Source organism: Abrus precatorius, unplaced genomic scaffold (genome assembly GCF_003935025.1).
Source record: "Abrus precatorius isolate BTA unplaced genomic scaffold, Abrus_2018 Scaffold11, whole genome shotgun sequence".
Lineage (NCBI taxonomy): Eukaryota > Viridiplantae > Streptophyta > Magnoliopsida > Fabales > Fabaceae > Abrus > Abrus precatorius.
This window is the reverse complement of record NW_020874303.1, coordinates 20,601,560-20,889,917: the sequence shown is the minus strand read 5'-3', so window position 1 is coordinate 20,889,917 and position 288,358 is coordinate 20,601,560. Positions and strand designations below refer to the sequence as shown.

The following is a 288,358-nucleotide window of genomic DNA, read 5'->3' as shown; positions in this document are numbered from 1 at the left end:
GTGAAAGAATGCCTTCATTATTGAATGTGATGTGACCTTCCTTCCCTCTTGCAATGGTCTTTCGCTTTTCTTTTCTTTTGATGGAACACTCACTGCCCAGTGTTTACTCTTCTCCAATGTGGTACTGCACCTACCAACCATGTGTTGTGAGAGAGAAAGAAACTTCAACAACACGTCGAATGTTAAGGAGTGATATTAATAGTCAATCATAGAAACAAATTATAATTTTTTTCACCTTTTTTTTCACAATTTGAAGGGGTGTAATGCATTTAAAGTGTCATTTTTCATACAACGACTTGACTCTGTGTAAAGCTTGTGCTCAGACGTGTTTAAAGGAATTCTGTTTTTATTTAGTCAATTATAGGAGTTTCTTTGATACGTAGGCATCAATCAACTTCTATATAATATTAATTAAATATAAAACAAAAAAAAATTGTTAATTGGGGTTTATATTCAATCTGAAGCCTTTTTTTATATTCCAATGTATACAATTAGAAATCTTTCTATATATAGAGGGAAATGATCTCATTGTTTGAGCAAAATTTCTAATGATTTCACGGATTCATATGAAAGTAAGACGTAAGATACTTCTCCACTCCAAGTCATGCACTTGCGTAGTAAATAATTATCCTATAGTAGATGTTTGAATTAAGTTTGCAGAATTTATTACATCAACTATTTAAAGATGAAATTTCAAACTAAATAATACTTTAATGACACAGTATATTGCTTCACCATAGGGTTCATCAAGATGAATTTGGATCCTCTCAAAATCCAAGATGATCCTTGGGAGGCTGCTCACCCTTTGACGGTTGACTTGAGCCAAAGTTCCACTAAAGAAATATGGATTCTATTTTATGTGGGAAAGGGATACATATCAAACGCTTGAACTTCAATGAGAAATTATATCGTTTAGTTGTTCAATTTGATTATTGCAAAATGAATCTAATTAATACTTCTATAACTAAATGGAAATGCACGTGAAAAACAAATCAAAACAATCCTTTCAAATGTTGCTTGGAGTTTTAATGATATGGTTGTTTTAAAGTTTGATAAAATTGATGTTAAACCATTGACTATAATTAAAATTATTTTTAATCATAAAAAACTATTAAAACATGTCACAAGGAATTGATTTTAGATACAACAATGACAGGCCCTAAGTAGATAACAATATAAAATAACTATTAGGCCATCAATTGATCAACTTTTTTTCTTTGTTCTTATGTGAGAATAAACAGATTTACAAATTATTGCCAGACAAGTTAAAAGAAGCCAAATAATTGAAGTTGTTTGGGTGGTTCGGTTCACTTCTTTTCATGCTATTGAGACGTGGAATATGTTTGCTCCTCCATGAAACTTTTTCTTAGAACAGAGGCGGAGGGATGAGATTGAGATAGGGGAGCCATGTTTGCCTTTCATTTACTAAAACTCTCTCTTCTTTTATATACACACAAACAATAAATCAAATAAAAATAGTATAATTAAATAGAAAATTAATATATAACTAAAATTTTAGATTAAATATAAATTTCTCTTTATTTATGATAGAGTTACTGAGATATATTAAACAAACAAGAGTCTTATTATGTTAGATAGGTATGAATAGAGAAGTTGACAACAAAATATATATATAATAACAAAAATCTTCACCCTAATAGTTTTAAGTCCTATTATATGCCCCAACAAGAGTGGTTAATGGAATAATTTCACTGTTTAAATATCTCAGATAATTAATATCATATATATTATTATATATAATACTATATAGTTTTCATGTATATACATCTAAAAATATTTCTTCAAAATCAAATGGGATGATAGAATATACATTTTCAAGTTTATTCGGGGTGGTTCATTTGTCAATATAAAGGTGATGTGTTATTCTGTCTGTTTTACTGTTTTCTCTTCTCTCATTCCCTTTGATGGTAGGGTATCCTCGTCTTGTTGACCTTTTGTCCTTCTAAACTTTGCAACCAAAATACAGAAAACAATACCTTTTGCGGTTTATAATTAAATTGAAACTTTAATTCACCTTAATTATATCCATCAACGTATATATTCAACAATATTTCACGTATAAAAAAATATATATTGACCATACTCCGAGAGTCTTCTTTTCTTTTTAATTAATTCCCCCTATACTTGCGCAATAACATAAAGGCAAATGAGTCAATGCTCCACATAATATTCAAAAGCATGTCACATGCTTTAGGACCAAAAGCTTGAACTTAAAATGGTTTCATGTTTAAAATTTATTACCATTCTTGGTCAATTATAGTCAGTCATGGGAATTTCTAGCCAGTTTAATCCTTATCAATCAACTTCATTTGCTTTGCTTATGAAGTTTCTCTTGAATTGACTATTATGCAAATTACGAAGCTTCTCACTCTAGCATGTATTGGATGGACGGAGAAATGTCTTTGTCCAATCTTATTCAACAAATTGTAATAGTTTCTTTTGGTAAGAATTTGTCACTCTTAAGTTTGATGCCTTTTTTCTGTGCAATATCTTGGGTTGTTTCTTGCAAATTTTATATTTGTTTGTTTGATATCAATGATTATATGCTTTTTACAAACTAGGATTAACACAACCCACAATATCATATTCATATGCCACGACACAAAATGTTCGTTTTATTATTTTCTGTTAATCTCTCGTTAGTAAACATCAATCAATTGCAGTGCGTTCCATTAATTGTAAAACAAGTTATTGCCTTCTTTATTTCTTGTGCTACAAAAGAGTGTGATGATCGACATGACTATAAAATTTTCTCTAACTATACCAAAACATAAAATGCTTAAAAATATTCATTGAATATCTCTAATAGGAACTAACTAAACTATAATTTTTTTTCATTAATATTCTCTCAAAGAATAACCCATAGTAATTTTATTTTTTCAATTTCATTTTCATGTTCTCCTTTTAGTTTAAATATATTTTTCTTTCAATTTTTATTTTACTAAGTTAATATTATCTTAATTCAAAAAATGAAACACGTGGGATATTTACTAGTTTATTTATCCAAACACAACTTCTCCTTAATCTATAAAATTTATTAAAAAAAAACATATTTATCTTTTTGCATGTCCCATGTCCCCTTGCCAGTAAACCGAAAAAATGAATCTTTGAATTTTGTGAATAAATCTTCTGTTGATGTTCTTAGACTTATCAACTCTGTCTATGTGTTTGATTTTACTAAAACATGTTTGTACCAAACAAAAAATAAACAATAAAATTCAAACCTAGAAAATCTAACAGAAAATTAAAGTTCTTAAATTTAATATGATTAAGACTTGGCAAACGAATTGGGAATCATGAAAAGGATCAATGTATTTTAGAAATAAAATACTGAGTTGCACCTTTATCATAACTAAAAGTTGAAAGAAAAATAATGAATACTTGGAATTGAAGGATCTAAATGCATAGATGAACTAACACAACTAATCTCTAAGAGCTAGCTCTGTGAAAATGAGAATGGTGTAACAACGACATCTCCATCTACCTCAAATAATTTTCATCCATGACATGAGCCACTTTTCATCACTCACGGGCTGCATGTCTTATGGCCCAGCCTGACAACGAATTACAATTGCCAGCTAGCAAATGCGATGGGAAATGTAAGTTAATTTGTTTTAGTAATATAATCACAATTTCTTCTATATATATTAAATAAAACATTAACTTTCACTGCAATATTTTTAATGATTCAGGCTGTATACAACTTTAATTTTCTTAAAAAAAATTTTATTGTGCAATGTCTGTTTGTTTTATCGTTTAATTAATCCAATTGATAGTGTAAAAATGACATAAAAAGGCAATCGTTGTTGAATTTTCTTCCACTAGTTCTAAAACATTGAAATTTAATTTACTCATCTCTAGTTTAAGAAACCGATAACATATTTTTTTTTATTAAATTAAAACCACTGATTATGATTTTTTCTCTCTTTTCATAAAACACATGAATTAGGATTTATCTTTTAAAAAAATAAAATATAATACTAATAATAAAAATTGTATGTTATATGAATATACATTATACATTGTATAAAAAATAAAACAGTAGTGTCCGTAAGGTATAATAATTAGAGCATCATGAAGGCTGGTATTCTGCTGCCATGTCTTTGCTATACGAAGAAAATGACGTGTGACTTACAAGTTACTTCTATTTAAAGGTTAAAAATTATTTTTACTTTTGTCTAATAGAGTTTTAATAAGATAAAGCAAAGGTCTTGTTATTCAATAACGTCTTAAAAATGCTACTTAAATAATTAATAAATCAAATTTTTTATTAAAAATTATGTTAGAAGTCATGATAAAAATTGATATTTTTTAAAAAAGATTACCTCTAATTTCTAACTAGCCAGTGTGATTAGCATTTGTGATAGAGCAGAGCTAAAATGAAATGCAACGTAAGACCATCTTTATTAGCTTAACGATTTACTTATCTAGGAATTAGAAAAGATTGGCATACAACAAAATTGAACAAAGATTGGTATTAAGAAACATTGAATCGAAGAACCATCATTGAACAGAATATATATATTCTGCAAAAACAAAAAGTTTCCATGAAAAAGTGCCCAAATTAAGGGTTGAACGAACATGTGTGAATGGACCATATATTCATTCAATGTATTTTAATATTGACGCTAACCAAAATATTTTTAAAAATACAATCTGAGCATGCTACAGCGTAAGTTTGCTACTCATTACTTTAAATACTTCAAAAACAAGTTCTAGAGTTGGTCCACAGAGCTTAGGAAGATTGGAAACTCACCTTGTTTCTAACACGACTAGTATATTTTATTTTACAATAAACATAAATATAATTTATTAATTAAAATTAAAATTTTATAAATTTGTACATAGTTATATATAATAAAATAATATGTAAAAAAAAAAGAATGAAATTGTGACGTATAAAAAAGTTTGACAAAAACAGTCATAAGGTAAAAAAGTTTTGAATTGTATTAATAGGAATGAGAATAGGCTTGACTGAGTTAAGCTAGAAGTTAAATGGGCCTGACATACTGTATAAAACTAGAACTTAAGCCTATGACATGATATAAGTCAAATTTTTAGGTTTGGTTTCACTTTTTTAGAAGCATGACTTGGTCTAATAGCCTACTTAATAATAAGGCTTTCAAATAATACTAATAATTTAAATTTAACGAACTAATAGGCCAATAAACTAATAACTAAAGGGTTAGAAAACTGAAAAGCCTATTATTAGTAAAATAGAAAGTATATAATAAGTAATTATATTTAAATACTATGTTTAGCAAAAAAAAAAAAAAAACATAAATAGCTTCACAAATATCATATCTCAAAATGATCATATTCAATAATTCCATAAAATTTTATACTTCAAATAATCTAAAGAGCAACGTGTCCATATTATGTAATCTCAAATATCAAACTAACAATTAGAATATTTATTACAAAAAAAAATAAAAATAAGACTATAACGTATAATCCAAAATACTTGCCTAGCTATTGAATAAGATTTCAAATCTTCAATGTGATCAATTTAAGTTGTTCATCCACCTTGAATACTATAATAATATAATTATAATTATTATATTATTAAAGTATAAATATTAAACTATGTTATACATTACATATTATATATATATTTTATTTTTTTCTGGAAAATTATATTTATATTAAATTATTACAAATAAATAAATGAATATAAATTATAAAATAATATAATTATTTAATTGGGTTGACCTAATAAATTTTAAAAACTTTTTTAAAGTTTAAGTTTGACCTCTTTATTTAAATAGATTTTTTTTTTAAATCTAAGCCTAGTCTTTTTAATAAATGAGTCGAGTCAAGTTAGACTTTAAATAGGCTAAGCCATAGACTAAGACGAGCAGTTCAACTTATTCTTATCCCTAATTATATATATATAAAACAAAAGTATTATAGTACACATTTAAATAACAGGAAATGATATCAGTGTGTAATTTTTAATACACATTATTAAAAAAACCAGGAAATGTTTCACACCCTTTAAATTCAACCACGGGCATTTAATTTAATTTGCCATATTTTAAAAGGTTAGGTATCATTGAAAAGTTTCAACTGTAGCCAGTAGCCTCTTTAAATTTCCAATTGCAGACACAAGCTAGTTAACTTCATCCAAGTATAACAAATGAAAACTATATGTTAAGGAATTAAAATAAAATACAAAATATAAAGTAATATAATTTCAATATTTAATTTTTTTTAATATTTATGATTTTATACTTCTGCTAAAGCTCTTTAAGAGTAGGTATGTGGCGGATATTGATTCTAAATTTTCAGAGTGAACAAAATAATACTTTAAAACGCCCAAATAATTACGAGAATGAGTGGAAAGAAAAGGAATCAGATAAGCCAAAGATCACACACCATCGTGTTCAAACAAACTGTTTCTATCAACACCTCTATGGAAAAGTGTAGTTTTCTTATATATATCTGTCCTCAATTCAAACCGAACCAATTCGAATCACCAAGAATTTCACTAAATAACTCTCCTCTGTACAACTGATTGCGATGCCCACTAAGATTGCAACTTCACTATAAATACAGACAGGATCCATCTACCTAGTGCTATAATTTTTCTCTTAAATATTCATTTAGTGTCTTATTTCATTGGTAAAAATGAGTATTTTCATAAAATAAAATAAAACAAACACTTTTATTATTTATTTGTTCAACTATATATTTGTTTACAAGGCATTTATCATATATATAAGTTATGATATTCATCCAATATCTTTCTACAATATTATTTCTCTCTCTCTCTCTGTCTCTCTTACATCAATAATCTTATCTTATATTTTTTTCTCCTCTGTTTTTATACTTTTATTTGAGATACAAAATGTATACAAATACATAACTTTTTACACTCACTTCACTCTCAACTTCCACCTCAAGGATATGCGCCGGGAGTGTCAGAACAAACATTTCCCAACAGGATTTAGTCTGTCTGTCGTGCAAAATGAACTACATGACATGTTCCTCATCCAACCATTCATATTATAATCACTTAATTTTATAATATTTTCACATTATAGAATATAAAACATTTTTACGATGAAGACTGTATACATTAAAAAGCAAAAGAAAAAAAGGTAAACTATCAAAATCCTATTAAATAGTAATATTTCTATAAAGATGGCAATCATTTTAGAAGGCGAATTATTAGTGAGAAAGTAGATTAATATTTATAAATAGTAGCAGTAGTTGTTATAACTTTCTGAATGACCTTCCATCCATCTCATCTAATAAGTAATAATAGTAGTAGTAGGTAAAACCCAGACCCCCTTTTGGCCTTTGTAGTCAACCATCACCAGCCCCTCCTTAACCAGTTTTTGACTTCAACCTTAATTAGCATCTCAATACAATACTACCAATATACGTTGCCATTAACTCAACCCAACCGCCACTCCACCACCCCAAAAGTTCAAATCAAATTAAAAAAATTAAATAATATTGAATTATTATTATTAATATATTAAATTATATAATTTTCAATAAAAATTTACCATACATTCAAATTTTATTACACACTCTTAAAGGCACAATATAAAAATTAAAAAACAAATGCAAAATGTGAAGACAAAGATGATATAATAAAGGCATGTAGCCGTGAGTAGAAATACGTACACTTTATACATAGCATAGTATGTGTTACTTTAACCATTTAGCACTCGAGTCCAGTGTGGCTCTAGTTTCCACAATGATATATAGCTTCTCCTTACATCAACTTCCTCACTTCCTTACGTAAATTCTGGTCGAAGCAACCCTCACCATAAACAAAAGAAGGTAGAAACAACCCTCTCACCTATCACACTCCATAAACAAAAAACCTTCTCATAACTGATATTTTCATCTTCATCTCTACGCTCACCCGCACACCATGTCAAACACAAACATGTTTCTCTTTCTTCTCTTTTTTCTCACACTCCTTTCGGCCATGATAACGCCATCAACCTCCGCCGTCGACTCCTTCATCTTCGGCGGTTGCTCACAACCCAAGTACACGCCGGGTTCCGCCTACGAGACCAGCGTCAACTCGCTCCTCACCTCGCTAGTCAACTCCGCCGGGTTCACCAACTACAACAACTTCACCATCCAGGCCACCGCCGCCTCCGACACCCTCTACGGCCTATTCCAGTGCCGGGGTGACCTCGACAACGACCAGTGCTCGCGCTGCGTGGCGCGTGCGGTCAGTCAACTCGGCACCCTCTGCTCCGTTTCCTGCGGTGGCGCGTTGCAGCTGGACGGCTGTTTCGTCAAGTACGATAATGCCACGTTCATAGGGGTGGAGGACAAGACGGAGGTGATCAAGAAATGTGGACCGTCGATTGGCTTGACTTCGGATTCGTTGACTCGAAGGGATGCTGTGCTGGCGTATTTGCAGACGCTTGATGGGACTTACAAGACGTTCAGGAGGAGTGGGTCTGGGGACTTTCAGGGTGTGGCGCAGTGCACTGGAGATTTGAGTCCCAGCGAGTGTCAGGATTGCCTTTCTGATGCCATCCAACGGTTGAGGACTGAGTGTGGACCCACCACTTGGGGGGAGATCTATTTGGCCAAGTGCTACGCGCGGTACTCCGAAGGTGGTACTCACTCGCGTGGCAGTTACGGTAAGCGCCTTCTTCTCCACCGTGCCCGCTCCTGCTTTCTTCCTCATTATGCCTCTTCGTTACGCTATTGCTATTTGCCTGTGCATTACTGAATAACAACTCCCTCAACTCTTTTTTCTTTTCTTTTATTGTGTCTTTAAATATATATTACAAATTATGTATGATCTTTAGTATATATATATATTTTTTCATACGTATCTCTAACAAATATTATTTTTTCTATTTTTAATAATTAATATGATAATAAATTTTGACTTTAAAAAAGATAGCTTTAAAACAATAAAATTAATTTTCTACATTTTTTAATACTTGTGATTTAATTTAAAAGATTTTATAAATAAAGTTGGAAGGAGTAATATTTTTTAAATTTAATTCGTGTTGGATGGTAATAATTAGGGGGAATTAGCTTTGAATTTTGCTTACAAGCTGTTCTTAGTAAGTTTTTCTTTTAATTAATTTTTTTGTGTTCTGTGTGTACTGTGTCAGCATTATTGTTTGGATGTAAGGCGTCTTTTGTTTGGTTCCTATATTTTACGAGTGCTGAATCGGAAATTTCCATTACTTATACATTTTATACGTCATTGATAAATATCCCTGTTAAAATTATGCGTGTCAATGATGAGTCGCACTTCACTGAGTTAACTTCGATTTACGTGAGCTAATTATTTATTCGAAATTTGATGATTATGGTTTATTCTTTCTTGATGATTTGTATCTGAATTTTCAATTTTCTATCTTGCTTCAAGGCCCCTTTTAGATTCTTTATTAAAAGTTATTCTTTTAGCTCAGCAAACGAGGAGAATAAATGATAATTGGAATAAAATGGGGACAAAGGAGATATGCAAAATTTTGGTTGATATATGATTTTGCTCCGTCAAGTGTTTATAGATTATCTTTGTGCTAGGGTAAATAAATATACAGACATTCGAGTAACATCTGTTTGACAATGAATGTGCTGCTTTGACTTGACGAAGAATCCTATGTATGAAAAGAACAATCACGATCCATGAAATGAAGAAATGATATTATCATTTGTCCTAATGCCTCAAAAGCATGAATATATTTCACAAAATACATCTTTGGTCGATGTGATAGTAAAGCTCTTATGGTAGACTTCTCGTTGAAGATAGCTCGGGATCCTCAAAAGCTGAAATAAATGTTATTTTAAATTTAAATTATTTCAATAAATTAAATACATAAAACCTTTAATCTGCTAACATGAATTCTCAAAACATTAGACATAATTGCAATCACGCAAATAGGAAAATTGCATGTCAAAATGCAGGGTATTAATATCCCGTGACAGAACTGAATTTCATCGTCTCTACTATTACAACACACAGTTTAAACATTGACAATTGACTTGAGATTTCTAATTTTGTAACTTAATTTGAACAATGCAGATGATAGCAATCACAATGATGATGAGATTGAGAAAACACTCGCCATACTAATTGGACTCATTGCCGGGGTTGCTCTAATCATAGTTTTCCTTTCCTTCTTGTCCAAGGTGTGCGAAAAGCACAAAGGTATGGTCTTTCTGGTACATATATATTATATATACACATCTATAACTACGTACCCCATTGAAACATTTAATTAAGGTGTCATTGTTACAATGCATTTCTTTTTCTGAATAATGCAGGTGGTAAATAAAGAATAATATGTGCATAGTACTGGGATTGAACTTTTGTCCATGCTTTTCTCTGGTAAATTACTTGTCTTGCGGTGGCTCTTTCGCTACTCCTAGTTTTTCAGTCTCAACTTTACCTTTTTTTTATCCAATCCATCTTATTCTTATCTTTGTAAGTTTCCTGCATAGTTCCCTTTACAAAGAATACCAGTGAAGGTATAGATAGAAAGATCTTACGGAAAAAGAAGTTCCACGAAACAAGTTACACAATGGGTTGCAATAAGGGGAAAAGGCTCAAAGATTCCACTCTATGACCATTTATTTACTTGCCTAGTGTCCACCAATGTGTACAAATAGTGACCACTAAAGTGAAAAGTGCAGCATGTTATGTAATAGCCTTTGATGGGTATGATTAGAGTTTTTGCTTACTTTTATATTAGATCACGATGAAGAACTTTACTTTCCGTCCGAAAAGTGAGATTATGAAAAGTTTGATAACATTTCTGTCAAATTGGTGTCTCAATTTTGTTATCATTTACGATTTATGACCTGGTTATTGGTCAATCGCTATATTTCTTTACCCTGTTTGGACAATTATAATTATACCAAATGCTACGTGCTCATGCAGGTGTTAATTAATGAATTCGGTTTTGACGAGAAATATAGCGATTTGGTATAATTATAATTTATAACACCTGCATGAGAAAGTACTTTGTTCCTGAAATTTCTATCAAGTTTAATTACGAAAGTAAACACTATTGAGTACCAGATCCTTCTCAAAATATATGTTTGACACTCAAAGCAAATTAAGAATATTGCAGTTATAAAAAATGTACATACTTAACAGCTTAATGACTTGGAGCAACTTACCAACTCATGTTTGACCAAGTGCTAGACACTGTAATTTTGACGAGAAATGTTTTTTTTTCTTATAAAAAGAGAAAACATGGAATATTAACGATGCCAAATATAATCTTGCAATGATTAAGTAAGTATCGTCATCACTCTATTATATTATGAAAAGAAAAGGGCCAACGTGCCATTAATTTAAGAGAAAGGGAGGATTAGATATTGGTAAAGTACTAATAATTATAGGACAATGGTTTTTGTAAGTAAACAATGTTCAAGAAATCCCTCCAGAATCTTCGTTCTTCCCACCTTTATCTATCCTCTCCATCATCAATTACTTTTTTTGTTCGCTTTTAATACTGTTAATTGTTTTTGTCCTAGTCTATGACGGTGTCTTGGCACCACTTAGCATCATTACTTTCTACTTATTTATTTTCAATAATCTTAATTGTTGAAACATTCTTTGTCTCTTTTTCGTTAAACAGAATATAGGACATACGATGCATACTTGATAATATAAATCCCTTTCGTGTTCGTAGTTCATTGTATACTCTTGCATTAACGAATTCTTAAGGAATTAGAAATGATGGCATTGAACAAAGATATATATAAAAGTAAAGATAAGTGTAAGCAAGCAGGATCATAAAAAAATGAACAGGAGGAAGATTATAGAATGATATTAACTGAAGGGACCAACCTTTGATAACTTTGTGCAGCCAAAGAAAATAATCTAGAACTTAATTAGTTCTGCATATATAGCTTGTTTTATATCTACTTTTATAAACTAGAATTATATTGCCAGTACGATTAAAAAATAAGTAAAAAATGTGAATAGGATTCACATTCGCAAAAAAAGATATGAATAAATTTAAAAATAAATAAAAACGTTCAAGCTTAAAGGAAAAGGAAAAGAAAACGATATATGGTCCATAGATTGTGTCCACAGATCTAAGCACGATCAAAGATTTATATATGGTTTTGTTTATAGGTTGAGTGAAGTAAAATTGACCAGTCGTTTGAAAAATGTGGGTGCATTAAGGTGAAAGTAACTTTAATATCTATCCACCTTCGTCCCCCATTTTTTTTTAACCAGTGGAAGTCATTTTCATGAACCTAGTGAATTCCCAAGCAAAGACAGCTAGTCATTAAGATTAAATATTTGGTATAGGAGGAATTGCTTTGTTGAATGTGTGAAGGGTTTAACCCTTCAGTGTTATTAATGGACAAATTTGAATTAAAAAAGTTAAGCTATGAACATTTTGAAGAAGATTGTTATTCCATGTAGAATTCAGCGTCACACTCATATTCTTGTCTTCTGCCTGCAAAAATTTCAATAAAACTACTAAAAATAAGTTTGAAAACAAATATAATAGTATAGTGGAAACCATAAAAAAGATTTCCTCACCCTAGTAAATTCAGTTTTCCTTACGCTGAAATTTTTATTAGTGTTTAAGACATTCGACGATTTATCATTAATATTAAAATATTTTTTGAATTAATTCCAGCCACAGTAGAAAATATATAATATTTATGAAAACATTTTCAACAAATTATATCTTATATTAAGAATAAAGACTTAAATTAATAAAAAAAATGTTAATTGTCTTTGAAAAACAAACAATATTTCATTATATAGCTCTCAAACATTGACTCTTTTTATTATATGAACTAAATTTAATGTCAATAAATATTACCTTTGCACAATATGTAAAATGGATATTATTAAATACTAAATTAATATAATAAATTTTCAAGTATCAAATTAACGTTGTTAAAATATTTCCATAAACAAACCTGAAAATTACTTTTCCTCTATCATGTGGTTTTCTTTTTAAAAAGGTGAAAACAAGCGTAAATTTTTAGGAAGTTAAAAAATAAGGTTCTAAAAGCTTGAACTGAAATCCCTCACTTTAATCAATTAGATCATAAATAAATAAAAAATTCTAGCTTAAATAATTTGATATTATATTATCGAACTGAATAGTAGTTAAAGTGTTTAATATAATCAATTAAACTAATCAATGATCAATAAGGGAAGAATGAAATAGACGAAGAAACTACCAAAAGTGACTCTACTATAATAGCTTTTATATACACTGAATGACGGAACAACTAGTTTTGGCTCGATATACCTTTTAAAAAGTTTAATGAGCAAAGGCGTGTAAAGCAACAGTAGCTTACCCTGATTCTTCGTTTTGCAAGATGGATCTATTGGAAAAGGTAAGATTCTACTTTCGACCAGTTGTTATCTTCTCTAAGCCGTGGAATGTGTAATGCAGGAAGCTTCTTTTGTTAGCTCCTTCTGGATAATGATAATTAATGGGGGTGAAAGGGAAGAAATGGGAATCCAGGATTAATTATTAATTCATTAAATTTCGTCTTCATCTCCAAAAAAAGGTTAAAATTTTAATAAGAGATAGATCACTCGTTTAAAAGGGTAAGCAGCATGGCAGATTAAGGTTATGATTGGATCAATCGAAACAAGTTGAGTAGATAGAGTTTTTTTTTTTTTTTCTTCAATTTCTTATTTCATTATAAAAACGTTGAAATCATAAAATACAAGTGTATTGGTTTTGGTCATAATCATAATGATGGATTAAAAAACCTTGGGAGTAAAAACAGTGAGGCGCATGCATGACTTGTTTGTAGGGATAGAAATCATGACCCACGACAACGATAAAAATTGATGGTTAGGTTAGGTCCCCATGAAAGTTCGACATTTGTCCTCGTTGCAATAAAAATAAAGCTTTGAAGGATTCTCCCCATATAATGAGCGGTTCTGAGGTTGCACATTTGTCTGCACTCGCTCCTTCTCGCCCACTCTAGACCTTAGTAACAGTTTTCGTAAATATGAAGACTATTTCTTAATTAATAGTTGGGGACTATTTTTCAGGCATGAAGATTATGGGCTTAAATTTTTGTCTTTTTTAATAGAGAGAAAACATTTAAGAGATGCAATTAATATCAACTGTGGCAAAATTCAAATGAAGTAACAATTTATTTGTTGATTTTTTATCCTATGTTTAAGGATATATGATAAAAATAATAATAAAATATTTTTTATAAGAAAATTATACACGTTATTGATTTGAACTCAAGCCTTAAATCTTATCATTCAAGTTTGAACTTGATTTGTCAACTCTAATTGCGGATTATTTTCACCCATCAAGTTTGAAGAAAAAGTAGAGCAACATGAGACGAATAAGAAAGGATATATTAATTCAGCCCATCTCTTTTTGCTAAGATAATCAACCCATATTTACATTACTATTTTCAATTCGGGCCATCTAACTTAACAGTAAGATAGGACCAGCCTACAGCATAGCCCAAATATTTATGAAACGGGCCTAACCGTTCAATTTGGGCTTAAGGGGTTAGTGTAAACCCAAAAATATAAAAACAGAGTTGTTACTTAGCCTAGGGAAGTGTGCGACGTGTGCAGCACGCGTCGGTTCAGCGTTACATGCAAATACCAAACGGTTCGCTATTAAAACCCTTCATTTCCGGGTCTTGAAAACAAGAGAGAGAATAGAAGAAGCACTCCTTGTCATCCAAGCAAAGAAGCATTCACTCACACCGCAAAAGGAGATCCGATGGCGCTTGAATGGGTTGTGCTAGGTTACGCCGCGGCCGCAGAGGCGATAATGGTGGTGCTGCTTACGATCCCAGGACTCGACGGTCTGCGGAAGGGTTTGATCGCTGTTACTCGGAACCTTCTGAAACCGTTCATGTCGGTGGTGCCATTTTGCCTGTTCCTTCTGATGGACATATATTGGAAATACGAGACCCGTCCAAGTTGTGAGGGAGATTCTTGCACTCCTTCCGAACACCTTCGCCACCAGAAATCCATCATGAAGAGCCAACGCAACGCTCTTCTCATCGCTGCCGCTCTTCTCTTCTACTGGCTCCTTTACTCCGTCACCAATCTCGTCGTCAGGATTGAACAGCTCAACCAGCGTCTCGAACGTATGAAGAGTCGCGATTGAGAAGTCAGAACTCTTACTTCTAGATAAGTCCTTCACTGGATAGCTTTCTGTTTTCGGATATATCAACTTTACTTTTTGTTGTTGCGCTAGGAAGGAACCATTTGTGTCCATTTGTTTTTTCCTTTTGTGTTTTTTTAATCGATGTTCGAATCATGAGGATTATTGAGTTCATTTAGTTTTATTGTTGAACTTATACAACTAGGGTTCCTTTTGGGGATTTTCTCAATATTGCGGTATTTGCGGTACGGGATCCAATTACATGTTTCTCATTAAAAGTCATATGAAATGCGCGTTTTACATTATATAATTGCTGCCTCCCCATTGTGCATTATGATTTGTTATTGCCGTAGATTCTCGTAGTAATGAGAGAATGTTCGTTTGTAAGCAAAATCAGTTGGATTCTGATGAAACCTGACATGATATTCAGAGAATTGTCAAATTTTGAAATTTATTTGTTGAATCAAAATCATTCAAGTTAAATTTTGATTGAATTAAGTTATTTATAAGGTCTTCAACCATCTTGATATAGAATTCTCTCTTTTCAATTATTGAGAGCTTTGAAATTAGGGAAAGGAATTCTAACATTGGATATGCTTTTGGAGATTGGATTGTCTTTGGTCTTGTTACATGGTTGTTCTTTGCCTATCTTTCCCTTATTTACCAAGTCAGATATATTCAAAGCATGAAGGTATGGCAACAAGAAGAATCTTGTTCTCTCAACTGCTTTGTCCTGTTAAATGTGATGCTAGCTGGTTTTTTGTGAAATAAACCAAGGAATTAGTTACAAACACTATTTACTCAACTGAGAAATGTAGATAATTTTATCTGAAAGAAATTTGCAACAAATTCATTTCATGTGAGAGTTCATGAAATCTGAATTTGATCAGATAACCTTGAATTGGACACTAAATTTATTTAAAAGTAATGTTTTGATTAATCCAAACGGGATTCTTTTTGAAAATAAATTAATCAAAACACATAAAATTGATTGCAAACTGCTCTTATACTAATTTTTTTAACTTGTGATTGTTGTCTGAACTTGCATCATTCGGGCTTGGGATCCAATGCTCCATTCTGTTGACTACTACTATGTCTATTTTCATGCACATGGTTTGCACAGAATCTACTATTTGATATACCTGGATTTGAAGGAAATTTCTTACAACATTGATGTCACCTAGTATAAGAGGCATGTACATATCTGTCATACTATCGAGATCTCTCATCAAATAGCCAACCAAAGAGACATTGCCAAGGTGCAGGACTAGTGAAACCAATCAAAGACTTTCTTGAATGTCATATAAATTGTGCTTCTTCGGAACCAGTTTTGCAGTTCTTTGGGACTGCAACTGCCAACGCCCTCTAATCAGTGTCTGCATTGTAACAACTAATAGGGATATGAGTTTCGTGCAACTCTCTTTCACCTAAAAATCAATCAACTTAAAGCACAATTGGAATTGAGGTGCGCCTCAAGTAGCCGACAATCACACATGCCTTATTGGGTAAGTTAAGTGGACAATCACACGTACCTTATTGGATAAGTTAAATATAAATGAATTACATCAGACTTGAGTTCAAATAATAAACTGAATGATTTTTATTTCTTATTCTCGGTTTAGGTTGTGCAATTACGTGCACATTGCATAATAATTAGCGCACTTATAATTCATGCTTGAAACGCAAGCTGCAAGATTATATGATTACACCTTTTTTTGGATTAAACTGTTATTTTGAATGATAAATTCTTACATGATTTTTAACGGAAGGATTCAAAATAACTATCAATAAGTACCTCAACACTTTAATATGAAAAATACATTCTCTATTTCCTTACAAAATAATTAACATTAAGTAGCTCAACACTTTAATATAAAAAAATTCATTCTCTATTCAATTGAATTGACGCTCAATTCAGTCAAATTAAATTAGCGCTATTTCAATTCACAAAAATGAAAAAGAAACAGAACATCTATTTAGTACGAATCACCAAAAGACTTCAAAAAAATACGCAGAGTGGCATGACGATCCATGGTAGTTGCTAAATAAATAATGGTAATTTCTTTGTTTATTCTAAAAAAAGTGTAAATATTATTTAATTTTTAAAATATTAAAATTATAATTGTCAATTTTAAAATGGTATATATTGTCTTTTTGTTTATGGCAAAATCTATTGTACTCTTTCTATTAAGGGGGCATATAATGCTATGGTTAAATGTACAAATTTAATTTTATATATAAAAGATTTAAGAAAATAATATTTGCTCATTAATCTTTCACGATAGTTATATTAATTTATTAAATGATTTTTTAATTTAAACTTTAAAAATTAATATTATTCACTATCTTCTCTAAATCTTAAATCAACTCTAAGAATATAAATTCTATCTTCAATATAATACTGTCCATTAATTTTTTGGTGTGATAAGCCTTAAATCATGTAATGCAAAACTATGACTCTATTTAACATTTGATGCTAGAACTCTTCTTGGCCCAACTTATGAAGGAATGATATTTTCTGCCTCATAATCATAATTTGTCACAATCTTTGCTTCTTTTTGTAAGTTCATTTCTATTTTTAGCTCCTCAAATTCTAAAACATCATCACATAGAATTTGCAATATCATTAATTTCTTACTTACCGGCATCAAATAATATTCGCCATTAAAAACCTCATCATAAAACTCTTTTCCAGTAAAGTTTGTTTGTGTATCCATTAACTACTAAATATTGAATCACAAAGAACAAGTCATGTCAATGTATCAAACTAGCTCCAATCATTGCACTTGCAAATACATCAAATATAAAATATTTTCAACTATAAAAGATCTTGTTGAAAAAGATTAATATCATTAGGTATAAACAAATTGCTTATTCTCGCAATCTTACAGCAACATAGGAATAAATATGAGCACCTAAAACATTGTGATGCAAGCTCAGAACATTCAAACAAGACGGTTTCAAGATGATATTGCAATATCCACAATAGCAAAATGTGAATAGCATCAAACAAAATGTTTAAAATCTAGCAATTAAGGCAACCAACAAATTCATCAAAGTAAAAAAGTAATAGAAACAAACGAATGTTGAATGATCTCAAGAATCCATAAGCAGCAAATAGATGTGAAACACGTGGCTAAGGCACACCAATAGTTTCAGATGAAGACAACAACTGCAATGGTAGATATAAAAAGAATGGAACATGAGATAGGGTTGAAAGAGTGGTGAAGATAAAAATAATCCTTGAATCTCGTGTTGTTCTTTCTTCAAAAATTTCTCATCCTTAAAACCATAAAAATTTTGGAAACTTTGATTAATAAAATTAAGTTATATTTCAATATTTTTAGGGAACTTAAGAAGAAAATTATTAATAAAGAACAAAATATTTATTCAAAATCTTGAGCACAAAATGAAACATTTTCTTAGTTCTAGTTAGAAAAAATAAATGATAGATTCAAAATGTATTAATTATTAATTTTTTTTATATCATTCTTTTATTAGTATTATTAAATATATAAAATACTAACTACACGTTATTTAATATCATGAATATTTTTGAAATAAAATATATTTATAAAAAAATATTGCTGATTTAATTGCATTCCTTAATCTTAGTAATTTAATCTTTTATTTCTTATAAAAAGGATCAGAATAAGTATTTTTTTAAGGATATTTTTATAATAAAAAAATATTAAAAACTTAATGTCTAAAGGGGAACACGAAGTGACTCTTTTATAGCTATTACATAGATACGCTTAAAGATTAAGATGATTTTGCTCAAAGTGTAAAAATGATAGAAATATAGACTCTGAGATTTATTTTTATTTTTGGGAGGTATGTGCATTTTATTCTATAAACCTAAATCATTTTTGTTCTTTAAAAGTTTGAGCGTCATAATATTTTATTTATAAAATTTTGCTAACTTTAATTTTAAAGATAAACAGTTAATAATAATAAAATTTTATTATAAGAGAAGTATTTATTATATTTTTATAATTTTAATATTTTTAAAAAAACTATTTGTAAATACTTATCTTTAACTGTCCTTAAAATTGAAATTAACAATATTTTTATTTTTATTTTTATTTTTACTTTTACTTTTCTTTTTCTTCTTGTTATAAATACCCACCCAAGTTCGCAAAAGCCTATGGAAAAAATAACCCAAAAATAAAAATGAATACTAACATTCAAATACACAAAACTACAAAAGGACTAGCACCAGTGTGAGATAATACTACCCACGGGAAATTGGAATTCGAGCTGTGAGAAGTGTGCTAGTAAATGTTATCATCAAAAGGTACTACTCTCATCAAATTCATAATGTTTTTTTTCCTAATTTGAATTATATTTAAACTTAAAAATAACTTTATCTTCACAAGCTACTACTCATCAAATTCATATTTTCTTTCTTAATTTGAATTATATTTAAACTTAAAAATAACTCTATCTTAAAATTCAAATTTACCCATAAATGTCGCTAAATTTTTGTGTTTGTAAATTTTGAAATATCTATAATTTTAAAAATTAAAACTAATTATTTTTGAAAATATTCAAACTCTTTTAAATATCAATTGGTTACTAAATTATGGTCCAAATTAGTTAAAAAAATACATTGATAATTTTTTTTATAATAAATAAGATTTAATAGAAAAAAAAGATCTCAGTAATTTATATCTAATTTTCTCTTCTTCTTTTTTTTTGGTACAAAGCATGATTTTCTCTTAAAAATACTTTAAGTAAGGATAAAAAAATTCACTAAATAACTCAATTTATAAGAAAAATAAATAAATAAATAACGTAATGTATGTCTAAGAATATATATATATATATATATATATATATATATATAATATGTAATTTTTATTATTATAAATTACATAATATTAACATGATAAATATCTTAATAATAATAACTATTATAATTTTTAATGAAAATAATTATTTGATAATTTTTTATTATTCATCTTTGCACATTTTACATTGATTTCTGAGAAATTGAGATTTGATGAGGTGGCATAATTTTATTGGACATGTTTCCTCATAAGATACAAAAGACAATGCTGTGAAGTCAACCCCCGAGCTTCTGGACATTCTTCTCTTCTGAGCTTTCGAGATTTATTTTTCTTATTTTCTTTTTCTGTATTCTATTTCTCATCTTTGTCCTTTACACCCAAAAGAATTTTCTTTACGCTTTTTGGCTTTTCAATTCAATCTCCCCCAAAACCATAAATTTATGTGATTCCAACCAATTATATTCTAAATTCCGATCTTTTATTATTTTCAATAGAATTTTGGTTTTCAACAATGGGTGACATGAAAGATAAGGTGAAGGGGTTCATGAAGAAAGTCAACAACCCTTTCTCTTCTTCATCATCTGGTAAATTCAAGGGCCAAGGTAGAGTCTTGGGATCTGCTTCTTCTTCTCAACCCGCTAATTCCACTCCTACCGTTCGCCCCACTCCTACGCAGAACCCTAATTCGAAACCCACTTCATCTGCAACCAATCCCAGACCCATGCCACAGAAAACGGAGCATGACAGAACTACCGAGAAGCCTCGCAAAGATGATGGGTTTGACCCTTTTGATTCTTTGGTCACTTCATCAAAGAGATCTCAAAATGGGTATTCACTGAATGTGTATGAATGCCCGATTTGTAAACAGCCCTTTGGATCTGAAGATGAGGTGTCTGTACACGTGGATAGTTGTTTGAGTGAGCGTGGAAGTGATGATCAAAACGGGGTCTTAGAGAGTGAAGCTGGATCTAATAGTGAAATTGAATTAGATGTTTGTGTTGGTTCTTACATTTCAGGGAAGCCATCTGAAGGATCAGTTGATGTTGTTCTTAAATTGTTGAGGAACATTGGTAGGGAACCCGAGAATGTCAAGTTTAGGAAGATTAGGATGAATAATCCTAAGATAAAAGAGACTGTTGGTGAGGTTACCGGTGGAGTTGAGTTGCTGAGCTTCATTGGATTTGAACTTCGGGAGGAAAATGGAGAGACGTGGGCGGTGATGGAGGTTCCGACTGAGGAGCAAATAAAATTGATTAAGAAAGCAATAGTGTTACTAGAATCACAACTGGTACAAGGACCTACAAAGAGTGGGAATTCGGTGTCTGCAACGAATGCTGAGATAGATGCAAAGGTTGAACCCAAGCCGGTTGACAGACAGGTAGGAATCGTATTGATGATGCTTCTGAAAGGGGGCTGCGGAGAAAATATTTGCATGATCTGATTGTCATTTGCTTTTAAGAGTGTGTCTTGTATGTGTTTAATCTAAGTATAGCCACACTGCATTTTGCTGTTATAGGAAGCTTCTGCGTTTTGTGAATTGATATTCTGGCTGGAAACTATGCTTGTGAATAAGTAACTAATGTGTTAAAGATCTAGAAAGTCACTGTTTGGTTCTAATCTTCAGTAGCATGTATTACAGGATGAACATAAAAGATGTCTTAACTCCTGCACAGCAGAGCTAAGAATAGGGTATGAAGCCTATAATGTCATTAGTTAATCAATGCAATTGGGTTTGGTGCCTAATTGAACTTGAATACATAATGTGTGAAGTCTAAGATATTTTTATTATCCTAATATCATTGCTTTTGTTTCTAGACGTAAAAGTTAGGGGTATAGTAAATTGCAGGTTCTTCTGGGCAGTGGTCTAGGATTGTATGGACATTGTGAAATTTGGTGATAGGACAACACTTTTGCAAGGGTTGATAACTAGAGCTGGGATATGCTACTTTAAATCTGGTTGTCGCATGAGGTTAATAGAAGCAGAAAGCAGTGAACAATAATCCAAAATCCTCTTTTTAATTTTTCTCGAGCTTTACAAACAGAAAATAAAATCAGTCATAGAATTCAAATATTTTACTTTTGTGTCAACATTGTTCTTCAGAAATGCTAACAACTGTTTCTATGCGTGTAAGGTTGGAATTATCTGTGTAAATCTGAGCCATCTAAGTCCAAATTTTGTGTGACTACTACATTCTATATTTATTATTTGCTTAAGTTACCAATGGATTTACGAAATGTTTCTAGGCATGCAAAAGTTGTTGCCTTATATAGTTTATATTTATGTACAGCCGTTATTATTCTTTTGTATTACAATAAATAGAATAGAATCAGCCATTAATAGTATAGATTAGAATCACCTAATAATAGTTTAGAAATTCCTGTAATTTAGCCTAGATTTCAGTATAATATTCTCTATACCTAGCTTTATATATTGAATGAAAACGCAGACAATACACATCTTTTGCCACTCAAAGTAAGATTTGATATGGTATCACAGCCTAAATTCTAGGTTTTCATTTTTTTTCTTTGATATTCGAGTGCAGGAAATTTTTTTTCCTGTTCTAGCGTCTTGTTTGACATCTTGATCTTGCCTTTGATCTTCTTAGATTCTCTTAGTTCTGCGCCTTTGAGGCTACATCAGAGTTTTTTTCTCTACTTTTTTCTGGTGTGCTCATATCGTTTCTTTCCCATCATAGCTGGTTCCACATCTGAGTTGTGTCAAATTTACTGGGAAGAATTATTCCCTATGGGAATTTTAATTCAGGTTGTTTGTTACTGGAAAGGAATTATGGGGTCATATAAATGGTACTGTACCTGCCCCTCGGGACCCTACACAACTGCCTCAATGGCGTGTCAAGGGTGCTAAAGTGATGTCTTGGATCACTAGGTCTTGTGATCAACAAATTGTTCATCTATGCTCCCATAACACTGCCTAGACTATGTGGTAGTATTTGAAGAAGGTTTACCATCAAACTAATTCAGTTAAAAGATTTCAATTGGCGTGTGAAATTGCTAACTACACTCAGGGCAGCTTGTCTTTTCAGCAGTATTACTCTGGTTTTCAAAATTCTTGGGCTGACTTTTCTGATATTTTGTGTGCTTCTGTTTCTAAAAAGTCTCTCCCTGCTGTGTTGGAAGTCCATGCGATCAGCCAGCGTGATCAATTTCTGATGAAACTAAGTTCATAATTTGAAAATGTGCTTTCTAATCTAATGAGTCGTGACCTTACTTCATCCCTGGATACCTGTTTTACTGAATTGTTTCGTGAAGAACAACGTCTTTTCGGCCAAGCCACTCTTGAACAAGACACTTTGACTACTTTATAGGTGGCTTTTGCAGCTCAAGGAAGAGGCAACAATAGGGATATGAGTAAGGTTCAGTGCTTCAATTGTAAGAACTATGGCTATATTGCTGCAAACTGTACAAAAAAATTCTGCAATTACTGTAAAAGCCAAGTCATATAAGCAAAAATTGCTCCATTCGCCCACCAAGACGTTAGCCCACTACCTGTCAAGCCAATGTTGTCCCTTCCTCTGCTGGTTAGCATGAAAATGTGGCCACACCTGAACCTGCTCTTCATATTCCTACACCTGCTGCTCTTACACCTGAAATGGTGCAACAAATTATTATCTCAGCCTTTTCAGCATTGGGGATTCAAGGTAAAAGTCTTCCACACACTAAGTCTTGGCTCCTTGATTTTGCTGCATCCAATCATATGACCAGTTCCAACAGTTTCCTTAAAAATGTTCGTCCATATCATGGTTCTGACCATATTTAGGTTGCTAACGGTAATATCATTCCAATTTCTGCTGTTGGAGATATTATTCCTACTTTCAACAATATTCTTGTTTCACCTGGATTCTCACGTATTCTTCTTTTTGTTGGTCAATTGGTAGACAATCACTATGATGTCTATTTTTCTCGTGATGGTTGTTCTATGCAAGATCATGTGTTCAGGACAGTGATTGCGAAGGGCCCTAATGTTGGACGACTATTTTTGCTGCATCTTCCTAGTCATGTTGCGTTATCTTCTTCAGTTACAAATAAAGGTGGAGTGTGGCATAAATGCTTGGGGCATCCTGATCTCCATCAGTTTCTTGTGGGCGAATTGATGCTTCTCGATAAACCAGCATTAATTTGAGGGGGGATGTTGTCTTATATAGTTTATATTTATGTACAGCTGTTATTATTCTTTTGTATTATTGTATACAGCTGTTATTATTCTATTGTATTACCATAAATAAGATAGAATCAGCCATTAATAGTATAGATTAGAATCATCTAATAATAGTCTAGAAATCCCTGTGATTTAGCTTAGATTTCAGCATAATATTCTCTGTACCTAGCTTTATATATTGAATGAAAACTCAGACGATACACATCTTTTGCCACTCAAAGTAAGACCCAAAATGTTGCTATGAAACAAAAAAAAATTCAAATTGTCGGGCGCATATAAATCAACTGCAAAAACAGTTAGTAATAGTGAGTCAATGACTGCATGAGAGATATCAGTGTAGTCTCCAGTATTTCTTACTTCTTTGGTGAAATCTCCATATTGTTTGAGTGATTCTGTTTGATGCTTTGATTATTATTCTGCGGAGCTCAAATTATGTGTGTCACTGCTTTCTTATCAGTTTGGTGCTTCAGTACTTTTCAAAAATAAGTAACCAACTAATTCTTTAGATTGAATTTGTCTATTTTTTCCCATTTAAAATGGCTCTTATAGGTGAAGGTCTTCTTTGCCGTCCCTGAAAGTATCGCAGCTAAAATTGAGCTACCAGATTCCTTCTATAACCTTTCAGTCGAAGAGGTGAGGAGAGAAGCTGAATTGAGGAGAAAAAAAATTGCACACTCTCAGCTATTAATCCCTAAATCATTTAAAGAAAAGCAAGCAAAAGCTGCCAGGAAGAGATACACAAAAGCAATTATCAGGATTCAGTTTCCAGATGGAGTTGTACTTCAAGGTGTATTTGCTCCATGGGAACCAACTACTGCTCTCTATGAGGTTTGTCCTTTGCTACTTAATTTTATGTTCAATCTAATTAATTTATCATGTTTTTGGACAAAAGACTTTGTTTATGTTCAATCTAAATGGTTCATCCATACTGGTATCTAAATGTCACTTAGCTGCTCAACAATGGTAACGATCAAGCGGTTTTGCAAGTGCCATGTGTAAATTGATTACGTTTAACAATTTATGCTCGGCCTTATGGTGATGATAAGTCTCAATGTCATCAAATAACTAACCCATATGATAAACGCATATTATAGCAAAATACCAGTAATATCTTTGAAGCTTTGTTTTGAAGAAAAATAGAACTTTATTCAATTATCGAAACTATTCATTCGGACATAGAAGTCCCCCAATTAACAAACTCTTGTGACACATTTTGAATGGATTTGACCATTTGTCTGTTCTTCATACCCATAATCTTATTGCCTTTATGGTGTATTCTAAGTTAGCAACTAAGTACTGTTCTTGTTTGCATGTTGACAAAACAGTTTGTCAGCTCTGCATTAAAAGAACCAGGTTTGGAATTTGAGCTAATGCATCCTGTACTCGTCCAACGGCGCGTGATCCCTCATTTTCCAAAAGCAGGGGAAAATGCTAGAACAATAGAGGAAGAAGACCTGGTACCTTCTGCTTTAATCAAGTTCAAGCCCATGGAAACAGATTCTGTTGTTTTCTCTGGTCTCAAAAATGAATTGCTTGAAATCAGTGAACCCCTCGTAAATGGTTAGGCAATTGCTTCTAATTGAACTCTATTGGTTCGTTCTTTTCATATTATTATTTTATTTTTATTGTTGTGGATATAGATACAGTTTATTATACTCATCTTTAATTTATAATTTCTAAGAAACTATATAATAGTCTGATACATGTTAATTCAAATAAATCACTATAATGAAGCATTTATTTCTGAGCTCCATTAATGTGGCAGTATCTGCTAAACATCGGTCTAATAGGTGGAAAATACCAATGTCTTCCTGTGTTTTAAGGTCCATTAATATCTACTTAATACCTGTTTAATTCAGTTTATTTTGAAGAAATAAACATTTTTCCAACTTTTTGAGAGATTTTAAAAAAAATTGATTATTTCTTAAAAATTAAATGATTTCAAACACACGCTTAGTGACTGTTAGTCTCTATGTCCACAATCTGATAATTAACATTGTTCCTTCATAACCTGAGCTCCACTCGTAGAACTGCTGGAGACTAAGCAAGGGTTTTCACATTTTGGTATGAATTAATTTTGATGAAAAAATCATCTGAACCATTTATAAATAAAACTTGTGGGTTCAATTTGAATTGGGTCGAAAATGATATCAAAATTAAACTAATCAAAACTGATATTTTGCGGTCAGAATTAGATTTATTTATTTTTAGCCTTTTTCATTTGTTTATGAGACAACTTTAATTTCTTTAGTTAGTAAATAAATGAAACTTTATTAATTTATAAATGAAGTCTCAAATTAGAACATAAATTTTTTAGTAAATTTTTTATTTAAGAAGTAATGTTTATTAAATGGAAGGTCAAATATACAATAAATATGAAAAAATATAGTCACAATTATTCAATCTTATCATAAATCACAATTTAGTTTAAATTATAAATCATAAATTAAAATAATTTCAAATTTAAAAAACTAGAAATATATTTAATAAGACATTTTAAATCACTTTCTATATATATGTAGAATAATAAAATTAATATGCTCCCAATTTAGTTTGATTCAATTAAATATAAGAATTGAAAAATAAATCAAATTGCAAAAGTAAGCAATTTTTTTATTTTTTATTAACATTTACTCAATTTATTATATATATATTGCTTTTTTATTGGTTTAACAATCAAGAATGGTGTTTCTTTAGTCCAAGGGAGGACAAATGGTTTGAATCATGAATAATCTTATAAGCAAGCCTACCTACTCAACTTCTACTTTTTCATGAATGAGTTAAGGAAAGTCTAGATGCGAAGCTTGAACTTTTTTCAAAAATGGGTTGATTATTTTGTTTTTGGCTCAACATGAGTTGAGTTGAGTTAGGGTTTGGTATAAAATCTGCATCAATTTGATTGCCCAATTTTTATTTTTTGGTCTCAGGGCTGCCCAAATTGAAACCCATTTCTTTTCCTTGTGGACCACCTTTAATTAAAAAGAAAAAGAGAGGCCCAGTGACCTGAGTTTGCTTTACCATTATTCTGATTTAAATTTTAGAATTAATTCTGATTGGGGGATGTAGGTGGGATGCAACTCGTGGCTTGTGATTTACCATTATACTTTAATTTTGAATAAATTTTAATAAGTATTTATAGAATTTACAAATTTAGTAAAAAAAATTAAATCAAATTATTTTCATATATTAAAATCAAATTATATTTCTCTAAAATTAAGTTGTTTCTAACTTCTCTACAGTTATGTTATTTTATAATAATAATAATAATAAAATAGTAATATTTTGATATATATTAATTTATTTTTAAAATTAATTTCACTAATTTATATATAAACTTAGATTAATTAACATATTTAAAAAATCATTTTTACCTATTTAATAATTTTACTACAATGAAAGGTTAATATAAATTTTTAAATCATACAAAAAAATTTCGTCCATAGCTTTTAATAGAATTGTCATTAGTCATCGGAAGGTACCTATGGTTTAAAAAAATATATACAAAACTTATTTTAAATGTGAAATTAAACCATTACAAGAAAGTTAAATTCAAAACTTAAACTTGAAAAAAACAAGTCACACCTATGCGTTAATCTAATCCAATATATCTTCATCCTGAACAGAATTAGGATAAAAGCAAATGTCAATGCGACATTGATGTGAAGTGTAAATTCATTAAAATATGTAATTTTTGCATGACAAATCTATAAGAATAAAAGTGTCTTTAATATGACATTTTCAATATATATTTACATTAAAAACAAAATAAGCAATTTTTGTGTGGAGACACTTAATTACTTGAGTGATCGTATGAATGATCAATATTTTAACCATATGTGGTTTGTTTATCTTCAACAATCTTGTCATGGAACATTTTGCATGCATATATTATATGCTTCCATGCATATTCATGGACGAAGTACATGTTAGACCATTTTGAAGGTTCATTCAGCATCCTTTCTTGCCATTTTTCTTTCTTTTTGCATAATTTGTTATGACGGTGAAGTTGTCTTCGTCATCCCAAATGTATCTTTCATGAAAATATCAAATTCCTTTAAAGCCACTTTTTATTCACTATTTGATAGCGTATTTGATGCATATGATGATGGGTATTCCCTCAAAGCAAAAATCTATATTCTTTTTCAAGAATTTTTGTGTCACTCTAAATTTTATTTTGGATTGTCTTTCAATAATTATGATATATATTCAATAAGATTTGAGTGCAATTATAATAGTTTTATATTAATCATTCTTGTTTTGGTCAATCCGCATAACTAGGTCCTTCAAAACATTCAACCATGATTGAATAAGATCTCTATCCATTGCAAATCTTACTTTAAAATTTGTTTGAGTTATTGGGAGAAATTTAAGAATTTAGAGAATTTTTATTATTTGAAGGTTGAGAATTTTGCATATTATTGATGAAATTATCATTAGTGTGTATCATTGTAGCATTGCAAGCCCACTTTACCGTGCTTTTTCATTCCCATTGACTATACCCTTAGCTTGTTGAATGCAAACCCATTACTATCCATTAAAACAAAACAATAAAATAAAATAATGGTTCTTGAAGGTTGTGGGATCTTCTAATGGGGAAAGCACATGAGTTCTTTCCAACACTAGACAAATGCTATTTGAGTTCTCTTTCATTTTTTATGTTATTTAATTTTATCAAGAAATCGTTACGACAAATAAGAAAGAAAAATGATAATTTAAAAATTTTGTTAGAGGGAATAAAATTGAATGTAAATTTTAATATTTATCTTATCAAGATTTACATGATGTCATTTTAAGATATGACATGTCGTGTATTAAGCTGAAACTTAGCGTGTCAAATTAATGAATAATTTTATTAATTTTGACTAGTTATCATGGAGACTAACTTAATAAAGTTAGATATTAAATCGAAAAGAGTTTATAAATTTTAGGATTAAAGTAATAATTTACTTATTATTTTATCAAACTAAAAACTAAAAAGCATGAATTCTATTAAGATATTTTACTTCGGCAAGAACATGTTCATAATACTCTTTATAATGCTTAGATTTTTATTTTATTTTTTTCAATTTCTTTTTGTGACTAGATTAAGCTCAATGTTCTAACATACTATCTACTTCTACACAGCTCTGAGGTACCCACAAGAATTTAATATTTCAATTTTTATGCATTAAATATTTACTCTCTGAACGTGAGTAAGGTGATAAAATATATCACCTTAATTTTAATAATATAATCAAAATATTCTTTATAAACCATGCAGTAAAAAATAACAAAATGATATTCTCTCTCAATTACTTTTTTATATTAAAAAAAGTTGAATTTTTTTATTAAAATATATGTTTACTATGTTTTTAATATAAAATTTTTATTCTTAATGATAAAACTTCTTACTGCTATACAAAATTTAGTTTATTTTTCAATCGTATTAATTCCTTTCTTAATTAGGAACACATTCTTAAATATGATTAAATTCGAAGAGTTGCATCTGTTCTCATGACTCAATTCTACCCCACAATTTCCCCACTGCACTTCTCTTCTCAATTAAATCTCTGCTACAAACTTTCAAATGAGACAGTTCCAAAACCTCTGCTTCTGCTTTGTTTGTTCCCTTATTTTTTCTTTTCTGCATCCGCAGACATACAAATCATAGCCCATACATGCATCTCCATAATTTTTAATTATTTCTCAACATTCACGTGGATGGTGGGACACACTCCCCGAAATTATAAATTTTTATCAAGGATAAATATTGTATAATAACAACATTTTAAGTCTTCGTGACAAGGTCTTTCTACAAAGATTTTTTTAAATATGTACATAAGAATACATGTTTTAGAATACATTAAATATATCATATGAGATACATGTTTTAAATATTTTTAAGATAATAAATCATTTTGTTTTGAATTTGAATTTTTTTAATACACGCCAAAAAAATAGTTAGTAAAAGAAAATGATTGGGGTTAGTGCCCTTTATTAACGTAGCACCATAAAGAATGATGAAAATGAATGCATGTGATATGCATGGCGTGTTTAATCTAAAAGAGTGTGAGGCCGAAAAAGGCCTAGCAGACAAACCATCCCATTGGCTACTGCTAGCTGTTGGTATGGTCTTCATACCAATTTTATTGAATATTCTCCAAATTTTGCTGTTAATTTTTAATTCCCTTTCTCTGTACCAATACCAAATTAAATTTTGATTTAAAAACTCCCAACTGCCATTTTCACAATGAACCAACCTTCAAAAAAGACAATGAACAAACAGTTTTGGCACGGAAAATCCCTATTGGATCCGAGAACCAAAAAAACATACCTAAAAAGTCATGTTTGCTTCCCATGTGAACCCCCCAAAGAAAAAGTTCTGATTTCAAGACTCTACGAACGTGATTGTGATAGCTACACTAGCGTCTATATTGAAACACATGTAGACTTAATTACCCTATGAACATCACCCCCTTGTAAAAGCAAGATAGAACCCTGTCAGTTAATGTAATCCAATTAAACTAAGAAACATATATCACCTAACCTATAGAGATTACACATCACTTTCTGCCAACCTGAATATCACAAAATTGATTGAAAATTACAGAAAAACATTTATCTTGGCTCAGAAAACAACAATAATATTCACTAATTTTATTATTATTTTTGAGGTTTTTTTTATTATGATATTATAAAGATGTGTGGCTCTTTTTTAAAAAAGATATATAATTTAAAAAATGTTGATATTGACTCATTAAACAAACTATGGAACAATGATATAGGTGAAGAATGTTTTGGGTGAGTAAAATATGTAAAGATGTGAAAAAAAAAAATACAAAATTGTGTGAGCTTGAATCTGTATATTTTTAAAGTTTTTTTTATAATTCTACGAGAGAGTACTTACATAACTTAAAGAAAGAGAAAACTTGATACTAATAGCGATTTTCTGTAAAGTTTGTTAATATTCCAATACAATTACGTAACTTTTTTTGTGTATAATGTTATTTTTTCTAATTTTTTTCTTTTTCATTTTTTTGTAATTTGATTTAATTCCCCGACAACAAAAGTTACAAAAATATTAAAAATTCTCAAAAAAATTTCATGGTGATTTTTTATAAAAAAATGTTGACAATAATTTTTTCTTTAAAAAATTATTATTTTTAAGGAAACTTTTAATTTTTTAAATTATTTTTAAAAAATTATACCTTATAATTTTTAGTTATTTTATTTTTGAATCTCTTCACTTACATCTTGATGATTCTTTAATATCATATTTTTGAAAACGGATTTCCAATAATATACGCAAAGACTGCATGCTGCAGTTTCTCTTTTTTTTCTTTTCATTTTAGCTGCTGATTTCCTTTTTCTCCATCATTTTTCCATCTTTCTCTTCTTTACTCCACTTCGTTTCCTTTAGTTCACCTCTTCCTAACCTCTCTTTCCTTTCTCATTTCTTTTTCCTTTAGTCTCACTTAGTCTCGTTTTCATCCACCTCTCCTCTCCTCCTCTCCTTTCACCTCCACTCACCCTCTTCCTCTTATTTTTTCTTTCAGCTTTTTTCTATTATCTCTATTAGCCTTTCTCTTTCTTAGTCTTTTTTTCACTCTTTCTACTTTAAGCTAAATTTATTTAAACAAATTTTGTTTTATTTAAACGAATATAAACGGTAAGTTGTAGTTAATTCTAAAATTGCAGAAAGTTCAGATCTCATATTTTTATTAAAAAAAATACTATATTTTAATTTATATTATTTTTAAATACTGAGTATAAAAAAATAATCCATACTCTAGTTGATTTTATCATCATACTCATATAGAATCATAGAGGTCTATGACATATATATGTTTTAATAGAACTTAATTACGTACGTGACTAAATGAGTTTGGCAAAATCATTTTTTTGTTCTGTCACAATATAAAAGTTCCGTGCCGTCAATGATTAGGTACGTTTGGTAATTACTTTTAACTACTAATAAAAAATCTTAATTACTTAAACTAAAAAGTAGTTATACTTAGAGCTACATCAATCATCGTGGTAAATGATATTAATATTATGCTACTATCATTCGTATTCTTTACTTTATCAAAGTTATTGCGTGAGAGAAATGTAAATTAGTATCTTAAAGTCTAAGTCATGCATGTGTAACTTTATCTTTGAATTGTAAAAAGGTATATTTTAATTCATAAAGTTTTTAATACATGTAGAATAATTCATATATTAATTCATGTGCAGAATAACCCCACTCTTCTTAATTATTCTTATAAAATGCAAATCAGCACTGCAAAGTTTGAATTATGTACGATTTAATATTTAATCTTTTAAAATCACAAATGATTTAACAATTAAGTTGTGTCTGATTTAAATTTTAAAAACCAAATTGCACATACTTCACATATATGGATAAGTTTGCACAATTTCAGAAATTAAGTCACGTGTAACCCAATTTTCAAGGTTTTAAATTTATGTATGACATCTCATATAAGGAGATGTCACATAATAAAGATACCATTGCGTCTACAATTAGTAGGGGCAAACCCCTCTCAAGTATGCAATTCTATTAAAATTCTTATTCACTCAAACCCTTTAATAAGATATTTAAAATAGAATAAAATAAATATATTTTTTAAATAAGAGTTTAACTTTCACATTTTTAAAATAAAATAATACCAAAATTTTGATTGACTTTATTTTTCAAATGTCCTTACTTATATTATATGTCTCATATATACGATATCGTATAATTTATTATATCTACCATTACCCTTCAATGAATGTTTATAAAATGTTTTCCTTTCATAGATACTTGGCATTGGTTGAAGTGTAGACTGAGTTATTCTTGGTACATGTCCGAAATAGTAGTATTAAATCGAATGAGTGTAACATGTAATTGACTTTAGGAGTATTAAATGTTGTCCTGAATATTTGATCGTTGACAATGTGAAGAGGATCATTCATGACCAGCTGCGATGGCCAAGGTTAATTGCTAATACAACTTTAGGGACATGCGGTTTGTGAATTGTATGCTCTTAAGATCAGCGAAGCGATGGTGGAGAAGTTATGAATATGTTAAATTTTATTAATTTAAAATTGTTTAATTATTGTATTTTTTTTAAATACATTAAAAATCAATAAAAGAAATATTTCAACAACTATTGCCAACAGTTTGAATATTAGCCTCAAAAAAAAAATTGAAAAGAACAGTGCGTAACAAATAGTGGGCCATGGTAACCGGTAATCGCTAAAGGCGTAGCCAATGACGTGGTGACAAGTTTCATATATGGGCAATGAAGGATGTGTACTTTGTATATTTCATTTGACAAATATTCTTTTGCAAGCTATTAGGACACGTGCAACTCACCTTTTCCTATTGAAATGAAAGTGGGAAGGAATATCGAGCAAGGTTATTCTCCTAAATCAACGTTGAACTTGGAACATTTTTCATTTTTATTGCTTCTATTTCAAAATATCTGTTATGTAGTTGTACAAGGAACTAACACACTATAAAATCATTTTCCTTCTCTTTTTTTCCTAAAGAAAAATTTATTTATTTTATTAAAAATTACTAAACTTATTAATTTATACTGAAAAATATAAATACTTTAATTTATTAATCTCAACTCTTACAATTAATCCTTCAGCATATTTATTGCGACTGATGATGAAAGATTCTTCCCGTCCTTCACGACAGGGACATGACATTGCAGAAAATAAAAAAGAATATTTCTATTTGTTTAAAAATGATTTTTTATTGTGTATATAAACACATAAAAAATTATATGCATTCGAAATAATATAAAAAAAATAAATATTATATTTTTAATGAAAAATTTATTAATTAATTTTTAAATTTAAATTTAATATGCTATTAATGTAAACTTTTTCACACTATCAATTAGGAATATATTTTTTGATATTAATAATAATTGAACAACAGGAAAAAAATTGGAAACTATTACATATATACAGTGGTGTTGTTTAATAAGACTTGTAATGCAAATGGATGAAACTACGACAGAGTCAACTTTAGAAGGCAGGGATGTTGGGGCCCAAAGCCTAGCGCACATGGTTTTCTCTCCCATGTGATAGCCATTGTCATTTTCGTTCTTGCTTATACTATTACATGAAAATTGTCATACGGCATAAATATTATTATTATTATTATTATTCGATTTTCTACGTCTTCAATATTGCTGTGTGTAATAATTTATAAAACAAATAGGTATATTAAGATCTTACGGTTAATAAGCAAAAAAAATTTAAAGTGTTTGTGACTCTGATCATAAATTTGAAATGATATTTTAAATATTTTTTAAAAAGTAATGGTTATAGTTATTTTAATATTTTAAAAAAATATATACAACTAATTTTAACTATCTATTACATATATTTGATATAATATTAATAATGACAATTATATAATAATATAAAATGTCTTCTTAATTTTTAAAAATATCATAGAAATTATATTATTAAAAATAAAATAAAAGTAATAAATTATCATTTTGACTCCAAAACTTTTAATACAAAAATTTTATTATTTTTCATTTTCATTTATAATTAATTATTAAATTTTCATAATAAATTCCGTATAATTTTTTTAATCATTGAAAACATTATATGTATATACTTTGTTTTGACAATAATAATAATAATAATAATAATAATAATACAACTTGTTCAAAAGATAACTAGAACTATCTTTACTAAATAAAATTATTAATTTTTCTTTCCGTATGTGAATCAAAATTTTAAGGTTAAATTAATTTATTGGTATATATATATATATATATATATATCATTTTTTAAAAAAAATTGTAAGCAGGTATTTGAATTTTTAAATTATTTTTAACTGAATTTTTACTTTCATTTTTGTTATTATTTTGTTAAGTATAGATACTTAATTAAAAAAAATATAATTCCAATCATTAATAATAAAATTAACGACTTGGTTTATAAAATATTGAAGAAATTCAATTAAGTCTCTGTGTTTGATAAAACTCTAATAAAAAAAAGATAAATAACTTACTTGCAAACTTTAAGAATATAAAAGCGTATTGAAAATTTTGGAATAATTTAAAAATAAAAATTATTTTAACCTATTTTTAATTATGCATCCAAATTTTCCCAATGAAAGCACAGTTTTTATTTAATATTAATGCATAATTGAATACCATTTGAAAATAGAAAACATGGGGCGAGCAGGGACCAGGGGGGAGACATGCTTGCGCCCTCGCAAGGAAGATGTCACTGCATGTGAAGGTATACCTAAAAAATTATAAGATGATATTATTAAATATAATTCAATAAATTTATTTCATCCTTTAAGTCATTATCAATTATTGTCAATCATTTTTTCAAAACGAGTAATAGTTAAACTTAGTCATTATTCCATGTATCTTTGCTCTGAAGCAATATATGGGCACAAGTTTGACAATGATATTATGCTTAAAATATATATTTTTGTTTCATTTACTTTTTTTATTCTTTTAAAAGTAATTATACTCTTTTTTTTTGTAAATCATTAGCCTTTTTATCTTTTATTAACGTAATTCAACAGAAAAAAAACTAATGTGTAACACAAAAATTAATATACAATGACTTTTCTATTAATCACATCATAACTTACTAGTTATTAAGAATAATATATACTAAATTTTAAAAGTTATTTTTTTTAACTAAAACTAAAATCTTATAAAATATAAACAACAAATATATTCAATCAATGATATTATATCAATTGAGCCTGCTAATTTTGTTTGGTATGAGATTTTATTTTTTTTATTAATCATCAATATTTTATTAATAACAAATTAAGAGTATAGATAATACTCCAGTTCGTTATAATTCTAAAAAAAAATCAATAATACATGTTAAGAGATCCAATTTACATGTACAATTTTTTCAAATACCTTACTGTAAGTCACTTTCAATAACTATATTTAATAAAATTAAATATTTCACTAGCATTTAATATATTTTTATTGAAAAAAATATCTTTCTATTAAAGTCAAATTGTCTATATTACTACAAACATATCATTACAATTATCCTCTATTTTTTTTTTTTTACATTACATTCCACACATGCTTAGTAACGCTTTATGCAAATTTCTAAGTAAGTACAAATTGATATCAAATTATTCAAACACTATATATCACAGTTTGTAAAGATATTATAATACAGAAAAAGATACAGTATGTCCTCACATTTGATATTATACAACCCACAAGCTTACAAGGGAATCATCAATCCATGTTTAGTCAATTTCTTCTGTTCTATGACTGTATTAAGCAACAAACACCAAACAAATATTACTACTTTTCTCAACGCATTAACTTTCCAAATTTTGCATAAAGTTTGTATTAGACACATGTACAGACCTACTACTTTGATTGATAAGTGAATTGCATATTATATTCTTTATTACACTGTCATGTCAACATGTGTCACATATTCCCCTGGCTTATTATCCTCCACAATCTACCTCCTATAAAAATAAATGTCTTCTCTAATAAATTTTTTATATCAAATAGTTTATTATCCACCACTTACACTTCCTTATTAGTCATTATTATAAATAACTTTTAGTATAAATTTGTCAACGCAATATTTTTTATTTATTTATTTTTTAAAAACTAAAGGAACAACTATAGTCAAATACTCATGTATAATTAAAATTTATCCATTCACTAATTTTTTTTTTGTCTTTAATCAATTTTTTATAGACATACTAGTTGTGAAATTAATTTTCAAGTGATTTAACAACTACTTTGAAATTAATTTTACCTATTTTTACTTAAAATTTAAATATAAAAATTGTCACCTTTTTATTATGTATATAAATTTTTAGATTTGTTATGAATATGTTTATATTGTACATATTTTTTATTACTTCATATTTCATGTTTATAGAATTAAATTAATTTTTTATTAAAAATTGTTTTATTATGCATATAATTATTTTAAATTTGTTTGAAATTTTATTTTTAATTATTCAAAAATATATTTTTATATTAAAATAAATCAACTACTTTTGTTAACTTAAGTTTTAAAAATTGAGTTTAAACCTGTAAAAGTAGAAATAAATTTTATATTAAAAAAAATATATTATTATATGAAAAATATAATAAATATTTTTGATAAATTATTATTATTATTAGTTATCTTAATTTAATTTTAAAAATTTAACACTTTTTACCAGCATATTTATTTTTAACCTTGAGAAAATTTAAAATTATATTTCGTAATTGTATACGTATCATTCTAGGAGAAATAATTTTTTTATTTTATTATTTCTCGAAACTGTTACAAATCTAATGCAAAGAGATTCTACATGTTAAGGCATGAAATGATGAGTACGACTCTCCTATCTAACGTCCTAACCTAAAGAAGCTAATAAATAAAATTTTTATTAAAATATATTAAGATCATATTTAAAGTATACTAATAATTTTTTATATTTAATTTTTAGCTTATGCTCTTAAATTACAAGTTATGAGTTTTTCAACTAATATTTTTTACTATCTAATAAAATAAGTATCAAATAAAAAATACATATATTTTTATTTGAATATACAAAAATACCTAATAACCTTTTTATTTACTAAATAGATAGAATAGTATGTATAAAAGCTAAAATTATTATTTTTTTACATTTTATTCTTGTAAAATTTCTTAAATATAAAATAAAACTATTTTAAAAATAATTAATACACATGCAAGTTATGAATATTTATTTTATAAAATAGTAAAAAATTAAAAGAAAAATAAAAAATACAATATAGTTCTAAAAGATTAAAAAAATTATATTTACGTAGCGATGGAATCAAAAACCTTTTTATTCAATAGCAAATGAAATCATTTTGACACGCTTATTTGCAAATAAATACCTCGGTAAATCATGCATGTTGTCCATTCAGGGAATGCATCTACCTCAATGCAAAACTTTCTTTGATTCCGCATCCTTTTGTTATAAATTAGATTTACATAATTTAAACATTAATTGAACTTTCCATCTATTTATTTATTTATAAAAAATGATACGTAAAAAATAATACACAAATAAATATAATTAAAATAGTTAGTTGAAATAATTATATATAATATTAAACTAAAAATTAAAACATACATAAAAGTTTTAATTTTGGCACACTATTAACATAAAAAAATTTATATTGTCAATCAATTAAAATAAATTGCAAATATATTTATTTGCAAAATCAATTAAGGATGTTTAGGAATTAGGCTTTGGATAAAAAAAAAACGAGGATAAATATTTTTTTAAATTAAGAAAGATGTATGATATTTATGGAACTAAATTATCTCGTTAATTTTTTACTAGTTTATTATTTTCTTTAATTTTTAAAAATATTAAAAAAGTAATACTTATTAAAAATAACAAATTATCCTTTTATTTCTTTTCCTCTGAAACTCAACTCTTGATCAAACATATCTTAACATTTTAAACATTAAACGTATATACAATTTCATTAGAAACCCACGTGTAAATTGAGTGTCCATTCAAATAAACTATTTGGCCAACTAATGATGAATAAATTAATTGATGTTTCTTTTGACTTGTATAATATAAATAGGATGACATCATGACAATATGGCATTGGAAAATAAAATTTTATATTTACATTTACAAATTTAACAATAAACGTAAATGTGAAATATGAATATGCGAACTGTTTAATAATATTTTATAACATAAAAGAAGCAGGTTTAAAAATATTCAATTAAATAATTTTGATGAGTGACCTAAATCGTTAATATTAATTATAAAAAAGAAACACAATTACCACGGGAAAACATCATAAAAAAAACAATCATTAACATTAAAACACACCAATCAAAATAAACTACTAAACATAGTCTTTCACCACTATTCTAAGATCAAATAATAAAGATTAGGAAGTAAAAACAGATTTCAACAACATACATCTGAGAATATAGTTCTAAGATATCCTAACTCAAACCTTGAAATAAATAATCGGAATGTTAAGTATCCTTCATAATTAATGTCTATCATGAGTCCATTGAATCCCCACATCAGAATTACGACCACTGCCATGAAGAATAAATGTCCCAGTTTATTTGGGAGGCAAAGCTTTAATTTAGAAATCCCTGGGGTAAAATCTTATTAAGACCAATAATAATAGAATCGTATGTTAACCAAATTGCCAACAATATAATTTACATAAAATCCATGACTTGAAACTTTGTCAGATCTTTCTAATCTAAAAAATCGAACTTGTCCTCTTCACCATCATCTATATTTCATGAATTTCCTCAATTTCTTTTTTATTGTGCGTATTCCAACCATGGCAATGTGTACTAGCCCTGAATTTAAGAACCTAAATCATATCACAGCCCATTGAATCATCTAACGATAAGTTACTTCGTGAATGTGATTCTTGTTTAATAAAGCGGCAAGTTTTGCAGATTTCCATCAAAAATAAAAACGAAGTAAAAAGTTGGATTAGTATGAAATGCAAATATACATAATAACGAAAATTATATAATATAGCCTTTGTAAGATCATATTTCACAATAAACTTCATGTTTACAACGTTTACATGAATCTTCACCTCGTACCATTGCAATTTATTTAATGGAAGATGCAAATAAAGGAATAAATGAAACAATGTAAGAAAGAAAAAAATTCACATATTTAATACTTATTTTCCCATGATTAATGTATCTCTTCGGTTATCGCTCCATGTTTAGACTGATCATAACCAATCAAATAAATGAGTACAGAAAATAAATAAATAGGCACATAAAAAACAAAGCACCAGAACATGTCTTTTAGTACCCAATGTCTGTAATTATGACTGACACCCCATGCTTAAATACACATGATAATCAATTTTATTTTTTCCGCTCTTACTCATAAGAATTTTTTTTTCAAATCAAATGTATTAAGAAATATATTAGAATTATATGATGAATTATTTTTAAAAAAATTATCTAATATATTAAATTTATCTTTATTGAAGTCAAATTTCACTTTCATATTAATTGATTCACTTCACTTTAAAGTTATTAAACTCTTACATGACAAATATAATAAAATTACTTATAATTCTTTTCTTTAACCTAAAAAATTTGTATAAGAATTTAAAATATTATTTATTTTTTATATTAATTAATATTTTATTTATTTGTTATTTTATATCAAATATATATTAGTTATTAAAGTGAAAAAAAAAAAGTCAATAGAAAAACATTTTGAAAGTCTCTAATATTTTATAGAGATGATTTTAAGTTCCAATTGAATTATAATTTTTCTCCGGTTTGATATTCTAGTTGGCTTAAATTTGTCTCAATCATTAATTTAATTGATTTTATTCATATTTCAAATACAAACATTCAAGTTAGTGATTTATTTGTTTTTTAATACTTGAAAATTGAACCAACTCATCACTTATATCTTGCAACACATCAAAATTATATACACCAACTTCTTATATCAGTTGAGAAAAAATTTGGAGACAGATAATATTAGAAAAATATAAACGAGACATATTTTGTAAAGTCAACTTATGATTGATTCAAATTTGACGTCTAATTCTTTATTAATTTTTTATTTAATTTATTTGTCGTAGATTTTTGTTCACTAATACTTTGCATCATCGTTATAAGTTTATTTTCTCAAGCTTTTATATTAAATATTTTCATAAGTTGGAAGATATTAATAATTATCTCAGATTATTCTTATTTTTAAAAAGTTTGATTTCACTTAAAACATTGTTTTTCTATTATAATTTACATGACTCCGCTATAATTTGAATTATTATCTTAACTTGACACAAAAATTCTATTTTTTATTTATTTATTTTTAGTGGCTTTGATATTGAAAGATTAATATAATTTTTAACAAAAATAATATATATATATATATATATATGTATATCATATTTTGAATTTCATTAATTAATATAAAAAAATATTTTCTAATAATTTTAAATAAGTTAACACTCAAATATACTTATTTTTAAAAATACCATAAAATCTATCAATAAAGTTAATATAAATGATAATTATAAAATAGATCATATAAATTGTGATAGTGTTATATGAAATTACAGAAGTAAATGATTAACTAAATTTACTTTTTTTTATAGTAATTGATATACTTTTCATACTAAATTAAAAATAAATTTTTTATCGTCTCTAATAATTTTTAATATAATTTTTTAAATGTGATGAATTTTATTATAAAAAAATTAATTATTTAAATATCTTTAATTTTAAAAGATATTTATTATTTTATGTAAAACTTATTTCATGCATTTACGTGTTCAAAAAATTAATTATGCAACTCATAAATTAATTTATTTGACGTTTTTTTTCAAAACATCTATTTCACCCTCAAAATGATAATCTGGCGATGCAGTTCTTAGATAGCTTTTGTAATTTGTTTATTCTCTTGTATTTTCTTTATAATAAACTCCAAGAAATTAAAGTGCATTAAATGCGCTTCCTCCTCGAATCGTTGACTTGGATCTTTGTTAAGTTACATAACATTTACTCGTGAATTCTATGTTGTGTACTTTGATGTATGAAAATGGACAACACATCACATCGTTTTTCCTTCGTTACCAAATTAATATGATTGTCTATGTAACTTTAAACTAAAAATAAACATTGAGTAAATTGCAAGAAGCAATCGAAATGAGAAACTGAATACTTTATTTTACGCTTGTGTCAGTGGCTAGAGTCTTCGCGTGTCGTACACACGTGCGCTATATTCACCAGGTGGCAGTACAAAATGGCGCTGTCACCGACATAGACTCATTGGTTCTTGTGCATAATCAAAGATCACGCACGTGCTCCTTTACCGGACCATCCCGTTATTCTACCGGTTTACCGGTAAAACAACAACCTTTGATAACTCCTTTTTTCTTTTTTCTTAATAAAATAAGAATCAACGGTCAAGATCTCACGAAACTAGCTGTGTGAAACACGACCCCATTGGACTCGCCTTTTTCTTGTGTAGTTGGAACCTTTTCCTTTGGTCTTCTCTGTTCCTCTGTTCCTGTCTCTGGTTATTGTTGTTGTGACTAAGGAACAAGATCAAGGGGTTGCTTCCCTTAAGAGGATTTTCATTGGACTGTGCTTTCTTTTCATAGTTTTTGCCTCTGAAATGGAGAGAGATTTCATGGGTCTCAGCTCGAAAGAACCACTCGCTGTAGTCAAGGACGAGACGAACGATGATGGCTGCAAAGACTCAGGCATGTTTCTTCCTCATACAACTTTCGTGCTTTTTTATACCTTTCTTATATTTAAATGCTCTCCTGCAAAATTTCACTCCTTGAGCTTATTGTTGTGAAATTCGTCTGGGTTTCTTTCTTTCTTCAGTTCAAAATTCTGGCTTTTTAGATTGCATGGGTATCGATTTCTGCTATAAAAATTAAAATTTTGACCATGTTGCTAGATTTGCTTGGTGAACGTTATTTTTCTGATTACAGTGTTGTTTTTTCTTTGTTCTTTCTTTTAACTATGTAAGTTTTTCTCTGGGTGGTATACCTTTGCTTATGTCAGCACCTATGTGCTAGATTTTACTAGTTGAAATAATTAAGTTGTGGCTCTTGTTTAGATATTTGAAGTAGTGTATGAGAGTGTGTGAAATTTTCAAATTGGGAAAATAATCGGTTGTCAAGTTCTTACCACTTTTGGTGATTTGGGTATGCTCCTAAACACAAACATGTAGATAGATGTTCACACGGGTTATTAGAAGCTAATTTGTGAAACTTTTATTAATATGTCTTTTATCCTTTAAGGTGTTGTGGGCAATTAACTCAGTATAAATCCGTCTAGCTTATGTTGATGGTGATTTGTGTAGGCTTCACGAAGGGTTCGGTTGCACAATGGCCTTTTTCGAACAAAGTCTCTGCCCTTCCACATTTGATGTCTTTCAAAGTTTCACAAGATGATAATACTAAGAAAATGGTGTCTGATCCCATATCTTCTGCTGGGTTTATGAGTATCTTAAGTCAAGATGCATTAGACTATAGTCAAAAGCGATCTGCTGGTGAACCACAGGTTAGATGCTTCCCTTTCTCTCAGTTCTTCTCTATATTTATTCAAAATTGAAAGTTAGCTCATTATTCAGTGTTAGTTAGGCTTTAAATTGAAGGGAAATGAGTATGATTTGTTTCTTTGGGCATTTCAATTCGGATGATTTCAGTGTGTTGTATTTTAATTTCAAGTCAACTCTGTAAATTAAGAGTATAGCTTCCTATTATTCTTTTCTTTCCTTTTCTGTTAAAAAAATATAAATTTTTGTTTGTGCTTATGATATAGTCCTTTTGGTAGATGACCTTCAACTTTGAATCAGAACCTGGCACGTGCTTGTTTTGCAACAACTCGTATCTATTGTTCCAACTTCCCTCTGATAAATTGACTTTAATCCACAAGATCTTACCTTCAATAATTATCAGCTGATGTCTTTTTTGTGCTTGTTATTCCTTCCATTGATTGTTTGTTATTACTATTTAGAAATCTTTCAATCACGATGGGCAAGGTGGCCTTCATTTTTCGCTGACTCCATATCCTGTACAATATGATGTGAATTCTATGAATCGTCCTCATGATGCGAAGATATTTTCAGTTTCCAATCAAGCAATTTCAGTTTCCTTGGGGAATCCATTCCTGAAGAATCATTTTGCAACTGCTGGTCAGAATTTGAATGGGACTAATATGAAGCTGCCGTTACTTGGGGGAATACCTGTTACAGCACCTCATTCAGTTCTTCCCACCATTGGTGCTGTTGCTGGAACAACAGAATCATGGTAATTTTAATTTTTTGCTTGAATTGTTGCTTGTAATGTTGTTTCTGTTTAATTTATGTTATTTTGAAGTAACAGTGTGAAACCATCTGCGCCTTCTGCTCAACTTACCATCTTCTATGCGGGAACCGTCAATGTCTTTGATGATATCTCTGCTGAAAAGGTATCTCTCTTTGTTCATCACATTTCCTCTGCCTCGAATCCATTTTAAAATTAATTAATAAATAAATATAAAATAAAGCGGGAGCATGAATTTTGTACTCCTTGTTGACCAGGACTTGATTGTAGTTAAACTTTTAAATGTGGCCTATTTTTACAGGCACAAGCTATCATGTTGTTGGCTGGTAATAGCTTATCTGCAGCTTCTAACATGGCACAGCCAAAAGTTCAGGTGCCCGTCTCAAAGTTGGCTGCCGGTGACGGTGTGCCTGTGAGTCAACCTGCAAATACACCGCGTGGCTCTGGTCTTTCAAGTCCTTTATCAGGGAGTGGCTCAACTAGCACCGATGAATTTCTGGCAGCTAAAACAACTGGAGTTCCCACCACTCCTGTTAGCAATGTTGAGCCTCCTAAGGTAGTCAATGCAACCACTATGTTGACATCAGGTATGTTGGCGATATCATCTCTTACGCTCATGCATGTTAAAGTTTCTTTAGTTCTACATTATTTTTGTGTACTTATATTTTGCTTAGGGTATTTATCTACAACTTACATGTTGATGAAGGACGAAACCATCTGCACTCTAGAGTTTATCTATGTGTTTGATCATCACAAATGTCTCAGTTTAATGATTTTTACAAGCTATTTGTTATGCAGCTGTGCCTCAGGCTCGGAAAGCATCCTTGGCTCGGTTTTTAGAAAAACGCAAGGAAAGGTTAGTCTTCGTTTTGAGCAGGTGTAATATAATACACTTTTTCTATTTCTCAACAAAAGGAAAGCATATTTATCATACTTGGACTGTTATAATTGGTTGAATGACCACACTGAATGGACTTTCTAATTGTATGGTTCACTATTATTGTTAGTGCTATTAGTGGTGGTAATAAGGGGAATGGAAGGGAAAATGGGAAGAGAATAATTTCCCTTGGTTGGGAACATTTCATTTATGAAGGGGATTGGAAAGTAAGGGTAACCAGTCTTCCACAAATTATTCTTTCGTGCCCCTTCAAATCTATTAGTTGTACAAAGATAATAACTATGCTTTTATTAAAACTTGCCATTTACCATTTTACTTTAATAATTTTATTTCTTAAAGAAAAAGTTTACATGGGTTATATTGAAAATTTTCACTATAAACCTTCTACCGTGACGTTTATTCCCCCCTTTTAATTAAATCCAACCACAAGAAAAGACCACTCTTCCTTTCATTTTATTTCATCTCATCTCATCTCAACCCATCCCATTCTATTCTTACTGAAACTTGCAAACATATGTTTAAGATATTTAGTCTCTTATATTATATCTTCACCTCGCACAATAATCAGTTAAAAACTATCAGTTACAATAATCTGGTAACTATTATGACAAAGATTGGATGAAATTATTTATACGAGGTCGTTGGTTGTCTTTGCAGGGTGATGAGTGCTGCACCATATAACCTCAACAAGAAGTCTGAAGAGTGTGCCAATGAAGAATACAATGGTGCTAACTAATACACTCTCAACCAAGCACGAAATAGTAACCCGTCTTTAGGAATCTATATTTCAGAGAAAGATATTGTTGTAACTTTAAAATGTTGTAAGCAGTTGCTTTTATTTTTCGTTGATCACAAGTTATGCTGACATTCTCAAGTACCAGACTATGTTCAATACATAGGTAGGTTATTACCATAAATATTTTTGTGGTGTAGGGCTTTTACCCTATTATTTCAAAGGTGGGTTGAATTTTAGCTTCCAACATTGTATCATTGGACGACTATGTAACTCTCACGATTTGTTACATTTGAAGTAAAAGCCCAGTTATATTTTTCACTTAGTAGTTCTTACTCTCTTTTCTAGTTCTTGTGGATGGAAATAAGGAGTACAATCCTAGTGTTTAATGTGACCATAAAGTAACCATTCTAGTGACAATTGAATTATTTCAGCCTGAAGAAATGGGGAAATTCCATTTGTACATGCATTTTGTACAAGTTTAATAAATCAGAAGAAAGGAGAAAAAGACAAGTGATAATATATAGGGAGAAAGAGTATTGCATATGTTATTGTATAATTTTACTGTATGATATAATATTTCTAAAAAATGTTCTTCGTTTCTTACTCTCAGAAATATATTAAATATTCGTTTAGAGACAGAAATGCGGTACTATAGTATCCCCTCCCCCTAACATAACATAATGTAATTCTCCTATATTGGTTTATCATGATTGAAAATAGTTAGTAACGACATAGTGATCATTTTTCGACTAAAATTAAAAGATAGAGATCATTTGGGTAAAAAGAAATACCCTATAAATGGAATTTGGAAGACGTTTCTAGACAAGAAGCTTATCATCAAAATTTGTTGTCAACCAAGCAGAGATTAGAATATAATACAAATGGCTCGAAAGCTTTTCCCATTAGGTATGGTGTTTAGAAAGCATTTGGAAGAACTTCTATGATTTTTATTTAAATTTGTAAAGGCAATATATTTTTTTAAAATTTATTTTAAATAAGTTTTTAGGTTTTTGTTTATTTTTTAAAATCATTATTAAATTTACAACATATTTTTTATGCAATAAGATTTTATTAAATAAAAATTTAATTAAATTCACAATTCCAACACACCCTTGATATTCACAACTGAACATACTGCGTGACTTCTCTATGAAAGCTAAGATTTGGCCATTCTTTCCAAAAGTCCATCTTAAAAACTTATTTAAAAGTTATTCATAATTTAAATTGCTTGAGTTTCAATTTAATCAAAACCGCATGAAGTTAAAGGTAGATTTCTAAATTACAAGTTAATTTGAACATTAAACAAATTACAAAGAGTTCTTTTATTTTAACCTAAATCAAGCGATGTATCATGTATGCATAACTTTTAAAAAAATGGCACTATTAATGATAATCTTAAAAAATATTGTTGTCAAGGAAATGACAGACATGGGTGTCTGAAATCATAGGTCAGCATCATATACAACATTCACGCGGAAACAGAAACGTGAAGGTGGCTATAAGCTATAAAGTGTGGTTGTCCTATAAAAAATTGTGTGGTTCTGATCTAAGTTGTGTGTAACTGTGTATTGACTAATTATCTTCACCAATGTCTCACCTGAAGTTGGCTATTTTTCTTAAAAATAATAAAAAATGTAGCTGTCAAAACTAAGATAATCACATTTTTAAACACATAGTGAATTGAATGGTCATAACGTGCATTTCTTCCAAACCTTCCATTGAACTAGATAAGGTTTTTTGGGTTGAATTGATATTTCGCATGTCGTACTTTAATATCATTTCAAATGACCTCTAGACAGAGTAGCTTTTTGCTCACTCTCTTGTGCTTATATACATTTATTATTAGATTTATATGACACAATTTTCATTTAAACGAAAGAGGTTACTAAGTCTGTTACTATATTTCCTTATTTCTTAAATTAGCAAACACTAGTAAGATACCATTTTCCATAAATAATTTTTAATAATCGGACCTAGATAATATATAGCACTTGTCTCTCTTCTAATAACAAATTTGTTATTTAGAGAAAGAAAATTGTAGCCATAGAAATATTTTAAGTGATATAATTATACTTAATTATTAGACTAACTAATTGTTTTTTGAGGAATTATCAATCATGTTGAATGAATTTATTATGTGTAGCCTAATAAGTTATCAACGATTGAGTAATTGTTGAACAAATTCCATAGCATTGATGCTTGCGCATAAACAATAATCTGATTTGGATGGATTGAGGGGTCACTTTTGATAGAAGCAAAGACGGAAAAGATAAGTGGATGAGACGTCTTCCTCTCCATTATGATTCACGAAGAAGATTGGTAGGAATTGGTACCCACTTGATCTGGCACATCATACTACACACTAACTTAATACACTCCTTGCATATGTGTTTTGAATATCAATTGCTTCTGCAACCATTTCAACAGCTCGTGAATTAAGGATAAGTTGGATTTTTTCTTTTACAAAATTTACAGAGAAAAGTTCATTTGTTCAAATTTTGTTTTAAAAGTGTGCTTTAATACAAGACGAGTAAATCCAAAAACCAATTAAACTATTTTCCTCATATGCATATATGCTTCTCCGAATCTCATCTCATCATCATACTTTCAGAAGTTTTTTTTTGTTTTAACCTTCCAAAGGGTAAGAATCCACTATATACATTGTTTGATGGTGTTAAAAGCTAGACGAGTCACACAGCTTGGACTATTGACATTGAAAGGGGAAATAAAATGATTCATAATTTGTTTTTTCTGCCTAAAGATTCTTGGTCCCACTTCCCTTTGTACAAGCCACCTCCTTATGTCATCCATTTTGTGTAATTTATTATAGAATTCAAAATATCATCATCATCCATGATAAGATACAGCTGCACCAAAAACATTCTTATTCCTTTTCTTATCCATGAATTGACGAATAATATTTTCTACACGACATTTGTGACATAAACGATAAGGCCTCATGAACAGATATAATTAATTTCTATCACCATTCCACGCTATTATACTCTCTTGAGTTCCCAGTTTAGCAGAACTACACAATCATATTATCCACACAATGTTCAGTTCAGATGAGGAGATAAAAGGAGAGAAAATGAGAGGAGGACACTTATTTTTTTTCATAGACAATAAATATTTTGCACTAAAGTAATTTCTTAAGTATTTTATACGACTCTATATTTAGGACTTGAATTTAAATACTTGATTAAATTAAAATAATTTTTGTTTCAATTCATTCAATTCAATGGTAAAAGAACATTTTAGTAGAGAGAGAGAGAAAAAAAAAATAAATTTCACTCACATCTCTTGAAATTTAATAAAAATTATTTAATATTCTATTTTTATACAATATATACCTCTTTTAATTTATATAATATCGTAATATCACATAAATTTTTCAATTATATAAATTATTCTTCATTTTTTACGTAATTATATAAATTAAGAAAGGTCAAAGTAATGTAAAAAAGAAGAAGAAGAAAGAGGTATTAAACTTAAGAGAATGTCAATATAATTTACTATGAATAAACGAATGCTTAAGACGGTAAAATAAGTTATTAATTTAGAATAATTTTGCTTAATTATTCTAAAAGTTTTTCTGTCAATAAAATCTTCCTAATTTTAGGAGGGAGCTGAAATTGAACGAATTTTGAATCCTCTATCTTCCCTTTCATTCTCCTCAAACCAAACCCTACGGTTATATCTCTGAATTGATCGATAGGTAACCTTAAGAGGCTAAATCAATATTTGCAATGTAGACATAATTTTTTGACAGATATTAGTGGTAAGTAATCAAATTTAGGCCTGTATTACAATGTCTAGTCTCACTAGATAGATAAAATTAATTTTCATTTAAAGGAACATGTTATATATATACACCTTACATATGACAGCGATGTTTATTTGTGCAATGATATTACAATCCACTAATGTAATAGTAGCAAAAGGGTCTGTGACATTTGTCTCAAGATTGAGAGGAAAAACATTTAAACCAAAAAAACAAGATAAAATAGCAACCTATATAAAATTTGCAATGAGCTATACAAAAATGCATAAAGTGTTAAAACATAATCCGAAAAGACCATGAGCTATGCCAAGAAACAGCCAACTTTTGTCAAAATCAAAATCCTCCGAAGAGATGGTTGTTATTAGTCAAGCTTTAGAATTTTTAGAGTTTGGTCAAAATAAAAGTATGGTTTGGCTGAAGAAGAAATCAACAAGAAGGGAGCTGGTTGTTAAAACATGCTACTTGATTTGACGTGCAGCACAGTTCAGGTTATGATGGATGAATCAGGGGAAGACTTACATAACCGAGATCTGACAAAATCTGATGCAACCATGTTAGTAATTCATAAGATATAGTTCGAATGTAAAAGAATTATGCTTTGAATATGATGATAATACTCAATTTTCTTGGGGCTCAAAGTCAATTGCTAATTTTGCAATGGCAAAACGATCAAAAGTTTCCCACTTAGACTATAATCTGAAAGCAGATCTTGCTAACCTAGTAATCCATAAGACTTCAATGTCAAGATAAAACTACTTATAATAGACATGGGTCAACTCGTAGATCGGATAACTTTTGTACTTTCCTTTTAATTTTTAATTGTGTGATCAAGGACCTTTAAAGGTAAATATACATGTATCGATCTGAAAATAGAGACTACTCTCACTGTTTAAAATATTATTTTGAATGATACACAGAAATTGCTAAAACAAATAAATTGATAATATTTTCACACCGGATAACAGATTCCAGAAACATCAAGCAATATAGGCCAGCAATTATCTGTGGCAGGAGTTTAGAAATTGTTACTTCACAAATGACTCCTGTAAGAACTGATGAATCAGGTGGTTGTAATGACAAGGAAAAGATGGAAAATGAGGGAGAAATAATGATGATAACGTGAGATAATAATAATAATAAAAACAGAACACCTATACTCCTGTTCATACTCGGTATTCTACCTTTCTAGGCCAAGTGTAGTATAACAAGTACAACTCACCCAAAAGCAGTCCTCAAGTAATATTGAACACATAATGCACAAGTAAACATACATATTTATATATAGATTTATGCATACTTTTAAAATGGCGGAATTAATTGGTGACTGTCTGTGTCCTTTTAAAAAGTGCATAAACATTGGAGAGTTTAGGATTATATGAATTCTATTCTCAACTTTGCAATACTCATCTAAATGAACTGAAGTTTACCTAAATTCAGCAGAAGTAGTATAACTACCATGCATAGACATATATAATAGATATTTTAATTTTCATGCATATGCTTGCTAAAAGCACAGAATAAGAAACTAACAATCTTCTGTAAAAAAGAAAAGTACAAACATTTCTGCACATAATAAAGAAGATTTCAAAACTAATACTAGTATCGTGTTCTTGTTACTTATACTGCACATTTTAAATCATATCAATCTCGTGACTAATTATTATACTTATTGAACTCTTTAACTTGTTAAGTATGTAATATATCCCTGATTTATGTAGCATTTTTTTTTTTGTCAAACATGTCAACTATTGGAGATATATGCAAGTACATTCCTACCAAATCTAAATCTTAGAAGAAATTAAGCATACAATAAAAAATACATGACCAATAACACACTGTTTGCTGGATTCATAGTATTTTAATTTTTATTAAGTTTATAAAAAAATAAGGACATGCAATTTTCATTGAAAGAATATTTTGTTGACACCCATGAAAAGCCCTGTACTCAAAGAAAGAAAGAAATAAAAGGAAAAAAAAGAGTAACAAATGTGATATTAAAATGCGATGCAGAAAAGTGACATATTGCCTACCAAAAGACTACACAACAAATATAAAAAATGTAAACACAAAAGAGCACTTATAAAAAACGTGGGATTCCCTGACAATAGTTGAACCAATTAGCTAAAACTTACAAAATTATTTCAATCAGGGATGCTTGCTTAAGAAGTTAGTGCTTTAGTCAAGCCTTTACCTGTTTCCACCATTCTTTTGGTATTGTCATGCACATGATTACCAAAGCAAATAACAGATAAACTTTACTAGAAATAATTTTCCAATCTCTTTTCCTAGCATGTTGATTAATCAAATTTATATAGTTCCTTGTGTATTTGCCTTCAACTTGTGTCAAATGATGAAATGTGGATTTTTTTTTCAATAATAATTAAATAAATTCCATTGAATATGTGTGCAGAACTTAAATTTTCTCGTTAATCAATTGCAATCCTTGAGATTTGATTGTTGCTCCTCCTAATTTTGCAGTACACAGGACGAGAGTTTATTAGTTTCCATTCATTTTTTAAAACTATTATTTTTAATACATTTTTTTTATATTATGATTATTATTATTAATACAAAACATTTTCTTAAACAAATGCGGGACATGGTCTGATAATTAAATATCTGTTTAAAAGAATGTCTAAAAGGGCGTTTGAAACGATCTCTAACATGACAATGATTGAAAACAAAGGCATCCGAATAGTTGTAACTTGTAGAGGAAGTTATGTGTTTATCCATAAAGCTAATGAATCTATGACAATTTCATTGATCATTTATTTCCACTGAACGGCTAACATCAATTAGTACAATTCTTTTGCTGGGCGAAGATGTGAACATGATGATTTAATACGAGTAATAATGCACTTTGGGAATTTGTTTGGATCACAACATGTTTGAAGCCTGTCTCTATATATTCTTCGTTAACCAGAGTCCACAGCCCATAACAGTGCCATGATCTAAGTTCACAAAGCTCTAACTTTAAAGAAGAGAGCCATCACTGGTAATTTTGACCCAACAAATTAATGTGGAGGCCCCATTTTTTTTTTTTGTACATTTACATACGGATTGAGATAAAACAACATTAAGTATTGTAATTTACTATATCACAAATAAAAAATATATTTTGACATAAGTTTGGTTTGGATTGAGTTGGAACCATTTTTAAATCTACATTTAAATTCCAATGTAATAAAAAAAATTAATTTTTGCATTTTTTATTTTTAATTAATTTGGTTCAATTTTACTATTCACGTTGGGTTGATCCATTTATAAACACTCTTACAAGTAACTCAGCCCAATCTATTGGATTTATATATATATAAAAGTTAAAACTATATTAAAGTTAGTTAGACTTTATTAAAATTTATATTAATATATTAATAAGTTAAAAACATAACTCTAATAAGTTCCATTTTTTTAATTCTTAAATTGAAATAGCACTCAAAATTTAATAATAATACAACAAAATTTCACTGTTTTTAGATGCGAGAAAAAAATAATAACAATTTTATTAACTTGAGCCTTAAGAAGAGAGTTTATATATATATATATATATAAAAATTTATAAATAAAATAAATATTTATTATATTAAGTTATAAAGTATACTAAATACTTATTTTCAATAAAATTTCACTATTATTAATTATTTATTTAAGATTAACATTTTTCTTATTTTTATAGGAAGTATAAAGAAAATAATTTTTCAATAAATTTTTTTGTTGTGATTTTTTTCATATCTTAAAAATTAAAAAGACATCTATATCTTTTATGAGATAGATTAATAATTATTATTTATCTATTATATTTATTTAATACATATTTAATGTAGTATTTTTTTTTACAAATTTATTATTAAAAGGTCAGAGTTATTATAAAATATGTGGAAGAATATTTATGCCATTTTAAAAAATTAATGTAAATCTATTGTTGTAATAATTATAAAATAAGTGTTGATCTAAATAAAAATGAATCATTATAAGAAATATTATAAGAAATATGAATAACTCACACTTAAAAGTTATTTCACAGAAGTAGAATTATTCAAATATTATAAAAAATGTTTTAACTATATTTTTATTATCTTAAAAGGATCCTAGAAATTACTTTTTTTTATTTTTACTTGGATAAAACAGATGGCAAAGTTCGAAATATTAATTTTGTGTAGTTTGTCACATGTGTTGTTAGCCATTGGATTCGACACATAGACATCGTGGATGACGTGGCAAAAATCCTAACTCTTTGACATTTGACCACAACCACAACAAAAGTGCTTTTTTTTTCTCTCTCCTCCAACTCAGACATTTCCACTCTCTCGAAAGGCCTCAAAAGGAGCAAACCTTCATTTTCATTTACTTTGCCTTTTTCCCTCTCACTCAGTACTCACTCACAAAATTCCTAATTTTCTACCTTCTTTCAATTCTTCTTTGTTTCCTTTTCCAATTTTCTGTTCTGGGTTTCCTTTGAATTTCACAGTGTATGCAGTTCTCCTTTGTGTTACTGCTGAACACTGTGAGTTTTCGTTCATGGCTGTGTTGCTGCTTTTTTTCATGCTACCACTCTCGATTACTGCATCTGGGGGTAAGTCTCTTATCTCTTTTCCTTTTCTTTGCTGGCACTGAAGTTTATCTATGTTGTATTTTTATATATTAATGTCTAATGGGTTTCATTCTCTTTTTCTTTTTGGGGTCTGTGGTGTTTGTTTTTTTCCTCATTATATCAATTTCATCCTGCCATAAACACAAGATTCTGCTAGTGGATTTAATTAATCTTAGCTTTCGGATATCTTCAAATTGGTCTCTCATGGTTAATATTTGCTTGTTTTCTTTATTCGATTGCATTTGCATTACTCTTGAGTGGACATTTCTGGTTTGAAGTTTGAAGAGGAGAGAGAGAGAGAGAGGGGGGGGGGTTGTTTAACCGGTAAGTGGGTATTTAATTTTAATTTTATTTCCTGATCAAAGCAGAGTTTTCTCAATTCTGTGAGAAAAGCTTTTACTTTGTAAAGAGTCTACGATCTGTCCTTTGCCGTCTTTGGTGGAACAATGTTATTGCGTCCCAGCTCATCACACAGTTTACTCTGCAATTTGCACTTAACTGCATTTTTGTAGATTTTTCATGGACTAAAATACCCTTATGTGAGAAAGCTAGGAATGAAGAAACTTTTAAATGTTTTTCATGTTATCAAAATAATAAATGCCTATATTTCTTATTTAATACTTACTTTATAAAATAATAATAGAACAATATTTTCAACAAGATGATGCAGCATAGATAAATATCTAAGCAGCCCTTACTAAGAAATTAAAAATAATTTTTTTGTTAAAAAATAATATTAATATAACTTTTTTTATAATTTTTAATACATTAATGTGTTTTCAATAAAATATTTATTTTTAATTCTCTATCCGGGCACAGATTAGCAAGACCATATATCATAACTTCACTAGAGAAAGTTATTTCCACTTTACTAATTCATAGCAGTGAAACTGTGGAGAGAGTAAAACGTAGAGGTCCACAGTATTAACTAATCTACCATTTATAAATGCATTATCAGCGTTATCAAGTAAATCTGCATTCTAGAATGGGCGGTTCTTTGACATTTGAAGAAAAACACGTCTTTATGCGTGGTTTTCTGTGTGTTACTAACCTATATAAAATTTTTCCTTCTGGATAATAATAATCATAGTTGTCAGAAAATGATGAGGGTTGTGGCAATTCATTGTGACCCAGTTCCCATTTACTATGTTGGCAACTGGGTATACGTTTTATGATTTGTAGCTTGCGGATTAAAGTGAATCTCTTGCTTGTAATACTTGGTTGGTAGAAGAACTAGGCGCTACTGATGTGTAACCTACCAACCAGCCATCATTTGAGTATGTTACACTTCTTAGCTAAATCCCTGTTTCCTTAGGTCCTACCCTTACAGATAAGAACAAGAAATACACATGGGATGACATGAACAATTATTCGAGTGTTGTGGTTCATGATCAAACATGAACAATTAAGGTGTTGTATCATGGGCCAGTGCCAATTTAACGGCATCCAAGGATATTATCAATTAGCTAAATGAACAATTTGACCATCTATAGATCCTTGTCATACTTTTGTTTTTAACTATTATTATTATTATTATTATTATAGTGTAAATGCCTTCGATGGGTAGCCCAAAATTTGAATTTCGGTTTTATTTTGTTAGAACTAGGTTCAATTATGCTATACATAATCCTGATTCCAACTATGGGATATTCCAGAAGAAGGGGTTATAAACTCGTTTGTCACACACACCCTTATTCATGAATATATTTTCTCATACCTTTCAGTGTTATGATATACCACTCTTGATTGTTGTTTTCTTGCTGTTTCACTTGTGAACCCGAGCACTACTGCTAGTTGCCATATCAAATTCTATGTTTTCACAAGACAGGGGGTGTATAGATTATAATTAGTAAAATTGTAGAGCCAGTTTGACAGATAAGTGAATCATTCTCCATTCTCCGTTTTTTGAACCATATTTTTCTCAAAAACTACATACATTTTTTGCATGTCATCTTTTCATATGTAATTTGTGGGAAAAGCGATAGTCCTACTGATCAGCTGGTGGTGTCAGTGATTACTGTTTGAAACACTGTCCACAATGTGTTCTATGAGAATTTTATAGATAAATCTAGGATCTAGAAAAGTGTACGCACATAGTAGGTAAAGTTAAAATATAATTTTTACTTCAGTGTCTCTACTTAATGTGCGTGGTGTGATCCATATAACCTGATTTCATCTAGTGGAGTAAGACTATTTTTGTTGTTTTTGTCTTTGCTTAATGTCCCAATAGTCCTTCTATTTTGTTTCTGAAGGTTTGTTTTAGATTGGTAATATCCTTCTGCTGAAAATTTAGTGCATATATTTGATTTACTTTATGTGCCTTTGATTTAGATTGAGGATTTATACCTTATTGCTCTTGTAAATAACTCAATATCACCAAGTTACATATCCTTTTTCATGTTTGGATTTACTATATAAATATAATGTGTTGTTCTTACTGAAGTTACATTATTTTCCTTCTCTCATTCACAGTTTATGATCAATGTCACATGGTCATTTTGAGTCTCTAGTTAAAATGGAAGTCCTTCATTTATAGGCACTTTTCTTTTACAGATGCTTTTATTGGTGTCAACGTGGGTTCAGATGTATCTGACATGCCCAGTCCAACAGAGATTGTGGGTCTTCTTAAGGCTCAAAGTATCCAACATGTCAGACTCTATGATGCTGACCAAGCCTTGCTTCTTGCACTTGCCAAGTCAGGAATCCGTGTAACTATTTCTGTTCCCAATGATCAGCTACTTGGCATTGGTCAGTCCAATGCCACTGCTGCAAACTGGGTTGCTCGAAATGTCATAGCTCATGTCCCTGCTACCAACATTACTACCATATGTGTTGGATCTGAGGTTCTAACTACCCTCCCAAATGCAGCCCCTATCCTTGTCTCTGCCATAAATTTCATTCACTCTGCTCTTGTTGCTGCGAATCTGGATCGGCAAATTAAAGTCTCTACTCCACACTCATCTTCTATCATCCTTGACTCTTTCCCACCTTCTCAGGCATTTTTCAATCGTACTTGGAACCCAGTCATGGTTCCCTTGCTTAAATTTTTGCAATCAACAGATTCATATTTTATGCTCAACGTATATCCATATTATGATTACCAGCAGTCCAATGGTGTAATCCCACTGGATTATGCCTTATTCCGCCCCCTACCTCCAAATAAGGAAGCTGTTGATGCCAACACTCTTCTGCATTATACTAATGTTTTTGATGCAGTTGTTGATGCTGCTTATTTTGCAATGTCTGATTTGAACTTCACCAATATCCCTATTCTGGTGACTGAGTCAGGATGGCCCTCCAAAGGTGAGTCATCTGAGCCTGATGCAACTGTTGATAATGCCAACACTTACAACAGTAACTTGATCAGACATGTCCTTAACAACACGGGGACTCCTAAGCATCCTGGAATTGCAGTTAGTACGTATATTTATGAGCTTTATAATGAAGACTTAAGATCAGGTCCAGTCTCAGAAAAGAACTGGGGCCTATTTTATGCTAACGGAGAGCCTGTGTATACCTTACACTTGACTGGTGCTGGTATTGTATTTGCAAATGATACAACAAACCAAACCTTCTGTGTTACAAAGAGTAATGCTGACCCTAAGATGCTACAGGCAGCACTTGATTGGGCTTGTGGACCTGGGAAGGTGGATTGTTCCCCTTTGCTGCAGGGTCAACCATGTTATGAACCAGATAATGTAGTTTCGCATGCTACATATGCTTTCAATGCATATTATCAGAAGATGGCTAAATCTCCTGGGAGTTGTGATTTCAAAGGGGTTGCATCTATCACCACCACAGATCCAAGTATGGCATTTCACACTCCTACCCAAATTTATACTTAATTGTGCTACATAAGTATGTGTACATTTAGTAGAACACCATAAGAGGCAATAAGGAAATATGCATGTTTGCATCAAGTTTCACCCTAAGGCAAGTTAGATGAATTATGGTAAAACTTGTTTTAGGGTTAATTACACCTCTAATCCCCTATGCCTTCAATTACTGGATTTTGGTTTCTTTTATATACTACTTTCAGATGTTGTCCAATCTAATATCAGACGTGGTGATAAAAAGTGCTCAGATGGCACGCAATTAGCTTATGTGGCATCTCATTCATTTAGCACATCAGCACTTTTCATCGTCAAACTGCCATAAAAGATTGGATCAGATTTGAAAGATTTCTAAAATTGATGGAACCAAAACTATACAATTAAAAACAGGGGGACCGGAATTTTGCAATTGAAAAGATAGGGGGAATATGATCCCTTGACAAGAAATATGGGAAAAGTGGTATTCAAATCTTTTTTATCAGTTTGTTCTAGAAGAATAATTGTTCAAATTATGGGTAAGATCACATCGGTATTTTTGTTCTCTTCGTTTTTTTTGCATTTTGATTCTCATTGTTTATATTTCAAAAAATTGTTATGTGAACACTTTTTTGGATTCCATTTTCTTAGCATCCTTTGAAATCTTAGTTATTGCCATCTTCTAATTAGTTAGTATGTTAAAAAAAATCTCTTAAAAATTGCAGCTTTTTTTTTGTTGTCCATTTTGTGTTGACACATATTTGTTAGACATAAAGAATGTTGTGCATTATCAAAGCTTACCAATTTATTATAACTAATATTTGTTATATTATAATTGTTACAGGTCATGGTTCTTGTGTATTTCCAGGAAGGTACGGTTTATTGAGTTTATGTTGATGTGGTCATTGTCATTCTTTTCCCATTATATGTGCTAGTCTTCTCATTTTTTCTGATATCTTAAATTTGTACCTTTTTATTTTTTGCATATTTGTGGTGAACTACAGTCACGGTAAAAAAGGCACCAGAATAAATGGAACGTCACTTGCCCCATCTAATTCAACAAGTTCAAGTTGCTTGTCACAATATTACAACAATGGTGGATCTTTCACAAGCCTTGTGGCTCTTGTTTTACTTTTTGGTGCAGTTGTTGCATAAAACGCATAAAACTATGCGCATCTCTTGTTCATCATTTGAATATAATTTCTGAGGCCATGGTCTTCAGCTGCCTTCTGAAAGATTCTACAGTGGCATACCTAATTTAGTGTTTTTCCTGTAGAGAATTTAAAGGGTGGCAAGGTTGATGAAAATGTATATCGGTGATTTTTACATGAGTTGTACATCGAATTTTTGTACAAACAAACCAAGAGTAATTATTTGACATAATTTCTGTAACCATATTAGGATTTATTATTATTATTTTTTTATAATCACAATTTGTATTTTTTGAATTGGAATTATTTCGTCTCTGGCATCTGTTGAGATTCATTTGGCATGATGATCTTGATGTGGTAGACACAGCTGATAAATCGGACTATCCACGATCACTTGGATAAAGAAAAGCCTTCATTTTATAACTCAGAACAATCAAACTTTAAGTACATTCATGAATGCAAATCCTATCATCAGCAATGATTCCCTTACTTCTATAAACTGTATACAAGTTACAATATATCCATAGTGTGATGCATGATAGTTTGAGATTGTCACCAGTTACACTTCATTATAGAACATCAGTATATGTATATCCATGAGAATTTTCATCGCAAACTTTACAGATCAATGAAGAGTCTGAAGAAGTGCACCACCAGTTTGTGTGTTGCTTACAGTATGGTTTGTTACAAAAACTGCACTTGGGAAGCTGTAACCAACACTCAAGACACAGTACATCTTCACAAGCTCCTTCTTCCACTTCTTCAGATCCAACGCATCCACCACAGTTCTCACACCTTGGAATACAAAAGTTGCATCCCCTGCATGGAGCTAGGGACCATTCCCTCCTCTTGCAGTGTCCTTTTGGGCAATCATAAACCATCCTCACCTCAAAGCACATGGGACAAACCTCCAAATCAATAAATCGCCGGCTTTCTTCGCGCTTGAACACCGAAACACTACCACGTTCATGATAGTAAATAGGCTGCTGCTTTTGCCGCTCCTCTAATGGCGGGTTCTTTTTAAGGTTCAGGGTAAGGATGTCAAGATGCTCCTTCTGTATGTTGTAGATGCCGTTTATACTTAAGGTGTTTAAGCAATTGCTTCTTTGGCATAGTGTTTTCACAGCTTTTAGAACTCCTTCAGGGGTTATGCCAGTGCATGCTGGTATATGGAGCTACACCCCAAATGAAACCAGAAATAAGACAAAACACTTCAGTTATTCAATTTCTTCTTTATCAATTTAGAAGATGGTTTTCAACATGTATACGACACCGTTTTGTCTAACTATGTAAATTTTCAACAAATTTTTGGGAGATCACAGACAAGCACGGATAGCCAAACACTTCTTATCCATTGAATTCCACATCCCTTAGCACTGTCCTATTTGGTAAACTGCTAGAACCAACCTCATAACTTTATTGGCTAGAAAGCAAAATGGAAATCTGAAGTATGGGTTTGGATATTCGTACCTTGTTTATGAGAGGGTTTTGTTCTACGACCCTTTGGAGCCCCTCGTCGGTAATGTGCATGCAGTTCATGAGAGCTAGTGTTTTGAGCCTACCAATGGCTTTGGAGGTGATTTTGATTAGAATCTGGTTGTTGAGCAGCGAACTGAGAGGCCTTTCAACAATAACATTCAACCATGGTAATATATCATTGTTCACTGCATCCCTTAGTGATGTGCAAACTTGAGACATGACTAAAACCTCGTACACTGGAAGATATGCTAAGACGAGGAACATAGCCTCGTGTGGAGGGTCTGATTCAGGTTGTGCTTGCTTAACTGTAAAGCTAAGAGAGGAAGCCTTGGAGTACTCTTCCATGTTTGGTTCAGTTATAAATTCAAAACTTGATTCTCAATGGAAGATGTTGGATCCGTGGCATGTCAAGTGACTTTAATGGATATAGGATATGAATTGGCAGGGACACACAATAAGGACAAGAAAATAAAAAGAGATGAGATCAGAGTGTGTCACGTTAATACAGCTAAATATATGGTTGAAGTTATGCCACACACATGAGAATAGCTGATTTTTCCCTTAATGCCCCTCCTCACTCTACCCCTCGGTAGTCTTTGCCTTGGGGACTCAAAGTATGGGTTATTTTTAAAAGAAAAAAAAATTAAGGAGGTTTATTAATAAAATTATTAAAATAATCAAATTTGTAATTTTAATGAAAGTTGGTAAAAGTTGAAATAATAATAATAATAAGCCAATTCTGGTAGGCTCCTAATACGTGGAAGATCCATCATTGGCAACCCATAAAAGCACACAAAAGATATGCTCTGCTGGTGATATATTAATGCATGTTTGATTTTGCGTTTGAAAAAGCCCTAAATCATAATTTGGGTAAAAGTTTGTCTCTTCAGTCTTCATTTTCTTTTATAATGTACACATAGGCACCGTGACCAATATGTTGATTCACTGAGGTTTGGGAGTTGGGTTTTATAAGAGAAAAAGGAGGAGGAAATTTTTTTAACGAGTATTTTAAATTTATTTTTTAAAAATAAAAACTAGATTAACTTCAATATAACGTTTTAATCTTTTATTTATTTTTATAAATAATAAATAACTCTCTTAATTTAAAAATTAAAAAATTATCTTCCCTTCTTCTATGCAGAACTCGTCAATGAAGGACATGGCATCAGTAATTGACTGAAGTTCCTTGTGCTGGGAAGGGAAAGAACTGAATATTCCTTCGTTTATTATTAAGCCCAATTTTTATATCCCAATAATGTAGCTTTGCCTGCTCATCTCCAAAGAAATTTCTTATTTTATCTTTCTGTCATTACTTTTTCTCCCAAGGGATTAATTACCTCTATCAAATTTTGTAGGTCTAGTCTAGGTGGGCTAAAAAATATTAAGGTCAAAACAAAATCATACAGTTATAACTGGAATGGTATGAGAAAATTTCTTACATTTGGAAACAAAAAATTAAAAATTTATCATATTGAACAGATTTCAGATAGATAACAGAATGTGTACCAAAAAACAACTATTAAAGGTCCTTTTAGACTGAAAATCCTGTAAAAAATTTCTATTTGTGGGCTGAATTGAAGAATATCCTTTTATTGTCACAACCAATTCCACACTCAAATCACTCTCCCACGGACGAAATATCCAAATTGAATTACATCAAATACTTCACAGAATACGTCTTTGAATTTTACAATGTAATTTTACACAAATTTATGATGTAAGTTCTCAAGGAGATGTGCATATTTCAATGACTCAAAGTTGTGGAAGCTATCAATATTCAATGTTCTAATGGTTCAACAGCTGTCTTGAAGAGAAGGATATAAACCTTGTCAATGGAAAAGTACAAGAAACCGCCAAGAGAATGAGTAACATAGGAGCCAAAACTAGTACCAACAATGCAGTGCCAAGCTGGACCATACGAAGAATCAAATTCCTGTAAAACCGACATGTTTCTGTCATGAGCCATTCAAGCAGGTCACACCAGTTAGTTTGTAAAATTCAGAAACAAAGGGATAAATGATCACCAAAGTCAACGCTTAATGCTATGTTGAATCATCTAATTTCCCAGGTTCCCTCTGTCACATTATTAGGAAATTCTAGAATTACAAGTTTAATATCATTTACCATCCGTCCCTTAAGCCCTCCATCAATGAAATGGGGATCCATCAAAGATTTTTACCTAAGAAATAACCTATAGCAAGCCACCTAAATTCATTAATAATCATAACCAACAAACCTATAGCCATACTCAAAGATTACATGCAGAAGCCCATAAGCAATCTAGAAAATGTGCATTGTCTTCTTCACAGTCTACAAAAAGATAATGCAATAAGTGCACCAGAGGCACCATATTATACACATCAGGACACTTATATTTATCATTTTATTGAAACTTCAAGTCTTTTCCAATAAAATAGAACATAAAATTGGTGAAACCTCCCAAGGCAACTCCTGAGTCTGTTCAATATCATCTATTACGCACTTGTCTACTTCAAAATAAAGCCAACAAAAATGTCATTTTCAATCTCTTATAATCCAAGCTGTGTTTGTATACGGTAAAGGATGCAGAGGCCATGTAACATGCAAAGCCAAACCATTTTTCACTAAACCAATTGGCAGTAGAATTCCAACACTTGAATGTAACCACAAATATAGGCCTTTTAACCTTGAATCTGCAGTTTCTTTCAAATTACTATCCAACATGTACAAGATTAGTTCTGTTTGAATCCTTGCGAAGTGCAAATTTATATACACGAATTTTCTTCCCAAAGATTACAAATTGTAAAAGTATATTCATCATGACATATTGTAAACATTTTTATTTTATTACAACTAGAAGAGGATGAATAAAGCACAATATAATTGTCCCACTTCAAGCACAAATTTGTGTGATGCTGTGAAAAGATTCTGGAAATATGAAAGCAGTTGCGTTATACTACTATTTTCTAGACATCACATGAACATGAAAACAAAAAAATTTACTCAACCAAACACACAAACAAACTATTAAGCCACTTTTTTGGAAGAGTTTCATACTATCGGTAGTGGAAGCCTAATAATCCATGAAGAAAGATCAACATCAAGAAAGATATACAAAGAAACAGATCAATTTCAAACAATACTCAGGTGTTCCTTCTGAGTGAGTGAAACTAGCAACCAATCAGACACATTTCATTGATGTCACTTCCCTCAATTGACAAATATATCAACACCCCAAATCAAAACCAACATATAAAACTGTGCAATCCTTAAACTACTGTTTTTCCCAACTAGATTATTTAAAATATTAACAAAAGAAGACTTAAGTTTTCAAATTGAGAAAGAATAACAGTTTGAGAGCTAAAATAACCGTTTACCATAAGTGGCTTTTTTTTTTCCTAATTCGAAAACCTTCCAAATTAGGCATTGAGATTTCACCCACTATGTGGTCAAAGATGAGAACCCAGAAACAGATCTTGGTAAATAAAGTCAACAGAAACAATAAAAAAGGGTAACCTTCTTAAGAGTCAAGGCCAAATGTTTACTATCAAGCTTCTTTGGTGGCATAGAATCAAGAAGATCACGTGCACAACGAAAGGCTCGGTTCTGAAGAGGAAGAGGCATGTCACAAGCTCTGACACGAACGTTATTGTGGAGGAGGTGATCATGCTGCTCTTGTTGCTCTATAGCTTTCTTCTTCTGTATCAAGCTTTTCAGAAACTTGCTTCTTCTTTCTAGCTCCTCTTCTGCGCCTTCCATGTTCCCCTCCTATCTCATTACTCACCCTTTTCTTCTCTTGCAGATAAAGCAATGCCAAATATCTTTTGCACTCTATTAAGGGGCCCCAAAGGAATAGTGAGAGAAAGAGAGAGAGAATGTAGAATGGAATCAGTATGGGAAGATTAAGACAGAAACATAAAGATATATGATATGTAGTGCAAATGTATTTGTTTTGGTTTGGTATTGGTTTTTGAGTTGAATTGTTTCTTTTAATGCATGCATTTGTTGCTGTTGGCTTTGTTGCGTGTAGACGAGGTTGTTGGTTAAGGCCAAGAGACAGTTCATTACTTCGATATGCTGAAAATTGCTCTTAATGAAAACAAAGAGGGTTTCAGAATATATAACCATAAATTCCCATGTGAAATCTTAATTTATCCTAATTTAATCAAATTTAACATTTAAAAATCGAAATTTTATATTATATTTACTATGTATTGCTATGCTTTTGAAGTGATCGTGCCTAATGAATTAGCATGATCCTTGTATGTGGTTTGTTTTTCCTTTTCTTGGAAGTTGTAATCTTAATTTGTCCTATATATAGCATGTACACTTTTTTTTTTTATACATATAGTATGTACACTTGCTTTACTTTGTAGCTGCAATTTTAGAAGTAAAAGATGATGTAGAATCAAGAACGATACTCGTTGCTGCTCCTTTACACAGTCATGCAAAATCAATCATTTTCACTTTTGCTTTTTTTTTTTTTTTCCCCTTTTGCTAATACAAATAATTTCACTTTTCCTTTGCTTAACGTGGACAAAACCTGCTAAGAGGGGACATGTCTACCATTCTTGTCGTGGATTTGGTCAAAGTAGAAGTTTCCTACGGGCTACAGTACATTGTTTATTTATAACTTTTTACGTAAAAACAAAGGTCACCAGAAAGCTTTGTTTCTCGCAACCAATGTGTGATTCCAGTGTTTGGTTTTTATTGAAATATATATCTTTTCTTTAGAAGCCAAAATATTCATTAAAGATATTTTAACCAACGCGAGTGCATATTGAAATTGTTATCTAATTATTTAACAGTGTAAATACTACAATCAAAGCTAAACTCTCTACTCTTTTTTTTTCCTATATATACTTCTACACTTATGAGTTTTCCACATGGAGCATGATCAGGGGTATTAATAGGCCCACATGATAAATGCATCATTTATACTCATCACTTATATTTATGTGACAAGCTCACATCATAAGTGGAAAACAAAATAGGCCCAACTATCTTCAAATTATAAAAATCGTCCAACTGTGAAAAGGATTATTAAAATGTATGTGTCAGCGTACAATGATGTCTAATAAAGACATAATTTAAAATTTTAAAGAAAACTTCACCATATTCGAGGGCCCAAAAGCTAAGCTTAGACAATTTGTCGAAGACATATATAGAGAATTTTGCGATTGAACAGAATATTCAAAAGAGGCCATTCAAGTATTTTATGAAATTACTTAAAACATGTTTTATGAAGACATATAGAAATGGTATTTTATGAAATTAATTAAAACATGTTTAGCTATAACCAGTATCCCAAAAACTAAAATGAGGAAAATATTAACAAGTGTTAGTTTTACGAAGAACAACTATCAATCCAATGCAACATATCCGTAATTTTTAATTAAAAAAATTACTTACTAATTTAAGGATTAATATTATCTATCTGTTTATAAACATATTTAATTATTGATAGACAGAGAGATAACATTGTTCTCTAAATTATAATATAAATAACGTTCAAAATAAAATTTATTTTATCAACTTCAAACTTAAGAATGCTTTTAAATATTTAAAATTAATAAATTTTTACTAAAAATAGTATTTATCTTACTTTTATATTTTCAATGTAATAAGTATTTTTTGTTTCAATAGAAACTGTTTATTTTAGTTATTTAAAATTAATAATTTCTTTTTATGTTTCTCTTCTTTCACATGCTCCGTAACCATTTGAGAGTGAACATGACATTTTTCTTTCTACTTATGCGTTTGCTATTGCAGGAGCTTGTACAGGAGAAAGAGAAGCTGTTTGAAAATGGGGACAAGTGAGAAACTGAAATTGCAGAGAACCTGACATCTGAAAGCCTTCATCGCTGATAATTTCCTTGTGATCCTTCGTTGTTGCTTTCTTTCCTTTTTTGTCTAATTGAGCGATGACAAATAAAATAATCAGTGAATGGTTTTAAAGTACTATATGGATTCATGGTTCTTACATCAATGTTTTTTCCTTTTGTCATTTTTGCATTGCTGGTAAGAATAGAATAGTAACTATGTTTGTCTCCTTTAAATCTTGAACAAATGCAAAAATAATTGAAAATTTGTAACGTTACAGCACAACTTGCACGCCTATATACCCTTAATTAATCCTTAGAAGAGGAGGTATTGCTAGCATTTACGAATCAATTTTTGCTTAGTAGCAATTCTTTCTTTTTTCATTTTTGTCCCAAGTTTTTAAACAAGTTTGATGCACAGGGGATGACTTTGTACTTGAACCTTTGAATTAAGGGTTTTTTTCTTTAATAAATACAAAGTGTGAAGATGTAACTTAAATCTTGGAATTTATTCAACTTAAACTTACTCTAGTAAAAGTTATTGACCCCAAAAATAGGGAGAATGGTATTTGTTTTAACTTCTAGAAATATTTATCGTGTTTGTGAGTGGAGATTATTTTTAGAGGTTTTGGGAAAGAAAGTTGTGGAGTAGGAGAGTAATTTTTGTATTTTAAATAAATATATTCAAAATTAATATTTTAAAAAAATTATAAATTAATATATTAATGTAAATTTAATGTATTTATTATCATAAATAATATTAAAAAAGTTGTAATGAGTATAGTAACTCTTTAGAGAACCCCTCTTCTCTTATTGATTAATATATTTATTATCACCTCAAAATATCTTTTGTTATTATTTTTATACAAAATTATCATTATTTTTAATTTCTACAAGAAAAAGTGAGTATATTGTATCCTCATAAAAATATTGTAAGATAACTTGAAATGTGATAATAACTTTACCGATCTACTATTTTTTTTATTACATATGATTTGATTTTTTTTAAAATATTGTATATATTAAACTTTAATCAAACATTTTTTATCAATTTACTCAATAATAATATTTTAGGGAGTATCATTCTTAAAAATGTAAAAACGTATATTAAAAAAACCTTAAAATATCTAAAAAACATAAATAAACAGTTTATTAAAGTAATAGTTTTAAGGTGCATTTAAATAAACACTCTAATTAAATACGTATTTTATAAATACTAGTTTTAGGATATTTTATATCATAAATTTAATTATAAAATTTATTAGTATACACTTAAAAATATATTTTAACAAGTTATACCAATAAATTTATTAAATTAAATTAAAAAAATTATAAAAGCTATGGCTTATTTAATTTTGACAATTCAATTATATTGTATATTAGACACTTGTTAATTATGAATGCATGTATCCGTTCGAACATTTTTTACTTATGTTTTTGGCCAAGATATCTATTCCAACGTGACGTGACAAAGAATTGTGAAACAATTTGGGTCAATTTAGGGATACATTCGGCCCAAATTTTTGGCTATTGTGTACTTAACATGGCACGACATAGTTTTAAAATGACCCATTGACCTACACTCATTTGTTGTCCAAAAGAAAATCATTACAATATCATGAGGAAAAAAATATAAAGGTAAACAAATCACGCCAGTCGAAAATTCTACGCACATCGTAATACCACATTTATATGAAAACATTTAACATCAAATACAACAACATATAAATAAAAAAAAACAGTAATATTTGTATTTAGATAAAACTGAAATTTTAATTAATAAACAACACCAACAATTAAAGTTTTGTCCATTATATAATTGGTGATATCATGAACGTGGATCCTTAAGTCAACGACTCATGGGTTCGACTCCTGGAGCTGTTGGAGCACTCATGGCTACTCCCTGGTTTCGTTGCTCAACATTTCCATGCCACCCTAACAAATTTCAAAATTTAAATGAAATATATTCAAGAAAAAACATATATTTATAAAATTTTAAAAATAAAACATGTTCTAAACTTTATCCTTATTGCTTTTTCATAAAAAAAAATGTTCTAAAACTTTGGTTGCGTCATTGAACTTTTGAAAAGTTATGCTAAGTCAATGTAGTGCAAACCGAAGAGGAAATAGTTTATATATATGGTTGGCAGAGGTACCAATGACCATGTCAAAACCGCGGTTTTCAAGTTCACGATATTCTTGGCACAAGGCGCAGGGCTCGCAGCAGCAATGAACCAAGCAATCGCAACATGGGCTATCCTTCAACATGTACTGTCGTCTCATCTTGGAGCGGTAGAAGCATGAGTATAAGCATCCACAACCAAGCACACAACAAACCAGCGTATACAGAGCCCCACTCGCACCACATGCTGCATATCACAAATCAAAACATTTTATATATATGATCCATTAGCCTCACTCATCAATCATATCACATCCTATGTTAACCAGTGCTATGCTGGTTAAGGAATATTTTAAAAATAGACATTTTGAATTGGAAGGTACGATGATGCACTTTCTTCGTAATATCCAATGTATTAACAACATTATTTTCTTAACATGTACTTTTAAAATACTAGTCAGCAAAATTCTTAATAATAATTCTTACAAGTTGATCCCTTGTCAACAATCTCAGCAACTTGGCCAAACGTGACACATGGGCACCAGCACGTTATGCAACCTGAAAAAAAATAGAGATTTTATAGTGTGACGCTATCACTCTATAAGCAACCATCGTATCAAAGCTAGTACACCGGAAAGGGGTGTAATTATGTGTCTATAAATTTTGGGTGAAGAGGGGCTTACAGTTTTTGAAATTGGAGAAGCAACCAAAGAGGCCTGTGGACCAGTCAACTTGGGTTCTAGGCTGGAGCAGCTGAGGGTTGTTGCCGTCGTAACTCACCGGGAAACCGGTGGCAGGGGGTTGAATGTACGATGGCTTTGCATCACTGGATGTTGGCAGAGACATAGCCATATTTAAGAAAAGGATCGCTGAATTCAGTAAGAACTAAGAAGTATGAATATGATGATGAGGGTGTGGTGTGACCCCACAATTTATAAGCGTAAAAATTGAGAAACAGTGTTGAGTGGTTTTTCGGGGGGTGGCGACGTGCGTTCCCTAATCCTTTTCAGCAATAGATGTTATCGAAATTAAATTTGTCTTTTCTAACGTAAGTTTTTATACATATTATGAAGCATGAACTGAATTTTAGTTACGTGACTTATCCATTTATGAATAATTGTGCTGGATTTCTTTAGTATGAATGATTTCATGATGGCATATTCCAATGTGACATGGGTGGAATTAAAATGTGTTTTTTTCTTAAATGTTATGCTCTGTTTTATTTTCTCTCTATTGCGGCAAGAGAATGCCAGTGCAATATATGCTCTGACTTGTTCTCATGCCAACCAATATATGAGTTGAGAGAGAGAATGTCAATGTACTAGCACTAAGAAACAATTGATCATTGGTTAATTATGTATACTCTTTGAAACTTCAAATTGATTAGGAGTGTTAGTTGACGTATTACAAACATTCTTAATTTGGAGATAATTATTTTTCGTAAAGAATACTTGTGATTTTAGACTTAAAAAAGTATATGCATGGGAAATAAAAATTAAAAACCAAACTACTGCTGTTTTCTCTTGTTTTGATTACAAAACAGATTTTGTTTTCATTCTTACAATTACTTTTTAAAAAATAAAAGTTACTATTTATAAAAAAAAAATTGATGAATTAATATCACCATGACAAAACCCTTCAAAATAAAATCTTAATCTTTTTAATAGAGAAACAGAGAGAATTGTGCGAACACCAAATGCCCATTTGGGTTGACGTTCGCTGTCTTCGGTTACACGTTTTCCAACAGTGTAGAGAAGGTCTCACGCGGGGTAGATAAGTTTAACATTTTTACATAATAAATGTTTTTATTTAAATATTTTTCTCTGTGTTTATGAAGACACGATAAAATAATTTTATTATGCAAACAATTAAAAAGGACAGCATTTTTTTTATATAAACGAGGAAGATGTTTACAAACATAGTGAATGTCAAATTCTAGAGATAAGTTTATTAGACCAAGCTAGCCTGCTGATTTTGGGAAAATAATTATTGTTTATCAATTTTTTAAAATAATTTAATTTTAATATACAATGTTATGTAAAGATTGTTATATTACTATTTACTTAAGAAAATCTTAAATTTAATTTTAAATAACTATTATAAAAGTTAATTATATAATAATTCATGTTTAAGTGATACTATAATAAAATCTTACTGTCATAATGACCCATACGCTGATGTTTTGAGATTTTGAATTAGATGTAGTATATTATTTACTTTGCTTGCGTGTTCTCAAGATTTGTATCTTTTCAGTTAACTATAATAATAATAATAATAATAATAATAATAAGAAAGACCGTGACTTTGATGATAACACGATGAATTTTGGTTGAGCTATAATATACATATATTCATATTTACAGTTTTTTTCTAATTTTGATTCCTTGAATCAGTACCAAAACACATCTTTGATCTTTATATGACGATTGCCATCGAGTAACTGAGTCATTAAATAATTTAAAAAAAACTAACACAATCGCATTACCTCTTGGGAATTATAGCTGATACACTGAAATACATCAATTATAGAGGAAAATTAGCAATAATTACAACTATTACAGGAAAAACACAGAGACTTATTCTTCAGACTTTATTGTTCTTCGGATCTAACATGATGCAACACACTCAACTCAATCGCAGAACTACTATATTACTAAGCAAATGGATCTTCGCTTCAACGGCTCATGCCCTGTTGGACTGTTGGAGCTGTTACAGCCATGGCTACTCCCCTACTTCGTTGCTCAACATTTCCATGCCACCCTGACCATACCAAATTCAAAGAAAAATAATTTAAGCAAAACAAACAGAGAAATAATCTCTTTAAAAAAAATAAATAATATCCAAGTTTTATCCTTTTTACTATTTTGACTTTTTAGAGGGTGTTTAAAAGTTCATGTCTCTTATTTGGAACTACTAAAATTAACAATACATGAGATATTTTATTCTATTATTTTTATCTTTTCTGTGTATATGCATCTTAAAAATGGAGACATCTAAATATGTCTAATTTTAAAAATATACAAAACAGTTTCCTTAAAAGATTAAACAAGAGCATTATAATAAAATTTGAACAATTCCAAGTCAGGGTTTAGGGGTTGAAGCCAGCTGTTCATACCGATGATCATGTCAAATCCACGGTTTTCAAGTTCACGATATTCTTGGCACAATGCGCAGGGCTCGCAGAAACAATGAATCATACAATCGGAACAACCATTTCCCCTCAAACCATATTGCTGTCTCATCTTAGAGCGGTAGAAGCAAGAGTAGAGGCAGCCACACCCAATTACACAACAAATCAGCGTGTAAAGAGCCCCACTAGCACCACATGCTGCATATCACAAATTACTCTCGTCAACATAACATAATTACCCTTTGCTTTTAGAATTAAATACAATTTGTTCCCAGAAATGAGTTTCTTACAAGTAGATCCCTTGTCAACAATCTCTGCAACTCGGCCAAATGTAACACATGGACACCACCACGTTATGCAGCCTGAAACAAATTAAACATTTCTTATCAACAAATATAAATATCAAAAGGCATTTAAATACAACACTTGTGTAATCATTAGTACTTTGTAATTATAAATAATTTGTCTTACAGTTTCCGCAATCAGAGAAGCAATCACAAAGGCCTGTGGACCAATCGACAATAGGCTTAGGCTGAGGAGGTGGTGGTTGATGGTATTGGGAAGCGTCCGAGGAGGCTGCAGCACTGTAGCTCACCGGGAAACCGGTGGCAGCCGGTTGAGGGTACGGTGGCTTTGCGTCATCTGAACCTTGTTGATACATTCTTATATGAATGCTGCCGGAACACTTGTTGTAGTGTGTAATTGGACTTAAAAGCAAGCTGTTTGAATAAGGGTGTGATTGCTATTGTATGTATGAAATTTGCTCAACGCTTATATAAACGCATAGGGTTGAGTGGTTCAACTTCAACTATATTATTAAATACAAGTCAAGGTTTCGGGTTGCATAAACGCGTGCAACTTGTTTTCTACTTGGCCCATTATCGAATAAGCAAAGAAATAGGATAGCTACGTTGTACCATATGAACCAGCGAAAAAATATAAGGGGTGCGCTGAGGTATTTTTGGTGCTGTCTATCTATTAATTTGAGTTTTATACTAAAAATAAAGTTTCAATTGATAAAACAGTATTTTAAGCTTTTTTCTAAAATAAAAATTCTTCCATATGGGTTGCTATTGTTTGATTGGTGCATCACTTTTCTCAGTTTCTGGACCGAGTCCATCTTGAAAAGTTTAAAAGGCGGTACTTTACACTTTCACGGCACATTCGAGGAATTTTACTACTTCCTTAAATATTTTTCCTGGTTCAAAGCTCAAACCTCAATAGTTAAGAAAATGTGCTATATATTGACACTGTGTGGAAAAAATAGGAATAAGAATATCCGTTAATTAGATCGTTTAACTTGTTCCTGACAATGACATTCACTGTTATTAGATTTACATGACGCTGTGAAAGGAGCGTGAATTCGCAAAGATTTAACAGAGTTAGCATTATTGAAGCTTTAAAGGAGGCAAATTTATTATAATATTGTAAATTAAAAAATAATTTATTATTTTATAACAAATCTGAAATAATTTTTTAATTTGGGGTTTTTTTGTCACGTGCATCAAATTTTCATCAAACGGCTGGCGAAAGTATTAATTTTTGAATTTTTTAATATCTATTTCACCACAAAAAGTACGAAATATGACTTCTTAGAGCGGTTAAAGTAAAACCGCTCTCATAAGTCTATTTTAGAGAGCGATTCAAAAGGAACTACTCTCAGTAATCTATTTTAGAGAGCGGTTCTTTTTGAACCGCTCTCATAACTCATTTTAGAGAGCAGTTCATTTTGAACTGCTCTCATAACTCATTTTAGAGAGCGGTTCATTTTGAACTGCTCTCATAACTCATTTTAGAGCGGTTCAAAATTTTACATACAAAATGTACATAAATTTTACATACAAATTTTATATAAATACAAATCTCTAATTACTAGCATAAAATTAAATTACATTTTAATTTTTTCATATTTTCAATTTAAATCTACATAAATTACATTTAATTTATAATTATATAAATACTATTACGTTTTTTAAAGTAAAAAATATTGTTATTTACATACAAATTTTATTTAAATACAAAACTCTACTTACTGTCTAAAATTAAATTAAATTTTTATTTTTTTATATTTCTAATTTAAATCTACATAAATTTTATATAAATACAATTTTAAAATTTTACTTCAATATAAGTGTAAAAATTATTTATTACAATCAAACTAAGTATAAATTATTATATTTAGTTTTATATAATTATTTTATTTAACTCAATTTTTATTATTCTGTATTTTAATAAATATCTATGATAATTCCTGTAAACAAATTTTATAAATCTTAATTTAACCTATCTTCTTAATAATTAATTATAATTTTATATTTTAATTAACTATATCACATTTCATTTTTTCTAAAAACATATTAATCTATATATAAATAAATAAAAAACTATTTAAATTTTAAATTCTTTTTTACCTATATGCCTGGAGGACGATGATAGAGGAGCAGAGACGGAGAAAAGCAAAATGGAAACGAAGGAGGACCGTCACGGAGGAGGAAAAAGGACGTCAGTCAAAAGCAGTTTCGCTAACTGCAAGGCGAAATAAACTTTCGCCAGTAGCAACGCGAATCATCTCAAATGTTGTCACATGTATCAAAATCTCTCCAGCCGTTCATTTTAAATCTAAGAGAACGGTTATGAACTTTTGAGAGCGGTTCAAATAGAACCGCTCTCTAAAATAGACTTATGAGAGAAGTTTTAATTTAACCACTCTAAGAAGTCATAATTCGTACTTTTTGTGACGAAATAGATATTAAAAAATTTAAAAATTAATAATTTCGCCAGCTATTTGACAAAAATTTGATTCACGCGATAAAAAAATTTCAGATTGAGAAATTGTTTCAGATTTGTTATAAAATAATAAATTGTTTTTAAATTTATAATATTATAATAAATTTGCCTTTAAAGGAAGAATCAACGATCTGCGTGCTTGACATGATAGATGCTCCAATAAAACCTTCACGAGTCACTTGATAGTTGACAGCGTGGACTGGACAAAACCCATCCACATCAAGTTGATTAGATGAGAATGGTTTGTGTAACTCTTTTGGCTTTTTTTTTTTATATGGTATTTATATTTAATAATACAAAAATTATAAAAAAATTTAATTTTATAATTTTTTAATTTATTACACGAATATAAAATTTTATAAAATCTTTTCAATAGCGTTTTTTAATTTATAAATATCAAATTATATGAATGGTGATATTTAAAAAAAATTATATATTTATAAAATTGACAATAACAACATTTGAGATTTAAAATATATATATATATATATATATATATATATTATTGATAACTTTTGAACATTTAAACAATTGTCAGTATTTTAGAAATATGACAAAATTTAATATCTTATAAATTTTTTTTTTTTTAAGTGACATTATAGATAAATGATGGAACTATAATGTTTTTATTTTTTATTGTAAAAAAATAATATTAATCAACACAAATAATTTAAGTGAAATTTATAAATTATGATATTTACTAACTTACTAACAAAATATTATGTTAATAAAATTAAATAACAGAATTTTAAAATTACATGTTGTAATTTATTATATTTACTAACTAATTATTCTAAATGTTCTAAACTATGTTTTAAAAATAACTAATAACACTTTAATATGAATTACAATATGTAAATAAATAACAAAAACAGAGATTACAACATTTAATATAAATTAATTTAATGTGAATTTAATTATTATTCTGATTTTAAATAATTTCTTTTTTCAAACTTTCTATTTTTATATTAAATATTTTCAATTATTACTTAATATTATATTTTTCTTCAAATTTATTTATCAACATAAATACAATAATAACAATTAATTACAATACCATAAATGTATATTTAGTAATTTTTTTATTTACTCACTAATTATTACATTATCATAAATATTTATCACAATTTTGTAATCAAATTCAAATTTTAATTAAAACATAAAAATTAAAACACTTACATTTAAATTACAAATGCTTTCTGGAATATGCTGAATTACATGTAATATCTATAACCATCTTTCAAATTTTTTTTTTTGAATTTAAATATTTTATACTCAAATATTTTTTCATTCACTTATAACATTCCTTCTTCTTATTCCTAGAAAAATTTCAGAATGCTCCTTCTTCTTTCTTCGTTTTTTTCCTCCTCACTTTCTCATGCATATCTTCTCTTGCATCAGAGTGGAATTTATAGTCGTCCTTAGCAACTTTTAATTGCTTGCTGACACATGTGGTAGGGAATAGAACAGTGTATTGTTGCAGGTTTTTGAGGAGTCAAAGATAGCTAATGATGATTTTTCAAAGATTTTCTACTGCGTTCAACTACTTCGCCATTGGAACAATGCTCCCTATCAAACATTGTGAATGGCAATTTTTCATAAGATTTTAAAAAATTCCTGCATGCATTCGCGAGTGGAAGAGTCAAAGATTGTCTATGGCAATTTTTCATATGTCCATGAAGCTCATAGTCATGTTATTCCAGTCTACATGTTGCAAGTTTTTGTTTGAATTATGAAAAAATTGCAAATGATAATTTTTAAAATGCCATATTCATGTACATTCGCCAAAAATATCATATTTTATATATATATTGTTTATATTTTATTATATTTAAATTATTTTGCCTAACTATTTTTTTAGCTTATTATATTCTTACTCTCCGTTAATTTGAGTCAATTAATTTATTAATTAAATCTAATGTTATTCTTATGAATTTCTTTTAGGTGTATGTTGTGGTACTCTAAAATTTTTTTATAGGTATTGTATTCAAAAAAATTTATACTAATAAAAAAATATGTAACAATTTTTTTAAAATATTATTATATATAATTTATTTAAAATTATATTATTTATATTGTTTGTTGTATAGTCCTATTGTATTTTAAAATTCTTATTTTATTTTATTTTATAAATTTTTAATTTTAAATAAAAAATTATAAATAATATATTAATTGAATAATTAATTATTAATAATAGTAAAATTAAGAATATAAAAATATATTAATATAATATTTTTTTTTTAAATTTTAATTTATTTAAATATAATAAATATAATAATTTATTATTAAATAAAGTTATTATTTAAATATGTGTTTAAATATTATTAGTTAAAATTTTTTATGTAGAATATTCTAAATATTTTTTATAGCTACCCCATAATTTATCCTTTTTTTTTATTATTTTGTTAACGATAACGTCTCACTTAAAACAATATCTCTCTTTTAAATCTAGAGCATTAGTAACCATTGGAAAGTCACTGTTTTACATGCTAATTTTAATGAAGGGTAAATTACATTTGATGCAATTGGCAATTTGAAAGAAAAGAAATTAAAGCAAAAGGTTAGCACATAAAAATATAAAACGACTTTAAGCTAAATTATGTGTTCAACAAAATTCTTAAAAAAATAAAATTTACAGTGGTTCTTCTACATCTTAACAGAATCAACGTTAGACTAATATTGGTTTCTGCAATATAATCTCTCAATGATAAAAAATAAAAAATTATAAATTGTATCTAAGTTGACGAGACCGTCGTGCACGCAGAGACAAAGAAATTGACGAGGAATGAAAAGTTGGTCAACTTAGTAAAGTTGGCCTTGTTACAGCCTTACAACCTTACAGCTGGGACAAAGTTTCATTATCTGAAGGGTTTTGCTAACATGAGCCTCAGTTTCCGTATTTATAAATTTTTCAATATAAATATATATTTATTATATTAAAATTATAAGAATATAATAAATACTTTTTAATAATTTTTTTTATCATTAAATGTTTATCCTCAACTCCTTTATTTTAATTTCTAATTTTCTACATTTTCTGTAGCTGTCAGGGATAAGATAAAAATGGACGGAAAGTCGCTGCGTCTAAATCAAACAATGGGAAGTTTCAAGTAAGAAAATAAAGAAAAATATACCTCTCCCAGATATACAGAATTGTAGATTTTTTTTTCTCACACTACCCGTATTTATACGTGCCAAAAATAGTATTCGCATTATTAATTATTATATTGTATTATTATTAATATTAAATATTTTAGATTTATTATAAAATTTTATTAAATAAAAATATTAAACTATTTATGTAGTACCAATAAATTTATTTAATGCTGATTTAATTATTAACAAATATCAAATGAAAAAGGAATTTAGATGTCCAAAGGTGCCATGTGCAGTGTGAAGAGAAGCCCACTCGGTTGTTGATGAAATAGGGAAGAGTTGTCTGATTTTCGAATTTTTGTTTAGTTTTAGTTATAAAAATGTTATTTTATTTTTTATTTTATAAAGTTATAATTTTATATAAAAAAATAGTGAATTTTTTTTCTTACTGTTTTCAACACAAATATTTAAAAGCAAAAAAAAAACAAGAAAAAGATTTCCCTAGATTTCTAAACTTCATCTTATTCTTACTGTTTATGAATCTCATGCATCTCTCTCATCTCAGTTTTTTTTTTTTCTTATTTATTTTTGTGTGACCCAAGCTTACCAAGCTCATGGGGCTAGGACTTTGCTTAAGAGGTTTTCTGTTTTCCATTGGGCCATTAAACAAAAGTGACCTTATAAACAAGTTTTAAAGCTTTTGACCGAAAAAGAAGTTCTAAGCTTTTACTTTTTTGGGCCCAACATAAGTCTTGAAAGAGGTCATTACTTTTGTATCTTCTTTTTTTGCTAAATACACTACCATTTTTATTTTATCTTCCAAAATGAAATTTTGTAAAAAAAAATACAGGCCCTAATATATTGTATATCCGCCCAAACATTTTGGGCTTACAAAAAATACATGCTAAGCAAGCTTTCAACTATCTATTGGTGTTTTCGTATTTGAGGTTTTTTAAGATTATTTTTTTTTCTAGATTTAAAGGTGTATATTTAGATTTCTTTTATTCACCTATTACATACTTTCGTAATTTTTTTTTAATTTAACATCTTTATTTTCTAAGTACTGTGGGACATGATCCATTGAGGGAAAAAAAAAAAGAAGACATTCTCAATTTCTCATTGGTATCGAAATAATAGAAACACGCGCTTGCACAAACAAAAATACAAAAAAGTCTTTAGTCTTAAATAACAATTCATATCTACCATAATAATAATAATTTAAAAATTAAAATTATTTATATTTTTAAAATTATAAAGTTTGAATACTTGTTTTTATATTTTAAATAATTTTTATTAATTAAATCAATTTTTAAAATTTGAAATTTGTATATTTTATTTATATTAGGGAAACGAGCACGACTTACCAAAACAAAAATTCAAGTGGTAACTGGCTAAAAAAAATCACTCCAAAAACAAAAATAAAGTCATAAAAATAAAACCAGATTACTGATTTAGTTTTATTATTGTTATTATTTGAATAACTTAAATGGGGTATGAGAAGATGTTTCAGAAAATAAGAGATAATTGTGTCATTCAGATTAATGATAGGTAGAAACATGTATTGGCCAAAAAGTGATGCTACTCAACTCTGTCACACTAATTTCTGCAATATAAAGAAAGATAGAAAGAGAAGAGAAAGGAGTATGGGATGAGAAAAATATAAAAAAAATATATATATTATAAATTAGTATTATAAAAACAAAGAGAGTGAAAATGGCATTAGTCTTTACCAAATATGAACATGGCTATAGTATTAAAAGAAGACATTGCCAGGTGGATAGAAGACATTCTTACTAAAAGGACGTGCATATTAATTAGTGTGTACAACAGTACAACTTGGAATTTTCAAGAAAAGGAATAAGAAAAAGACAGCGATGATATAAAAGACTCCATCGCAGAGAAGAAAGATTTTACAATTATTCTTCTTGTAGGAGTTTTATTGGAAAGTCCTTGTTAGCTATAACTTTGGTTCGTATTATTCTCTCGAACTTAAAACCTACCTCATCGACCATCTCTTTAGGAAATAAAATAAAGGCAAATCCATTTTTTCTTTCATTTCCCTCTCAATTTCATACACATAATTTCGGAAGTACTCATACTTAGACATGATTTCAAGAAATAACACTTTTCACCTTTTTTTTTTCTGATCATTAGTTTTTTTTCAAAAAAGACACGAGACAAGAACATATTCAACACTATCCTAATTAAGGGGAGCCAAAGAATTGGTGGGTGCAATGTTTACTTTTTGACTCCTTCAGTCGTAGGCTACGCAAAGCGAACAATAGGCAATAGCCACATGAAGGAAATGTTTCTGTGGATGCTTTATGTTATATCGTAAACGACGGATACCAAGTAGTAATGTAACCTAATGTAAACCGTACGTGGCCGCAAAAAAATCAGTACATAGCTAGTTTTCGCACCTGATGAGAACCACTTCGTCGAGTGGATGTGCTTTTCATACTCGATTGTCTTTATGCCCTAATTCAACTTTTTCGTTGAGTAGACGATGACCTGGTGCTTCTGCATCGGTGAACCTATTCCACCTATAAAGCATTTTTTACTATTAATCTATCAAATTAATCTTTGAAACTAAATAAGTAAAATAAATAATAATTTAGAAAGTCTGGAATAACAAAAAAAAATTAAAAATTAAAATATTTAATTTATACAATTTTGAATATTAATTAAAAATTTTATTCCACGTCTTTGATCAATAATTACTCTCTTGTTACGTGACAATAATACATGTTGTGGCATCATGAGTTAGGGTGGTCGTTATTCTCAAGATATTATTAATATACACATCAGTATTGAAAAATAATAAATTAATTTAAGATAAAACTTTAACTTCAATTAAAAACCAATGCCTAGAATACTTTTAAGTTTTATCCTTTTTATATTGTCTAGTCTTTTAAAAAGGTTTTAGCGAATCAAACACGTCTTAGATCTTTCATACGTTTTCCCACACTAGAACGGAGTAATACTTCGAGTGTAGATATGCATGCACTTACCACTTTACTTTGTAATTAAATTTAAGTTTGATCTAAAAATCAATATAACAAGAATTAAAATGTAAATCGTGTAGTTATTAAATCACAAAAGATAATCAAACCAATAATCAAGTAAGCGATGAAAGATTATTTTGGTACATGGCTAAGTGGGATTGACCCACTGCTTTACTAGTTGGATTTGACCGAAGCGACAGTGGCACACACCAGTTATTTAATAACGATCCATTGAGGCCTTAACCATGCACACACAAATTTTGGCTTCCAAAATGAGCGAGAAGGTTGGTGTTGGATCATGGTCCACTGGGTTTTGCGACTGCTTCTCTGACTGTGGAGCATGTACTTAACCAGTTATTAATCTCCTTATAAACAAACTATGCGACATATAGTGAACAAATGAAGCAACCTTCATTTAATAATATTAACTTTTGATGTGTAGGTTGCCTCACGCTCTGGTGTCCCTGTGTTAGTTTCGGAAGAATAGCCGAAATTGTGGACAGAGGATCAACTTGTGAGTGTTTAATTGAGCCTCAATTGGTATCATAAATAGTATGTCATTATTATTTATCTATTGCTTATGCAGCTTGTTGTCTACACGGAACACTTTTCTACCTGCTTGCTGGTTTTACTCATTTTGGGGGCATATACGCATGGGTGTATCGTACAAAGCTGAGAAAGCTATACAATATCCATGGAAACGAATGTAGTGATTGCTTGGTGAGTTGCTTCTGCCCCCATTTATCCATTTGCCAAGAGTATCGTGAGCTCAAAGTTCGTGGATTCGACATGGCTGCTGGTAATTAATTCAACTAATTTATTTAACTCACACTGTACATTCATTTATATTATAGTATGATATCATGTAAAACAGAAAAATAAACATTTTTTTATCAATTCAAATTAATAAAACTCATAATTAATTAAAGTAAATCTTTGGCTTATTTATTTAGGTTGGCAAGGGAACGTGGAAATGCGTACACGTGGCGTCACGTCAGCTCCAGCAGTGGAAGGTGGCATGAGCCGTTAGCGTTAATGTTTATGGTGATGGAGGCAGTTAGTGGTTTGTAGTGAAAAGTTTAAATGAAATAAAGAGTCCTCGTTGTAGTCAAATATTGCAAATAAACTGCCTTAAATAAATTCTACTCTCTAAAAATATATTTTTTCATTTTAAATAAAATATTATAATTATGTATTTTTATCAAATATAATAACTTAAATTGAATTAAATTTTTATAAAAACTCAATTACAATTATAATATTTTTGGAGATTAATAATTTATTTAAGTTGAAAATGGAACAATCTTTTTTTAACTACTGAAACTGAAATTACTGTACGTTTATAATATATAATTTTTTAATATATATTTAAAGAAGTTTAAAATATTTTTATAATATTTTTTATAGTAATGTAAAATGTTTAATAAAATATATTTAATATTTTTTCTTGATATGTGCCCTTAAATACTAATTAAAAAGTTAATTAACATATAAAAATATTAAGAATTGAGAATAAGCAGTTAACTTTTATAATAATTAATTTTTATCCAAAATTATTACTTCAAGAATATATAAAATATAATAAATATTATAATTTAAAAAATTATTGTTTTAAAACATTTAAATAAGAACTAAAAGTAAACAAAGTCATTAATTTATACATGATTAGTTTTTCAAATTCATCTAATTATATGTTTATTTACTTCTAAACTAGAAGATCAATATATTAATTTAAAAAATATTATATCAGGTCATTTTTATACCTTTTAAAATAATATGTATTAAATGAGTAAATAAATGGATAAATTTATATTTTAATATTTTTTTTCTTAATCTCTCTTTATTTACTAAAAAAAATAAAACCTTAAGTAATTTTTACTAATCAAATAATAAAAACATTTTTTATTAATTTTTCTTTTCTTTTTTTTTATTATACTCACTTTCACTCCAACAAAAGAAAGTGGCAAATGGTGATATTTTCATGGTTTCCTATAGTGGATATTGAAAATGGCTCTTGAACTGAAGAAATGACTTCAAGAAAGGCTTGATAAGGAAAGCATAGGAGGGGAAGTTTCATTCAATTTGTAGCAAACAATAATTTTTATGTCACTATTTTGTTTCAAACAGTAAATATTAAGATATCTCACATTATCTTAAAAATATAGTGAAGATAAATTTTGTGGTTAATATTTTTCTTCTCAAACTAACTTATATTGAATAATTAAAGTTGATGACTACTCAAATCTAGCATGTATAATTTATACAATTAAAATTAATATTGTAACTATTTTTCTACAATTATTTAATTATAAATCATCATATAAAAAATTATTAATTTTGTAATAATTAATTTGAAAATGATATCTATCATGTATTTTAGTGAATTGATAATATAAAATTATATGCTAACAGTTTATCAAAAAGTAATGCTTTTTTATATATTATACATCATGTAATATTTTCCATCAAATAAAATTAAAGTATTTTTTGTTCGGTTAACTGACTATTTTAAAAATATATATTTAATTATTTTATTTAATGCACATAATTATTTAATTCAAAATTAATTATACTGAAATATTTTATCATTAAATAATGTTTTATTGATCATATTAAATTTTATGGAATTTTGAAATAAAAAATTTAAGTGCTCATATTTTTATACATATGAATCATTATTAATGAAAACTCTTCTATTAAATATTTTTATATCAATATATTTTACTGTGTGCTTATAAATACTTAAACAGTACTCAAGATACTTATTAATTTAAATATTAATTCATTTTTTTGTATTGCATTGTGTCAAAATGAAAGTGGATCCTTGTTATTTCTTTTAGGAAATGGACAAAATTTTGACTATTGAAAATTTTTAAAGTATTAATAATTTAAAAATAAAATTCGGATTGTAATAATTTTAATGGTTGGATGAAAAAATAGAGAAGGTCTAAGCTCTGCCAAAACGTGTGGCTAAAATATATATGACAAAATGAATTCACAAGCGTTATTAAGAATTTATTTGTAAAAAAAAAGCCTTAGTTGACTAAACATTTAAAATTATTATTTTTAATCAATTAAAAGCATTGAATAATCAACTACTGGGTTGGAAACTTTCAAGATTTTCATTAAATATTCTTAATAAATATCCCTATAATAAAATTAACTAATTATTTAAAAAGAAATATTAATTATTTAGATTTCTAAGACACTGAATGCATATGAAAGAAGAAAGTATTAAATGTTGTTAGATTTCTAAGCTTATGTTTTTCATTTAATAATTTTACTAATTATTTGTAGTTAGAAAACAGTAGTCAGTATATATATTTTTTATTTTTAAACCTCAAAGCATTTACTTTTATTTGTTACTCATTCTTTGATGTAAATGAAAAGGAATGTAAAAGAGTCGTAATTAAGAAAACAATAGTCAATATCTTAGAAATTGAATTGTATATTGTAAATTTGTATTTCATAGTGATGAAATCAAATAACATTTAACTAATTTATGATCTAAATAACTAGAGTGTTAAGCCCGATTTTAAAACATCAGACCTAATTATTGAATAATAAATTCTCTATTTCCGTTTAATAATATTATCAACTTGAAAAAATTAGATTACCAATCAATTGTTTACCCCTAAGGATTTGTTTGAAGACTTTTTTAGTAATATTAATTTAACAAATTTTAATTAGTATCCTTAAAGTAAAAATAAGGGATTAGAAATAAAAAAAAAGTCAAAAAATATAAATAAATCTCTCCTCGTAATTTTTAATGCAGTCCAACATGTTTTTCAAGAAAAAATTATTTACTTTGGAAACTATTAGTTTCAGGATTTGTCTCTTAGATGGAAAAACGCGTAAAGCCAAAAAAGTAAAAAAATATTAACTATTAAATTAAAATTAATTATTTAAACTAAATATTTGAATTAAATTAAAATCAACAATAAACAGACATTTACTTTCAGTTTAAATAAGCTAAATTCTTAATTATATATATCAGCTAAGTGAGACCATATCTTCATTCATTGAGGCATCACTTTGACTACACCAAAATCAAAGGCTCCTAAAATGGTTGACACAGTGGTTCTTGGTGAATCGTGGTCCACTGGCTTGTGCAACTGCTGCGCTGAAGAATATGGCGCTTGTAACTCTCATTCTCTTAATTCCATATCTTCACCATATCTGATATAGTTAAATTAATTAACTGGCTATATGCAAAACCAAATTAACAATCATTTTTCAAATTTGTTCATCTCAGTTTGCCTCACGTTCTGGTGCCCCTGCATTTCCTTCGGAAGGATAGCTGAGATCATCGACAGAGGAACAACTTGTAACTCTCTAATTCACCGTCAATTAATTACCTTTTTTTTTTCCTCTAACAAAATATATAGATCAGAAAATATATTTTCATGGACAAAAACAATATTATTAATTTTTTGTTGAAATCATGTCTAATGTTATTCTTCAATTAGATTCTGAGTCCCTTTCGTATGTGTGTAATGGCAGCTTGTTTAGCTCACGGAATAATCTACTGTCTACTTGGTGGCTTTACTAATTTTATGTCACTCTATGCTTGCATTTATCGCACAAAATTAAGGAGGATATATGGGATTGAAGGAAGCCAATTTTGTGATTTTTTGGTGAGTTGTTTCTGATTCTCCGTATCCATTTGCCAAGAGTATCGTGAGCTTCAAGCCCGTGGATTCGATGTGGCTGCTGGTAAATAAACTAAAGTGATATTATTAACAATATTTAATTATGATTTTTAACTTTATTAATTCATGTGTTGCTTTTTGTTAATTATTTGGATTATTTTAAGTGACTATGGGTAATGGTAATAGAGACTCAATTTTGTGATAGGTTGGCAAAGGAATGTGGAATTGGGTCGCCGTGGGGTAATGCAGGCTCCAGAAGTGGAAGGTGCCATGAGCCGTTATTAAATGACATTCAAGTGTGTTGTGCCTGTGTCAGTGTCATGAAACATTCGTCATCGTCATGTTCTGTTGAATAATGTTTTACGTCTTAGTTTTTTTTTTTTTTAATTGAAGTGCAAAAATGAAATAAATTGCAGTTGCATTTATTTGGTCGTCAATTGTAAAAGATGGAATCAAAACGAAAACATTGAAACATGTCGTGTGCTCGTGTTTGGTCCACAAAGTATATGGTGAGGATTATCCATTCTTATTTAAATTCGGCGCTACCATATATGCACGAGTGCTAATTGAGAACATGGAAAGAGATTACCTGAAATATAAAATGAAAAGATTTAGTGGTATATAATCTTGGTCACTTACGCATGTATGCAATATTTTTTTACAAATTATAAATTTTTGTCGTATAACATATAGTCTTAGAACACTTAATAATTTTCGTGCTTAATTGCTTTTTCCTTTCAATCATTCAATATTAACAATTATTGCTTCTAAAATTCGAATTTTCTTTAACTAGAAAGTACTTTATCAAAGTCGAATCCTGTCTAATTGTTATTCGAATATCTCCGCCAATGAGTGAGTTCATTGGTGCTTTTAATTATTATTATTTATAATTACATTAAATATTAATTCTAAAATTATAAATTTTTCTTAACTAAAAATGATTTTTTCAAATAATATTTTAAGTAATTACGATTTGATATATCCATTCAACAATCTAAAAAGTTAGAATTAGAATTATCCATAAGTGCCATGAGTAGACAAGTTACTGTATCAATGATGGTGATTGCTGATACCTTTTTTTTTGTAACAAATTATTGGTACTTTGAACTAGCTTTATTTTTATGTCATTCAATTCTCTCAATTATTGTTTGTAAAATTATGAATTATTGTTAACTAGGAAGTTAGGGTATCAATGACTCTTAATGAGTTACGCGAGGGTGAAAATCAAAAGCATTCAACCTTGGCACAGCATAAAGCTTCTATAAACTTGCCCCGTTACATAGTACCCTCTAGTATACAACTTATATCACTTCACTTACGGAAATAAAACAACCACAAATCAGAATACTATTACCGACATTCTTCTCCATTTTTTTTAGATTTTGTTTTCCCTTTGGAACAATGCAGGGTGACCATTTTGCGCACCACCTAGAAATAATAATAGATTATACATATGCAGAGTCAGGAGTGAGTTGAAAAGAAAGCGAGGAGGCCCACCAGAGGGGCATTGATATATGTAGTGGGCTCAGATTGCTGAAAGAAGGGCCTGGAATCTGGGAATGAATCTGTGTTATTGGTGGGCCCACCCACTACGGCTCCAACCAACACATTGGGGTTGGGATTAGGGCTAAAGAAATATTGAGATCCAGCTTTGCAGCCAATGTGGGCTGGGTGGGCCGCCACTGCGGGAAGAGAACTGGCCCGGTGGTGTATCCTCTGCGGGTAGTGTGCCCCATATCCGACCATGTAGGACATTCCCAATGGGTTATCTCCGAGAATGTAGTCCACCTAGTAAATGAAAGCCACGTGATTTCACAAATTAGAACATTTTGTGCACATCACGTGTCGATGTCAATTTACGTTAGTGCACCAGAAAGGACAAAATCTAGCCGTTAATTTTGTCAGAAGTCGAAAACTAGAAATTGGTCCTTAATTAATCGACGGTGATGTGAAGCTCGGTTGGGGCCCACTAGTGGAAAGAAGAATATTGTAACAAAAAATGCTATTCTCACCTGGCGTTTGGCAAGGTGTTTGAGTAAAGCAGGGGTGGCAGTAGTCTCGCCACATGGCACCGCCTTATTGGCGTGGCTTAGGTAGTTAGAATAAGCAAGGAGCAAGAAAGACAAGGATGTTACATGCTGCATGTTACTTCCACCAGCCTTGAAGATAAGCCCACCTTTTCAATTAAGCAACAAGTTAAGTTTAAAACGATAAAAAAAACAGTAAGTACCGTTATTCCAATGATTGTGTAGAAATTCCGATGCACAAAAACACAATCAGAGGCTTTTCCTTTCAAAAGCAAAGCATAATTAATGGCTTTTGATGGGTTTCATAAATCATTTAGTCAATGTAAAATGCCTTAATCACGCAAGCATCGCTTTTCTCCAAAAATAAAAAAAGTGAAAACAGCTAGGGAATACCTGGGGAATATTGAACTTGAGGGTGAGAGATTCCAGGCAATGTTGAACAGATAAATCCATCGGCGTTTTGTTTGAACGACGCAAAATAGTTTGCTCTTCCCATTAAAACCTCCTGCAGAAAATAAAATTATATATTATTTGCTTTTAAGGTGCAAATTAGTATTTACTAATGTAGAACTATCTCTGTGACCCTTGAGGATCAAGTAGAAAACCCAATGAACTTGTTTGCATGAGCATTGGATAAAATTATTTATGTTAATGGTTTTCTATGAGTATAAATGTACAATGCGCATCACATCACGGTTACAGAACGGTGATAGCACGGGATATGTAGAAGGATGATAAGAAAAATGTACGAGAATGGTGAGTTACAAGAAAAGAATGCGGGAAATGTGATAGCGATGAGAGCTTAAACAAGAAGTCACAGACTCGATCGCTGCGGGAAAGTAAAGCAATTGTGCAGAAAATAATGGTATGGTGCACATGCATGGTGCAGTACTGGGACCCATCCATTTGGCAGACCTAAAAGGATGAAAATAATTAAAGGGCTAGACTTTTTGGTTCCAAATGTTTACGATATGAAGGGCATCCAGTTTGGCCACCCAAATTTTGGTTCTGATTGACGAAACAAGCCATTCTACACTACCCTCATTTTCATCCTACTTTTTTCAAAAGACAATGTTGCCCCTTATATATCAATCTAATAAATAGATCCAGTGGCATTATTTAGATCCAACTTCCAATTATTAGGGAATGTCTCGCTTGTATGATAACTAAAACTGGTGCCCACATTAGTTTTAATAAAGCAATTCACATCATGTGCAATCATCAGCATTTTGCACCCCCTCCCTCCCCCCTTCTCATTGCCATCTTGACTTTTTTAAAATAAAAACTTGTGAATAAACGGATAAAGCTTTTTTAAAATCCAATCTGTACTCACATTCCCCCATCTAGTTGTACCATAACATATGCACACAACCTTATTCACTACATCATAGATTCCTAATATGACCCACCAGTAAGAGAAAGTCAAATTTTAAAATACTTTATATTCTCTTTTACAATTTTCTATACACCATTTGAAATAACTATTGCTGCTTATAGAAACACCTAGGCTTGTTACTACTCTTTATATTTAAGAATATTTTATTTTATTTTATTTATCATGTTTGAGATGAATTCATACTTTTATACTTTGTTTCTCAATAATTTAACATTTTAAGAAGAAAAAAAGAAAAACAAAAAATAAGTCCGTGTTAGATAATCTGTTATGCAATTCCCTGGGCAGAGAATATTATGTCCCTTAATATTTTTAAAATAGTAAGCTCCATGTTATAAAATAAAATAGATTATCTAAATCATACATAGTATCTAATTGCGGGAATATTTGTAAAAGTAAATGTTATGAAACAATGGTATTGATCTGAAATTCCCTGTTGTGCTTGTGAGGATGGATGATTAATAATATAGATGAACAGATTGGGAATGGGCCAATAGGAATGAGAGTCCGAAGTAGACAAAAGTAAGTCACAATCCAAAGACCACGTGATACAGAACTTTATCTCTATATTCTGCATCCAGATTGAATGAATGAACAGTGTCACACTGCGCCCCCACATGCCCAACGAGAGACGCAAGACAGGAGGAACAAAAACAACACATAAAAGACAAGAGCATTTTGATACGCGCACACACAATGACACAAACATAATATACTAATAAAATGCAATAATTCAATTAATTTGAAAAGTAGTAGTAGTGACCAAAATGAAAACATACGATTTTGATAACAGTAATATACCATGTTAAAAGCCATTCAAGCATTTTTATTTTATATTTCAATTAATTTATTATTCTAGAATATTAAAAAGAAATAATTATTTTTTAGTAACACTCTTATTTATTAAAGATTTTTTATCAACTAATTATGAAATAATAGTAATAACTTGGCTCTTATAGTAAATGAAAGAAACGGAAGACGAAGTGTACCTTGGAGATGAGAACATTAATCCCAGCATGCTTGTTATCCCAACCGAACTCATTAATGGTGTCCCCGGCCCTCAACACCACCTCGTTCCTCACAATGTATTCTCTGTACTGACGCCTACGTGAGGCCTTGTGCAACCACGCAGCTGCCCACAGCAGCTCGTCCTACATCAACATCCCATGGCAGAAAAGTAACTTTATAACCGATTAAACTTAAAGAGACTAAACTAATCAGACGGCGAATATTCGATGATTTTGTTTTGTTACTCTTAGCCTCACACACATTATTAGAATTACATACCTGGTAACCATTGACGTCGCAGTAAAACGGGCACACTGCACGGCGCAGGCTGTTACTGTATGCACCACGATGCCTGTCAGCAAACTGAAACACCTGCACCCTCACCCGCAACAACCGTCATTTTCTCGCGATATTTTAACGGAAAATAACATAAAAGCGCCAGTTTACCAACTACTCAATAAACCTAAAAAGAAAAAGAAAAAGAAAAAGAAAAAGAAAATTCAATTCCCGGTAAAGTGTTGGGTGGAATGGGTGCAGGGAGTTATTTCATTTCATGTCTCTCGTGAAAGCCTTCCTTTTTTCACAAAACCGCTTTTCAAACTTACCACAGTTCCGTTTTTCACTTTTCAAGCAAATAAAAAAAGAAAAAGGAAAAACTAAAAAGAGAGTGTGTAACGCACCGCAACGGCTCGATTGAGGAGCAGTGTAGAGTAGGAGGGGTCACGTGATCTGAAGACGATGGAAGCAGCGGCAAGAGCAGCGGCAGTTTCTCCTGCCACGTCAGAGCCAGGGTGGGACCCATCGATCTTGTAAACCGTGCGCAACGTATCCATGTCTTCGGGCCTCTCCCAGCAGTTATGGTCGGAGTAAGGGTCACCCACCTGAACGAACACCACCCCCGCCCCAACCTTCGCCGTCGCTTTCAGAAGATAATCCGTTCCCCACCTCACCGCCCTCAGCGCGTTCCCTAGCTCTGCCCCCAAGCTCTTCTCGAAATCTATCACGCTCCACGATAACATCGTCGTCGTGAACGCCATCGGAAACCCGAATTTTATGTTGTCTCCCGCGTCGTAGTACCCTCCGCTCAAGTCCACCTGAATAAACAACACAATGTACGTCACCATAACAGCTCTCATACATTCTCCACAAAGATAACAAATAAATAAATACAGAGAGAGTTAGGTTCGAGTGTGGTTACTCCGGCTGTGGCACCATCGTGCAATGCAGAGTCACTGCGCCACCGGAGGCGCTGGTCGGAGGGGAGTTTGCCAGAGCGTTGTCCCTCGAAGAAGAGAATGCTCTTGCGGAGGGCGTCGTGGTAGTCATGAGCGGCGGAGATTGGGGGCAGTAGAAGGAGGAGTATGGTGAGGATGCGGAATGCGGGAACAGAGTAGAGAGCATTTGGCGCCATTTTTTGGCTTTTCCCACTCTGACCCTGTGGTGCTGTTCAGTGTGGAGTGTGTGTGAGGAATGAAGGGGAAACGGTCGAGGTTGTTATATAAACGAGAAAGCATCCTTGGATTCCAGTGAGTTCTCCAATGCGTGTTCGCCACGTGGAAACATGGCAGTGGTTTGATTTCGGAGCCCGATGCAAACCGGGCTTGACTGAATGGAAACGGGTCTTGACCGGGTTCGGATCCAGTTTCAAGGTTTGGGAATGGGAATAATGTGGACACGTGATGGGCACCGCCAATTGGTAGGGAACACGTGGAGTAGGAGGGGGGGGGGGGATAGGGGTTGGGGAATGGGGGAGTGTGGGTCCCAGAATTGTATGTGGATGTGGCTGAGCTTATGATGAGAATGGGAAAATGATTGTGAAGCGTCAGATGCTTTGACTCTGTGTAGTGTATTGGGGAAGGGGGAAGCATGTGAGTTTACGTTGTGATGTTGGATTATTATTAGTAGCTCCATGGACGTGCCTGTTTTTGCATCGGTTGTGATAATAAATTATTAGAAATCGAATATAATCCATACCAAATGGGAAAAACGAAAAAGTCCTCATAGATAGCATTCATATTATCCCTCAGGTTGGAATTTGGGTACATATAGGAATATTTATCAATCATTGCATCAGAATATTGATTACTAAATTAATAAAAGTATTTTTTTTATTAAAAAATACAATATTAGTATGTCAAGATTATTTGATATTATATTCTAAAAATATTAGTTAACATTATTTTAGACATAATATTTATTAAGAATTTAACTAAAATATATTGACAGTATACTTTTTTGTACACTATCATTCAATCATAGATTACTACATTAGTGTGAATTATTCATTATCACAATTAATTTAAATTAATTGGCAGCATAAATATTTCATAGTAACTCTAAATAAAAAATAACTCAATTCTAATCATATAATTTACAAAGTCTGTGAATATAAACCATATTAAGTAAAATTTCGGTAAAATACTATAGTTTTCACTCTAAATTTACATATATTTTTAAAATATCCGCAAAATAAGCCAATACCCATATGCCTAACCCATATTTTTGGAGAATTTCAGTGACTGCTTGTGGTGAGGGACTCCATCTCTATATTATTTAGAGCTAACTTTCCAAAAAATAACTCATTCAGAAAAACGCATTGAAGATTGAGATCAAATATTAGTTAGGTGTGACATTAAAGTCATATGCCGAGAAAGGTTTAAGTAAAAAGCTTCATATCATATGAATTTAATTGATAAAAAATTTATCTTTATAATTAGTTTTAAAAATCTTTTAAATTATGAGCTGGGAATGTGACCGAATTCACTTAGAAGTAAATTCATTATTGAATTTACTAACAATCATGATTACAAAATTTATTTTACTCAAGCTGTTTATCCACTTTAAATTATAATTCTGTTCATCAACTATTACACAAGTATTTTTTTTTCATTACTTGATAACTCACATTTTTCACATGCTGTCAACTTTATTAAATGCGTCCTGCATATTATATATAGGTGTTAAATGAACTTTTATACCTACACATTTTAGTATCAAATGCACGTACAAATTCATCTTAGTTAACAACATCAATATATTTAAAAAAAAACCCATTTAATCCATAAAAAGCGTTATTTGGGAATCCTACACCCTCATGCTCGCAAATTTGTACTTACTTAAAGTATTGAATTTATTAAAAAAAAAAAAAAAAAACAGCCTTTGAAGATTACCAAAATACCATGAGCTACCCCCTCTTACACATGGCACTGCCCTCTATCCATTAACTTTCAAATAACAAAACAATGACTTTCAATTTTAGTCGCAGCGACAATTAGTTTTCTACAAATTAATGCCATCGGCTATTTCTTTTCCATACATTTACAAACGACTAATAATCAAGTCAGTGTCATTTGACTCATACTGCTCAAACTGCAGCAAATGAGGGTTGGAAGGAAAATTCATAATTTTGGTTTAATAGTAAAATCTTTACTTTCTAAACCATATATGATCACCATTAATTCATTATAATATTTTGTCTTAAAGTCACTTGCATTTGCAAATTTGCTATACATTTGCAGATATTGGGACTGGACGTTTGTGCTGATACTATTGTTGGAAATGCAATGTTAAGAGGGATCTCATGTGGACAAAGGAAATGTGTTACAACTGGTAAAACAAATATGTGCTCAAACTTGAAGTGTATCACATTTAAGCAAATCAATTAATTGATAATATGTGAGAATCTTTAATAATTATAAACATATAAAATTATTTTGCGTGAAGTATCTGTCCCAGAGTTTTCTCTTAGAAGCTCATTGTTTGCCTTGCTAAAAGAAGGTTTTATGCGTTTAATTTTGGCCATCTAAATTATTGTTATAAGTAACATCCAAAAATACATTTTCTCTCTCTTTTTATGTTTCTAATAAATACAGTTCTTGAATCTAGAGATAAAAGGCTCATTAAAAATAGGTTTCAAAAGTTGGGACTTATGATTTTTTTATGAAAATTTGGACTGTCATGGGATTAATGTGTTATTACCTGAGATCACTTCTCATGTTACAAGTTATAGATATTTGCATATACGGTGATGGTGAATAATTCCTAAACTACTTTGATCAACGATCTTCTCCATTGCATGTGGGTGAGGATAGTTCAAGTTGAACCTCGACAACCTTTTGTTGTCATAAATGCATAGTTTAGGCCCACGTATGATTCTCTAGAATCTTTCGTAAGAATGGGCTTAAGATGGATAGTTACAAGTTTGTTTACGTGGAAGTTAAAGTTGCTCTAGACAAAAAAAAAAGAAAGAGTTAAAGTTGCTATGAAATTTCTTAGGAGCGTGGTGTATACGTGGTCCTCATTCCTCAAATCAATTCATTTTCATGTATTGTTTAGATGTTGTTGTCTTCCTGCATATGTATGTTTTTACATAACTTGCTTTACCAGAGCCCATTGTCACTATTTTTATGGAGATTTTCTTAGCCAACAATAGCTTTTCAGTTCTCAATTTTGCCAAAGTCTAGTACATTCTGTAAAGTGGTTGTCAACAGTTCATTAACAGCTAAATTCAAGTTTCAAAATTTTTTATTTAGTTCAAGATTTTTAAATTCAATTGATTTAAGTATATAAAAGTCGAGTTTATGCTTTTTTTTTTTTTTACAAATCAAGCATCAACGTTAAGTACTCAACTTATTTATGACCTTAGTTTTGTCTATATCTAAGATGACCTTCAAAGATACAAAAACTATACTAACTAAGAAGGAATCTGTAATAAAAAAAGGTTTGAACTTTTAACGGTCAACTAAGTGTTAGTGTTATAAATTTAGTTGTGTTTATGCATTTCTAAGGCATTTAACCTCTTAATTTTTATACATGTCTTGGTCTGGCTGATTCCTGTGTAATATACAATGACATAATTCAATATGATTTTCTTCTTTTAAGTCCTTATTATATCTTAGTTTCTTCAAAATGATAAAATTATCTATATTTATGGATAAAATTATGCCATGAGTAAAAATACTTGTACCTACAAATATTTACAAGTTTAATTAGTCGGAATTTTTTTATTAATTGGACGAGTGCAGGTACTAAAATACCCGTATGCTATAGTATCTATACCTACAATTTTATTAAAACGTCCTTATGTATATGTGTGTGTATATATATATATACACACACACACACATTCATGCAAAGATGTTACTCTCATTCTTATTTTATAATAATATTAATATGTCCTTAATTTAATAATGTATTATTATTGTAACAAAACATTGTGCTACTTTTGTAATTCAAGTGTTTTATTTTTTAATTATAATTTTATACATGAGTTATTTTAAATTAAGTTATTTTTAATAAATATTCATGAATAAGTGCGAATAATAGTAAATTTGTTTAAAACTCGTGTAAGGAATATGTGGGGGAGTATAAGGCAAAACTAGGCTTCGTTACAAACGCCACTCACTTTATAGAATTCGATTTGGAATGCTTGCGATTGATGTTAGATGATGTTCTATCTCACTACAAGACCTAACTGGTGTTTGCTTGCTTTGTATAGTTTGTATTTAGTGTTTTTTTATTTGTTTTTTTTTTTCTTTTTGGCTTCTTGCCTTTTGTTTTCTAGAAAGAAAAAAAAAGGTCAATAACGCACACATACTAGAAAAATAAAGCAAAATTATTCGTGCACTATCTCCAATATCAAAATAACTTGGCCTAAAATTACCCATTCAGCTTGATTTGTTAGCAAATGCATAGCTCTTGAGATATAACATTGATATAAATTAATCATTTTTCACATATACCTTCATACATGTATACATAAGTCGGTAATTTACATTCAGGTCTTGGTCTTTGGAGTAATATTTCTATCATTTGCTTACTTCTATGACCACAACCTGTTCGAAGTATGTCTTGAACCACTTCGTTTTGCTCTTGTTCTGTTTAATTCATTATGCCTGCTGCTACAACCCACTGATATAAACCATCATGCTATAATTCTCTTTCTTGATTGTTTCTCTGATGACCCAGTAATGTTAGCATTAGTTTTTTCATTTTTCCGCTGAAAAAGAGTGAAAGTTACATTTTTAGAGTCATGAGTTTCATAGCATTTGCCCATCTTGGTGGGGTGCGGTGCATGTTCGAATGATTAGCTTCTGATTATTGTTCTCATTTGAATTCCCACTATTTTAGCTACTGATTATTGTTCTTTTTTAGATCATTTTTAGTCACGAGGCTTCTGCACTCTTTAATTTACCCCAATCTCTATCTTTTGGATTTTTTTTTTCATTACCTTTTTCCATTTATGATTTTTCAGCTGGATTTCGGACTTTTATGTTTTCTACAGCTTTAGTCAGAGGAGCAAGGAGTTGCCTTTCCTGCGCATTCAAGAGGTTCATTTTTCTCTCTTAATTTAAGCATTTCTTTTATGTATTGGTATTTGTTTTATTTTCTGTTTGTGAGTGTTCATTTCCTCAATAATTATTGGTTGCCTTTATCTTTGCATTGTCTGCCTTTTACTTGCTAGGAAGGGAAATAAAAAATGATGACTTTTGCTTCTTATGCTTGCTTGAGTTTATTATCGGTTGAGATATTTAGGGCTACTCCTGAATCAGCTTCATATCTTCTCAACTTCTATAAGCCAAAAGTCAAAGATAGTTATATAATGTAGATCTCACAACAAAATATATATTTTATAAACAGTATAACCTAATGCTTATTTATTGCCTTTAGCTGTTGACAACACTTGAGTATAGCCTTTTGAAATTGTAGCAACAGATAAATATGCATCTTATCAAACGGTAAAAGAAGGTAGCTTCTCCATTATCCTCAGTGGAAATTGGGAAGTGTCCTTCCTAGATGTGAACAACAGTAACACAGTCTTTTTCGACAATGCAGTTAATTTTACTTAACTCGTTTTTCAATTTTGAGATTGTTAGGAACAAATTTTATCATAGTTCCTGTACTTCTTATGGTGCTCCTAAATATGGAGTTATATTCTTGTTCGGCAGAGATAGCACATTCTGGTTATGTTGTCTAATTAAACATGTTCCAACCATTTCATCATCCCCTACTGCAACAAGGTCTTTTACTCCTCATGAATGCATACATCCAAGGACTTACAGAACACTGAAGCATCTTTCAAGAGGGCCCGATGTATCCTCTTTATCAGGTTTTCTTTTGATGCATAGATCAAATATCCTTAGAAGTCATGGTATTCTGGGAAACTGGCTCTCTGCCAGATACATAAATAATGCTTCAATTGAGATGAAGACTAACAACAATGTTGTACGGTTCTCGCTGGATAAGCTTGATGATATTAGTTCTAAAATGAGCCAGACAAAGAAAAAAGTTAAAATGTCTAGAAAGGCTAAACGGAATGAGCTCAGATTCTATCGTTTGAAGGCCAAAAAAAAGATGAATTCCCCAAATCCAGAAGTTAGAATCAGATATAAGCTTGAAAAGGTTGGATTTCGTGCTAACCAGTTTAAAGATTTCTTTCCTGTAAGCTGTTGTTTTTACCTTGTTTCAACTGGTTCATTGTTGTTATTGGCAAGTTATGATTTAATCATCTTTATTTTTGGACATCCTTTACCTCCAACATATTTCTAATAGTTGTATAGGCATTGTTGTGAACTTCTGATGACTGATAGTCCCTAAATAAAATTGCTTCCACTTCTCTTTGTTGCATTGAGTATCTCTGTATACTTAGATGAAGATACTTAGTCAAGTCAAGTTAAAAAAGAAAGATGTCTATTATCCAAGTTGTATATACTGTGATATAATACCATTAGGCAGGAAATAGACTGTGTTCCTTTCTTCCTTAACTTTCCCTTTTCTAACTTGGGGTCTTTTATTTTAAATTTTATTTCGATAGGCCAAGCGAAAGGAAACTTGGCTGATTGAGAAGCTAAGAAAATTTGATGTACCAAAACTTCCAGCAGAAACATTTGATCCTGAAATTTTAACTGAAGAGGAGAGGCATTACCTAAAGCGCACTGGTGAGAAAAAGAAACACTATGTTCCAGTTGGGAGACGAGGAGTGTTTGGTGGGGTAGTTCTAAACATGCATCTTCATTGGAAGAATCATGAGACAGTAAAGGTTATCTGCAAGCCTTGCAGACCAGGGCAAGTTCACGAATACGCTGAAGAGCTTGCTCGACTGAGCAAAGGCATTGTGATTGACATCAAGCCTAATAATACTATCATTTTTTACCGTGGGAAGAACTATGTACAACCAAAAGTAATGTCACCTCCAAACACAATATCAAAAGCAAAGGTAATTTTCTTTGCATTTGTTATTCATTGGCCAAATGTATTTGCTAGTAAATATTAAATGGTATTTTTATAAGAAATTATAGGGTCAGAATAACATGATATTAAATTGAGACTGTATTATTATGCAATACAAAATTTTAGTTCAATTGTCCTAGTGTATTTAATACTAATACTATAGTAGTAGTATAAAATTCTTAATTCAATATGATTAGAAAATCCCTTCTAATAAGACAGGGTTCCTTATAAGATTCCCAAAACTACAGTAGTACATTTATCTCTAAAATAACATAAATTGTCCTAATCTATTATGTCTCATTCTCTCCTTCCAATTTTTTTTTTTATGTCATTGGCAATTAAAAGTATAGCCACTATCTACTCGAGGGTTTTCAATTCTCATGTATAAGTGCATGGCTCTCATATATGTTGCAATTTTAGAAGGTTGAGATTGTACATGAAATTCAATTAAATCTTTTCAAGTTATAATAGCAATCATCATTTCTTGATGAGCTCTGACTAGGTCGAAATTAATAGTTTATTGATATTAATCAGCAGTATTTCAGAATGCTTAATTTATTAAATATTTGCTGAATTGATGAACATGGTTAGCTATGAAAGTTTGCAGACTGCTATGGATTTATGCCTTAATATATTGCAACTAAGAGGAATTGTCAGGGTGCCCTACTCTCTCATTTGCTTCATGCATACCAGTGAATTGAAGCTATAATTTCTATTTTCTGTTGAGGGACTAATCCTCTTTTATTGAGATAAACAAGCACTAGCGGGCCCCACCTTTGTTTTCTGATAGATGAAAGGATTGGTGTTTTGGTTGACTGGATAATTAGTGCAAAGTGATGCTTCATAGTTTTACACTGGAAATATATTTTTGTTAAGAAAGCATCGGGGTCTATTCTTTTAGCTTAAATCTTATGGTTTCTAACTTATTATCAAAACTTGAAATTTCCAGGCCTTGGAGAAATATAGGTATGAGCAATCCCTTGAGCATACTAGCCAGTTCATTGAAAAGTTGGAGAAAGAGCTTGAACAGTACCGTCAGCATCGTGCAAAGTTTGAAAAAGGGAAGAAGGACACAGTTAAAAATGCAACTTTTGGTATATAAGAATGTTATTGCCAATTGATACAAAAGATGCTTAGTTTAGAAATAAAAATGCAATGAAAATTTAGTTTTCTTGCTTTTTCCTGTCCTTAAGAATATATCATAACCTTCATTTTAATAACTTTGTGATTCAACTAATGCCTTGAAATTGTGGCATATCCTTTCTTCTAGGGTTTATGTACGGTATAATTACACCAGAAAATATAAGTAAACGGTAAAATGATGCGAATAAATGGAAAATAGACTTTAAACAACATATTTCTTCAACGACCCATTTGGTCATAGCGTGATTCTCTTTGATAGACACAAAGGTCACATACATGAGGCTCAGACAATGTGATCTTGTTTTTTCTTGAGGAAATGTAAGATTTGGCATTTTTATCTTTCTTGAAGTTGTTTAATTTTTGCTGAGATATCAAGTCTATATGCTAGGCATGAAATCTCAAGTCTATATGCTAGGCATGAAATCCTAATGTTGACGGTATTATGTAGGTCATGATATCTTATATCCCAATACTTTTCTACATCTCTTACCCACGACAACGAGTGACCTTGTTCCATTTTCCCCAATTATATCATTGAATTCTCCGTTTGGTTAATGGCTATCCCAGTGGGATTTCTCTGTTCGACATCATTGATTTCTCACTTGACTGTAGTTTTTTTTTTTTTTTTTCCTTTCAGGATATCTTATTCTCTGAAGAAAGAAATTAAAACAAAATGTATTCCTTTTTTGAATCAGCAGGTTTTTTATACTTGTTACGGGAGAGTGTTTCACTCTCATATGTCTGTTGTTACTTTTATTTAATATTTTCTAAAATTTCTTTTTTTCTTTTTTAATTAAATTAATCATAACGGTATTTTAGGTCTAAAATTATTTAAGTAGGAATGAGAATAAACACAAGAGAGTGGTGCATACACACACTCCTTGTTATGCCATTGTACATGTATTGTTACGACTCTATATTTATAGCTTAGTTTTACTACCTCATATCCGGTTTGATTTCTGAACAAAATAGTTAGAATTCGCTTTACTGCTGTAACTATTTCGCAAGTTACAAAAGGGCGAAATGTGGAGCATCACACGTTCTGTTCCAATGTCTCATTCACTAATGGGGATGCCAATGATTGAAGAAGGATTGCTCAAACCCAATCCCCGGACGCAATGAAACAAAGTCCTACAGAACTTGTTTTTTTAACAGATTTCCTATCGTCTTTTCTGGTGGAACCTTAAGGTTTAGTAGTAAGTTTTGTTTTATTTAGGACGGGTGAATGATGTTACTGTCAATATCGTATTCCATATGGCCATCACCTTTCATGATAAGGCTACCCATACACCAAATGTTTATGGCGAGATGTTTGTATTTATACAGGTACAGATCATAACAGGTTCTCATGGCACATTGGCAGAGTGACGTGTAATAACTAATGTGTGTCATTCATATCTCTCGCTCGTTTGTTGGTCCAATAAAAATAACTCTGTTATAGCTTAGACCCACAAGGATTCATACTCAACCAAAGATAATAATCAGCCAAGTTTTGTAATTATCCTTCATTCACGGAGTCTTATTGGCCCGGGATCTCGTTTTTAGTCTTTTTGACAATGACGTTGATGGGGTATATGAATATGAGGATTATTCATCCCAAAGCATTAGAGATCCACACGAAATGGTTTCTTACCTTGTCTCCCCTTTACTGTGCCTCGCGGCTATTTAGACCAAGATTTCAGTTCCCATCTTATCTCAATCCTCTGTTCTCTGATTCCTTTCTATCCATAACACAAACTATATATGAGTATATCTATTTTTCTTTATTACGTATAAGTTGTTGACAGTGATTGTAAAATTTAACTCTGACCCATTTGTTTAAGCTTAAGAAAAGTATTTTTAAGATTGTGTTTTTATATATATATAAGTAAATTCTTTTATAAGTTGAAACTCATTTGTGTAATTGTGAGAGTACTTTTACTTGAAATAGTTGCTTTAAATAACTTCCTGAAAAATGTTACCTGAAATAGCTTCTTAAAAAATTAGAAAATTAACTTGAGAAACTGATTCTTTTAAAAAGCTTAGAGAAACATCATACAATAAAAAGTATTTTTTTAACAGGAAAAAGTGATTTTCTTAGGAAAAACTAAAAAGGTCTTAAACAAACAGGCTCTAAGGCTCTGTCTGAATACTTGAAAATGAAATACATGCACTCAGATATTTTTAAAAAACTTTGTTGAAAAATATCATTCATTGGCTATGAAAGGTACGTAATAGACAATTGAAGATGAGTGCTGGCAGGTGTATATCATCAAATATGGCTAACAGCAAAGTCTACAAGCCATGATATTATACTCAACATGAACATTCGAGAATGGTGTGATGAAAACAATGGCTTCAAGAACAAAAATATCACTTGTGTTTTTTTTTTCAATACAAAATATTATGCCAACTCAAATCATAGTTGTGAAAGTGGGTTTTGACTCTAGAGTAACTTGGTTTACTGTGAATTTTTCACGAGTCAAGTTATTAAAGAAACATACTTGTAGTATTTAGTTTTTTTACCTCCATCACTCCAGTTTACTTAGATAACACTGGTTAACATGCAACGATTAAAAATTTATATTTATATTTATAAATAATATAAAATTTAAAATATTTGATAACTTAAAAAATCATTTAATAATATTGATTATTAATGATAATAGTTTTTTTATATATTTTATTAAAAAGTATTTTTAAAATTTTTTGTATTAAGCAGGTCAACTTGTGAGCTAATCAACCAAATTAGTGAATTATGCTAGATTACAATTTTATAAAGGTGAGTTGAATTTATTTTACTCATTGTTAATAGCTCCACCTCAAATTGAAATCCTAATTTTGACAAGATTAAGGTATGTGGTGTTATTATAAAAGAAAAACCCTAGCAAAATTAGCCGCATCTCCTCTAATAATAATGAATCTTAATGCAGTTATTTTATGCCTCTTTCTAGTATTATTCACAAAACAAAACGTCACCTTTAAAAATGATATTCTCAAATGGCAACTACCTAATGCACACACTCCTCGATTCCCATACTTCCATGATTGAAAGAAAATACAGATACACTCCCTCTGTCTCATTATTCAATAAACATTTTTAAAAAAAATATCAATTACATAAACTATTATAATATAAATTTTATTTTATAAAAATGTATCTGTTGTAAAGTTAGAATGTAATTCTGAATTCATTTAAGTATTTAGGTGAAACAATAATACTTAAATATATTATTTAAAAAAATAATTGACATTTTCTTGATGTTTTAAACGATTTTGGATTAAAAATTATTTTAAAATAGTATTTAAGTACATGAAAGATACTAAAGTTAATGAATATTTTATTTCTCCATAAAAAAATTTATTTTTATATATTTAAACTCAATTTTAAAAGTTAATATTAACAAATTTATTTTTTTATTAAAAATACATTTATTATATTAGAGTTGTAAAAGTGTAATAAATATTTTTTAATAAAATTACTACTTTTAAATGTTTAAATTTAATCATAAGATTGAGATTGTTTTGAAATAAATTTAAAAACATCAAAAGAAACATATAACATCTAACGCAGGAAAATATCCTAAAAGATTTTAAGGAGGACCGAAAATAAAAGATTTCACACGTGTAGTTATATATTTTTTAAGTATATATTCAATATATCTTTAGTTAATTATTAAAAACATTATATATATATATATATAACAATTTATTAATTATACTTGTTTTATAAATATACATAATTATATCAACTAAGTATGTAAAAATTAATTAAATTATACTCAGTATAAAAAAATTTAGATTTTAACTCAATCATAGATTGACATATTAATAATAATATTTAATTTTTTATAATATTTGATATAAAATTATTGTGTATTTAAATTAATCAATAATATAACAAAGGTTTATTAAAACTAAACTCATTATATAATTACATTTAGGCAATGTATTGATAGAGTCCCATACGTGTATTTAGGCAATGTCATAACATAGTCTTTTCTAATCTAATCTGATTGTATTGTTGTCATGTACGATTAGAAAAGTAATTACCAAATTCAAACTAAATCATCTACACGAAAAATTTGTGCCAGTTGAACTGACATAGTTTTTTTTTTTTTCAATTATATGTAACAATTTAACAAAAATTAATTAAAATTTATTTATTTTTTGCTAAGAATGGGGGCTAAGAGCCCAAGAAAACAAAACTTAATTTTTGAATATGTGGTACGATACCTAATGCATTGCATGTATGAGTTGTATATTTAATTGTATTTTTATCCTTCCAGTTTGATTTTACATGGTTTTCATCTCTTATTTTTAATTACATTTTTTTTTTCTATCCAAATTTTTAGGGATTTGTAATAAAATTGTAGTATGAAATAAGTTGTAAAAGTTTAAAAGTAAGAAATTTAGTGAAAATTTGATAATTTTGAAAAACATATAAGATGCAATTTTTTTAAAACCAATTCAAAATTAGTTCCACGAGTCTTTACTTGAGAATTAGCTCCACGACTCTAGTTCATGAACTAGACGAGTTGAACTTAAACTCAAATTAAGGCCATTATATAAACGAACTAAACTTGAGCTAAGCATGGTTTGATTCATTTGATTGATGAACAAATTTAATGATAAAACACACGCAAAGTGTGTAAAGTATATAATGCATGAGAATTGAAAATATTTATGTAAACTAACTTACATGAACATCATTTAGTTCATGTAATTCAATCTTGCAAACTAAGTTCAATAACTCTTGGAATTAAATTAAGTTTAAGTTGAATTAAGAAGTTAGTTCATGTAAATCTTCTCTGGGAGTTCAAAGGAAATCGATATTTATTGAGTCAAGTTCAACTTAATTAATTTCTAGCCCTACCATATACACTCAGCATTGTGTCACATTTAGTGATTTTAAAAAACAAGTTAAAAAATATTTTGAACTTGGCTTAAGAATTAAAAAATAATCTCAGCTTCATTTTTTAAAAATATTTTTTATTTTAAAAATTATGTTTAAAAATAAAAAATTTAAAACTCATAACTACTTTAAACGGTCCCTTAAGTTTTTGTTTTTATACTTTTATAAATTTATATTTTAGTCCTTCTATTAGTCTTTTATTTCCTACATAACTTTTTTTTTTTAATTTCAATTCCTCTAGTGTATAGATATTAGTAAAAAATAGTTGTGTCCTATAGGACACTTGTTTTAGTAAAATATTGATAGAAAAGACCAAAACTAAAATATTTAAACTTTTAAAATATAAACAAAAATTAAAATATGCTATGAAAACTAAAAATATATTTAAGCCTACCATATATCAAAACATAAAGGAGTTTTTGATGAAATATAAATAAAATATTTTCACAAAATACTGTGTTCGAAAAAAAAAACGTAGCCAAGAATTGGAAAGTTCTGGAACTCCATTTCTTTTTTACTTTTTAGACGAAAAAGGAAGAGTCAATTACGCCGTTGAGCCCGTTATCCGGTGAAGATGTTATTATCAAATGGATTCACCCAGCGGCAGCGGCAGCGGCGCGGTTTCAAATCAAAATTATGAGGTTTTAATTTACGAGCAACTGTTACTTGTTTGACCCCTCAAAAGTCAAAGTTGAAGCTAAAGCTAACACGGTATTAGAGCTTTTTCGAAATGTTAGTATGTTACATTAATTGTCCTTCAAAATCTGTACTTAAATTTGGAGCAAATAGTTGCTTGAATGGTGGGTTTCAATAACTCTCACTTTCTGTAGATGGGTTTCAAAACAAGGCCAAATGTGCAACATTTATCTCAACATAAATTAAAAAATGTTAAGAATTGAGTGGGATTGTGGGGAAGGTTAAGTCCCACAATGATGATTGTTCTTGAAGGGTGTGGTGTGTGGAAGGGAACAAAAGTGTCACGCTTGGGGCATAGTGGGGAAGTGAGAGAAACATAACACCAATATAAATGTATAATACAATACCCATTGTCTCAATTCTCAACCGACCTCTTTCCCATTCCCATACTCTTTCCTCCTTTATTAGGTTATTCCCCATTCACGCTGTTCTACTGTTAGTGGACTCCATCACACTTTCATTTACTTCAACTACATTCCCATCATTTATTTCCACAAAACTTTCATTTCACTTTACATAATCAAGTTCAAAATTATAAGTTAATACTCGTTATTAAGTTTTGCTATCATTCTAATTCACAAATGTACAGTCAAATATGAGCCCTCAATCGTGGATAAAGGGTATCTGAATTTTATAGGTAGAATATTTGGGCAGTTATAACACGAGCCGTTGATTTCGTCACGGCCTGAAAATGACGGTTGATTTGTAAGATTCTGCACTTGCCGCAAAATTAAAGTGGGCACTGAGCATGCTCGTGCCAAGGATAATAAATCAAAGATGCTTGTCGCCTTGTTCTAATTTAAATTACGATAGCCCCTCTTAAAGCAATTGATAACTCAACTTTGTCATTTAATAAATAAACATATACAAAGATTTCCCATTATAAGCTATTCATTTTAATTGTTATAATTAAATTCAAATAATTGATAATAAGAATAAATTAATAATTTTTCTACACTTTTTATATTTTTAACATAATAATTATAACTTATAAAAATATTCATATATATATATATATATATATATATATATATGTGTGTGTGGACATATAATAAAAGTTAATATATAATAATTTTTATAAAAAAGTTAATATGTTAATAATATTAAATTATTATTTTGATAAAAAATTATTTATTAATTCTTATTATTTATCTTTACATTTATATCAGCATAAATAATTTAATATATACAAATTTTATTATACCTTTCAATATATACTAAAAAATTATATATAATAAAAATCATATAGAAAAATTATTAACACATCAAATTCTATACACATATCTATAATGTATATTTAAGGATGTATAATAAATTTTATTCAAATTTTACTATATCTAATTTGTTAATGATGTTAAATATTAAAATTTTAATAAAATTTAAAAATATATAATGAACAGTTACATATATTAGTTTTTATTAAAATTAAAAAAATTAATAAATGTTATATTTAAAATAAAAATATCACTTATAAATTTTTTATTATTTATCTGTAAATGGATATTTAAATGAATAATGTTGTATTAAAAGTATAAAATTGAATGCTACTAATATATAAAATTTTAAATATTTTTACTATATATCTTTAAATATATATTAAAAGTAATATAAACAGTTCTTATTTTATTATGATTACTTAATTTAAAAAGTGAGGAATGATGATGCTTTCGTCTCTTCTTTACACTCATTGTCATCTACATTATTATTTATTATTGTTGTCATGCTAATGCTAGCAGCGTCCCCACACATCCCAGCCTACCATTTTAGTTATTGTTTTTTTATAAACAATATATTACTATTAGATAATAATAAAACATATTTATTATTTTATGATTATATATGTTTTAAATTGTATTAAAAGTTGAATATTTAAAAATATTACGCAACTGTTTTTCAACGATTAAACCTTTTTCACAAGACCACAACAAACGAAACGAGAACAGTAATAAATATTTCAAATCAACTTCAATCTTTCTGTCCTAATCAATCATTTGGGGAACTTGTTTTTTCCTCAAACTTTCCCAAGCATTGCAATTCACAGTTAGTACCATAAATAAACCATGAAAGAACTTCTTAAAACACCAAATATGCAGGGAAATCATTTCTACCACAAACAGTACTTTTCTTCTAGTTCATTCAATAAACAATCAATGCATACAAAGAGGGTTGGATATAATAAAAAAAAACTAACAAATGACTCTTCATGAAATTTGCCAAGAAGAATAAAATAAATCATTTTTTGGACTCATTTAACTTATTATAATTAATTTTTTCTTGAAAATAACCTATAAATAAAGGAGTACCCTCCATTATAGATAAAAATAAAAGATTCGATGGCATTATTGTTATTACCCCAAATGCAACGGGCATAAAGTAATTACATACGAAAGTGTTGCCTACAAAACCCTCTCTTTCTCTCTCTCTCACGGACAGACACACACAACAACATAGAAAAACCAACCATAACAGAACGGAACCAACAATGAGAACTCAACGGCAACACCATCTCCTCCTTTCCCTCCTCATCTTCGCAACCGCATTCTCACACTTTTCCGCCACCGAAAACTCCGGCGCAATTACCGCCGGAGACGACGGCGACACCGATTTCATCCTCAGGAATTGCAACACCACGCTCTACCCCGACGTCTGCTTCAAATCCCTCTCTCGCTACGCCAATGCGGTCCAACAGAACCCCCGCCAGCTCGCTCGCGTCGCCATCTCCGTGTGCCTCTCGAAGGTCCACCGCACCGCCTCCTACATCACCAACCTCACGCGCGAGGCCGACTACAGCAGCAACTCACGCGCCTCCATGGCGCTGCACGACTGCTTCTCAAACCTCGGTGACGCCGTGGACGAAATCCGCGGCTCGCTGAAACAGATGCGCCAGATAGGAGCGGCCGGCGCGGGCTCCGGCTCGTTCCTCTTCCAGATGAGCAACGTGCAGACGTGGATGAGCGCCGCGCTCACCGACGAAGAGACTTGTACGGACGGGTTCCAGGACGTAGCGGATTGTCCCGTGAAAACGGATGTATGTGATCGCGTCACCAACGTGAAGCAGTTCACCAGCATTGCCTTGGCGCTCGTGAATACATATGCCAACAAGGGACCTTAAGTTTACCATGATACGTGTTATCGTTACTTACCGTCCGATTTAATTACTTTCGAGTTTGAGGTGAAGAAAAAGGTTAAAGAATAGGTTTTATTATTACTGCAAAGCAGAAACAAAAAAAAAAGGTCTAGTGTGTGTGGCATGTGAATCCTTTTTTGTATGTAAATTTTGGTTAATTGCTGAAGGGTCACGCTAGATAAAAAAGTGAAGAAACACATCACTTTGTGTGACAGAAAGGAGAGTGTAGATACATGTTTGAAAATGCAAAAAAAAAAAAAAGAAGAAGAAGAAAAACACAAGAAAAAAAGTGAAAGTAGTGTGTGGAGTAAATAAACTAGTGTTTTGTGTCGTGGATTAATGTTTTTAACAAGGATAAAACTTTTAGGTTTGTGTTATATTCATATTATCTATATAATTTTAGGATTACAGTTTAATCTCCTCTGATTGGTTTTGTTAACTTTTGTTTAACTCGGTTATTAGTTAATTTGTTGAAGTTAGCGACTTTCAATCTTTGGGCCAACAATAGTCATAACACTGATCACTTTACATCTTCAGCAGTGAAACGCTGTTCTAGTTTTTTAACCAAAAAGTACGCCATTCTTTTCGAAGCGTAAAAGTTGTTGAGGAAGATTTTGCATATCTCTTAACAAATACTGCTGGTTATTCTTGAGATTGGTTGTTCTCAACTCGCTCCTATTCCTTGACTTTGCTGCAATAATAGTTTGTTCAAAAAGTAGTCGAGATTGGTGGAGTAGTAACAGAGCATGGACAAGCTATCCTCCTCGTCCTTCTTGATTACGACTTCAAGAAATATTAGTGACGCATTTCGTTAATTTTATTTTATTTTTATCATTACTTAAATACTCGTGTTGCTGCTATCAATAACGTCAGTTTAAGTCATTTACTCAGCATATAATTTTATCCGATAATTAAAATGAGCAAATATTCACTAATGCTCAAAAAACATTAATTAAATAATTAAGAAAATCAAAAACCATCTTTATATAATTTTTAATTTTTTTATATTGATTTTTAATTAGTACCTTTAACAAGACTCGTAAAAATAACAATTTAATTACTAATATTCCGTTTTAATCCCATGCTTACTAAGAATCATTTTTTTACCAAGGAAGAATTATGCATTTACCAATCATTTCGGACGGAAAAAAAAATACAGAGTAACTCATGGCCAATGATGCCTAGACGTTAAGTATTGTTTTACTTTACCTAATAAGTTATGTAGCGGTTTAAAGTTTGACTAAAGTTAATAAAGGTCAAACGGTTATAGAAACAGAAGGTTATCTTAAATCTAATTATTATTCATATCATTGTTAAAATTTATAAGGATCTTCCTTGCAGAACTGTTTAACCTTCCTTTAAAAAAAAAGGGTTTAATCAAACAAGCCGTGAAACTATGACAAGTTAAAACTGTTTTCATGCTTTGGACCCTGAAAAAGCATGCTTTCATGTCGTGTGAAAGGAACTGCTGTGCCTATTCAATATTAAGACAAAAACATGAGATGATCACATGCATAGTTCAAGTTCAATGCCAAGCTAACAACGAAGCCAATTATCATTGAACTTTGTCACATGGCACAAAGATATTGTGTAAGTTTCTGTTTGACGTAGATTCAACTTATGATTTACAAATGAGAGACTATTGATTTAAATTTTTGTTTAAATTTTCTTTTAAAACTTAAATTATAAAATTCAAAACAATTTTATGAACATGCAAAAATCATCAGAAGTTAATTACAATTATTAAAAAATACACTAAAATTGTTGATTTTGTACTCAGTTACCTTCTTCTTCTTTTTTGCCACTTTATTATAATAATAATTATTTCATATTTATTATAATAATTATTATCACCTCATTATTATTATTATTTATACATATAATAATGTTTTATTTTCATTTTAATTCCATGAGAATATTATTTAAAATTTAGAACTATAATTAAAATATCAATATCGGATGAGTTTTGGTTGCAAGTTATTAATTTGTCTAGCTGTAGAATAGCAATCATACAAATTGCTCTTATGATATTTTCTTCAATCAAATAATGGGATAACATGATTCAGTACGCAAGTTTTATGACCTGATCCGAAGGGTCCACAGCAATCTTTATCAGTAGGATTCCACTATTTTTCACAAAAACTGCAGGGCCATGATTGATCTTCATGATTATGTTCCCATGCACGAATATTTCCCTTTTCCACTCCATTGTGATGTTTATAAAACATAATTATTTTAATCCCTCTTTCAATCAACTAATACTAAAAACACATTGCATGAAGATATGAATGAGACAGGCTACCTTTAGTTATAACTTTTTGTTTGATGAGAAAGAATACTTGTCTAATCAACATCAACCTATAAATAGAGAATCCATTTGACTCTAATTGTACATATCATAGTATGTAATGTCATTACGTGCAAACAAAATGTTATTCTTGATAAAAGGTATCGAGAATTCGTTTATGGCGTAAAGATAACTTATAGCTTCATTAACAGCTAATAGTTCATCAACTATCTACTAAATACAAAATAAAGTAATTTGTAATTTTTAAAAGTTAATTATTCAAATATTCCTTAAAGATGTGTTTAGTTTTTAAAAGTTAATTAGTAATATTTTTAATATATTTTTTATCTTTTAATTTTTTTAAAACAATCGATCTTTCATCTAACTAAAATTTATGTACACATGTTAATCTAATTAAAATCTTCACAATAATACTATTTTTTATTTGCTTTATTGTATTTTTTATCTAAATATATTTTATATTTAAAATATATATGATAAAAAATTTATTTTTTATAATTAATTAATTGATGATAAATAAAAAACAATATCTTAATATTATATGAATATACTATTAATATTTTTTAAATTATTAATATAAATTAATTGATTGCAAAATTATTTTATTGAATAATTTTAATTCTATAATTTTTTTAGTGAAATCTATAAATTATTTATAAAACTATAATTTTTGAGCTACAAATTAACGACTATTAACTAACTTCACAAATAAAATCTACAAACCCAGTAAATTTCATCAATCAAAGCCTACATCTACGTGTCACCTACACAGCCGTTTAAACTCAAAGTGCACCGAAGATATTCAGATAATCATACCTTGTTTCTGGTAATATAGCAGTTCAGTAACTCGAACTCGATAGAGTATTGATGACTCACGTAACCTCCGTAATTGTTCTTTCCATTCATTTTATTTTAGAAAGTTGCACTACTATATGAATTGACTAATTATTTAAAGGTTTGGAAAACTTAGGATACTGGTTAGAAAATTCAAAATAATTTTTTATTAAATTGTATTAAAATTATGGGATATATATTTATTTATTTATTTATTTTTCTGTATCAGCACGTTCATTAATCTTTCCCTTAAAAAAATAAATGTATAGTTTTTAACTTTATCACTCTGTTGCATTGTTTTAAAAAATAATACAATGTTTATCTATTAATAATCGATGATTGTTGTTTTTATTAAATATTTGTAGTGTAAATTTACCACTCTATTGTATATGTTATCACTTATACTTCTCGCATTTCTTGGTCAACACTAACATAATAAATTTGTTGTTTTTTTTTATATAAATTAATGTGTTATTTGATAATAATTTTTTTTAACTTGTGTAATATTGTAAATGATAAAAATTTAATAGTAAATTTATTAAAAATTAAATAATTTAATATTATTTAATATATTAATAATATTAAATATTATCATTTTTTATAAAAATATATTTTATATAATTTTTTATCCTATGCAATCCTACACATGTTAGTTGCAATTTTTTATAGGATACAAAGTTTGTAGTGCTCTTAGGTGATATTTTTATGGAAAAGCAACTGTCCTTTCTTATTTTTACATATATAAGTTAGTCTTTTTTTTTTGTATTTTCATAAAGATAAAGATTCTGTCTTCCCCCTTTTCTCTTTTATATGTAGTTTTTTATGGTTCAGCTTTAGTTTAGGGGCAGCACATTCTGGGAAGGGAAGGAAATTAATTTTGAGCTAGCTAATTATTGAGTTAGCTAGAAAGCTTAATCAAGCTTTTGTTGCTTGATTATTGGTGCAGGATGAGTGTGGTCAACTTGAGACCCAATTATTTAAGGGCATATCCTTCCCTGAAACAAGCATAAATAAATTTTATAAGATGCAATGTGTTTTAGTGTTACAACTAAATTATGTAATAGTTTCATTATTTAAACATAAAGAATTTATATTTTATGCATGTTGTACATAATTCTTTTTATATTTCCTATTCACTTTTTTCCTCTTTTTCAAGTATACATGTATATAAAAAAGTACTCTAAGAACCAATAAGGACAACAGAAGTTATCTCATTTTAGATGTATAAGAATTTTATTTATTTATTTATTTTATTATTTAAGAAATATTTTTCAATTTCTATATATTAAATTTAAATCGATGTTCTTAAGAGTGAAGACTTTTGATTAAATTGTATACTCTTATGCATGACCTTCTTACTAGGGCGAGGAAGAGCGAATTGAAGTTAGTTTTCATTAAAATAATTTCACTCATAGAGCTAAACGATTAGTTTTTCTTATGCATGTTTGAAAAAAATTCAAATTGACTCCATACTTGACAAAAAATAAGCCTACTAACAGTTAAACTCATTATCTATTTTGATAATAACTCTTAAATTTAGATACAAAGAAACATAGCTGGACTGTATAAAAATGTGAATGCAAAAAACATGAGATGTGAATGTCCTTAAAAGTTGAAATCACGTTAACCCATGAATGTCTCTCACGTGATGAAATCCACCATTGAAATCGATCAAACTACATGAAAGAGAAATAAGATCATATGATATGACAGAAAAGTTATCATTTAAGAGTTAATATTTAAAAATTATTTGATAACTTAATTAAATAACTATATTAAATAAAATAATATATATACAAATACATGTGAATACAAAAATTGGAAACTGTGAATGCAATGAAAATGAGATGAAAATGGTGCATGAAATAGCTGAGAGCGACACGAGTAGACGAGGTTGGGGAATTGTTTGGCTTATTTTTATGAATGGTTTTGGAGTTGTTGTTGGAGACAGAAGCAACCCGTGAAATGAAAAGACTTGAAGCTAAGCAGATACCAGGTGAGAGTGAGACAAAGAGTTAGCCACGTGATCACTATTTAGCATAAAAACAACATACAAAAACGACACTTACCATTGTTTATCTCGTGGCTCACCACCTTATATATCATATGGACCTTACTTATGGTCCCCAAATAAAAACCTTTCAATAATAATATTCTGTTGGTTTCTATTTACACACATCAATTCTCAAACTCAAGTTTCAGCCATCTCTAACACATAAACAATCAGATGCTGCGAAATTCATTTTTATGGAATTTATTTTAAAATTGTTATATTTCTACTTAAATATTAAAATACCATATTTAATTTTATAATTTGAAAGCCATCTATAACAATACAATATCTCTCTCGCAATTAATAAAGTTATAATAAGTCTTTTTTTTTTTTAAATTAAACTATGCTAAAACTAAACATTAAGGTTTAATATAATGTTAATTAGTTACAAAATCGAAGTAACGGCTGCATTTCTCTTAATGGGTCTAAGTTCGGTTCACGGATGTGTCGAAACTGTCCTTATCATTTGCTATCAGCTATCGCATTGATGTAACATATTTTAATCATTAGACTCTGGTCAATTTCGTTTTTTTAATAAGAATGTTTTGTATGTTACCCTGTCTTATTTTCATTAGGACAGAAATTTGAAGAAACTAATCAAAATTGATGCTTTTATTTGATAAAACTGAATACTAATAATTATTAGTGCATTTTTTTTTCATTTTTTATTTGCTCAATTTTGGTTTAAAAGAAAAATGAAATTTGTATAATCTGGGGCACAATTTTCTCCAATGTGTAAGTTACTAAGTTTTGCATTCCTAATCCGAACACCATGCAACAAACTATGGACAGTGTCGATAATATTATTAAATAGATTTTTATTTGATTATTGATTTTTTGAGATCCCTGATTTCTGATTAATAATGTAAAGAAATGACACTCAAATGCGTGAATACATAGAATTGAAGAAATTACTTTAAATTTGATAATTGTGACGATAGGTCCCTAACTATCCATACTTGTAATCTTTTATTATAAATTTAAGTCTTTATTTTAAAATATGATAAGTTTTTATTAGGTTATATTTTAATGTAACTATATGTCTTTTTTTTTTGTGATACAAAAATTTAGTTACCAATTTAAATAACTTTTTTTTATCTTGACTTGTTTAATTAAAAGAAAGTTTTAATTTGCACAACTATTTAAATTAATACTCAAATATTTTCCATCAACATTAGACGTGATGCAAATATTTATAAATTATTACAGAAAGAATCAATACCGGAGAGAGCAATTTAGTTATTTGAATTTCATTAACAAACAAATTTAAATTAAAAAATCTAATGCAAATAAGAGAATATAAGAAGTGAAAACATGTAAATAATTAATTTATCTCAGTTTAATCGCAGTGTGTGACCCATGTCTACTACTTAAGCAATGACTTTAATTTTTGTAATGACAATATTTCGTTTATCAAGAACACCAATGAATCTTCTTTTACTCTAAATAAAAGTACAGCATAAAGTGATCCTTAAGACACCATAAAAACCTTTTTCCTAGGAAGTACGAACTTTCAAGAGTTATATAGAGTACAAATTGTTACAAAGATTAAACTATTTTTATAGTTTGCTCCATTTCATCTCATTGATTGCTCACGAGTGACTCTTTTTTTTTTTAATCCACCATTTTCCATTGACTTTTGCTAGTAGTTAATATCAGGGTTTGAAAAATCAGCCACTTTTCCATTGGATGTACAACTCTAAATACTAAGTAAAATTCGTAATATTTTCAACACTTTTTTGGTACTTGTTCAAATGCTTCTTTTTGTGTGTGTGGATGATTTGTCAAATTGCTTATTGTAGTTACAAAATTTCATTGTTCTAATAAAACATACTTAAGTTTGACATCTTAAATGTTGGAGTGTAATTTCTTTCATTAATAAAGTTTTATCTAATTAGAATAAAGTAGAAAAAATAATCTTCACTACAATTTCTTCCACTATTGTAGTCCAAATGTTTATACCAATATATAACTAAGGAATGTATTTCAAACGTTTACCAAATCAATTTTAAAAGCCAAATATGACCCATTTATGAACATCCATTTTCAAAGGATCTAACACAAATTAACCACAATTAATAAGGTAATTAAATATATAATCTATTCAAATTTGCAACAAAAAAAAAACACATGTTTAAAGATATAACAATAATAATAAAGCCGAAAGAATGGAAGTGTGTTGGTGATGAAAAATACTATGAAAGTTTATTGAGAATTGCAAGGTTGTTGTGGTCATTTAAATTTCAGCCCAAAACTTTGTTTTGTTTGTCTTATGGGCTTATCGAATTTATTATTTACTAGAAAAAATACAATACAGCCCTTTTTGGTCTAAAAAATAACCCATCTCAACATAAATGACTTGGACCACACTTAATTGCGGTAGCCGGCCCAACATAAAACATACAAAGATTCATTCTAATCATCCACGACTAGTGCCAAAAACAATATGAGGGTAAAAGTTCCACATTGGTATTTTGAACGGAGCGAAATATTGTCAAACTTCAACGTTTATATTATTTAATAAATTTTTATAAAATAAAATATTAATAAATCTATTTTTAACTAACTGATATTGATCAGATAGCAGATATTACATTTTTATAATATAAATATATTTATAAATGTTAAAGTTATGTAAAAATTTAATAAAATAATAATTAACTTGACAAATATTATATTTCAATCAATTCACAAGTCAATTGCAGCTTTGATAGCACCTAGCAAAAGCTCAGGTGTCCTGTAACAGAGTTACAACAAGGCTAATTAATGGCTGTTTTTTTAGAAGAATCACACACTGTTGTAAGATAATCTTCAATTTTAAGATCATAAATTGTCATGATGTAACACACCCCTACTAAGGCAGTATTCTAGCCAAGAAGGCTGCATGCAACATTTGATATGCAAAGCCAACAAATCAATAATTTAATATCAAGTAGCTATGACCTTATTTGCTAAACAAGTTATAATATCACTAATGCCTTTTAACATGCATGATATGTACTTGTGACTCAGTGAACTTCACACCATGCGTAACTATTAATCCAACAAGATTATGCTCCATGTATTAAAAATCAAGGTATAAATTGGTGGATGTTTTAAAGTTACTATATCTTCAAACTTCGTGACACTAGAATAGTTAAGTTGACGGAAAATATAAATTTCTTTTACCATGAAACTGACACTTTCAGCGTCTGTGTAGAAAATCTAACCTTTTATAAGGTTACAGTTTTACTGGTCTCAAGGTCACGGATTTTGTGTACACTGCTATAAAAGCTCCTTGTCCAATCTTGTCTTTTTTTGCCATATTGTGGTAATTTAAAAAAAAAATATCGATATAAGGTTTCAACGAAATAAATTCCCTACCTAGGATATAGAATGCCAGGTGACATCAGAATCGTCCTATTTTTGGACGACATTAGAAAAGGAAAAAAAATTTAAGTAATTAAAAACTGATCAACGGTTAGAGAATAAACAACACACGTGTCGTACTCTTAAAGAATCATTTGGATCTGAACTAATTCCGGTGTCGAGTGGGTCAGAGACGATAGTCAGCTGATTGGTCTACACATTTGACCGTTTAGAGGCGCATGTTTCCTTTCTTCTTCTTCTTTACTCCATTTATCTTTCCATATTTCATCTTTAGCAGATTCATTTGAAAAAAAAAATACAGCATTGTTAAAATTTGTTGACATCTAGATACATTATAAAAGATAAAATAATAATAATGTGAATATATTTTATTTTTAAATATAATATTTATTTAGATTTTATGTATATAACTTTGAAATGGGGCTGTAGGTAAACGATTTGTGGGTGAGGATGTGAAGTGCTAGTGAAGAAAAGGATTCGAATCTTCATAAGAAACCAGGCTGCGGAGGTCCACAAATCTCCTTGTTTTTAAATATTAATGATACTAATTTATATATTTGTAACAATTAAAATTTTAGATAAATTTTATTAGAAATTATATAATATAATTTATATTATTTATAATTAGTTTATTTAAAAATGTATTAAATTAAAATTATAGTAAGTAAATGATATTTAATAATTATAAAATAATAAGACAAATTTTTATAGTAATAAATTGAAAATTAAAAGGAAAGAAAATTAGCTATAATTTTATGGTTCAGAAAAAAAATAAAAAACATGATAGTGAAAAAAAATTATATATGAAATGCAATAAAAATAATAAATAATTAATGTAGGATAAATAATAATTTTTATATATTGATGGTAGATTAAGATAAAAAAAAACATTTGTGAAAAAAAATTAGATGTAGTAAAAATAATATTCAGTTTTTGAAAAAAATTAAATAGAATTTCTTTATTAAAATTATTGATAACAAACAACATATACAATTATATTATAGAATAGAAAAAAATAATAATAATGATAAACAGATTTAAAGTATTATATTCATTAAAAATTTAATTATAAAATATAAGAATTTTGTCTTCAAATTTATTTAAAACATTACATATTGAAAATAAATTTTATAATTTAAGAAATAAAAATATTATTAAATAAGAATAATGAAATTAAAAAAAAATAATTTTATTATTTAATATTAAGAATTACATAAATAAATTAAGGGTGATAAAATTATATATTTATTTTAAAAAGTTATTAATTTTAATGTAATTGTAAATTTTGAAAAAAAACAATATAAAAAGTTCTTCATTAATTAATTGAAAATTTTATTAAATTTTTTATAATTTATTTATAATAGTTATTTAGTACATGAAAGTATGCTTTATGAAATTTGAGTAATTAAATTTCTTGTGATGTATTATAATTATAAAATTATTTTTAAAAGTTGTTGAATTCTTAATAAATAAAAAATTTATTTTGTATTAAAAAAATTTGGGTTAATTTGAATATTTGAAATTGTTATAGTTAAATAATTGTAATAATAATTAGGTACTAATGAATAATAAAATGATAATATTCAATATAATTTTTAATCTATTAATTTTAATGTATATAGTTTTAATTTAACTTGACAAATTTTATGTCAGATAATATCATCTTCATTGCGGAGTAGAGTTTTAAATCATGACCTGAAAGATGGTTCATTATTGAAGTATCAATCTATTCATGTATTTGAGCATATTTGGAATGAACATGACCACCTAATTTTGAAGGTGAGGAGGAGTCACTTCATACTGACTGGCATAAAGGGGTTCCAGTAAAAATACTTCCTCATCTCCAAGGGTATCCACTATTGTGATTGACATACTTCATAACATATATTGTTGCCTTTGACTTCATTACAAAAAAAGTTTGATATTTTCTCATGTCAAATAGTTGTCCAATATATAATGCATCTCCTTTCTTCCATGATTGTTAGTCATTCAATTGAAGCAAATTTAATTCTTGATTGGGGTATTCCCAATTAATATGAGTATAATGTGGAGTTATATTCTAAAAAAGTAATGTAATTTATGCATTACAACAATTCATCCATGAAATTTACACCTTTATTAACGATTTATATATTACTGCATATATAATTTATGAAAATCTATTTTTTAAATAACGATCTAAAATCATATCTCCATATTATTGTTGTGTTGAGGTAACTCCTACAATATCTTTGATATTGATCATTAAATTAAAATTATAATCTAAATCAGTATCGTAAACATTATTTAATGAAATATCTGTTTCATCTTCATCTATGGATCCTACATTATAAATTTATATTATTAATAGTATTTTGCAACATCAATTTTAAATTATTAAAATCATATTACCTTCTCTTATTAAGTAATCATCGTCATCGCTTATATGAATATGTTAGAGTGATAAATTTACTTCTAACAGATGTGTCACAAAAGAAGGTGTTTGACTAACTGCAACGTCCACATATATCTCAACTACATTCCTATGATGTGATTTTTGACACGTACTTAGCATGCAATTTATGTTTTCATCATCATATACATCTAAAGTTATATAGTACCAACATTTTGTCCCAACTAAAATTCGTGAAATTAATTTAGAAATTACATGACTACTAGACAATTTCAATTTTGTATGAATCTTCTTTTTAAACATCTCAAGTGTAATTTCAGGTTCTATCTTAATCATTTTTTTTTCTTCAAAAGTTATACCATCATTTCCTTCGTATATTTTACCATTTGAATATAATATAACAACAATTTCATTCATTTTGCATTCAAAATAATTGGTCATCATAATAATTAATTTATAATATAACAAATTTATATTTAAAAATTAATTTACAATTACACATATTTAAATATTTAATTTTTAACATTATATTTTATATTTATTATTTTCAAACATAACAAAAAAATTATTTACAACATTAACACCTAAAATATTATCAATTTTCTAAATAAAAAATATTATTTAAAATAAAAAATTCTTAATACCCAATGAAATCAAAATATATATAATTCATAATGCTTAAACCTAAACTGATTAGAAAATTTTCCTTCAAGCTTCACAGTTACTATTCCTCTTCTAATTGCACGATAGTTGTGATAAATTTCTGTATTTATATACCTCTAAATTTGGACAAAAGGATGTATCAAATTTTTACCCAGCAGTTACATAAATATCGGGCCCAATTGGACGACTTTGGAGTCGTCCCTGACATGGACGCTAAAAAAGTCATCCTTGACATGGACACTAACAAAATTGTCTTAGATATGGACGATTATAGTTTATGGAGTGACACGTGTCAACATCTCGTTAGTGTCAACTAGTAATGGATGATACTCTCATAACATGTCACGTCATCACCTGTGTCGTCTCTTTTTTTAGATGACTTTACTGTCAAGTAGACATGACTTTATTGTCACTTAGACTAGTCACGTCGTTAGTGTCAACTAGTACTGGAATAATTTTTCCAAATAGAAAATTTGTTTTAAAGAAATCCTATATTGATAATTTTTTTAAAAAAATTATTCCAATAAGGGAAAAAACCCTCCAATCTTCACATAAAACACTCATTTGAATGTGAATTAACTAAAAACATATTGAAATAAAAGGGTTCCAAATTGAAAGTGATATTAGAAACTAACTTGGTCTAATTTTTTTGAGAGAGTCTGCCCATCGTGGCACCCACCCTTTGATGGCTTCTGCTGCCACTGAAAAATAACCATGATGGCCACGCAGCATCAACATGTTCTCCTCCACAATGTGACACGCTAAGAAACTCATTAGTGGCTTTCTTTCACCAACACAAGTTCTCATTGTCATGCATTTCTTGTGCTGTTTTTTTTTTTTGTGGCAGCATCTAAATGGTTGTTTTTATCCTTTGATGGTACTTGGTTAGACCCCCTAATTACTTGTGAGCATGCCTTATTCAAATCCGGCACTGAACCATTAACGCTACCGCCATCTAACTCAGCAGTTGAGTAATTCCTATAATCAAGTAGCCATCTATCGTGAAAACTTGTGTTGAGTACCCTTTTTTATGAACAAAGACATCGTAAAACTCGAAAATCCACCTCATGAAAGCTGAAAAATTTGAAAATCAAGCGCTCTCTCTATAAATGAATACCATTGGATTTAACCAATGACTCCCGCCGTATGAAAGCAATACTCTAACCACTGAGTTAAGTAGGTCATTTATCACCTCAAATAGAAAAAAAAATATATATATAATCACAGAAGAGCAACACAGAAGCTTTAATTTCATCAACGTTAATTAAATTTATTTATTTTACCGAATTAACTATAATTAATCAATTTTAAAATTTTAGGGACCATAGAAATTACCCCAGAGCATCAGCATCTTGAGCCGTGAAACCCCGACGTTGCCATATGAGGGTGTTTCTACGATTACTTGCTTGATATTTCTGTTCGTTTTCAGGTGAGGTGGTTCAGAAAGGGACCTCCTCTAACTTCCACTGTTCATCTTTCTTTCCTTTTTTCATTCATTATTCTCAATAGCTACACGTGTTCCTATTAGCGTGAATTTTCACCAAATTTTAATATTTTTTTTATGAATTCATGATTTTTAATTTTTTTGAATCTGTTTCCCTACCAAGTCCGAATCTTTTGTTTAGGTTCTGAATAGTGAAGGGGTCTTCGAGGATATTTCCTTGCTGGGTGGCTATCCATTATCCGTGTTTTTATTTTTCGCAATAAAAACATGTCTCTGTTCCTTAAAGCTTTGCCACAAGGCCGTCTTTTGTCTTTCTCTGCAGGGTTTCCAATACCATTCCATTGTCACTTTCCAGAACCAGAACTGTGTTTTCTGTTTCCGCTTCAACATCACCTTCAATACAACCATCTTCTTCTGCTTCTGAAACACTCACTTTCAGTGCTAAACTACCTTGACCCCTCAAAGAATCTCATGAATGGGTTAACAGAACTGCATTTGTGGTGAGTTGTCTTCGAATGATGTGGGAAAAAGGGTCCAACTTTGTGGGGTGGGTTGCTCTTCACAGGGTCCATGATGGCCTAACATTTCTTAATTTTAGAGACCATACTGGCATTGTTCAGGTACTTGGCTATACCAAATAGTTTACTACTTTACTTGATGTCATTGATTTCAAAGAAGCATTTTGTATTATCAATGCTGCTATTGTAGTTTTCAGTTATGCAAACTATTGTTATTATAGTGTTCTTCATGCATTTTCTACTTTACTTTCACTTTTGTTCGTAATTTTACTTGGTGTGGATTCTAATTAAGCTAGAATTTCAGGTTACAACCCTTCCAGATGAATTTCTAGATGCCCATTCTGCTATCAATGACGTGAGGCTTGAGTACGTGGCTGCCATTGAAGGTGTTGTCAGGTCTCGGCCAAATGAGTCAATCAACAAGAAGATGAAAACAGGCCTCATAGAGGTATATATCATTAATAAAGGAGAGTTTCATTTGCTATTGGATTGACAATGATTTGTTTGTCTGAAGGTTTTATTGTATATATGAAAGCTCTGTATTTATTTATTTATTTATTTTTCCAATTCTTCTCCACGTTCTTGCTTGTTTGTCTGTGAAGAAACATGCTTTGTACTCAAACAATTGGTGTTTGGACTCTGAAGATGTGCTTCATTTATTTATTTATATCCACCAAAATTTTATATATGTGTTGCAGATTGCTGCAAGTAGAGTTCAAGTGCTAAATTCTGTAAATTCAAAGTTGCCATTCTTAGTTACTACAGCAGATGATGCAAAAGACTCTCTTAAAGAGGAAATCCGTTTGAGGCAGTAGCCATCAAGTTGCTTGATGCCTACAATTGCTTATTTATATTTAAATTGCTTTGTTTCTCATAGAAGTTGGTTATTATGATGTTGAAATCTTATTGATTTACGTGTCAATCTGGAGGGAAAATAGCTTCTATTCTTTAATTTGCCCAAGTCACACACCGATTTACTTTTTTCTGATCTTAGGTTTTCTTGGATTTTTCCTATTAATTCTGTGATCTATATTTGCATGTTAAAGAGTTGTTTATTTAGTAAATTGCATATTTGACTTATTATTAGGTTTTGTTCAGAAGGAAAAAATTTGTGCTTGACCTATCATATTTTCTTTCATGATATCTGTTCTCAATTGTTTCATGTATGCTTATGGGATATCTATTGCTTATAATTCTTGTTTGCAGGTATCGATGTCTTGATCTGAGGCGACAGCAAATGAATTTCAACATATTGCTGCGGCATAAAGTGGTTAAACTCATGCGAAGATATCTAGAAGATGAACATGGTTTTGTGGAGGTACTATCCTGTGAGTTCATTTAAGTTATTTTCTTTCTTCAGTGGGTAGTTGTGTCTCGCCCTTCCCTGTTACTCACTTTGGTGGTTGGTATTTGATATCCTCTGTTGATTTTACCTTTTTTGGGTCATAAGATAGATTGAAACTCCAATACTGTCAAGATCCACGCCTGAAGGTGCCCGAGATTATTTAGTTCCATCAAGAATCCAGGTATTCAGATTTTTCAGCTTCTTCCATGAGATTATTATATTTTACTTTGATACTCAAGATTGTAGCTAAAAGACAATGATCTTGAAATTTATCTAATATATCTCAGACCATTTATTTAATTTGATATTTTAAATGATTTGAGTTTCTCCTTATCAGTAATAATGACATCCAATTTGGATAACCTTGCATTAGATTTCTCTGAATATTTTGGTTAGCCATTTTTTTCCTGGTTTAATATATGTTCCAATTACAATTTGTAATTGCAACATTTACAATAGAGTAAAGAAGTCAATACAGCAGACCTTAAACATATTGGTCTTGTCTAAAGTGCAGTGGGGAAAATTCAATTTAGCTTTTGTAGGACCAATCAAGTTGTTCTTTCTATTGTTCTGTCATAAAATATAAATTACAATGTTGAATTCAACAGCTAATGCCATTTATCGTCCCAACTCCGAAAGTGATTTCCTCTACCTAAATGGATCACAGAGTCTATAATCTTATGCATGCATAACAGTAGCTGCACCATTGATCCTTTACCTTGTACATACACCTAAAAAGCATCATCCTGGTATATTTATCTGTTAGCTCTGAGACATGGGTGCATCAGATATGTAGCCTTTTTCATTTGAATTTGAGTATGAGCTAGGTAGGGTTCACTGCAACTCTGGTTTGGCTCCTGTATGGCTTGAAACCAACTGACCGCATTCTGCCTTATCTTTCCTCCATTCTACCCAGTTCCGTCTCCCTCTTAACTGTCATGCTAGCCATGAAAAGCACATCCACTCTATCTTGTCTCTCATCCTCACACAATGGCAGAGCAATCTCAGTGGCAACACATGGCAGTGATTATGTGACTGCAAAGCACCTCCCTGTTTGCTGAGAGATGATGCAGCATAGGAATGCAAAGTGGTGCTCTTACTGGCTTTGCTCTTCATGGTTTACTGTCTGAATGCCAAACAGGCGAACACCCACTTAAAAGAATTACTTCCCTTCATAATTTGTGATACCTTAAACTTTTTAAAACTGTCATGTCCCATTGCTGTGTCTGTACCCATATCCTTGCCACATAGTCTATATTTTGGTAATGTAAACTGATTTCAAAACAATTATAATTTTTTTATCTTTTTTTTTTTTTTTTTTGCATCAGATAATTGATATTATGTTTTTGTTGATTCACTATCACATGAATTATGAAGCCAGGTACATTCTATGCCTTGCTTCAAAGTCCTCCGCTATTTAAACAAATGCTATGGGTTGCTGGTTCTGATAAATATTATCAGATAGCAAGGTAATATTTTCATTTTACGTTTGAGTCTTTATTTGTATCCTGGCTTCTTTTTGGGAGGATACATTATTGTCCCCCATGCAGTGCTTATTCCTTTTTCTCTCTAATATTATTTCCCTATAAGAAAAATGCATTTGGTTTCGGTGACTTTCATAAACTAAGAATATAGAGTGCTTGTTTTATAACCTATGCCAAACAAAATTAAAATAATGATGCAAGTGAATTTTCTTTTTTTGAGTATAAAAAGCAATTTACTTTTCACCAGATGTTTTCGTGATGAAGATTTAAGAGCTGACAGACAACCTGAGTTCACCCAACTAGATATGGAAATGGCATTTACTCCTTTGGAGGATATGTTGACTCTTAATGAAGAATTGATCAGAAAGGTCAGTTTATACCATTTGTAATCAAATCTATTTAACAGGTGTTAAAATGCATTATTTTCATTATTTTAGAATATATGCTCATTATTTAAGCGCTGGTTGGTTTAGAAGAAAACAAGAAGAAAGAAAAAGAGGGTAAAGAAAATGATAGAGAAGCTCATTTTCTCTTGTTTGGTTTATCATAGAAAAGTGAAGGGAAAGAAAATTGTGGGAATGGTCCCACCTTCAACATTTTTTTCTCTCTATACCAAAGAAAATTCCTTGGCAACTATGAATAAAGGAATGTTCCTAACTCCTGCCTTGTCTCAAGCCGTGCAATGTAACTTGAACACCAAAACCAAATAAAGTCATCATCACCTTTCAGTCCTGGATGATCTAAATGAACTCCAAATAGAATGTGACTAACATAAGGTCAGATCTCTGATTGACATTTATAATCTATTTTTACATCATAATAACCATTTTTTATTTGTTTGTACCATATGCAATTGGTGGACCGCTACATTCAAAAATTGATTATATTAGTAGGTAAATTGATTTTCCTTAGTTTGCTTGTAATTATAATCAGAATCATGACCAATTTTTAAATTGTATAATAAATTTTTTGAACTTTTTATTGTAGAAGTTGCAGAGAAAATGGGTGTCATTTATCAAGTTATGGTTGTGTTTCTTCTCTCATCTTCTCCAAACAAACAAGAAAATTACCATTTTTCTTTATCCTCTTTCTTTCCCAACCAAACAAGATCACAAATTTCATTTTTTTTTTCCTCTTTACTTTCTCTTCTCTTTATTTTCTTTCCTCTCATTTGCCATGCAATATGTTAGTGTAAGTAGGAAGCATTTGTTGCAGGTTTTTCTTGAAATGTGGAGTTGACCCTTTTCCCAGGCTTACATATGCTGAAGCAATGAGTAGATATGGTTCAGATCGGCCAAATACCAGATTTGATCTTGAGTTGAAAGGTGTAATGATCTTTCTTTCACCTCCTCCATAGCACTTGTATAATTTCTAGTGAATGATAGTTTTTTTGAAGATCCTATATTAGAGTAATGCTAACAACATACTTTTTAGCACACTTTCTAACATACTCTTTGTAACATACTTTTTACTATTGGTTAAAATTTATTGAAAACTATAAAAATTTATGTGAGTCTCACTCTTAAATTAATGTTTCTCTTTTATACTTTTTCAGTTTTCAATAAAATTTAATCAATAGTGAAGAGTGTGTTATAGAGTATGTTAGAAAGTGTGTTGTTAGCATTTCTCTCCTCTGTTATGTGTTCATAGTCTCTTTTAATTGATATACCTTGCTCTATTTCTGTGTTAAAAATCATTGTCATTTGGTGCCTTGATTTGTATTGCAGTAGGTACCTATATCTGTTTGTTAAGGAATCTTACTGAAAAACAACCTTTCCTGTGCCGCAGGTATCTGACATTTTCTCAGGATCTTCCTTCAAGGTTTTCTCTGATTCCTTGGGAGAGTGGGGGAGTTATTAAAAAAGTACTCAAATTCAGCTCTGAAGAAAGGTGATATTTACAATGAAGCACTCAAATCTGGTGCGATGGGTTTACCTTTTCTCAAGATCTTGGATGATGGTAAAGGATGGATTTTCTATTAACAATATTTATTTTATGATATTGAGAGACATATTTATTATATTTCATTGTCTATTGTGCAAACCTTTGATTTTAGGGAATATTGAGGGAATTTCTGCTTTAGTATCAAGTATGGATCCTACAATTAGAGAGAATTTGTTAAGGCGATGGTCTGCTGGACCAAGTGATCTCATCCTATTTGCAGTGGGTCATCACGCGTCTGTAAATAAAACTTTGGATCGTCTTAGAGTTTATGTAGCTCATGACTTAGGTTTGATTGACCATGTAAGTTGGCGATTGGCTTTTTAGAGAAAAAGAAATGCTCCTCTTTCTCTACTATTTCCTTTTCTAATATTATTTGGTTATTTTTGTAATTTTGTTTGAGTTTTAGGGCAGGCATTCAATTTTGTGGATTACTGATTTTCCAATGTTTGAGTGGAATGATTCAGAGCAGAGACTTGAGGTCTGTTCTGCTCTTAATACTCCCAACACTATTTCTCAATATAATAAATTGTCTGGTTTTAAAATTGTATGATTGTTCTTTGTCATTATAATTATCTTTGCCGTGCCCTTTTTCTTTGAATTTATGTCAACGTGTGAATTGGAAAATTTCCCTTCATCAAGCCCCAAACGTTATTCAATTTCATCTGTTTGGGGGGGGTGGGGTTGAAGCTCGATATTTTGATCTCGAGAGAACAAGATATGTCCTAGTAAAGTGTTTGGGTATGATAAATCATATTCTGGTTATCTTTATTTTTATCCTTGACATTACTCCTAATTATGGTCTAATGCAGGCTCTTCATCATCCTTTCACTGCACCAAATCCTGAAGACATGAATGACCTTGCATCTGCTCGTGCCTTGGCTTATGACATGGTTTACAATGGGGTGGAGGTAATAGGGATTCATTTCTGATTTCTTTCCTCTCTCTGTAAGCTGTAAGGCATATGATTTTACTTCTGATGTCTGTATTAATAACTTGATGTTAATTTGTGCCTGTTTTCTGTTAGATTGGTGGAGGAAGTCTTAGAATTTATAAACATAATATACAACAAAAGGTTTTGGAGATTGTTGGAATCTCAATGGAACAGGTTATGAAGCATCAATCTGAAATCATAACTAAGATTCTAATGCTTAGTTATCTTTTTAATTTATTTAGTATCTTTTTATTTTTCTGAAATGTTTCAATGTAGGCCAGACAAATTTATAATTATGTATGGTTTATTGTTTTTCTCTGTCCCTTTCACTATGTGAATAGATGATGAATTTGAATGGCCTTAATTATTTTAGTTACCATCCTGATAAGTCAAAATTGTAGAAAAAACATACGCCTATTACAATTTTACAAAAGGCTTTCCAAAACGGTAGAAATCTTAATGAACAAGAAAACTAAACAGAATTTTTTATGTATGCTTTAGGGATTATATGTCATATGGGATGGGACAGTTGATTCATAAGATCTTGAATTAGAGTACTTGTGCCAAGAGGGCTCTTTTGGGGTTAACATGGCATGCATAGTGATGGGAACTTTCAAGGAATTGGGTAAAATAAAAGTTTTGAATCAAATTGAACAGAAATGAGGAAGAATTTCCTCCAAGTGTTTTCCCTTTCTTACAACTGAGCATGGTTAGAAACTTGAGAGAACCACAAAAAAGTTAGCCGTTGTAGTTGGAGAGCCCAAAGCCTTATTAACCTCACACTAGTATCCCATACTTCTAATGTAGGACTCAAGTCCCATACCTTGCAATTGAATCCTAATAGAGCATTTGCCTAATAGTCTCTGAATACAATTTCTTGACCCTTTCTACCATCTCCTATTTATTTAATTGGGTCTCCCCTAACAAACTAATTGTGTTTCCCCTAAATAACTACTCCTCTATCCTAACTCATTGTGCTCAATCTTTTGGGGCTAGCATCAGTGTGCACCAGTTGAAAACAATAGGAAAACACAAGGTTAATGAGAAAATTAAAAGTTCGGTTGATGTTTTGAAAAGTGTGGATTAAGTTTGAAAGCTTCGGTATGGACTTGTACTAATGCCACGAGTTTACTTGTATAAATCTCCTTATTTTATGTTGTGATAAGTATCTTTATGCAAAGTGCAGTTTCTCTGCATCTGTGACACATTTGATCTTACCAGTTAATTCTGGAACTGGAAATAGGTGCTGAACACTTTATATATGTGGTGGTACCTTGAAGACATTTCAAGTGCTTTCAATGACATGAATTATGTAATGTAATTTATTGCAGGCTGAAGTGAAGTTTGGTTACCTTCTTGAAGCGCTTGACATGGGGGCTCCACCACATGGTATGCAGATTTGTAACCTAAAATGATTTATAGCTGAAGCCCTTAATTCTCTGTTGTGTTTAGAAACTGAAAAGCATCTGGCTAGAGTAGCACTGGTTGTGCCCAATCACCCAACCATTTATGAAAAGTCAAATTTCCTTTTTTTTTTTTGAAGTAATGGTTAATAATAGCAGTGAACCAAATTGCATGGGTTGTTCATGAAATGCAATTGTGGTCGTCTATTTGGTTTAGATTTTGGTAGCATTGATTTTAAAAAATTTGATTCGTGTTTGGGAATGATTTTAAAAGTGAGTTTAGAAGAATTGATTGTTTGGATGGTAAAGTATAATTGCTTTTGAAATATGAATATAGGGCCCGTTTATTCAAGATTATTTCCTGAAAAAAGTACCGTTTTAAAAAATTAATTACTTTTCATTTCATTTAGTTGCTGATTAAGATTATGAAAAACAGATGTTGAAATGAATCCGATTCTAGCTTTTTTTGGAGAAGCTATTTTTATAGCTCCTAGAAAAAGGGTTGAGTTATAACTACCTATTAAAGTAAAAAGTACTTTTTATAATTGTACCAAACAAAAATAGCTTCTCGTTTTTATTAAATCTTTACAAATAAAATACTTTTTATACATTCTTAAAATCACTTTTTTTTTTCAAAAGTTGAAACAAATGGAATATAAATTTAGATATAATTTTGGAGGGTTATGTAGTTACAATTTGATGAGACACACTATGAAGGAAGCATTGGGGCAAGGGGCACCAACTGTTTCTCAATAAGATAAAAATTGTGGACTTCATTGATAATTGTTGTATATCAAATGTAGGAGGCATAGCTTGTGGGTTGGACAGATTGGTTATGTTACTAGCGGGGGCTAATTCCATCAGGGATGTCCTTGCCTTTCCAAAAACAACCACTGCACAGTGTGCCCTCACAAGATCACCATCTGAAGTGGATCCCCAGCAGCTGAAAGATCTGTCAATTTCAACATAGATAGATTTTCATCTCTTCATAGTTATCTTTGACTCCACACCCATTTTTGCATTGTGCTTTGGAATGTTTTTTTATGTCAAGTTAGAGGAGTTTTGATTAATTCAATGTGTATTATGGTTGTATTCTTGGACTTTCTACTTTACTAATAGTCACATTTTTTGAGCTAAACCAATTTATAGAGATTATCTGAAGTGCAATTGGATGTGGTTACAATTTTATCCTGCTGTTATTTTACTCTGAGTAAACTACGTATATCATTTCATGAATGAAACTCATTACAATGTGACAGAACAAATAAGCTACACTTATAAAGTAGAATCTCTGATGTTAATTGCTAGTACAGGAGATAGTTATTATTTCTTATAGTATTATTTGACTTGCAGATTTTGTTACACATCTTCGTTAGAATTATTAGAGTAGATATATTTTGTATGACTAACACGCTTTCAGGACTAGATCGCAATATGGTGATACCTTTTCTCCAACTCCCATCAAAACTCATATTAACAGGGCTAATTTATAAACATATTCCCAATGTATAATTTAATTTAACGAGTAATAATATACAATCAAAATTATTTGCCATATTTTTTATCGGTACATGTTAAGATTTGTAAAAATATATTAGCAAAGATGATTATTTATCATAATTGTTATCAGTATTTGTTAAAATATAGGAAAAAAATGGTTACTTAATATTCTTTTTATTGAATATTATGTCCTACGAACTAGATTCAACCATCAATTTATAGATGGCAGGTTATGCGACAAGCCTTATATTACGTGAAACTTTCCTCTCCATCATGTGAACAACAAATGGATGTTCTTTTGGTAATTCTTCTAGGAAAAATAAATTGTATTTCTTTTTTTTTTTTAAAAAAAACAGAGATTTCGATTATATTTGATAAACAATTTAAATGGGGTAGACTAAGAAAAATTAAGAAGCATAAAATACTGTTTCATTCCATTTTATTATTCTAAACACTGCCTTTATGTTAAATATTACAGATTAAATTACAAAAGTTAAGAAGTCTAAATAGTGATAATTACAAACTCAAAAGCTTAGCGCCTTTCATGTAGACTCGACACGCGTTCGATTGTCACAGATTGTGACACAACACATGCTATGTCTTAATACACCCACATACAAAAGAAACATATTAGGGGAGAGCAAGATAATTTGTATGAAGAAATAATACAACTAACTAAAAAAGTCTAAATCATCGATGTATATTTGTATGATTAGAATCGAATTTTCTTACCTTTTCAGATACATTTCCTACACACACATATATGTGCAAATACAAGATAAGACTTGATTAAATAATGTCAGTGTTAAGGTTACCAAAATTACATTTATAACATTTTTTTATCGATATTTATTTTTTTAATTCAATTGTTAAATTAAAATTCTCATTAACTAGGTTAAATTTACAAAATTTCATAGGATTAAAAATTAACCAATACTTTATCACTCTATTTTATTTTAATATATGATATATTATTCAAAATATAAATAAATACCTATTACTAACTTACATATTAATAAATATCTAAATTATAAAATTTTATTTACATAATTATTATGATAATATTAAATAAATCCATTGTTGAATATTATTAATAAAAAAATTAGATGTGAGACATGCACATTATCTGCCTTTCTACGTAGTTATTGGATTGTGTTGATGAGTGGATTATCACAGATTATAGGTACTTCAAATACGAAGCAGAAATGAATAGCTTTGACAACACCAAGTTATTAGTGGTCTAATGAGTAGTCACCAAAATAACTATGTCACATAATTATTTTGTATTCAAAATGATGCATTAGCTACATATAAATTGTCATCTAATTTGAATAAATTTTTCATTTTGTATTTATAAGGGAATAAATGAAGAAATAAATGACAATTTTTTTTTAGAAAGAGTCAAGTACATAAGTTAATTCTAATTTTTGAAAAAAATGTAATTTATTTTCTTGTTTATAAATAATTATTAAAAGATTTATGAAAATGGGCCAATAGAGATTAGGTCCACGAAAATGACTAGAATTTTCAATGTGATTATCCTTTCCACTTTGTAATTAAACCCTAATGGATTTGGATTTTCTTGTGTTTGTGATTGAAAGTTAAACATGGGATATAATTATTATGCATGTATACCGTACCCTGTTCTAAGAAAGTTACTATTATATTATTGTAAGCGTCTCTTAAATGAAACAAAACTTAAGCTTTGATATGGGTGATCAGGCATTAGCTGATAACAAGGACATTCATTTTCGAGCATCCATTAAATTTGATCACGTTCATTCAACATGGTATGCTTTAGGAATATTGATGCCTCTGTATGGCCTATAAAGTGCCCTATAGGAAAGAGAGGCATCAACAAATAAAGGGCTATGCCTATGCCAGCATGGAATATAGCAATACGATAATTTAGAAGATAAAGTCAATTTTGAGGTTTTGTTAGCAAGTCATAATCATTCTTTGCCATCTTTATTTGAGCCTTTGTTGCCACATTCCATAGTTGATAAATAATTTAAAAGATTGATGCCTAGCGTAAACTTTGCTTACTCCAGGACAACGGCAATTATTTGATCTGATAGGTCCATTAACATAACCTCATAGAAATAATGTAACTAATAAAATAGAATGGTTGATAAAGTACAAGAATTTTTCTCCACTTTATGAAGGTACATATCATGATTGCTTCAAAATCTCATGTAAGGATACCGCTCGTGTATGTAGTAGGTTTGCTCTAATTTCTTATAAATTTTAATTGAGCTAAGGTTATTCCTAAACTAAGTTCAGCACAGTAGAGTCGACAAGAAACATAAATTAAAACCTTTCCCGATGTTGAAGAACATCAGCATAAGTCCTAATAAATAGATGAAACATAAAGTTTTCAATATCCAGCAGTTGTTCGGAAGATGTTGTACCCATATGGTCTGAAATCTGATAGGTACCAGAATTTTTAAGTAGATGCCCCATTGCCGAGACTTTTCAATGCATCAAAGTACAATAGGGTATTTTGATTAATTTTTTTTTAAAAATAAGTACTTAAGCAATTTTTTGGAAGGTTTATTTATAAACGAGTCTTTGAAAATAATCCTTGTCAAACATATGATGAATTGCTAATCTTTTTAAAAGGCATGCGCTCAACTTCCCAATTAATAACGTTGCTTGAGAATAATAAATTGCAGCTAAGTGTTCACTTCACACAAATTGTCGTTAAATGATTATTGTGATTAGTAAGTGATTGATTTAGGAGGTATGTATTTAATTTTTTAAGGTATCAAATTCAAATTTTGTATGCAGAGTCCGTCTATGGTTTAAAAGAATGACTATTGTAAATAGAAAAATAACATGTAATTGACGTATTAAATGATGGTAAATTGATAATCAAGTACTTTTTTTTGAAATAGAAATTGAAAAATCACGTGCATTGCTTTTGAAAGATAATAGGAACGAAGGCACCTTTTGAAGCCTGAAGAGTTAAATTATAAAATTTTAAAACTAGTTTATGAAAATTAATTTAATCAAATTGTACGGATAAAATGTGTGGCCAAGGTTGCTTCCCCGTTGGTTCACAACTTTTCATAATGCCTTTGCCTTGGTAGTTGGAGTAGTCTTTGTCCTAATGAAAGAGATTATGATAAGGACTATATTGTCATTTTAATTATTATGAACTAATTATCAATTAATGACCGACGCAGAATCAAAACAAAACAGAAATTTATCCATATATATACTAATTTTTGAAGAAGCAAAGAATATCAAGAAATTGAGGCCAACGAATTGACACGTGTGTAACTCAAATTTTATATACTTTTTAAAGAAAGGTAGATATGAACGAGCCCTTGGGGGCCACGTGGTGTCACAAAAGTATGGATACAACATGTAAACATGAACATGTAGACGACTCACCAACAACCATTACTTTAACTATCTGTAAATGCCTGTTGGGAGGAGGAAGAAAGAGGGTACTGTGTCCATGTAGCCATGACGGTCACCTAATCTAATTACTCATTCATGGTCTTGTTTTTATGAAAAGGCAAATTGCCATCATAATCAAAACCCAAAGTTTCACGAGCCATTTCCTGTGTTAGGACAACTATAGGAACGGAAGCTACATCTTCTCTTGCTAATTAATAACTGTTGGTCTCTCTTCCCCCATGAATCTCTTTATTTGATCATAACACTTAATTATTTTTAATTCTTTATATTTATTTTATTTTTCACTGCGTTATTTATATATTACGAACACTTGATAACATATTTAAGATGACATCTCTTAGGAGTATAAAAGCACATGTTATCCAGCACTTAAATTAGCCAACTTCCGTAGTTTTTTTTTGTTTATTTGGTAGAAGAATAATGATATGTTCTTAAATGTTATTGGATACCATACTGTTACTGTGATGAATCAATTGTCGCTAAAAACTTAAAGTTATTAAATGAAACATGAATCATGAACAGTTTATTACACTCTGATATGTTTCCTCACGGATTCACTCTCTACCTTGTGCAAGGCCCACGTATCTAATGCATTTGATATATAAATATTTGTGATGCGTGTGAATAAATAAATTATTAAATACTTATTTAATAAAAAAATTATTTTGCTTAAAACTTATGTTATTAGCGTATAAGAATTTTGATTGCAAACACCAATAATGCCTATTCGCTTAAAGGAGAAAATTTCTCCCTTCACAAAAAAGTGCATGGATAATATAGAGCAAAACGATATTATATGAATAAAACCAAACAATTAACAAACACCTAAACGACGAGAGAAATTGCTGCAAGTGAAAGAGATTTTGAGATAAACTTATTATTTGAATAAGTTTCATTTTTAAGTTTATTAAAGTAAATTAAGAATATCTTACAGAGAGGTTGCAAGTCATTCTTCTAAGTTCAATAAAATAATTTCAATTTTCAACTTAAATGTTTTTATGATTGGATAGGGTAAATAATTTTATAGATAGTATTTTTAATGATTCTTATTTTACCTCTTTAACTTGTTCCTTTATGGAAGAGCCTTTAGAATTTAAAGTGTGAATAAATCAAAAGTTTACTTTGTGCTAAAATGTAACTTTGATAAGAAAAACGAGAACACTGAGGATCGAAATAATCAGATAAAATCTTACAAACTATATTATGAATAATTTATTCTAAAAATTTATGTTATTAAGTGAAGACGTATATATAATTTTACATGATATTTTTAATACTGAATATGGCTAAATTTTAAAGAACGTGACTCAAGATCACCTTTAAAGAACCATATCAAACTGAAATGGAATTAGTAATGCCCTATGTTTTGGGGAGTTATAAAGTTTGGTTAAAGAATTCGAAATAACAAGATTCTCATAATTTGGCTTGAAAGAAGTTTCATCGTTTACCATGAGAGTATACGTGGATGAAATTACACAATCAAATTAAATCAACGAGTGGGTGCCAACCGGGCAGTGAAAGCATTATGCCGATATCTATTGTAGTTTGGTGATTAATGCGTCTTTAAAATTGATATTTTGAAATAGAAAGAACCATGTATGGACCATTATCTAATTGTTTCATTGCCCATCACTTCCACTTTTTGAAATCTTACGTGGCAGAAATTCTCGAAAAAAAAGGAAAAAGAATAAACTAGTGGCTTGGCTTGGCCGCTTCAACTAAGTCAAATTTATAAAACAATAGCTTTTTTTTTAAAAAAAAATAAATTCAAATACTAATAAAGCCCAGAAGATTCTTCCTTATATCTCTATTTTTAATTTAATTTGTCGAGTTTGTAAGGCAATAACACTAACATTGTATTTTCACGTAGACATCATGCATGGCCCTTCAAATAACATGACCAAGCACTTTTGGAAAAGTGTAAAACCCTAAAGTGGTTCCTCTAACATCCCGCGCTCTTATACCCACAAATATGTATAACTTGCATGGCCTACCAAAGCCAAGTTCGTGCCTATATATAGCACCTTCCCCCTAGCACTTTTCATTCATAAACATTTCTAAACGAATCCTTTCTTTTCTTGCAAGCATTTCTAATATAATAGAAAAACATTTTCACCGATCATTTCATTTTCCATATGGATAAGCTCTTTTTCAACTGTTGCATTGGATACTGTCTTCTTTGTTCTCTTTTGCTTGTGCATGGCAATGAATTATCATGCAATCAAACCCCATACCCTCATGTGTGCATGCATTACATTGGCATTACCAACACATTATCAACCCTAGATGCTTCATCATACTCCTTCCATGATATGGCCCTTAAGGTCACCATGGAGCAAGCCATTCAAGCCCACAAACTTGTCTCAACCATGGAATTAAATAATTTCAAGGACAACCGAGCCAAGTCTGCATGGGATGATTGTTTGGAGCTCTATGAGGACACAATTTATCAACTCAAACGCTCCATGAACTCAAACAATATAAATGATAGGCTAACATGGCAAAGTGCATCCGTTGCCAATCATCAAACATGTCAAAATGGTTTCAATGAATTCAACCTTCCCTCTCACCTAAACCACTTCCCCTCCATGTTAAGCAACTTCTCCAAGTTGCTTAGCAATTCCTTGTCCATTAGCAACACCATGTCTTTGACATCATCATTATCAACCAAACAAAGTGGTGGGCGAAGGTTGCTATCAAATCAATATGGCTTCCCCTATTGGCTCTCTCCATCAGATAGAAAGCTTCTTCAGGCAACAACAACACCAAAAGCTGATATTGTGGTGGCACAAGATGGAACTGGGAACTACAAGACCATTTCTCAAGGTGTGGCTGCAGCTGCTAAGATGAGTGGGAAAGGACGTGTTGTTATGCACGTCAAAGCTGGTGTTTACCATGAGAGTGTTGATATCAAGAGGACAGTGAAGAACTTGATGATCATTGGAGATGGAATCGGTGCTACTATTGTTACGGCTAATCATAACGTACAAGATGGCTCCACTACTTTTCGTTCTGCTACCTTTGGTAAGCTCATGATTAAATTAACTCAGCATTCATATAAATTATTTCTATATATAAACAAAACTAAATAAAATCAAATTCTTTACATTCTTATTATCAATCAAATTCTCAAATCAAATAGTGTCACATAAATTAATTTTATATAAAAAAATTGATTTAACTTTAGTCCAATTGTACACGCTCCGGAAACTGAACGCTATATCACTTGCTGGTCCCATTGAGACAAGGACAAGCGGTACTTATTTCTGTACAAGTGTTACGGATAATCTTAAAAAAAAAAAAAAAACTAATAACTGGAACATCAGGACTTCTTGTCATTTTCCTATGATACAATAAGCAATTAAAATAAAACATATCTAAACTTTTCATATTTTTTCTAAACAGTAAGAAATTAACTAACATACAGGAACCAACAACAATAAATACTCTTTTTTTCCTTCTCAAAATCTCACAAAGCATGAAGCGGTGGCTGAGATATTTTCACTTGCATGATATAGAGAGAGACCTTTTTTTTTTTTTCATTCACATATTTTTTAGTAGATATTTATTTTGTTCCTTTAAATTATAAACGTTATTTATTTTAAATTTTAATTCTTTAAAATTATTTATTTCGTTTTTATTATCATTTCATAATAAAAAAATTAAAACAAATATCATTTTATAACGCTAAAAAGTAAGGTGTTCATATTTACAAGTTGAGAAACTAAAATGAGTATTTAGTTGTAATTTTCTACCGACTCACAATTAAAAGTTAAAATCCATGTTTGTTGCAGCGGTTTCCGGTGAGGGTTTCATCGCTCGGGACATAACCTTCGAGAACAGCGCGGGACCACAAAAGCACCAGGCAGTGGCCCTCCGTTCCGGCGCCGACCACTCAGTGTTCTACCGGTGTAGCTTTAAGGGCTACCAAGACACCTTATACGTCTATGCCCAACGCCAATTCTACCGTGACTGTGACATATACGGAACCATAGACTTCATTTTCGGGGACGCCGTTACGGTGTTTCAAAACTGCAACATCTACGTGAGAAAACCCATGAGCAACCAGGGCAACACCGTGACGGCGCAAGCCAGAAGCGATCCTAACGAGAATACGGGTATCATCATCCATAACTGTCGCGTCACTGCAGCTTCGGACTTGAAACCTGTGCAGGGTTCTTTCAAAACGTTTCTGGGTCGTCCATGGCAAAAGTACTCGAGGACGGTGGTCATGAAGAGTACCCTTGATGGGCTGATTCACCCTGCAGGTTAAGCAAGTTTTTGATAGTATAACGATATGCCCTTAATTAGTTTAGTGGCCTGAACCTCAGAGACATGAAATAAGTGATCCACTTGTTAGGTGGGGCTCGCTTATTCCGTGTCTTTGTTTTTTCTCCTAAAGGATAATGTAACTGGAGAATAGTCCTTAGGAAAATGGTTGCTACACTTTGAGTGATAAGAGAATAGAAGTAGAAAAATATGATAGACATGACCAATGATGTGATGAAAGAAAGAGTGAAACAGAGAGAGGAAAGATGTTAAATAGGTATTAGTTTGGGTTGAGTGTTTAAACATTAAAATTGTAGTTTAAGGGCTACAGCACTTAATAGTTAAGGAAACTGTGACAAATGGGTGTGAAATAGACAGAGAAAGAGAAAAATAAAAGAAAAAAGGAAATAAAAATTAGACCATAAATAAATGTAAAAAATAAATATAAAAGTAAAGTTATATGTTTTAATTAAAAATGAAATTATAAATAATTTTTTAAACTAAATAAACCCAGTTCAATACTTTTATCTTATTTTTATTTGGAAAATTTTAAAATAGAAAAAGAACTAATCATCCATGAGATGGATCATAATTTTAATAAAAGAAATGCATACTCTTGAAGGACTCAGAAACATCTGTGTGCGCAGGTTGGTCTCCGTGGAGTGGAAACTTCGCTTTGAGCACCCTCTATTACGGTGAGTATATGAATACAGGAGCTGGTGCTAGCGCCGGAGGCAGGGTGAACTGGCCAGGGTTTCATATGATCAGAAACCCTACTGAGGCTGTGAAATTCACTGTTGGAAATTTCTTGTCTGGGGACTCGTGGATTTCTGGTAGTGGCGTGCCGTTCGATTCAGGTTTGTGAAAAAGTGAAATAATGCATGCGTGGTGTGGTGGGTGAAGTGGGGGAAGAACACATGACTTGGTTGTTTCCAAAACTGGATAGTGACTTGGTAAAAGATGGGTAATTTGTCATGTACTTCGTGTTGGGTTTTCCCTTGTACTGAGGGTACACAAGATGCTGTACTTTGTGCCTTTTCAGTTGTCTTTAGTTCACTGAGTTCCTTTTGTCCAAGAAATGAGGATGATCATAGATAGGAATATCCTGTATAATAAAGTTGTAAAATAGTTTCCAGCTTCTTCTTTAATTATTTTGTTAATTGTATATATGGATAAAAGTCTTTGATTTAAAGTGTTTCCACTTGATCTATTGCGCGTTATTTTTCTTCACGTCAACTCACAGGATTAATTGCATGAATATGTTTCTTTGTACAAAAGCGTTTGTTGTAACATACAAAAGTAAATTTCTCTCTTGATGTAATTTTTCTCTAGCTCCCTCCACACACGTTTACTTCTTTGATACGTAAATTAAATTAAAGAAAAAAGATTAAAACATTCTAACCTTTATATTGAAGTCCATTTTATCTTCAAGTAAATTGTAGATCACAATAGATATCCATTCGGCAAAGGAAAGTGACATGTTTTGGGGATTACAGTCATACTTATTTCTCTCTAGAAAAGTCATACCTTAATTTTGTTTTTTGAAATATAAAAAGCCATTTATACTAAATATGATTATTGATGATTACTTCCTGCATAAGGACCAACTAACTAGTAGATCGGGAACAAGATAAAATGACAGGGAAAAAGAAACTGCACTTTCCCTTTATGTTTTGTGCTAATGTAAAATCGAATATTAAAACCAACTTCAAAAGGGGGAAGCAATTAAGTGAAGGGAAATAAAAGACGAGGCTCACAAACACATTGAATTTAATTCTCATAAAATAATTAATTAATTTGAGGTTTGACAGATGACTTTTGAGGCTCGAATTGCAATAACTAAAAGAACGAGAAAAGGGTTTAATTAATGTTTCATTATCCAGTGCAAGGACCGACGAGTCAGTTTTAATTTGAAAATACAGCTCATTCTAAGTCAAGTCTCCTTCTACATTCTTATATCCTCAGCCGCCCTTAGCAAGTTGTAACTAGCATCTTTTTTTTTTTTCCCGATAATAATTAATACGATAATTATGGAAAAGAAAAAGAAAATGAAGGCTAGTGATAGATGTTTAGAACTTTAAAGCCTTGTAAATATCTGTCCCACTTTCTTTCATTTCTAATAGCTGTATTTTGGTCTCTCTCTAGCTTTAATAAATTATTCATTGAAAAAGTCCATTTCATATGATGTTAATCATACCTAGAGAAAATAAAAGCAGGAAAAAAAATTCATTATACATAATATTATCATATATGCAATGTAAGTGTTAATTTTAATTTTTTGTTAATTCCTGACTGACGTATGGTTGAGCAAGTATACTGGCTTTTTGATCTAGTTAGCATCATTTTACACATTATTTATAAAAAAAAAGACCCCTGCTTGGGACAGTTTCAGCTCAAGTGCTGACTGCTCCAATCTTTTACTATTTTCTTTTCACCATGCAGTGGGGCTATGTGCGTGTGTGAACAAGCGTTTTTCCCCTTCCCTTTTTATTTCTTTCACGTGATAAATCCACGTAAGTAGTGTTTGTCCACGTAACATGATATGCGATTATTCTTTTAGAGTTTATGTTATTTAATAACGTGAAATTAATTAATTTAATTGATGAATTGTGATTATATATATTATTTTTATAATTATATATGTATATCAAATTTAACACACATGATATCAACCGATCTGATTTTCTTTATATTTTATTTCTTGGGATATTATGTGGCATATATGTTACTTAGGTGGATATGTCACGAGACAGAAGTTAGGCCAAAAAAACAGGGATAAAAGACATCTATTTCCGTGGTGCCACAAAAATCTCATTGGACTGACTTGACTTATGTGGCACAGATAAAAAATTAGGATGAATCTTATCGATAGAAATCACCCCATTGAAGAGTTTATTTTTAAATCGATTTTGTAAGATGATACTAACTTGTGAAAAGCTATTCATTAGTAGATAGTAGGCTGTCTAAAACTTTATGATAAATAATCGTCAACAATGAACAGACCTGTGTTCCTATACATACATTAATTCGCGGACAAGGTATTGACGTGGTTATTTCTTGGTTGAAATACCATTCAATCGAATGTTTCACTGTTTGCAATTGAGTGTATAGAAATAGCCAGAACTACAATCATCATATTAATATATCCTCTATAACACCAAGATTATTTGATTTGCATCCTTAGACAGTTCTGCAAATTATAGGTATAGTGCATGTTTTAATAAACATTGTTTTTGTTATTTAAAGTATCAATAAATCTATTTATGGCATGAATGCTGTGATTTGGTGTTTATAAAAAATAGGAATGAGGTCAGATTTAGGCAAGAATAAACTGATTTTATTCAGATTATTGATGCTATACGGTTTAGGTCTTGATCGTGAATTTCTTCCTACGTAAGGCGCATATCTAATTATTCATATTATATACTTTTAATTGTAATTCAAAGTCTGACAAAGTGTGAAGAGTTAGGGAGTTACAGATAGTATGTAACAATTTTATGAATGATGAGCTTACTTTGAGTGTCTATTTCTTCAAGTGACCATAAAAACAGGACACCGACAGTGTCTGTTGTAACAATCTTAATTGATTTTTCTTCTATCTTGATCAAGACTCATGCCTTGGCAATGATAGGCAACCATGTGGCTGCTGCAGTTTAGGAGCAGTCAAACATTATTTTTCATGAACTGGTTGCAAGTTACAATGATGTGACAGAAAACAAGGTTATTTTATGAATTATTATATGAAAACCGTTTACAGACCATAATATATACTGCCTGATTTCCGTTGAAAAAAACTCTTATATTCTATTTTTAATTTAACATTTTTGATCAACATAAAACATACAAATAAATTCGTACGGATTCGTGCAATTATCCTTTGCAAAATATTTTTTAAAAATAGTTATTTTTTGTTTTTATCAAACAAAGTGTCTTTTGTCGTCGAAAGTGTACGGTAACAGTTTGGTACTGTTAGCGAGAGGTAGGGTCAAATTGCCTCTGTAGCCACTGAAAAGAGGTTTGAAAAAGTGCAAGTCACTTGTCTCACTGTCCTCCCAATAATACAATCGTTTTACTAAAGTGAACACTAAAAATTGACAGGACAAAACCATATTTTATAACATCATATATGCGCACAAGGACTTTTTTACTATATATCTAAGACAAATTAGGTGCACAAAATGTCAGTATTCCGTCATTACTGACGCAAGCATATTTTGATATAAAAAATAATCTATTTGCAAAACATGTACCATGTCACTATCATCATCAATAAAAACATATGTATGTTATTTATTATATATGAATTCTGATACGTTAACACAAGATAAAGTTGATTGGCATTTTTGCATTTGGGTAATATTTTACCATTTTCAATTCGCGATTTAGGTAAGCTGTAGTAGTCAAATTAATTGTTAATTTTTAAAAATATTAAAAGAGAAAAATAAGCAAAAATATTACGTCAGTATAATCAGTCAAATAATTAAAATAATTAAATTTAAGCTTTTTTAATGAATTTAATTTAAATAGACTGATAATATAAAAATGTTTACATTGTTATCCAATTATAAATTGGTATAGAATTGTACGATTTTTGTGACGATTATAGAGTAATCATATGCACAGTATATTTTCATTAGTTCACAACGTACAATTTTTTACACTAACAATGCATTAAAATTAAACTCTTTTCTAATATAAAAGAACGTTAAATTTTATAAAAACTCGTAAGATATTACAAATTCTAATAAATTTATAATACTAAATAAATGTTGAAATTTTAATACAAAATTAATATGTATAATTTTTTATTATGAGTCTTTAAGGTTATATTTAAAAAAACTTCAAATATTATTTTTCAAGTTTTTAAAAAAATAAATAAAAATTATTTCTTTTAAATAAATTTTACCTGCACTAATTTTTAGATTAGAGATGAGTGAGCATCTCAAGTAAAGTTTCCAATGCATCCTACATCAAAGATATAGTAAGTTAACGTCTTTATTTGAATTAATTTTTGTAATTATTTTATAGTTTTCTAAGTAGTATTTTTTAAAACTATCCGCTTACACGTAAATTTTTATAAGGAAATATTATTTGGCTTTCGTTAATTTTAGGAGAACTAGCAACACATTTGTAAACATTTTAATTATCATTATTAAATTAATAAATTTTTAAGTTCGTTTTCAATAACGAGTGAATTTGCATTATTTAATTGGTCAATGTATATGTATAAATTTTCTCAATAATAATCAGCATAAAAAAAATATGAAAAGTGTGTTAATAAGAACATATCTTCTTATATACATAATATGTTTAAATATTTGTGTACCAACAGAGATATATTCAAGTAATTCTTGATCCTCAAATAAAATATTAAGTTCAAATTTTGTGTATAAAAAACAAATCATTCAGAGAACATGCATACTAAAAACAGTAATAAAACAATAACGCTGTGGGTGTATTTAATTCCTGTTGTGTTTTTAAAAATAAATTTTAGTACAAATTTATATTAAATTTTATTTTTAAAAATAAAAAACAGCTTTTAAAACAGTAGTCAAACATAGTTTTACTAAAAAAATATTTGTGTGCTTATTTCTTTAAATGAATATCAGTAGGTCCATCATCTCAAAGTAGCAGTGCATTTGAAGCAAGTCAAGTAAAAACACCATCCAAAACAATTCAACTTGAAGGAACTCCTTTCATACGAACTAGGCCCGGTTTTTAGGGTATTTTAGAGGTGTGATCATCTAGGACCCAAGCTTAAAAGAGAGCTCAAAGTAAAAATTGTATCTTACTTTTACTTAAAAAAAATTTCAGCTCTTATAATTTGCAGTTAAAAAAAATAGAAAAATTAAAAAAGATCTTTTAATTTTTCGCATCTCACTTACTATAAACATTCGATTCATTGACTTCTGTAAACTCAAAATTTTATTTAATTCCAAAATTTTACTATTCTTAACATTAAAACTTGTGAAGAATTTTAGTTTTATCCAAAAAATTAAATAGTTATTGAGTTTATCAAATCTGCAAATTATTATTTAAATATTTTAATCACTTATAGAATTTATTTTGCAATCTCCCGTGATTATATCATCAACTGAAAAAAAAATTTTAGAGTTAAAGTTAATCAAAACTTACCTAAAGTCATCAATGTCATAAAAACCGTTGAATAGTTTTATAATTTTATCAATCGATAAAAATTTTAAAAAAAATATTAATGTTAATATTATTATTAATAATTTTGCATCTCAAAAACTTTTAAAACCTATTTTTTTAATGATTTTTTGTATTTTTATAGTTAATTATAATATAGAAATTATTTGAATAAATTTTTTTTTTTATAATTTTATTAGAAAAAGTTATAGCCACTTAAAAAAATGTATTATTTTAATAAAATTATTAATATATATTTTTATTTTATTTATTATATTTTATAATTTTTTTAAAGGACTCTAATCTCCTATTTTACCTGGGCTCTCAAAAAGTCCAAGAACAGCCCTGATACGAACTATCATAATTTTGGATCGAAGCCGAGCTTGTTTAGGACTCTGATAAGCACGTCGAAGAGAAAGGATTCAGACAGTATCAAGATATTAAAAGTCGTTGACCCCAAAAAAAAAAAAGATATTAGAAGTCCACATTTCAGTGCACGGAACCTATGTTAGTGTTCAGAGCCTAATCAAACCTCGAATGATCAAAACCAGAATTTCTGAATAAACAAAAGTAAGACTTAATAACGCCTCAAAATCTTAATAATTCAAATAATATTGACAAAAAAGAAATAAACTCACGGCGGGTACAAGAAATGGTTGGAAAGAGGACCCCCAATAAAACGCCAATAAAAGAGGAACCATTATATGAATGCTATATCACCAGCACTCGGCAGTTGCAAATTATTATCACATCAAAATTTAGATAAAGTAATTTAAATTCCACCCAAGTGCCCATAGCAAGGGGTGCAAACAACCAAAAGAACAAGTTGGCTACCAGTACGATACCACTGGATAGAAACATGGACAGACAAGAAGAGATGACTAGGTGGAGCTTCAGATCTAACCGACTTCCACTAGTATGCATTCATGTAATGACTGTTGGAGCAGATCGACCAGTGAATTCTTGCATCTTTGAAAGTTTCAATACAACTTCAACCTGTAATTAAGATATATTTCAGTCAGTCAAAATATTGCAAGCTTGGCAGAAATCTTATATTTAAATATTATAAGCATCTTACAAGAGGAGCAAGTGCTTCATTTGAAAGTCTCCCAATCTTTGATGGATCCTTCTCATATTGCTCAATGTATAGCCGAATAGTTGCCCCTTCGGATCCAGTACCAGAGAGGCGGAAAATCTAGGGCAGCACATTGAATGTATGGAAACAAAAATAGTTAGAGTAGTAGGCCCATACAAAAAATATAGGGAGACATAATAAAAACAGGGAATATAGGCATATAGCCATCAAAATAAAATCCCACACTTAACTTTTAATTCCTAACAATGGGAAAGGATGTACTATAATAAATAATTGAATGCAAGACATGATGCATGATCCATTTTTAAAGTCCCCCTGAAATTTTTCCTTTTTCCATCAAAGTTAGTTGCAACAGATATTTTCCAAACAGTAAACTTACCAATCGTGATCCATCCTCAAACAAATATCGGATGCCCTGATGTGATGAAATGGAGCCATCCACAGGATCATTGTATTCAAATTCATCAGCGTGGACAACCTTTGAAACATCTGATCTTACCCCATTAATAATCCTAAAAAGACAGTGGATAAAATTCATTAGATTTTTTATGAAACACCAGTTCAACCCCTCATAAAATAATCTTATTCCTAGGCATATACCCACGAAATAAAAAGGGAATTATAACAGATTAGTCATTCCAAGTCATTACTTAATTCTCAACAGAGAATGTCACGTCATAATCAAATTGATTTGCACAAGATTTTACCACAAAAGGAAATATAGTGTAAGCAATCTCAAAATTAAAATAATGTTGGGTGTACTAAAATTAACATACTGATTGACTTCTGAAAGTGAGGACTGCAGTTTGACCAAATATGCCATTAGTTCCTTTGCTGCACCTGCATCCACATTCTGCCAGAAAAAAATAGTTCCACTGGATAAACCATTTTCAAAACAATGATTATACCAAAGTAGGACAAAAAGTGATTGTAACATACCTCGTAATCATATCGTGTATAATAGTGGCGTCCATAAGTAGCCCAATGCTGGCGAACTATGTCTTCAACAGTTACAAGTTTGTCTTCGAGTTTATCTTTATTTTTATATGCAAGTATAGACAGCCAGGCCAAAACTGCCCAGATTCCATCTTTCTCACGAATATGGTCCGAACCTATCCACAAAAAACAAGGAATAATCACAAGATAAAACTAGGTATGACTAAGGATGAAAGTTGTAGTTTGCTCTTCTTAATGCAATAACAAACGCATACCAGTCCCAAAACTTTCTTCTCCACAAATCGAACATAGTCCAGCATCCATTAAATTCCCAAAGAACTTCCAACCTGTGGGGACCTGATTTTGAATAATAAATTAAATAATCAGATGTCTAAATTCCACTAGTGAGCATATTCATACTTGAAGACATTGAGGAACAGTATACCTCAAAAAATTTCAAATTCAGATGTTTGGCTACAACATCCAAGGCAGCAGAGGTTGGCATGCTCCTACAAAATATTTATAATTTAAAATTGGTATGTCGGTAAAACTGGTGGCAAGAGATGAAGTTAATCAAAAGATCAAGTTGCTAGGAAATAAACTCAAGAACCGTCCCTTCAGCAGCAACTAGCTAGATAATTACAAGATAATTGATGATTACCAAGCATATGCAAGTATAAGCCTGTCATTACTGCATGACACACATGCACATGTGCTTATTTGCATGCAAATACACACATATGAAATTGAGAGAAGATTAAAAGTATGATGAAAACCTGGCAACACCCTTTAAGCCAGAAGAAAAGTATGGTATAGCTTCAACAGCATTTGCAGCAATAATGGCCACAGAGTCTGAAGGAGTGACAAAAAACCTGGCAAACAAGAGATACATAAATATGACACACAAAAAGTTAGATAAGACTCAAATTTATTGCAAATTAAGGGCAACACTACCTTTTACCAAGTATCATGTTGCGATCTGCATCACCATCAGCAGCAGCTCCAAACTCCGGGGGCTCATCTTGTGGTTCTGATTTGCCCAATCCCATGCGATAAACCAACTCTTTAGCATATGTCAAATTGGGGTCTGGGTGTCCTCCTCCAAAGTCTTCCTGAATCCAAGAAAGTTTCCACAAATCAAAAAGTGAATCACCACTATATCATTCAGAATACTTAAAGCTGATCCTTGGCATTAATCAACAAGACAATTTGACCTTTGGTGTACAGTTCAGTAAAGAGCTTTCTTGTGCCCCGAGCTCATCCACAAAAATACGCTTGGCATAAGCTCCAGCAACACCATGTAGTGCATCATAACTTCAATAAAGTTACAGAAATTTACCATTAGGTTTTGGGAGGGGAAAAAGGACAAAAAAGAAGAATATTCAAAACAACATTAAAAAAATGTACCAGAATGTGAATTTAGGAGATGACAGAAGTTTCCTGATAGATTCAAAATCAAAAATTGACCTGCAAAATTCCAATCAAGGAGATAAGTAAAGATTGAATCACTATAAGCACATATGAATGTAGAACATTTAATTTTCTTATTAAAATCAAGATTTCTTGTTGTAAGAACAACTTTCTAATAGGCGATTCTAAACTGGATACTCAAAATGGAAAAGGTGGGAAAAATGAATCTATGTAAATAAACTTATGTGGCTAGACCAATTTAAACATTGTCTTGCTTAATGTTCTCCAGTTTTTCAGGTCCATTGGCTTCATGACATGACATAAACAAATCAACTTTCATAAAACTTTTTTTCTATTTGCAGAGTGTAAGATAAAGTTGTAAAAATTCTTACTTCATTAATTTTATATAATCGCTTGCTGAATCAAACACCTCAACATCAAATGGTCCTTCAGGACCTGTAAAGTTTGAAAGGCCTGTTGTGGCAATATCCACCTGGGGAAACAAATAGAGAATTGCGATAAAGGTTTAGGTTGATGAAACACATTGCAATCTTAATTAAAAACAAGGTGGGGTAAATAAAAAAAAGGGAAACATTTGTAGCTAGGTCATGAGTCGTACATCTGGCAGATCTTCAGCAATCAAGTACTCCTTAATTGTTGTTGTGTATTCATATATCTTGTTAGTAATTCCCTCTGGTGCAGGCCCACCATTTTCCATGTTATATTTAATCCCAAAATCCTGCATAATGGAAACCAAATGTCAGTAACAATCATTCAGATTTAATTTTATATGCAGCAAGAAACTTACATTTATTATATTTCTTTGAAATCAAGCCTAACACCCATCTACCTTTGAAAATATTCAACTTATTAACTTAATATTAGTCTTGTGGTATCTGAGCGAAAATGCAATTTTAAAACCAAAGAGTAATTAACCATGGCAGAAAGCTTATTTGACCTTCAGCAGGTGGGACACTCAGGAATATTTTGTGTTCATATAAAGCAATATTTTAATGTTCACCTAGATCAAGCTTGTTACTTAAAACTTCCCTTAATCATTAAAAAAAAAAAAAGTGTAACTTTTCCAACTACTTGCTATTTGGTTTTTAATCCAATCAGAGCCAAACAGATGCTACTAAATAGTATCATCTGGGGCCCACTTGATACCGTCACCCATTTTGAAAAGAAAAAGTAGTTGTTATCACTTATCATGCCATCATCCAAGTTGAAAAAGAAAGATGAGTACAGAAGTTTTATCATGTAAGTAGTAACTCCATGATCCATATAAATTACATTAATCAAAACAATATAGGTCAGGTCAATCTCTAATAACTCAGGTGGACAAGCTAGAGGCTAAATATCTGTCAACCCAGTTCACATTTTAGAAATAGAATGTGAGAGATATCCACACATTAAATTCCTATTGAGATTAATGTATGTAAATAAGAGTGTCTCCACAAGCAAGCATTTCCGCATATTGTTTCAAACCTAGTTTTTCATAAGAAAACCAAGAATATTGAGATAGATTGTCACTTTATTAGAGAAAAGATTTTACCAAAAGATATTGTTACTTGATTCGTCAATTCTATTTATCAATTGGCAGATATCTTCACTAATTCCTTAAGGGGCTTCATATCAATTATGTATATAACAAGTTATCAATTATATGATATGCTCTAGCTTGAAGGAGAATGCTGAGATTAATGTATGTAAATAAGGCAACTACATAGATAACGTGATCATAGATAGCATGATTTTAGATAACAAAATATCATGTAATTATAATGCAATATTATTTAATTATGACAGATTATTATAAATAGATGGCTCTACTATGTACTAACACACAGATTTATCATATGCCTTCTCATTTTTCTCTTTCTCAATAATCCCCAAAGCAAATATCATCATACTAAGTAACCAAATTTAATTCATCCAGAAATGATAAAAATAAAACATTGTTGTACTTGCCTCGTTAGGGCCACCAGGATTGTGACTTGCTGTCAGTATAAATGCACCAGTTGCCTTGGATCCCTGCATAAACACCACAATTTTTCATTTGCTATTTGCTTTAATTCAGGAGGAAAAAATAATGTTTACCTTTTGTAATGCGGCAATGCCATCATGATAAAATATGGACCATGTTTGAGGAAACAAAACATATTCTATGCACAACAGAGAGAAACAAACTTTAGAAAACATTACTCACGTCAGCTCCAACTCTATCACGTATAACAGCAGATACTGCAGGAGTTGAAAGCAATCCATTTTGACCAACCCAAACACGTCTTACTCCATTTGCTGCTGCCATCTTAGTTATAATCTGCAGATTCATTAAAATCATTACTGATGTACAATATGATATTGAAATAAAGAAGACAAACATGTGATGGGTACCAAGAAACGTATATCCTCTCATATGAGAAAGTCATAAGTGAATACATACATAACCAAGGTGTAGTAAGTTAAAAGACACAAGCTGGAAAATAATATTTTGCTTTCCATTTCTTTTTTATTATAATATCTTAACCAGTACATTTTCATTTGTTTTAATTAAAAAGACCTAGTCAATTTCAAGACTGAAATTACAAATTGTACCCAAAAGAGTGAATGAGCACAAGTGGAGCAATCAGATTAGTCAAAATGCCTGCCTAGGTTAGATGCACAGGACAAGATTTTTCAACTTAAACCAAAGAAGCTCAATTTCAAAGTGACAGCATCAAAGAAATTTATTAAGGCATCATCAAAACAGTGCAAATGAGAAGTTTTCCAAAGAAATGATATAAATGTGCCAGCACTTATAACATAATTGATAATCAAATGCTTTAGAGACCAAGAAAACTACATCAAAAAGCAAGAAAAGCGGGCCGTGAAAAGGTACCTGAATAGCATCCTTTGAAAAATAACGACCATCACCAGATACAACAAGAGTTGCACCTACAAGAATGGAAGGAACACAGCTCTAACAATCCCACAGTAAAATCGAAATATGTAAAGGAAAACAGTTTCTGAAAAAACAGAAGAGGTTCCAAATTTATCTTGAAAGATGGGATATGATGAATGCCTATCTATTTTTGTTATGAGAAAAAAAAAGGCATATCATTTTCTGGCACAGTAAAGCACAGATGATATTTCATATTTCGTCACTTGGAGTTGGAAGCAAAATAAGACACGAATGCCTCCTACCTCTAACTTTTTCCTCAGTTAATGCATTGAATGTTGACTGAACAAAGTTATGTAGGTAATTAGGTTGCACGAATACTTTAACCTGAAAAGATCCAGCCAACGAACTATTAGATAGTACAGGTAATGCGCAATGAAGGAGAATGTGAAACAGATCTTGCAACAGAACATTTGATTCAAACTACAATGTAATTCCAAACAACTAAACAATTTCGTTGATCGTAAATTGCTTAAAACGAATTTGCTCTGATCCAATCGCGATTCATATAAAACACAATGCATAGACATCATATGAAGCTCGATCGATCCAAAACAGATCGGATTCAGGGGATCTCATTTGAAGACGCGATCCAGTAACATAATTCTCAGAAGAAGTAGAAAGATGGAAGAATCTATCCAACGTGGAAAACAAAAGTATGAAAATATTGAGGAAACGATGAAATCAAGAGAAAGAAGTAAAGCAGAAACGCAAACCTTCTTGCGGAGACCAGAGGTTCCAGGCTTCTGGCCATCGAAGGGAGTGGTGTCTATGCGTGAAACTGTGAAGAGCACCATGGCTACCTGAGCAAAGCAAATTCAGATTTCAGAGAAAGTGTGTGTGTAAGAAAGATGCGATGTGTATTTATAGGTGGGAAGAAAAGCGAGGGGCGAAGGGAACAAGGAGAGTACCTGAAGGAGTGTTTCTGTTTGCAGAAGATGAATGCTTATTGGGATGACATTTGTGCGACGGGGAATTTAATGGGCGTGTCTTCGCTGGTTTTGGAATTTCGGACCGCTTCGTTTTATTTCGTATCCACCCATTGAAAGGAAAGTTTTAATCAAACTAAGTCTTATAAATACCCTTTTGATTTAAGAATTACATTCAGTATACATTATAAATTATAATAAAAATATATTAATAATTTTTTTAATTTCGTATTTAACATTTTAAGGACGCTAATTAATATTTATTTTTCTATTGTCTTGTTAACAATTTCTTTTAAAGAAAATGTCATCTTATAAAATGTTTTAATTGATTATAAAATAAATATTAGTATCATGCACTTTCTATGTAATAATAATTTTTTTTAATTTTATTATTTTAGTCAATAAATATCTTCCATGTCTTAAAATATTATTATTTGTTTTTTTTATTATTATTATGAAGCGAAAGTGAAGTATATAGAAGATTTTATTTAATAGTAGAAAAAATTAAAGAGTTGTGTTAATATTTTTCAAACTAATTATTTTTTTTAGTGATTAATTGGGGTAATACTCTCTAAATATAAAGAAGTTTCTTTGTATAGTGTCTATAAGGTGTTAAATAAGAGATTTTTAATAGGAAAAATTATAATTTATTACTTTAATTTTGGGAGACGCCAATTTAATTATTGACATTTAAAAAAAATTATTTTAAACATTTTAAAAAGCGTAAAATAATTGTTTGTTAATTAATTACTTATAAATCTAATCCCTACAATATTTCATTTAGTTTTGGTAATATTCTAACCTCAAAAAGGTTTATTCCTATTTATCATGACGTGCCAAACCACGTCAGTTATTCACTTTTCCCCCACTTATGATGCCGATCCATATAATTTAATCGCCAGAATGGACATTAGACAATGAAAGGTACACAGCTATATGTTTTCCTCGGCTGAATGCTCTGTTACATTTTTTTAATAAAAATTCAAGAGTATATAGTAAGCCATGTTTTATAATGATAGCCCATTGATCAAATTGAAACAACAAACCCAACAATTACACTATCAGAATCAATAGAACTCAATTTAAAAATTGATCAAATTGGAAAAACAAACTCAACAAAGTTCTTGTCATGTACCATTATGAACCGAGTCATCGATCCTGCGACTATATTTTTGCAGTTATTGGTACTCCATCCAAATCAAAATAAGCTCCATAGTCTATTATCCACTAACAACTCTGAATAAGGCTAAAACCATTACGCAACTTCTGAACCAGTTATACAATCACCATAGTTGCAAACCTAATTTTTTTCCTCAGACGTAATTCACCAGAACACGTGCCTTGTCCTTCTCATAATAGTATCATCATTCATCAAATGAGAAAATTTGTCATTTGGAAAGCTGTGTGAAATAAATGAGGTTTTTTAAAGATTTTGATAAAAAGAAATTTATTAAGATGAGACTGTTGATGTCCAAAAATTGTAGTAGCTGATAAAGCGTTCAATCGAATGGGTTGGGCAACAATTGAAACAGAGATCAATTGAGGGGCCTATTAGTCGATGCAGGGGAGTTCAAGTAATGACACCAAATAGAGTACTTTTGAAATGTGTTAAATCAAGATTATGCCTAATGTTTTCATATTAGGCACTTTAATTTCGAATTTCTTCTTTTCTGTTCTCATTTACAATTTTCTTTTCTTAGTTTTATGCCTTTAGCTTTTAATTCTAACTTAATTTCTTCATAGACTCAGTTGAATTCACACTAATATAAATTACTAAACATAAAAGATATTAAAAATAAATTGGCACAATAATGCCATAATTATATTCTTCTAAAAAAGTATTTTATATTTTTTTAATAAATAAAAAATAGTAAGATATTATAAAAGGATTTTATTCTGTATAAAATTTGAAAACAATAAATTAATTTGTATATGAAAGTTCTCCAATATTATTAAATGATAAAAAAAACTTTATCATGCTTAGAATGCACTAAATTAAACTCATAAACTAATGTTACTGAACACAGATTTCTCTAAATAGCACATGTACACATCTGCATGAAAAAGTACAACGTAAGTATGTCATTGCTGCAGAAAGAAAAAAAAAATCGTACATAACATACAGAATATATGGAAGGCACACCAATTAATCCAAGACCTTGAAATGTTGATAGAACACATGCAACTCCTGCAGACTCTAGACACTATTCAGTGATTTTGATGCAGTGGAAGATTCTGTTGTTGATATTGGAGAAGAAGACAGGTCTGGTTTTGGTGGCATTTCCAATTTGTCCAAGCTACCTTCCAACATTTCAATCACTCTAGTTATGGTAGGTCTATGAGAAGGAATTGTCTGAATGCACCAAAGACCCACCATAGTCATTCTCTTTGCTATCTCATTTTCCTCTGTGGACACAACCCCATCAAGTCCCAAACCACTTTCCTGCTCAAGCTTCTTATAAATCACCAAATGTGGGAAATAAATCTCACTCGAGCGACTAGCTTCAACGTTGATGTTCTTCATTCCTCCAACCATTTCTAGAAGCATCATTCCATAGCTATATACATCAGACTTATGAGAAACACCTCCAAAACTTTTATTCCACACTTCAGGAGCTACATACCCAATTGTCCCTCTAGCATTTGACATTGAAATTATGCTCTCATCCCTTGCGCTGAGCTTAGCTAGCCCAAAATCTGATATCTTTGGACGATAAGTTTCATCCAAAAGGATGTTATGTGGTTTAATGTCAAAATGAAGAATCCGAGTGTTGCATCCTTTATGCAAGTATTCAAGCCCTTTAGCTATGCCTATTGCAATCTGGTACAATCTCTCCCAACTCAAGGATTGAGTAGTGGTTTCAGCTTCTTTGTTTTTAATGTACTTTTCAAGCGAACCATTGGACATGAATTCATAGATGAGAGCTTTTCTGCTTCCATCTAGACAAAACCCAAGAAGAGTGACAATGTTAACATGGGATGTTTTGCTTATGCTGGCAACCTCATTGATAAATTCTTCGCCATTGTCTTTTGACTCATTCAGTACCTTCACGGCAACACAGCAGCCATTGAGTATTTTTCCTTTGTATACGGAACCATAACCACCTTCTCCTATTTTAACTTTGAAGGAATCCGTCATCTTCTTGACATCAGAGAAACTATATCTTTTTAGACCCAGAGAACCTTGAGTTTCAAGGAAGGCTTCTATGTCTCTATCATTCCTTTTTCTCTTACTGAATCTTGTTGATATAAACTTCCACACCTTAGCTTTATTTCGGCATATGATGACAGCGATTAGAGGTAGTCCAAATCCAGTGGCTACGAAACCTGTCAGAAGAATTAGGGGTGATTCTGGGGTATAGCAATTGCACATCTTTTTCCATGTGTCGTTTTATCCCCAAACTCCTACTATGTAATTTTTAGCCATTGTGCCATTACCAAACCTTTTAAAGAAAAATACTACATTTTGTCATGTGCCTAGTAGAAATGAAAAGTGAAATGAAGAAAGGATACTCTGACTTCGGTTTTGCAGCTGCAGTTTGATATAAATTTAAGATTATCTTGTGAAAATTATATTTAAGATTTCAAGATATAAACAGATTAACAAATTTGATATTAACTTCACGGGCATGCATTTAATTGATTCTTATTTTCTTAGTAATATATAAGATACAGAAACAAACTGGCCTATATTCGTCCAAATAACACGTGCTTCTAATAAGGAAATAATGATTTAGAAAAATTGTACCTAAAACCAGCTTCAACACTTTGTTCTTCCTTCGATCTGCCACCAAAAAAATACACCGCTGTTAAATTGCTCTCCTTATGAAATTTACATTCAGTATGGAACAAGTATGCCTTAGCCGTACCCAAAAGGAAATAAGTATGATTCATAAACATTTAAATGATATCAAAATATATTTAATACCTTTTGTTATATTATCTATCACATTTATCTTTTCTCTTTTTTCTATTTCGTTTTTTCTTCATGTGTAGACACTACAGAACATTTTTCAAAAGAAATCGATAGTGCATGACGTTCTAGCTGTATTGAACAATGCAAGTATGACTTTCTGAACTTGGTATAAGGGAAAAAAGAAAAACAAAAGTGTAGAATTTGCGATTAAGATGAAAAGAGAAAAAAAAATATAGAAATGATAAAGTGTTTTTTTTATTTATTTGAAAAGAAAAGAAAATCCTAAAAATTGAATTTTTAAAAATAAAAAAATTATCTTCTCATCTTCAATTCAAATAATTTTTTTGCCTCCCAGACTTCCTTTTCCTTGAAACAAACAGAGGGTTTGAATGTCTAGAGGTGATATATTGTTTATTTATCACACATACACACACATAAATTGATTATGGCACCAATTCACGCATACACGACTCAATCAATCTTTTCCAAATTAACTACTAGAAGTTACAAAAGGAGTGTATTTTCATTGGAAATAATGATTAAAAATTATTATTAGAAAAGCAATCATAATTATGTTTACAAATATTGAATCCTAAAAATTAATGACAAAATAGCCACCCATAAGTAAACTAGTTAAAGTCACGTTTCAAATATAATTCCGTGATTGACTCTTGGACGTAATCTGATATCAACCTAAATCTAACTATCACGTGGCCTGCCATTAAATTACGCAGGAAGGTAATGGCAAGTCAAACATTGTTGAAAACAAGAAGAAAACGTTGTGTCAATTAATCAAGCCATTTATTCATCACTTGAAAATAAAGAAACTTAATGTTTTATTATTTATTATTATTATTCGCATGCTTAATGTTGATGTTTACCCAAGCATGCACAGCTGCACAAAATACATGCTTTTAAGAAAAAACGGGGTTCCGATTAGCTGGGACACAGCTTCAGCATCCAGGTCAACAACTTACGATGCTAAAAGACACTAAAAGCTCATGATGTGTGCTATAATTCAACGCATTTTAAGTAACAACCATTGCAGAGGCCATAATTAATTGATTCTTTAATGTGCTTAATAATATATACATTAAAAAAATCATAATATAATATGTATCTCTCTGATCCTGTCTCTGTCTTATGACACACATGGCACATTAATTTATTTTGTATTATATACTCTACACCAAGAAGTCACTATTAACTGGCGAAAAATTAAATTACATTCAAGTATCCATTATTTTCTTTTAAGAATGATTTGGGAGAGGACTTTGGGGAAAAAAAGTGGAGGGTAAGTTTTTTAATTTTAAATTAATAAAATGATACGTTATTTATAATAAAAAATAAATAATATATTAATTTCAATGTTAATTCTTTCTTTTCTTCTAAAACTTTTCTTTCCAAACAATCTCTTAGATTTTAATATTACAATTTAAAAACACAATGTAACAGCTAAAACCACAAGACTTTGCATTCGTTAGGACAATTTTGATGAAGAAATTATATTTGTAAAATAAACTTATATATATATATATATATATATAATATATATATATATATATATATATATATATAAAGATTAAAATAAATCATAGAACTATTATTTTGATTTGCGACACCGAATTCATAGGTTTATATATGCAGATATGGTGGTCTTGTGGGATTAAATACTAAATGAAAAGAGCAACTGAGGATAATTTTAATTAATAAAGCAGACACCTTCGGACTGATTGGCTGAACTACCATTGCATCCTGCAATTTTTCAATTTTTAATCCACTCAATATACCATATCCAAAGGCTAATTCGAAAGCCTTCCTGCTGTGGAATTACTGTGACGATCTAGGGTTGCACTTGTTTTCTATTATTTCCTTAAAGCATAAATTTGATCTGTTTGAGCTGAAATTTTATTTTGACTGAGTTGTTCTCTTATTTAAATTACTAAAAACTATATCATGCGTAGTATTATATTTTATTATTTTTATCTTTTTATATATATGCATTCTGAAAGTACATGTCAGATATAGAAAAAAAGTATTTTTGTATGTCTATTTTCAATGGTACATAAAATGAATTTGTTTTTATTTATAGAATGAGTTAAACATGCGTACAAGACCAAAACAAGAAGGCAGACATCAAATAACAAAAATATATTTAGTAAATATTTGATTTAGTCTTTTAAATCAAAAGTGATTACGGTTTACGGAATTTCTAATTTTATAGAAAAATTATTTAATTCTTAATTTTAAAAAATTAAGTTTTGTAAAATTCAAAACATAATGTCGACTCTTAAAACGAGTATTTACTTAAAATATGTGTTTAGAGGCATAATTGAAAGAAAATGGAGAAGAGAACCGAGAAAAGAGAACAAACTTTTATGAGTAGAGCACACTGAATCGTAAGTTCCACCCGAGCAATAACAGGAAAACTGAGCCGAATCATTCTCATTCCTTCCACATGCTCCTCCAGATTCCTTGCATGCAGTACACTCAGAACTCCACTTTGCATCATACCGCACATCAAACCCTTCATCTAGTGCTTTCTTCAACGCCACAACACCACCCTCAGAGTCCAAAACAGCATCGTGTGAAACTTGCACTTGAATACGAACCCCACAGTTCTGAAGACCCGGAAACTGCTTCACCTGAGTTCCATTCACCACATAGAAAGCATGCTTTTTGCTACCATTCTGGCACGTAAAAGTGTTTCCCACTATTGAATTCTCAGAGGAGCAGTTGTAGAATATAGAGACATTCTGAACGGTGGGGAGAAAACTAAACGGACTAGCATTCAGAGAAGTGTTGGTGAAATTGGAAGAGCAACGATCATAGACAAAGTCTGTTCGCACCATTCTCATGGTAGATGCGTTTTGGTTAATATTTAGTACATGGAACTTTTGGGAACCAACTTGGATCGAAGTGTTTTGGTTCTGCATGCAGGTGATCTTGAACCCATCGATGCCACAAAACTTGGGTCGGTTCCCTCCCCAGAAAGGATAGGAAACGTTTGTGAGAGTACCACAACTGAATGATTGGCTGCAAATAGAGAAGCTGTCGTTTTTCTGAGAGTAGGATTGTGGCAAAGTTGTTAAGAAGAGAACAAGGGTGATTAATACGAGGAAGGAAGAAGGGGTGGTCATGGCTACGTAGCTGGATGAAAAGGTTGAGGTGATCTGAATGGAGAAGAGAGAACTTGATGTGGAAATTGTAGTGAGTGAGAACTTTCTTGTTTTCAAACGAAAGGGAAAAGAACAAGATAAAGCACGCGGAACTATGAACTGTTGTATATTGGATGTTAGTGTGCTTATTTGGCAATTCGATGTAATGAGTATTGTATTTGATCATTTGAAACGAGGGCACTAAAATAATTTTAGTGGAAAACAGAAGTATCTTTTGACTTAATTGAATGGCAAGGTTGATCTTTACTGCGTGACAATTTCTTACAAGATTTTTTCGATTCATACTAGTTGGTGAAGTAAAAGGACATCTGCCAGGCTGACTTGAGAAAGGAGAGCCCGGGGAAATTGCTGTGATAAGAAGGAGTAGTAATTTGGCACGGGGAATAATATATATTTTTTACTCCTAATAAGAGCATCTTAAAAAGTACGTTTGCTAGTATTCCTTTTCGCATTTTATATCCTAGAGCCCCAAGCATTTAGGACTTTTCTGTCATTTTCGTTAATAGTCATCTTTATTTGAGTAAAATAAGATAGACCAGATGTACCAATCAGTGTACAATTGGACTATTACAAAGTGACATGCGAAGTACGAGTTAAGTCCACCAAATGGATATTGGCAAACTAACTAAATGCTCTCTCACTCATCGAGTGCGCCAATTAAAATATCAAGTCATATTTTTGGCATGATAGTAAAAAACTATAGGAGTATGAAAGAAAAAAAGGTATCAAAATTTGAGCTAGAAATCTGCCTCCTTCGGAACATGTTAAAACAGTGAAACACGATTAATATAAAAGGAAAGGTCAGCGAGTAGGAATCCTAACACCGTCAATTGGATCATAACCCTTGAGTACGACGTATCAGTATCATCATATTTAGTAGGATTCAGAACATGTACTATGCTTTAGTATAACTGGATGCCCCTGTTATTTATTCTTCACCTCTGCACAAAAAGTTACGACTTCTATGTAAGGTTATTATTGTGTACTGAAATGGCTACTCTGCTTCATGTTTAGTTAGTTTTAACTTTCTGTTAGTTGTATATTAGTTGGTTATACCATCCTTCTTGTGTAACTTATATATTGTCTTGTACACTGTACTGTTTCCATCATAAAAAATTTTCATTCTTTCTCTCCAAATACCTTTTCCATGTTCTGACACTTCATCCCCATGATTGAGAGATAATCTATAAAGTACTATCTCCAATACCGACACTGAACACACCACGATCACTTCAACATATCTAATGTAAAATATGAAAAACACAAGGACACTTATGAAACATTAATTTTTTAAATTTTTTATATTACATTGTAAGCTATATTTTCTAAATATTTGAAGAAATATAAATATTTTACTTATAACACTAGTGTCTTTGAAATCTTTATCTATATAAATATATTAGTTCAAGTGTTTAAAGGCTTTAAGCCATATAAAACTGTTAGCATAAGCTTCTGAATCGATAAAAAAAAAAAAAAGTAAATATTTAATGCGTCGTGTTTGACACGTGTCATCCAAATGCTGTACAGGTGATGGTGTCAGACAGTGTCTTGACACTCCAACACCTCAAATAAGAGAAATGCCATTGCTTCATACTCAATCAAAGTTACTAGTAGTGCAAATATCCACTTCGGTTATCATAGGAGAAAATACGAAAGGCTTTGGTGGAATTTGGAACTGATCTATGCTTCCTTCTAACATTTCAACCACCCTACTCATTGGAGGCCTATCAGATGGGATTGTTTGTATGCACCACAATCCCACCATAATCATTTTCTTACAAATTTCATTTTCCTCTGTGGTCATACCATCATGCCATGGTAAATTGCTACCCACCTCAATATGCTTGTATATCCAATGAGGAAAATAAGTCTCACTTGAATGACTTGCTTCAATACTAACATTCTGCCTTCCTCCAACCACTTCCAAAATCATCATTCCATAACTATAGACATCAGACTTATGTGACACTCCTCCAAAGTTTCTGTTCCACACTTCTGGAGCAATATACCCAATTGTCCCTCTAGCATCACACAGAGAGATGATACTGTGTGTTTTTGAGCAGAGCTTAGCCAACCCAAAATCCGAGATTTTAGGACAGAAATTTTTATCCAAAAGGATGTTGCTTGGTTTTATGTCAAAATGCAATATCCGAGTGTTGCACCCCTTATGCAAATATTCCAATCCTTTGGCTATACCTTCTGCAATGCGGTGTAATCTTTCCCAACTCAAAGGTGGATTAGTTTCAAAACTCTTGTTGTGTATGAACTTTTCAAGTGATCCATTGGGCATAAATTCGTAGATAAGAGCTTTCTTCTTCCCTTCAAGACAAAAACCAAGGAGCTTGACAATATTTACGTGGGATGTTCTACTTATGCTTATAACTTCATTGATAAATTCTTCCCCGTTCCCCTTTGAAGCTGTCAATACCTTCACGGCCACAAGAGAGTTGTTGTTTAGATTTCCTTTATAGACTTGACCATAACCACCTTGTCCCAGTTTGGATTTGAAAAAGTTGGTCATTTTCTTGATCTCTGAATACGAGTATCTTTTTATGGCTAGAGGCCCATTATTTCTGATGAAGGCCTCAATATCTTTATCAATCTTTCTGGTCGTCCAAATTTTTGACACAAATGGTGATAATTGACGTCTAAAAATGCAAAGTAGGATGCATATCAGCAGTGCCCCAATTCCTCCAGCTACTAAACCTGTAAACACAAGTAGAAGGTGATTCAGATGATTTTCTTCACGCGTCACCTCTCAGCTGTATAATATATACAGAGATACCTACAATCCTTGACATGAAGGATCTGAAAATTGGACACATTGTCAATAAGACGATTACAATCCTGTGAGGAACTTTAATTATTGAATGGATGGGATTTAGGTAAGATTTATTTTCAGTTATAGAACATAAATAATTTGCTCTTCAATATTAATAAAACTGGTAACTAAAAATGAGTCATCATATTAAAGATTCAAAACGTTGGTTGTGTCTCGATACTTCGTATATTAATTCTACAAATTCCTTGTCCTAGCTCCTTCTACTGTCACTCCTTTTGAGTTTAGAGTACAACTAAGAATATTGCAAAATTTAGCAGGGACCGACTTCTAGCAAATATGGATGTTGTATTTTACCTCATCTTGTAAATTCCTACTTTATGTTAGATAGAGAAAGTTATGATCCTAATAATTAGACTTTGATATTTTATTATTAATATCCCTGATATTATGCTATGACTTGGTCCCTGTAATGCGTAGCTATCATGATCAATTCCTACCATATATTTGTTTATTATAATTAATGCTAGCTACATTATAGGATCACAATTGTACTACAATGTGCGTATATAAACACAATTTGTAATATGAATAATTAAGTCATTTTTCTACACATTTTTCTTTCTTGGCATCAGAGCTCTTAAGCTTGAAGGCTCTCGATCCAATCATGTCTTCTACAGCCAACACAAATCAGAAAAATGACCTACCCACAACTGTCTTTGTCAGGCTAGATAAAGATAATTATCTCCTATGGAAGTCACTAGTTCTTTCATTGATTAAAGGTTGCAAACTTGATAGCTACATACTAGGAACAAAAAAATGTCTAGAACAGTTTGTCACCACAAGTGACAAAACTAAGAAAGTCAATCCTGACTATGAAGAGTGGATCGCACACGACCAAGCTCTCCTAGGGTGGTTAAGAAATTCAATGGCCATTGATATTGCAACACAGTTGCTGCACTGTGAAACCTCTAAAAAACTTTGGGATGAAGCCCAAAACCTAGCAGGTGCACACACAAAATCAAGGACAATCTACCTTAAGTCAAAATTTCACAACACTCGCAAAGGAAAAATGAAGATGGACCAGTATCTTCTCAAAATGAAGAAACTTGTTAACAAATTAAAGCTGGCAATATCACCGATCTCCAACTTAGACCTCATAATCCAAACACTGAATGGCCTGGATGCTGATTACAATCCTGTTGTGGTCAAATTATCCAATCAAATCAACCTTAGTTGGGTTGACCTACAAGCCCAACTATTGGCATTTGAAAGCACAATAGAACAACTGAACAATTTCAGTAATCTCTCAACGAATGCTTCAACAAACCTTGCAAGCAAAGATGGTTTCAGAGGTAACAAACTAGAGACACAAGGCAACTAGAGAGGCTCTAACTTCAGAGGAGGTAGAGGAAGAGGTAAATCTAAACCAACATGTCAGGTATGTAACAAAATTGGTCACACTACAATGCAATATTTTTATCGCTATGATAAGTCATACACAGGCTCAAATCACAATGTTGAACATAACAAGAGAGAAAATCACAGTGCCTTCATAGCCTCCCCCTACCACTGTCAGGACTATGAATGGTACTTTGATAGTGGAGCTAGCAATCATGTGACTCATCAAAATGAGAAAACTCCAAGATCTCAATGAAAGCAATGGTAAGAATTCTCTCTTAATTGGCAACGGTGAAAGATTGAGAATATTGGCCTCAGGCTCGACTAAATTAAATAACCTCAACCTGCATAATGTCCTATATATTCCAGAAATATCCAAAAACCTGTTGAGTGTATCTAAACTAACTGCCGACAATAATGCTCTTGTTGTATTTGATGCAAACTACTGTTATGTGAAGGACAAACTGACAGGGAAGACACTACAAAAAGGAAAACTTAGAGATGGACTATATCAACTTTCAAGTACCAACTCTCAAGTCAATAAAGATCCATGTATCTACATGTCAGTCAAGGAGAATTGACATAGAAAACTTGGACACCCCAACAATAAAGTCCTAGAAGAGGGGAAGAATTGCAATGTGAAGACTTCATCAAGTGATCAATTTTCATTCTGTAAAGCTTGTCAATTTGGAAAACTTCACTTGTTACCGTTTAAATCCTCTTCCTCTCATGCTAAGGAACCTTTAGAACTAATTCACAATGATGAATAGGGACCAACCCTAATCTTGTCTCCATCTAATTTTAAGTACTATGTTCATTTTATTGATGATTTCAGCAGGTTCACTTGGATTTTACCCTTAAAACAAAAATAAAAAACAGTACATGTTTTCACTCAATTCAAAAGCATGGTTGAAAACCAGTTTAACAAAAAAATAAAAGCCTTTCATTGTGATGGTTGAGGTGAGTATAAACCTATCCAAAAAATAGTCATCGAGTCATGAATTCAATTTAGAATGTCTTGCCCATATACCTCTCAGCAAAATGGCAGAGCAGAAAGAAAACATAGAAATGTGACTAAACTAGGGCTCACACTATTGGCACAGGCCAAAATGCCTTTACACTACTAGTGGGAAGCTTTCTCTACCTCAGTTTATCTCATCAATAGATTGCCTTCATCAGTCAATCCAAATCAAAGTCTATATTCATTATTATTTGGAAAGGAATCTGAATATGATGCCTTAAAACCTTTTGGTTGTGCCTGTTACCCTTGTCTCAAATCATACAATCAACACAAACTTCAATTCCACACTACACAGTGTGTGTTCTTGGGATATAGTAAATCTTACAAGGGATATAAGTGGCTCAACTCCCATAGAATAATTTTTGTCTCAAGACATGTGGTCTTCAATGAGAACCATTTTTCATTTCATGATGGCTTTCTTAACCCAAGAAATCCATTAAAGACTCTAACTGAAACAGTACCTAATGTTCTTCCTTCTTATCCTGCAGGTACCATTACAAGCCACACATTTGAACCAACCAACATTGAGGTAAACCATCAGGAAGGTGACTTAGCTGCGCATGGAGATCAACCAGCTCTCAGTGACTTAGCTGCCAATGAAGATCAATTAGCGCTCAGGGATATCTCTATCAATGCAGATGAGGCAACCTCACATGCAAATGAAACACCAGCTGCAAAAAGCCCAGCAGAGGACACAGCAGAAGACAATAACCAACAAGCCCAGTAGGACAACACGCACAGAATGCAAACCAAAAGCAAGGCAAGGATCTATAAGCCAAAACTGCCTTATATAGAGCTGACAGAGACTCACACTGAGGACAAAAAACCAGAAAATGTCAATGAAGCACTTGCCAATCTAAGATGAAAAGCAGCCATAGACGCAAGATTTAAAGCTCTAGCAGCTAATCACACTTGGACATTAGTATCATTTTAGGAGCAGAATAATATCATAGACTCAAAGTGGGTCTTTAAAACTAGTACAAGGAAGATGACTCAATTGAGAGAAGGAAAGCAAGATTGGTTGCTAAAGGTTTTCAACAAACTACAGGTCTAGACTATCGTGAGACCTTCAGTCCAATTATCAAATCCAGCACTGTAAGAATTGTCCTATCCATTACAGTACATTTAAATTGGGAAGTTAGGCAATTAGACATAAATAATGCATTCTTGAATGGCAATATCAAAGAAATAGAAGAATATAAAGATTCAACTAAGCCTAATCACATATGCAAATTAACCAAGGCAATCTACGGCCTGAAACAAGCCCCAAGGGCTTGGTATGACAGGTTGAAGGACACTCTACTAGAATGGAGGTTTCAAAACACCAAGAATGATTCATCAATGTTTGTCCTTAGAGGGACTAACCATATTGTATTGTTCCTCATTTATGTTGATGACATAATAGTAACAGGGAGCAACAACAAATTTATAGAGACCTTCATTACTTAACTAAACATTGCTTTTTCTCTTAAAGACTTAGGTCTTCTACACTACTTCTTGGGAATTGAAGTACATAGAGATGCTGGTGGAATGCACCTGAAACAAACAAAGTACATTAAAGACCTGCTCAAGAAGTTTAATATGGAAAAAGCTTCATCCTGCCCCACACCAATGGTATCAGGGAAACAATTCACTGCTAAAGGAGACCTTATTACTAACCCTACACTATACAGACAAGCTATAGGTGCATTATAATATCTAACCAATACTCAGCCAGATATAGCATTTTCTGTCAACAAACTCAACCAATATATGAGTTCTCCAACCACAGAAATAAAAAAAAAATACTGAGATATCTCCATGGCACACTAAATTTATGCGTTCATATCAAACCCTCAACTGATCTTGATATTGTTGGGTTCTCTGATGCAGATTGGGCCACTAGCATAAATGACAGGAAATCTATGGTAGGGCAGTGTGTGTTCCTTAGAAAGACGTTAATCTCGTGGGCTTCAAGAAAACAAAAAATGGTGTCACGGTCAAGTACTGAGTCAGAATACAAAGTTTTGGCTGATCTAGCAGCAAAAGTAGTTTGGATTAGATCACTTCTAGGTGAGCTGAAACTTCTTATGCCTAGAAAACCAGTTTTGTGGTGTGATAACTTGAGTGCCAAGGCACTGGCATCCAATCCAGTGATGCATGCTCAGTCCAAACATATTAAGATAGATGTCTACTACATACGTGATCAAGTGGTTCAAAATAAAGTCACAATAGCCTATGTACCCATAACAGATCAAATTGCAGATTGTTTAACCAAACCTCTCACCCACAAGGTTCAACATTTTGAGAGACAAACTTGGGATGACTATATCACCATCAGTTTGAGAAGGAGAGTTAGAGAAAGTTATGATCCTAATAATTAGACGTTGATATTTTGTTATTAATATCCCTGATATTATGCTATAAATTGGTCCCTGTAATGTATAGTTATCATGATCAATTCCTACCATATATTTGTTCATTATAATTACTGCAAGCTACACTACAGGATCACAATTATACTACAATGTATGTGTATATAAGCACAATCTTTAATATGAATAATCAAGTTGTTTTTCTACACATTTCTCTTTCTACTGTGATTGTAGCATACTGTAATTAATTCTACACTTTACTGTTTTTATGAACAACCCATGACTTGTGCGCGAAATAAGAAAATGACAAGAAATATAAATCAAGACATAAAATTTACCAATAATTAATCTTGACAAACCGGTGCTGCTTCCCCCTGCTATTGAAACAGAGCACGATCAATTAATAAAACACAAACGTCCAAGGCAAAGGTAGCAAATTTAAGGTGTTCATGAATCGATTTTCATACTCACTTCCCTTCATATTTCAACTTTCCTATTTATAATTTCTTCTATACTACTATGTTGTTGTGGGCTATACCATTTAATTTTATTTCTTAATCCCTAAGTGCATGTTCAGAGGAGTTCTTTTAAGAAAATAATCATTTTAAAAATTCTCTCATAAATTATAAGAAGAATAATTCCTTTTTAGAATATGCTGAACCAAACATGTACTTATTCCCTTTACATTACAATAAACAGAGAGTTTCATTATCAGTATCACTAAAAGCTGACACCCCAGTAACAGTATATAATATATATGATTTGTTTCTATAATGCTAAATCTTTTTTATTTTTAATCTTTTCATTACACCCGCATCTCAAAAAAATATCTGGTTTACAAAGAATGGTTCGAAAAACATTTCCCATACACAAATGACCCAGCAAACGTACCATCACATTTGTTGCTTCTTGTAGTGCCATCATTGCAGAAGCACAGCACCTCCTTCCTGGTATTACTATAGCCACAAAGTCCATTACTAGCCTCACACTCAACACAATTCGAAGATGTTCGCCATTCAAGTACGAACCCTTCACTAATAGCCCCAGCAAACTGATGCATCAACCCATTATCACTTGTAATCTGATCCTTCATCACCGTCACCATAACGTTTGCCTCGCAGTTTTCCAACCAGTCAAAACCTTTAGTCTCGTTCCCCATCACAAACACAAAAGACTCCTTCACCCCAAAACTGAGACACTTGATAGAAGGTACCCCAGAAGGGTAACTAGTGCAGTTGTAGTAAAAGCCAAGGTTTAAGTTCAAGGAAGATTGAGAAAGTGGTAGATTTCCCAGAGGAACCTTGTGAAGTGCTCTTGGACAAGTTTGGTTTGCAGTGTCAAAATCAACGAGGTTAAGACTATGTTTTCCGTAGTCTACGTTTTTAACGTAATAGTAATATCCAGGGGGTGGAGAAAAAATGGGGTCACCATGATCAGAACAAATAAGGCCAAATTCTGGGTACCCGCAATATTGATCAGGAGGTGAGCCTTGGGAGAGCCAAAAGGGGTAACTGATGTTAGGTCCATTTTTACAATGGTAAGTGGGGCAATTTGTTGAAGATGAAGTGTTGTGGCTACTAGAGGTATTAGTGAATAAGAGAAACAGAGGAGCAACAAAGCAAATAAATGCAAGTTTGAACATGAGGGCCAAATGTGATACGAATGGTTCAGTGTCAGGAAGAAGAGAAGAGGGTGAGTTTCAACATATAAGAGATGAGATTATGATAATAATTTCCAACGTTTGAGGTGGGAAGGAAATTTCTTGGGAGTCAGGAAAGTGGAAATTACGTGACGCTGAAGGATACGAAGTCTACAACATAGAACTGTGCTGGTCAACACGTGAGGCAGATCTTAAAAGGATGAGGAGAATTCCTTGATATATTTTCTGTTTGTCATGTGCTAATGTTCACATTGACATTCAACAAAAATTTATGATGAGTTTACATTGACAAAGGAAAGTGTTTATGAGATACCAAGGGCATGTACGGGAGAAGAGTGGTTGAGGAGAAAAGAGAGGAAGATATTTTTTAAAATTTTTAATTTTCAAAACGATATATTATGATAATAAATATATAATTAATATAATTTTATATTATTATATTCATTTATATTTTTTTATTATAAAAGTCTAAAGTTGATGTTATTTTCATGATTGAATTTAATGATGAATAAATTATCAAACATATAAAAATTGAGAGTTTTAGTTCTTAGGTTGAAAGTAATTTTATAAATAATGTTACATAACAGTATTTTTAAGTATTAGTTCTCCTTTCATTCTTTTAATTCAAGCTTAATTTAATTTGTTTTTAATGTTAATTAGTTATTTAATTTAGTCTTATTTAACACAATAAAAATATATTATTAATAATTAAAACATTTATTCTTAAATTTGTAAAAGCATGAGATAAAATAAATAATATGTTAAAAAATTATAAAAAAAACATAAAAAGTGTTATAAAACTTTTATGTAAATTATAAAAAAGGTTATATTGTATTATTCTTTAAGGTATAGCAGAATTTAATGATGAAAAAATTATCAAACGATGACGTTAATTCTATGCATTTGATTTCTGTATTTTGATCTAAAACTAAAAGCTATGCACCTTTAACCAACTATTTTGGAAGTCTCTTGAGTAAATTCATTCCTAATTATTGGCTGATATATGGCCATTCATTATTTTAACTACAGAGATTGTTGTGAAACTAATTCTGCTGGTACAGTCACAAATTTTATTTTATTTTTTTCATTGACCCACGACAGAGAGACGAATATGCGTAATTCCTAATAAGATTGGTAACATTATTAGGTATTAGACACTGAATATAACGTTTAGAAGAACTTCTTGGGGACAAATTTCCTTTGTTGTGAGAACAAAATTATCCCAGAACATTTGAAAACTAAGAGCAGAATGGGGCTCTTAACCCAAATCGAAACAGAAAACGCATAAAAGTATAACAAGATAAGAGGGTCGAATCACTTCTCATGATGTTATAATACATCATTACTTTACGTGATTGCTGAAACTATGATAACCATAGCAACACTGCCCAGTAAAGGAAGGTATTTTTGGCAAGAGAGTAGTAAAAAAGGCCACGCCACATATTTTCACAGATCCTTGAAATGGGCCTAGACCAAAACTAACCATCATGACACATTTATGTTATGGGCCAACACTTCACACTAAGCCTAATGATTCATGATAAAAGAAAAAGACTAATTTGATTCTCCAACTGCTACTTGTATATACAGCTGAAAGTCAAAGTACTAAAATTTTGCTGTGGACAAAAAAAAAGTACTAAAATTTTTCTAATGCCACCTTGCAGCACCATCAACTGAGGGTGTTATGTCACTGTCCGATTGTGACTCTGAGAGTGAGAAGCTATAAGGCATGCCATTCACGAACGATGGTGAAGCAAATTGTGCACTCAGTGCCCACTCGTTGCACCCCATTTGTGCGTTATGGCTAGGAACGTAGTTGCCACCCTCTGCAGATTTATCACCAAAATAATCGTTCTGATCATATGCCATTAATGATGCTTGATGATTGTTTGGAAATTGCTCCACTGTTTCACCTATATAGTTAGATTATAAATTAATGTCGCATCATTGAATCCAAATTAATGTGAAATTTATTTTGGAGGGAAAGGAATTGTGATTGTGAAATAGTTTTGCGTAGGCACATTATCACATTGATTAATAGAACATACCTTGGGTTAACAAAGCAACATTATCATTCAAAGCCCCATCAATTTCTTCCAAGTGTTTCCAACTATCGTATGCTTCTCTCAACAATCTTTCCATATAGCTCTGCATATTTACCCATTCAAATGAATAATAGGATTAAAATCAACACCTAGTAAAATCTACAACGTGAGGAAATTAACAAGGTGAATTTTGAGTAAAAATTTACGTACCCTGCTCATGTTGCTCAGTTCTTTGCTGGGAAAGTTTTGGCCGTTGACATCAGCTCTAACCAATTGGCATATGGCATTGAGAAAGATTGTAAAATTAGCCCCACGATAGACGTAAAGTTTGTTGCCCATGTTGCAAGTCTTTGCATGCTTAATTGTCACTTCCCACATTTTCTCTGACATCCCAACGCCTAAAATCTGATTGCAAAACCAATACAAAAATAGCTTAATATTATTTACCCATATAATGATTATCTATTTTAAATTTTTTTACCCCAAAATTATATTATTTCAAGAAAATGATTTGTTTTATTTATCATTAATGAAGAGTTCATATTTTTATTTTCGTGTACTATCATGACAGGGTATTGAGTAATATACCTTTCTGAGCTTATGGGGATCAACAACGGATAACTTGAGAAAATCTTGCACTGTGTTAATCCCTTCTTTGTACAATTTTTTGTGGAAAGCTCCGTCTTTCCCTATCTTCTCTAGGCGCCACACTTCGTCGTGTAGCATTGGTGGGTGGTGTTTCTTGTACACTTCAAATGTATAAAAAAATTGAATGTAGATATTTAATATATGACAACAAAAATAACATCATTAAGAATAATAAACTACTTCAATGCCACCAAATTTTAGATATCATGATTCATGAGACAAATATTTACCACAATAGAATTCATCGCTAATTAATACTATTTTAAACATATGAACACTAGCTTGACCGCGTCTTTGAAACCATTGACTTCAGATCGTCCCCAAACAAACGAATTGCAAAAACCGGAGTAGAAATTGGTATAAGTTGAAATGAAAAAGAAAAAGAAAAAGAAAATGAAAAGCTTGTACGCGTCATTTTGTCAATAGATGAAGTTTTTTGAGGGTTCTCTTTATTTCACACTATGTATTATTGCATTGGTGGGACCATGATTGAGCATCTATTGGCTACTGAGCGAAGATCTTAAATTCTTAATTAGCTGTAAGTTTGACAAACAACTATCACTATCCAGTCATCGTAAAAGAAGATCCAAACAAAAGGAAACAAACATATTAAAATTGATCACTATTGACACTATTGCTTGCTGGAAAGGGTGAAAATGAAATGCCCTATATTGTAGGAGACAAGACCAATGTACTTTTCCACTAATATATAGTACGATATTGAAATTAATAAATTTGAAGCCACAATCTTCATAAGATTTTAAATAATGATAGTTCTACACCAAAGTTTTAATGTAGTTTTGGGCTGTTTTCAGATAAACAGCATTCTACACTAAATCTAATCTATATTTACAAAATATTGTAAAACATAGTAATATGAGTTTTAATGTTTGAAAAATGGAATTCATATCATGCACACAAATAATCTATATTTTCGTGTATTAATTTTATAAATTTATCATTTATGTGAAGAAGTTGCATTACTTTTGATTATGTGATGGTTTTACGTATTAACTTATTTCATCTTATAAGATCACTAATTTGTGGTTGTCGGAAAAGTATACTTATTTTATGAAGGTAGCTAACAACTTAGATCACCTAATCACTGATAACATCTTAAAGAAAACCCAATTCTTAAACAAATATCCAGGTTTTTTTCAACGCGGTATTTTTTTTTTTTAATTTTCTACCAGGTGGGGGGATCATTTTCTACATAGTAAAATATAACAGAAAGCGTTATAATTTTATCATGCCATAAGGTGAAAAAAAATTATCATTACTTTCTTTCTTTTTCCTCTTTATAAAAATCTGCAATTCATCACTTGGACCTATTTATCCCCCACCAACCAATTTTTTCATGTGCTCCTTTTTCTTCCCGGATAATTCTCATGAAGACAACAATAATTTGCACAAATTGACAATATTATATATGTGCTGTGTCTATGTTCTACAATGGTTTTCTGACGCAACTAGTTGACCAAAGAGGTTGACTCGAGATAATTTTGTTCCTCGATAGCATTTCTGATCAGTTATAATATATCGACAACATTTAAATTAAACAAAAGGACACCATACACTAGTCCACCAACTATTTAATAATAGTTATTAACAACATCGGCACCCAAATAAATTGAATAAACAGTACTTAAACCATCAGTTATAAAGCATATATTTGTTAGAAATTAACAAACCATATAAACTAACAACCTTATACCCATACTCTAAAACAGTAACGTTTGCAGATAGCCAAAACTAAGATTAAGAAACAAATGCAGGCAATGTATGCATTTAATAGTGTATAAATTAATAAATTATTTCGAATTGATAAAATAAACAATAATAATAAAAGAAAAATACTCACATTCACCCCGGTGATCCTTCACGATAAATGGTTCAGTCATGCCTTCACGAATTCGAACAGTTTGATTACTCCCTGGAGCCACTCTCACAGCAACTCTAAACTTTCTGCTACGAATCCAGCTAGAATTATCAGTGAACTCAATGTCTCCAATTGGTGCAATTCCATCCCTCATGGTCAGATTCAATTCTCCGGTAAGCAATGGTCTTTTCCCTGTTCTCTCCTTCACTATGTGGTTGTTGAATGCATCACTCGTCCATGACTCGTTGTTATCACCAGCAGGAGGAAAATCTCCATCTAGAACCACAATTTCTAGCTTGATGGGGTGTTGAAAAATCGTGGTAACCATTTGACCATTACTTTTGTCAACAAGAACCACATGGATGGGGTTCCCATCTATATCTAATATTCTACTACCCGTGAATATAGGGAGCGAAAGCTTTTTGTTAAACATGAGTTGATAGCTTGATGGTTGCTCCAATGCTTGGATTCTCAATGAAGGGGACCTAGTTATTGATCGTGGACAACGATGTCTCATCACTCGATCCACCTCTTCATTCACCTAACAAAATGAATTATAAACTTTCATCACAAAATTAAATCCAATTAATTGAAAATAATTCAATGTAATTTCATGTCTATCTTATGTTATAAGCTTATAGCTTATTAACTTACCACTCTTCTAAGCAAGGGTTCCAAACCCGAGAAAAGGTTTTGCAAATTTTTCACCATAACAACTTCCCCTATTACACTGTCAAAAAGATTGTTTTAGTTTATCATAAGTGAGACATGTTTGAAAGCATAGTAGAGGATATGCAATGCAACAGTGAAGTTTCGTAACAGGATCAAAATAAGTAGAAGAAAGAACACCAAGCTCTAATAAACATACGAAGCAAAAGAAGGTCTTGCACTTCTCATCCGTTTATCGCCTGGCTTATCATTGTCTTGATCAGAATCATCCGAAAAACGTTTTGCTGCCATTCTTATGAAAAATTTGGGACAAGGGTGAAAGACGTTGGTGTGAGGTTGCGCCGAGTTTGCTTAATGAGAGGTAGGAGGGGAGGATTTGCGTTTTTATATATACTAAAGGCGAAAATAAAAGTATGTGAGAGTGTAGAATTGGGTTACATTATAAAATAAGATAAAGGAAGAAAGAAGGTTCTTGGAATGTTGGAGGAAGTAACGAAGTAATTAGGATGTTGTAACCTAGAAGGAAGGAGTATAGTATGATGTAAAGACTTAGACGTCAACAGCGATCCAAAGTCAACCCAAATCTTTATCGTTCTATCCGTGAGAAAGAGATACAGCCACCAAGCAAGTAGGACCCATAAATTTTAATTACAAGGCCTTTTTTTGGATTCAGTGGTGCACAAAATCCGACATTGATGAGAGCTACAACCCATCAGATCACAAATTACATGTTTCTTAAAGTGAAAAGGTTATCAAATCATTCCATGAGTCACTTCCATTATTTGGTTTAATAGATTTTGTTATTTCAACGACTAAAAATCGTGATACTATACTTTTTTATTTTTTTTATATATGCATATATATCTTTGAAATATATATACTTAAAATGATAAATAAAATAACTAAAAATTATCCTAAACTATTATTTTAAAAATACTTTCGTTTTTTTTTATTACATGATGTGAATAAGATTTTTACAATGCATCCTGTCTCACTCCCATTTTCTTATTTCCTTTCTTCATCTTTCTTCCGAGGATTATTATGAGTCTCACTTTATATGTATAAAAAAAAAAGTTTGAGTGAAGATATCTATGTTTATAAGTTCTTCTTAATCACTCTATTTAATGCACTAGTTATAAGAAAATAAAAATTTTCATTTAAAATTATGCTTAATATATTAATAATAGTTTTTATAAAAATAAATTAACCATAATTGTACCAATGGTACGATTTAACATTTGTCATGTTCATAAGAAAGTCGTGACAGAGAAATCTTTAATTATTTTCAGAGCAATAATTCGGATTGAGGTGAGCAAGGTACTATCGGTCGAGTCTGAAATTTATATTTGAATATTCTAACAGAGCTCTAACTAAAGCAAATAGATTTTTCTTATTTCTGAAGCGTATAAAAGGGTTCTTTTTATTGCATCCGGTAAAGCGAAATTGTAACTGGCCGGCTCTTTATTTTGTATTCACAGAGTTTATAATAAGACAACAACTTAATTTAATCTAGTTAATTTCAGATTTTTTATATCATTGCTTATTTCATTCTGTAATCTAGTAAATTTAGTGTAAATTGCTTTCCTTTTAAGATTTTGTCACATAACAGTTTGGTCAAACTACGTGCTTCTAGGAAGGATCGTACATGTCTTAGAGATGACTTGTAATAACTTGTAACAACAAATGATACCTAGCTACGAGATATATTTTAACGTTTTTCAAATTCCAAGTCTTTGAACTATTGATCGTAGGCGACACCTTGTGTACCACCCATTAAAATCGGACCACATCTCCCACAAGATCTGTTTCTGAATTTCTTTATACATGCAAGAATTGAATCAACAACTTGTGTATTCAGATCATTATTTATGAACGATGTGATAATTAAGTAGTTACAAACATTTTCTTTTCATCAATGTTAGAAAAGTAAAAGACACCATATTCTTTTGAAATAACTCATACATCGAGTGTGATCATAATAAACTGAATAGTCAATTTAAAGAAATATAATCATTTAACCAATATAATGCAAGCACCTATCCCTTAATTAGAAGAGCAGTCGGTGTTCATAATTAAGTTAATCGCAATCATCACGTCATCTAAATATCCTACTCGGTTGTTGAAGTAGACCCCAAGACAATTGATGCATCCATTTCTACTCGGTTATGGAAGTAGGCCCGATAGTTCAATTCATTGATAAATATATATATATATATATATACTTTTGTATGGCCCAAATGTGGAGACCAAATGGCTAGTGCTGTTAGAAGTGAGGGGAGAACAAAAGTGCAAAAGCGAGTCGCCAATGTCGTAGGACCAGATATTAATAATGATGTCGAAAATCGATGTTCCACATCGATAGGAAGTTTGGGAGCTCCTTCCTATTTCTGTGGCAGCTAAAGGAAAGCCTATATGAATTGTGTTATTTAGTTCATTTAAATCAATTTATTACAAGAATTATAGGAAGTTGAATTAAAAAAAATAAATTAATTTAAACTTGTAAAATAATATTTAAGTCGAATTTAATTTAAACTCAAAATTCAAAAAACAAACTTTACATTATCATTGAAGTTCAAACTAACTCATTTTATCGGCCTAAGCCATTTTCCATCACTCGGTGGAGCTTGATATTCATACGGCGCCTTCTCAAGTTAGGCCAAACAAGAGGAGAGTTCCAAAAGGAGATTAATCTTTTAATATTAATATAGTTTGTATTGCAACATTTATTTTATTATTTTAAAGTTTTAAAAAGTTGTAATAAATGTTATAGAAGCTAAAAAATGCGATGAAAAACACGTCTTCTACTATTAAACTTTAGGGGTAGATGATATGGACATAAGCTGAAAACAGTTTCGCAGAAGAGCAAAGGAGTTTAATTTATATGACGAAGTAGTTTTCTATTTTGCAATGAACGGAGAGCAATGGTTGAATAGATGTTTTGTTACATATAAAAGGAAAGTGAAGTGAAACTATCCCGTGGTTTCTGCGCAATGTTACGTTACCACTTACAACAGTACTTACCAAATGCCTTTCTATTTCTATTTTAAAAGTCGTTCTCATTCGGTAAACATTTTATTTCTCTCTAAATTATTTAACATTATTAAAGTTAGATCTTAAATTTTAAAATTTTAATTTTTAAGAGTAATATTAAATAACACGGTTCATTTTGTATATAAAACAAAGTTGTTTTATAATTTTTTAAAAATTATTTATTTTTATCTGAACTTTTAACATTTTTAAATAATAAAGTTTTTATTTTGCATTTTGCTATCTTTTTTTTTCTCTTTCCTCCCACGGTCTTTTTGTCATGGTGTCTGTTTTACTTTTTTTCTACCTATCTCTCTTTTTTCAAACTCAAGAAGTTATATTTTCTCTCATAAATACAATCAAATAAATATGTAATTATCAATTATGGATTTTTGAAACAATAATAATAAATATGTAGAAAGGGGAAATATTAAATTTAATAAATAATATGACGGAAATTAAAAAGAGATAAATTAAATTAGAAAGAGATAAATTTTATAAGTATTTTAAAAATGATAAAAAATAATAAAAAATATGATATATAATAATCTTAATTATTTTAAAAATTATTAATGATAATTAAAATTATATCAATTATTGTCAAGTAACAGATTAATTTTTTGAACTACTTATATATATATATATATATATATATATATAAATTAATAAATATTTTGTACTAAAAGTTATAAAATACATGTATTCTCTCTCACTCTCTCACACACGGATATAATTGATAATGAGGACTAATTTGATACTCAATACAATAAGAAATTTTGTTATCATTTCAAAAAACATAAAAAATTAGGATAAGAGACTATATATATATATATATATATATATATATATATATATATATATATATATATCTTATTTTATTCTCTTATTATATTCACGAAACTTTTTCTAGCAGCTAATTGTGAACCACAACGTCAATTTTATCAATACAAAAATGCGAATCGAGAAATTCAAGACAACTAAACTGAAAAAAAGCTTCACTTTATATCCACATGTATACTCCTTTTATAAAAAAAAAAAGAATAATGTTAAATCTTTCTACTCTTTATTTTTACAAATCTTCCAAATTATTAAATCAAGAAAATGTTAAGTATATTTTATGTTTTCAAGATAATAATACATGAAAATTTTCATTTATTACTTATTTTATAAAGTAATAAGAAGATTATTAGGAGGATATAGGAAAGCTATTTATAAAAACTTCTTATAACATGTATTGTTTACAGTATACAGTATACAAATGAATAGTTATGTAAAATACTTCAATAGTAGTCCATTTAAACCCTGATCATCTATATATAAAATGGAAAAGGAAAAAAAAAAGGAAGTAGGAACAAACACAAATCAATTGAATTGCATTATCCGTGGAGCAAACCTCAACAATCTATCTAAAGCCTGGGGCATGAACTTTCTTGCAAACAAATGACAAACATTGGTGCTCTTGCCATTGTATTGACATTTTCTCCCATACCTTAGCCTATTCAAAAATTCAACAGTCACATCCGTTCTCATAAACCTGGATGGATGGGGTCCACCCCTTGACCAATCAACCCATGTCAAAGTTCTATTGGAGTTCCTCTGCCAAAATTTGATACTAACCAAAGTGGGCAAGTAGTGTTCATCACCATAACATCCATTCCTGCAATACTTCTTAAACACTGGGAAGTATTGTTGATCAGAGACTATCTCAATGGCAAGGGCACGGTCTATTTGAAACCATTGTGAGCCCTTCCTCCACTGAGAAAGCTTAACTTGTGGCCTCATCCTTGGGCTGTACCTCCCTCTACCCACTGAGCCTGGCATATCATAGGCTTCTATAAAGGTCTTGGTTGAGTTCATAAGGTAATTATAGATAGTTGAGAAGTTGAACAAGGGAATGCATGATTCTGAGAGTAGAACAAAACGTTGGTTTGAAAAGTCAAGAAGTGCATTTGCTAGGAGACGCCTCTCTGCCCCTATCATGTTGAAGTCACCCCATCTTACCTCCTGCATCGTGTTACCGGAAGAAACCAAATTAAGAAGTATTGGTATATCTTCGGATAAAAGTATTTCAAGTGCTGAAGTACTTGTTTCATTTAACTTTTATTAAGAAAAAAATAACATTCGTTTTTAATTTCTAAAAGAATGAATTTGAAACATCCCATGGTGATAAGTAATATAATAGATCATGTTCGAGAGAGCAAGATACATTTTTTGTCAAATAATAACCCAATTTAATTGGTTGTAAGTTTCACTAATTAAAAATGATTAAAAAATGTTTTTTTCTCTCAACAACGTGACTATATCATGCTACTAAAAAAACGTGACAGGATTCAAATCACTAAAAGCAAGTTGTCATAGCAAACATAATGGATCAAATTGAGAGTGCTCTTCTTGGGCTTTTATTAGACAATGAGCCCATGTCCATTAATAGACTAATGTGTTTAGTTTGAGACCCAAACCAATTTGATATATGTCTTGAAAACAAAATGGTTAGAAGTTTTATGAGCTGCATGTTCAGATTATCTGTTGCATGTGAGAGACAGTATGAAGAAAGGAATTATGAAAAGTTTGATGAGGACGTTTAAAAGTGTGCGCAAATGGAGAAGAATAGAATTTTCTTGGAAGTGCAAAAGGAGTGGAATCAAAGAAAAGCATTCACAGTTTGCTTTAACATCTCAACTCCGGAAGCAACCAACAAGAACAAGGAAAAAAATTAGATTGGGGACATAGTTTAGGTTACTTTATCTCACTGTACGGAATGATGGGAATTCAGATCCTTTTCCAAGAAGAACAAATGGATGACCAATTGACGAATAACCACTGTCCACAGAGATACAATAACTATGGGTTTTATTATAAAAAATTGGTTCACTTTAAAGAATAATAGATCCAGTAAAAGTATAATTTTTCTCATTCTGAATAAATGATTTGAAATGCCATTATTTGCAAGTATAGGGATTGATTGTTTGCAGGCTTAGCTGGTATCTGACTATTTGGTATCGTTCATCAAAGTTTCCTTTTACAAGAAATCCTCAAGTCCTGACCACGAATGTGACTCTAAACTAAGACTATACGCTACACAACTCATAATATAAAGTGTTAAACTCTAATTGGAAGAAATTCTCTTATAAAAAAGTGGCTGCTCAGGTTCATGCAGACAGGTGTTACCCTATTCACAAGGTTTTCTTTTTGTTTAAGCATATAATAAGAAGAAGGAACTTATTTTTATTATAGAATAATGGGTATAATTAAAATCCTGAAATAACTTAGTACCTAGGTAGTTGCCTAGCAATATCATCTACATGTTTAGTGAAGAGAAGAACCGTGTGATCATTATAACATACATTGTCATGTTGAAACTTGAAATAGAACGTCAAAACTTAAAGTTGAATCCTAGATTCATGAAAATAAAAACACTCTTGTAAAAAGTGGAAAAAGAATATATCATTAGCAAATAATTGTGCTCTAATTTTCTCTTGAAGACTTGCAGGCCTTTGTCAAAAGAACACAACACATGCAATAAATTGAGGAAACCATTAATTTTGGCGTTTATTGAGGAGCACCTCGTGTTTGACATTATTATCAAAATCGGTTTTGTACCGTCTCATAAAAGCCAAGAAATCCCAAAAGGTGAATGGAATTGGAAAAATATTGTACTTGACCCAAAAAATGGGTAAAAAGACTTCAATACATACCCTTGGTTTTGGGGCAAAGTTCATTATTATTATTCTTGCACTTTGAGTACGTTAACAGATATTAAAAGCTAAAACGTGCATTGTGCTGTGATCTATGATCCATTGAAGGTGGGGGGGGGGGGGTATTTTTTTTTCTTTTAATTATTTTAATGAAATTGAACAGACTGAACACAGAAAATGCAAGCCAATTACGAAATGTTTAAGAAAATAGCACACACTGACCTTGCTTGGGATTCTGCGGCCATGAAAGACAGAATTTGTAGGCACTGTTTGATTGAAAGAAGGGTGTGAATGGATATAGATAGAATATAACCCTTCATTTCCTTTGAAGAATCTCTCCCATAGAGGAGCCAAAAACACAGGTCCTTTTGTCAAAAACATAAATGCAACCTTTGGGGTGTGTTTGAATGGGAGTTTCTGAATCCTAGGAACCATAGAAGCTCTCCACAGCAACTCTTCTTCAGTCATATCGTGCATAGCCTTGGTTGGTCTTAAGAAACCCCTTAACCCATTTTGGGTGAAGTTGGTGACTTTCGTATGATTATTTGACGTTGAGATGAGAACAGAAGGAGAGAAAGATGGGTGGAGAACTTGCTGGAATTGAAAGTTGAGAGACAAGTCTTTGAAATAGAAAGTGATGGTGATTCCAATGAAAAAACCAATAGTAAATACAAGGACATGAAAGAAGTTAAGCATATGTGGTTGAGCACTGAAGAGTTTGGCTGTTGCACAGGAACGTTCTTGGTGCTTATTATTCTTCATGGCGGTGATGATCAACGAGAATAGGTGTTGAAGAGAAAAGAGGGAGAGGGAAGGATCAAATATTGATACAGAATGTTGGTTGGTCTATTCTCTGTATGATACTAAAATTGGTCACAAAAATTATCTATATTCTGTATTTGACGGAAGTGTGAAAACTATGATCTAATTTAAGAATCATTTATTTTTTTATTAATGAATACATAAATTATATTTATGTATACTTTAATTGATTGCATAAAAAATTTTATTTACCATATTCTAATATTAAATTTTATGAAAAAAAGGTATATTCGCATTATATTCTAATTGGCTGACGGTGTAAAAATATTTACAATAACAGTATATTAAAATTAAACACATCAAAAAGTTTATTTTTTAATAATTAATATAAAAAGGATATTTGTGGTGACAGTTTAAATAAATTTACATTGAAGTGGGTGTGTTTTTTCCACTCTTTTATTTTTACAATATGTTGGTTATGAAATGTACTAACAAAAAATAAGAGAGTTAGGAAATACTTCAATTTGTATCCACTCATAGTGTAAAAAATTTTACATTATTAACTAATCAAAATATACTTAAATATGATTATTGTATTAATTATTGCTGATATGATAATTCATAATTGAGTAGTAATGTATAATTTTTCTCACACTATTAATGTAAATTAAAAAATAATAATTCAAGGCTTCATTTCATTGTTTGTAAAACTTGTGACCATGCAATTAGTTAAACTAATTCTTTTTGAGAAAGAGATTATTGAAACGAAAACATATCCTAGTAAAATAAAATAAAATTTTAAGTTGACCAATAAAATCATTTTTAATTCTTTACCATTGTTGGGTCTGAAACATATTGACCTGATATACAAGAATAAAAAAAATAATTTAACGTTGCTTTTGATTTTTTTTATACCAAAAACTTTGTGAACATGCATAAGTCAGACCGTTAAAAATAATTAATATCACGATTCACGATATCTACTCTTATTAAGTAATGTTTTAGAATCTCACCGAGCAACAAATTCAACTACGGCTAAATCTGTTGAAAATTGTTAAAAAATAAATACAAAATCTAAGATGTGTCTATACGAATGTTTTGCCTTGGGATACTATAAAAAATCCTTCAATATATATAGATAAAATACACACGATTCATAATATTTTCAGAAAAGAAAAAGAGTGAAAAAGTTAAATGAAATCATAGACCTCTTTTTTAAATTAATACATTATTATAGTTTAAAATATAAGAATAAATATGATGAGATATAACATATAGTCAATGAAAATAAACGAAGTTGATAAAAAAAATTAAATAAATGTGCCATTAAAATAATGTAAAAAATATATTGCAGTTGAAAAAAAATAAATAATGATATTAACTAATTATAATTAATTTCAAAATTTAAATATTGCAGTTTAACATGAAAAGTATATAATTTAGTTGATCTAGCCCTTCATCATCATTCTTTCTTTTAATAAGCAATCACAACTAGTCCTTCCTTCATTTAAATAGCTATAATATCAAATATTCTCCGTTATTTCAGTGTCATATAGTCAAATTTTCAATATATTTTAATTTATTCAATTTTAATAAATTAAAAATAATAATTTATCACAATTATACTAATAAATAATGAATTTTCAAATTTTTTAGAGTTTAATTTTGATACATTGTCAATATAAAATTTTTACATTATCAACTAATTAAAAATTATTATAGATATAATTTCATGACTGGATGATAATGTAAATATTTTTTTACACTATTAATGTATTTTAATTAATTTTTTTATATACATAACTCATTGTTTTACACACCGTAGAACACCCCAGACATATTTCTTTTAGGGCTAAAGGAATGTAGGCTAATGTCTTTAATTACCAGGCCTGGGCTTGGAAAAATGGTAAAGAACTTATATTTCTGCTTTGTTTTTATGTCATTGGGTCAGTATTTTAATTCACGTGACAAGATTTTTAGATAAGGTCCATGAGGGGTAAAGTGAAAATAAATAAATCAATTAAACTTTTTTGCTTGATTAAAACATTATTTATTAACGAAATGATTTTGAACATTCCATTTGATTAAAATTAATTTCCTTCGGAAATAAAAATGTATTATTATTTGTATTTCATGCAATGAACTATAAAAATGATTGAATGGTGAATATTGTATCTTCTAATCTTTAAATATCTTTTTGGAATTTAAATAAATGACTTTCCTAAACAAAATATTTTAGGAAATTAAATAAATCTATATATATATATATATAATAAAAATAATAATTCTATTCTTAAAATTTACAAGGTAATGTGAAAGTTCCAAATATTTGATGCTAATTTAAGTCTTCTATCAATATTCTTTATTTAGTAGAAAAAATATTAAAATAAGTAAAAAAGTCACTCCCTTCGTTTCAGAATGATGTAGCTTAAGATTTTTTTTTTCACAAATATTAAGAATAACAATATATTCACTTCTGTATCTCAATTTCTGTAAATGCACTATTAAACATAGTTATTTACAAAATAGTAAAAAGAAGCACTTATCCACTAGTTTTCTCCAACAGCTTGTGCTCAGAGCATGATAATTTCCAGAAACAAGGCTACAATTTAATGGCAAAAGTTTCAATAACAGTTCCTCCCTGTATTAGAAAAACAAAAGGCTGCCAGACAACATCCAACTTGAAAATTTACTTCTGGGACATGTATAGCCAAAAACAGACAACAAGGAAAATAATAGTATAAAGAAATTAAAAGCAATGACAAAAGAAAAAATAAGTACATACAGTCTACAAAACTAACTTATGGGCTCAGCACTAAGAATACATGTGAACAGCCTCAGTCAATAACAACAGATGAAGATAAATCAAAATCAATCCTCAAATGCTATAAAAGAAAATCTGGAATTACTGGCGTTTGGGAAACCACATTTAAGGGTGAATTTTCTCTTTGATGAGTTTTACGCCTACCATGGCGGTGACTACTCTTTTTCTTCCCCCTCTGATCATGCTCCTCCTCTTCCACAATCTTCTCTTTCCCTCTCTGTCTTCTCACTTTACTATGACCATGACTTTTGCTACTTGAATTTGGGTTTTCAAGGTCAGGTTTTTCGGCATCAACTAGATTTTCTTTCATTTCGGATGGAACATCTGTGGATAGTTTCTTTTTCTCCTTTCGCTTCCTCGATGACTTACTAGAAGGATTACTTTCAGACAAACTCAGTTTGGTTTCACTTCCTAGAAGAACATCTTTTATGGCACCAGACAGAGAATCTTCCCTTGGCTCCGGCCTTTTGACTGAGATCAGTGCTGTCACATCTCCATCATCCAATTTCACCACTACAGGCCTTGGCTTCGTTTGGCTTGTCCTTTTTTTTAGAAGAAGTGATTGCTCTGTCAGCTTGGCAAGCTCTGCAGCTCCGTCATTTATATTACTGTTTGACTTTGGGTCATTTGCGGGAGGATAATCATCTGGAACAATTTCACTCTTCTCTGAAGGAAGATAATATAATCCATGTCGCTTACGGTGTTCCATCAAGGATGTAGATTCATTCAATGGCTCTTCAGTTTTCAATAGATTGAATGAAGAAGCATCTGAAGTAGTGGTAAGGTGAGGACCTCCTATGCAAAATGAACTCGCCGAAGGTAATTCAATATCACCACATATAGCTTGTAAGTCTTCAAGGTTCTCTTTAAGAACTAAACCATCTGGTATAGCGACTCTTCCCTGTGCACTTGTTGAGACTGGACCAAGTTCCACGGTAAAAGCATCACACATCAATTTGATAATGGCTGAAACTTGACTATCTTTATTGTCCATACTGTCCACATTCTGGACTGAATTATCAATTATTTCTGCTTTAATCAACAGAACTAGGGCAAGTATGTTACGTGCTCTCTCAAGGACTTCAACATCCTGGTTTGCTACTAGCGGGCCAAAAACTAATTCGATTCTATTCAATAGGCTTACAATGGATTCAGGCTTTAAATTCTTATTTGCCAATAGAATAGGAGGTGTAAATGTTTGGCCATGAGTGACAACTCTATCTGTGTCAGTTTCAACAGAAAGATCTTCAGAAGATTCAGTTGCATTCCTTGGGTTAAAACCCTCATCCTGTTCATAATTTGAATCTTCACACGTTGCCAATTCAGCACCTGCAGTGTATTTTTTTACAACAAACAACTCAGACTGTCCCCCAGCCAAATTACCAGAAAATGAGGATGCGGCCCCTTCATGTTGCAGAAGGTAACAGTCTAAGCAAAAAATTAAAATTTTAAGAGCAGAATTAATATAAACTGCTCTTATTGATGGTGGCAAGAGACTGGTACGAGGCTGTAGGAGTGCATCCATCAGTTCAAACGGATTGCTTGCAACCTCAACATACTCTCCAGCAACCCAAGCAGCAGCACACAATATCCTATGCAAGTGGACATTACCTAGTAATGCAGGGTCAATCAACAGATCACGAGCAACCCGAACAAGCTGCAATCTAGCATCCTTAACTCTCATGCCGATATCAACGAGCTGAGTCTCAATTTCTTCCCCCCTTTGGCAATTAGGAATTGTCGACATTTCTCCAAGAAGAGAAACATACCAATCAAAGTCAACAACAATCTCATACACATTTCTACAACAAGTGGTTAAAATGGAACCCAAAATCTCATTGCAAAATTCGGGGTCAGACTTCAACGCATAATTGAGCAACACCCCGGAGATTTCCGCAACATTGCTCTCAGACACCATGGCCATCAACAGGCGGAGAGACTCAATTTTGATATTAAAATCCTCATCACTCAACGCCTTAATCACGGCTTCCTTATTCTCCAAGACCGCCCACAAGTGCTTGGGCACAGCAACTGAAAGTGCATGCAGCCCAAGATACCTAAGATTAGGATCCTCATCAACCAACAACTCCCTAACCTTTGAAACCGCAAGCTTAACAGCAGATTCATAATCACTCAAGCTAGTGAGCACAGTCCTAACACACTCAAAAATCAATGACTTCGCTCCAGATCTCCTCATATGCTCACAAACAGGTTCAACAATCCTCTTCCCCAACCTCGGTTCCAATGGAGCCAACTTACCAAATATCTTCAACACCTTAATCAAAATCCAATTATTCTTAGAATCAACCAAAATTCTATAAAACTCCGGCGCCAACGGAAGATACGACTTAGGATCCTTACAAGCCATTTCGCAAAAAACCCCAATGACCGCAGTCACAATCTGAGGATCAGAACTTTCAAGATTCTCCACCAAGCGCTTGAAGCAAACCCTAACAGAATCAGGATACTTATCGAAGACCCTCAAAACGACGGCAATAGCCTTCTTCCTAACGAAAACCCTAGCAGTAGAGAGCAATTTGAAAACCTCGGGAGTCAAATCCCTAGCGAGATCGAGAGTGGCAATTCGAGACAAGCAATCAAGCGCGAGGCCTACCTCGAAGTCGTTGGTGGAAGAGAGGTCCTTACGGAGCTGATTGGTTATGAGGAGAAGAACGGGGGTGTGGTCGTTGAAGGATTGGGAAGCGGCGTGGTAACCGATCCTCTTGTGCGCGAAGCGCGAAGAGGACATCACCTCCACCACGTGGAAGCACGCCCACGACATGTCGACGCCGTAGACGGCGGAGAGATAGGAGAGTTTTTGAAGAGCGGTGGATTTTGTTTGCTGATCGGTGGATTTGATCTCGCGGCGGATCTCCTCCGTGGCCTTGGAGATGAAGGTGGATTCTCCGATCAGTTGGAGACGCATGCCTTTGATTATATCTTCCAGCGTCCGTTGGAACAGGTTCTCCATAATCGAAGACCCTGCCATTGGTGCTCCCCCTCAATCAACGATGATCCTAAGAGTCTCCGTCTGAACTTGAAATGAAACAATCTTGCTAGAGGAGGAAGGAGGGGATTCGAAATGGGCTCAACTGTTGGGCCCAAGCTTCCCAAGACCAATGGGCTTCTAAACAATTGCCCACACAGATTTTATTCTACTTAGCCCATCAAAAATAATTATTCGACCACCTTTGACATGATAATTGAGCACTGACTTGTGTTTGTTTTTTCCTTACTTTCTAACCCTTTTTTCACCAATCAAAAATGGAAACCTGTGTCTGCAAGATAAAGCTTAAGCACCCCACCCTAGGTCATGCTTACTGACACTTTTCACTCCTATCCATGTTGATATGACTCTATTTACTTGGTGAAGCAAAAAGGTACCCTTACTTTGGGTCACATAAGTGAGGTTAAATCAGTAGCTATAGTCCCCAACACTCAAAAAATAAAAAGGCCCTGGATATATAAACGGGTCACTCAATAATATTAATTTATTCTAAACAAAATAATAATAATTATAATTTGTCTTCTTACATGTACTAATGCTGCAATGCATTTTTACTGAAGGTGACTTTCCTTTCCTGATGTTAAATAAAATTTAAAGCATGTTGAAACCCAATTTTATGTAGAATTATGCTCATGTTTTAATGGATTTAAATGTAAGTTTGAATTGAAACCTCTGAATCATTACTACTCCACTTGTGAACAACAAAACATACAAATTCGTTTAGAAATTCCTAGAATCATATATATTTTATCCAAATAACATATCAATTGAGCCTCCCTAAAGATGGGCATATCATTCTAATCAATTCTCAATCTATTATTAGCCATTAAGATTGCTCGTTGATTTTCATTCTTCGGATCATAATTGTCCACTAACATTTTGACGATTGAATAACATTTAATTTCCATCCCTGCTTTATTCAGTGGAGCCTTCTGCTATTTTTTTTTTCTGGGGGATGGAATTTGATATTAATATCGTTACTTGTTTTAGTTCATGTGTTAAAAAAATTACAATTCGATTCTTACATAAAAAATGTTTATAATTTTTTAAAATTTTAATCCGTGTATTCAATAACACTAAAATATAGAAATTTGTATAAAAAGATTGAAATAAAAAAATTTAAAAGTGTGTGAAATAATTTTTTAATTTAACTGAGTATTAATTAATCATTATTCGAGAAATATGGAGGGTCAAAATTTCATGGGATGCAATGGGTGTTCTTTCAGTGGATGCCACCATTGACAACTTGGTTATCCCCAAATGCTGCATAAGTGGGTCTAAATTCTAACAAAAAAGGGAGATGGGGATACAGTGGGAGGGAAGTTAGATACGAAAATGCCCTGAACAATATATGTACTATTATATAAATATATGAGGGTAAAGTTACATAGTTTGGGATTGACTATTGAAGGAACGGATAAGGAATCTCCAACTAAAGTGGGATTAAAATCAAAAAGGTAGAAACCTGTAACCTTAGTGGATCCATTTGGGTAAAAGGACATGTCAATATTTTAATGGCCAGACGTGTGCCATAGCTGTGTCTAATACATGCGTATGTAAAGGAGGAGGAGATAAAGACGATAGTTACGTTCATCTTTCTTTCCTTTTTCTTTTTTTTTCGAATGTTCATCTAATCATTCAATTTAATAAATCCACATCTTTCTTTAAAATCCAACTGCTTTACAAAGCTAACACTAATAATCATATAATATTATAGTAGTTAATAATTAAAATTTATTAAAAAATAATAATACCCTTATAAATAGAGAGAAATATTACTAAGAAAAGTAGAAGGGTTAATTGATTGGGGTGAAGAGGACAAGAAATGTGATGTGGAAGGCGAAGACAGTGTAAAGCTTAGCCGGGCGTGCCTCTGGGAAGCGCCAACAAACTGAATCCACATTGTGTACTCGTGTGTTCATGTGCGCTCGTCAATGCTCATCAAAACCCACCGTTTTATATTTCCTTGATTATGACTTTCCACCTACAAACAAATTCAACTAATGTAATACCCATCTCCTCTTATTCGTTTCTCAATATTCTTCAATTTCTATATGCGCTAAACGCACCTCTACATGCCCACTTCAAATATATCAATTTTGTTGACTACCCTTTTGTTTAATGTCAGTCCCTCCAAATATACACTGCACATTCATGCACACCCGTAATACTGCATTATCTCTCCATATAAATATTCTTATATATATTATTTTTATCACATTAATTATTTAATAATAATTTTATTTTACTTTTTACATATATAAAAAACAAAATTTATTGCGTAAACAACATTTCGTCTCTCTGCCGATTCCAACTTCAAGCCTTTTGAACGACGAGCCATAGACAAATAATAAAATACCACACAACCGTTTCTTTCTTAACAGTTTACGTTTCGTCATTAAATTGGCTATTACTAATGTATGGTCGTTTTTTTAATGTCGCTCACACTCGCAAAAATATTATTTTATTATTAATGATGGTAACACGTCAATTTATTTTAGCCACACTATATAGTTTTTATATTAAGTTATTTTTTCTTGAGAATAAACTATTTTTTAATCATCTTAATTGTTTTTGTGAAATAGCTTTAGATCTTAAAATTTTGAGCCTGTTCACTATATAGCTATAAAAAAAATTTGAAAAATAATATGCAATATTGTTGAGTGCAATGACGATAAAAATTAAATTTAAAATCTATAGTTACTTCCATTGATTTAATTGCACTGTAATATTAGTTTGATACCGCCTACACGCTTTATCCAATATATTATGTTTAAAAATATAATTTGTCAGTGCTGTATTTTAAAGTGATTAATTTTCTTTTTTTTTATATAATATTTTGTCCCTTTAATGATGAGAGGGGATTGAGAACTAGCTGACTATGCGAAAAGTCAGATTACTACACTAACAATCAAACAGCTTGTTTATTGTCCGAAAATTTCTTATTCTTACTGACCGCAAGTTAAATAAAAAAACAAAGATTCTCAAAATGGTGATAAGATAAATTATCTTTAGAAACATGTTAAAACATAATGTCTGGTCACCGTTTTAAGCATTGTTACTATTATTATTATTAATTATCTTTAGAAACATGTTAAAAATTTTATTATTTCTTTAAGCAAATAAATAAAAAGAGAGGTAATGTTAATTATCTCAGTTATTTATTATCATATAAACAAATATTAGTTATTAAGAATATAGTTGTATAAAAAATAATTATTCATTTTTAATAAAATAATAATGAAAAATAAAAAAATTACAAAAGCTTCAAAGTAAAAAAAATGCGGGGGAGTATAATTTCAACTCTAAAGTCAAGTTTAAGTGTAAAAATAGTATCAGGTACAAAAAAATATATTTAGTATATTAAAAATATTAATCAATTAATTAATTGAAATTGATAAAAACAATTATATATAATAAATTTTATTATACTTTAAAAATATTTATAATATTAAATAATTAAATTAATAAGGTATCTATTGAATCACTTGTATGAATGATTAAAGTATGAGTTGTTATAAATAATTATTTCTGATAATAATAATAAATTTTTTTAATATTTATTTTTTAAAATTATAATTTTTATTATATATAAAATTAGCCACAATAAAAAATTATATAACCAATTTTATTAAAAAATAAAAATTTAATACGTTAATATTATTAAATACTATAATTTTTTATAAAATCATTATTTATTTTTTAATTATACATCCTTCTTAAAAAAATAAAATACTAATAAAAAATAAAAATATAAAAATATATAAAAAAATTACACTTAAATATTTTTCAATTTTAATAATCTATTTAAAGTGGGCAGAATCTCAGTAAGTAATTTACATCACATCCACCACGTCTTTTTTTAAATAAAAAAAACTTCGATAAATGCGCATTTATTTTGAGCGAGCGTGAAGTAGAATTATTATCATTTAGCAGCAAATGACATTGTCATCCAACGTGGCATATGTGGCCACCTGGCACAGACCCAGATATATATAATTGGTCCTCCCTCGCACTCGCGCTCGTAGGTTCTCTTTGTTATCGGCGTAACCAAACCAATCTCCTTCTTCATCTCTGCTTCACAATAAAAAGATTTAGAGAGAGAAACAATTTTGCTCTCTCTCTCTAACTACTTTCTCTTTCTGGAAACTTCGTTGCAACCGCAGAGAGAGCTCAGGAAACTCACTAATCTCATAGGAAGAAAACAAAGATGATAAAGTGTTCACGCACTTAGAGACAAGTTTCCCGGAAAATAAGCAGCCAAAGAGAAACAAACAAACATACAAAATAGAAGAAGAAAGTCCGAGAAAATTTAGAAATAGAAAAGCTCATGGAGACGCCGTTAGACGGAGGAGGAGGAGTGGCGGTGCTCTCGAATTCCATCAACAAGGTCGATTCTTCATCGGCTCTATATGGCGGCTTGAAGTGCTCGAAACCGGAGTCGCCTATTTTGATTTTCTTGTTCTTTCACAAAGCGATTCGGAATGAGCTTGACGTGCTGCACCGATTGGCCATGGCATTTGCCACCGGCAATCGCTCGGATATTCAGCCGCTCTCCGAGCGCTACCATTTCCTCAACTCCATGTATAGGCACCACTCCAATGCAGAAGATGAGGTGCAAATCTTGGTTCAACTTTATGTTTTTGGAGTTTGTTCATTGTTGAATTGTTCCCTTGGTGAGACAAACGGGAGTAGAAAATGAAGGTTTTATAGCTGTTGCATTATCAAAGCCGAACCCAAATGGCGCTCTTATTTGTCTATTCTCTCGGTCAAACGATGATGCTCGCTAACTCGCTGGTGTATTTATGTTGCAAGAGGAGCAATTTTGCCTCTCTCTTGTCGATTATTTTTTGTGTACAGAATCAATTTACAGGCTATGCATCTTTCTTAATCTTCTGTTGCCGTTCGTGGAAATAGATGGAAAAAGGAAAAGTAGAACTGTATTATATAGCACTTTTCCTTGGGGTCGAAACTATGTTCGGGTGCCAGAGAGTATTTTAAAATTAAAACAGTGGATATGATTTCCTTAATCACAGTGACGTTTTACGATCAAGTAGATAGTTGTTGGTTTTTCTCAATTTTCCCAAATTACGAATTTGATCAGATAAATTGGATGTAAAATCCAGATATTTTCCTTTCCTGGTTTATTCGCCTTACAGAAATAATGTCAATGCAAATGTTGTGACCATAGCGTGGATTGTGCATGAAAAACTAAGCTTAAACCTCCTTGTTTGTGGTTTTGTGCCATTGCAAGGTTGTTCACTTATTTGTCAGCAAAATATCTGCAATAAAACTGATCGAATGCTATATATCAGAAAAAGACCAGTTTGAATGCTAATGCTGATACTAATTTATTACTGAACTGAACTTTTATAAGCCTGTGTGTTAATGTGGTTAGATAACAGCTTGTGGTGAATAAACTTATTTCATTTTCCCCTGTTTGATAAGAAGTGATCTTTTACTGTCAGCCCTTCAATACGTTTCTTGTAATAAGTTATTGAGATGGGAGGGCTTTATTTCCAAATTTGAATTATTAGAGCTTCCTATAGATTTCTTGATTGAGTTTGATGACTGCTTTTATTACAATGTTAATGCTATATGCTTTGCCTGTGCATCTTTCTACCATCTCCAAAGCATCTTATTAATTTGGATTTATCACTCCTTATCTTCTGCTATGTTTTGAATATTCTGAGGGAAATATATTCTGGTATGTAGGTGATTTTTCCTGCCCTAGATATACGTGTGAAGAATGTAGCACAGACTTATTCTCTCGAGCACAAGGGTGAAAGCAATCTTTTTGATCATCTATTTGAGCTGTTAAATTCATCCATGCATGACGATGAAAGTTTTCCAAGAGAGTTAGCATCCTGCACAGGAGCTTTGCAGACATCAGTTAGTCAACACATGGCAAAGGAAGAGGAGCAGGTATAAATTTATTTGATTGCTTTTTCCTTGTATTTCTCTCAGACTTATATAATGAGATAAATATAAGGTAATGTTTCTCCCTCTTTACAAGAGAGAATTATTATTATCATTGATAAAACAGAAATTTATCCACAAATAGAAGATAATTACAAAGAATTTGCCAAGGAAAGAATTGCTAGTTTTTCAAACTATTGGATCATGTATGTGTGCCTAAGTGGCTAATGTAGTACAACTATAAAAATTGTATTAGTTTTTTACGTTTAGTGTTTATTAACTGATTTATGCTTTACTTATTTGATGAGTTAAGTGTTCTTGTAGAGACTATTACTTTTAAACAATCACTTGGGCTTCATCTAGTGATTCAACAAGAGTAATCAGTAGCAAGACCTGCAATAATCAATTAAGTTGATCAGGCTTTATAAGTTAACATTCTCAATGATTACATTCCCCGGAGATGCTTTGCATGTTTGATTCTGCATAAAAAACTGATACATGTGTGTTTTTTGCCCGACACTACACTTTGTTGTGTTTGAAATGAACTCGCATCTCATATATCTAACCTCTGAACCAAACACATTAGCTGTCAAAAAACCAAAGAGAGAATCTTGAAAATCAAAATTTTCAGGGCCATAACGAAATAATAGTTAGACATGGTAAAATGTTGAACATTTTTATTGAATTATATCAATAACCCTAATTAATATTAGTAATTTTTTTCACTTAATTTATTAAAGAATAAACTTTATTACTGGCAGGAATTAAGACTATATAGCTAGTGATATGGCATTCTAAGAACCAATGCCTCAACACATACTTTTTGTGGATGATATTGTCATTTTTGTAAAAAGGCTTTGTAACTAAATAGTTTTTCCTGGTCAGATATGGTAATAAACAAGTTCAATAAGACTGGAGTCAGCAATGTTTCGGAGGTTAAAAAAACTGGGACATCCCATGAGTTGCACAGGTTAGGTATATTGGACCCTTCCTACAGAGTGATAGGTCATGGGGGTAGTGAAAATAATTGTTTTTCGAAAAATCATGGTGAATTTTCTATAACTTTCAATTATAGAAAAAAAGAAAGAAACAGAAATCAAGTTTCAGTTCTTTTGAACTAGTTTTGACTCCAAAACTATCAACTAAAAACTACTTTGTGAAATTACGAGTGCCAAACACATAATATTTCTAAACTGGCCTTATTGTATCTAGTTACCCGGCTTTTGGAGGTTGGCAATCATCCCCATCATTTAGCTAGAAAAATACGTCAAAATGCAGTTTTCCAATTTGCGCTGATTAGCTTACATAGTTGTCATTCTAATGAGGGTACAAAACTGTTAGTTGACCTTTAAAAAGATGCCTAGAAGACTAGTCAATCTTGTACATGTGGAATGATGGAAATTTATCTTTAGAAATGTGAGTATATTTGTTTATGAGAAGTCATAAAAAAAAAGTTTCTCAAAAAAAGTGTTTTTAAAGGAATTTAGTTATGACTTATTGTTGTTTAGACTTTAGACATTTATTGAATAGCTAAAGAAGGAAGAAAAAAGCTATCTAACTTTTAGGACACTTATGGTAAGGATTTCTTTTCTTATCTCATGACTTAAAAATTATCCAAAATGTTCAACTATTTCTGCGTCGAGCTGAACAAGATAACTTCTCTTTTGGACATGACCCTGGGAAGCAAGGGTTGTCTTATTAAATACCCTGCCAAATGGAAGTGATATCCACATTGAATTTGGTGCTCAGGGTGCATGGGCCCACTCACATTAACATATTTATAGTATTAAACCATTGATGCAATATTAGTTAATATATTATTTTTGCTGCACTTATAACCTTTGTAAGTTTCTTCAGAAATTGAGTATTTCAAATATTAATCAATCAAATGTTTTTTGAAAAATTATTATTATTATTAACTTCTTAATTGTTTAAGTTGTTAGTAAATGAAAAATCTTATCACTTATCTACAAATTTTTACACTATTAACATTTCAATTTGGTAAATGAGTAAATAAAAATTAGTGCTAAAACTGAACTAGAAAAAGCATTACAAAAAATTTTTACATAGTTTTGATTGCAGGTAGAATTTGTGACATGGAGTAAATTATTGTGACTGATTAATGGGTTAATATGCACAATGAAGCTTTTCTTTTATGATGCTATTTACTGTGATAAATTAATGGGTTCAAACATATGAAGAAGCTTTTCTGATTAATGAGTTGATATACTAGCTGGGTAACATACAATCAAGTTCTACTGCTAGTCTCCCTTAAGGAAGTTTGCGCAATACAAATATCTGTTTATAAGCTGGTGTCCTAAAGGGGATTCGTAGAGTAACATTTTATCATGGCCCTGTAGTTTAAATGGCTAAATAATCTTATTTGTTTTTGATTTATTTTGTTTGTTTGGCAATATCAGGTATTTCCTCTGCTTATTGAGAAATTCTCTCTGGAGGAACAGGCATCCTTGGTTTGGCAGTTTCTTTGCAGCATTCCTGTGAATATGATGGCAGAATTTCTACCATGGCTTTCAAGATCTCTATCACCAGATGAATCTCAGGATTTGCGAAATTGCTTAATCAAGATAGTGCCACAGGAAAAGCTTCTTCAGAAGGTTTGATTTTTGCTTTTGAAGAAGATTGTTGTTTCCTTTTCTTTGTTAATGCTTTATTTATGCATTGAAGCTGATGAATGCTATTTAGTGTTAGCTGACTGCCGATAAGTATATTCTAAATTAGGAAGAATAAGAGGGAGAGGGAGTGTAGGGAATTAGAACCTTAAGCTGTTGTTAACAGAAATAATCAACTGTTTTGTTGGCTACAGTACAGAGAGAGTAGTCATAACGCAGTCAGGGAGAGTAATTGAGGGGTGTTGATTGTTATTGAGAAAAAGACAGAGAAGAGGCCAGATCTCTCAAATACCTGGGTGAGGGAAATTCTCTGTACTACTTGTATTCTTCATCTCTGTTTCATTCCCACATTGACACTTGAAGAAATTGATTATTTTCAATAAAGAGTACCTGTTTGTCTTGTAAGACTTGTATTCTGGATTTCTGGTCGAGTTCTATTTTTTATATTCATTTAATATGTAACTGTAATATATTTTATCATATTCTTGCTTATTGAAGGTTGTCTTCACCTGGATGGAAGGGAGCCATAACGTTAATACCACAGTGGAAACTTGTGTAGATCATTCTCAAGTTCAATGTAGTTCTAGGCCATTAACTCATCAGGTTGAGAAAGTAAACTGTGTATGTGAATCCACAACAACGGGAAAAAGGAAATATTCTGGATCTATGCTAGACATTTCTGATACCATTGGCACACATCCTATAGATGAAATATTGCTCTGGCATAATGCAATAAAGAAAGAATTAAGTGAGATAGCAGTGGAGACCAGAAAGATACAACAATCTGGAGATTTTGCTAATCTATTAGCTTTTAACGAAAGGTTTCAGTTTATAGCCGAAGTTTGCATATTTCACAGGTATCACTTTAATTTAGTTTTATCAATGTCTGTCTTGTGGAAGTGGAAGTATCATATCTTTCTCCTATTAAACAAATCCATACTTAATTTATCATAAGCCTAACCTTTATTAGAACTTTGAAGTATTGATTATTTATATATATAAATGCAGTATTGCTGAGGACAAGGTTATATTTCCAGCAGTAGATGGAGAATTTTCTTTCTGTCAGGAGCATGCTGAAGAAGAAAGCCAATTTAATGACTTCCGGTGTTTGATTGAAAGTATTCAAAGTGAAGGAGCATCATCTAATTCAGAAGTTGAATTTTATTCCAAGTTATGCACACATGCTGATCAAATAATTGAAACCATACAGAGGCATTTCCATAATGAAGAAGTTCAGGTGAGTCATCATTGCTTGTGATAATCTTTTTTAGTGATTAGTGCAAGATGGGAGTGTAGCAAATGCAACGTTAATTGCAGCAAAGAGGATTAATGAATTGGTTGGTGGGATTTGAATGTCATATATGGCCATTGGTTTATCTCTTTAGTTAATTAATTAACTTTTCTCTTTTAATCTATTTAGTGTTCTTAATCCCTCTGATCTATAGGTTCTTCCACTTGCAAGAAAGCACTTTAGCTTTGGAAAGCAATGTGAACTTCTGTATCAAAGCTTATGCATGATGCCTCTAAAATTGATTGAGCGTGTCCTACCATGGTTGGTAGGATCTTTAACTGAAGATGAAGCAAAGACGTTTCTGAGTAATATGCAGTTGGCAGGTTCTCTGTCTTTAAATTTCCTTGCATGCTAAAAGTAATTATATCTTTTAGAACTTTGTGTGTAATCTATATTTGACAACTTCTTAATCTCTTTCAGCTCCAGCAACAGATTCTGCTCTAGTAACACTCTTCTGTGGTTGGGCTTGCAAGGCTCGTAATGAAGGTCTGTGTTTGTCTTCTGGTGCATCAGGTTGCTGTCCTGCTCAGAGACTTTCCGATATCGAAGAAAATATTGGTCAGCCATTCTGTGCTTGTGCATCTGCCTTATCAGGCAGGCATTGCTCAGTATTAGCTGAATCAATTGGTAACAGAAGGCCAGCCAAACGAAACATATTGGAGTCGCACAAAAATGGAGATGTACCTGAAACTTCAGAGACTGAAAGCATTCAGAAACAATGTTGTAATGCTCTGTCCTGCTGTGTGCCAGGTTTAGGAGTAAGCAGTAACAATTTGGGGCTGAGTTCTCTTTCTACAGCCAAGTCCTTACGCTCCTTGTCTTTCAGCTCTTCTGCCCCATCTCTTAATTCCAGTCTTTTCATATGGGAAACAGAGAGCAACTCATGTGATGTTGGATCCACACAAAGACCAATTGATACGATATTTAAATTCCATAAAGCCATACGCAAAGACTTGGAGTATCTAGATGTTGAATCTGGAAAGCTGAGTGAGGGTGATGAAACAATTCTCCGGCAATTTAATGGAAGATTTCGTCTTTTGTGGGGATTGTATAGAGCTCATAGTAATGCTGAAGATGATATAGTATTTCCAGCTTTAGAATCTAAAGAGGCTCTGCATAATGTGAGCCATTCATACATGCTGGACCATAAGCAGGAAGAACAATTGTTTGAAGATATTTCCTGTGTTCTTTCAGAGTTCTCTGTCCTGCATGAAGCCTTGCAGATGATCCATGAGCCAGAGGATTTTAGTGTAAGTAATTTTGGAGCCTCCGATGCCAATACCAGTGACGCTATCAAAAAGCATAATGAACTTGCTACTAAGCTTCAGGGGATGTGCAAGTCCATTAGAGTAACCCTGGATCAGCATCTTTTCAGAGAAGAGTGTGAACTCTGGCCATTGTTTGGGAGACATTTCACTGTGGAAGAACAAGACAAGATAGTGGGTCGGATAATTGGAACTACAGGTGCTGAAGTTCTCCAATCAATGTTACCATGGGTAACTTCTGCACTTACTAAGGATGAACAGAACAAAATGATGGATACATGGAAGCAGGCAACTAAGAACACTATGTTCAATGAATGGCTTAGTGAATGCTGGAAGGAGAATCCAGTGTCTACAGCACAGACAGAAACATCAGATCATAGCACTTCCCGAAGAGGTTAGAGAATAAGCTTTTAATTTCTTTTATATTTTGTTGAAATTGTGGGATTGGATAATTAATAATACAGTGTTTTGTTCTTTCATAGGTGCTGAATATCAAGAAAGCTTGGACCACAATGATCAGATGTTCAAGCCAGGTTGGAAAGACATATTCAGGATGAATCAGAATGAACTTGAGTCAGAGATTCGGAAGGTATATCGTGACTCAACTCTTGATCCAAGGAGAAAGGCATATCTTGTGCAGAATCTACTGACAAGGTTGGCTCCAGTGACCATAATTCTCTGGTGTTATTTAATAGGGAACAATTTGCTGTATATTCATTTGATAACACTTTACCCTAGTCACCAAACTCCGATTGATGATTAGTTATTTGTGTTTTGTACTAGTCGGTGGATAGCTGCCCAGCAGAAGTTACCTGCTCTATCAGAAGGATCATCTAATGGTGAAGATATAGAAGGACACTCACCATCATTTCGGGACCCAGGGAAACATGTATTTGGGTGTGAGCACTATAAGAGAAATTGCAAGCTTCGAGCTGCATGTTGTGGCAAGTTATTTACTTGCAGATTTTGTCATGACAATGTCAGTGATCACTCAATGGATAGGTAAATTTCTGATGGGATTTCTTATATTTTGTAGTTGTATATACTTCTAATCATCTACTTGATCATTACAGAAAAGCAACCACAGAAATGATGTGTATGCACTGCCTGAATATACAGCCAATAGGACCTATATGCGTGACACCTTCATGTAACGGATTTTCAATGGCAAAGTATTATTGCAATATATGCAAATTTTTTGATGATGAAAGGTACCTCTTAGTTCTTACTTCAGAATCCAAAACATTTGGTATTAAATTTCCTATTTCCTTCATTTTGGGGGGACTTGGGATCAATGCTGTGGCCTTGAGCTTAACATTTCGTTGTATTAGGACTGAGATTGACAACTTATGGACAATATAAGGAGTGAAACCACCATTGTAGTGGAGAAAATTTTTCCATAAACCAATTCAACTTATGGAAGTCTCAGTGTAAAGATAGACATTGATTGATTATTAATGGTAGAGCCATATAAATTCTTTCTTCAAAGAGAAGGATAATACCCCAGTATTTTAAAATGCATGAATTCAAAATCTTTTGATGCTCCTATAATCAGATGTACCTATTTATACTTTTACAAACAATAAAATAATCAATAATTAAAATATTTAGTCTGTTTATATGAATGTCCTAGCAAGCAATATATATATATATATAGTTGATTATAATTAGTCTTCAAACATGTTTAATTAATTTTATTTTTCCTTATAATTTTTTCCCTCAAACTTTGCATCATTCATTTTCAGGAATGTATATCATTGCCCATTTTGCAATTTATGCCGAGTTGGACAGGGGCTTGGGATTGATTATTTTCATTGCATGAAATGTAATTGTTGCCTGGGGATTAAATCAGCGTCTCATAAGTGCCTGGAGAAAGGTTTAGAAATGAACTGCCCAATTTGCTGCGATGACTTATTCACTTCAAGTGCTCCAGTCAGAGCTCTACCTTGTGGCCACTATATGCATTCTGCTTGCTTCCAGGTCCATTTCGTTCCCATTCTAGGTTTTAGGTTTCAATCTGCTCTCAAATTCAATGGGGGTAGAGTAATTTATTCTCAAGAGCTGTGTTTTCAATCTTATACTTTGTTGTATTATATTAGGCATACACTTGTAGTCACTACACATGTCCAATCTGCAGCAAGTCATTGGGAGATATGGCGGTAAGAAGATTTTCTTTAATTAAGTCTCCCTTTTGCACTCAACTAATCCCTTATTCTCCACCTTTATGACTCTCCATAAAAAAAAAATATATCTTTAGGCGCACAAAAGTATGCAAAGGCAAAACAAGGCCACGGTTTAATAATCCCCTACAATCTTTCTAAAATATACTTGAGTTCTCAAGTTGAGGCAAAAAAAAAGGAAAAAAAAGATGTTGACAATTTGCATTTTGAGTTTTTCATATAAAGTTAAGTTTTTACTTAGTTTGGAAAAGGTAAAACTTGAAAAGTATACATCTCTTGATCTTTAACTGATATATGCTTATGTTGTTGCTGGAATTTGAGATAGCAAAAACAGTGTAAGAAGAAATACACTCCCTTTGGTTGAAGAATTCATTGAAAAAAATAAAATGAGAGATATAATTAGAATATTCATGACAAGTCTCAATACCTTATATTCTCTGAGTATGAGTGACTGCCGAGATAACTAAGACGCCAAATTTTTATCATCATATCGATTGGAATTAGGTGGGCAGTTTCTTTGACAACTATTTTGTTGGGGGTTCCGTATACTCTTCGCAGGGTATTGGGGTATAACTATTAAGGAATAGTTCCCATTGGAATCCTCAAAGAGGTACATGACTAAGCTGTTTCTCTATCTATCCAGGTTTACTTTGGTATGCTTGATGCCCTATTGGCTGCTGAGGAGCTTCCTGAAGAGTATAGGGACCGCTATCAGGTGAATACTTTAGTTGTATCTTATATGTTACTCTTCACTTCGTTCCTTTCAAAAGCTAATGTCGATTTTTCGAAAGAGAAATTTTTTTGCATTTTTGTTGGTCAGCAAAGAATTTTTAAGTTCATTGTCTGTTAAGCCAGTTTGGTAATCACAATGCAGGACATACTCTGCCATGATTGTGATCAGAAGGGAACTTCACTCTTCCACTGGTTGTATCACAAATGTGGATTTTGTGGCTCTTACAATACCCGGGTTATCAAATGTGAAGCATCAAATTCCAGCTGCTCTTAGCGTGCTTCTTTTGACGGGAGGTAGACTGAGTTTGTAAATAATTGTATAAAAAATTAGCAATGAAAATTTTGCTACTATGAGGCTGATTATTGTCTATACATAATGCAAGTGAATCACTACTTTTTGAGACCACCTACCTCATTATGGACAGAAGCGCCTAATCAGTTTTATAGCAATATTGTACAGAACAACTTTCTTCCGAACTTTTTATTTATGCATTTGATATTTTTGCAGCCCCTATTAATTTCTTTCTTCTTATCGTTAACTTCATTTAAGTGCGCTGATTGTCCTGGGATCACACTGCAATTTATCTCCTATCTTGCTTTTGTTGTTTTCATCTTTTTTATTTTATTTTATTATTATTGTTGTAATATGTTGTACCTACTGCTATATCATATGTTGTAATATGTTGTACCTACTGCTATATCATTTTGAGTCCAATTCTGTAATAATTCTAACAATTGTGACAATGGTAGGCTTGGACAAATAGGAAAACAAGAATGATATTTGGAGCGTATAAATGGTCATTGAACCTCAAATAGTCAGTCACAAGTCTTATGTAAGAATTTAAATTTAAATTTAAATTTTTAATATATATTCAATGACATATGTTAAGAAGTTAAAAATAAAAAGAATTATTAAAAATTTAAATATTTAATATCTTAAAACTATAAAATAAGTATTTAATGCATTTTTTTTTTATAATTTAAAACTTGTAATAAAGTGTATTTAATGCTTCTTAACGTGTGTCTTTAAGAACACATTCAAAATATAAATTAAAATTTAATGCAAGGTTGTTTCTCTATTAACTTATATTTTTAAATGATTATAAAGAGAGGTGAAAATAAAGAGTCGTGTACTAATAATTTTAAATTTGATTCATTAAATATTTGATATTTTTTTTTAGTTTGTTTAAATAAATGAACTTAAATTTAAAAGCTCACGAATTTCTGACATTTGTTTGTGTATACAATAAAAAAGATTAATTATAAGAATGTTGTGGATTTTTTTATAATAAATTGTGAATACAAAATAAAGATTTATTTTTTTTATATTTTAATTTGAAAGTATATTTCCTTTTGCATTTCCCTTCTACATGTTCGTTGACGTTATTTTAAGAGTGAAAAAAAATATTTATTTAATTTTGTAATTATTAATAAATTTTAATTAATAATAAAGTGTGTCAAAATATTGTTAATATTCCTCGAATATTATCGTTGATTTGATATTTGCAAAATGTTTCCACAGCGTGTGGGCGACAAATTAATTTTCAAATCCAACTAAAATCTAGTTAGCTGACTGGGTGTGAGCAAATTTGATCTGAATCTCATAGGCAGTGGAGTCTTTCTTTCCGCAAGCAAGAAAACACAGGGCAAACTTTTAGTTTCTTGAACCAGCTGCGGAGTAAAGGGGTTGTTAATAGAGAATAACAGATCACTGAAGTTCCAGGTCCCTTTTACTACTCTTTTTTGTTACATTTTCTCATACTCTTCGTTCCCACGTTTGTAGTAATTTGGTATAATTGAGGAAATGAATTTGCTGACTCTACCTTTACCTTCAAAGGAAAGCAAGTTGGCTTTTCTATGCACCTAGCTTAGCTTCCGTCAACGATGAACTGGCTGTTGGTATTCAGCTATTTGTTGATCTAGTGATTCCTAAGTATTTTGATATATTCTCTTAATAATTCTTCGATTATTTTATAAAATGAACTTTAAATAGAAAAAGCACATTAAAAATATGAAAAGTATTTAATGACTTTTTGTATTTAACAGGAGGATGTAGAATTATTCTTCTTAAAAAAAGTACCCAAGACAATATACTTTTCCTAAAGAGGAAGCGGAGTTAATACTAAGAGCATGACTCACAGAATCTATGTTAGAATATTCAATTGAATCCCAGGAGAGAATCACACTTCAATTTGGGATGATTCATTGAACCTTTAGGCCTAAAAAGAAGACATGGAATTTAAATTATAGTGGTTCCCTTGGATGCTTCAATGAGTATATTATCGTGTGGAAACAGCATATTTGAAGATGCTGGGCCATCCCTATTTAAAGTAAAATGATTCCATCTCCAATTCTTGTTCCGAGAATTACATGCAGATAATGAAAGGAAAATTAAGAAAAGAAAAGAGTCAGAATTTATTTTTAACAGAACAATATTTAATTTGTCATTGTTTTCAACCTGTTGATGGATAAGTGGTTCCTACTACTTTGATATGTATAATCACATCGTTCCTTACATTTTGATTGTTTTAACGTCGATACTTGAGACTGATAAGGCAAGGAAAAAGCGGGTCCCTACCTTGTCACCAAGCTTTCATTTTTTTCTCCCTTGCCGATAATGATATTCATGTTAGTTAGTGTCACGCAACTAAAAAAATTAAGAATCCAAACTTTGAGAAAAGTTGAAGGCTCAAGGTTTGTTCATTCTTCAATGTAATAATGTCCTACCTTAATGTGGGCCTTATCCAGGTCAAGCTTGACAACTATCCACTTTTCTTTTTATCTTCGTTGTGTAAGGGCAACCAAAAACGTGCCTTATTTGAGTCTGCATAAAAACTCTGTAGACAGAATTTGCAGACATATTAGGGGAATGTGATTTAGAGGAGTGGCCACACCAAGCCTTTGTTCCATTCAGTTGAAATTTCAATAGCTTTGCTTCATGTACTACCACATGAGTTTCATTTCATGTCTCTTCTGAAGAGAAGGGGAGTTGTTGCCTAATTGCCTTGTCTGCAGTGCTTAAAAGGTTAGAATTAATGTTCTAATGGTTAAATGAGATCAATGTGAACATTATTTGCATATTCGTTTTAAACATTATTTGTTTTAATCACAGTTCAATTGATTTTAAAAGGCTGGTTGATTTAATTGTTAAAGCTTTATTTACAAGTGCATGACGATTGATGAATGAGACATCATCCTTTATCTAATTGAGTCGGTAATTTCTTAAAAAACCAAGTGAACGTGAGGCGGCCAGTTCTACGTTGCAAAATCTAGTTGCCATCCTGCAAAATTGCGATCTTACATGTCCCACTCTGCGTCACAAATTTTAAAGTTAATTTAATAGATAAATCTTTTTATATAAAAGGAGCTTGATCTTCTAAAATATTTTGAAATCAACAATAAATTGATCGAAATTTAAGTAAAATCATACATGGCTAAAAATTATAGTCTTTGTGCATATTCGGATTAAGATTGAAGCATATCATATCGCACATGATAAAATGACATTGTCAATGCTGAACCTGCACCATAATTTTTAGAAATTTACTTTTTTTTTAAAGTAGAAATAAGTGAAGAGAGTTTTGTCCCTCTTAATATTTTTTTATAAAATATAATTACAAATTAGATCCTAATTAACATATTTACAAGATTTCATTATCTATTGATTATGTTAATTTTTTATTAAATAGATTATTATATTTATCACTTTACTTCCTTTTTTCTCTTGTCTCTTCTCATAAATTTTTAAAAATTATTACTATTTAACAATAACATCAAACATCGCACGATGCCTCAAAATAAATAATATAATATTAAGATTAATTTAAAAAACTCTAAAATTTGTGTGAAATAAAATTAACAAGTTTTCTTAAAAAGGATTACATATATTCCCCGTGTAACAAATGTTAATGCGGTTACTTTATTTATATGATGAGTAATAGAAAACTTCTAGTTAGGCAACTCCAACTCCAACCGAACGTTACCTCTCTCTCTCTCTCTCTCTCATCGTTGCATATATAAACTTGCGATTTTTCAGAGAGAAGAAGAAGAAGCAGAAGAAGAAGGAAATACCCGTCTCCACCTCCCACAAATTTTTCATCACAATTGAGAACACTGTGTTAAAAGACAAAGTACAAAGGAAAGAAGGTCATCACCATCATCCATGGCTATGCTGCCTGAAAGATCGAAGCCACTGCACAACTTCTCCATGCCATGCTTGAAATGGGGTAACCAAAGATTCCTTAGATGCGTCAAAGTCCCCGCCGACGATCCCAACGACATCGACGCCGTTCGCCAGAAGCTCATGATCGATCTCAGGGTCGCCGCCGACAACCTTAAAGTTTCAATCTTTGAGCAACCCAATCACAATCATAGACCCTGGAATTTGAGGACCCGAAGAGCTGCGTGCAAGGAACCGAATCACACCAACCAGGTTGATTCTGTGGTTGATGAGAAAGAGAAGGAGAAGAAGAAGAAGAAGCTGAAGATGGAAGAGAGAGCTAAGTTTTCTGTTTCACTGTCGAAAGAGGAGGTGGAACAAGATTTCTGGGCTATGCTTGGGACCAAACCTCCCCGGAGGCCCAAGAAGCGGCCAAGGATTGTGCAGAAGCAATTGGATGTAAGTAACTAATAATAACACCATCAAATCAATTCAATTCAATTCATGTTTTCTTCTGTTATTTTGTTCTAAAAGTAACATTTTTATTTTCTCCTTTTGTGGTTTGTTTTGGTTTCGTTTATTTGGCAGACACTTTTTCCTGGTTTGTGGCTCACCGAGGTCACTGCAGAATCTTACAAAGTGCCTGATGTTCCTGAATGAGGTAAGGTGGAATGAATGATAATTTTTATGCAGTTGTGAATGTTTTCTAATTGAATTTTCTGACTTGAATTTTTGTGACCATTGGTCCTGCAGGGGCCTGGATTGATGGCATGGGAAATTGGCAATACTGGTTGACTTCTTACTTTCATGGTGTTACATAAATAATGGTAATTCCCATATCAACCATGTAAATTGAAAACTTAATTCAATAATAGTGAAAAATGTTGCAGCTTGTAAATTCTCCATATATAAAAAATACTGATACTGCTACTTCCTTTCCACTTCTGTGGAATTTTTTGGTTCAGCAATCACCATCAAATTGGTAAAATAGAATCCTGCTGTACTGGATGCAGCAGTTTTAACTGCTCTATTGTTTATTTGCTTCCAATTTGGAATTTGGAATTGATTCATGATAAAAGTGCTATAACCTATAACCCATTTTTAGTGTTAGAAGAGCTTCAGTTCTTCCTCATAGTATTGAAGCACCAAGTTGGTGAGTTGCTTGTCTGTCTGTCACAGGACTCTTCAGTTATTGTTTTTGCCTGAATCGTGAATAATATTTTAGCCATAAAACATGAGTTTGTTGTTCTTTCTGTGAAGCCATTATGTGATATCTGCCTCTAGGAGTGGAACCTCATATCCTATAAATATTGTACTAAGAAGTTATTTATGGCATAAGTCGTACCAGTTATGACATGAAGATAGAGTAAAATTGGCATAATTAAATTTGCATATTACGAGTGACTTTAATGTTTAAAAATTTATGAACATTAACAAAATCTTTTGGATATCTGTTAATAGATATTGGATAGTATGGTGAAAAATATATGGTTTTATTAGGTGGACTTAATCTCTTTTGAAATATAAGTTTATTAACTATATTTAAGCCAAATGCATCTTCAGAAAAAATAAATAAAAACTAAAATGGAAAGAGAAAATTGTTCATTGATTGGCTTTTACAATTTAGGAAAGCTATGGATTGTGGGGCCATTATTGTGGTGAATTACGAGAGTCTTTTCCACGAGGGAACTGGTAAGATTCGCAGACACTGTTTTGCTGGTGTATGTTGTTTGAAGTTCATTCAGAATATACCTGCTGCAACTCAAGAACTTACTCCAGTGATGTAAATCAGATAGAATTGCTATATAAACTTTCTGTTGGTGCTGAAAGAATAACAGTAAGAAGAAGCATATTTTACTTTTTCTTCTATTCTTGTCTTTGGAACTTTTTAAATGTTGATTGCATCTGTTACTAGAGAATAACTAAACAAACAGCTGAGCCAGAAGTCTTTCGTAAGTGCAGGGGTATTATAACCGCCATCTCCATAGCATTGTGTGACTGTTGAAGAAAAAATAGTAGCAAATAGTTAAGAATTTTCTTGGACCTGGATTCTCTTCCATTGAAAAATGGTGCAGTTTAATGTAAAGTATTGGTACTTTGGGGTTTGAACATGTCCAATGTAGTTCAATATGAGCCATTCGATGAAGATCAAATGGTACACGCTTTCAACTGAACCACTACACCATGTTTGGACTGGAGAGAATCCTAATGCAGACTCTCTCACCATAAACCTGTTCAATGTCTCTGACCCTCACCAAAACTCTGCTAGAATTGGTCTAAGCTCATGTCATTACAGATTTGCAATTGCATGTATAATATGCATGTGATACATAGATAAGTACTGTGATTAATAAGTAGATGAAAGTAGCAGACACAACCAATTGCAGACTTAAGGCGTGCTTATTAGTAGCGAAAATGAAAGGAGCAATTTGGAATAAGTGAAAAATGATAATGCAATTACTTAGACACATTAAATAAATCTATCCCATTAATGTGCTGGAATTTAACAAAGTCTATGTAGGGGTTTTAAATAATACTATTAGTATTAAACTATTAATGTAAGAAAGCTATGTCAGGTCGGGCCCAAATAAGCCGGGGCAACCTGTTTGAAACTGTGTATAATTTCTCATAACTTCGACCCGTTTCTATTCCAAACCAACAAAATCTTGATCTGGATATGTGGCCCAAGTTGGTCCTTTAAGTTTGCTTAAAGTCCTAATGTAGTTTCGATTTTAATACTTGATTTACGTGCTGTTGGACTAATTTTAAAACTTTAATTTTATTATTATTGACAACAAAAAAGTCTTAACGTGGTTTTCTTAAGGGAATCTTTTATTTCTTTTCTTGATTTAAATTGTCTTTTTTCTTTTCAATTATGACAGGTTTTCACTATCAAAATTTGTTTCTATCAACCGTCACTACAAATAAAAACTTAATAACAAAAATCAAATTGAAACATAAAAAAAGAGATAAAGGACTAAATTGAGACTAACCAAAAAATAAAAAAATAGAAAACTAAACTAAAGCTTAAATAAATATGAATTTAATTAAAATATGTTGACAGTGTAAAAAAATATTATATTGTCATCAAAACCGTAGATTATCATATCAGCAAAAAAATCGATGATTTTTAAAATAATTAATATAAAAATTATATTTATGATGTGTTATAATAAGTTAACAGTGTAAAAACCAATGTTCAAAATTAAACTCAATAAATATAAGAGTCTACAAGTGTAATTTAATTTTTCCTTACAATGATGTTGAGGGCATGTATCCTTTGGGGGTAAAAGTATAAATTAATCATTGAATTATTATTGTTGTTGCTCGTTTGTTTTCAACTTAATTGAATTATTTATTATAATTTTTAACAAGCGTAACATTATACATAATAAAAAAGTACATATAAAATATTTTGTATTAAAAATTATAGAATTAAATGAATTAATATTATTAAATGTTACAAGTCTTTATAAAGTTTTGTTATATATAATCTTGCACATGTTAAAAACTTCATTTTTAATATTACAGTCTTACAAAAGATAAAAACACTTATCAGCCATGCTGAAGTGTAAATAGGGCTAGATTTCATGAAAGGATATTTCCATTGCATAAAATTTCTGCCATAAAAAAAATGTTATTTCAATGTCATATTTTAATAGCTTTCAATAGTGAGTTCAGACATTCTCTCTACAATGAATTCTACGCTCATCATAATCGGATAGAAGTAAATAATAACCAAAAGGATTTAGGAATCGTCTGTATTATTTTTTGGCACGTTTTAATTTGGATATTTTGAAATAATAATCCATTATGAACAATTCCCTAAAATAGGAAATAAATTTAAGTGGGACAAAATCATTTAGTGTTGATCACTTGCAGTTTGACACGTTTCAATTTTAAAAATTACACATGTCACATTTTCATTGGTTGGGACAATAGTAATCTAAGTAGATTAAAAAAATTTCTCCTAAAATCGGAACATGATTAGGAAAAAGAAATTCTCCTTAAAATGCATACTTCTTTCCTTTATATTCTAATACTCAGTTTTGGATAATTAATTTTTTCATAATTAAAATTAAAAATAAAGAGGAAGGCATCAAATAAAGAAATATAACAGCCAAAGATTACGTACTACATGAGTATAAAAAATGACTCCATGATAAGGTAGCAACGTTGTTAATATTTTTTTATGTTCATTCCTTTTAAATTTCAAAATTGTTTGGGATATTAGGCACTGTAATATGGATACCACAACTTAATAAGATATTAGGCAATTCATCTTCTCCATTGAATCAGAAGTGTTAAACAAGATTAATAGGAACTTAGGAAAGAGACTGTGCAACATATTCAAGTAAAGGTTGTAGAGTTTAGATTTATAAACATAATAACTGGTGAACATGGCCAACAACAAATAAAGATAAAAATAATTACTATAATGTTAAGCCAAAGAGAAAGTATTGGTGACAATCACCGCATTAATGCATGTGAAGATAAGACAGACAACACCATCCAATTAAATTGTAGTTATGTCCTTTCAATGTCGTATGCCCATTTGCAAATTGTTTTATTATTATTGTTATCCCATAAAATCCTAAATACGCATCAATGATTCAATGGCCACAAAACCCAGGAAGGATGAAGAAGCCCACTATAAAGCCACACACCCCACCAGTCATAAGTATAAGACAACGCATTTTTTGGTCCCAAAAAACTTTGCATACTTAATTAAACAGATTCCGATTCTCTTCATTCTACCACGATCGGATCCAAATTGAACACATAAATGTGTGATCAGAAAATTAATTTTCATTGAATTTATTATTTTAATTTATATGTCCCTAACATGATCTTGTTAGCAGTAGGACTTTGTTTTATTATATTTTTTACAATTAGACCAATTAATAATAGTGCTCAACAGCGCTAATTAATTGGGATGTGCACAAAAATGGGTTTGGTTCGGGCTTATCGGTTTCATTAAGTAGAAATTCAAATACCTCAAATCCGGATTAGGTTGGATATCAGGTTGACAAATTTCAAAACCATTCAATTCAACCGAAACCTTCCTTTTCTTTTCTTTTTATTAGATTAAATTTGTCAGTAGTTTCTAAAAGGTAAGTTATATGGATGTAAAGTTATAAGATAAGATGACCCCTTTATGATTTTTATCGTCTATAGTGAATTTTTGGACTTCTGAAATGTCATTATCAACTTTAAAATTACACAATTTACTCCAAGGAAAACTTGCTCACTACTTAATTTACTCCAAGGCTGATGTGAAACAATTATAATTCAAAATTAAAGTTGCTGAAAACAATGGTGGAGTGATAGAGATTGGAATCCAATTCTAGTCGTTAGGTGTTTGGGCAGCACATGATTGGCGATATCCTCAATCATGTACAATTGAATTTCACCATTTACGCCATTTATGCTGGTTGTCCAATAAACTAACACTTAATTTGGAGGATTCGACATATTTCCAAGTTAAATGCATCAAGTCTAAGCCATACCATGAGATAAACCAAATGATGGTCCATGATCATGTGAGTTAGTAGCTAACAAAGTTAACTCAGACAACAAAGTTTCCATAAGTGAAAGATTCATCGAGAATTTGTTTGTCCATAAAACTGCCACCTCAATTTGTCTTTTTTTTTTTTTTTTTTTTTGCAATTAAAGACAAAATGTTTGTTGAACAGAAGGAGCATTTCTCATAAATAGACAAGTGCTAATATGAACAAGCACAGGCCACAAAGCTTCCATTTTTAAGAGGAATCATCAAAGAAAACAAGATGGGACAGAGCATTAAAGATAGACGGATTCCCGTTGTTCTGTCTCCCAAGTTTGTACCCTTCACATCTGCATGACCATCACAATTTTTTTTTATCCCTCCTAATCATTATCTTGGCATAACATAACCAACCTCTATTACTTTGTCTCTTCCAAGTTTTATCAGAATAAACAATAATGATGATTTTATTAAGCCAAGATTAATCAGCATTAATCCATGACATGAGCTAATATGAATTAATCACTTCTTGCTTTTCTTGGCCTTCCCAACACGTAAAAATGAACCCAACCCAAAGAGATTAACACTTCCTTTAGAAATGCAAGGAGTTGGTAGGTTTAAAACAGGACTAATTCTAACACCATTGGCATAAGATCCTCCATAACACTTACCCGAAGGAGACTTTTGAACAGGATAAAAATTCAAGGAAGAGCATGAAGATGATGATGATGATAATGGCTTGGCTGCTGATGGATGCTTATTTGAACTCATTCTCTTTGGAGTTGGCACTGAACCAGTTGAGTTGCTCCGTGATAAAGGAGGTGAAGAACACATCAAGCTTTTCTTTATATCACAGTTGAGACTCTTGCTTCTACTGAACCCCCAGAAAGAGCTGAATTGAGTCTTCTGCTCATAAGAACCACTATTCACATTTGCAACTTCTCTGATTCTCTCTTTCTTCATTTTGTCAACACTAGAAGGACATGGAAGTGGAGGAAGTCTTGTGTAAGAAGGTTCTCCATAACGTGTGTGTTTCCTTGTAGTGTTTGTGTTTCTCTTTTGTTGTATCTGGATAGGAAGTATCACCCCATTAGAGAAAAGCTCATCAGCTGAAGATGATTCAAACTCGAGGCTTCTGCTAGTGCTGAACTCAAACTCATGATTTGAGTCCAGAAGCAATGTGTCCTTGCGAGCAACATCTTGTTTCATTGGTAAAACCTGTAGCTCAGAGAGATCGTTGGAAAAAGAAAAACGTGTAGGAACTGTTTCAGAACACATGACATAACCACAGGTTCCCTCCAAGGTTAGGAAAATTGAAAAGGGAAACAACAAAAACAAAAACCGAGGTGGATTTCAATTTCAAGGTCTGTGATGTAAGGATAAAAAATTCAAACTTGAAAAGCAAAACAAGGGAAGAGAGCTTTATGGATTTAAAAAATGAAGTTGCTTTTTGTTTTACAAGTCAAAAAGACATGGAAATAGAAGGCATCAATCAAGATAGAGAGTACAAAAAGAAGATTATATGATACTGTATTACCATTTTACTTTCAAGGGGTGTTATGTGAAGATTGGAAGATCTAAGGAGTTTTAATGTTTTTCCTTGAAAAGGAGGCACAAGGGATATTTTGTATATTATAGGTGGAGAATAGAAACAAAAGAGGAAGACAAAGAATGTGACTTAAAAAAGAGATAATGTTATCTGTGACAATTTGGAATTTGCAAAAAAGGATGTGAACTGCAGAGTCAGTGGCTGAAAGTGTTGCTTGATTACAGCTACATGACTGCAACCATGATCTAAATCTTCTGAATTGAAGGAATAATGTTTGGATTCTTGGTCTTTAAAACAACCAGCCACCAAGACTTGTTCTCCAAGATTTAGACTTTGGATGTTCTCATCCCAACCATTGACGAAGCCCTTTATTCTTTTCCACCGTTGGTATTTACTTATATGTATTTTCAAGGTGGAGGAACATTGTCTCATCTCTAACATAAAATATAAACAATCACATTTTATTATTAAGAAATTGTTTAGATGGTGAAGCACTGTCAAATAAATACATATAAATTAGGTTAGCTCCGGGTGTAGTACAATTAATGATCATTCATCTTTTATTTCTTATATCTGAGGATGATTTCTTAAGGACATCTATAACAGAATTAATACATAATTGAATAATCATATAACCCGTGGATGGACCATACTGCAATCTTTTTGGGTTAATCGCCCCGTGAGTAGATCAAAATATGTTTTCATAACTTTTTCTTTCTTAAAAATATAAGAAACTTCACCGATTAATTTTTAAGTACGAATAAAATTTTCCTTTAGTCTAAAAAATTATAGGGGCTAGTCACTTTAATTTCTGACTTTGTTAAAATTTTATTCTAAAAAATCTAAGCTTGTAATGTAAGAGGGCAGAATAAAGTTGAATCTTTTAGGTATTGGTAACGATGACAAACAACTTACTGATCGCAATATTAGTTATTATCACTAACTTGTCATCACTAGATTCAATAAGTATATCATTATGTTACCCGAAGAAATATCTGCATGAATTATTTAAGCATAGTCAAATTAGAGTTCCTGCAGACAGAAATTTTTAATAAAGTTCCATTACTTCAATATCTTCGAAAGTTAGATATTATATATTTTCGTTATTAAAAACTGAAGCTGGTGAAAGGAAAGAACATTTTACTTGCCCATTAAATTTAACATAATGAAGGACTCGAGGGTTAGCTAAAACCACTACTCTGACTTCATTAAGTATTTAAATTTTGTTTACAAAACTTGAACAAGTTGATGAAGTTAGCGAGGACCAACTCTCCTATAAACCGAAGCTGTCGACTTTATTTCAATACCGTGTTAAGGACCACAATTCAAAGACTTGGTTGTGCCGTGTAAAATATAGGACGCACATTTCAGTCAACACAGCGCTTCATAGTGTTGAAGGTAGATGCAAGTTTACGTATAATCAAACATATATTCAACCTTATTGTAAACACAATATTTATTTATTTCTCTAAGAATTACATCCTATTTTTTAGAAGTAAAAGAATAAACTCTTGGATTAACATCTAACTTCGTCTTCAAATGAATAACATTCACTAATATTTTATAAATTTAGAGAAAAATTTGTGTCACTCATGGTAATCATATTCATCTTGAATAGAAAATAATGTTATATGTCCAACCACTGCAATAACTTGGTCTAATTAATGGATGGCTGACTTTATATATAGTTGTTTAACTTGAAGATTACAAGGATGAAACCGGTGTGTTGTGACTCGTCATGGTTGAAGCCTTACTTGTAAATTGTAATATTGTAAGGGCAAATTGAGGTTTAAGTATCGGGTAGATAGAGAAAGATAAGAAATCAAAAGGATGGGAAGAAGAGATCTATAGATTGGTGGCATGAATATGAGGAAACTCAAGCATGGGGTGACATTTGAGGGTGGACCCCACAGATAACTACGGTTCCTAGTTTTCACCAAGACATTTTTGACAACTTGCCATGTGAGTAATGTTTCAACGTGGAAGAATGAGTAAACCCAGAACCTTGATGACAAAATAGTCCTTATTTCCAATGCTCAATACTTGACACAGCATGGGAACCCACTTACCTACTGTTTGACGGGCCCCACAAAGCATCTATCACCCAGAATTGGCATTTCAAGAGAAAATTGTTTGGTACAAGAAAAGATGTAACCAAAATCATAATCTGCTCAAGAAATGCCATGCACTTTGAGTGAGACCAATCTTCATTTTGTTGATAAATGATTTAGGGGCTTGGTTGTGATTGCTATTTGGGACCCAAAGAGAAAGAAATATGTCATGACTACAGCAAATAAATCACTCGCATCGAGTGATCCAATTGCCCTTAAAAGATGCCTCGTTCATGTGTACAAATAGATTTTCCATGATCGAAAGCAACTCTTGAGGGAGGGTGTACCTCAATTTGATGACAATTTCTTTTAAATTAGATGTAATATCCGTGCATTCAACTAATTTGATTAAGAGTCTTGCTTAAATATGAGAAAAATATAAATATTTTTTGTGTATCTTAAAAATATTTCTCATTAAATATTTTTAGTGAATTGTAGAAAATGTTTTTAATTTGAAGAACTGATATAAGTTATACAAATAATTATATCATTTAATTATTTTACATAACATGTGACTTTTGTCAGTTAAACTAGTAAATTATAAAGATACTTTGATTATTTATATCAAAATTTAATTATAAAATTATAATTATTAGTATTGTTAAACAATATAATTATTGATATAATTTATATCTTTGATCCTTCTCTTTTAATATAGTATGGATTTTTTTATTAAAATAAATAATATAAATTGTCAACTTTTTCAACTAAGTTACGTTAAAAAAAATGTATCAAATGTAGTTATATTGTAATAATTTGATAAAAAAAAAAAAAGTATAGTAATAAAATTGCTAAAATATCAAACGTACACCTCACCCTTCAATTCTTATATATATTAATAAATGATGGAAAATTAAAATCCCCCAAACTCAAATTTTTGCAAGTGAAATTGAATATACACGACAACGAGATTCAAAGGCCTATTTTTCTTCGAGCATCAAATTACTTCAACTTGCTTTATTTTGTCATTAATTTGGATAAGCCTAGCAGCTTTGCTATTATATTATTATTGTTGTTGCATGCTAATACCATTGAACCAAACTTAATTTTAATGTCTTAAGTACATCAGCAACCAATGTAGCTACCGTTGTTTACAGACTGATATAAAATTTTCTACATCACAAACGATCCAATGGAAACACCTAAGCAAGCAATTTTGAATAATTTATAACATATGTTGCATTAATGTTTTAGTGAAAATTTAGGGTAGTCTTTTCAAATTATCCAAGTTGACACATTTCACGCTTGTTCTTAATTTGAGAGTAGCTTCACCTACTTCCATTGAAGTGACCAATAATGTTGCTTCCGTCACTGAAAGTTATTGCAATTATCAAATATCGTTATCCACACATTTTATTATGCTATTTATTTTTAGAGAAGGAATTCTTCAAATATGATACATGGATTGTCAAATAGTCCAACATAAGGCACTGTCTTTTTTTCTTTTAAGAATTCTGATTATTTAAGACTTGGTGTCGCTTAAGAAATTGGGTTTTTATTATATTTAAAAATAATATTTAAAAATTTTATTTTTTATATTAAAAATGTACAAATATAATAATTTTTAATAAAAATTATTAATTTATTATTAAATACTTAAATTCAGTTCAAAAAATTAAAATTAGTAAATGCTCATTTGTAATGCGAAGCGATAACTCCTGCTTTACTATTCTTTATTTGTTACCAATAAAGAAAAAAAATTATATCTTGGGGTCATCTGGAATGCAAATATTTTGTAAAGACACGTGTTCACAAATTAAAATTTAGGACATTGAAAAGTTATTTCATTTTTAAAAAATATTTTTATTTTTAATCAAAAATATTACCTATTTCTTTTCTATTTTAAATATTTTTGGTCGTATATTTTAAATATTTATACAAAGCAACTATTACCTGCAAATGCACAGTAGCCTCCGAACTGCATAAATGCCCACATTTTTTTTAAAGTGAGACATATATTTGACTTGGGGCATTGACTGTTGGATAATCTAAGTAATAATTAAAGAAGATATAAGAATAAGAGTAAGATTAAATGAAAAACAATGAGAATATTTCGATATATATGAGTAAGATTAAATGATACTTGATATTAATAAATTTTATTAATTTAATTATGCAAATAAAAATATTTATAAAATAAATTAAGTTTACAAATTTTACAGAATTTAAACATTATTAATACTTCGTGCGTGAGTACGAGCAAACGAGTGAATACTAAGATGAATAAAAGGATGTAAGGGTTAGGTAAGCAGCTGAAATGCCATTTAAGGCTCCCAAAATCGACTTCTACATTTTCAATGCCTTTTTTTTTACTAGTATTATTATAAGGATAATTATAATTTAATTATACTTTTGATCATATATTTAACTTTATAAGTAACTTCATTTTTTAATTTTAATTATTCATATTTAATCCTTTTATTCTTTAGTTATTTAAATCAAATTCTTACTCTAACATTACTAATTTATAAAAATATAAGAGATGTAGCATATTATTAATTTATATAAATTAATAAAAATGTATAAAAATATTTAAATAAAATACATAAAATATTATAATTCTTCAAAAAAAGTTATTAATTTAGTTCACATGAATTTTAAATTTTTTTAGCATAAAATTTATCATTATTTAATAATTATGTGGCATATATCGAATCAAGTACCTTTTTTACTATTCTAGCATTTTAATAGTCTCCTCCGTTGAAAAAGGAACTTGTATTAATTAATTGTCTAAAAAGAAAGGACTCGTATTAATACTTTATATCACTTCAATAAAAACAACTCTCTTTAACAGTAATGAACAGTCCTGTTTTATATCATTTTTCTTCTTTATGCTACTTTCAGTGTTGTAAGCAGTTGATTTTAACACCTTGCATTGAATTTGGGACTGTAGATGAGGTTTTGAACTCTAGTGTAGTTTAAAACTAATCGATAATAAGAGTTAAAAATTAGTCACTAATGGTGCAGAGAACCGCACAGAAAAGACGACTTTTAAAACGACTCATTTACAACGGGATAGATTAAAGCGTATAATATAATAATCAGAAATCTCTCTGAAGAAGAGTGTAATTTAATAGAGAGGCATCCGCAACACTAGAAAGCTGGAGCTCTATATTGACTCACCCATATATTGGGGCTACTAGCTACTTACAAATTGATACCAAAATAATATTGGATGAAAAAGGTAACAGTCATAAATATCTGCACAGAAAGTTTAGGATTTGACCTAATCTCCCTAATGCAATACAGAACAGAATAATGGCCATGCGGTTAGGCCATTGCTGAATAGTTGCAATCTTTTTACAAACACAACCAGACATAACATGCATTATGATGTCCATGTCTGGTTTAATGGTAAAACCTATAAATCTGAAAAAGTGTGGTAATATGAACATTTCGATCACTAGATTTTTAGTTTATCAATCGAGAAACATCAAACTTTTATTATCGAAGATCAATGACGTCAAATTTTAAATCTGGGTTCATGTAAACATCTGTACATGTATCGTAAATGGGACCACCATCCGGAGGCTGATTGTGTGGATGAAAGCCACGTTGCGGGCATTGTCTAATGACCGACATGCCACCAGGAGTAGTCAACCGAAAAATGCCATGGGTTCTGTACAAGTAAATAGATTAAAGTCATTTCAAAATAGGACAATCTTTCAGCACCCAAATTCAGTACCATCTTTGTATGTAAATCTGAAAATATTCCAGCTAATTTCCTTTGAATGGGGCAAGAAAAGTTAACAACTAACAAGTTGATGCAGAAGCACAATCAAGAGGGAAGCATTTATACTAAGGAGAACATTTAAGTACAGTTTTTTGGTGCTGTTGGTACTATTTTTTAATTAAAATTGGAGTTTTGTCTTAGTAAACTGCAACAACCTTAAATGTGAACCTTTTACTAAAGTGAAATCTTAATTTTGATGGCAAAGCAGCACTAGAAGAATTACACCTAAGCTTTCTCTTTATAGAAATGCTTTTTGTTTATCTTTTTATGTATTTTTAAGTTATTATAAAGGATTTATTTCTGAACAAAGAATATATTGAAAAGCTTGTAGAATTAACATAGAATTAGAATTCTACAAACATAAATGAGACTACACCTACCAATAAGGAATCTGATAGAAAACAAATTATATATGTGGTGTATTAATCAGATTATGCAGTAAAACTGAATAAAAGGGCTCAAGCTCTACAATGCTAAGGCAAATTTTCCAGAGTCAATAATGGACTCCTTCAAAGAGTAAACTCTCCTTAGCAAAACCCACAATATTCTTGCCTACCTCACTCCCACTCCCTTCTGTCCCTATATACCAGAATTCTCCTATTTTTTGGATTCCTTCCATGTCACCTCCTTTCTAACTAACTAATCATTATTTCTTGGCCCCCATTTTCTGTCTCCTAGTATAGACTCTCCACACATTGGGCTTTTGTAAAATCGTCCCTTAACCAAACACAAGCCCATCACCCTTCCTTATAGTATTTGCCATATTTGGCACCCTATCAGAATCCTAGGATTTGAAGCCAAGTCAAGGAGTTATCATGAATATCTAATTCCTAGTACAATTAGCCTTTACTTGTCTAAAGCAGTCTCGTGCTTGATGATTATATCAAATTTAATCTCACGAACAGCTTAATTATGTAATGGATATGCCTTGATTTCCCATGTCAAGACACATTTTGAGACAAGATGTTACCTTGAACTGTCTGTTGGTGCCATAACTATTGCAACAGCTTCTGGCAGCATAATCTACAGAGACAAGCATTGGCTTAAGATACAAAGAAAAAATATAAAGAAACTACCAGAACGATAAAATGTAATTGGTTTGATTAGTAAATGATAACATGTGTGCACGTGCGCCTGCGAGTGAGAGAGAAAGAGTCTCTAGGGTATTATACATAGTTCCATCTTTAATAGAAATATTAGTTGTTAGCAAAATCACCAAATTTTAGCAAGATTGCAAAGCAAGGCACACTAGAAATGGATTTTTCAGATGTATTGTATATCATACATTGAATATGAAATTATACTCTCAGCTATATGTTTGATAAATAAAGATCAAAACTGAATCTAGGATGACTAGTTGCAAGTCTTCAGTTCATAAAAGTGTGCAAGAGCCAAGAAGTTTAATCTGAGTAACATATAAAATATTTCCAGCAGCAGATCTTCACCTTTCTCCTACCCCTCATCGCAAATAGCACAGATATATCTCAAAGACTAAGGCAAACAGCACCCATGAATAATTGTCTCAACTAAAATTTTAGAAGCCTCTCTTGAACTCACCTGATATGAGTAATGGGTGTGTAGATCAATTGATGACATGAAACAAGATTGTGTAGGATGTGTCTGGCAATGTAGAATTATTATATATGTCAGTGTTGCAACATGATAAGACTAGCAAAGTGAAAAAAAAATAAAATTGAATGCAATACAAATGAAACTGAGGAATGTTAACAACACTCTCTTTTCACACTTTAAGATTAGAGCACACATGTAATTTCACCCAAGTGACCTATTGAGTAAATAACACAACAAAAGTAACATTCTAAATGTAATTATATATTTCTTTGGAAGTTATGAAATAGAAAGAAATAAAATCAAAACCCCAATTGTTTTTTGCCTGAGAATTTAGAAGACTGCTTTCTTTTCAAATCTCATTTTCCTTACCTTTCTGTTGTATAGAAATAAGAGCTTATACACTAATCTTGAAACATTCTCAAGCAGTGCGCACCTATATTATAGCCAACTATTTGTAAAGAGCAACAGAATTATAAAACTAACATTGGCAGAGGAGTAAAAATAAAACCCTAGAAGATAATATTGTGAAACAGAGGTTACATAAAGAAATAGTGAACATAAGAAAGTAATAGGGGGAGGGTGCCATAGATCAAGTATCATTATAGTTATTAGTTTCAGTGCCTCTTAAATGTGAACTTTGTTTGAAATCTTAAAAATGTAGTAAAGGCTTCAGTGAGATGTGACAAATGAAGAATGATGGATATGACCTACAAATATGGTATAATGGATAATATATTGAAACAAATAGCATCAAAGGGCCTAGAACAGATTATAGCCAGCGCCCACATGCAGAAAAATGAAAACTCACATGGATCCACCCAAGAGGGAAAAGAGATTGCTTATCCTGTACTTCAAATATTTCCTCTTCATTTGTAGCTTGACACTGCTCAAGAAGTACAATAAATGTAACATTTTAGAATAAATAACCAATCAAAAACAATATTACTCAAAAGGTTTATGATGAATAGTTCTTACCGAACTTGATGTTGACTCCTGCTTTGGGATTATTAGAGCTGTAATATAAAACTTTCTGTTTTTCTGCAGATCAGTTGTATTAGCAAAATAACAATCAACTTCTCATGATTGAAGTACCAGCTATGAGAGATAGATCCAAGGATAAAACCAACCACATTGGTGAAAAATTTGCAACCTAGTATATAAAAATACCTTGCATATAGCAAGTTCATGCACAAACACACGACTAAAAGACAGTCTACAAAATAATGTTGCTACAACCGTGGCATGAAATTATGACGTTTAAATTTCATTTTGGTTGCCAGGAATCCAGCAATGAGTTAACTTTGTTTCTGTGATAGTAAATGCCTAATTTTTTAATACAAGAAGTAAAATTACAAGAAAAATTTATAGTTGATGCATAAATTATTCTTAGGGTCCCAAGCTAATCTTGGATATATCCTTGCTTTTTCCCTAAAGGCCAAAAAAATGTGAACATCACTTACAAGTAAACCTGCAAGGATCCCACAAGTCTCCAAATTTTTGTCAGTATTTGACTTGGCAAGCTTCATAAAACTCTCCATCATAGCAGTTGACTGCAAATAGAAACAATTATCAGGAAAAGAGGGAATACTTCCACACTTTTTGTCAACAGTTTAGATTTTGGAAATGGTTAAGCATGTATGCTAAGAAACCAAATACTAAAAATGAACTGAACAATTCCCCCCCTCCCCCCCAAAGAAATGAACCTAAATGAAGAAAGCATCAAAGAATGTTAATAACTCTCACAATGTGTAGTTGCAGAGGAGACTCAGAACGAATAAAACTATCCGATGCTGGTATCTCTGTCTTACATCCATCCTCATTAACATGAGGTGACACTGCAGGAACCAAATCTTGTACTTCAGCAAGTACAGGTGGAGGTGAAGGCTGTCTGATAACCTCTATTTGAGAAGGAATTTCTGTTGTTTCAAAAGAGATAAGAGAAGGAGCTTCATCAGCATGCTGGGCCTGGCAGTCCTCCTCACTCTGGGTAAGAATTGATTCTAAATCTGATCCATGTTCTGAAATGCTATTATCTTTTTTATTCAGAGATCCATCTTCCAAGGGCTGTTGAACACTGTTTATTCAGATAGAAAGCCCAACAGGATGGATGTAGTTAATATATAAAAGTAAATAGATAAAGCAGCTTAAGGTGCATCAAGGATAGCAATCAGACAAGTCTCAAATATAAAATAATAACTATAAATCAAATAAACCTCTTTTCTAAAATAAATTCTCTAAGTAAAGAGCCATTATTTAGAAAGGCTGGGGTGAGATGAACATCACTTTTCTTAAAATAACCGGAGGACCAACAACAGAAAAAAGAACTACAACATAAAATAGGCCATAACCTTGGAATTTCAACTGGAGACAAATCTGCGATGGTTGGATAGCTGACCTACATACAGAGAAAACATTTAGAATGATCTTGAAACATAATTGAAACAGTTAAATACTATCATACCCCTTTAACACTTGAAGGCGGTTGCCACTGCCCTTTGAGCCCATTGGGACCTAAAATAGAATGTCTGGAGAGAGTTTCCTCCTTTGGGCGTGGGAGAGTTAGAGATCTACAGAAAGCAAGCATAATCGCAAGGGTTATCAAACAAAAAAGTCCATCTAGCACAATGTACTTTCATATGCAGAGGTCTCATTAACAAAACCTTCACATAACTTCATGCCTGCGGAGAAAGTAAGTACAATAATTTATGCAGTACTGATCACCATAAGGAGGCCATTCATTCATGAGGGAGAAGCTCAAATGTTCAAATACTTACAGTCTCCTCATATTCTCTTCCACAGGCCTTCCACAAGAAAACTGCGGGCCCCTTGATCCTTGGTAGAGAAACCCTCCAGTGGTTGGTCTAACAGCCTGGTTACATATATAACAGCATATGGATACAACATACAAGACTTCTTTTCAAGTGGAGGTGGGAAGAATAGAAATAACCAAAAAGCATTCAACCAAAAGAACAGATCACATATGTAATTGTAAGGAATGACTATTTATCACTGATGAGCTACAACCTCCGATGCAAATTGTCTGGCAAAATTTACCTTTATTTGATTATAACTAACAAAAGTTTGCTTTTTCACTGGAGAAAAGTCCATCAAATTATTTGAATGACATTTTTCCCACCCATTGCGTTGAAATGCTCGCCTGCTGTTAAACTCATTGATCTTCTGTTGTACCAGTGGTTTCAACTTCTCCAGCTCATTCACAGAATTTAACAATTTCTATAGCAAGAACCTTAAAATCAGATTCACCCAAGAATGCGTAACATCAAGTTATCATTTGAAGAGATGAAAACTGACCTTTCTCAAAGCTTCTTTCTTGTTTCGTGGAGAAGTTCTATAATCTCGGTGACCTGGTATTGTCTCAGAGACCAAACTGAAACCAACCAAGAGCAAAAACCTCTAATTCAGTTTGATGGCAAAAGTAAGAAATAGAATAGAATAAAGTCCACCTATTTTAAATCGTTCAACCGAAGACAGTACATCCTATTATGACAGTCAAACAAGGATAAAGGCCATATTGTATTACCTAGAAAATCTTAGGAGCATGATATATAGATCAACAAAATTTTTCTCTGCACGAAAGATATCAGCCTGCAATATCAAAACCAATAATCTGATCTGAGAGGTCATGCAAAGTAAGTATAAAAAATAACCTTAAAAAATAAACACTCACATAAATGTTTCCAGATTAAAAAAGGTATCAAAGATAATAAATTCAGGAGCAGATAATAAAATATGAAAGCACAAGGAAAATATGACAAGACTGAAAGGAAAATCCAAACATCATAGAAAGCCATTTTGATTATCACTCTCGCATTTGAGAGCCTAATATACAATCTGACGCTTTTATTTTCAAATAAAAAATGCATAAATATTAATATTTACAATTTCTCCAACTAACGTGAAGTTTGCTCAATATAACCTAACATTCTCACAAATTCTAATGTAACAGTTGATTGGATTATCTATATCACACACAACTACTCAAAATGAGATATTAACAGGAGAAAATTGCAATATATCACTCAGCCCTATCTTTGCCGCATTTTCTTCCTCTATATATGCGATAAAGGAAAAAGACCTGTTTGAGGATATTATCGGCGATCCTGAAGTAGAAACGGAGAGCAATTCGATTATCAACATCAAGTTTCTGTGTAATCGCAGCGATGTTGATGGTCTCCGAAGAAGACCTCATCTTTTTCTTCTTTCAGAAAACGAATATGGTGATGGTGACGGTGATTCTATGCGTTTCACTGTTGACCCAGCTCCACCACTCCACTCTCAGTTTAGATTCGCTGATGACTGATTCGTCGTCAATGGCGGCTTCGGCACACAGATCAGATCATCATCAGTGGATGCCATGTCATTTCGGTTTCTGGCGAGGGCAAAATTGGCAACGCCTCTTAATTATTGTCTTTTTCGTCGTTTTTGTTTGATGAGAGAGCATGTTAGTTGTTACATTGCATCACCCTTATTTGATTAGCTCCTTGTTTCATAGTCATCACATGTACACTATCATATGATATTTTCTTTAATTTTAAAATTTGTTACTTTATTTATTTTTATCAAATTTATATTTATTTGCATGTATATATTATTAAAAATTTATATTCTAACATTTTTAACTTTGTTTTAAAATTTTTACAGTTGTTTTTTTAAAAAAATTAGAAAAAATAAAAATATAGATTTAATTTAAATTTAGATTAACAGTAAATAATTTTTATTTTTTTTCACTTTATACGATTTTTAACTTAAAAAATTAAATATAAAAATACAATAACTTTTAATAAATTATATTTTTATTATAAATATTAAATAAAAAATAACAAATGATAACAATATAATGCTCAATTTTGTAAGAAAGTTATCTATTTTAATGATATTTTATTAAATTAATTTTTTAAAATAAAAAATATTTAACTTCAATCTCTTAATTTTTATACATAGGACTGCAATTATAAAAAATATATATTGAATTTGATACTACACTTTGAATATATATTAGGAGTATTATTTTTTTTAGGGTTAAAAATCAACGTATCTAAACCAAAATTCACTTGATGAAAGACGAGTGAGTTTAATTTGAATTGTTGGATTGGGTGTTTTAAAGCTAAAACAACAATATTCGCACATTATCATTCTTAAACTATTTTTAATGATATATATACATATTTCAATAAACATTTTCTAAATTTATTTTTTTATAAGAAAAGGGATAAAGTTAATGCGTAATTTTAATAATCATTTAACAAAACACTTTGGAAAAGTGGCAAAATAAAATCATTAGATTAATATATTCCATTCATACATTTAATGTATTCACTTAACGTGTGTGAAATATTCTAACAAACCCCAAAAAAACAAAACGAAATCATAATTTGTTAATTTTTATTTTCAAATTTAAACAGTGCTTCGATGGAGAAGTTAAGACTTCGGAAGTAACAAGTCAACTGCGCAGTCGATAATATCGTAGTCCCTGTCTTTGGAGAAAGTAATTGAAAATTATGGAAATTTTGAATTAAAAAAATTCAATTATATGAATTGAATTATCATCGGTCTTAAAATAGTAAGATAATTAAATGATCTTCATTCTTAAAATGTTTTGTTTAAGAAGAACAATTATTTTTTATAAATAAAATTACAATTCTATTTAAAGAAATAAACAGGATTTAGGGTTTGTTTATTTATAAATTATAAAAATTAGCTTCACAATTTTAATAAAAAAATACACGTTTAATAAAAATATATAATCTAATTATATTCAATAACTCAAAATTAATTTTATTAAAATTAAATAAATACTAATTTATGCTACAAACTAAGTATCACGATTGGATCTAATAGAAAAATTTTGAATGCAATGTATCAACTTAAATAATTTATTTTTCAATTTTAATATCATAATACTGTTTTTAAATTTATTTGTTTTAATTTTTTTAAAATGTTCTATTTAAAAAAAAACAAACAAACAACTTATTTTAACACAAAACATTTTAAATCCTACTTAAAAATTCAATTACTTTTTTAAAATCACTCGTCAAAACACAAAGTCATGAAAGAAAATCAAACTTTATCTATTTATCAAATTTTTTATAAAATATTTTTTAATTATGTCATGTTCAAATTAATAAATATTTTTTATTAAAAATTATAATATATTACATTTTATAATATCGTTTAATTTAAAATAAAAATTATATAATTTTTTTTATTTTGTATAGTTAAATATAAAAAAATTGTTTTATATAAATACTATTACTTCTAATCCTTTTTATAAAAAATAAAATAGAATATTTTTTAGTTTTTATTATAAAAATAAATAATATATTTAACATGCATTAATTATTAAATTTATTTTATATTTTTTATTAATATTATTAAATATATAAATTATTAACTAAATTATTTAATATCATAACTATTTTTAAAATAAAATTTATATTTATAAAAAATATAATTAATTTAATTATTTTCTTTAATACGATAATTTATTTTTTTTGTTTTTTTATAAAAATAAAAATGAGCGGAGTTAGTATAAAAGATTAAAAATTTCTTAGCAAAAGATAGACTCATAGAAGAGAGAAAGTGTTTGGTTGTCGCTGACCCTGTCATCTACTGCTGACTTGCAAAACCTCTGCTGAGCAACCTTGGTGTTATACTAAATTTCAAATTTTGATCCAAATCGAACCTCATTCAGCTTCCATTTGCATCGGACAAATTGAAGAAAACAAGCCAATAATATCTTTGATAACTACATTGTCATTTTGCAGATCCCACGCATAAGGATATACTCTTACTCTTGCATTTAGATGAAACCAAACTGGGAGCTCAACAACTGCTGCAACCACGAACAGGTGGTGTTTCTGGTCACTGTTGGTGTCTGCAGCGTTGTTATACTTGCTGTATGTCTCTCTCTGTCACCCCTTTCTCTTATTCTCTTTTGGATTGGATCCATGAACAGTCCCAACTACTCATTAGAACCAAGATGGAAAATTTACTTCTTCTTGGTAACTGGGTTAGATCTTTTTTAACATTGTGATATCTAGATAAAATTGTAATGCCATTTTTCCAAATGGGTATGGGAATACATACCACTGATTGTTACCTTGCTAAGTTTTAAATTGGTATTTTTCAACTGAATGGTTGATTATTTGCATTTATTAATTTTACTTGAATTTCAGCCATTTATTGGACGGATTTTATAATAATAATAATAATTTTAAAAAAACTCTGGCTTTGTTTATACTATTATTATAAATGTGGAGTATAATACCTATGGTTTCCTATTTTCCTTGTGAATATATTTTTTTTTAAATTCCTTCGTTCCTTGCAGTTATGGAGAACAGTGTTACTCAGACCCTTTAAGCTAGTTACCGTGTTTCTTCACGAGGCAAGCCATGCAATTGCTTGTAAACTTACATGCGGTCATGTAAGAAGCTACTTCCTTTCTTACATCCTTCTATCTAAGAGCTTAATGCATGCACTTTGGTTTATGTGATGAATATTTCTGTAGTTGATTAAGTTTTGAAAGAGTATGTAATTTCTGTGTTAGTTTATAACTAATTTAGCAGATTATGATTATATATTTTCATGAATCTGTCACTATCATCTCTCTTTTGTGTTTTTCTATTATTAATTTTCTTAGCTGGATGTTACCATATTTGTCATATATTGACAGCGATCTCTAGTGAACTTGCATTTTTTAATCTGTGCTCTGTCGATTTAGCAACTGGTTCAGTGAATCACTAAATGGAAAAAAGGTAGGTTATCTTCAAATGCATTACATCAAGAACACTAAACAATAAAATGTTATTTTTCTTGTATTGTTTATCATTCTTATTTATGGAAGGTGATTTAAATTTAAAAGAAATATTTTTTACAGGAGTCAGGGTCATACTCGTTGTTGTTGTTGTTATTGTTTATGGAGTTCAGCACATGTAACAGCAAAATAGCACCAGAAATAACTTTAGGTCATTAAATATCACTACATAATTTTTCCCCATTTATCTCTTCAGTTACAAGTTCCTCTTTGTTTTTTTATCAATTCAAAACAACTGTATCCAAGATACATGGTTCAACCTTTCTGTCTCTTTTCCCTATTCACTAATTCAAGAGAGTTTACCATAGATGTTGCTTCACTTTACACTCAATTTGAACAATGCTGTTGGGCTATCTTAAAAAGTAAAAACTAATTATGGATCTTCTATAGCCATGTAAGCCTCTTTTGCTTCTGGATATCAGAAAAGTACCCATTTTTCAATGAAGAATAACCAAGCAATTCCTCCTCTTTTATGACACTTTGAGAAGAGAGAGACGAAATTTTTTTAAAAAAATTAAGGTTTATTGGTAGAACCATCTTATAATTAATTTATTTATTGATCTCATATGCATAGTCCACAAAAATATATTTTTTCTTAACAATCAGCCTAAGACAGCCCATTAGTCAATGCAATTCTTTCATTGCATCCTCACCTAAGTCAACCTCATGCTGAAGCTTAGTTAGTAAGGCATATTATGCATTCTGGTTGAGTGAGACTGAGAACAAAGGAATCAGTTTGTTTGGTTGTTTAATAAGATTGGGATAAATTGTATTTTAATTATCATGAATCTGGGTAGAGGCCCTAAACTATGGTCCTCATACCAGTTTAATTGCAGGTAGAAGGAATCCAGGTTCATGCAGATGAAGGGGGAACAACCCAAACACGCGGAGGCATATACTGGTTAATCTTGCCAGCTGGATGTATTGTCTTCTATTCTTGCATTTATATTTTCCTTTTCTTACCATATCATATTAATTGCATGCACAGCTCCATGGAACAGATGTACATGCAAGACCATTCAAAATTGTCAAACATATTTTCATAAATTTGATATTTTTTGTTCCTAATGCATGTCATCTAACAAAGCAGTTAATTCATAACTACTGCTTACAACCTTTGTGGAATACTATCACCATTGCTATTATTTTCCGCAGGGATTTATTGATCTTACTTACTCTATCCTTGTGATATTGATCTAGATCTTGGTTCATCTTTCTGGGGCATGATCTTGATACTTGCGTCGACAAATCTTCGTACTGCTAGAATAGCTGCTGGTTGTTTTATTGCTGTTCTTCTTATTGTCCTCTTCATTGCAAAAAATGTAAGGGATGAACAATTTACTTTACTAACGAGCCTTCTCATTTGATGCTACAATGTTAATTGAGAATTGGAAAGTTAGAAACACATTGGACAGCTTCAAGCCTTTTTGCTACTCTGTGACAGTGTGTGGAAGTGGAACTATTGTCTGTGTGAAATGTACATGCATTTTGAGATTATATTAATTCAATTTACTGTCTGTCTTATATTATCAGAAACTGAATCTTTATTGTTGATCTTCATGTAGTGGACTCTCCGAGGACTTTGTATTGGTATGTGCTTCCATACTTGAGTCGTCTAGGAGTTACACATAATGCATCATGTTTCTCAAGATATTATATATTTGGTGGTGAGGTATCAGGATTTATCATTTTCCTTGGAGTAGTATGGATTCTGCAAGAAACAACCAAAGTTCGAGTCCTACGCTACATTATCTTGTTCATAGGTAAATACTAAAACACTACTTTAGGTGGGAATCCATGACCAATTCTTAACCGCTGGTTATACACTTAAAAGTTGATTTCTTTTACAATTTTTCACTAAAAATACATCATTAACTTCAGTTTTTAAATAAAAAAGCAGGTGTGATGAATAGCTTGTTTTCGGTGTATGGTATGTCTTTCAAAACAAAGAATCAAATTGATTTGGTGTTACATCTAGTTTGTATGAAATAGTAAAATCTCTGTAACATAACAATGCAGATATTTACGATGATCTGATCTCCCGAAGAGTACATTCGAGTGACGCAGAAAAATTTGCAGAAGTGTGCCCTTGTCCTTGTACTGGTGTGGGATGGGGGGTTATTTGGTGGGGAAATGTTATTAGGAAGAGTTTAATTGGTTGTTTCTGCTGACCTGACAAGAAAAGATAACGTCAAATTATATTTACATTACTTGCAGGGGTTTAATATCTCTTGTGTTTCTTTGCGGAGCTGTGTATCTGGGTGCTGTGATCTTGTCATAAGGTAAAGGTAGCTTCGATTCTACTTTTTCCACCAATACTTGTTGGGTAACAAATGCCAATAGCTTCATCCCATTGGTTTGTTTTCTTTACCTTATTTATAAGAAATAATGGTATTCTTTTACCAGTAACAATAATTAGTTGAAAAATTGGGCTTAATATGTTTTGGTGCATGGATGGGCGCAGGGCGCAGGAAACAAGATTCTGCCTCAAAGTTCTAAAACCACTGAGAAGCAATGTCATTCAATACATCAGCCAGTCAACTCCTTTTGGTTTCATTCTTAGTCGTGTTCAGGGTGTCCATGCAAATAATCAAAATTATTTCAGATTGGAAAAAAGAAGAAAAAAATAGGATTCTGAAAGATTTATTTAAAAAATGAGTGTTCTTATGCATGTGCTATAAAATAATTTTTACGGTTAAACCCGATTTGATAAAGAACTGTAATATAATATAGTAAAAAATGCTGTGCGGTTTGTAACTTTACTGCCTAGATTTCGTTTCGAATCTAACTAAGCTTCGATTTGATTTTAAATCAAGGTAGGTGTAAAAACCCTACAATTGTTGGTTAGCTCTGAACAAAACTAATAGGTTGGATTCGTTTATTTTAGCTTATCAAATTATGTGTGGAAACGTATATGTAACTCGTCGTAATAGACAATTTAATAAATTAAAAGAACAATACTTGAGTTTTGAACGTTTCTAAAATTGACCATAATTAGAAGAAAAAAAAACTTACTAAATCAAATTTCATGGTTGAAAATTCATTAAAAAAAATGGCTTCAAATCATTATTTAAAACTTCAAAATTATTTATTTCACTTTACTCACCATTTCAGATTTTCACCCTTCCAAGTAAAACTGAAATACTTAAAAATTAAATGATATGAAAAATCAGCAAACCCCACATATATGACAAGATTTCTAGTAGTAACAAATGAGTACACTTACAGTCCTTGTCTAAAAAGTATTTCGTTAAAAATTTAGCCACAAGAAATTTTGTTAAAAACTATAGAAGATATTCTGTCGACGTTCATTATTAAACATTAAAACAAGGTAAAAGAAACTGAAAAAATAAACATATTTCTTAAACCAAATATGCTCTGAAACTGTTCGAAATGCCTCATAATTTCAAGAGATTTTAAAAACAAATTATTTCCTAATCTTTAACGTTGCAAGCCCAAGATTTGAAATCAAATCTAACTCTTTTCACCTTCCAAAATAAATAGGTACTACATAGTATATAGTAAACTCTTGTATCTCATTAATTAACACGTGCTACTAATCAAAATTTAAGGCCACAAATAGTCCAATATTTTTCAAACCTTAACCTCGATTACAACTAATATTCCTGCCTGCGGGTATTTCAGTTTAATTATCAAATCGGGATTTAGAAATAAGAATCAAAATAGATGGTGCCTTGGCCTGGAGTCAAACAAAATTGAAACAAGTAATAGACTTCCGGAACAAAATTATCATTAAAATTTGCGAATAAAAGAAACTTAATTTATAATAAAAATAAAACTCAAATCCTACATTGACAAAACCAGACCATAGTACTTCCAAAAATCAGAAAATGAATTCCAGCATGAAAGCCAATTAGTCAGGCAAAATTTTAACCAGCATATTCTTGGAACAAATTAAAAGCTAAAAAAGGAAGTGAAACTATGCCTCTGAGACAGGATACTCAAACACAACATCTTTGCCCGACAGCTTCCTGTAGACTGCGGCAAAAGTCTCCAACTTGTACTCAGTGTTGTTTCGCTCCTTTGGGTCCAAGTAAACCTACCCAGCCAACAAAGACACAAATTGAGTAGGCATAAATAAAAGAATTCCGGGTGCATCTTCATTGACAGTAATTCATATTTCACAAAATTTACAGGACAATCATTAGCAGTCGTATTTTGAGACACATTATAGAAACCTTTGCTGACTGACCGAATAAAAGCTAACGTCAAAAGTTAATTGGCAATAATAACAGTACCTTCATAATCTTGGATCCATCTATTCGGTACCTCACGCGCTTTCCAACAATTTCAGCAGGCAATACAATATCTTCCAGCATTGCTTCATGAACAGCAGTAAGAGTTCTGCTGCGGGGACGTTGAACAGCAGAACCTTTCTTTGGTGGCCTCAATATCCTCCGGGTGGCAACCAAGATTACATCCTACAAATTCACGTAGACTAAAAGTTCCTCAATAGAAAATAATGAAACTCGGAAAAATTAAAAAATAAAATAGAACATGTCCAAAAAGCATCCTAAACGACAAGCAAGCAGCTCAACAGGGTTAATACGAAAGTGACAAATAAAGCTCCCTCAGCATAAAGGAATACTTAAATGCATCATACTGATACATAATAAATTGCACTCAACTCTCAAGGATGATGTTGAAAAGAGATTCAACTCTCACAAAGGTGGATTAATTCAGGTATTGTGCATCTGCAACTACTTTATTAGTTCATCAGCAAGAAATTACACCCATACATACACTTGGTAGTGGTAAGTGTTGAGACAGATAATAAATGACTTCTCAAGTTTACAGATGATGGCATCCCAGGACTCTGGGCAATGATTATTACGTCAAAATGACAAATGCAAGGACCACAAAAACAGTATCAAATACATTTAAACTACCAAAAGCATGTTGGCCAATACTAATAAATAAATAAGCAAGGACGAAAAAAACTGCTAATATATGTTCAATATAAACGACAAATACATTTTGGACTTTACTTACCTTCCCACTAAACTTCTTCTCAAGCTCCCTAACAAGTCTAACATGGATCTTTCGGAAACCTTTCCTTAATCTATAAGGAATCTGGATAACAACGGCCTTGCGGCTCCCAGAAACATCAATTTGCCTGCAGATCAGTAAAAACAAAAACCATAAGACAGACATATAAACCTTATTCATTCACACCCACAAAAAAAAGAAGCAACATGCATCCTTACACTGCTGAATTTATGTATAGATCCTTCAGATCACTTTTAATCTCCTGGTTAGTATTTTCCAGATCAAACAGTGCCTGCAACAACAAATGTTGGAACAAAAACGTTAACAACATATGAATAAAATGCGATTACCAGTTGCATTCACACCAGCATTTCATAACATCTATAACATTACCTGCCCAACTGACTCTTCAAACTCAGTTGGCTCAGCATCCTTATCCTTGTGGATTTTCCTCCTTGATGTGTACATCTTCACAACTGCATACAAAGAACAAAATTAGGATTCCGCACTTTCAGATAACATTGATTTGAATCACATCACCAAAGCAAAAATCAAAGAGGAAAAACAGTAAAGGGGAATACCTTTATTTCAATATTTCATCACAGTATTTCAAAGAATACTTATATAGCGTTAAATTACCCTAACCCCAAGTGGAAATAATTATAAAAAAAAAATCTTTTAAACCTCCAACAACAGCCCCGGCTCAGATTAACACGCTGTATTAGTTGCCCAGAAAACTTAAAAAGATAATAAAAACATAAAAATAAAAATGAGAACTTTACTTCGGTTTCCCAATGATTCCGAATGTCGATTTGCAAAATGCTTAAAAGGGCATCGAGGGTACAACTTACCTACAGAAGATGAAAGCTCCGGAGAGATGTGCGGCCAAGAGTTGAAGTGGAGACCTGCTGAATTCACAGTATTGTGAAAACCCTAGGGTTTGCGAACAAGTATTATAAGGACTGAATGAACGACTAAGATTGGACTTCACGTACACGTGGACGGTTCAAATAGCATATTTCAGTATTTTCTGATTTTAGATCTTTTGGGCCACAAACTGTTTGGTCATACGTTTTCGGCTAACTGTTGTTGTTAGTAAGTCCAACAAAAACTATTGACCAAAAAATATCCAACAATACTAAAGTTCATTTGAAAGAGAATACATGATCTATGGCCTTTTTTAAGGCCCAAACCTTTTGGACAGAAAAATCACAAAAAAAGGGCACGACTGTAGATAAAAAAAACGTTCACTGTTTTACCAATCACAATCTGTACTGTGATTGACAACAACAAAAATGGAATGCACAGAGGAATATGGAATGTAAACTCTCTTGAAAAACCAAAAAAAAAAAAAAAAGATAAGTTGATTAATCTCGTCCGAATTGTCGTTGGATAGAATTGCATTTTCATATATAACGGATAATTTATTCATATATTTATGAAACAACAGCTTTGTGCAATATATATAAAAATAATAATCTTTCTAATAATAAATATTTATATGAGAAATGTTAGTAATATATCTTTGTAATATTTTTGAAAGTATTTTATAATTAGTTAATTTGACATAAGTTGTACTAAATATTTTCTGAACATAGCTTTTTAAAAAAATTCAAGCTAAATTAGCCTCAACCTTCGTTTACTAGTGAATGATGGAAAACTCACTGTACAATCGATTTAACAGCCTAAATGTGTTTCCTTGTGAGTTGTATCATTGGCTGTTTATTTATGAGAATATAGTTTGTTTTATTTAAATAAAGTTTTAAGCTGAAGTTTAGTGTATGAAAAATTATGAGGAAGTTAATTTTAATATACCACGAATATTTATAATTTAAATAAGAATATTCCTCGTTCGATTACTTATATATAAACTAAAGATGTTGGATAATGGACATCACATTAATACATAAGTTTTAACTATGAGATACCTTTTATATTTTTACCCCGTATAAAATAGATTAAAATTTTTCGGTGAATTATGTCTTTAAAGTACAAGTTAATGTTACGAAAGTAAGAAAAAAATTATTCTAGTTACTTTATAAATATTAATTTCTTGAATTTTAAATATTTTACATTTATATTTGTATAAAGATATTCTTATCTGTTAAGACATCTCAAAAACATATATTAACAATGGCTGTGTGTATTTATATAGTAATTAATATTAAAAAAATGTCAATTTTAATCTTTAAAATCGAGTTTGGGCATTTAATAACAGTATGTTTTAATCGAAAAATTATATATATATATATATATATATATATATATATTATCTCCAATGTAATATACTTTTTAGTGCATATAAAATTTAAAAATCATCGCTAAAAACTTAGGCTAATACTATCAAATATAAATATTTATATAAGTTTTTGCATCATGTTGTTCATATTATGATTTTAAATGATAAAATGTGATATTATTTTTAGTTCATTTCCTATTTTAAAAATTTGTATAATAAAAATAAATACTTATATAATTTTATTTTATATTTTTTTTCAGTTGCGAGCTCTAACTGGCAACACTTCTTGTACCAATGAACGATGTTTTTCTTTCACTAGTCTTCCACATCTAATCCTCACAAGACACCAAAAATAAAGATGGTTATTATGAGAAAGATTGAAAATAAAAGAAAAAATAAATAAATGTAATTGATAATACCAATTAATAAAAAAAACAAAATGAGAAAAATAAAACAAATTAAATGAACGCTTTTTTTATATGAAAAAATTATCAAAATATGAGAAATTCGTCATGAACCCAAAAAATTCTGTAGCATTTTTTTACCAAAAACTGTCTGTCACGTTATATGGTATTTTAAACAGATTTATTATTACTTTTTGAACTGTTACTCGTAATTTTTTTTATTTTTAAAAAAATTATCATTAACGAGCTTCAATTTATTTTTTAATTTTTTAATTTTTTTAAATATCTAGTAGCAATTTTTGAAATTTGTTAAATTTTCATTATTATATCGGTACTTTCACCAAAAATTATTAGTAGCAATTTTTTTGAATTTCATATTTTTATATTTTCTAAAAATTACTATAGATGTATATATTTTTTAAATATCATGTATAAAAAATTATACCTCAAATAAATTTGACACTGTTGGAATATACATAAATTGAATATTGAGTGATGGGTTTTGGAAAGTCGTTATCAATGGCAATGGCTTTACCGTGCATAGAGTTTCGTAAATTCATCATTGTAGGTTCACTATTCATTATCATTGGCAAATAGCTTTACTGTTCATCGTCATAGGTAATAACTTTACTGCGCAATGATTTTTGTGAATTCATCTTCGTAGGTTTAGTGTTTTAGAGGAATGTCAGCAAAATTTTGTAACCCAATAAATTTTTAAAATATTTTTAATTATTAAAAAATTATAAAAATTGTGTAAATTTTACTTTTAATTTAATATATTTTATGTTTTTATAATTTTTAATAAATAATTAAAAATATATTTAAAAACTAAAGAAAATATTACTAACATTTCTTTTACTATTTAGGCTTTTTTACATAAATAAAATTAAAAAATTATTATTCCTTAACTATCTTGAAAAGAAAAAAATTATGTAAATGTCTTAAAAATACATACAATAGAAGTTGATTTCGACTTCCATTTTAAAAATTTGTATACAAAAATTGATTTAAATTGACTTTTACTATAGGTATAATTTTTTTTTACATGGAAGTCTATTTAAATCGACTTCTATTTTGCTTTTGAAATTTTTTATATAAAAATTAATTTAATTCAACTTTCATTTTAGTTTCAAATTTTATTTACAAATAAGTCAATTTAAATTATCTTTCACTTACACATAAATATATTTTAGAAATAAGTCGATTATAATTAACTTTGTAATACATAATTAAAGTTGATTAAAAAGAAATCTATTATAAATAAATAAAAATTTGTCATTTAAATATGAGAAAATTTTGAAATTAAGTGTGGAAATTAGAGTGAAATGATAATATTCATTAGCAATTGCTTTGCACTTCTGTTGTTAAACCTTACAACAAATTTTGATACAATGACATAATGTGTTGCACACAATATGCATGATGCATGATATGCTGAAAGGATTAGCTCGACAAGAACAAGACAGAAAACCATACAATTGACGGTTAGCAAGAATAAGAAAAAAGATAGTAAAAGCTAAATTAATTTTTATATACAAATTTAAAAATAGAATAGAAGTCAATTTAAATCGACTTTTGTGTAAAAAAATTTTACAAGCTAAATGAAAGTCGATTTAAATCAACTTTTATATAAAAATAATTAAACCTATAATAGAAGTCGATTTAAATCAACTTTTGTGTAAAAGATTTTAAAAGAAAAATTGAAGTTAAAAATTGACTTTGTATAAAAAATTTTAAAATAAAAATCGATTTAAATCGACTTATATTATATATACATTTAGAATATTTATGTAATTTTTTTCTTTTTAGGATATTTAGAGAACAATAATTTTTTTTATTTTATTTGTGTAAAAAAGCCTACTATTTATTATCAATGATAAATAACTTCATCAATTTATCATCCCTGACAAGACCTATATGATCGTAATTTTTGTAATAGCTTTAATATCTTTGGTAATGTAATTCAAACAATTAATATGATATATATATATATATATTATTGATTTTGAAAATAAATTAACATTTAAAAAATAAAATAGACAACTAAATTTTATCTCAATAGTCATGAAAAAATATTTTCTTTATAATTTCTCTTATTTTTACGGAATTCTACCTCATTAATAACATAGCATATTTATTTCATTAATTTCACTTTATTAAGAGTAAGCTTATAAGTTAGTCTTTAAAATTATATAAGCCAAGTATTTTAGTCTATAATATTTTTATAAATTTTATTTGTTCTTGATTTTATAAAACAATATTTAGTTTAATTATTTTTAATATAAATTGATAATAAAAATATAAAAAATCAAAGATAAATAGAAAAAATCTAATCACATAATTTTTTAAAATATTAAATTAGCATATATTTTTTAAAAATACTGTATAAAGTAATGTGTAGCTTAGATAAAAAAAATTAATAAATAGTTATAAAATAAGAAACAGATAAGCAATACTTTCCTTAAAAATTAAACTCAAAATAGCTATCTTAGTTTTTAAAAAAGTTGTATAAAAAAGTTTGTAAATTTTAATATTTTCATATGATATATTTACAAATTTTAATATTTATTATATGCTTGTTTAACCAATTTAACTAACTCACCGGTCCAACTACTAACTCGTTAGCTCAGTACTTAGACCGAATCATTAACTAGTCCAAGTTTTACAGTTAAAACTGTCCAACTCAAGTCAAAACTGAAGCTCTTAATAATGTGATTGACATGATTGTAATTATTTATATGTTGGGGGTATCCGTGCTCCTTTATTTTTTGAAATATAATTTCCATTAAAAATAAAAAATATTAATTCATTAATATATTTCTAGAAGAGTCCTTGTAAAAAATATAAATAATAAATAAATTTTTTATTTTTATAAGTTATTTTAAAATTTTATTATTTTTATCATTCCGTTTACTGTTAGATTTTGCTCATCCAACATGGTGGGGCTATATTGCAGATTCCGCGGAAAAAGAAAAAAAGGGAAGTGATATAGGTCACCTATAAAGATGACCTCGTGGATATGCATCTTCACCCTTTTAATTGGAAAAGGAGAACATTTTTTAAAAATTACCAATACACTTTTAAATATTTTTTTATTAATTAAAATTTGTTAAAAATTATATAAATTTTACTTTTATTTTAATGAATTTTTTTATATTTATAATTTTAATAGATTTAAAAAATAAAAAATAAAAAATATTATTGACAAGCTTATCTTGTACGAAATCTATAGCAACCTAGAGAAAGGACGTGTTTATAACTTTTTGTTTTACCTAACCAGTAGGATTAGGATATGCACATATTCTTGTTTGTTTTCACCTTTTCAACTTCTTAAAAGTGAAAACAAAAATTACGAAGGAGAAAATGGATATTTTATTTCGCAATATTCATATTTTTTTTAGAACAAAACCGTAATTATAACCATAACTAGTATAGGTCAAAATTGAAAATCTAAATTATACAAAATTAGAATAGCACTAAATTTTTAAAAGAGAATGATTGAATTACAATAAAATAAGTTACATAAAAATTTTGAATTTAATAAATTTTTATTTTAAAATCAGTGATGAAATTAAAAGTTTTTGTCATATAAATTAGGTTTACAATTTTTTATATTTAAAATTAGTTAATATATATAATGTATTATATTCTTTGAAATATATGAAAATAAAAATTATTTAATTATATTTTTTGTTATTTAATTTAGACAAAATTTGGTATAGATAATTATTATAATATATAATTATAATTTATTGATTAAATTTATAAAGAATATATTTTATGTATAATTATTTATGGTGTAATTCTTGCCCAAATATATATAAATATAATTTAATTTTTTATTTAAAATAATATATCAGTTGCATTCAGCATAATATTTCATATTTTTTAGTTTAAATCACATATATCTTCTATCAGAAATAATTGTATTTAAACAAACATGTATGATATTTTGACATAAAATTATGGTTTTTTTTTTCTTTAACTATACATTAAAACATAATAACCATTGTGACACCGTTTAGATCATATAATTTGATTATTATAAAGTTTATTCTTCAAAATCAGTTTTTCGAAGAAAAAAATTATTCTCTTTTAAACAAAATTTTCACATAAGTAAGTATATATTTTTTGAAATGTGATTTTTTTAAAAGTTGATTTTTACAGATTTCTTTAGACATTTTGCGGCTTTCTATTTTTTTCTTTTGCTCTCTTTTTCAATCAAATCCTCAATCGATCATGGACCCTCTTCACATAAAAATCACACTGATTTCAATTCAACTTCCACTACAAATACAGCAGAGTTTCTAATATTGGTTTCCCAATATTTTTGAAATCTTTATTTTATTAGCGCTTGATTTCCAATTGTGGGGTTTTGGACTTGTGAATATTGACTTTTCTCAACTCAGGGATTCAATATCAACCAATACAAATTACAGAGTACTCATTTGAACAGAGGAATACAAGACAGAGATGTACAAGAAAACAATCAGCTTGTATATTAATTAATTTGGTAGCTAATCAACAATTGATTATCTGATAAGAGTAATATATCAAAAGACAGTGTTTTGGGTCATTCCAAAAAACAAAACCCTACAATCTTATTTTTGTAAGTTACTAAATTGCCACAGTTCATCCATGTTCCACATGCTACATGCAAAACCATTGTTTACCCAATTGCTTCCTGCCATTTGACAATCTCCAACTGGGTATTGCACATGCTCAGTTACCCTTGGAGTTGCAATTTTGAAGGTGTCAATCTCATAGGCATTGTTATTTACATGATAACCATCATATGTGTAGGTACCAAAGTTATTGTTGTTATTCAATGCGTGAAATTGTCTAGTGGTGTATCCCAAATCCTGATGCACTTTTGGGATATTTGCTGATTCAGAAAGGGAGATACATGAGCCGTTGTTGTGCTCAGAATCTGAGTTATGCTCATGTTGATCTAAGTAAGTGGAACCTGCTTCATTCATACAAGGTCCCTGCATAGGGGCTTGTGTTGGTATTGTCCCAACAGTTAAATGCTGAGAAACACCATCAAGAGGCAAAGGAATTGGCTGGTTATGGATTGACATGGCTGAAGAAGATGATTCTCTTGCTTTCTGAAGCAATCTTGGCACCCAGAAATGCCTAACAAGTTCTTGAAACTCTGTGCTATCTGTTTCAATTCTCAAATGCCTTGCTTGTTTCTGAATTCGAGTCCTCCAATAGTTCTTTATTTCATTATCTGTTCTGCCTGGTAAATGTTGTGCAATTTTTGACCACCTACAATCATAAAAAAAATAAATAAAAATCCAAAGAAAGGATAATATTTTGGATGATAGTGACAATAATTGCATCTTTGCTTCTATCAGCACTTGGTGGGTTGGGCTAAAGAATCAAATGTATGGGATAAGCACCTGTTTCCCCACTTTGAGTGGAGTTCAAGAATTAAAAGCTGCTCTTGTGGGGTTAAATTTCCCCGCTTTACATCTGGTTTTAGATAATTTAACCATCTTAATCTGCAACTTTTTCCAGTTCTCTTTAATCCTGACTCATAAAAAGAAAAAATCAAAATCAGTATAGAAATTGGTAGTAGTGATAAAAAGTACACAATCTTATATCATCAACTAGGATAGTCATATATTTATTTAACATTTAGGCTTGTTGTGAAGTTACCTGAACGTTTAGCTAGCAAATTCCATCGACCTTCACCATGATTAGAAATGTATTGGGCAAGTAGATTATCCTCTTCAAGTGTCCAAGGCCCTCTTCTAAGTTCATTGTCATCTTCACTAGAACTGCTGATGCTCTTTGAAGTAGACATGGCTAATGGCTATTCTCACTCACTAAAACTATAACCACTATGCATATATATGCTAGACTTCAACAGGGTCAAGAAGGAAACTAGAGTTACTAAGCAAATTGGAGTACGCAAGATACATGGTATATTATACTGTATCCCATTTTGAGGTGTGAGTTTGGGTCAAAGTGAATACTATACACTTTAATACTTTTCCAAAAGATAAAGCCTATTGCTGCTATAAATTCCATACGACAGCTTCCATTCACCTTCCAAAGTCATTGACACGGGAAACATTGAAAGGTGGATAGGTTCATTGCTTGGTATCTCTATTTATTGACAAAATGACATTTTATTTGTTTGTAGCAAGTAACAGTCACACTATACACAAAACTAGGAAATTAACCTTAAATGTTATGAGTGATGCCTAGAGCTAGATTAAGTTGTTCTCACAAAAAACAGATTGAGATGAATTGTATTCCTTATTAATCACTCGGTATAACCCATCAAGGCATCAAGAAAATTCGCCACCCTTTCTTTTTAAGGGTAGAAAATGAAAGAGAGTCATGTCATATTCTTTTTGTTATTTAGATGACAGAGTAATTTCGACATTTATCCTTGAATTGTTTTGGATTCTCCATTCCTTCTTCGTCAGTGATTCTATGTATTCTTAAGTATCATCAACCAATCCAAGAGAATTAAAGCTGTTAATTTTTGGTATTATTCTAAACAGGGTTATGTTATGTTATTTATTTAAGATTATTGGTATCGAATGAGATTTTGAACTCTCTATGCAGCAGTTATTTTCCATCCATAAGATTGAAGACAGTCATGCACTCTTCATGATATGATTTTGGTTTACTGATTAAAAGAAAAAACATTAGAAAATAAAGTTTCTTACACTCCGTGTGGTCGAGAAAAGAAAAAAGGTCGAAATAAATGTGAAAACATATATTATTTGAATGAATGCAAATATTCACTTTATTTGAATAATTGAAAGAATGAATCGAAAACAAATAGCAAATATACGTAAAAACATTTTCAGCCTTATATAAAGAAGAATGAGAGAAATAAATGATAAAAGTTAAAAGATAAATATTTTGTGAGTTGCACACCAAAAATAAGTGAAATAAATTACACCACGTAATTTTTCTTTCACCTAATTTTTATCTTTTGTCAAAAGAATGAAGTGAAGAATTTCTAGTTAATGTCTATAATCTCTATTTCTCTTCATCTTATTTTTACTCATTACGTGTCTGATTTCACGTTCGAACATGACCTTACCTAATTTTTAACGCTCCCCAGTGGTGTCTAACATTAATGCGAGTCCAGAGAATTAAGACACAGATCTATACACACACAAACAAACGTAAAAGTGTGAAACAGTTCAAACGTGATTAACATTGCATGCTCGTCCAAAATTATTATTTTTTAATTTTAAAACAATTTGATATTCTCAGTGTGCTGAACATTTTGATGCAAGACTTTCTAATACAACACTTATCTCAATCTCATAAAGCCAATGTGGTAAGATGATTAGATAAAAGCATTGAAAAATAGATGAAGCAACTGTTTATGGTCATAACAGTGACAGGAACGTGCTTGACTGAACATAAGAAAATTAATTAATAAACTTACTCAAAACGTGCAGTAATTGGTGTTGGCATAATAAGGGGCGGCATGGAAAGCCTGCTAGGAATCTTAGAACAGGACCACTTTTTATTTTGATTAGTTGTCACATGTCGCATGATGTCGGCATTAGTATTAGAATACCGTTCACTACGTGGTTCCCCATAGTCCAAATATTTTCATTTGTGTTCTGGACAAAAAGATGAACAATACATTAGAAAACTTAGAAGTCTGCTACGATTTTTCACTGCTGCTATGTTTGACTATATGCATATGTTGTAAATTTCTGTAGTTGATTATGGAGTTAGGAAGTTAGGACAACCACACAGAGCGGTATAAATGGTGGGATGATAACAAATTCTCAATCAAGTGGCTAATTATATTTATAAATAAAAGCTGAGGATTGAGGAGGGCTTATAGCAAAAACTCAGTCAAAGAAACTATAGGAGTGTGTTAAATTGTCCCATGTTTATGCTTGTCAATGATGGGTTCTTTTTATATTTGGAAAATAACCAAAACTTCTCTTCATGAATTTCATGTTATTTTTTTTTATTACATTAAGATTAATACTTTGGTCAAAGTTTTGTCAAGGGTCATAATTCAATATTGTAACACACTTGGGCGCATAAAAGGTTCAAAGTCTTACTGTTGAAATTAGAGTTTTTGTCATGGATTCAATTCCTGTGATGACTCAAAACTGGAGTAGGTATTAAGAGGGAAATGATCGACTTCAAGCTCACATATTTTTCTCCCCCTTTTTGGAACACAAGAAATATAAAAAAAACAAAAAAAACAAAAAAAAAAAAACAGGAAAAGGACTAAATAACATCCTACCTTGGCTATACTTGATAGCATACATGGTTTTCATCATAAGAGATAATATTTTGTTCAAACTATTATTTGAGAATTTTCAAACAGAAAAAAACACATAATAAGTGGTGATTTGAAGGAAGACAAAATAACAGTGGTTGAGTGATACGATTCAATAAAAAGTTAGGTCGTAACTACATGCTACAGTTTTTCACAAAATGATATACACTTGATTTAAAATTTTTAAATCAAATTCATAATATTCAGTTTTAGGGAGTCTTTGGGAATTAGGACCAACAAGATATATGATTTGAGTGTGAAACCCTTTTGGGATTGGGATAGAACCACGCACGGGTTCGAATGACAACTAAAAGCAAATCTAAGACATTTTGATTTTACAAAGTTTAATAAATCTTTGATAGTGTTAATATTTTGGAGTAGGATTAGATATCTGATAGTTGTAGATCTAGATGAGACAACAGATTAGACAGGTTGAGTGACAAAGTTGTACAAGTACTCGCAAAAAATACAACCAATAATAGGGAAAATGAGAAAATAATGTGACAGTAGTAGTAGGCCCCAAGGAGAAGAAAATTGACCTTCATATCAAATATTTAATGCCATCAATCCACCACCACATGAATTATAACAATTATATGTAAATTCATATTTTTTCATACTTCTTATCTATGTCTTTCTCCAATTTCCACATAAAAGTAATTTTAATAAACTCTACATAAATACTAATTAGTTGTATCATAGAATTGATTCATTGGGATTAGAGAGGACTCAAGCTTCCTGTTAGGCTAAACTTGAAAGGAAAAAAAAAAAACTCATCAAATAAATAAATTAAGTTTAAGTCTTAATTTTTTAAAAATTATATTTATTTAATGTTAAATTTAACTTAATCTAAATTATTTCTATCCTTGTTTGAAAGCTAGGGATGATGCCTGAAATCAAAATCAACAAAAATAAACATTAAAACTGAAAAGTGCTCATTATGGGTATGGCTGTAGGATGGGCACAGCTTGTGGTGTTAGTCCTTTTCTTCCCCTCTTTAGTGTGTAGAACTTTTTCCGTTTGCTCGTAAGATACAATTACAAGCCCAGCCCACGCCCATTATGGGCCCAAGTTATTCAATAATGCAATTATGGTACTGGTGATTGTGAGAAGAAAAGTGGCTTTTTCACTTGAATAAGTTTCAAATTTATTTTAAAGTAATATTTATTTATGTGGTAAAAGTCAAAAAATGAAACTATGCAGAGGCTACGATATGGTTAACTCTTGTTTATCGGTATACCTACACCAAGAATAATATCCGTACCCCAAAACGAAGTATATGGGAGTGGAAAAAAGAGAAAAAAAAAATACAGAAATAATAATAATACGATGTTTTGAAAAAATAAAAATATTATATAAATGTATTAATATAATTATTACAACAACAAAAAATGCTATCCTACGCATGAACCCATTGCCTATGTGGAAAAGGTCAAACCCTTTGTGGGTGACTCTCAAATGTCTCTTTTATTGCTGTAGAGATGGAAAATGACATGTTGTTTCTCGTGGGAAAACTTGCCCAAAGCTAATAAAAAGAAAGAAGAAAAGAAAATGATTGACGGTTGACCGATATAAATACGAATTAGTAATTACTTTTTAACTTTATAATTATTTATCTTTTATTGTTGTTTTACATAAAATAAATAAATATTATTTTATAAAATTAGGAATTAAAGTAATCATTTAAAAATTTCGAAACTAAAATAATCAATACAAGAGATTAAAATTAAAATTTACTCAAAATATATAAACCTATTAATTAGTGTTTCAAAAACTTTGAGACGAGTGTGTGGCGGATATTTTAGTAATCAGTAATGAGTTGACATTAATCAGTCATTTTCAATTATATTCAATCTCATTTATTATTTATTATTATGAAGAGACGTGTGGTAAAAGGTTTATATAAATTTAAGCCCCTTATTATGAGCATATTTCACCAAATAACTCACATAATAATTAAGTTAATATATTTTATTAATTATTGACTTAAATACATTGGTTTAACATCAATTCAAAAGTAAAAATACTTTATTCTAAGAATATATAAAACAAACAAATTGTTTGTGTTATTTGAAAGAGCTTTTTATGGACTTTATTTGGGTTAATGAAAATAATTTGTCCTTTTTAAGCATTCATATATCTTCACTTGATTGACGAATTTGGTAACAAAAATATAAAGGATTTAATTTTCTTCTCAATTTTTTAAACTTTTTTTTTACTAATTTGATTAAATATTTGATGATGTAAATATATTTTTTATAATTTATTATGTAATTTATTTGATACACTATTAAGATGAGCCCGTTTACTAAATATCCAAAATTTTAGTCAAATAAACTATAAATTCACTAAAACATCTTATCAAACACGTGTTTTCTTAAACTGATTCAACCAATAGAAATTATAAAAACTAGTTAAAAAGGAAAAATTTGAATAAATTCAAAATAAAAATTAATTTATCATTAAATTGGATCATATTTTAGAATAATTTGAAAATTATTCTGATCTAATTTAAATTAAACTTATGCATGTATAATATTATTTATGAAATTACCATATAACTCATAGTTGTATAAATAAATATCCATGAAATTATGCTATTAATTTTCTTTCACGTTCTCATCATCTGAACAATGTTTTACTAATATAATATTTTTTTTATAACTTTATTAATTGTGAACTTGTTTGGAATTTTTTTAATCTCGCATTATTTTTTATATAAAAGAACATGTTTTAATAAAAAAAATATGTAAAGAAAAAAATCTTTAACAAAGTCACACCATTATACAATAAAAGTATTATTTTAAAATCAATTATATTTAATTTTTTTTAAATTTATTAATTTTTATCATTTCAACACATTATATTTGTAATTAAAAAGTTAAGCCAAAATAATTTTTAATAAAATATTATTTAAAATAATTTTATTGTATATATAATTATTTATAAAAATATAAATTTTTGTTATTTAATTGTTAAGTTACATGTATATTTATTCTAAAATAAAATATACGTACATTGTATGAGCTTTTAAACTAATTATCATATTCATTGTGTATTTTAAATTTTGTTTCTATTTTATTAATAAATAAATAAAAGTAAATAATACAATTTAAATTAAATTTAGTCGGTATAAATTGAATCAAATTTGACCTTACAACCAATAATATATGGTAAAATAAGAAAATGATGTGATTGAATCAGATGACTTCTTCCACTAAATTAAAATATGTTAAAAGTCAAGCATATTTGACCTTAAAATAAATTAAAATATCTTATAAATTCAGTTCACTTTAAATAAGGTAAATGCGTCCTTTACATTTTCATTCCGTTCACTTTTTTTTTTTTATGGATGCAGAAATGATGTACTGTGTAATGTTCTTCCAAAAGCAAAACCTGTTTGTTGATCTTCTTGCCAAAGAGAATGCCACATATAATGTAAATGTGAGCAATGTAAAGTGCTTTATCGAAGAGATAAACCTTTCTATGCATATTTTACAAAAGGAACTAATTTTCAATCCTTGTGAAACTGAGTTTTGAATGATGTCCAAAGAGGCTGTATGTCTAAAAACAATCGCTTTGCAACTACTCTATTAGTCTATTAGTCCCTTTCAGTCATAGCACTACCCGTTTTAAAAATACAACCAATGAGAGTTTGACCACACATCAAATAGAGTTGATATCCTACACACCCACTTATCAATTTCTCCTTGAAATTTTCTTCTTAATCTTCACAAATGATGTGAAGGATGCACTTAGACATCATGTAAATCAGTGGGCACCATATCAAACGATCTTTTTGTTCAAAAGTAGCTAATTCATGTCGTTTTTCCCTTGCAATACAATTAATGCATGTATGATTGCATAACTGCTCTTATGATAAAGTTTTATGGTTGATTAAGAAAAAAATAACAAATGAAACGTTAAATCATGTGTACTTGGAGTTGGATAGGCTTTAGAAGTCACATTTGGACGTACGAGCCTATATGGGTATCATGGTGGTAGCAGTAGCATGATATCAAAATCTTGCTCAATCCTCAGTTTATCATCTGAAGTTATAAAACCTAGTAACAGATGTAGACTGTAACTGATATTTTGGATGGAAGCTCAATATGTTATGAGTTGGAGCTTGATGCGTACCCGTTTAAGTATTAATCCATCGATTATTAGGATGGGCATAAAAGAGAGCACACTTCACCGGTCAACACTAGTTAGTCAAGTTGGCAAGGTTTATTTTTTAAGTAAGATTTTGAGTTCAAGTGTTGTAAATAAATAAATAAAAAGATATTAGACTTTATTCCCCTTAAATGATTCATTCAATTTGACACGTATTAGTTAAGATCTAATGTAATTTTTGGATATCAAGGTAAAAATAAAAATAAAAATAGAGAGAACACTTCTGAACTACCTTTCCAAACGAGCCCTTCAATTATTAGTATGGACAATTTACTCTCCTGATAAAATATATTTATGGGTCATGAAAATTTTTACCTGAATTAAAATAAATAAAAAAGAGACAGAAGGAGAGGAGGGATCAAGATGGAGAAAGTGTTCTCCCAAAGGTCAAGTGCAGTTATGTGTTAGGTAAATTCAACCTAACTAGTAGCCATCCATAGACCATCTTTGTATATGATATCCTCTTCCAAACTTGAACTTGTTTGGCTGTAGTACCTTTTATTTACTAAGGATTAAATGCAAATGCATGGGCAAGTTCATCGCACGTTTATAACATGGAAGATAATGTATCTTCCAATTAATTAGGCAAATGTGGCAACCAAAAAATATTGTGTAATCTCGTAAGGTCTTACATTCAAGTTGTCAAACTAGGCAGTGCCTTCTATAGGGCTTTGAAAATGGGTAATAAGCCCTTACTTTTATATGGAGGGTTGCCCCAAAGTTAACAGTTTGTCTTTTTACATGAATCCTCAATGCTCAGAGATGTTCAAACCATGCCCAATTTTGTAAGGGCTATATTTGGGTACATAGGGTAACTACTATTGCTATTTGCCCATATGGTTTCTTTAGACTTGGAGGCCTAGGAATCTATCCCTCGATGAGAATTGAATGAATTTCTATACGCCAAACACACACCCCACATGTCAGAAGGCAGGTTCTAATCTAAAGTTTGGTTCATTTGTTTCTCAGATGTCAGTCCAAATCAGAGGCAAGTAACCAAACAAGAGAAAATCAAGTGTGACTAAAACAGTAGTAATTGTAAGGTTTGATTAACTTAATAAAACTTGCTCTCCAAGAAACCATGCAGAGTCTTTTCACATTACATGCATGCTCAGTTTTAAAACTATACTTTCAACATAATGGTTTTTAAAGAGGCAGCGGAAATAAGGTTCTCAGTATCTATCATAAAGCAATATAATGATATGACATCAACTTTGTACACGAGCTAGAAGATCAACTATGAGAAAAAGATTGGGTTTGCAAAATAGCTGTGTATATAAAACGCAGTTACACTTGTATATTATTGTGGTAATGGTGCAGGTAGTTAGGTACCAAGGAATTCAGCAGTTAAAAATTATTAGAATGGGAAAAAAAAATAGTATTACCATCAATTTTTTAAAATTATGTTGAGTAAGAATTTATAAGTAAAAATCAGGAAATATGCCCTTGGTTGCCAAATAGTTGCAGAAACAAGAGACTTTAGGTAATGGTGAAGATTAAGTTCTATTCTAAATACAAAATAAAGAGTTTTAAAAAAAACGAACTAAGGAATGGCTGTGATAACAATTCACAATCACACACTCACATAATGAGAAAGGACTCAATGTCTATATTTTGGAAGCAGGGAACCTAAACTATGCCTCCTCTAAACAACTAACCTTTTCCTTTGATAAAAGATAACAAAGATAGGGATCCCAAATTAAAAGTTCTTTTTTTTTTACCATCAAATTAGAAGTTCTAAAAGCTCAAAAAATAGACCGTGCTTTCCTCACAAAGCATGGACCCATAATACAGTGCTTGTCTCAAAAAGCATGGGCCCATATTGATATTGGACATTTCTCCTGTTTATGGGGCCAACCAGGAAACAGAATTACAGAAGCTTGAACTGCCACGTGCGTTAGACTGATCCTATTCGTTAATGTAGCTTCAATCCTACATTATAAATAGCAGTGTCAATCACATTATCCAGATACCAGTTTAAATCTTTCAAAAACTTTGTTTCTTAAAATCACATGGCTGAATTCACTGCAGATATGCAAAGTTTTAGACCCTCGTGTCCTTTCTTGGATATTGATAACATGGAACTGACAAATCAATTCAAAGGGGTGATGCCATTCTCCTATGACAGCTTCTTGGGCTCTCTAGAACCTGAATTTGCAGGAAACTTAGAAGAAAGTTTTCTAGGCCTTGTGCAATGTGTCAGTCACAATGCAGTTCCAATTTCACTCCCTATTTCTTCAGCAGAAAGTGAAATCCATGAAGGTAAAAAGAGGAAAGCAATCGATATGTGTGAACCAAGTTCTGCAAATTCCACTCCTGCAGTTTGTGAAAGTGGAAGAAAGATAAAAAATGTAAATTTTCTTTTACCAGTGTTCTTTTATTCTGATTATGTACCGTTTCTGGACATTAATTTTGACACATATGCATGACAGTGATTAGTTTTTTGTTTATTCTGCATGATTTTCAGTGTTCTGGAGGAGGTAAGAGAGTAAAAAAGAATGTAACAGAAGACAAGAAACCGAATGAAGTAGTTCACGTTAGAGCCAAACGAGGTCAAGCTACTGATAGTCACAGTTTAGCAGAAAGGGTATAGTTTCTAAATCCCCTTCACACCAAGAAAGCAATTTTCGAAGAGTTAAATAATTTTTATGATGATAAAGATGAATGAGGACTAATACATATTTTTCATCTATTATTATTCAGGTTAGAAGGGGAAAAATCAATGAGAAACTTAAGCGCTTGCAGAACATTGTCCCAGGATGTTACAAGGTAATGAAATTTTTCTTTACAAAACCTTGGTGTGTGTCTTACTTTTAAAGTCAATATCTGATTTCTATTTTTATTTTGATTCATTTGCGCATTAATGGACTTGCAGACCATGGGTATGGCAATAATGTTGGATGAGATCATAAACTATGTCCAGTCCTTGCAGCATCAAGTGGAGGTAAGTAATAAAAAACAAAATCAAAATAAAGTAGCATTCATTTATTGCTCGCAAAAGATGCTTGAAACAAACTTAATATTTAATATAACTTGTTTGGCTTTACTTGCAGTTCCTCTCTATGAAGCTTACTGCAGCAAGTACCTTTTATGACTTCAATTCAGAGACAGATGCTTTAGAAACAATGCAGGTGCCTACTCCTAAATATTTCACAGCCTTTTGTCAATTAAAGGAAACTTTTTATTTAGTCTTGTGCATTTGGTATAGTAATAGTATGCATGAAATCCTCTCCATCTTTGCATGTGCAAATAGATGGTAATATAAAAATATGTTAGACATGGTTATGAATAATTGATTGTCATAATTTGTAGAATTATTACTTTGTTTATTTATTTAGTTATTTATTTATGGTAGAGAACAAAGGCATCCGAGGCAAAAGAGTTGGCCAAGTATGTGAGAGAAGGATATGAAGGAGTTTCTTGCTTTCAACCAACTTGGCCTTGGTCCCTGTGAGTTGGGTTTTGGATGTTTTAACTCAAACCACATAAGTCATGAAGAAACTACCATTTGCTCCTCTTACTTTCTAGATTTTGAAAAGATCAAATTGTGTTCACTTCAATAGTATATGCACAAGTAGAAATTCTCGGTTGTACAATCCCATCAAACATGTTAAGAAATGAAAATTGGAGAGATAAAAGCCTACACTTTATTTATATTTGTGGTGTGGTTGATGTCTCGTTTCAGATTAAGCTAAGGCTATATCAAACCTATCAAATGTTTTGTTTAATCTTTTGCAACACCCACTAAAAAGTGTTAAAAGGACTCCAAGCTGAAAAGTTTAATATGCCATTATGTGATCATTCAGTAACCAAAGATGTGGAATGAGTAGGATTACGAGGTTCGCATAGGTAAGCAATTTGCCATTTTTCACATTATTATACCTTTTTCAAAGAAATTTTCGTGCGTGATAATGGTGAATTTGACATACGATACGCAGAGTCATTGAAAAAAATTCGATAAAGAATTTTATACTAGACTTATAACGTAGACCTTTTATACAAGATTGCGGATACATAATAACTAAATTTTTAATTCAAAAATATTATTGAAGGGTAGGGCTGGAGAGAAAAAAAATCTAATTAAGCAAGTCTACTTTATAATTATTTTTAAGACAATGGATACTTGATAAATTGATTTTTTATTTCATCATTTTTTTAATCGATTTAATGTTTTAAATTCATTTTTCAAAATTATTATTTTTTATTCATCCAAATTTATATTATACATGAAATCACTATCTCATGCATTATTTATTGGACTTTTGCGCATGTTGACAAAATTTCTTCATAATTATGTTTTATAATTAATATTTTTATATTAATCTTAATTTTATAATTAATTATTTAAAATAATATTTTTAAAATATAATTATTATATTAAAGACATAAAAATATAAAAAATATTTTTAAATTAAATATTATTAGTATTTATATGTAAATTTATTTTTTAAAATTTTTAAAATACAACATAATATTTTATTATTATTTAATGTTATTAATATTTATTTTTTATAAATTTTAATTTAAACTTTCATCATCAAATTTATTTATTAAAATAAATTAATAAATAAATAAATATTTTATAAAAACTTTATAAAGTATAATATAATTAATAAATATTACTAATTTTTTAAAATGTACTAATTTAATACAATTGTGTAGTGCAATAAATTAACTTTATCTTAAAAATAAAATTTATAACTGTATTGGAAATCGGTTTTACCTTAACATTTAAATTTAAAATAATGTTTAAAACTAAATTAACTTAAAACATTAGATTTAAAATTGGTTTTAACTAAAATCAGTTTTAAACCAAATCAAAATTTAAAAAAATAAAATGAATTAATTTAAAATTAAATCCATATAATTAAATTTAAAATGAATTTAAATTATTTTGTGTAAATTCAATTTATGCACGGGCCTTTTAAAAGGTTCAATCAATTTTCAAATAAAATAAAAAGAATTCTTTTAAACCATCCAAAAAATAAATATATTCATTATTTTCATTAATAATTATAAAAAATTGCATTTGTTTTGTTTCTATTATTTTATATATAAAGTTTTAAAAACTATATATAAAAGAGAATATTATCTTCTTGATCTTAAACCAATTTATTATGTTGGTTTATGAGTTTTCCACTCATTCTACAAATGACTGAATTTGATGAAACTATCTTGTATATCTGTATGGATATAAATCAAATGATTGTTAAATATCAAATTTAGTGAAATGACATATTTTACAAGAAAGTATAAATTCTTAAAAATTGATTCTATGACTCTCTTTTATAGAATAAGCTCTTCATGTTTTAAAAATGGGTCTCTTATACTAGTCTATTCAAAGTAATTTACCTTGTAACTTACTTTAAACCTACATATAACATCAAAGAAAGCTCGAGGGGGATCGATTGTCAAAATTTGGCATCTGAATGCATTGTATTAGTTCCCCTGTCATGAATCACAATATCCCCTTTGCATTTTGCATGACTGAAATTTGAACATTGACTTGAATATACATTTGGCTTGTATATGTAATTATGTGCCTTTCCCTCTCTCTTTTCATGTGGAGATTGAAAAATCTAACACAAACCCCACATTATTATTCCATCTTTTGCTAGAAATCTTGGCAACTATTTCATACACAAATCTATTCACGTGATTGCGTTCGTTCTACCAAGTTCCACACATGGAGCCAGCCATTGTGGATCAACTCCAAGGCCATGTCTTGTAGGCCCTACAACAACTACAATGTCCTCGACTTAGTTTAAGAAAATCCCCTTTGTCGGTAAAAAAAAGAGAAAATTGTTGATATATTTTATTTGACAGTGTAATGAGTAGGTGCTACCACAACCAATTTTAATAAGATGTGCAAGCGCAAGCTAAATCCAAGTGAGGAAACGACCCATGGAACCCACTTAAGCTAATAAATTGATAAAACCTTGTACATGTTGCCAATGCATTAAGTTAATGATTGAGAGGGGGAAATATTCACAAGATTACAACATATTTGTTGTCTTTGTTTAATGTAAAGTTGAAGGGGTTAGATGCATTGCATCCATGAAATTAGGAGAAGAGGACAGTTTGAATGGGCCACAAGCGTGCTCTAAAGAGGATGGGCAACGTGGGTTTGCAACTTCTGGAAAATGATAAGACTTAAGAACTTCTGAACCTTTTAAAGCCACTTTTGCTTCTACCCTCCAACCCAATCTTATTTGACCACTTTTGACCTTGGTCTTTATTTGTCATCTAGTATTCATGAATAATTTGGAATAAAGACTTGAAGGGTCCCAAATTTGATATATGGGTATATCGTATCTTCTCAATATTTATTTAGATTTGGGGACATATTTAGGAGGTAGTAGTTGAAGGGAGGATTAGTGATTAACTTGGGCAAGTTCAAGGACTCAAGCACTGTGGGCTCACTATCAAGCTTTTCAACTGAAAGTGGAACTCTCAATATCATTAGTTTGACACATTCTTAACTATGAGTTAAAATTTATTGAAAATTAAATAATCACCACCAAATTAGCCAAAATCAGAACACGGTTATCAGTATGTGCTTGTATCGTCTTGGTTTGACGACTCAAAAGAAAGTTGGTGACTCGAGAATTGAGACAGTGTCACTCCATTTTGTTGCTTAACCTCCCACTAATCACTATTAAGCAATGTTTTTAAAACAGATTTGCGTATTGGTACGAAAATTTTGTTGCTTATTGATTAAACCACTTCCGTATCATAAAAGCATAACACGTGCCCATTCCAATCAGTTCGACTAATCGGTGTGACGGTGTGAAATAATTTCCATTAAGTCGTCTCACTTTAAAGGTTTATGGAGCCTTAGACAAAATATGCATATAGTATCATTATTTTTAATTTTGAAAAACTTTCTTCCACTGAAATTTTAATAATTGGAATTTTTCATAATATTCCATGCGTTATTCATGCATTTGAAAATATGATCACTCTTTTTTTATATAAAATTTAATATTTCAAGTGGTGTTTTTATTTTTTTATCGTTATAATATTTTTGAAACTTTTAATTATGAAAAAAATAAAAGAAATCAATAGCAAGGTAACTAGAATGTACAGACATTATTGTAATGGTAAGTATTCTTACTAAAGAAAAATATGGAAAACTAACGTTGACAATATGATATATAAAGAATTGAATAAGTCTTTGAGAAAGCACAGGCCACCTGAAGGAAAAGGAAGTCGGATTTAGATTGGAAGGTGAAGGGAAAGATAAAAAAGAGAACAATAGAGAGAATAGAGATGGAAACAGGGCTGCCTTGTTTAGACTTGACCTAGTCTGACCTTTTTAATAAATAAATTAGATTTAGACTTTTTTTAAGGCCTATTTAAGTAAATAAGTCAGACTTGAGCTATTTATAAAGCCTGTTAAGCCTGGCAGGCCGGCCTATATATATATATATATATTATATAATTTAAAAATAGAGCTGTCAAAGTATATTAAAATAATTAAGTTATTTAATAATATATTTTTTATATTTTTAATTCTGTTATTATTAAATTAATATATTATGTTATAATTTTATTTATTTATAATTATAATAAATATAAATTATATTCTATTAAAAATTAAAAATATTTATACATGATTATACTTTTTAAATAATAAATTTATTTAATAATAAATTATTATATTTATTATATTTAAACAATTTAAAAAATAGTTAAGTCTTTGAATAGGAATAAGATGTAATTAAAATTAAACGAAATAAGTTTTAAAATAAAATAATAAAATGATATTAACATATTTTTTATACTCTTAATTTAATTATTTAATTATTATATTAATATATTATGTTATAATTCTTTTTATTTATAATAAATAGAAAATGCTTAAATTTAAATTATATTTTATTTAAAAGTAAAAATTTATAAAAAAATATGATAACAAAATAAAATAAAAAAATTATTATAATATATATATATATATATATATATAATCAGACCATATAGTAAATAATATAATTATAAATAAATTATATAATAATATATATTTTTTGTAACTTGCATGTGTTTTAATTAAATTATTAGTTAATTTATCAATTTATATGTAATATATAAGTATGTGTTTTAATTTATTGTATCAGTAATAAACTAATAATTTCTATATTACATTAATGTTATAGTGTAAATAATTTTACGTTTATTTTGTTAATTTAAAATAACAAATTAGTGAAACAAAAAAAATTAAATATTTTATAATTTTTTTTAATTTAATAGTTATTATTGTTGTCATTTTATATATATACTAAACTAAAAATTTCTTATTAAAGTAGACTGCAAGTCTGCTAAAGAAATTTTACAAAAGGATGTAAAAAACCTTGCTTCAAAACAAATCTTTGCAAGATGGCAAGCAATTTTAAGTGTTTTTGATTTTGATATCGAATATCTCAAAGGCACTTCAAATTCTCTTCCTGACTATCTTACCCGTGAATATTTACAGGATAAGTATATATATATATATAGTACATTAAGTTTAAATTTTTATATTAAGTTTTATCACATATTTTTAATTAAAATAAAAATTTAGAAATAAGTTTTTTAATTTAAATATAAATTTTAATAACTCTTCTTATGCTCATATGTTATTTTTTTGTATCTATAAATTTTATAATATAAATATTTTTTATCTACAATTTTTATAATGACGATATTTATTTACTTTTTAAAATATAATTTTTTTAGCTGATTCAATAAATTTTGTAAGTTATTTTTTGTTATCAATTTTATGTGGTTACTGTGATTTTATTTATTGAATATAAAATGTCTTTATACAAACAAAATATAATTATCATAAAAAATAATTAAAATATTTAATAATTTTATAAAATTAAATTGAGAAAATAAAAATATAAAAATTTTATAATATAAAAATATTTATAATTAATGCTCAAATAATATTTTAAAATTTTTTTATAAAATTGTATAAAAATTATTACAATTATTTAATAATTATCAATAACACAAATAAAAATTTGAATATATGTAAACTAATTTGATAATAAATAATTATATTTTTATTAATATTATTCAATAAAAATAATCATTATAAAATTTTAATATTATACAAATTTTATTTTATTTTTTTATCTTTCTTAAGCAATTTTATTGGTATAAAATTTATAATAAAAAGTTTTATTGATTGTATTCACTACATCACAACAAATCACAAACATAACATAACTACATGTCTCTGAGATAAAGTTGCTATCGCATTTACTTTTTATTCTTGTTTTATTATTATATATAGTTACTTTGAATATAAATATAAGGTAAATTATTATATTTGTTTGAACAAACTGAAAAACAGCAAAGTCTTCAAATAAGATTAGAACGCAATCAAAATTAAAGAAACTAATATTTAAAAATAAAATAATAATGTTATATTAATTTATTTTTTATATTCTTAATTTTATTATTATTAATATTTAATTATTATATTAATATATTATGTTATAATTTTTCATTTATAATAAATAAAAAATTATATTATATTTAAAACTAAAAATATTTATACACGATTACAAGTGTTTAAAAAATAAATTTATTTAATTATAAATTATTATATTTTATTATATTTAAACAAGCTGAAGAAGAATAAGACACGATCAAAATTAAACGAATTAAAATTTAAAAATAAAATATTAATATTCTTTTAATAAATTTTTTATATTTTTAATTTTATTATTATTAATATTTAATTCTTATATTAATATATTATGTTATAATTTTTTATATTTATAATAAATAAAAAGTTGCTTAAATATAAATTATATTTTATTTGAAACAAAAAATTTATAAAAAATGATAAGAAAATAAAATAAAAAATTTATTATAATATATATATATATATGTAATCAGACTATGTAACAAATAATATAATTATAAATAAATTATATAATAATATATATATTTTTAACTTACACGTGTTTTAATTAAATTATTAGTTAATTTATCAATTTATATGTAATATATAAGTATATGTTTTAATTTATTGTATCAGTAATATTTTCTATATTATATTAATATTATAATGTAATTAATTTTATATTTATTTGTTAATTTAAAATAATAAATTAATGAAATAAATAAAATTAAATATTTTATAATTATTTTTTTAATTTAATAGTTATTATTATTATTATTATTGTCATTATATATATATATATATATATATATTGCATTAGGTTTAAATTTATTTATTTTTTAAAACATAGTAATTTTCTTTTAATTGATTCAAGAAATTGTGTGAATATTATTATTTTTTTATCAATTTTATATATTTACTGTAACTTTATTTGTTGAATAAAAAATGTCTTTAAATAAACAAAATATGTTTCTAAAATAAAACTAAAATATTTACTATTTATATAATTTTTAAAAAATAAATCAAGAAAAATATAAATATAGATTTAATTAATATAAAATATTTATAATTAATACTTAAATAATATTTTAAAAATTATTTATAAAATTATATTAATATTATTATAATTATTTAATAATTATTAATAACATAGATAGAAATTAAAAAAATATATAAACTAATTTAATAATAAAATATTTATATTTTTATTAATATTTTTTTTTTGGTAACAGGCTCAAGCTATATCAAGCTTAAAATAAAAATTTTAACAGGTTAGACTTAAATCTAATAATTATATAACAAGTCTAAAATAAAATTTAATCTGACTTAACCTGTTTTCATCTTTAAAAGAGAATGGAGTTTAAGAAGAAGGTTCATACAACTTGCATAACCTTCTCACTCCACAAAACCTTCCAGAAATACATTCGTCTTTCGCATCCTAGTGCTCCTTCTGTGTCCCCTTCGCGCAGATTGCCTGCCACTTGGCATTCAGGTGTAACTAACTTCCCAACCTTCTCTCTATTTGATTGTTCTCCTACTTTTATAATTTTGTTATTACGGCCCCAAGTTATATTCACTATTGATCAAAACCGTAAAGTGTATAATTACTTTAAAAAATACATATCACACGTCTAATTTTTTTATTTCGCCAAAGTTTACCACTTCTTCACAGCAAAAGACAAACAAAATGGCATTCGGCTCCTTTTTTGTCATTGGATAATAGGCCCTAAAGAGGAAAAGCCCCACAAAAGGTGAGAGGCCCAAAGAGCAATACAACAATAATTTTGTGGGCCTGAAATGATTTTCGATCTTTGAAATCAAAGGGCGTTTTGAGGAGATAAGGCTCACAATCCTTCTATTCTTATAAAAACATTGAACGAAATCAAAAGGAAGACATCATAGTAAGAAGTCTAAATATCTGCATATTGGGTAATATCAGGTCCAAAATTCTAATTATTTTAATTGAATATAAACAGATTGATAAATGAAATATTTACAATTTAATTTAAATAAAAGTATTTGAGTGAATAAAACCAAGTATTTAAGTATCACTCACACTTTCAAACACAGCCCTGTACATTTGTATTTAAGCAGAATCTCACCCACACTACCAAACATAGGTTTATACATTTGTATTTAGGCAAAATGTTTCAACTTTGTCTTTTTAATCATGTCAAAACAGGTAGAAAAGTCTAGGAGGAGAGATTGAACATTCTTTCTTCTTGAAAGATATGTTAAACTTGCATTGATATTCTATCTAAAAGATAAAAAGAAAAAAAGAAAAAAAATTATATATTTCTTATTCCGAAATCAAACAAGCTATAAAAAAAAACCTGAAAACTAATATTGTACGTGCAACTATTTTGCATGAAATCAAACTTATTGATACTTCAAAAGCATGAATTCTTAAAGTGCCAAAAAAATTAGAAACTTTTGTTTACTTTGGAACCAAAAAAAACTTTGCATGCATAATCATGGAACTCATTCACGATCCATTCCATCCAACGCAGGCTATCATCTCAGAACAACGCATCCACTTAGTTCAACGTTAACTGCTTATTCGAGGAAAGCCAATCGGACTTCAAGACCTGAAAAATTCTTTAGGGAAATGGAAATCACCGGAGCCTCTACGATTGGTGGCGTCGACGGCGAATTCACACAGTTGTGACTATCTAAATCCTCCGTGATCACCGATGACGTCGATCCGCAACTTTCATTGTCTTCCACCTGAGGTCCCTCCATGGGTGGCAGGTAGCGGCCAATGGCGCGGGCACAATTGTCTTCGATGTCCGACCGTTCGAGTCCAGTGAGCTTTTGCACCAATTCCTTGAAGTCGCTGGCATGAGTATGAATGATTCTGGGAGGACGAGCATAGATTATCACCGGTTTTCTCTGTTGTGGCTTGTTCACTGATGATGAAGATTTCTTAATTGAACGAGAATTCTTATTGATTTTCGTAGAAGCATTGCTTGTGATTAACTCTGTCTTTGGTTGAAGTGGTGCAGGCCTCATCACTAATTGCTTGTTATTAACTCTGTCTTTGGTTAAATAATTAATCAATGGAAGGTAAGTAATGCAAAGAGAAAATTATAAGTGTGTTAAAGTGTCTATATATATATATATATATATATATATATATAGGTTAGGAGTAGAATTAGGTGAAAGATGAAGCCACGTCTATGATTTGTTCCATGTGTTGTTAAGGTTTCTTCAAGTGGATCCAATTATTTTGTCACTTTTTCCTGGCTTAATAATTTTGTTACTATTAACTGAATAAATTATAACAAAATATTAACAAGTTTTCAAAAATGTTAAGAATGCGTATCTAATAATTTCTCGAGTCGTAAAAGTTTCTTTAATTGTGCTGCGCGTATTCATGAACATTAATCTTCTTGCGTCAACGAATGTGAAACAATCGTCCGCGAAAAAGGGAAAAGAACTCCATTGATTTCCTTTGTTTAAGGGAACGTGTTTGTTTAGAATATATAACAATATATTTCCAAAGAGGTTAAGAAAAGGAGGGAAATAAGAAGGTAAAACTGTCTTCGGCAAATGATAAAGTTGTTCATTATTTCCTCCACGAGATTTGACTTTCCGTTTAATTATATTTGAATATAATATATATAATGACAGTTGTATGGGTTATCTTCTTTTAATTTAAGGTAGTCAAAAGACAATCAATGTTAGTGAAACAAATAAGGAATATTTTCTAGAAGAATATTTTTATTGTTATTGTTGATAGTGAAGGGAATATTAAGAAGAAAAAGAATCTTAATCTTCCTATTGATTGTTTAATTTTTAATTTTTTAAAAGAATAATATATTAAATTTATGAAGTAAAAAATGTTTAAGAATAGTTAAATAGTGAATAACAATAAATATATAAGATCAAAGAGAAAATGGATGATTTGAGAACGAGTAGAAATAAAATTAGAAAGCAGCAATTTATACTATAAATGATTGCATAACAATGCAAATTGTAAATTGAAATAGCTTTTGGGTCCATAGTCCGTGTTTTATAGATTATGAAAATATACAAAATAATTAAACGATGAATAAATATATTTATCTGTTTTTTCTCAATCTATTTATAATATAATTTATTTAATATTTTTACTAGTGATGAGTATTCGAGTCTAAATCCGTAGGCCAATAAAATAAATAAATAAATATATATATATATATATATTATTTAGTTTAATATAGATTTAATCTAATTTATGTATCTCAATATGATAAATGAGTTTACATTAAAAACTTTTTACATGCACAAAAATTTAAATTTAAGATCTTACTTATAAGATATTAAGTTGTTTGTCACTTAGATTAATCTGTCACATGCTAACATGTTTAACTTTAAAACTGGATGAATTTTTTATCATTGACAAGGTTGGATAGTTACATTTATTGAAAATTTGTTCATATTTTTAAATATAATTATAATAATTCATTTGTTTTATAACAAAAATTTAAATACAATCATTTAAAAAATTCTATGCGATCGTATTGTCTTTTTTTATACTTAATTTTTATACCATCTTATGATCGCTCTCAGGATTAAATTTTATATTATGGTTTTTTTATTCAATTAAAGATATATTGTAAGACGAGTAATAATCACATCATAGCACATTTTTAAGTCAACGTCAATATGTCATATTTTTTTTTTTTTAGTAATCAATGAATAAAAAAAAAATTAAAGTGAAAGGGAGAGTAGGAGAAAAATCGGGCCTTAATAATTATTTATTTATTGAATTTTTAGTGACATTCAATTACATCGAAGAGAAGCACGTGGGTTGTTAGCATCTGTGGTCCTTCAAGACGAGGTCTATTAAAATTTTTGGTAAATAAACTTTCTTTCTTTATCTCGTTAAAAATAAGTTTTTTAACATGATATTTAAAGATAATGTATCAAAATATGTGATTTATGAAAATATAAGAACTCAAAAATATTCGATAGTAATCTTTAATATAGATATAGAGATTTACCGACTGGATCAATTACAAATTATAATAAAAAAAAGCTTAAAGTACTAAAAATTACTTTAGATGATTTTAAAAAAAAAATTTAAAAATTACAAAAATTATCAATGGTAATTTATAAAAAATTTTACAATTTTGTTAAAATATGATTGATTTTTAATTTGTTAAAATATAACTTTAGAATATTTTATAATTAAAAAATATATGAAAAAATAATTATTTAATCAATTGATAATAAATAAATAAATAAATTACACAACTAAATTAATTAATAATTTTAATTCAGAAAATACTTATATAACTGTAAGGTTTCAGTTATATATCCGCAGCTCAAACTTAAGCCTTAGTAAACATTTTGGGATCTAAGTTGACTTGTACGTAGAAATTGTTGCAGAAACAAATTACACTCTTTTTGAAATTTCATTTCTGTCGCAGATTTGCTCCTTTCTATGTCCACCTGAAACCATTGTCCAAGGTTGTTGCCAAAATCTGCAACACCCGCAATATATTCCCAGAAACCATTCTCACACACAGGGTGATGTTTTTGGAGCTTTGGACGAGGGATAAAATAGAGGAAAATATATAAATAAATATGACATATTTTATTAACAAATAAATATTTATAATTAGATAAGAATGTAAAAAATATATTACTAATATGTTTTAATTAAATTTATCTCCTAAATTGGATTCAACTTATTCTGATTAGATAACGTTTTAAATTAAATTTAACTCCTAATTGTATAATTGACATATCATGTTTATGCTGGACGTGTCTAGTGTTTTAAATTAAAATGATCGCGCAAAAGAGCCGCACGTGTTATTTTCATGTGATGCGACAATGTATTACTTTACATTAAACAAATCAATTGAGTTTGCAGGTAACGCCAACTGATCAATATCCTCGAATTGTTCGTTCAGGGACTCGCATGTCTACGCAGAAAAAATATATGTTTGTCCATTACTCTTTATTCTCATTATCTCCGTGTGTGTTGGCACTTGGCAGTGTTGCTTTACTTCAAAAAAATATTAGTTTCATTTCATGTGTGGACCCGCAGTCTCTTATCTGAAAAAAAGACGAATCTCAACAAATTTAAGGAGGTTTTAATTCTGATTTACTTTTATTAAGTACTACACTTGAGTTGAAGTAAACTAGATCAATTTTCTGAAGAAAGAAAAAGGGGAACCCCACTACCCAAGTAGAATTATGAACCACAAAAGTTGGACATTTTATTTTTTATTTTTGACCACAGAAATTGGGGTAGTTCTGATGGTGCTATTTGCAATTATGCTGCCAACAACCAGAAGGTCAAGATTTTGTGTTGGGATTTAGGAGGCTGTTTCACTTCATTTCCACTTCCCTCTTCTAATCTCTTTCTACATAATACTATTCTCTGATTCCTCTATTCACGATCTCAAACATTCCATTCCTCATTTTCCCAGAATATGCTTTTCTTGTTTCGTTGTCTTTCCTTTTTCCCTCCCACACACATGACTTTCTTATAATTGCCATGCATAGCGAGTATAATCAACTTACAAGATCAGGGAAATAAAAATTAAAAAATAAATAAAACTTTTGTTTCATTTCCATAATTGCAATGAGTAGTAGGGAGAAAATGTTAATTCCCATTCGTTTGGAAGAGGCTGCAGTGGACTTGTTAAACCATCTTGTGAAGCTGAAGGAGGAGGCTAAGATTTCACTCTTCATTCCTCTCATTTTGATTGCTTGGGCTATTCATAGATGGTTCTTCTCTTTCTCCAATTGGCTTCCTCTTGCACTTGCTTTATGGGGATCTATACAAGTGAGTAATCCTTCTCTCAATATCTTTATCCTGATTGCTATTTTTATAAACGAACAATAATATTCTTTCAAACTTTGTAATTTTATCAATTTATGGCAATGAATTGGACTTTTGGTTTTTATCTTCTCTTCAAATGGTTCTGTTTTTCCCTTGCAGCAATTAGTCCTGGTTTTATGTTAAATGGTTAATATTGCTTGCCACACAACAACCCCATGATGATCTTTGTTGTGTTGGTAACAATTACACTGCTTTTTTTACTTGCAGTATGGAAACTATCAACGCAAACTACTTGAGGAGGACTTGAATAAGAAATGGAACCGGATCATACTCAACACCTCGGTACCTTCTTCATTTCAATTCTCCCTTTTGCATTCTCACTGAGCTTTATGAAGCTGATTTCAACTTGAATGTAGCCCATGACACCAGTGGAACACTGTGAGTGGTTGAATCTGCTATCGACACAAATTTGGTCCAACTATTTTAACCCTAGGTTATCAAGAAGGTTATCAAACATAGTTGAGGTGAAATTTCCCCTTTTTTATCCATTTCATACATTGATGTAATTTTACATTTTTATTTAACATTCAAAACTTGTAATTACCTTGCATATATTTTCTTCCATCCATTTCTAAATTTGATCACTTAAAATAATTATATTCTACTTCATTTTGATTTTGTGGCATATGAGTAAATTGCTTTAATATTCATGAGATCTGCAAACTGCAATTCTGCATATAGAAGGCTATTGTATTGGAGTTTTGCACTGTGAGTCTGGAATTACTCTATTAACTTTTGTCTTTCTTTTATGTGCAGAAACGTTTAAAGCTCCGGAAACCAAGATTTATAGTAAGTAACAATCATTTTCATCTATGGTCCTATTGAAGAGTTTCAACTTGGAAGATGTGTACTGAAATAAAGCAATCCTTTATGTAGGAAAAAGTTGAGGTGCAGGAGTTTTCACTTGGATCATGCCCCCCAAGTTTGGGTCTTCAAGGGATGCGATGGTCAACCTCTGGTGGTCAGGTTTTAAGACTATGCATCATATTTCACATATCACTTCTATAGGGCTTTTTAGATATTTAATTAAACAGATTCCTGTCTATATCTCTACTTTTGCCTTTTTTTTTTTATGTGAATTTACTCTTGCATCATCACCAAAAAAACTTTGTTTATTCTTGCTATTTTTGTTGTCTTCTCTTCAATTGAACTGCTTGTGTTGTGTGATCTCTATTTTGCAAAAACAGAAAGGTCCAACAACATTTTTTCACATCTATCATTTGGAAAAAAAATGCTTAACTAAATGTACAAGTTAAAAATTAAACTATTAACAATTCTAGGACTCGGAACCTAGATTTCATCATTAACTTTGAACTTCTCTTTTGACAAGTCAGATTGTATGAGAAGTTGATACTATAAATCATTGAAAAATTAGCTGAGTGAAATACCATCCAAGTGGTTAAGTATATGTGGAATTCCTCTTTCTATTACCCTTGCTTTGCAGAGTTGTGCTAGTCTACCTCCTCCTTTTCTTCATGCTCTTTGTTTGTTAGTTTAAGGTCTATCTTATGATTCATGCTTTGTCCTATAACTATGAAAGGTTGATATATTTCCACATATCTGAGATTTTAATACACTATCCTGTTGGCTGTCGGTTTTTTATTTTGACAGCGAGTCCTAAAGATGGGTTTTGATTGGGATACCAGTGAAATGAGCATTCTGATGCTTGCTAAGCTTTCGGTTGGAACTGCCAAAATTCTGATCAACAGTCTTCATATAAAGGGTGATGTACGTAAAATAAAGTCCTTAGCATTTATGCTTCTCTGACATGAAACAAAGCTGTATAAAATGAAATAGAAGATATGAAAATGAATTAGGAGGCTAGAATTGGCTTAGAATTGGTCATTTTTCTTTTCATAATCTAATCATGTACATTTTTTTTGCAGCTTCTGGTGACACCAATTTTGGATGGAAAAGCACTTCTATATTCATTTTTATCGACACCTGAGGTGGGAATAGGAGTTGCCTTTGGAAGCGGTGGAAGCCAATCAGCCACTGAGTTGCCTGGTGTTTCTCCTTGGCTGGTGTGTTTCAGAGAATCTAATTTGTCAAAAGTTTTAGAGAAAGCCGATAACTGTTATTTCTAGAGCAGTTTGAAACAAGTGAATTCGGAACTATAATCTATGAAAATCTCGTGGTTTGCTTCACATGCTAGAGCAGTTTTAAGTCTCTTTTGCTAACTTTCTCTCTGAATTTTCCCCATTGGTTAATGATGTTTCATGCTGATTGTATTTGTACGTTTACCTTTTTTATACAGAAAAAACTTTTTACTGATACCTTGGTTAAAACCATGGTTGAACCCCGGCGCCGGTGTTTCACTTTGCCTGTAGTTAATTTGAGGAAAACTGCTGTTGGAGGCATTATATATGTTTCAGTGATTTCAGCAAACAAACTTTCTAGGAGTTACTTCAGGAGGAACTCATCTTGGATGCAAGAAAATGGCATAGTCAATGGATGTTCAGAAAACAACATGGATGACAGGAACTTACAGACATTTGTTGAGGTAGAAGTCGAGGAATTGACAAGGAGGACGGGTGTGAGCTCTGGCTCAACTCCAAAATGGGATGAAACATTTAATATGGTTTTGCATGATAATACGGGAATTGTTCGCTTCAATCTTTATGAGAGTCCCCCCAGTGGCGTCAAGTTTGACTACCTAGCAAGTTGTGAAATCAAGGTACTGTCATCAATGTTCTCCCTTTTGAGCTAACCATATGATGAATAATTATTGAGAGTATGGGAACATCACATTGACTATTAATAAATTAATATATATTTATTTTGACAAGCCCCTTTTTAATCTGTGTGGTAACTGCCTATCATCTACTATTATAGGTTAATTTATTGTTTTTTTCTTTGAGAAGATGAGACATGTTGAAGATGATTCAACAATAATGTGGGCAATAGGGAAAGATTCTGGTGTCATAGCAAAGCATGCAAAGTTTTGTGGTGATGAAGTTGAAATGGTTGTACCATTTGAGGGGACCAACTCAGCAGAGGTACAATATTTTTGACCGTGAAATAATTAGTTCCTCCCCTTATGTCAAACTCTCTTTGCTTTATGATAGACACAATTTGGTTATCTTACACTAGCGGTGTGTGATTTTCACTTAATCAGATCTTGCAACACTGTTCTTCCTTCCTACTCCTAGTTAATTCATATGCTGTTTAAGTACTAAGGAACAAAAATCTGATAGCATGAACTAAGTATTCTATATTTATTTATGCATGTGCCATATAAAAGGAACATAATCATCCTCCATGTCCATAGGGACTCTCATATCAAATCAAGGACCGATTTTATGGAAGTTTTAGATGTTAGGTGAAAGCTCATGAATGGTTCTTTTAGGATACACACTTATATTGCATAATTTTCTATTATTTATTTTCTGACTGATTTTTCATGAGAGACACTATCAAAATGTCCTTGCAATGCCATTTTGTGCTTAAAAATTGAAAGCTGTTTTACCTTCTTCTCAATGTGAATAAAATTACTAGTAAATGGAATGTTTTATTCATCTTCTCTTAATTCATTTTTCAGTTAAAGGTGAAAATTGTAGTGAAAGAGTGGCAATTTTCCGATGGTTCTCATAGCTTGAACAATCTCCATGCTAGTTCTCGGCAATCACTTATTGGATCATCAAATCTTCTGTCAAAAACTGGAAGGAAACTCAAGATAACTGTTGTGGAAGCAAAGGACCTTGCTGCAAGAGATAAATTTGGAAAATTTGAACCATACATTAAGTTGCAGTATGGAAAGGTCAGTGATACTGGTTTTCAATTGGACTCTGAATACTTTATCATTTAATTGATTAGCTAGGGTCCCTGCCGCATTTATTGACAGGTAAAATGAAATGTAAGTTCAAAATAACACTATCTAATTCTGTTGTTGCTAATCTTTTCAGGTTGTCAAGAGAACCCATGTTGCTCCTCATCCTACTACACCAAATCCTGTCTGGAATCATTTATTTGAATTTGATGAGAATGATGGTGATGAATACCTTAATGTAAAGTGCTTTAGTGAAGAAATTTTTGGAGATGAAAATATGGGAAGTGCACGTGTAAACTTGGAAGGACTGGAGGACGGGTCAATCAAGGATGTATGGATCCCTCTTGAAGGAGTGAGTTCTGGTGAATTAAGACTTAAAATAGAAGTTGTTAAGGTGGAAGACCTAGAAGGATCAAAGGTATGCTTCTTCAACAAGAAATTAGCGATTCTTTTAATAATCTAGTTAGTTACAAATTATTAACAAAAAAAAAGGATGCACAAAGCTAATACTTGGTTTAGTATCACTTCAGTTATTTTTTATCCATATTAAATTTTCACCTGTGACACATTCATTCTAACATGCACTATTCTACTCCTTAGAAACTAACACAGGATTCAGCCCATGGTTGGATAGAACTTGTTCTTATTGAAGCAAGGGATCTTGTTGCTGCTGATCGTGGAGGGACAAGTGATCCCTATGTGAGGGTAAATTATGGAAACTTGAAGAAAAGGACAAAGGTTAGAATACTTCATCTGTAGTTTCTTTTGCATGAATAGCATGTGCTTAGGATTTAAAATTTTATCAGCATTGCAGCATACATACTGATGATTATGGCAAAGTAGTCAGTAGATGATTATAAAGTACTATACCTAGCTATGATTTCGCCTTTGCTCTTTCATTAAAACACATGTTCTCAAAATTTTTATAGGGTAGTATATTGGCTTATCATTCACATGATATGGAAGTTTGGCACTTGATCGTTCCCAAAATTTCATTTTTCCTCTGCATTTGCACGCTGTTATCATTTCACTCTTGCAAGGGTTAATTACTCATCAACTGTGACATTATCTGGAAGGTTATACACAAAACTCTCAACCCTCGTTGGAACCAGACCTTAGAGTTCCTTGACGATGGCAGTCCCCTGACACTGCATGTTAAGGACCATAATGCTTTACTTCCCACATCAAGTATAGGTGTATGTGTCGTGGAATATCAAAGGTTTCCTCCAAACCAGATGTCTGACAAGTGGATACCTCTTCAAGGGGTGAAAAGTGGTGAGATCCACATCCAAATTACAAGAAAAATTCCAGAGATGCAAACGAGACATGAACAAGACTCTGATCCTTCGTTAAGTAAATCACACCAAATTCCAAGCCAGGTAAGATCATCCTGCATGTCAGAAAACACTTCTTATTTTATATGCAAGCTGTGATGTTACTTTTTCAGCTCTGAGGATGAAGTAATGTTTATTCTAACATTGTTAAAATTGAAACATGTTATCAGATAAGAGAGATGATGAAAAAGTTTCGATCTTTAATAGAGGATGGAAATCTCGAAGGACTGTCTACAACTTTGAGTGAATTAGAAACTCTAGAGGATACAAAAGAAGGGTATATAGCACAGTTGGAGACTGAGCAAATGCTTCTTCTGAGCAAAATAAATGAACTGGGCCAGGAAATGGTCAATTCTTCTTCTTCCCTTACCAGTAGTTCTTCTCAAAGTGGAAATTAACCTTCATCAACAGCCTCTACTTCACTTAATCAATAGTTGAATTTTCATTTTCCAGTGTAAAATATTCTTATAGGAATCATCATGGATTGATTCCCGTATATGTTTATCCAAGGATTCTTGTAGTTTACAACATACTTTATTTAAATTTTGTAGAACTTCAAAGTTTTAATAGTCTTTACATTTATTAATTTTATAGTTGAATTCAAAATATGAAACTGTGATAATACATTTATTTTAACATGAAGTAATAATTGCTCAATAAATAAGTTTAAAGTTTAGGGTTTAGGGAAATAATTTATCTATATTTATCTATCAATTTATATATATCTATATGTAAAATTGACTACACCTACTTATTATCCTATGCATTAAATTTTGAAATGTATAAAGTCGTCTTTATATATGTGATTTCATTTACTTATTACTCTATGCATTAAAATTCGAAACTTATAAAATCACTCTTATGTGCACTCACTTATTATTCTATGCATTAAAATTTGAAATGTATAACTTATGAATTGAAATTATATTTATTTCAAAGAATTTTTATTAGAATTGATGAATTGTATTTAAAGAATTAATTCAAAACCTATAAAGTCATTTATATTAACTGCATCTAATTATTACTCTCTACATTAAAATTCAAAACATAAAATTTATTGATTGAAATTATATTTTATTCATACTTATTATCTTTGAATTGTATTTAAAGAATCTTTATTAAATTTGATGAATTGTATTTAAAATTTTTTTTATTAGAATTGATGGTTATATTATATTACAAATAACAACGTAAATATTTATACTACAAATTGTCTTAAATTATAATTTATTAAAATTAACTACAACATTTTTCAAAGTTTATGAATTAAAATTATATCTCATTCATACTTATTATGAAATACATTTAAGAAGAATTTATTAGAATTTATGGTTATATTATATACATTAAATTGAAAAATAACACTTATAATATTATTACTTTATATTATATATTATTAAATTAAATTTTTCATAAATTATTTTTATTTTTAAATATTAATATATAATTTTGTATATATTGATATTTAAAGGTGATTTTTAAAATTTTATACATTAGATGAATAAATACTTTAATTTTTATATATTAGTCTCATAGATTATTTTTAAAAAACATGATATCATGTTTTAATAATTATATAGTAAAATTTTATTAATAATTTTAAATTATAATTATAAATAGATAATTTATCATATAAATTTAGTTCAACAAATATAAACAAATATATAAATAAAAAATTATAAGACCTTTTATTTAAATTTTATAACATATATTAACAAATTTATTATATTTAATAATTTATTGTTATAATTATTTATTTAAAATTTTATAATAATAAATAATTTATGATATCATGAAATAATATACATTTTATTTTTATATTTTAAAAATAAAATATTTGTATGTTATGCTAAGAAATACTAAATTATATATATTTTAAATATTAATTTATTTTGACAAATAAATTTTTATTATATTTATATATTTTTATATTTAAATTATGTATTTTATATTTTAAAATAAATTAATTTAATACAAAATTGACTACACTTACTTATTACTGGTATATTAAATTTTGAAATATAAAAAATTATTTTTATATATGTAACTTCATCTACTTATTATTCTATACATTAAAATTCAGAATGTATAAAGTCACTCACATTAACTACACTTATTTATTACTCTGTGCATTAAAATTTGAAATGTATAACTTATAAATTAAAATTATATTTTATTTATATTTATTATGTTTGAATTGTATTTAAAAAATATTTATTAGTATTGATGGTTATATTATGTTACAATTGACAACATAAATATTTATACAATAAATTAGCTTAAATTATTGTTATTAAAATTAGTTATAATATTTTTCATAATTTACGAATTAAAATTATTATATTTTAATATAATCTATATTTTATTATATACTTCAAACATTAAAATATATTTTAAATTAAAAAATTAAACTTACAAAATTATTAGTTTATATTATAAATTGTTAAATTAAATTTATAATAAAAGATAAATTTGTATATTTAAATTTTTTATTAATTAGTTTACTTCAAATACTAAAATATAATTTGAAAAAAAAAATACATTTATAAATTTATTTGTTTATATTATATAATGTTAAATTAAATTTTTAATAAAAATATAAGTTTATATATTTAAATTATTTTAATATAATCTATATTTTAATATTTATTAACAATAAAAAAATATAATTTGAATTAAAAATACTATATTTATAAAATTACTAGTTTATAATATATATTATTAAATTTAATTTTTAATAAAAAATAAGTTTACAAATTTAAATTATTTTATTAATTATTAAATTGAAAATGAGAGTTTCATAAATTTTATAATTTTTTATAAATTTTAACTAATAATTAAAAGTGTAAAAAAAATATATTATAGATAATTTTTATAAATTATTAAAAAATATGTCCGTGCATTGCACATTTTATTTTTTTGTTAAATTAATTTATTTTAAAATATAAAATATATAATTTAAATATAAAAATATATAAATATTAGATTAATTTATATTCACTGTGAATAAAAGTAACAACACCAAAGTAATACTAGTATAATAGGTTTCTTGCGGGGACGGGGTGTTAAGTAACTAACCGCGTATTGGGCGTAAAGTTGAAGGGAAGGCCTAGCTAGTACCTAGCCAGCATAGTCGTTGCTTCCATTTGAGTTTCAGCATTTTGTTTAGTTTTGTTTTTTTTTTCCTAGACAGCAATTATGGTTCAGCTTCCTCCAAACGCGAGTCTTCCCTGCTGTTTGCTTTATAAAACACCTCAAACTCACCCTTCTCACAAACATCACAATCTCTACAACTAGGAAATCTACAACCCCTCTTCTCTTCTCCTCTCCTCTCAGACACAACACAAAACATAAGTTAGAGAGAAGAAACTACTACTACCAACTTTAATTAAGCGGCAAACACTAACACACACATCACAAAGCACCAAGTCCAAGAGGGAAAAATAATAATAAAAAAAGGAATGGGTCCCAGTAGCATAGACATGGATAAGGAGAGATTGACGGCTGAGATGGACTTTAAGGATTCGTCCTCGGCCGTCATCAAAATCCGGCGACAGTTGCCGGATTTCCTTCAGTCGGTGAAGCTGAAGTACGTGAAGTTGGGATACGGGTACTCATGCAACGCCGCCACCATTGTGATGGTGGCCATAGCGGTGCCTCTCTTGCTGTCTCTCATGGGTCTAAAGCTCCACCACCTCTCCCAACTCGATACCGAGACCCTCGCCGGTTCAGCGCTCCTCCTCTTCCTCCTGGCTCTGTACCGAGCAAAGAGATCCCCACCGGTTTACCTGGTGGACTTCGCCTGCTACAAGCCGGAGAAGGAGCGCAAAATCTCGGTGGACGGGTTCCTGAAGATGACAGAGGAGAGTGGAACCTTCGAGGAAGAGTCGCTTCAATTTCAGAGGCGGGTGTCAACGAAAGCGAGTTTGGAGGACAAAACGTACCTTCCAAGAGGAATCACTTCTCGGCCACCGAATCTCTGCATGGCGGAAGCACGTTTGGAGGCAGAGGCGGTGATGTTCGGAGCACTAAAACGGGAGTTGAACCGAAAGACAATGACATTCTAGTGGTGAATTGCAGCTTGTTCAACCCAACGCCGTCTCTCTGTGGGCGATGATTGTGAACCACTACAAGCTGAGGAGCAACATAAAGAGCTACAACCTTGGAGGAATGGGTTGCAGCTCAGGACTTATTTCCGTTCACCTTGCCAAAGACCTTCTGAAAGCGAACCCCAATTCCTACGCTGTGGTGGTGAGCACTGAGAACATAACCCTCAACTGGTACTTCTGAAACGACCGCTCCATGCTCCTCTGCAACTGCATTTTCCAAATGGGCGGGGCGGAGATACTCCTCTCCAACAAGGCCTCGGATCGGCCCGGTCCAAGTACGAGCTAGCCCACACCGTCCGAACCCACAAGGGGGGCGATGACAAGAACTACAACTGGGTGTACCAGAAAGAGGACGATAAGGGACAAATTGGGGTGTGTGTGGCGAGGGAGCTTATGGCGGTGGCCGGTGACGCCTTGAAGACAAACATAACAACGTTGGGTCCACTGGTCCTTCCCTTTTCGGAGCAGTTCATGTTCTTCCTTTCTCTTGTTCGCAGGAAGCTTCTTAAGCAGACATGGGTTAAGCCCTACATTCCGAACTTCAAACTAGCTTTTGATCATTTCTGCATCCACGCTGGGGGCAGAGCCGTTCTCGGCGAGTTGCAGAAGAATCTTCAACTCACTGAGTCGCACATGGAACCGTCTCGTATGTTATTCTAACATATTTTTAACATATTTACTAGTAAATATGCACGAGTTTATTTTATTTTTATTAAATTAATTTATTTTAAAATATAAAATATATAATAAAAAATTTATTATATTAAATATAATTACATTATGAAATATTTTTTTTTGTATATTCTATATATTTGTCATCTTCTTTAATAATAAAGATTTTTATTCTTTTTGCTAACTTTACTTTAGACAATGCAACATATAATTGACTATAACTAAATACAAGTTTTGACAAATGTAATTCAACATAATTTAATGATTGTCCTTGATTTTTGTTTATTGTCATTACATAATATACTTTTATTAGAAATTATTTTCTTCTTAAAATGAAAGACTACTTGGAGTCACTTGCTGTTAAAATTATCATCGGAATAAATATTTTAGCACTAATGTTGCTTTCTGTAATTATTTTTGTTTCAATTATCCACTCTCCTAAATGTATGATAAAGAGTCTTGTTCCATTGCACATTTCTAATGGGGAATTGATATTCCTAAGTAGCATAATTGACCTTCTTTCTTCGAGTTGCAAGCAATAGAGAGGAAATCCATTGAAATTTAAAGTATTTAAGAATTTTACGGGATACATAAGTTGCTCAGTTATTTTATCAATTGCTTTGTCAATCTCGTCAGAACTTTTGTAATATTTTATTGATCCTTCAACCATGTTTATGATATAATTATTAATATTATCAACAATGTTATTTAAAGGAGTAAGTATGACCCTCTCTTCAAGGTATTTTTCACCCTAGAAATTTGGATATGTGCTTTCAAAAATTTGCTTGAGTAAATCATCCATTGACTTGAGTAGATATTGGCTTGGAATTTTTATCCACACGAGAATGTCTTCTCCTTCTTTACTAATTGCTGGTATGTTTCCATCTCTAACTTGTATGAGCCATTTATTAAATTTATATGCTAAGAATTTTCTTGACTTGAAGAGTTGTTGAAAATTCTCATATAAATTTTGCAATGATCCTACAAATACAACTTATTAATGCATGCTTGAACTATGTCTTATCGTCGTCCTTTTGGTATTATGGGTAATATTTGTCTAAAATCTACTCCAAGAAATGTCATTTTTCCTCCAAATGACTTAGACGTGTTGTTAGGATATTTATAACCCACAATATCTTTGAGGGACCCATCGAAGAGCAGCAAAAGCCAATCTATTTATCATTGGTGTTTTATCCCAAACAATGAGATCTGTTTGAATTATTAATTGAGCATGCTGAGTATTTTGTTTGATTGAACATGTGCTCAAAAGATCTAATGGTATTATAAAATTATATATTTCAAATTTTTTTACATTAAATATTGAAAATAGAAAAAAAAATATTGATTAAATTGTACAAAAATACTTTTGAAAATATTTGATGAAATTCTCGAGTTATCTTTTAATTATAAATAAAAATGTATCTTTGTTTTTAACTTATATTTAACATTTAAATGGTAATTATTGTTTTATATTATATATTATCCAATTAAATTTTTAATGAAAAAATAAGTAAACTATAATATAGATAAAAAGATAACTTTTATTATATTAATTTTTTATTTTCTGACTTTTCATATATCACCAAGTAGTACTTCATCTCTACTTATATAAGTTATGTTTATACAACTTTTGAAAACTTCAGGTTCTTTCTATTGTCATCCTTTTTCTTTATATTTTACAATCATGTTATCTGTCAAGAATTACCTACCCACGTAAATACATGTATTTTTGAGTTTGATATTTTTTATTTTGTGTCGCTAAATTATGTTATATATTTCAATTTCATTTTTTAAGTAAGTATAAAGCTGTATTTTTTTTAAATGATATCATGTATTGAATTTTATTTTTAACTGATTAATTTGTATCAAATTTATCATTATTTTTCATGATTTGTAGGAGAACAACAAGTTGCAATGAAAATAAATGAACTTTTCTTAACGATCTGAATTCACCAACAGATGATTGTATCAAACCTATATCTCTAACTATCTCCAACTGTGGAAATACCAATTTTACCAAAAGAATGAGGAAATTAATGTATAGATTATAAATTTATAATATATTGTTTAAATTTTTTAGATCATATAGTAATTTATATTTGATATTTTTTTTTAGGTTGCAACTTAAGGAAGATAAAACAGAAAATTGTGAACAAAAGACAATAATGAAAAATTTAAAAGATTGAACTATTTTTATTGCAATATTGTATAAACATTTTAATATTATGTATAATTTAAAAAGTAAAATGTCATCAAATTTATAATATATTGTTCAAATTTCTTATATCATACAGTAATTTATATTTGATATTTTTTTTAAATCATAACTTAAGGAAGATGAAGTAGAAAATGATGAACAAAAGGTAACAATAGAAGATTTAGAAGATTGAACTATTTTTAATGTAATACTGTATAAATACTTTTAATATTATGTAGAATTTGAAAAGTAAAATATCATTAAACATTTAAGTCTTTTATAAAATAATTTTGTTATCTTACTTTATTATTTGTTGGTCTTTTTTAAGATGCAACATATTATTAGATCTATTATTATCTTAATAAATATTATCTTAATTTTATTAATTCTATTATTATTACATTAACAAATAATTATTTAAAATTATTTTATATTTTAAAATTAATTTACTTCTTTATTTTAATTAGAGAATAATTATAAAAATTTATTCATGCATGTATTAGTATTAATATTATAAACCGTGATAATATTTGCGTATTTATTTATTAATATAATTCAATTATACACCTATAGAGCTTATCATAACTAATTTTATAATTAATATTTTATCATACAAATTATAAATTAAAATTATGTTTACTTATTTATTAATAATTTTTTAAAAATTGTAGATGATAAATCAAATCAAATAATTAAATAATAACTTATGTATCTCGTAGAATTTTTGAATACTTTAAATTTTAATAGATTTACTTCCCATTGCTTGCAACTCAAAGAAATAATGCCAATTATGCCTACCTAAGAACATCAATCACATATTAACAATGTACAATAGAACAAGACTCTTTATAAAAGATAATCATTAAATTATGTTAGATTATATTTGTCAAAACCTATATTTAATTATGGTCAATTATATATTGTATTGTCTAAAATAATATCAATAAAAGAAATAAAAATACTTATTATTAAAAAAGATAACAAATATATAGAATATATAAAAAATATTATATATAAAATGTATTTTATAATTTTTTTAGTGTAATTATATTTAATATAATAATTTTTTTACTATATTTATAAATTTTTATATTTAAATTATATATTTTATATTTTAAAATAAATTAATTTAATAAAAATAAAATGCACGGATATAATATCTAGTATAGTATGCATATAGTTACCAAAAAATCCGAATTTAGTAATTGTTTTTGACAAATTAGAATAAATTTAGCATAAAAAAGAAAAATACTCAAAATTACATTACATTATGTTAACAGAGGAGTGTATGTGTTATATGTATAAAGTCAGTGTTGGAAAAATATCTTAGATATAATATAATGTTGTATTGTTTGAGTTGGCACTTAGCAAGATGCAATCCATTGGTGGAACCTTGTTATGATTTTTGCATTACATTGGAAAGGAAAAGAAGAATGCATGAAGAGAGGAGGGAAAAAGAATGCAAAAGTGATTCTTGCTGAAAATGGGTTTGAGGCTGACTAGTGCTTTACTATCCTCACTCCCAATAGCTTCACCCTCTTCCTCTTCCACTCTCAGTCTCAAATACAAATTCCCAGTTCGAATTCGCGTTCTCACTCTCAACTGCTTCGCTTCACTCGCAACCCCAAAGGTCCCTCATCACGATAACAACCACGACGACTTGTTTGACCCTCTTCCCTCACCCTACATCGATAAAGCCAACAACGCCATCGAGAGAATCGCTCTTCGCTTGCGCAATTTAGGGTTGGCTTCCCACCATCCCGACTCTGCCGGAGACGATGATTTCCTGCGCCGAGAATGGGTTCGCTCCGACGAGATGCTTTTGCCGTGGGACAAGGACGAGGAGAAGGAGAAGCAAGAGGAAAAGGAGCTGAAGAAGCAGAAGAAGAAGAAGAAGAAGAAGAAGAAGGAGGAGGTTAAGGTGCCGAGTTTGGCAGAAGAAACGCTTGAGGAGCAGGAGCTAACCCGATTGCGAACGCTCGGAATGCGTCTTAAGGAGAAGGTCACTGTTCCCAAAGCTGGCCTCACGCAAGCCGTGCTTCACAAGATTCACCATCACTGGAGAAGCAACGAGTTGGTCAGGCTCAAATTTCACGAGCTTCTGGCTCAGAATATGAAGTTAGCTCATCAACTGGTCGAGGTTTCTTTCTCTTACTTGAAAAAACTTCAGCTAGTGGTTCATGTTTTGGTCAATTTATTTCGCTGCACGAAGTACAATCGTATTCATAATTGTATTATAATTAATGGAATGTTGGTTTTGATAATGTTTATCACATTGTGTTGACTGTTGAAGGATTTATGAGGACTGAATTCTTGTAGCATTGTGCAGCGTAGAACGAGAGGGTTAGTTATATGGAGGTCAGGGAGTATTATGTGGGTGTACCGTGGTAGGGATTATCGAGGGCCGACACGACTGAATGAAAAGGAAGGTGATGATTGCCTTTCTGTGCCGGATGTCTCTGTGCATAGTAATGCAATGTCCTCGTCGCTGGAAGAGAGGGAGACTGGTGTGTGGAATCAAGAACAAGCTGAGGAGAGCATGACACCGGAGGAAGCAGAGTTCAATAGGATGCTTGATGGTTTTGGTCCCCGTTTTGTGGAGTGGTGGGGTACTGGAATTCTTCCTGTTGATGCTGATTTACTTCCCCCTACAGTTCCTGGTTACAAGACGCCTCTTAGGCTTCTTCCTGCCGGGGTGCGTCCACGATTAACTGACGATGAACTGACAAACATGCGGAGACATGCCAAATCTCTTCCTTGTCACTTTGCCTTGGGTAAAATTCATCTGCTACACTGTTTTGCTGAATTTATTTTTCTTTTCCTGATATAAATCTTGTGCTGATCTATTTTAAGGGAGAAATAGAAACCTTCAAGGTCTGGCATGTGCAATTCTTAGGCTTTGGGAGAAAAGCTTAGTTGCAAAGCTAGCTGTCAAGCGTGGTATCGTGAATACAAACAATGAACTAATGGCTCAGGAGCTTAAGGTTTGTGGTATAAAATTGAGCTTAAGCGTGGTATCGTGAAACGAAGTACATCCTATTATTGGAAATTGAGTGCACGTGAAGCTGAATGCATCACATTATGGGCAAAGTACTTTATGTTGAATTAAAAATGCATAATAGGCTGCAGAGCTGATAAAATAAAATAGGGTAATGAGATTATTAGAATTAATAGTGCAGTTAATATGTCAATGGCCCCCTTAAGTCTTCAATACAATTATGCTTTTATTTAATAATTGTATAATACTGATAGTCACCAACCAAGTTTATAATTTGTTATCTTTGAGGGAATTAGTTGGTTTTCCTTTACCATCAAGTTTATCAGCTAGCAAATACTTGAACAAGAGAGTAATGAAAAAGAATTGATGTTATCTTGAAGAACTGATATGTTTTCTCCAATTATGCTGAAAACATTGTTCACATGATAGAGTTTATCTATATTTATGTTATCATACAAATAAATATATTATATTGAAGATCCCAATCTGATTCCCTGCATTGGATCTACATAATTTGGGTAAAGCTAAATTTTATTTACATAGTCAAATATAGTGCATTCTTTTGTTGCTAACTCATGATATTCTAAAAGGAGAGAACAATGCAGTATTTTTTTTTTTCTTTTGAATATTAGAAAACTGGTTTGTTTGTTTCATGTGCAGAAATTAACAGGAGGTACCTTGCTGCTAAGGAGTAAATATTACATTGTAATATATCGTGGGAAGGATTTTGTTCCAACCAGTGTGGCTGCTGTTTTAGCTGAAAGACAGGAATTGACAAAACAGGTGCAGGATGCTGAGGAGAAGGTGCGGTGCAGAGCTGTTGATGTAACTGCATCAGGGGAGGATGAATCAACTGCACAAGCAGGATCGTTGGCTGAGTTCTATGATGCTCAGGCACGTTGGAGAAGGGATATATCTACTGAAGAACATGAGAGGATGATGAAAGAGGTTGCTGAAGCCAAGAATTTTAAGCTTGTTAAAAAAATTGAACGTAAACTAGCTGTTGTAAGTATCTAATTGTTTTATGAAAATTATATGCTTGAGAAAGTATAGTTGTGTTGGGTTGAGAGTATCTTGCTTGTTATGTGCACATAATTAGTCTGTAAATTAGTTTGTGGTTGTGTCTTGATAAGTGGAACTTTTGTATGGTCATAATGTTCTTTAGCACTCATTTTGATGCAAAATCTTAACTAGTCAGGGTTATATATTCATTGTAATATTTATTTAGGTTTCTAAAAAAATAGTGTATGATTTTTTAGGGCTATTTTTAGTAGATACAGCTTTGAAGGTGGTAGGAACTTCCAATAGTTTGATGCAGAAATAGTATATAATTACCCGTGATTCAGTGTATGAAGTTCTTTAACATCAAGGGCCTTTTGATAGAGAACTATGTCAAGACAATAGCCATTAAAAAAAACACAAACAAATAAGCATTGGTAGCATAGGGGGTTAGGCCCGAGTTTGGAATTCTGAATTCATGATAATGCAAATCCTTTCAAGTTTCAAACATTTTACATAATTGTTATTGAGGTACATGTTTGTATGCTTGCTGGTTTATAATGTTCAATTTGGACTTTTGATTTTGTCCGAATTTCAAAAGCCTGAATCAACTGGCTGTATCTTATTTCAACTCTATATGGTTATGCTGCACATGTTGGATAGAATGGAAGATCTTTAACTTATCTTTTGTGTTTATTAATTTTAATTTAATTTATTTGGATTTAAAAGTCATTTATGAACAGGCCCAGGACAAAAGGCTTAGAGCGGAAAAGCTATTAGCTAAAATAGAAGCATCCTTGGTTCCAGCTGGTCCTGATTACGATAAGGAAACAATCACAGATGAAGAACGTGTTATGTTCCATACTGTTGGTTTGAAAATGAAGGCATTCTTGCAACTCGGTGGGTAATAATCAGTTGTATGAAAGTTGCTATAATACAATGATGCAATACCAACAGCTGTTTGATAATCTGCAGGAGTACGTGGTGTTTTTGCTGGGGTTATTGAGAATATGCATTTGCATTGGAAACATCGAGAACTTGTTAAATTAATAACAAAACAAAAGACCCTTGCTTTTGTTAAAGACACAGCTAGGTTACTTGAATACGAGAGTGGTGGAATACTAATAGCAATAGATAAAGTTCCCAAAGGATTTTCTCTTATTTACTATCGTGGAAAGAATTACAGGCGACCCATGACTCTGAGGCCTAGAAATCTTCTAACAAAGGCAAAGGCATTGCAGCGTTCAATAGCCATGCAACGGCACGAGGTTCCAATTTTTTTATGTAAAATTACAAATTTATTTTACTCTTTGTATCTGTGATGTCACATTTGATTTTGTATAAGTTGTGCAGGCTCTGAGTCAGCATATAACTGAATTGGGGGAAAAAATAGAAGAAATGAAAAATGAATTTGTAAGTATTGACTTAGCATAATTTCTATTGTTGCATTTACCTAAAACAGATTAATTGGTACATACCCAATAAATTGAAGAGAGTGAGACAACTCTCCATCCATATATCTTGGGTTTTGCATTGTACTTTCTGGTTTACTTAATCTTTGATCAATCTTAGCAATTTAAACCTTTCTGTGTTCTGCGCTAAGACTGATTGACTAAGATTATGTCAACTTTTAGGTGCCATTTTCCTGAGCTTGTGCAATTTTTTTAAATATAGACATCTTATTTCACAGTCAGCAAAGCTCTAACCCTAGATTATGTCAACCACATGAAGTTCTTTTTTTCTTCTAAAACTGAAAGCAGTGTTGAACTCAATATTTAATTGGCCACATTTTTTATTAACATTTTAATTGATGCTCTCTTTGATGTGATATGCCTGGTCTCTATTTGTTAAAATATTCTTTAGTATGAGGATATGTTTATAAATACCGAATTATCCATTCATGTATTGACATCTGTGTATGCTTTTAGGCTTTTTAAGTAGTTAAAATGCAATGTGTTACTGGGTCTTCTATAAGTTCAACATGTGGGACTGATCTTTTGCTGAAAATCATCGACTATTTCCAAATAGTTTTTTTGAATGGTTGATATTTAATTTGTTATATGCTCAGTCTTCACCTTGAATTTTTCCTACTGCATTTAAATCTTTCTAGAATTTTAGTGTGTTCACGTGAATGTGATGGTTGTATCTACTGTTGACATACTAACAGGTCACCATCAGGTTTAAAGTCTGTATGACAAACTAATCTTAATTTAAATTATTCATAGGGTTTGTCTCAAGATTTAGGGCCTGAAGATAGGTGGAATATAGAGGACCACCACCAAATAGACCATATATCAGTATTCACTCAAGTAAGATACCCCTCGGCTCTCCTTGCTTTATTATGTACCCCTCGGCTCTCCTTGCTTTATTATGTAAAGCTTATCAAATAATTCCATGTACATTTCATTTAATATGAAATAACAGCACCTGTATATAATTTCTCCGCGTAATTGTAGTTCAAGTTCTTATAAAAATCCTAGATGCAAGCTTTGGGATCTTATATGGAAATATGCCTAAAATGGAGTATTGAGATTCTTTTGTTTCTTCAAGGGAGAGTATCGAGATTCTTTGTAACATCAAATTTATTATCATATAGAGTAAGGATCAGAAAGAAACTAAAATACAAATATAGTTTTTAATCACAGTGAAAATGAATTAACTTCTGGTTGTTGTTTTGCAGAGTGAGGATGAAGGCTGGGACGACGATGATAATAATGGTGATTTGGATGACAAAGAATACAGTGATTACATTGTTGAGGAGTCCGAGTTTTCAAACTGAGAAAAAGATGGGTTTTCTATGAAGACAGGTTGGCATGTTTGCAATGAAGTCCCTGACTGACATCTGTCATTTCACTGCAGCCATCTGGGTATCAACTTTGCTGTCCATCACTTCAATTTTCATATACTGCATTCTAAGAAAGATTGATCTTCTCGAATTTTCTTGATCAGACGAGGCATTATTTTCTTTTAAAGCCAACGTATTTCTTTTCGAAAAGCCAGTGCATTTATTTCTTGCTCGTTTTAATTAATAGCATCAAGTGTTTCATTTATCAGTAATTTTCCCTACATGTAGGGTTATCAAGAGGAAGATTTACAGCAGTTTGAATCGCATGAGTTGAAGATCTGGAGTCTCGTTCTGGAATTTGAGATGTGTCTACAAAATCCCTCGCGAATTCAGTTGAACTTCCACTGCTCTGAGATAGTATCGTTTAAGATGTTGGCTGAAGTTTGAGTAGTATGGATAAGCAATTCCCTACACAATTTTTTATTATATTCTAACGTTTGTAGATATTAGTTAAAATTTATTAAAAATTATAAAATTTGTTAGAAAGCGTGGTAGTAATTATTTGAAAATATTTGTTAGAAAGTGTGTTAGTATTTTTCTTTTGAAATAATACCTTTTTCTTTCCTTCAATGGCTTGGTCTGGAAAAAAAAAAACTATAAAAATTAATAAAACTTTTTTTTATAAATTGAAATTAAGTTATACTTTATTTTTTAGAAGATAATCTTATTTAATTTCTCTAAAACTTAAAAAAATAAATTATTTTTAGCTTATGAAAATAATTATTCATTATTTTTATTTTTTCTCTTTTAAAAATTTATCTATAAGTTCGCCCAAAAACACCTATATCTATGCTCAATCAGCTGTCTAGGACGTGACATTTGTACACCTGATCTTGTTTAGGGTTGTAAATTTTGATGGAACATTCTACGGTTTGTTGATTAAATACTAAATCTGATATCTAATATGTAAAAATATAAACTATCATAAATTTTATCATGTATGAACTAATATGATTGATAAGTAATTTATCTTTTAAGAACTAAGTGAAGACTTAAGAATTTACTATTATGAAAAAATAGTTGCCTGTAAAATGTACTGTTTGAGATAATTTATTAAAATACCTTTTTAGGAATTTTTATCAAATGGACACAAAAATCATATAAATAATGGAAAATATTAAGGAAACACTTATTTAATTGGACAAGAAAAATAAGTTAAAAAATGTGAATATATGAAAAAGTGAACGGAGAAAAGTAATTCAAATCAGTGAGATAAAAAAAAATAATCATGTAAATGAATTACTATATTCAAATGGCAAAATAAATGGTTAAAAAAATTAAACAACTACACAATCATTTAAATGGATAAAAATAATGTTAAAAATAAAGTAAATAAGCGAAAAAAAAAATTAGGCAAAAAGTTAGTGAAGATAAAATGCCTTTATACATAGACATCGGATAGAATTGTGTTGTAGAAATTAACGATAAAATATCGAATATGTGAAAATGGTACATAGTTTAGCAAATAAGACCACCAAATTTCAGGGGAATTATATGGTCTATAATTTGTTACATGAATTTTGTATCAGTTTCTACAAAACTTCGCAGACAATGAGTATGAATATATACACATGACACAGCAATCTCTGCAAAACTGGAAGGATTTAGACTGCCTAACTTTCATGGTGTATGGCGCGTATTGCATCATTGACGCAACATCTGTTGTAGCTGCAGCACTTGATTTCTTTGTTCTGGAGGCAAAAGATTTATCTGCTCTGGTGTGAGACTCATGACCTGCTGAAGCAGTGCCTTCTCCATCTCTGGTGTCAACTGCACACACACAAGAAAAGAACATCAACAGGCTGCAGAACTATTTTTTCTTTTTTCTTTTTTTGCTTCCAACTGCATAACTATTTATACAAACTAAATGATAACTCATAATTACCGCAGGAGGCCGAAGAGGCTGATTAGCAGCACCCATCTGACCAGGAATGACAGATGGTGGTCCAGAAAGATGTGGTAGGTTTTCTGAGGGACCAGGCATCCAAGAAGACCCTCTGTCTACTTGCATTGCATTTCCAGCTTGATTGCCAAAATCGGGCCCTAGAGGCATATTCCCAACCTAACAAGCACGCATCACTTTAGCATGTGAATAACCAAATAGCACAAAGCACAGATATTAGGTCACATAATCATGTAAACATGAGTTTAGGTCAAATGCTAGCCAACATGCTTGTCAACTAGCCAAACGGATTAAGTAACTCAATGGCGAATTCAAATGGTGCGCTGGTAAATTTGTCATGAATAAATTGTCAGTTTCGTACACAGAAGATTCACACAAGTGCAAGGAAAAAAAATATATCAAAAAATTTTAGGTGTTTCACTAAAGCATGGAAAAATATATTTTGTATAAAACATAATTTTTTTGTTGTTAAAGCTACTTTATAAACCAACATTGTCAGCAAGAGTGCCATTACTACTAGCAGTTAGCATAATGTTCTATTAATTCAGGGAAAAAATCCTATCCTGAAAACAGAAGACTTCACTTTACTGCAGACAAGTTAGGTTTAACTACCTAATGAGACAAGAAGCCATAAATTCTTAATGTTAACAAGAAAGCCTTACAAAGCCAGCAATGAAGGTGCCATAAAGCATAATTGTTTATATCATAATTCATGGTACCATCACAGTCTTTAAGTGTTAACCAGCAGTTGTAGCTCAGCATACCTGATAAGGTGACTGAGATGATTGTTGACTTGGAAGTGGTGCCTGTCCCTGTGGGAATGTGGATCCAACACTAGCAGGAGGTTTTGTACCTGGCTGAAAATTTCATCAACAACACAACATTCAACTCAAATGAATCATGCCATTAGATTATGAATAATCTGAAATATTCAACTTACGTGAAACATGGATTGTGGAAGATTGTGAGCACCAGCATGTTGAAAACCTAAGTTTGCACCCATCTGTGGGGGATACTGGGGATGGAAGGTTGGCCCTGAAGGTGGTCTGATCTGTGATGGTAGCAGTGGTTGCAGAGGCATATGTGGAAATCCAGGTGCCTGCAATGGTTGTTGTAACTGACTGGAAACAGTTGGCATTTGAGTTGGATGAAGGGGCTGGGAAGATGAATGAAGAGAAGGGGGAGGTATGTTTGGAAGTTGTGACGATTGTGGAAGAGACACTGGAGCCACTTGGGGAGTCAAATGTCCTTTAGGTTGTTGTGGCATTGGCAAAGAATGTGCAGCCATGGGCTGAGATTGGTGACTCATTGGAGGAACAGCAGTAGATGAAATTGGCACTGAAGGTTGGTTTTGGTGTTTCCTCAGAGGAATTTGGGTTTGAGATACACCAGCTTGATCCTGCACACCACTGTGCCCAGGCAATAATGGAGCAGACTGAATGTTTGGCTGTTGAGTTGGCTGTACTGACTGCTGACTGTTCTGTGAAGCCATTGGCTGAACTTTTGGAACCTAGAAGCAAAGAATTTTTAATATCCAAATTGCTACCACTGGAAGGCTGTGAAAATGATATAATATGAAGTAAAAAGCGTACCACTTGAGGTGATTGCACCATTCCAAGCATAATTTGTGCCTGATTAAACAAAACAAAATGAGAGAAAACTTCAAAGTTAAACAAATAACGAAGGGTAATGTAGCTGAAGCCCTTCAGAAATAAACTATGGTTACTAAAAAATAAAACTAAATTAAAATATACACTACTCTATTCATTAAGGAACTCAATATTAGAACATAATTAAAATGCTGAAAAAACTACAGTACACATATACAAACTATAGACAAATATCAAACCAATTGCTCCAATGGCAATCATAATTCATAAGTTTCCAAATACACATCCATGAAGCATCAGGGACCCCTAAAAAATCTCACTGTGACAAAGAAATAAATAAATATTTAAGAGTAGCAATCAGGAGGTCTGAACATAAAGCTAATCTTCATAACCTCAAACTCTGGCCAGTAAATTGTCAAGGGCACAGAGAGAAATGAACATTACTAGTTTGAAATGGTGCCCATGAGTCAATAACCACGAGTAAAGAGTGAAAACTGTTTCTATAAACCAAATAATAAGAAAGTTGAAATGAAATAACTATCCATGCATCATAGTACCCCTTAGGGTTTAATCTTATGTCAAAACATCCAGCATTAGGGAAAATAACTCCTCTAAATCCAATCACCAGAACATATCCATACGACTGTAACTATCAAATACGTGCATATGGTCGCCAATAATGCTTTTAACTGAAATTTAGAACATGCATAAGCGAAATTCGAAGCCTTTAGTCAAGAGCCAAAATCAGGAGAAAAGAAAAAAAAGATAGAAAATAAAAAACCCTAAGAACCTGGAAAAGCGCTTTGGTTAACATAGGGTTTTGGATGAGGATCTGCCTGGCCTGCTGCTGGTTCTGTTCTATCAGATTCTGAGGGAGAACAAAGACATCGTTAGCGTGTTCTTCGTCAAGACTTAAAAACATAATGTGACGTACCTTCATCTGGGACATGATATCGTAGAGCTGATTCTTCGACATTCCGGCCATGTTCGCCGACAACCCCTCGCCGCCGACCTGTTTTCCGGCCATTGTTCAGCCTAGAATGCCAGAAACTCAGTGCCGTTAGTTTTGTTATGAAATATAGAAAATTCAAGGAGAAATAGATTCAGCCACCCTGCTTCGGTTGGGCCTTATGGGCTTTCCATCATATGGATAGTTACTTTTCCAACCTCAACTGGGTTTCACTCAAGATGTGGGCCTTATTGGACCAAAAAAGAATATGGGCCTTTTTGGATCAAATAGAACAAAATTGAATATCTCTTTTACAAAAGAATAAATCTTTCCTTTAAAAAAACGTAAATTTTTTGACAAAATCAAAATCAATAACGTAAACTTCATTAACCAAAAAATTTCAGTGTTTCAGCAAGACATGAAAATGATTATTATTATTATTATTTATCTCTTTTCAGTCCACACACATGATTGATTTTTGATCGGCACTAAGAGAAAAGGGAAGAGAGAGTGTGAGAAAGAGACAAAAATGTAGAACCTACTTAATAAAATTTTAAGAGTTTCTTAAATTATAATAAATAAAAAGTTGCAAGTCTTTGTGAAATTTATATAAAAATAAAAAAAAGCACCTCAATAACATTGCATAATTGAAAATGCTTTAGGCTTCGTTTGGATCTGGTGAAATAGAAAAGGTTAAAATGGGAGTGGAGTGAAAGGGAGAAGTAATGGAAAATTTCAGTGGTTTGATTGAAGTGCAACGAAGAGGTAAATGCAAAATTTCAGTGGGACCTACATTTAAATATTGCCATGCTCTTGAGGCAGGAAATGAAGCTTTCACATGGCTGCAGTTTATTATTAACTGTTTAAAAAGTAAAAATATTATTTTATAAATAATTTTATATTAAGATAAAAATATACAACAAAAAGTTTAAATTTAAGTTAAATTTATTTTTAAAATTATTATAAAAAGTAATTTTTTATATTATTTATTTATTTTCATTCTTTTTTCACCTTTTCATTTTCTATATCCAAACAACACATTATTTCCACTTCATTTTCCTTCTATTTACTTTATTTCTATTTCAATCTTCTCTATTTCAGCTCTCATCTAAATAAAGCATTAATCTCTTACTTTGATAATTAAAAGGCATTTTCCACCATTGCGTAGTTTAAAATGTAAACTTGAGTTTCCTTCTTATGGTATTGGGTTTTTCAAGGTGTAACGTTCATGAATGACATTGTCCTAAATACTATGCATATTTATAGATAAATTATAGAACGTGTTTAGTTAGTACTTAATCGGGTTTCAAAAATGAAAATAAATTGACTAGTCTGACTAGTTAAACCCAAAATTAATCGGGTGATTAGTCCTAAAAGCCCTCTTAAAATTGCACGATTAGAGAATTAGTTAAGAAATAAGAAGTAAAGAACTGATATTGCACTCATCTTTGCTTTTCTCAATGTGTGAGACCACCGTAGAGTCACTATTCCTTTGCGAATGCCATTGGATAAGTTGCTTATTGAAGGAAGAATAGTCAACAAAATTTGTTGACAAAACTGCACAAGTCACTTGTTTCTTCATGCAAGAGTGAAAACTTTAAGTCCAAGATACAATAGAAAAGGATAGATATGCTAATTAAATTAAAACATAATATAATAAAATAAAGATAGCAAAATACCAAACTATATACGTTACATTATTGTGTCATCAGCAAAGAATATAAACCTCCATTCACTGTAACTTAGCCTAAGCATAACGACACGTGCAAAGTCTACGAGGGAGAGAGGGGTGACACTGTTGGGGAACGATTGTGCATGGTGGACGTGTGGCTGGGTGGCGGCGACTTAGGCGTCAACGGGCTTACACAAAGGATTTTCATTTTTAAATTAACAAATTTAATTAAAGTTTAATTTTTTAAAAAAATTTCTTTCACTTTTTAAATTGTTATCTAACTGAATAATTTTTTATTGTATTTCATTTTTATTTCTTTCTCTTTTTTTTTCCACTTTATTTCAGTTATTATCTAAACAAAGCATAATAGTCATCGGAATGAAATAAAAAAAAAAATGAAGGGTCATTTTCATAAGAATTAAGAATATCTAAAAACGTCTTTTAAATTTTGTATAAAATGTGAAAAGGTCATAATCTTTTAGCCGTATTTTTGGAAATATTTTTCACAATCCTTGAAACTTTTGCAGCACTCTAACGTGCATCTCACTTGACGTTACAATAAATCTTTTTATGTGAAAATGAATTATGTGATATAAAAGACTAGCATTTTTTTTTAGAAGAATATAGAAACCAGCATTGATGATCTCTTCCAGACTAAACACTGTAAATTAGAATGTTATGGTTCTTTTTATCTGTTGTGTAAATTCATAGGTTAACACGTACTCATGCATGCATGTATAAATGTATAATTTTAATGTGGTCTCTTCAGTATGGTGGTGATTTACATTCCTCACAAGATTTAGGCCTGTTGATTGTTT

General features: G+C 30.5%; 32 protein-coding genes and 2 pseudogenes across 44 annotated transcripts; 17 read left to right on the top strand and 17 right to left on the bottom strand.

The window, feature by feature from the left end:
- Positions 1-7,745: 7,745 nt before the first annotated feature.
- Positions 7,746-10,782, top strand: LOC113855240 (cysteine-rich repeat secretory protein 12). Of its 2 annotated transcripts, XR_003502840.1 has the most exons (4): positions 7,746-8,642; positions 10,046-10,171; positions 10,288-10,351; positions 10,465-10,782. XR_003502840.1 is itself a non-coding variant. In XM_027486793.1 (3 exons), the coding sequence occupies exons 1-3, from the start codon at positions 7,913-7,915 to the stop codon at positions 10,296-10,298; spliced, it is 867 nt and encodes a 288-aa protein (XP_027342594.1). In that variant the 5' UTR covers positions 7,746-7,912; the 3' UTR covers positions 10,299-10,781. The 2 variants fall into 2 exon arrangements, 1 of the variants encoding a protein (XP_027342594.1); XM_027486793.1 differs by having other exon boundaries at positions 10,288-10,781.
- A 2,866-nt stretch (positions 10,783-13,648) lies between these two features.
- Positions 13,649-16,663, top strand: LOC113855451. Its single transcript, XM_027487095.1, has one exon. The coding sequence runs from the start codon at positions 14,718-14,720 to the stop codon at positions 15,108-15,110; it is 393 nt and encodes a 130-aa protein (XP_027342896.1). The 5' UTR covers positions 13,649-14,717; the 3' UTR covers positions 15,111-16,663.
- A 3,525-nt stretch (positions 16,664-20,188) lies between these two features.
- On the top strand, positions 20,189-25,826 carry LOC113855225 (plant UBX domain-containing protein 2). The gene is made up of 3 exons (XM_027486773.1): positions 20,189-21,278; positions 24,627-24,905; positions 25,403-25,826. The coding sequence occupies exons 1-3, from the start codon at positions 20,412-20,414 to the stop codon at positions 25,640-25,642; spliced, it is 1,386 nt and encodes a 461-aa protein (XP_027342574.1). The 5' UTR covers positions 20,189-20,411; the 3' UTR covers positions 25,643-25,826.
- A 16,188-nt stretch (positions 25,827-42,014) lies between these two features.
- LOC113853941 (protein TIFY 6B-like) lies at positions 42,015-45,830 on the top strand. Of its 5 annotated transcripts, none has more exons than XM_027484669.1 (7): positions 42,015-42,301; positions 42,913-43,112; positions 43,569-43,861; positions 43,937-44,021; positions 44,178-44,463; positions 44,675-44,732; positions 45,432-45,830. In XM_027484669.1, exons 1-7 carry the CDS (start codon positions 42,214-42,216, stop codon positions 45,508-45,510), a joined length of 1,089 nt encoding a protein of 362 aa, XP_027340470.1. In that variant the 5' UTR covers positions 42,015-42,213; the 3' UTR covers positions 45,511-45,830. The 5 variants fall into 5 exon arrangements, with proteins under 5 accessions (XP_027340470.1, XP_027340467.1, XP_027340471.1 ...); XM_027484666.1 differs by having other exon boundaries at positions 42,057-42,301; positions 43,931-44,021; positions 44,660-44,732; positions 45,432-45,826; XM_027484668.1 differs by having other exon boundaries at positions 42,062-42,301; positions 43,931-44,021; positions 45,432-45,826.
- Positions 45,831-53,979: 8,149 nt separating this feature from the next.
- Positions 53,980-59,082, top strand: LOC113854884 (glucan endo-1,3-beta-glucosidase 3). Its single transcript, XM_027486183.1, has 3 exons — positions 53,980-57,692; positions 58,539-58,566; positions 58,699-59,082. The coding sequence occupies exons 1-3, from the start codon at positions 56,480-56,482 to the stop codon at positions 58,847-58,849; spliced, it is 1,392 nt and encodes a 463-aa protein (XP_027341984.1). The 5' UTR covers positions 53,980-56,479; the 3' UTR covers positions 58,850-59,082.
- Positions 58,985-60,805, bottom strand: LOC113854885 (F-box protein SKIP28). The gene is made up of 2 exons (XM_027486184.1): positions 60,316-60,805; positions 58,985-60,020 (listed from the first exon to the last, which is right to left on the bottom strand). The coding sequence occupies exons 1-2, from the start codon at positions 60,667-60,669 to the stop codon at positions 59,415-59,417; spliced, it is 960 nt and encodes a 319-aa protein (XP_027341985.1). The 5' UTR covers positions 60,670-60,805; the 3' UTR covers positions 58,985-59,414.
- Positions 60,806-61,914: 1,109 nt separating this feature from the next.
- Positions 61,915-64,077, bottom strand: LOC113856366 (dynein light chain LC6, flagellar outer arm-like). The gene is made up of 2 exons (XM_027488158.1): positions 63,820-64,077; positions 61,915-62,257 (listed from the first exon to the last, which is right to left on the bottom strand). Exons 1-2 carry the CDS (start codon positions 64,060-64,062, stop codon positions 62,102-62,104), a joined length of 399 nt encoding a protein of 132 aa, XP_027343959.1. The 5' UTR covers positions 64,063-64,077; the 3' UTR covers positions 61,915-62,101.
- Positions 64,078-67,974: 3,897 nt separating this feature from the next.
- On the bottom strand, positions 67,975-69,099 carry LOC113855806 (protein PLANT CADMIUM RESISTANCE 2-like). Its single transcript, XM_027487434.1, has 4 exons — positions 68,931-69,099; positions 68,734-68,805; positions 68,282-68,494; positions 67,975-68,060 (listed from the first exon to the last, which is right to left on the bottom strand). Exons 1-4 carry the CDS (start codon positions 69,097-69,099, stop codon positions 67,975-67,977), a joined length of 540 nt encoding a protein of 179 aa, XP_027343235.1.
- A 1,607-nt stretch (positions 69,100-70,706) lies between these two features.
- On the bottom strand, positions 70,707-72,152 carry LOC113854738 (protein PLANT CADMIUM RESISTANCE 3-like). Its single transcript, XM_027485926.1, has 4 exons — positions 71,849-72,152; positions 71,668-71,739; positions 71,363-71,575; positions 70,707-71,007 (listed from the first exon to the last, which is right to left on the bottom strand). Exons 1-4 carry the CDS (start codon positions 72,036-72,038, stop codon positions 70,922-70,924), a joined length of 561 nt encoding a protein of 186 aa, XP_027341727.1. The 5' UTR covers positions 72,039-72,152; the 3' UTR covers positions 70,707-70,921.
- Positions 72,153-80,537: 8,385 nt separating this feature from the next.
- LOC113856332 (protein PLANT CADMIUM RESISTANCE 3-like) lies at positions 80,538-81,295 on the top strand. Its single transcript, XM_027488116.1, has 4 exons — positions 80,538-80,607; positions 80,708-80,779; positions 80,852-81,064; positions 81,219-81,295. Exons 1-4 carry the CDS (start codon positions 80,538-80,540, stop codon positions 81,293-81,295), a joined length of 432 nt encoding a protein of 143 aa, XP_027343917.1.
- Positions 81,296-86,378: 5,083 nt separating this feature from the next.
- On the bottom strand, positions 86,379-90,756 carry LOC113854783 (endoglucanase 8). The gene is made up of 7 exons (XM_027485997.1): positions 90,544-90,756; positions 90,026-90,439; positions 89,625-89,717; positions 89,327-89,488; positions 87,338-87,449; positions 86,930-87,093; positions 86,379-86,705 (listed from the first exon to the last, which is right to left on the bottom strand). Exons 1-7 carry the CDS (start codon positions 90,754-90,756, stop codon positions 86,379-86,381), a joined length of 1,485 nt encoding a protein of 494 aa, XP_027341798.1.
- Positions 90,757-95,107: 4,351 nt separating this feature from the next.
- Positions 95,108-98,757, top strand: LOC113853748 (uncharacterized CRM domain-containing protein At3g25440, chloroplastic). Its single transcript, XM_027484337.1, has 5 exons — positions 95,108-95,188; positions 95,599-95,674; positions 96,293-96,746; positions 97,159-97,560; positions 98,524-98,757. Exons 2-5 carry the CDS (start codon positions 95,616-95,618, stop codon positions 98,674-98,676), a joined length of 1,068 nt encoding a protein of 355 aa, XP_027340138.1. The 5' UTR covers positions 95,108-95,188; positions 95,599-95,615; the 3' UTR covers positions 98,677-98,757.
- A 7,985-nt stretch (positions 98,758-106,742) lies between these two features.
- LOC113853749 (pectinesterase inhibitor 7) lies at positions 106,743-107,955 on the top strand. The gene has a single exon (XM_027484338.1). The coding sequence runs from the start codon at positions 106,790-106,792 to the stop codon at positions 107,417-107,419; it is 630 nt and encodes a 209-aa protein (XP_027340139.1). The 5' UTR covers positions 106,743-106,789; the 3' UTR covers positions 107,420-107,955.
- Positions 107,956-112,499: 4,544 nt separating this feature from the next.
- On the top strand, positions 112,500-129,199 carry LOC113855805 (annotated as a pseudogene).
- Positions 129,200-135,119: 5,920 nt separating this feature from the next.
- LOC113853747 (pectinesterase) lies at positions 135,120-138,528 on the top strand. Its single transcript, XM_027484336.1, has 3 exons — positions 135,120-136,075; positions 136,846-137,319; positions 137,968-138,528. Exons 1-3 carry the CDS (start codon positions 135,187-135,189, stop codon positions 138,183-138,185), a joined length of 1,581 nt encoding a protein of 526 aa, XP_027340137.1. The 5' UTR covers positions 135,120-135,186; the 3' UTR covers positions 138,186-138,528.
- Positions 138,529-144,039: 5,511 nt separating this feature from the next.
- On the bottom strand, positions 144,040-150,901 carry LOC113853636 (phosphoglucomutase, cytoplasmic). Its single transcript, XM_027484121.1, has 19 exons — positions 150,765-150,901; positions 150,570-150,656; positions 150,099-150,180; positions 149,794-149,849; positions 149,122-149,235; positions 148,884-148,946; positions 147,532-147,651; positions 147,305-147,405; positions 146,910-146,969; positions 146,717-146,816; positions 146,457-146,614; positions 146,279-146,374; positions 145,948-146,011; positions 145,778-145,859; positions 145,506-145,678; positions 145,343-145,419; positions 144,946-145,078; positions 144,549-144,665; positions 144,040-144,466 (listed from the first exon to the last, which is right to left on the bottom strand). Exons 2-19 carry the CDS (start codon positions 150,648-150,650, stop codon positions 144,395-144,397), a joined length of 1,749 nt encoding a protein of 582 aa, XP_027339922.1. The 5' UTR covers positions 150,651-150,656; positions 150,765-150,901; the 3' UTR covers positions 144,040-144,394.
- A 2,078-nt stretch (positions 150,902-152,979) lies between these two features.
- LOC113855803 (LEAF RUST 10 DISEASE-RESISTANCE LOCUS RECEPTOR-LIKE PROTEIN KINASE-like 2.1) lies at positions 152,980-159,329 on the bottom strand. The gene is made up of 3 exons (XM_027487433.1): positions 157,073-159,329; positions 154,531-154,566; positions 152,980-154,109 (listed from the first exon to the last, which is right to left on the bottom strand). Exons 1-3 carry the CDS (start codon positions 157,836-157,838, stop codon positions 152,980-152,982), a joined length of 1,932 nt encoding a protein of 643 aa, XP_027343234.1. The 5' UTR covers positions 157,839-159,329.
- LOC113855333 (LEAF RUST 10 DISEASE-RESISTANCE LOCUS RECEPTOR-LIKE PROTEIN KINASE-like 2.1) lies at positions 159,155-167,277 on the bottom strand. 2 transcript variants are annotated; one of them, XM_027486938.1, is made up of 4 exons: positions 166,324-167,161; positions 165,771-165,806; positions 160,667-160,685; positions 159,288-160,583 (listed from the first exon to the last, which is right to left on the bottom strand). In XM_027486938.1, the coding sequence occupies exons 1-4, from the start codon at positions 167,072-167,074 to the stop codon at positions 160,526-160,528; spliced, it is 864 nt and encodes a 287-aa protein (XP_027342739.1). In that variant the 5' UTR covers positions 167,075-167,161; the 3' UTR covers positions 159,288-160,525. The 2 variants fall into 2 exon arrangements, with proteins under 2 accessions (XP_027342738.1, XP_027342739.1); XM_027486937.1 differs by lacking the exon at positions 160,667-160,685 and having other exon boundaries at positions 159,155-160,583; positions 165,771-165,809; positions 166,324-167,277.
- A 904-nt stretch (positions 167,278-168,181) lies between these two features.
- On the bottom strand, positions 168,182-172,746 carry LOC113856291 (protein SAR DEFICIENT 1-like). 2 transcript variants are annotated; one of them, XM_027488045.1, is made up of 7 exons: positions 172,533-172,746; positions 172,319-172,394; positions 171,647-172,205; positions 169,726-169,886; positions 169,348-169,542; positions 169,141-169,240; positions 168,182-169,005 (listed from the first exon to the last, which is right to left on the bottom strand). In XM_027488045.1, the coding sequence occupies exons 1-7, from the start codon at positions 172,622-172,624 to the stop codon at positions 168,740-168,742; spliced, it is 1,449 nt and encodes a 482-aa protein (XP_027343846.1). In that variant the 5' UTR covers positions 172,625-172,746; the 3' UTR covers positions 168,182-168,739. The 2 variants fall into 2 exon arrangements, with proteins under 2 accessions (XP_027343846.1, XP_027343847.1); XM_027488046.1 differs by lacking the exon at positions 172,319-172,394 and having other exon boundaries at positions 168,208-169,005; positions 172,533-172,669.
- A 3,976-nt stretch (positions 172,747-176,722) lies between these two features.
- On the bottom strand, positions 176,723-179,817 carry LOC113855802 (glycosyltransferase BC10-like). Its single transcript, XM_027487432.1, has 2 exons — positions 179,278-179,817; positions 176,723-177,364 (listed from the first exon to the last, which is right to left on the bottom strand). The coding sequence occupies exons 1-2, from the start codon at positions 179,815-179,817 to the stop codon at positions 176,723-176,725; spliced, it is 1,182 nt and encodes a 393-aa protein (XP_027343233.1).
- A 2,452-nt stretch (positions 179,818-182,269) lies between these two features.
- LOC113855087 (AP-3 complex subunit delta) lies at positions 182,270-185,690 on the bottom strand. Its single transcript, XM_027486555.1, has one exon. It carries the CDS (start codon positions 185,628-185,630, stop codon positions 182,703-182,705), a length of 2,928 nt encoding a protein of 975 aa, XP_027342356.1. The 5' UTR covers positions 185,631-185,690; the 3' UTR covers positions 182,270-182,702.
- A 3,982-nt stretch (positions 185,691-189,672) lies between these two features.
- On the top strand, positions 189,673-200,383 carry LOC113854006 (zinc finger protein BRUTUS-like). Of its 2 annotated transcripts, none has more exons than XM_027484783.1 (14): positions 189,673-190,263; positions 191,364-191,573; positions 193,988-194,182; positions 194,696-195,054; positions 195,206-195,434; positions 195,643-195,811; positions 195,909-197,147; positions 197,236-197,407; positions 197,537-197,755; positions 197,827-197,964; positions 198,499-198,733; positions 198,853-198,912; positions 199,577-199,648; positions 199,808-200,383. In XM_027484783.1, exons 1-14 carry the CDS (start codon positions 189,979-189,981, stop codon positions 199,937-199,939), a joined length of 3,714 nt encoding a protein of 1,237 aa, XP_027340584.1. In that variant the 5' UTR covers positions 189,673-189,978; the 3' UTR covers positions 199,940-200,383. The 2 variants fall into 2 exon arrangements, with proteins under 2 accessions (XP_027340584.1, XP_027340585.1); XM_027484784.1 differs by having other exon boundaries at positions 189,675-190,263; positions 195,643-195,793; positions 199,808-200,178.
- A 3,201-nt stretch (positions 200,384-203,584) lies between these two features.
- On the top strand, positions 203,585-206,329 carry LOC113855432. 2 transcript variants are annotated; one of them, XR_003502850.1, is made up of 4 exons: positions 203,612-204,283; positions 204,413-204,485; positions 204,578-204,651; positions 205,452-206,329. XR_003502850.1 is itself a non-coding variant. In XM_027487075.1 (3 exons), exons 1-2 carry the CDS (start codon positions 203,828-203,830, stop codon positions 204,482-204,484), a joined length of 528 nt encoding a protein of 175 aa, XP_027342876.1. In that variant the 5' UTR covers positions 203,585-203,827; the 3' UTR covers position 204,485; positions 204,578-204,850. The 2 variants fall into 2 exon arrangements, 1 of the variants encoding a protein (XP_027342876.1); XM_027487075.1 differs by lacking the exon at positions 205,452-206,329 and having other exon boundaries at positions 203,585-204,283; positions 204,578-204,850.
- Positions 206,330-209,852: 3,523 nt separating this feature from the next.
- Positions 209,853-210,640, bottom strand: LOC113855801. The gene has a single exon (XM_027487431.1). The coding sequence runs from the start codon at positions 210,606-210,608 to the stop codon at positions 209,853-209,855; it is 756 nt and encodes a 251-aa protein (XP_027343232.1). The 5' UTR covers positions 210,609-210,640.
- Positions 210,641-216,012: 5,372 nt separating this feature from the next.
- On the bottom strand, positions 216,013-222,777 carry LOC113854359 (AMSH-like ubiquitin thioesterase 1). 2 transcript variants are annotated; one of them, XM_027485309.1, is made up of 14 exons: positions 222,392-222,777; positions 221,837-221,901; positions 221,608-221,683; positions 221,350-221,529; positions 221,070-221,164; positions 220,757-220,862; positions 220,644-220,690; positions 220,039-220,369; positions 219,756-219,845; positions 219,271-219,333; positions 219,104-219,178; positions 218,281-218,343; positions 217,694-217,746; positions 216,013-216,609 (listed from the first exon to the last, which is right to left on the bottom strand). In XM_027485309.1, the coding sequence occupies exons 1-14, from the start codon at positions 222,503-222,505 to the stop codon at positions 216,435-216,437; spliced, it is 1,533 nt and encodes a 510-aa protein (XP_027341110.1). In that variant the 5' UTR covers positions 222,506-222,777; the 3' UTR covers positions 216,013-216,434. The 2 variants fall into 2 exon arrangements, with proteins under 2 accessions (XP_027341110.1, XP_027341111.1); XM_027485310.1 differs by lacking the exon at positions 221,350-221,529 and having other exon boundaries at positions 216,179-216,609; positions 222,392-222,728.
- Positions 222,778-225,100: 2,323 nt separating this feature from the next.
- LOC113854497 lies at positions 225,101-228,410 on the top strand. The gene is made up of 9 exons (XM_027485507.1): positions 225,101-225,212; positions 225,644-225,739; positions 226,966-227,050; positions 227,330-227,451; positions 227,695-227,719; positions 227,809-227,892; positions 228,030-228,059; positions 228,149-228,254; positions 228,347-228,410. Exons 1-9 carry the CDS (start codon positions 225,120-225,122, stop codon positions 228,408-228,410), a joined length of 705 nt encoding a protein of 234 aa, XP_027341308.1. The 5' UTR covers positions 225,101-225,119.
- Positions 228,411-229,861: 1,451 nt separating this feature from the next.
- Positions 229,862-232,062, bottom strand: LOC113854498 (40S ribosomal protein S7). The gene is made up of 6 exons (XM_027485508.1): positions 231,991-232,062; positions 231,533-231,615; positions 231,358-231,431; positions 231,143-231,266; positions 230,389-230,571; positions 229,862-230,189 (listed from the first exon to the last, which is right to left on the bottom strand). The coding sequence occupies exons 2-6, from the start codon at positions 231,605-231,607 to the stop codon at positions 230,070-230,072; spliced, it is 576 nt and encodes a 191-aa protein (XP_027341309.1). The 5' UTR covers positions 231,608-231,615; positions 231,991-232,062; the 3' UTR covers positions 229,862-230,069.
- Positions 232,063-237,992: 5,930 nt separating this feature from the next.
- On the bottom strand, positions 237,993-239,764 carry LOC113854586 (transcription factor MYB62-like). Its single transcript, XM_027485676.1, has 3 exons — positions 239,447-239,764; positions 239,188-239,317; positions 237,993-239,053 (listed from the first exon to the last, which is right to left on the bottom strand). Exons 1-3 carry the CDS (start codon positions 239,592-239,594, stop codon positions 238,384-238,386), a joined length of 948 nt encoding a protein of 315 aa, XP_027341477.1. The 5' UTR covers positions 239,595-239,764; the 3' UTR covers positions 237,993-238,383.
- An 8,493-nt stretch (positions 239,765-248,257) lies between these two features.
- On the top strand, positions 248,258-249,699 carry LOC113855800 (transcription factor BEE 3). Its single transcript, XM_027487430.1, has 6 exons — positions 248,258-248,596; positions 248,713-248,832; positions 248,949-249,014; positions 249,121-249,189; positions 249,299-249,376; positions 249,601-249,699. The coding sequence occupies exons 1-6, from the start codon at positions 248,258-248,260 to the stop codon at positions 249,697-249,699; spliced, it is 771 nt and encodes a 256-aa protein (XP_027343231.1).
- Positions 249,700-258,198: 8,499 nt separating this feature from the next.
- On the bottom strand, positions 258,199-258,654 carry LOC113855799. Its single transcript, XM_027487429.1, has one exon. It carries the CDS (start codon positions 258,652-258,654, stop codon positions 258,199-258,201), a length of 456 nt encoding a protein of 151 aa, XP_027343230.1.
- Positions 258,655-261,818: 3,164 nt separating this feature from the next.
- Positions 261,819-268,238, top strand: LOC113853828 (synaptotagmin-4-like). Of its 2 annotated transcripts, none has more exons than XM_027484482.1 (14): positions 261,819-262,426; positions 262,691-262,765; positions 262,840-262,947; positions 263,240-263,272; positions 263,360-263,449; positions 264,095-264,211; positions 264,370-264,507; positions 264,741-265,160; positions 265,348-265,482; positions 266,025-266,243; positions 266,389-266,670; positions 266,853-266,990; positions 267,329-267,631; positions 267,757-268,238. In XM_027484482.1, exons 1-14 carry the CDS (start codon positions 262,223-262,225, stop codon positions 267,982-267,984), a joined length of 2,490 nt encoding a protein of 829 aa, XP_027340283.1. In that variant the 5' UTR covers positions 261,819-262,222; the 3' UTR covers positions 267,985-268,238. The 2 variants fall into 2 exon arrangements, with proteins under 2 accessions (XP_027340283.1, XP_027340284.1); XM_027484483.1 differs by having other exon boundaries at positions 261,821-262,426; positions 266,865-266,990; positions 267,757-268,176.
- Positions 268,239-270,779: 2,541 nt separating this feature from the next.
- On the top strand, positions 270,780-272,355 carry LOC113855798 (annotated as a pseudogene).
- A 3,620-nt stretch (positions 272,356-275,975) lies between these two features.
- LOC113854319 (CRM-domain containing factor CFM3A, chloroplastic/mitochondrial-like) lies at positions 275,976-281,885 on the top strand. 2 transcript variants are annotated; one of them, XR_003502749.1, is made up of 10 exons: positions 275,976-276,704; positions 276,894-277,338; positions 277,418-277,548; positions 278,223-278,567; positions 279,305-279,461; positions 279,537-279,829; positions 279,915-279,974; positions 280,787-280,870; positions 281,242-281,428; positions 281,635-281,885. XR_003502749.1 is itself a non-coding variant. In XM_027485255.1 (9 exons), exons 1-9 carry the CDS (start codon positions 276,048-276,050, stop codon positions 281,338-281,340), a joined length of 2,271 nt encoding a protein of 756 aa, XP_027341056.1. In that variant the 5' UTR covers positions 275,976-276,047; the 3' UTR covers positions 281,341-281,554. The 2 variants fall into 2 exon arrangements, 1 of the variants encoding a protein (XP_027341056.1); XM_027485255.1 differs by lacking the exon at positions 281,635-281,885 and having other exon boundaries at positions 281,242-281,554.
- An 841-nt stretch (positions 281,886-282,726) lies between these two features.
- On the bottom strand, positions 282,727-286,016 carry LOC113854652 (arginine-glutamic acid dipeptide repeats protein). The gene is made up of 7 exons (XM_027485792.1): positions 285,854-286,016; positions 285,710-285,787; positions 284,902-284,940; positions 284,250-284,819; positions 284,074-284,166; positions 283,292-283,468; positions 282,727-283,176 (listed from the first exon to the last, which is right to left on the bottom strand). The coding sequence occupies exons 1-7, from the start codon at positions 285,944-285,946 to the stop codon at positions 283,051-283,053; spliced, it is 1,176 nt and encodes a 391-aa protein (XP_027341593.1). The 5' UTR covers positions 285,947-286,016; the 3' UTR covers positions 282,727-283,050.
- Positions 286,017-288,358: the final 2,342 nt, after the last annotated feature.

Coding starts and splice junctions, on each gene's coding strand:
- LOC113855240 (XM_027486793.1), top strand. CDS start 7,913: ATGTCAAACACAAACATGTTTCTCTTTCTTCTCTTTTTTCTCACACTC. Junction 8,643..10,045: donor TCACTCGCGTGGCAGTTACG/GTAAGCGCCTTC, acceptor TGAACAATGCAG/ATGATAGCAATCACAATGAT.
- LOC113855451 (XM_027487095.1), top strand. CDS start 14,718: ATGGCGCTTGAATGGGTTGTGCTAGGTTACGCCGCGGCCGCAGAGGCG.
- LOC113855225 (XM_027486773.1), top strand. CDS start 20,412: ATGGGTGACATGAAAGATAAGGTGAAGGGGTTCATGAAGAAAGTCAAC. Junction 21,279..24,626: donor CCAAGCCGGTTGACAGACAG/GTAGGAATCGTA, acceptor TGGCTCTTATAG/GTGAAGGTCTTCTTTGCCGT. Junction 24,906..25,402: donor CAACTACTGCTCTCTATGAG/GTTTGTCCTTTG, acceptor TTGACAAAACAG/TTTGTCAGCTCTGCATTAAA.
- LOC113853941 (XM_027484666.1), top strand. CDS start 42,214: ATGGAGAGAGATTTCATGGGTCTCAGCTCGAAAGAACCACTCGCTGTA. Junction 44,464..44,659: donor AACCACTATGTTGACATCAG/GTATGTTGGCGA, acceptor GATTTTTACAAG/CTATTTGTTATGCAGCTGTG. Junction 44,733..45,431: donor TTAGAAAAACGCAAGGAAAG/GTTAGTCTTCGT, acceptor TTGTCTTTGCAG/GGTGATGAGTGCTGCACCAT.
- LOC113854884 (XM_027486183.1), top strand. CDS start 56,480: ATGCCCAGTCCAACAGAGATTGTGGGTCTTCTTAAGGCTCAAAGTATC. Junction 57,693..58,538: donor TATCACCACCACAGATCCAA/GTATGGCATTTC, acceptor TAATTGTTACAG/GTCATGGTTCTTGTGTATTT. Junction 58,567..58,698: donor TCTTGTGTATTTCCAGGAAG/GTACGGTTTATT, acceptor GGTGAACTACAG/TCACGGTAAAAAAGGCACCA.
- LOC113854885 (XM_027486184.1), bottom strand. CDS start 60,669: ATGGAAGAGTACTCCAAGGCTTCCTCTCTTAGCTTTACAGTTAAGCAA. Junction 60,021..60,315: donor AAAACCCTCTCATAAACAAG/GTACGAATATCC, acceptor TTTGGGGTGTAG/CTCCATATACCAGCATGCAC.
- LOC113856366 (XM_027488158.1), bottom strand. CDS start 64,062: ATGGAAGGCGCAGAAGAGGAGCTAGAAAGAAGAAGCAAGTTTCTGAAA. Junction 62,258..63,819: donor TGGCCTTGACTCTTAAGAAG/GTTACCCTTTTT, acceptor TCGGTTTTACAG/GAATTTGATTCTTCGTATGG.
- LOC113855806 (XM_027487434.1), bottom strand. CDS start 69,099: ATGGCTATGTCTCTGCCAACATCCAGTGATGCAAAGCCATCGTACATT. Junction 68,806..68,930: donor CTTCTCCAATTTCAAAAACT/GTAAGCCCCTCT, acceptor ATTTTTTTTCAG/GTTGCATAACGTGCTGGTGC. Junction 68,495..68,733: donor TGTTGACAAGGGATCAACTT/GTAAGAATTATT, acceptor TGTGATATGCAG/CATGTGGTGCGAGTGGGGCT.
- LOC113854738 (XM_027485926.1), bottom strand. CDS start 72,038: ATGTATCAACAAGGTTCAGATGACGCAAAGCCACCGTACCCTCAACCG. Junction 71,576..71,667: donor TGTTGACAAGGGATCTACTT/GTAAGAAACTCA, acceptor TGTGATATGCAG/CATGTGGTGCTAGTGGGGCT. Junction 71,008..71,362: donor TGGATTTGACATGATCATCG/GTATGAACAGCT, acceptor TGGTATGGTCAG/GGTGGCATGGAAATGTTGAG.
- LOC113856332 (XM_027488116.1), top strand. CDS start 80,538: ATGAGCGAGAAGGTTGGTGTTGGATCATGGTCCACTGGGTTTTGCGAC. Junction 80,608..80,707: donor CTTCTCTGACTGTGGAGCAT/GTACTTAACCAG, acceptor TTTGATGTGTAG/GTTGCCTCACGCTCTGGTGT. Junction 81,065..81,218: donor TGGATTCGACATGGCTGCTG/GTAATTAATTCA, acceptor TTATTTATTTAG/GTTGGCAAGGGAACGTGGAA.
- LOC113854783 (XM_027485997.1), bottom strand. CDS start 90,756: ATGGCGCCAAATGCTCTCTACTCTGTTCCCGCATTCCGCATCCTCACC. Junction 90,440..90,543: donor ACGATGGTGCCACAGCCGGA/GTAACCACACTC, acceptor TTGTTTATTCAG/GTGGACTTGAGCGGAGGGTA. Junction 86,706..86,929: donor AACACCTTGCCAAACGCCAG/GTGAGAATAGCA, acceptor TTCATTTACTAG/GTGGACTACATTCTCGGAGA.
- LOC113853748 (XM_027484337.1), top strand. CDS start 95,616: ATGTTTTCTACAGCTTTAGTCAGAGGAGCAAGGAGTTGCCTTTCCTGC. Junction 96,747..97,158: donor TCAGATATAAGCTTGAAAAG/GTTGGATTTCGT, acceptor TTATTTCGATAG/GCCAAGCGAAAGGAAACTTG. Junction 97,561..98,523: donor ACACAATATCAAAAGCAAAG/GTAATTTTCTTT, acceptor TGAAATTTCCAG/GCCTTGGAGAAATATAGGTA.
- LOC113853749 (XM_027484338.1), top strand. CDS start 106,790: ATGAGAACTCAACGGCAACACCATCTCCTCCTTTCCCTCCTCATCTTC.
- LOC113853747 (XM_027484336.1), top strand. CDS start 135,187: ATGGATAAGCTCTTTTTCAACTGTTGCATTGGATACTGTCTTCTTTGT. Junction 136,076..136,845: donor TTTTCGTTCTGCTACCTTTG/GTAAGCTCATGA, acceptor TGTTTGTTGCAG/CGGTTTCCGGTGAGGGTTTC. Junction 137,320..137,967: donor TGGGCTGATTCACCCTGCAG/GTTAAGCAAGTT, acceptor CTGTGTGCGCAG/GTTGGTCTCCGTGGAGTGGA.
- LOC113853636 (XM_027484121.1), bottom strand. CDS start 150,650: ATGGTGCTCTTCACAGTTTCACGCATAGACACCACTCCCTTCGATGGC. Junction 149,236..149,793: donor TTTCAAAGGATGCTATTCAG/GTACCTTTTCAC, acceptor ATGAATCTGCAG/ATTATAACTAAGATGGCAGC. Junction 145,679..145,777: donor AGAAGAAAGTTTTGGGACTG/GTATGCGTTTGT, acceptor TTTTGTGGATAG/GTTCGGACCATATTCGTGAG.
- LOC113855803 (XM_027487433.1), bottom strand. CDS start 157,838: ATGACCACCCCTTCTTCCTTCCTCGTATTAATCACCCTTGTTCTCTTC. Junction 154,567..157,072: donor AGTGTGCTCTACTCATAAAA/GTTTGTTCTCTT, acceptor TTTTGGTGGCAG/ATCGAAGGAAGAACAAAGTG. Junction 154,110..154,530: donor AGTGTTGAAGCTGGTTTTAG/GTACAATTTTTC, acceptor TTCTTCTGACAG/GTTTCGTAGCCACTGGATTT.
- LOC113855333 (XM_027486937.1), bottom strand. CDS start 167,074: ATGTTCAAACTTGCATTTATTTGCTTTGTTGCTCCTCTGTTTCTCTTA. Junction 165,810..166,323: donor AAGAAGCAACAAATGTGATG/GTACGTTTGCTG, acceptor CTGTTTCAATAG/CAGGGGGAAGCAGCACCGGT. Junction 160,584..165,770: donor TTTGTCAAGATTAATTATTG/GTAAATTTTATG, acceptor TTGTGTTTACAG/GTTTAGTAGCTGGAGGAATT.
- LOC113856291 (XM_027488045.1), bottom strand. CDS start 172,624: ATGGCAGCAAAACGTTTTTCGGATGATTCTGATCAAGACAATGATAAG. Junction 172,395..172,532: donor GCAAGACCTTCTTTTGCTTC/GTATGTTTATTA, acceptor TCTTTTTGACAG/TGTAATAGGGGAAGTTGTTA. Junction 169,543..169,725: donor ATCCCCATAAGCTCAGAAAG/GTATATTACTCA, acceptor TTTTGCAATCAG/ATTTTAGGCGTTGGGATGTC.
- LOC113855802 (XM_027487432.1), bottom strand. CDS start 179,817: ATGAAGAATAATAAGCACCAAGAACGTTCCTGTGCAACAGCCAAACTC. Junction 177,365..179,277: donor GCCGCAGAATCCCAAGCAAG/GTCAGTGTGTGC, acceptor AACACGATGCAG/GAGGTAAGATGGGGTGACTT.
- LOC113855087 (XM_027486555.1), bottom strand. CDS start 185,630: ATGGCAGGGTCTTCGATTATGGAGAACCTGTTCCAACGGACGCTGGAA.
- LOC113854006 (XM_027484783.1), top strand. CDS start 189,979: ATGGAGACGCCGTTAGACGGAGGAGGAGGAGTGGCGGTGCTCTCGAAT. Junction 195,055..195,205: donor GAAGTTTGCATATTTCACAG/GTATCACTTTAA, acceptor ATATAAATGCAG/TATTGCTGAGGACAAGGTTA. Junction 197,408..197,536: donor GTGCAGAATCTACTGACAAG/GTTGGCTCCAGT, acceptor GTTTTGTACTAG/TCGGTGGATAGCTGCCCAGC.
- LOC113855432 (XM_027487075.1), top strand. CDS start 203,828: ATGGCTATGCTGCCTGAAAGATCGAAGCCACTGCACAACTTCTCCATG. Junction 204,284..204,412: donor TTGTGCAGAAGCAATTGGAT/GTAAGTAACTAA, acceptor TTTATTTGGCAG/ACACTTTTTCCTGGTTTGTG.
- LOC113855801 (XM_027487431.1), bottom strand. CDS start 210,608: ATGTGTTCTGAAACAGTTCCTACACGTTTTTCTTTTTCCAACGATCTC.
- LOC113854359 (XM_027485309.1), bottom strand. CDS start 222,505: ATGAGGTCTTCTTCGGAGACCATCAACATCGCTGCGATTACACAGAAA. Junction 221,530..221,607: donor AGAAAGAAGCTTTGAGAAAG/GTCAGTTTTCAT, acceptor TTCTTGCTATAG/AAATTGTTAAATTCTGTGAA. Junction 220,863..221,069: donor GAAGAGAATATGAGGAGACT/GTAAGTATTTGA, acceptor TGCTTTCTGTAG/ATCTCTAACTCTCCCACGCC.
- LOC113854497 (XM_027485507.1), top strand. CDS start 225,120: ATGAAACCAAACTGGGAGCTCAACAACTGCTGCAACCACGAACAGGTG. Junction 227,893..228,029: donor CTACATTATCTTGTTCATAG/GTAAATACTAAA, acceptor ATAAAAAAGCAG/GTGTGATGAATAGCTTGTTT. Junction 228,060..228,148: donor TAGCTTGTTTTCGGTGTATG/GTATGTCTTTCA, acceptor ATAACAATGCAG/ATATTTACGATGATCTGATC.
- LOC113854498 (XM_027485508.1), bottom strand. CDS start 231,607: ATGTACACATCAAGGAGGAAAATCCACAAGGATAAGGATGCTGAGCCA. Junction 231,432..231,532: donor TTGAAGAGTCAGTTGGGCAG/GTAATGTTATAG, acceptor TTGTTGTTGCAG/GCACTGTTTGATCTGGAAAA. Junction 230,572..231,142: donor AGAAGAAGTTTAGTGGGAAG/GTAAGTAAAGTC, acceptor GTGAATTTGTAG/GATGTAATCTTGGTTGCCAC.
- LOC113854586 (XM_027485676.1), bottom strand. CDS start 239,594: ATGTCTACTTCAAAGAGCATCAGCAGTTCTAGTGAAGATGACAATGAA. Junction 239,318..239,446: donor TTTGCTAGCTAAACGTTCAG/GTAACTTCACAA, acceptor TTTATGAGTCAG/GATTAAAGAGAACTGGAAAA. Junction 239,054..239,187: donor CACTCAAAGTGGGGAAACAG/GTGCTTATCCCA, acceptor TTATGATTGTAG/GTGGTCAAAAATTGCACAAC.
- LOC113855800 (XM_027487430.1), top strand. CDS start 248,258: ATGGCTGAATTCACTGCAGATATGCAAAGTTTTAGACCCTCGTGTCCT. Junction 249,015..249,120: donor TTGTCCCAGGATGTTACAAG/GTAATGAAATTT, acceptor ATGGACTTGCAG/ACCATGGGTATGGCAATAAT. Junction 249,190..249,298: donor CCTTGCAGCATCAAGTGGAG/GTAAGTAATAAA, acceptor CTTTACTTGCAG/TTCCTCTCTATGAAGCTTAC.
- LOC113855799 (XM_027487429.1), bottom strand. CDS start 258,654: ATGAGGCCTGCACCACTTCAACCAAAGACAGAGTTAATCACAAGCAAT.
- LOC113853828 (XM_027484482.1), top strand. CDS start 262,223: ATGAGTAGTAGGGAGAAAATGTTAATTCCCATTCGTTTGGAAGAGGCT. Junction 262,766..262,839: donor GGATCATACTCAACACCTCG/GTACCTTCTTCA, acceptor ACTTGAATGTAG/CCCATGACACCAGTGGAACA. Junction 267,632..267,756: donor CACACCAAATTCCAAGCCAG/GTAAGATCATCC, acceptor ACATGTTATCAG/ATAAGAGAGATGATGAAAAA.
- LOC113854319 (XM_027485255.1), top strand. CDS start 276,048: ATGGGTTTGAGGCTGACTAGTGCTTTACTATCCTCACTCCCAATAGCT. Junction 279,975..280,786: donor AAGAAATGAAAAATGAATTT/GTAAGTATTGAC, acceptor AATTATTCATAG/GGTTTGTCTCAAGATTTAGG. Junction 280,871..281,241: donor ATATATCAGTATTCACTCAA/GTAAGATACCCC, acceptor GTTGTTTTGCAG/AGTGAGGATGAAGGCTGGGA.
- LOC113854652 (XM_027485792.1), bottom strand. CDS start 285,946: ATGGCCGGAAAACAGGTCGGCGGCGAGGGGTTGTCGGCGAACATGGCC. Junction 285,788..285,853: donor ATATCATGTCCCAGATGAAG/GTACGTCACATT, acceptor GTTCTCCCTCAG/AATCTGATAGAACAGAACCA. Junction 283,469..284,073: donor CATCTCAGTCACCTTATCAG/GTATGCTGAGCT, acceptor CGTGCTTGTTAG/GTTGGGAATATGCCTCTAGG.